This window comes from Dendrobates tinctorius, unplaced genomic scaffold (assembly GCF_039654945.1).
Source record: "Dendrobates tinctorius isolate UK_male_01 unplaced genomic scaffold, ASM3965494v1 ptg000079l, whole genome shotgun sequence".
In the NCBI taxonomy this organism is placed as follows: Eukaryota; Metazoa; Chordata; class Amphibia; order Anura; family Dendrobatidae; genus Dendrobates; species Dendrobates tinctorius.
In genome coordinates, this window is record NW_027361747.1 from 743,424 (window position 1) to 1,031,781 (window position 288,358).

Sequence of the window (288,358 nt, forward strand, 5' to 3'; positions counted from 1 at the left end):
AGTGGAATACATTTTTTGTTATGTGGAGATGCTTTGGCATGGGCTGCACCCTAAGGGAACAGGATGACCCTATGATGCATTCTCTACCATCCTTCCTTACTGCCTTCCACAGAGTGTTTCAAGAACCAGGTTGTGGCTACTCAGCTACTAATTACACAAAAATCTCAAATCTTATCAGTTGGCCCAGTTGTGTGTTTCAATTCTTCCAATGCTCAGCTTCTTCTGTTGCCATTGCTTGCCATAAGCCTCACAAAGTTATTAGAATTTATCCACATTATTTGCATCTGTTGCTGGTTAATCCATTATGTCATGCTAGCTTTGTGAACTTATCAGAACCTGTTCTCACTATGTTGCAATTTGCTGTGGATTCTGTATCTTGCATATGCTCTTGTTAACCAATTGTTTGCTGTAAGCATCACAAAGTATTATTAGTGTCAGTTCACATCACGTTGCCACCTACTGTGGACTTGCTACCTTTTTCTGTGTGTCACAGGCTCTTTTAATCTCCATCTGACCTCCTGGTCACGTATCTTCTGAGGTATCCTGCTTTGCTTGTTAGGTTGAATGTAATATTGTAAGATGGGTTTAATGACACAAATTTATGGATGACTACATTTCATGCTACACCAATGTATTAATTGCTTTATATTCAAATGTGTAACTTTGCTTTCATTAGGCTGAGATGCAAAATAACCATATGTGGGAAATACAAGCATACTAAGCCTTTGTTGGAGTCTACTATGACAAGTGGCTAATGAAGACCCAGCATAAAACATACTCCCTTTTTAAATTATTTAGATGACATCGTTTCTATAGACCAGGGATCCCCAACCTGTAGCTCGGGAGCCATATGTGGCTCGCGGTCCCATGAATTGTGGCTCGCGACTGTCTTCCTGCTTGGTGCATTAGCTCCAGGTCTAGCAAACAGGTATGGAGAGCACATCTCAAAATGGTGAATTTTGTGAGTAGCCCTGCACAGAAGAGCAGATCTGGATGCACATATACTGTCTTGGGGTTTAGAGACGATTTAGGTATGGTACTCTAGAGGATGATACTACCTGTTAGAGGAGGTTTTTGAAGCTGGATGCGACAATGTGCTGGGAGTCCTTGATGGGAGAATACTGAATGGGGGGGATTGTGGGAACCCCTGGATCTCAGTGTACTGCTTTGGAGTGATTTCTGTGGAAAAGCTTTGGTTATGATTATACCTGTAATGGGGGCTTTGGTTGACACTACTTTGAGCGGGGTGGGAGCTGGATGTAGCTTGCGACTCTCTCAGAGCTGAACGTGGCTCTCAAGGTCAGAAAGGTTGGGGACCACTGCTATAGACCATGTCATCTAAAGGTTGGGATCAAAGTGTTTCTTGCTATTGAGCATGATTTTGCAGTTATGTTATGGTGCTGTGGACAGTAATTTTGCTTTTATTTTTTCATTTCAGCATTCTTATAGGCATGACTTCTTTATTTTATTCATCAGTGAACCTCTGTGAGGGCTTGTTTTTCACAGGATGAAGTATAGCTTTAATTGGTAACATTTTGGCTCACATATAACCTATTGAATGCTCTTTATTTCATTTTTTTTGGAGGCAAGGTGACAGAAAACCAGCAATTCTGGATGGTTGGAGCTATAATAGTTCAGAATTGATTGTTCTTTTCTTTGATATCCCAGTTCTTTTTATTTTATTATTTAACAAATGTGAAAAGTGGAAGAAGGGTGACTTTTAAATCTGGCTCCAACAGAAGTAGTTACAAAAATGAGCTGGCTTCATATCACAGATGGCTCCTCGCAGATGGCTCCTCCTGGTTAGAGAGCTGACTCGGCTCTTGAGCACCTAATCTAATGGATAGGAGATCACTTCCAAACCTGAGTATACTACTTTTTTTAATGTTTGTTCTTGATTCCAAAATGTTTCCTACTCTGTACAAGTTAGTGAATTTTCACCTGCCAGCCTCAAAAATTGGCTCTAGGGCTTAAATCTACATTAGCAAGGACCTATATCCTACTCTTCTTCAATGGTGCCATTCTGCCAGGGACCGCACGGCTCGGTAACCACTGTCAGACTGCACAAAGTGTAAATAAATTGATACACTTATTGTTGTTTTCTATTCAGGGACTGAGGCACAGAAATGCTAATGCAAGACTCTAGGGGAAATAAAACTCTCCTGCATATTTGAGAAAATGTGAAGCCCATTCAATGAAATCTAATAAACATAATAATCACAGGTTGCTGACACCAAAGAAAAAGGACCTCATTCGACTTTTCTTTTTTTGCAGCGATTTACTGGTCCCCACTGATTACAAAATTGGATCAGAGCAGTAAATTATCCATACCACTAGCTGGCAACGTAAGTTCAGGGATCCATATTTGTGGAGCATTGTGCTTAAATCAGCAAAAATGATACATTTGACGGTACAAAATTGGAAATATCAGGGGCTTTCTAGTGTGATTGAGGTAAACAACGGCTTTACTTGCAATTTGGAGTTGCCCTTTTTTTGCAGCATTTGCTTTGTATGGTAAATAATATTTCAAGACAAATTAAATTGCTTTGCTTCTGTGCTGGGCAGTTGTACTCGGGATTTATTGATGCGGAGAAAATGAAACAGCTTAATGTAATTTCTGCTCACAATATTTGGGGTGAGTTTATTTATTTACTGAGGTTTTTATCTATGTAAAAAGTTAATGCTGACAAGTTAAAAAATCATATGATGAAATATATAAATTGCTATAGGTTTTTTTTAATTTTTATTTCTACAAGACCGGTGCTCCACATGACAGGTCAATATTAGCTGAAATAATGCATGGTATTGCACTGTGATCAAACATCGCAAAGTGCAATAATTGCAGCAATGTAATGTAACATAGAGTCCAAAATACTAATAATGTCAGAGGAGAACTGGAGAGGTCACACAGATCCCACAGCTGCCACCAATTTGCAGGGAACGCAACTCCAATCGGCAGGAGAATCACGCAATTGACTGACAAGTGATGGAGGAGGCCACTGCTGCTTCCACTACAGGCCAGTTACTGGGGAACAGTAAGCATACGGTATATACAACTCCGATTCCAGCGCATGGAATATATATATATATATATATACCCAAATACGATCACTACCAACTACACAATAACAAAAATGACTTTTAGCTGCCAATGCCAATCGTGTATTAAGGTCGAATGGACTCCTGTTACAGATAGCTTATAACTTCAGGGGTGTGGTTTACAGAGCAAGAGGAACAGAGCTATAAAATGTTATATATTTAATCAAGAAGGTAGGCAGTGTTTATAAAAAAAAATTATAGAAAGATGTTACAAAATAGGAACAAAATAATGTGATAGATACTGTTCAATCACACAGATTAAAAGGGACAACAAAAGTAAAAGTATTAAACCTGTGTCACAAAAATAGCTCAGAGATTAGCAGACGGAAATACTCCTTTGGGAAAGGGACAGAACTTCTCTGCCTCTGAATATACGAATCCTAGACTTGGTGGCTGGCTCTCATCAGATCTTCTGCTGTAATTACCTGCTCACAGCAGGAGGTTCTATTTCAATGGAGGATGAAATGTCAGCTCTTTTTTCCTTCCCCAGTTATAATTAATCCCATATGTTCATTGTGAGGGTGATATGTCCACTCTCTGGAGATGTCTTTATGGATTTTACAATTTTTCTCTATGATAACTAAGTTATGCAAAGTGTGATAAAATACTCCGGGTTCGCCTTTGCTGGGGTCAAAGGTCACGTGCGTTCAGTATGAAACTCAGGCGCAGAGCTGGGATTCGGGTGTAACTGACCCTGAGTCAGGTTTATTAACGGTGAAAGCAATGCATAAAGAAATAAAACATAAAACAAATCCTTGCCTGTCCGGCACTAACTAAACAATGAACAACCTAACTACCAACTGGCGGGCTTCTCCCGTCCAGCCAAACCACAGTTGCAGTGGGCACTGCTTCCACTCACGTGTGTCTCTCACACAGACAGACTCTCTGTGTTCCCAGGCTGAGACACTCACACAACCACCTGGCATCCTTTTATATCCACCTCCCATTATTCATTAGTCACCAGGTGCGATACTGACCAGACTAGGCCACATAGGAAAGGAATCTGGGCGAGATATACCTGCCCTCATCCACTATTCCCACATGATTCTCACATATCCCCCCCTCTGCTCAGACCACTCCGGTCGAGCAATGACACCCGCCAAACAGTGCACTCGGGACAGGGCATCTGCATTTCCCATCTGTACCCCTGGGCGGTGCTCCACCGTAAAAGTGTAGGCCTGCAGGGCAAGGAACCACCGGGTCACCCGGCTATTCCGTTCCTTGTGCAAGTGCATCCACTTGAGAGGGGCATGGTCAGTGATCAGCCTGAACTTTCGGCCCACCAGGTAATATTTGAGGGCCTCTAGAGCCCACTTAATGGCGAGGCACTCTTTTTCTACGACTGCATACCTTTGCTCGTGTTTATTCAGCTTCCTGCTGAGATAGAGGACTGGGTGTTCCACTCCGTCCCTCACTTGTGAGAGTACGGCCCCGATACCGGTATCAGAGGCATCTGTTTGTACCACAAACTCGCTGCAGAAGTCCAGAGTCACCAGTATGGGCTGAGAGCAAAGTGCCCGTTTTAGGCTATGGAAGGCTTCTTCAGCCGCTAAACTCCATTTAATCATGACGGAGTCTTTCCCTTTTGTAAGATCTGTCAGGGGGGTAGCGATGGCTGCAAAATTGGGTATGAACCGGCGATAATAGCCGTCGATCCCCAGGAAGGCTTGCACCTGCTTCTTGTTGACAGGTTGTGGCCAGTCCTGAACCGCCTGAATCTTATCAACCTGGGGTTTAACAACACCCCTCCCAATTACATACCCCAAATACCGGGCTTCTTCTAGCCCGATGTGACATTTCTTGGGGTTCGCGGTTAGACCTGCCTCCCACAGGTCGTCAATCACAGCTTGTACTTTCTGGAGATGAGTCTCCCAGTCCAAACTGTAAATGACAATGTCGTCCAAATAGGCCAAAGCGTACTGCCTATGTGGCCTCAGGACTGGATCCATCAGTCTCTGGAAGGTCGCCGGTGCTCCGTGCAGTCCAAACGGCATATACACATACTGAAATAGACCTTCTGGGGTAGCAAATGCCGTCTTCTCTCTGGCAGCCTCCGCCAGAGGGATCTGCCAATACCCCTTTGTTAGGTCTAGAGTCGTAATATACCGGGCTTTTCCTAACCGATCTATTAACTCGTCGACCCGGGGCATAGGGTAGGCATCAAATTTTGAGACCGCATTCAGTTTCCTGAAGTCATTGCAGAACCGGATGGTGCCGTCCAGTTTAGGAATTAGCACAATCGGGCTGGACCAAGCACTGTGCGATTCCTCAATGACGCCTAACTCTAACATTGCCTTCACTTCTCAGGAAACGGCTTCACGGCGCGCTTCCGGGATTCTGTAGGGCTTTACGTGAACTGTGACACCAGGTTCCGTTACGATGTCATGTTCCATGAGCGTAGTCTGCCCAGGTTTTTCTGAGAAAAACTTTTGGTTGTGAAGTAGACACTGCCTGACCTCAGTCTTTTGCCGCTCCGAGAGAGTCTCCCGCCACCCGTACCTCCGGTACGGTATGCGAGCAGACGGGACGGGCCAGCTCCGCTGACAAGGCAGACCGATCTTTCCAGGGTTTTATCAGATTTACATGATAAATCTGTTCAGGTTTCCGTTTACCTGCCTGATATACTTTGTAGTTTACTTCACCAACTCTTTCCTTAATCTCAAAGGGGCCCTGCCACTTTGCCTGGAACTTACTGTCCACCGTGGGGACCAGGATCAACACCCTATCTCCGGGTGCAAACGTACGGATCTTGGCGCCCCTATCATAGATTCTTTTTTGGGCTCCTTGAGCCTGTATCATGTGTTCTTTGACGATAGGCATAACAGCCGCAATACGGTCCTGCATTTGGGATACGTGATCTATCACTGTTTTAAACGGAGTGACCTGACCCTCCCAGGTTTCTTTTGCAACGTCTAACAGTCCGCGAGGACGTCGGGCGTACAATAACTCGAAAGGCGAGAATCCCGTGGAAGACTGGGGTACTTCCCTGATGGCAAAAAGCAAATATGGAAGTAAATAGTCCCAGTTCTTCCCATCCTTGTCTATCACCTTTCTCAGCATCTGCTTCAGAGTTTTATTGAACCGTTCGACCAACCCGTCTGTTTGAGGGTGATACACGGATGTGCGTAACGGTTCGATTTGTAACAATCGGCAGAGCTCCTTCATTACCCTGGACATAAAGGGGGTCCCCTGGTCGGTGAGTATCTGTTTTGGTATACCGACCCGACTAAACACATGCACCAGTTCCTTGGCAATCGTCTTGGTGGCCGTGTTACGCAAAGGGATGGCCTCCGGGTAACGAGTGGCATAATCCAAGATGACCAGGATATGTTGGTGTCCACGTGCAGACCGTGGAAGGGGTCCAACTAAATCCATCCCAATCCTCTCAAACGGGACCTCAATAATAGGTAGGGGTACCAAAGGGCTACAGAACCGGGGCTTAGGTGCAGAGGCTTGGCAGTCAGGACAAGACTCACAATATACACGAATATCGTGATGCATGCCTGGCCAAACAAAACAGTGTAATATCCTTTCGGTGGTTTTCTGGACTCCCAGGTGACCTCCCATCACATGTCCGTGGGCCAGGTCCAGCACCTGCAGCCGGTAGGGTTTTGGCACGACTAATAGTTGCATCGTATCTTCCCCCTTTTTCTCTATCTGATAGAGTAAATCATTCTCCAGAACCATGTAAGGATATGCCAGCCTAGAGCCAGGTTCTACGGGTACCCCATTTATCACTTTTACATTCGTCCTAGCCTGAGAAAGGGTAGGATCCTTTATTTGCTCGCTTTGGAAGTCATCTTTCTGAACTTCTAAATCCGGCAAACGGGGAGGTGGACGGCTGTCGGCCTCCTCCTCTTCCCCGGTCTCTTCCGTATCACCCGCCATGACTGAAAACGGGAACTGCAGGTCATTTCCCGCAGACTCTTCCGCCGAGTCTTCCGGGGAGACCTCTCCCAGGGATTCGGGACCCACATGCGCCCTGGGAGAAGAACCATGTACACTATTACCCGAGGGCATCAACTGATTCTCCCACAATTGCCAGAAGTGGGGAAAATCCCGGCCCAGGATAACATCATGCAATAACGCCGGGACGAGTCCCACTTTATGTTGCACAGACCCATAGGAAGTAGTAATGCATATGACCGTGGTGAGGTACGAACAGGTGTCTCCATGCACACACGTTACAGAAAATTTGTCTGATGGTCCAGTCGGGGCTGACACCAGACTGGCCTTCACCAGAGTCACCACACTTCCCGAGTCTAACAATGCCACCACATTTTTGCCATCAACAGTTAAATCACACAAGTGTTTTTCCACATCCTTTTGACCGGCATTCACACTCACTACCCGTGCAACCATAGACATGCGGATTTTAGAGTCTGTGACGTCGCACTGCATGGGTTCAGTAGTGACCAGACAGTTCGCAGCAATATATCCCATCTCTTGGCAGCGGAAACACCTAACGGGCCCCTTGCTTAGACCATAGTTCGTTACTCTCGGCCTCGCAGTGCGGGCAGTCCTGTTTTCCTCCCCCACTGTCTTAGGGATTTTTCCATCTCCCCTACTCCCTGGAACAGTCTTACCGGTTCCACGTGGAGATGATGAAGAACGAGGTGGGGTAGCGTCGTCTCGGAGTCCTTCTGCCACGGAGTAACGTTCAACCAGATCCACCAGTTGATCTGCCGTCGTAGGATTTCCATGGCTTACCCAGTTCCTCAGGGCTGGCGGTAGAGCTCTCAAGTACTTGTCCATGACGACTCTCTGGATTATCTCTGGCGCTGTCAACACCTCGGGTTGTAGCCACTTCTTCGTCACGTGGATCAGGTCGAACATCTGTGACCGCGGTGGTTTATCCGGCTGATAAGTCCATTGATGCACTCTCTGTGCACGGACAGTGGTCGTCACTCCCAGCCGGGCCAAGATCTCGGCTTTCAGTTTGTCAAAGTCCTGCGCGGCTTCAGGCTCTAAGTCATAATAAGCCTTTTGGGCCTCACCGGAAAGAAACGGGGCAATCAGGCCGGCCCATCGTGCCTTCGGCCATTTTTCTCGCACCGCCGTCCGTTCAAACGTGGTCAGGTATGCCTCGACGTCATCTTTGGTCGTCATCTTCTGCCAGTACCGACTCACGTGAATCACTCTCGACTCGGCTTCCAGGTTAACCTCATGTAGGCTTGCCAGGCGCTGCGCCACCTGCTGGAGAAGCGAACGATCGGTAGCTGTCATGTCCACCAACTCCTTCAGCTGGGCCATCATCACCCGATTAGCTTCTTGCTGGACGGCGGTGGACTGTACCAGCGCTTTCACCACGTCCTCCATGCTCATGCTTGCAACGTGATGCCCGCATTCTCCACCACAATGTGATAAAATACTCCGGGTTCGCCTTTGCTGGGGTCAAGGGTCACGTGCGTTCAGTATGAAACTCAGGCGCAGAGCTGGGATTCAGGTGTAACTGACCCTGAGTCAGGTTTATTAACGGTGAAAGCAATGCATAAAGAAATAAAACATAAAACAAATCCTTGCCTGTCCGGCACTAACTAAACAATGGACAACCTAACTACCAACTGGCGGGCTTCTCCCGTCCAGCCAAACCACAGTTGCAGTGGGCACTGCTTCCACTCATGTGTGTCTCTCACACAGACAGACTCTCTGTGTTCCCAGGCTGAGACACTCACACAACCACCTGGCATCCTTTTATATCCACATCCCATTATTCATTAGTCACCAGGTGCGATACTGACCAGACTAGGCCACATAGGAAAGGAATCTGGGTGAGATGTACTTGCCCTCATCCACTATTCCCACATGATTCTCACAAAAGTCATGTAAGGAAAAGTAAGACCTGTATTTTTTATAAAAATAAATATCAGTACTGTATAGAAGACTCGTTAATGGCTTAACTTTAAAGACATTTTTGACATGAAAAAAAATATTTTTTCATATATTAGTGCTGGTTACCTTTAACTAAGATTCAGTTTATTCCTTCATCTATTTTCAGCTTGCAGTTGAACCCTTCTGTCAGATTTTCATCAAGTAAGAGAAAAAAATAGCGCTCATTGTGCAGGTCAACGTGGTAAATCAATTGCGATGAATGTCGGTGCTAACCTGAATTGGTTGTGCAGTGTCAGGCACAACACTGATGATCGCAGGAAACACCTCTCCACTGGCTGCAGCTAAGCTGCTGGATCTCACCGACCGGGAATCCAGATTTAACATGGAATACGAAAAAATGAATGCTCAGGGCTCCAAAGCAACTCTGCCAATGACTGGAGGTGGAGATAGAAAAGCTACAGAAAAGGGTTTTACTTTATTCAAGCTACGCATTTCAGAGCTGGTCTAGCCCTCAGGCTTATACAGACAAATAATACATCCTAAATGTTTTTATCATCCACAGTGACATCACAAAGCAGATTAATTAGTTGCCACACATAATACAAAATACTGAAAAAAAACCCTAAAAACTTCAACAATTAATGTTAGATATATATCAATAGAAATATAAAATTCATACTCAAAGCATACAATGAACAAATTTAGTCTGAAAAAAAGAAATCCCCAAATAAGCCTTATAGGACCTTTCATAAAATAGTGTTGTCTGTGCATTCATTAAGGCCCTCTGGTGTTATTGTGGACAATTTGAATATCCAGTAGGATTCTCTGTTAATGAGTCTTTGGAATCTCTTGGGTACATTCTCTAATACTTGTTAGAGCAGGAATCCCCAACCTGTAGCTCGGGAGCCACTTGTGGCTCGCGGTCCAATGAATTGTGGCTCGCGACTGTCTGCCAGCTTGGTGTTTTAGCTCCAGGTCTAGTAAACAGGTATGAAGAGCACATCTCAAAATGGTGAATTTTGTGAGCAGCCCTGCACAGAAAAGCAGATCTGGATGCACATTTAGGCCGGAGTCACACTTGCAAATGTGTGTTTCTAATAATTTTTTACCGCATCTTGTGCAGAAAAACCTTTTGGGCATAGTAGCAGTGTGTGTTGCTCAGTGGTGTAGTCCACCTGTCAAGGAGCTACACCGTGTGTGTTTCTAATAATTTTTTTACCACATCTTGTGCAGAAAAACCTTTTTGGCCTAGTAGCGGTATGTGCTACTCAGCGGTGTAGTCCACCTGTCAAGGAGCTACACCGTGTGTGTTTCTAATAATATTTTACCGCATCTTGTGCAGAAAAACCTTTTTGGCCTAGTAGCGGTGTGTGCTACTCAGCGGTGTAGTCCACCTGTCAAGGAGCTACACCGTGTGTGTTTCTAATAATTTTTTACTGCATCTTGTCCAGAAAAACCTTTCGGACATAGTAGCCAGGGCCAGCGTTTGGACCAGGCAGACCAGGCAATTGCCTGGGGCCCCCACCTACAAAGGGGGCCCCCTGCATCTGCAGTCCATTTATGAAGTGCCCAGAGGGTGTACAGCAGTGAATAATGCTGGGCATTGCTGTGAAGTCTTAGAGCGTCTCTCGCAAAGCCCTTTGAGCCCCTCTGTCTCTTTCTCCCTGCAGTCAGGTTAAAAGTTGAGAGTGAGGGGGAGGGGCCGATTACAGCACAGTGACAGCCAGAAAGATGCCTGCAGCTCTGTCTCCTCCTGAGTCCTGATCATGCCTGCTCCTAGCACTGTCCTGAGAATGGATATGCCTAAGTGAAGCCACAGAACCTGGTAAGAGCAGCAATAACAGGTTAGAGTGCAGTGATTTACTCACTGTGGTCCCAGAGCTCTGTGCTGATCACTGCAGGATCAGGATTCACAGCCACATTCAGCAGCGATCAGCATCAGCTCTGACCACAGTCACTCATCACTGCTTGTAATGTGACAGGGCGACCTCCTGTCACTACTGTCTGGGTGACACAAGACAGGAATATTGTCTGCTGATTCAGGGGATTTATGATATAGAAATAAATGAATTCCCATGTGAAATAATAAGGGTACACCATACACATATACAGTACAGGTGTGCATATGAATCAGCGTTTTTGGTGCATTTTTTTTTGCAGCCAAAGCCTCTCTCTTGGCAGTAAAAACACTGCTTTCAAAACAGCCATTTTTTAGGGTATGTGCAGATGATCTGGAAATGGCAGCACTGTGGACGCAGCAGACATATGCTCCGTCTAAAGTGCTGCCATCTGTTGAACGCAGGGGATTCCGCATGTGATCACTGAACCGTGTGGAATCACCGCATCCTATACATTGTACGGGTGACATTTCTCTTGCGGAGACTCGCATCTATGCAAGATAAATTGACATGCTGCAGTCTGGAGAGTCGTGCTGCATGTCAGTCTCTGCGGGTGAGGTGCGGGCGTACATGGATGCATAGTGGACATGGAATTTCTAGAAATCCCATCCACTATGCTGTAACATCTGGCCGCTGCGGGTTGGATGCTGCGGATGTACGCAGCTTCCAGAGTTTACTGATTGAGGACACAGACCCTTAGAGCTTTTGCTGTTTGTTTTTTTTACAGTATTCATTTTGTCTACAGTACATGTTTAATAAAGTTTGTTTTATTCACCAAAAACACAGCGAAAAACAACGTTGCGACATTTGCAGCTTTTCTATAAGTTTTTCATTGCTTTCTACGGGTGAAAAGAATTGCTGAAAGAAGTGACGCTGCAGATTTCAAAAACGCTGCAGTTGTGAAATTCAGTCAGGAGAAAATAAAAGGGTGTGCAGGAGATTCCTGAAAATCTCAGTCTTTGCTTGTGCTATAAAATGCTGTAAACTTCTTATTTGCAGAAGAAAAAGCTGCAGAAATTCTGCATATGAACGTGGCCAAAAGCTGCTTTTTAAAGTGCCAGCAAAACATATGAGATTTCCGAAATCTCCTGCATGCGCTTGTTTTTTTTCTGACTGAATTTCTGAACTTTAGCGCTTTTTAAATCTGCAGCGTGTCTCTTCATTCAGTGTGTTTTCACCCGTAGTAAGCAATGAAAGAATAAAAAAAGAAAGCTGCAGATATTGCATCGGTATTTTTCGTTGCAATTTTTTAAGTGGTTTTGGTGAATTAAACTATTAAGTCTCGTTTACACGTTCAGTATTTGGTCAGAATTTCACATCAGTATTTGTAATGCAGAACCAGCAGTGGAACAATGAGAGGGAAAGTATAATAGAAACATGTCACCACTTCTGGATTTCTCACCCTCCTGGCTTTGACTTGCGCATACTAATGTGAAATACTGACTGAATACTCAACGTGCGAATGTGGCCTTAAACATACTGTAGACAAAGCAAACATCCGCACTTTAAAAAAAAAGCTGAAAAAAGTGTAGAGAACACCAGAAAACAAGCTGAAAAACAGGTGTTTTGAACGCAACATTTTTACTGCTAATTGAACAGGTTTTGGCTACTGAAAAAAATGCAAGTGAACATAGCCATAGCGTCTCAGAGTAAGATTATCTGTGGTGTTACATAGGACTGCAGGTGACATCTACTACATTATCTGTTCTCAGAGAGTTATCACTGCTATCTCTAGTGTTACATAGGATGAGGTCACAGTCATGTGACTGGTCACGTGAGCCGGGGAGGGCTTCTGTTCTGCAGTGTGCTGTGCATAGAGTGAATTGTATGGCGATCGGTACACACTCCCTTCTGAAATGACAGGTGGTCATGGTGGCTGATTCGCAGTGCGGGAAAACTACAATCCCGGCTGGGATAGCGGGTGGGAATGTCAAAATCGGGACTGTCCCGCTGGATCCAGTTGGGAGCCCTGCTGTGTTATCTGCAGTGTCAAAAAAAAAATTAAGAGGGGGTTGGGTCCCCCAATCTTTTCTGACCCTAGCAACGCTCCTGTGTAATGCTAATAGTGGCAGACCCGTTGGCTGATATAAGGCCCCTGAATATGGGGGCCACAGTGCCATCACAGGCTCCTCTCCCACCTGTATCCGCATCCTGCTCATGTAATGTAACCTAAATGTGTGATTTTACAATGTTAGTATTTGGTGCCCCACTTTAAACTTTTGCCTAGGGCCCCACTTTGTCTAAAACCGGCCCTGATAGTAGCAGTGTGTGCTACTCAGCGGTGTAGTCCACTTGTCAAGGAGCTACACCGTGTGTGTTTCTAATAATTTTTTACCGCATCTTGTGCAGAAAAACCTTTTTGGCCTAGTAGCGGTGTGTGCTACTCAGCAGTGTAGTTCACCTGTCAAGGAGCTACTCCATGTGTGCTTCTACTAATTTTTGTACCGCATCTTGTCCACAAAATCCTTTTTGGCCTAGTAGCGGTGTGTGCTACTCAGCAGTGTAGTCCACCTGTCAAGAAGCTACTCCATGTGTGTTTCTGCTAATTTTTTACCGCATCTTGTCCACAAAATCCTTTTTGGCCTAGTAGCGGTGTGTGCTACTCAGCGGTGTAGTCCACCTGTCAAGGAGCTACACCGTGTGTGTTTCTAATAATTTTTTACCACAGCTAACCCAGAAAATCCTTTTGGGCATAGTACCACAATTTAGTCACTGAGTTCTGCTTGGTTTCCATCCATTGTTATTTGGGCAAACATCTACAGAGTTGCCAATAAATAACTTAACCACCAAAATGAGTGGCAAAAGGTCTGCTGTTGGTGGAAAGGGGAATAGGCGTGTTGCAAAGGGAAAAAAAGGTTGTGTCCATGGGGCAGGTGCTAAAGCAACTGGAATATCTGCCAAAGAAATACCATCTTCCAGCCAAAGTAAGAGGTCTACTTCTTTTCGTGGACAATCGGATATGATCCCTTTCTTGCGGACATGCCAATCACAAATTCCTGATGAGGCACAAAAAGAGCAGGTGCTTGAACGGATATCAAGTGCTCCCTCAAGTGGGCTCTCCTCCACCTCAACTACAACCTCACAAATACTCCAGTCCTCAGAGTTGTCACCCCCAGCGCACTTGCTTCCTCACAGCTCCCAAGTCTCCAGCTGCCCGTCTGAGTATGGTGTATCACAGATGGTTGAGTCTGCAGAGCTGTTTACTCATACTATCGCCTGGGAATCAGAGGTCTGCTCCAAAGCTTATGTGAGTCCAGGCGAGGAAATGATGTGCACTGATGCCCAGAAGCTTTGTGAGTCAGATCCAGACCCAGATGAACAAGATTCTTCTGAGCATAATCTAGACCCTCGTTCCCAAAGTGTAAGTCATGTTTGTGGAGAAAATGAGGAAGATGATGATGAGACTCAGATACCTGATTGGTCACGGCAGGAAGAGGTCGGTTCTGAAGACGAGGGGTGTGGGAACACAGAGGGTGATGATGACGAGGTTGGAGATCCCACTTACCGTCAACCCATAGTCCTCCAGTTGATGAGGTCAGCAGAGGAGGTGGAGGAGGATGATAGTGGCGAAGAGGTTAGGTTTGCGCCTTCCTGGACAGAGATGGAGTACTGGAATCTCAGAGTTCTACCTTGGCAACCGTGGGACTGTCGAGTCATCGCTCTAACCGTACCACTAACATCGTATCTGGTGGTAACAGCAATTTTTTGCAGTCGTTTCACCAATTTTTTCGGCCATCCTTTGCAAGGCCACAGGAAACGCAAAGTCTGACACATAGTCAGCGCCTAGAGAGGATGGTACAGGAGTATCTCCAAGTTAACATCGATGCCATGACTGTGGAACTTGACCCTTGCTCTTTTTAGGCTTCCTATCTGCAAAAATGGCCTGAGCTCGCCACTCACACCTTGGAGATCTTGTCGTGCCCCGCAGCCAGCGTTCTCTCTGAACGTGTGTTCAGCGCTGCTGGTGATGTGCAGACAAGCGCGCGCGGCTCTCCACTGACAATGTAGACAGACTTACGTTCATAAAGATGAACAAATCATGGATCCGCAAGGAATTTTCAACCCCTCTGTCATCCTGGGGAGACTAAAAGCGTAATGATTTATGAAAATCACCTCAGCAGAGTCAGCAAGCATTGTAAGCAACTCTGGGACAAGTGAAGCCACTTAAGCGGTTTCTGTGCCCCAATTTATGGACAAAATGGAGACTCTTTTTGGTGTCCCCTTGCTGTGTTTTACATGGCGTTGGTATCTGCAATTCAAGGTGGGTGGGGTCACCCACCCCTTTTAACCTTAAGAAACTACATAGACTATGGCTTGGGGTTACACAGATGGGTGAGTCTGCAGACCTCTTTAGTCATACTATGGCCTGTGATTCCGAGGTCTGCTCCAAAGTTTCAGTGTCTGCTAGTCAGTGGAGTAGCCCACCCATGAAGCAAGCTGCAACGCCTGTTTATGTAAGAAATAGTTTTTAACTCCATTTAGCCCAGTGAATACTGTGGGCCTAGTACCTGTGTCTGCTACTCAGCAGAGGAGCCCACCCGTGAACCAAGAAACGCCGCCTGTTAATGTAATAACTAGTTTTTAACTGCATTTAGCCCAGTGAATACTTTGGGCCTAGTAGCTGTGTCTGCTACTCAGCAGAGGAGCCCACCCGTCAACCAAGCAACCTAGACCATTCAATCTTTTTGGGCCTTGTAGCTCTGTCTGCTACTCAGCAGAGGAGCCCACCCGTCAACCAAGCTATGCCGCCTGTTTATGTAAGAACTAGTTTGTAACTCCATTTAGCCCAGTGAATACTTTGGGCCTAGTACCTGTGTCTGCTACTCAGCAGAGGAGTTCACTCGTGAACCAAGCTATGCCGCCTGTTTATGTAAGAACTAGTTTGTAACTCCATTTAGCCCAGTGAATACTTTGGGCCTAGTACCTGTGTCTGCTACTCAGCAGAGGAGCCCACCCGTGAACCAAGCTATGCCGCCTGTTTATGTAAGCACTGTCTGCTACTCAGCAGAGGAGCCCAGCTGTTAAGCAAGCTACAGCACCTGTGCTTTGGACACTTAATTTTCTCATTCTTTCAGGAATGCCTGTTAGGCCTAATTCCGGAATTCCGGTTGACCTGCACTTACTGGGAAATCGTCGTTCGCGGGGAAGAATTGGAATCCCAGATCCCCATCATTAACGGGGTTCAGCGGGTTACCCGCATCTGTCAGCGAAGAGTAGACACACGCTGGTCCGTTCAGTGTAGCGCGCGTGCAGCCCTGGACATGTAAGGGCATGACAGACCTGTTATTGCTCGATCACGTGTGGTAGAGCCTCGCGTGTCTCTCTAATAAGCTGGACGCGGACCGCGGGGGCATGCCGGAGTCTCATTAACGGAATTAAGCTGACAAATCGCTAGCACAACTAAAACCGGCCATGCACCACCACCCACAGAATCGAGATAGCTTGCAATCTGTCAATGCTTTCCGTGGCCGGCCAGGGTGAGGTTTCCCGTGTGGAGTCCAAGTAAGCCGCAGGCTCCACTCCTGGTGGTGCCATTCCGGACATTCCTTTAACCCCTTCACCCCCAAGGGTGGTTTGCACGTTCATGATCGGGCCAATTTTTACAATTCTGACCACTGTACCTTTATGAGGTCATAACTCTGGAACGCTTCCATGGATCCCGGTGATTATGACATTGTTTTCTCGTGACATATTGTACTTCATGTTAGAGGTAAAAATTCATTCAAATAACTTGCATTTATTTGTGAGAAAAACGGAAATTTTGCGAAAATTTTGAAAATTTCGTAATTTTCCAACTTTGAATTTTTATGCCCTTAAATCACAGAGATACGGCACACAAAAAACTTGATAACTAACATTTCCCACATGTTTACTTTACATCAGCACAATTTTGGAACCAAAATTGTTTTTTGTTAGGAAGTTATAAGGGTTAAAAATTGACCAGCGATTTCTCATTTTTACAACACCATTTTATTTTTAGGACCGCATCACATTTGAAGCCACTTTGAGGGGTCTATATGATAGAAAATACCCAAAAGTGACACCATTCTAAAAACTGCACCAAAAGTGACACCATTCTAAAAACTGCACCCCTTAAAGTGCTCAAAACCACAGTCAAGAAGTTTATTAACCCTTTAGGTGCGTCACAGGAATTTTTTTGAATATTTAAAAAAAAAATGAACATCTAACTTTTTTTCACAAAAAAAATACTTCAGGTTCAATTTTTTTTATTTTACCAAGGGTAACAGGAGAAATTGGACTGTAAAAGTTATTGTGCAATTTGTCCTGAGTACGCTGATACCTGATATGTGGGTGGAACGACTGTTTCGGCGCATGGCAGAGCTCAGAATGGAAGGAGCGCCGACTTTTTCAATGCAAAATTGGCTGGAATTCAGATCGGACACCATGTCACATTTGGAGAGTCCCTGATGTACCTAAACAGTGGAAACCCCCTACAAGTGACCCCATTTTGGAAACTAGACCCCCCAAGGAACTTGTCTAGATATGTGGTGAGAACTTTGAACCCACAAGGGCTTTACAGAAGTTTATAACGTACAGCGGTACAATTAAAAAATCATATTTTTTCCACAAAAATGATCTTTTCACCCCAATTTTTATTTTCCCAAGGGTAACAGGACCCTAAAAGTTATTGTGCAATTTGTCCTGAGTACGCTGATACCCCACATGTGGGGGTAAACCACTATTTGGGCGCATGGCAGAGCACGGAAGGGAAGCAGCACCATTTGACGTTTTGGGCTGGAATTGAGATCGGACATCATGTCGCGATTGGAAAACCCCTGATGTACCAAAACAGTGGAAACCCCCCACAAATGACACGATTTTGGAAACTAGACCCCCTAAGGAACTTATCTAGATGTGTGGTGAGAACTTTGAACCCCCAAGGGCTTCACAGAAGTTTATAACATACAGCCGTACAATTAAAAAATCATATTTTTTCCACAAAAATGATCTTTTTCACCCTCAATTCTTATTTTTCCAAGGGTAACAGGACCCTAAAAGTTATTGTGCAATTTGTCCTGAGTATGCTGATACCCCACATGTGGGGGTAAACCACTATTTGGGCGCATGGCAGAGCTCGGAAGGGAAGCAGCGCCATTTGATGTTTTTGGCTGGAATTGAGATCGGACACCATGTCGCGATTGGAAAACCCCTGATGTACCTAAACAGTGGAAACCCCCCACAAATGACACCATTTTGGAAACTAGACCCCCCAAGGAACTTATCTAGATGTGTGGTGAGCACTTTGAACCCCCTAGTGCTTCACAGAAGTTTATTACGCCCGGGCGTGAAAATAAAAAAATCGTATTTTTTCCACAAACATGATCTTTTAGTCACCATTTTTTATTTTCCCAAGGTACCAGGAGAAATTGGACCCCAAAAGTTGTTGTCCAATTTGTCCTGAGTATGCTGATGCCCCATATGTGGGAGAAAACTACTGTATGGGCACACGTCGGGGCTCGGAAGGGAAGTAGTGACGTTTTGGAATGCAGACTTTGATGGAATGGTCTGCGGGTGTCATGTTGCCTTTGGAGAGCCCCTAATGCACCTAAACAGTGGAAACCCCCCCACAAATGACCCCATTTTGAAAACTAGACCCCCTAAGGAACTTATCTAGATGTGAGGTGAGCACTTTGAACCTCCAAGGGCTCCACAGAAGTTTATAATGCCCAGGCATGAAAATAAAAAAATCGTATTTTTTCCACAAACATGATCAATTAGTCCCCAATTTTTTATTTTCCCAAGGGTAACAGGAGAAATTGAACCCCAAAAGTTGTTGTCCAATTTGTCCTGAGTACGCTGACGCCCCATATGTGGGAGAAAACTACTGTATGGACACACGTCGGGGCTCGGAAGGGAAGTAGTGACGTTTTGGAATGCAGACTTTGCGGGAATGTTCTGCGGGTGTCATGTTGCCTTTGGAGAGCCCCTAATGTACCTAAACAGTGGAAACCCCCCACAAATGACCCCATTTTGGAAACGAGACCCCCTTAGGAACTTATCTAGATGTGTGGTGAGCACTTTGAACCCCCAAGGGCTTCACAGAAGTTTATAATGCCCGGGCATGAAAATAAAAAAATCGTATTTTTTCCACAAACATGATCAATAAGTCCCCAATTTTTTCATTTTCCCAAGGGTAACAGGAGAAATTGGACCCCAAAAGTTGTTGTCCAATTTGTCATGAGTATGCTGACACCCCATATGTGGGAGAAAACTACTGTATGGACACACGTCGGGGCTCAGAAGGGAAGCAGTGACGTTTTGGAATGCAGAATTTGATGGAATGGTCTGCGGGTGTCATGTGCGTTTGGAGAGCCCCTGATGTACCTAAACTATTGAAATTCCCCACAAGTGACCCCATTTTGGACACTAGACCCCCCACGGAACTTATCTAGATGTGTGGTGAGCACTTTGAACCCCCAAGTGCTTCACAGAAGTTTATAACGCTCGGACGTGAAAATAAAAAAATCATTTTTTTTACACAAAAATGATATTTTTGCCCCCAACTTTTTATTATCCTAAGGGTAACAGGAGAAATTGGACCACAAAAATTGTTTTGCAATTTGACCTGAGTAGGCTGATACCCTACATGTGGGGGTAAAACATGGCATGGCATGGCAGAGCTTGGAAGGGAAGGAGCACCATTTGACTTTTTCAACTCAGAATTGGCTGGAATTGAGATCAGACGCCATGTTGCATTTGGAGAGCCCCTGATGTGCCCAAACAGTGGAAACCCCCAATTCTAACTCCAACCCGAATCCCAACACACCCCTAACCCTAATCTCAGCCCTAACCCTAACCCTAGCCCTAACCCTAGCCCTACCCTAACCCTAGCCCTAACCCTAATGGAAAAATGGAAATAAATACATTTTTTTTATTTTATTTTTTTTCCCTAACTAAGGGGGTGATAACGGGGGGTTTGATTTACTATTTATGGCGGTTTTTATATTTGGCAGCTGTCGCACGCTAAAAGACGCTTTTTATTGTAAAAATAGTTTTTGCATCACCACATATTGAAAGCTATAATTTTTCCGTATTTTGACCCACCGAGTCAGTTATTTTTTGTGGGACGAGTTGACGTTTTTATTGGTACCATTTTCGGGCACGTGACATTTTTTGATCGCTTTTTATTCCGATTTTTGGGACGCAGAATGAACAAAACCCAGCGTTTCATGAATTTCTTTTGGGGGGGGTGCGTTTACACCGTTCCGCGTGCGATAAAATTGATAAAGCGGTTTTATTCTTCGGGTCAGTACGGTTACAGCGATACCTCATTTAGGTCGTTTTTTTATGTTTTGTCGGTTTTATGCAATGAAAACTATTTTATATAAAAAATAATTATTTTTCATCGCTTTATTCTGCGAGCTATAACTTTTTTATTTTTTCGCTGATGATGCTGTGTGGCAGCTCTTTTTTTGCGGGACAAGATGACGTTTTCAGCGGTACCATGGATATTTATATGCGTCTTATTACACTTTTTGTTTGGCGGTATGATAATAAATCGTTATTTTTTGCTTCGTTTTTATTTTTATTTTTTAAGGGGTTTGCTAAAGGGGTTAACTAATAGGACAGTTTTATAGGGCGGGTCGTTACGGACGCGGCGATACCTAATATGTGTACTTTTATTGGTTTTTTTTTTATTATTTCCAAAAAATGGATTTGGGGGAATATTTTTTTTTTTTCTAATTTATTTGGCGATTTTTTTAAATTTATTTTAACACTTTTTTTTATTTTTAACTTTATTAAATAGTCCCAGGTGGGACATCACTGTCCTGTGACAGATCGCTGATCTGTCACATCACAGATCACTGTGACAGATCAGCGATCTGTCACAGGCTGTGCAGAAGGCTTCCTCATGCCTGCGCTTTGCAGGCACTGAGGAAGCCAGCTTCCTGCAGGCCCCCGAAGCCATCTTGGATTCGGGGGCCTGGAGGAAAGGAGCCCCCCGCAGCAGCGCTGCACATTGCGCTGCCGTGGGGGGCTCAGGGAAGCACGGAGGGAGCCCCCTCCCTGCCGATGCTTCCCTTTAACCCCCGGTACACCGCGATCATGTTTCATCGCGGTGTGCAAGGGGTTAACGTGTCGGGGGCGGTCCGTCACCATTGTGACATTGTGCCGGGTGTCAGCTGTGATAATCAGCTGACACCCGGCTGCGATCAGCGGCTCTCACCACGTGGGCGCCGCTGATCGCGGTAAACATACTATCCCGTCCATGGGCATAGGGGCCCGGGTCCCATGGACAGGATAGTACGTCGGATGTCAGGAAGGGGTTAAGGTTCAGCTTTGCAACCATACTCCCCCCGGAAACCAAAGACTGTACCTTCATGGACGCTGTTCGGAGTGTCGTGGGAATGACGCTGCCCAATCGGCAGTTGGCATAATTTATGGTGGGAAGTCCGACGGTATATGATTGTCTTCGATTTTAGAATTTTTTTTTTATTTTAGATTTTTATTCCAGCCTTTCTTGATTTTATAAGGACATGACATGCCTATATCTGTGTCTCCTCCTCCTCCTTTTACTCCTCCACCTCTTTTCTATATGTAGTTGTCCCTTTTCCATGTGTTATTTGTGTCTTCTGAGCAGTGTGTCTGCTTTGGGACACCTTTGAAGGTGTTTTGTATGTGTTTGCCTGCCATTGTATTCAATGAGGTTCGACGGTGTTCGTCGAACATTCGACGAATTTGCCTCCTGTTCGACGAACCGAACTCGAACACTAGGGGGGGTGGCTCAACACTACTCCCTACTGTACAACACCTGGGCATGCTCCTGATGAGGCGGTGGATGGTCTCCTGAGGGATCTCCTCCCAGACCTGGACTAAAGCATCCGCCAACTCCTGGACAGTCTGTGGTGCAACGTGACATTGGTGGATGGAACGGGCGGGCCAGTCCATAGCTTCAATGCCTTCATCTTGCAGGAACTGCTGACACACTCCAGCCACAAGAGGTCTGGCATTGTCCTGCATTAGGAGGAACCCAGGGCCAACCGCACCGGCATATCGTCTCACAAGGAGTCTGAGGATCTCATCTCGGTACCTAATGGCAGTCAGGCTTCCACTGGCGAGCACATGGAGGGCTGTGCAGCCCTCCAATGAAATGCCACCCCACACCATTACTGACCCACTGCCAAACCAGATATGCTGAAGGATGTTGCAGGCAGCAGATCGCGCTCTACGGCGTCTCCAGACTCTGTGACGTCTGTCATATGTGCTCAGCGTGAACCTGCTTTCATCTGTGAAGAGCACAGGGCACCAGTGGCGAATTTACGAATCCTGGTATTCTGTGGCAAATGCCAAGCGTCCTGCATGGTGTTGAGCTGTGAGCACAACCTCAATCTGTGGACGTTGGGCCCTCAGACCATCCTCAAGGAGTCGGTTTCTAACCGTTTGTGCAGACACATGCACATTTGTGGCCTGCTGGAGGTCATTTTGCAGGGCTCTGGCAGTGCTCCTCCTTACACTGGTACTGAGATGTGGTCCCCACCTGCAGAACCACTCCTTTATTGAGGGTGTCTTGATAATTGCCAATAATTTCCACCCGTTGTCTATTCCATTTGCACAACAGCATGTGAGATTGATTGTCAATCAGTGTTGCTTCCTATGTGGACAGTTTGATTTCACAGAAGTTTGATTTACTTGGAGTTATATTCTGTTGTTTAAATGTTCCCTTTATTTTTTTTAGCAGTATATATATATATACACACGTGTGTGTTTTGAAGAATATTTCATTTTAAAACGTGTCCATGACAGAGAACTGCTATATGTACAAACTCATGTTAAAATCACATTGCATTTGGATACTAGATGCAAGGAAATCGCATTGCAAACGGATTACATATGGGTCCCTATATGGAGAACACTCCTGCGATTTTCAGCCGAGAAAATCGGACCGATTTTTCATACGGCAAGTGTGACTCTGGCCTAAGGCTGAGTTCAGATGTTGTTGAAAAACAGTTCAGTCGCTTCAGCAAATTATGGACAAGGCTAGCTCCATGTGCTCGCCTACATTGCAGATGCATGCTGCAGCCGCCCTTACATGCTTTATTCTGGTCTGTTTTTTTCCATGCAGACCATTGGTCCATGTGGAAAATCGATCATGGGCATAGATACATCTGCTGTAACGGGTCCATGTGTTCTTTGTGGTGTACAAGGACAGATTATACGCCTTAGGCCTCATTCAGACGCGCGGACACAGAGTCCATATGCGCCATGCACCATAGTCTTTGAAAATGTTGCTTTACATCTACACCAAAAATGCATCAAATACGAGTGAAAAGGCCTAAAAAAAATGCAGCAATAATCAGAGAAGATTGGTACTGTGTAGTTGGTGGGGACACGTTCAGAAAACAAAAAAAACACAGTATTCCTGCAACGTGTGAACACGGCCTTACAGGTACAAAAAAGGCAGAAGTCGCATAGTGAAGCTACGTAAAGATGAGAAAATTCTGGTGGCTCCCACTGTGAATGAACAAAAAATAATCCACAGGTCCCAACCAGAGATGAGCAGGACGCACAGATGATCAAAAGCCGTGCGGGGACCCGGGAAGGTAAGAGATTTGCGACTTCACGCCCAGCCCCCACTTACCTTGAGACTGGACCAGAGACCCGTAAATCGATCCTCTCATCTCTAGTCCCAAATATCCCACTCCCAGATACAGCGGACATTCCCAGATGTGGGGCGACGCCCTGGGGCATAACAACAATAGGTGCCAGGGTTGTGATTGCACCAGGGCCCTGAAGCCTAAAGGGGGTTTTACACATAGCGATATCGCTATAACGTCACCGATCTTGTGACGTTATAGCGATATCGCTATGTGTGATACTTACCTCCGACCGGCTCCCCCGCTGTCCATCGCTGATCGCGCAAGAATGTCCGGCTCTGACGCGTGGAGGCGGGCGGGAGGACGCCAGGATCGCTGTGTGTGAAAGGTGAGTATCGTGCGCTGCGTCGCTGCTGCATCGCTGTGAGATCTTTCTGTATGAAAGCTCACTAGCGATCATTTAGCGATGCACCAGCGATCCTGACCGGGTCATATCGCTGGTGCATCGCTAAATGTAAAAGGGCCTTAAGGGGCTCAAAAAGTCTGTTTGTCTATGTGCAAAGATCAGTCCTACTAAACACTTACAATAACTGTGGGCTCCGTTGGAGCTTTTGCATTTGGAGCCCATGAGCTTCAAGTTACACCACTGACTACCGCAAATTTCCCTCATTGCCAGCGCCCCTCTGACAACTCTTCCTGCCAGGGGAGAAAATAATGGTAAAGGCTGTGGATTGGGGTGCCGCATCATGTGTCCCACTTTCATGGCTACTGCTTGTGGCACCTTTACATGTGCATTGCAGGGCCGGGCTGTGCATCATGGTCAGCACTGACACCAGTCGTACAAGCCTGTGCGCTGTGTGTTCACCATTTTTAATTGGAATAGGCAGGAGGAGCTTTGAAAAAAAATTTTTTTCATTTGAGAAAATCACTAATTGAAAAAAAAATAAAAAAAATAGAAGCACGGATCAAACACTGATGAAACTTGGCCGGGTCTGAATGAGGGCTAAGGCTGTGTGCACACGTTGCGGATTCTGCTGCGTTTCCGCAGCGTTTTTGCCGCTGCGGAAACGCAGCAGTTCCGCTGACCAAGTACAGTACAATGAAACCCTATGGGGTTTCAAAAACGCTGTGCTGACGGTGCGGTTTTTTCCGCGCGGTTTTGTGCGGTTTACAAACCGCAGCATGTCAATTGTTTGGGCGGTTTCCGCAGCGGTTTCATACCTCTACCATAGTAGAGGTGTGAAACCGCAGGGCAAAACCGCAGACCAAAACGCAGGAAAACCGCAGGTCACTTTACCTGCGGTTTTAGGCTGGTTTCACATTTGCGTTTTTTTTCGCGGTATTTTAGCTCTAAATAGCGCATGCGTTTTTTTCCCTATACTTTGCATGGGATGCGCTTATGTGCGCATACACATGCGTTTGTACGCGTTTTTCCGCGCATGCGTTTTTTTGCGGTATGCATTTTTTGGGCGTCCGACTTGCCTCAAAAAAACGCATGCGCGCAATGCGGTTTTTTTACAGCAAGACACCCATTATAAGTTTATGGTGAGCATATGTGCGCATTGGCATGCTTATGTATGCGTTTTTTTGCACATGCGTTTTTTTTTTTTACCATTAGTTTAGACAATGGAATTTAGGGGTTTGGGTTAGAGTTAGGGTTAGTTAAGGGGGTTTAGGGTTAGGGTTAGGGTCAGGGTCAGGGTTAGGGTTAGGATCAGGGTATGGTTTGGTTAAGGGTTAGGGTCAGGGTCAGGGTTAGGATCAGGGTATGGTTTGGTTAAGGGTTAGGGTCAGGGTTAGGGTTAGGGTATGGTTTGGTTAAGGGTTAGGGTTAGGGTCAGGGTCAAGGTTAGGGTTAGGATCAGGGTATGGTTTGGTTAAGGGTTAGGGTTAGGGTCAGGGTTAGGGTCAGGGTTAGGATCAGGGTATGGTTTGGTTAGGGTTAGGGTTAGGGTCAGGGTCAGGGTTAGGGTTAGGATCAGGGTATGGTTTGGTTAAGGGTTAGGGTTAGGGTCAAGGTTAGGGTTAGGATCAGGGTATGGTTTGGTTAAGGGTTAGGGTCAGGGTTAGGGTTAGGATCAGGGTATGGTTTGGTTAAGGGTTAGGGTTAGGGTTAGGGTCAGGGTTAGGGTTAGTAAAGTCATGGTTTGGGTTAGTGTGAGGGGCCACCTAATGTTTGGAAAAACGCAAACGCGGTAAAAACGCATAAAAACGCTGCGTTTTTTTCATGCATGCTCATAAAAATGCTTGAAAAAACGCAGCAGTTGTATGCTTTTGTATGCGTTTTTTCAATGCGTTTTTTTGCGGGAAAAACGCGCTGCAAAAAAAAGCAAGTGTGAAACCAGCCTTACCTGCGTTTCCGCGCGGAAAAAACCGCAGCGGAATCCGCAATGTGTGCACATAGCCTTAGGCTGTGTGCATACGCTGCGGATTTTGCTGCGGTTCTGGACGCTGCGGACCCGCAGCAGTTTTGGCTGCGGTGTACAGTACCATGATTCCCTATGGGAATCAAAAAACGCAATGCAGATGGTGCGGAATTTTCCGCGCGGATTATCTGCGGTTTCCAATCCGCAGAAAGAATTGACATGTCAATTCTTTCTGCGGATTCACCTGCGGTTTGCCATCTCCTCCACTGAGGAGATGAAAAACCGCAGGGCAAAACCGCAGAGCAATCCGCAGGTAAAACTGCAGGTATTTTGACCTGCGGATTTTAGAAAATCCGCGCGGATGAATCCGCACCTAATCCGCAGCGTGTGCACACAGCCTTATTCTGCCCCCTATGATATCAGATGCACCGCGCTGAGCGCCCTCTAGTGTCCGTTTGTATTGTCCGGTCTGATATAAATAAAGCTGTGCTGTAGTAGAATAGCTGCAGCTCCGAGTATCACCGCTAGATGGCGCCAGTACGCAGTGTCGCTCTTTTTCTATGTCACATGTATACAAACCCTTGGACTTGTAGGAGCACAGTTTCTCACTTGTCTTTGCCGCCATTTTGTTATAGACTGTTAACATAGAAAGCAACGGTGTGGTCGACACCAAAATGGCCACGTGAGCAGGGACAAACACCATTTCTTCCCTGCCGTGCTCTAGTGACAGGATCAGTAACAGGTACACAGCTGAATGAGCCGAGTCTGCTGCCGGAAAGGAGCAGGACTGCACAATGGCGGGGGCGTCTGCCCGGAGCCGGGGCTGGTCCTCACTCTGCAGGCTTTACCTTCGAGTTCATGCGGTGCCGCCGAGCTGCGGCCGGGCCTGTCATGGTGAGTATGTGAGGGGAGGCCAGACATGGAGACCCCACACAGCACATGACTGCCCTGCTGACCCCAATACTGAGAGATATGGGGTGTACACCTATATATACACGTACATGTCCAGCAGGTTGTAGCCCCATAGACGTGCACTGACACAATGGGGGCCATCATTATATGTGCTGTCCCCTCCACATAGAGACCACCACTGCCCCTAGAATCCTGGGGTACGGGCCGGGCGCCCCTAGATCATGACGGGGTCATATAGACCAAATAGTATAAAAGCATTGACACAGTCACATCTGCTGTATGTGCGGACTCGCCATAACCGTCTGATGCGCGAGGTCCCATCTCTTAGATGCAGACCCCTCTTGTGCCCCCAGGGATGGAGGGGCAATTGTCAGTGCTTGGTTTTCTCCATCCACTTCTATGGGAGTTTGTACAATGAGAATGAATGGATCAGAGTTCCTCAGCTCTATTTAGATGGGGGCTCTTCAAAGCCTTGTTCTTGGGATTGCGGACCACCATGATCAAATTTATCTCTTGTGCTATCAATAGCGAATAACTTGGTACAAACCGTTTAACTTGTTCCTGACTGTCCCTATTGATGTCCTGACCTAGGCACATACTGACCACGGCTGCAGCCATGACACACCTGCTTGCACTTTTCTTATCAGCTTGGTGCTTCTTATGAAGCTTTGACCTTTGCTTCTACCAGGAGAAATCAGCAGCACCTATATACAGTACACAGACTACATACAAATATATACAAGGATCGCCTCACCCCCCTAATTTTAATCCCATTGTACATTTAATTGGCTTGTCCTGGACTGTGATGGTTTATACTTTGGGCAGAGCCTCAATCCATTCAGCGGTTGTGTGGTATTGGATCCCCGTTTTCTGATGTTAATGAGCGATGCGCTGTATTCCGCTCCAGTGGCCGGATGCGCACAATGTATGGAGTCAGCACAGTTCGGTGCAGTGTGATGGCCATACACCTGAGCTGCAGTACCCGACCAGGTCACTACAGTGTACAGAGCTGGGCTGTTCTGGCTCCATACATTGTGTACGTATGGGATGTGTAAGGAGCTGATATCAGGTGATTGTAAAGGTGCCAGATGTTGGACTCGCACCAGTCTGATATTGAGCGAATCAGATGTAGGACACTTGTCTACCAGCCACATCAGTAGTCCATGGCTGCTGGATAGGAGGCCTGTCAGCCACTGCTTATCTGCTTGAAATTGCACACCTCTTCTCATTCGTACTCCCGGCACTACGTCGTCGTTGTTTGGAAGCAGATCTTCCATACCACAGGGCATCCAGTGATCAGGTGATTGCTGGCTCCAGTAAAAGAACAGCATTCCCTCTGCCTGTTGTCTATGGAGCACTAACCGAGTGCTATATAATCTCCAAAATACAAGACAGAAGTGACAACAATTGCTTCTGTCTCATCCTTCATGAACCTGCTGACCACCATGCCGCTAACCTACATCTGCTATATTAAAGTAGCATTGAAGCAGTGATGTCAGAGGAAATCTGACTCCTGATTTGCATCAGCTGCTGTCAAAAGACAGTGGACGGTCATCGAAGAGGTAATCCAGTCTTAAACCCAGAATCCAGCATGGGACAAGAATAGATCCAATGTCTGATTATAAGCATCTGACCTGAGGATCTGCTCAGCTAGATGAATGACCATTTGTGTCACAGATGTGGATAATAGGCTGGGGGTGGTGGAGGGTATTGTAAATTTTTTGGGGGCGGTTAAGTTTGATATGTTTATTTTATATATATAATGCTGTGAATACTCCAAGAATGAGGTGCTCATGGGGGTCCAGTGCCAGGACCTCCTTTGGTCGGCTGTTATTACTAGTAAAATAAAGCCCTATACAGAAACCATTGATCGGCCTAAAGTTGTATCTACACACGAATTTGGCTACAACACAGGTCGTGTGGCCAGGGTTCACTACATCACAGCATAATGCAGGTGACTGGAATCTCATTATCACCCAACCAGAAAATATCCAAGTGGTTCCCGCTTTTTGCCACTTGCACAGTTCTGGTACCTTGCATGACGTAATGCGACATCATTCACCTGCATTATGCTGGTGAAAGGGAAAAAAAGGTCTCTTTAGCGCCACCTGTAGCTTCTGGGGAGGCTAATTTTTCCTGCAGAGTATTGCCTGTAAAACATACACACCTGGGGAATCTTCGCAAGAAGGACCAGCACCTGCCCCGTGATTGCTATGGCCAGCGCTGACACGGAACAGTTTTTATTCATGAGGTCTGTAGTAGTTTTATCTCTGAGCTGAATACATCAGTGCACAAAACTCCCCCCTGTCCTGAACATTCGCTACAATGTATCGGTAAGATGTATCAGATTTGGCTTAATGGAATGTAGCAAATGATATCGGATTCTGAAGTATCACTTCTCAGACTTTTATCTAAAAGCAAGTGTAGAGCCTGTACTTATCAGTAGATTTGGGACAGGGGATAACTTTAGGCTTAGTTAGTTCTCCGGGTGTGCCGAGGCGTCTAGGATCATCATAGGCACGCTCCACGGCTACTGCTAGTTGTGTGGATAGGATCAGGGATCTGCAATCCGCTTAGTTACCAACCTCTCTGGTTTCTGTGGCTTAGCCTGGTCCTGCTATCCTCCTCGGTGACCCAATCACAACAGGAGGCCACTGATCCCTGATCCTCGCAGTCACCTTCTGGCCCAGAGGGATGGGGACGAATTTCCCTTTTCGGAGTGGTATCGAAAGACCGCAGCTTTGTGCAATTTGTGTGGTGTAATCTCAGGTTCTTTAAAGGAGATTTTTTTTTACAGCAATATATTTATTCAGTTAAATAAGATCAGAGCTTCTGTACTCATCAGTGGCCACTACGTGCTGTTCGGCTCATTTACTAGGCCAGAAAAAAAAAAGTGATGTCTGCCTATGTCGATAATTTTACAGTGTATTAGTTCTCATGTATATTTTCATACTTGTCAAATATTTGTACGATCGTTCTTCTGTCTATCTTTCCAGATTTCCATGTATATGTGAACACTTAGCTCAGCCAAACATCCATGTGTTTCAAAGGGTAGTTAGGGTGAAAGCTGTGGCTAGACAACTAGCGCAGAACAAAAAGGGTGAGGCGTTAAAATATAAGGTGGATAACAAAGGTGTAGTTCAGCATTCACGCAAATCTTATAAAAACAATCTTCTTTAATTAGTTCACAATAAAGCACATGACAAAAAAGGGGAAAAATCCGAGACGATACGGTGTGTTTCAAGGGTGGGCTATCTCTTTGAAATGTGATGGTTTTTCTTAGGTATTACCTGTAGAGACACAGAGTAAGGCTAGTTTCACACTAGCGTTTAAACGACGCGCGCACGGCGCCGCTAAGCCACGCCCCCTGCCGGCTCCCTGCCCGCCCCTTCCTGTTATCGTCTCCTCCGAGCGCAGAGGGCAGCATGCGTTATGCGCACCCTACCTTTAGCATAGGGTGCGCAGGCCGTGCGCAACTATGAATATAGCGTGCGCTGCGCATTTTTGGAGGTGTGCCGTGCGCGCCAAAATGCAACATGCTGCGTTCGACGCGCACGGCGCACCTCCAAAAATGCGCAGCGCACGCTATATTCATAGTTGCGCACGGCCTGCGCACCCTATGCTAAAGATAGGGTGCGCATAACGCATGCAGCCCTCTGCGCTCGGAGGAGGCGATAACAGGAAGGGGCGGGCAGGGAGCCGGCAGGGGGCGTGGCTTAGCGGCGCCGTGCGCACGTCGTTTAAACGCTAGTGTGAAACTAGCCTAAGTTGGTGCTCATGTCCGCTGTTACGGCTGTCTCTAAAAGGCTGCATGGACTAGGGCTCATTCCACTGAACACCCACTCTCTCTTCCAGTGGGAGGACACTACTCAGACAGCACAGGGTGAGGGTGAAACAGTGTGGCAATAATTTAATGACCCATCAAGACACATAGCATACAGAACAGTCCCAGCAAACACCCAAGATGGTGCAAATTGCAGAGTCTCCCCCTTCCGCTGACTTGCTGGGATTATAGCTGCTTCCAGGGCTTACTACCCCCACCAGTGACTCCCCTCTTATGGTGGGCCCTCACAGAGAGGAGGTAACGAAAAGCTAAGGAAGCTAACCGAGAGCAGGGAGGTATGTAGCCAGGATGACCCGATTGTCCCAACCTGGATTCATTAAGATGTGTCTGAGTTTTTAGGGATGGTCAATGAAGCAGTCCTCTTTTCTTCCATCTGGGGGCCATGGTCCCCTACGTTGACATCCTGTAGAGTCTCTAGGATGAGGAAAAAGTCTCGTTATATAGTTCACAATTGGCCTTCAAGCCAGCACCCAGAGGTCAAGAGGAAGATGTGAATGAGGTTAACTCGTATTGTTTATTTATAGTGTTTGCAAATCAACAAACTTCATGGCCCGATACAATGAGTAACCAACAGATCAACAAACATCATTGTTCAGTTACCCTGCATTACTGTTTTGCAACGATAGCATACAATAAACTGTAGGAGCTGATATTAGAGGTAATTATTCATCATAAAGAAGAGTCCGTACTTCAGACAACAGTTTGATTCTGGGCCCTAATGAATTTAATTAAGAAGAAATGCTGTCGTCACATTAGCCCTTTTTTGTATTGCGCTTTTTGTGGACTATTTATATGAAGAATGGTTTTATAACATTTTCTTGAGTGCTGGATAGAGTTGAGCAAATCTTTCAATATTCGGTTCGGATTAAAATCTCCAGCAAATGTTCTATTTGCAATATTCGCCGAACACAACTGAACACCATTGGAGTCAATGGAAGTAGAAATGAGCGAATATGTTTGGAAACCATCGTCAAATATGAATTCCGCATGTATAGGGTATCAATATGGCAAAATCAGATTCGGTGATAGTTTCTGAACATATTCGTTCATCTCTAGTGCTAGACTACATCTATTATTCTGTGGTCTGCCTGGGAAACCAACCTTGCCTTTCACTCCGTGCACCAAAGACATTTGATCCATTAGTGCCAACGTATATATATGGAATTTGTGGACTGAATAATTTGTGCTTTGGAACACAATTCAAACTGCCCGACCCTCATCACCCATGATGTCCTCATCTGTTGGGGGCTCCCATGCCACCATCACCTGACTGGGGCTTTAGGGTGTCATCCGATTTTCTTTATCTTGATTCAGCCATCGTTCATTTGTGCATGGGGGCTTTAGTCTGGCTTTATTAATATCTCAAAGTTATTAGATGTTCTGAATTGTTGGTCGACGCACAATGTCCTTGTAAATGTAGAGAGAAATGAGGATGGAAAAATATTCCATTGTTTGATTTGTAGACCCCTTGTATGTAAAGAACTCTTATTATTGGAGGCAGCATTACTCAGCATGAGTTGCTCATTTACCAAGGATGTTGTAATTTAGTGCTCTTCTGAGGCCCCATTGTTCGGCTGCTGTACTCCATGTGATTGCAGTGAAGTTGCTGCTTTCGGAATTAGTACTGGTCAGATGATTGTGGGTCATGGCTCTAGAGCTGCACGCAATGTGCACAGCGGCCTGGCCTTCGCTTTATAGTCCTACATTTTATGCAGCACCAGCTGATTGGCTTTGCTCATTTCTGTTGGATTTATACTATAACACAATTTTTTGAAATGAGTGACAGATCTGCAATGGTTACATGTACTGTACATATAAACGTTGTGTCTATACCATCATATGTCTGCATACACTTATATTGGACAGTCATTGGGGCCCTAGTTAAATGAAGGGTTGGCCTTTTTGAAATGGGGTTTCACATGCACATTATTATTGTCCATAGAGCTGTTCACATGTCCGTGTTCATTTTTGATCTGCGTAATCAATACAAGCCTATGGGCCTGCACAGACTGATGAAAATCTGATTCAGCATACTGTGCCATCACTTCTTGGTTTCCTGCTGGTCTCTATTCAACCTCTTCAACACATCAGTTTTATCGTTGCCTTTCTGTGCACTGTTATCAATACTTGATGCATTTTTTTGGGGAGTGGGGGGGTGATGGAATGGCTGGGATCTGAATTTTCTCTGGTCCTGCCCGTTGGTTTAGGAGTCTCGCTGTCTATCACCGCCACACTCCTGATGGCTCCCATCATTCTTGTGCCCACACAATACAGTACATGTATGACGTTGTGCCTCAGCTGGCATACAGCACTGTCACACTTAGTGATATCGCTATAACTTGTGACGTTAGAGCGATATTGCTAGCGATATCGCTATGTCTGATACTTACCTACGACCCGCTCCCCCGCTGGTTATTGCTGATCGTGCGAGAACAGGCTGGACCGTTTCTCGTCGTCAGCTTCCTGCGGCGCTTCCTGTGGAGAGATGAGCGTGGAGCCGGGCGGGAGGACGTCAGGATCACCTCGTCTGTCCTGTTCCGTTGTCCAGGTGTCAAACCGCAAGGGAAAACCGCTGGCAAATCCGCAGGTCACTTTACCTGCGGTTGTACCTGCAAATCCGCATGGAAAAATCCACAGCTCAATCAGCACTGCGTGCACTCACCCTTAGATCACAAATTTTGATTTCCGATATAATCTGTATGGGGTCTTTCAACACTAGGAGTTAGGGCTTCATTCACACATCAGTTTTTTTATATACGGTATATCAGAAAAATGAGATGATTTTTCATTAGGCCTGTTTCACACTTCAGTTTTTTGTGTCAGTTAAAATCCGCCAAAAAGGCGGAAAGCGGATCCGTTCCTAACTGATGTGAACGGATGTCACCGGATCCGTTTTTTTGACGGATCCACCGAATGAAGAATTTTAGAACCGCTGCCCGAGAGAGAGAATTTTTTTTTTCTTAGTCCGCCAGAAATGATTTCACGGTTAAATTTCCTCCTGGCTTCATTCCTCCGGGCATGCGCTCTATAAAAATGCGGATCCTGCAGTAAAAAAAAACGTTACATGGTCCGTCCAGGCATCTCGGCGGACGCAAAAAAATTGACGGATCCGTAAAAAAATGGATCCAACGGATGGCCATCCGTCAAGATCCGCCGGTAATGCAAGTCAATGGGGGAAAAAAACGGATCCGCCAACAAAAATGGCGGATCCATTTTTTTGCAAAAACGGCGGATTTTTGACTGATGGTCAAAAACGGAAGTGTGAAACAGGCCTTAGAGCTTGAATTAAAAAGTTTTCTACCTTTTCCTATTTGTCAGTGAAATCCAGACCGCACAAGGTTGCCATTTGAACATAGTCAAATTTTTTTACTGACCCATAGGCTCAGACAAGTCTCCATGATTTTGCACAAATCGCTCGGTCAGAAGAAAAAATTGGACATGTGAACAAGCCCATAGACTGTACGAGTGCTATCCATGGAAAAAAGTAATGCATACTTATGTGGTCTTGGGTAGGATGTGTGTACATCACAATGTGATTGTCATTGGCGATCACAATAAAATGCTCTCTTGTAACAGGAAATCCGCAAAGTCCAAATTTAGGGAACGACTTCAATTTTTTTGGCTTTTAAAATGTACACAGTGTGATCCGGTGCCCTATTTTTTGGGGGAGGAATATTTCTCTTCTGCAGGTCGTTCAGCAGTGACCTTCAGATTTGTTTACCTGGAAACAAAAAAGAATTACGGTAATCCTTTGAGCTGACCAGAAGTTCCCTGGTTATTACCTTTGTTTCATCCTATACAGACATTTCTCCTCCATCTAGTGGGTATCAACTGTCTTCTCTGTAGTGAGAGGACTTTAATATCACAGCTGCTGGCTCATTTTCCAGGGAATATTATTTGGGTGCAGATGAATGTTCATGTAATCCAGGATGCCGTGTATGCAGTCCTTATACCCTAATAGAGCGTATGCATAAGAATAATCCTGATGGGGAACCCTCGTTAGAATATTGTGAGGTCACTGCTCATATGAATATAATCATCCGCACAATGTAATGTGTGGGCCTGCCGACAGAGCTGTTCCCAATTTATAAAGTGGTGGTAGAACCTGACTAGTGATGGGCGAACCTGAAAACTAAAGTTCAGGGTCTGTAGCGAACATCTAGTGTCCATGCATGGGCCTCGAACGCAGGCATCTCCAGGAAGTCCGTGTTACTGTTCTGGTTCATCAGCCCAAACATCGGGTGTTTCCCACTCTGACATCTACATTACAGCGTGAGAAACACCGGCGGCTCTGATCGGCGGTAAGTTTGTTACTGCCATTCACAACGTTTTGGTTCCTACTCTGTTGTATGACAGCATGCGAGCCATCAGCTGTGACTGGCGGTAAAAAGGTTACCCCTGGTCACAGGTGTCAGCTGTTGAGAGTACTACTCTCATCATCTTACACCTGCCTACTCTATCAGCGAGAGCAGGTGTGGGATGATGAGAGCTGTCGCTGATAGTAGCGAAAGCAGGTGTAAGATGATGAGTAGTGGTCTCATAAGCTGATGCCTGTGACCGGTGGTAACCTTTATACTGCCAGTCATTCCTACTGGCTCACATGCTGTCATCTGACAACGTGGGAACCAGAGCACTCGGACGGCGGTAATGATCTTACCGCCTATCAAAGTCCGTGTTTCCCGCTCTGTCACCCAGATCACAGCGTGGGAAACAGATGTTGGAGCCCCTCATTCATCTAAATGGGGTCTGGGTTCTGGTACCAAACTTTTTTAAATGTTTATCTGAAACCGCCAGACCCGAACATGCATGAGTTCTCCCATTGCTAAACCTGACCTCTTCGACCCAAAATAAAGGCTGTCACCCCATTTAAGTGTTTTAGCTAATAATATGGGCATACAGGTGGTATAAAGCTGTAACTAGTCATACCGGTATGCCTCCTAGATGATGCCTTGTTCATTCAGGCTATGGGGCATACAGTATGCTGCCTGGAAGACTTTGACATCAGGTGGCCAGAAATCCCGCTCTTGCCCATTCTGCCTGCCGTCATCAGTGTTTTGGATCAGTGTGTCAGTTTTTATCATCAGTGTTTGATCTGTTTTTACCATCAGTGTGTCATCAGTGTTTATCAATGATGGATAAATTACAAAGATTTTCCTGTACTTTGCAAAGTATACGAGATCCTGATCACCTGCATAACTTGGTGACCATAATCTTTGCTGTGAAGGAAACAGCACATGTGCCCACGATCAGTAATTGAAGCGGGTTGGTTGCTGTGTATTTACAGTTCTCAAAAGTTTACATACCCCGGCAGAATTTTTGCTTTCTTGGCCCTTTTTCGGAGAATATGAATGATAAAACCAAAACTTTTTCTCCACTCATGGTTAGTGGTTGGGTGAAGCCATTTATTGTCAAACTACTGTGTTTTCTCTTTTTAAATCATAATGATTTAAAACATCCAAATGACCCTGATCAGAAGTTCACATACCCCATTTCTTAATAGCGTGTATTGCCCCCTTTAACATCAATGACATCTTGAAGCCTTTTGTGGTAGTTGTGGATGAGGTTCTTTATTTTCTCAGATGGTATAGCTGCCCACTCTTCTCGTCACAAAGCCTCCAGTTCTTGTAAATTCCTGGGCTGTCTAGCATGAACTGCGCGCTTGAGATCCCCCCAGAGTGGTTCAATGATATTGGGGTCAGGAGACTGAGATGAACACTCCACAACCTTCACTTTGTTCTGCTGTAGCCAATGACAGGTCAACTTGGCTTTGTGTTTTGTATCATTGTCAAGTTGGAACTTCCAAGTACGTCCCATGGGCAGCTTCTGGGCTGATCATTACAAATTTGCCTTCAGTATTTGCTGATAACGTGCTGCATTCATCTTTCCTTCAACTTTGACCAAGTTTCCTGTGCCTTTTTTAGCTCACACATCCCCAAAACATCAGCGATCCACCTCCTTTCTTTACAGTAGAAATGGTGTTCTTTTCGTCATAGACTTTGTTGACCTCTTTAAAAATGTAAAGTTTATGGTTGTTGCCAAAAAGTTCAATTTTGGTCTCATCACTCCAAATTACCTTGTCTCAGAAATGTTGAGGCTTGTCTCTGTGCTGTTTTACGTATTGTAGGCAAGATACTTTGTGGCATTTGCACAGTAATGGCTTACTTCTGGCGACTCGTCCATGTAGCCCATTTTTCTTCCAATGCCTCCTTATTGTGCATCTTTAAACAGCCACACCGCTAGTTTTCAGAGAGTCCAGTATTTCATCTGATGTTATTTGTGGGTTTTTCTTTGCATCCCGAACAATTTTCCTTACCTTTTTAATAGCCATTCAAACCCATTTGTGTCAACTTCTGTGCATGTTATCAGGCCAAAATCACCAGGGTATGTGAACTTTTGATCAGGGTCATTTGGATGTTTTGGGTTGTCATTATGATTTATAAAGAGAAAACACAGTAGTTTGACAATAAAAGTGAAATACGTGTCTGTTGTGGTGGGTCCCCAGTTGCTGCTCTTAAAGGTACAGTACCTCTTATGTACTCTCTTACTATGTAACATTGTTTGAACTCCCTTTTATCCCCTTTCTTTTCTTTTGTACATGACTGGCATTTCTGCATTTTTATAGCATTTTTTACTTGGCAATTTTGCCCTTTACTACTGCACTTTAATATTTATGCATAACTGCCAGTTCTACGTGGATTCATGTATGATGAAACTACCACTATATTTTTGATTCTATTAAATGTTTTTTATTACTTTTCTGACATCTATATATGTATGGGGGCTTTCATATGAATATGATAAACATTTGGATAACATGTATGAGTGCTTTTTTTATACATTACCTGGGTCGACTCACTCTTTTCCCGTATGCCTGCGGTGCTCTCTATTTTTAATGTTGGTTCTTTATTTGTCTTTTAATGTGTTTAATAAACTTTATATAATTTAAATTGTTCATACATTTGGCCTTTTTGTAAAGTTTTCATTCTTTGCGTCTCAATAAATGGCTTTACCCAACCACTAACCATGAGTGGAGAAAAAGCTTTGGTGTTATCATTCATATTCTCTGAAAAAACCCAAGGAAGCAAATATCGGGGTATGCAAACTTTTCAGCACAACTGTATGCAGCTTGAAACCCACAGCGGCCAGATGTTACAGCATAGTGGATAGGATTTCTAGAAATCCTATGTCCATTTTGCGTCCATAGTCGCCTGCGGATCATTCGCGGAGATTGACATGTGTCTCATTGTTCCAGACCACAGTATGTTAATTTCTCTTGTGGAGACGTGAGTCTCCGCAACAGAAATTGCAGCAGTAGAGTGTATTGTACGCCGTGAATCCATGGATTCCCTGTATTCAATAGAAGGCAGCGCTTTGGACACATTGAACATGCGTTGCATCCAAAGTGCTGCTAGTTCCGGATCGTGGGCCCCCAGCCTAAAGGTATGTGCATTTGTCATTTTTTCAGGCAAATTCTAAAGTGCTATTGAAACGCCAAAAAGAATGAATGTATGCACAGCAATTCCCAAATGACTTGATGTGCACATGATCTGTCTTGTATAACTTCTTTTAACTGTTTCAGACTTCCAAAGTTGGTAAGTGTGCAAAAGAAGTGACCGGTCCTCGATTCTTCTGGCGGCCTCTGCTTGGAAGCTGTTACTACTCTATATATGAAATTCAAAAACAATGCCCGCAGCAAGACCACAAATAAAGCGACGGTAGAGACTCCAAATAGACGCATCGGGAAAAACCGCGCTGCATCTTCCTATAGCAGAAACTATGCGGTTACACCAATGTGTAAAAGAGGTTGTGTTCACATATCCTAAAGGGTCAGTGCTGCGGCCCCTTCAGTCACATCATGGGCCCCCACTGATCAGTAAGTGATGGTGTATGCTATCACTTCGTTTTCCAACTTGGCTCGAGAACAGCGAGTCTACTCAGAATGGAGAAAGACCTTTTCTGTTCACAGTAAGGAAGGGAAACTGACTTTAGCATGCTTCATAAATCAGATTACCCATATAAACCCGATTATAGCACTAGAAGTGTAGGGAACTTCTATCTATTTATAAAATAATAATTACACAAGGTCACGTAGGTGGCGGTACTGTATCTGGGGTCCATACCAATAACCTGAATGATTTTTGCCCACACGGATCTCAGTGAGCAGATAACCTCCACAGTTTCATTGTGATTTCTATATATTGCATCAGTGGTTCTCTGGCCTATATCTGCAATCTCCTGAATGTAAAAGCTTAGGCAGCTTTTGCAGGAGGCGACCGGTCACAGCCAGTGACTGCGGGTTGGGGAGTTTATGAAATAGCTTTTACAATGACCTATTTGATGTTGAACTCTGTTTTAGCTTGTGTTTATTGCCGATTTCTAAAACTGGTTGTCACATGCAACAGAACCATTTAACTGCTGTCAGAGATTGCTATCAGCAGCTGAATAGTTAAAGGGGATTTCTGGGACTTTAGACAAAAGGCATGTAGTTGCTAACAGAGTTAACTACCTGCCTTTTGTACCCAGCTCCGGTCACTGACTGCTCCTGCCAGAGATTCATCTACTCCCTGTCAACAGAGCAGCAGTTTCTCTTCCTGTTAACAGGGCGGGACTACTGGTGCCATGCTGATTGACAGCCATCTTCCGCTGCCTAATTGGGGGAAGCCGGCTGTCAATCAGCACGACACCAGTAGTCCCATCCTGTCAGCAGGAAGAGAAACTACTGCTCTGCTGACAGGAAGCAGCTGAATCTCTGGCAGGAGCGATCAATGACTGACGTTGGGTACAGCAGGCAAGTAGTTGCCTCTGTTACCAACAACAAGATTTTTTTTTTTTTTTTAAAGTCCTGGATATCACCTTTAAAGGGAATCTCACCTTTTTTTTTTTTTTGACTATCAGCTGGCATTGACGTCAGGGGCTTATCTACAGCATTCTGTAATGCTGTAGATAAGCCCCCGATGTAACCTGAAAGATAAGAAAAATACGTTAGATTATACTCACCGGAGGGGGCGGTCCGGTCCGATGGGTGTTGCGGTCCGGTCCGGCGCCTCCCATCTTCATACGATCCCGTCCTCTTCTTCCCTTCCTGTAGTGGCTCCGGCAGAGCAGAGTCCTGCAGTGCGCAGGCGTCGGGAGAGGTCTGGCGCCTGCGCACTGCAGTATTCTGCTCTGACCGGACCGCCCCCTCCGGTGAGTATAATCTAACGTGTTTTTCTTATCTTTCAGGTTACATCAGGGGCTTATTACAGCATTACAGAATGCTGTAGATAAGCCCCTGATGTCAATGCCGGCAGCTGATAGTCCAAAAAAAGGGTGACAGATTCCCTTTAACCTCTTTACTCCCAAGGGTGGTTTGCATGTTAATGCCCGGGCCAATTTTTACAATGGTCACTGTCCCTTTATGAGGTAATAACTCTGGAACGCTTCCATGGATCCTGGTGATTCTGACATTGTTTTCTCGTGATATATTTTACTTCATGTTAGTGGTAAAATTTCATTCATATAACTTGCGTTTATTTGTGGAAAAAAAAGGAAATTTGGCAAAAATGTTGAAAATTTTGCAACTTTCCAACTTTGAATTTTTATGCCCGTAAATGACAGATATATGGCACACAAAAAACTTAAGTAACATTTCCCACATGTTTACTTTACATCAGTACAATTTTGGAGCCCAAATTTTTTTTGTTAGGAAGTTATAAGGGTTAAAATTTGACCAGCAATTTCTCATTTTTACAACACCATTTTATTTTTAGGGACCACATCACATTTGAAGTCACTTTGAGGGGTCTATATGATAGAAAATACCCAAAAGTGACACCATTCTAAAAACTGCACCCCTCAAGGTGCTCAAAACCATATTCAAGAAGTTTATTAACCCTTCAGTTGCTTCACAGGAATTTTTTGAATGTTTAAAAAAAAAAATGAACATTTAACTTTTTTCCACAAAAAAAATTGCTTCAGGTCCAATTTTTTTTATTTTACCAAGGGTAACATGAGAAATTGGACAGCAAAAGTTATTGTGCAATTTGTTCCGAGTATGCTAATGTGTGGAGGGAAACCACTGTTTCAGTGCATGGCGGAGCTCGGAAGGGAACGCGCGCCGTTTGACTTTTTCAACGCAAAATTGGCTGGAATTGAGATCGGGCGCCATGTCACGTTTGAAGAGCCCCTGATATGCCTAAACTGTGGCAACCCCCCACAAGTGACCCCATTTTGGAAACTAGACCCCCCCCCCCAAGGAACTTATCTAGACGTGTGGTGAGAACTTTGAACCCCCAAGGGCTTCACAGAAGTTAATAACGTACAGCCGTACTATTAAAAAAATCATATTTTTTTCCACAAAAATGATCTTTTCACCCCCAATTATTATTGTCCCAAGGGAAACAGGACCCCAAAAGTTATCGTGCAATTTGTCTTGAGTACACTGATACCCCTATATGTGTGGGTAAACCACTATTTGGGCGCATAGCAGAGCTCGGAAGGGAAGCAGCGCCATTTGACTTTTTTGGCTGGAATTGAGATCGGATGCCATGTTGCATTTGGGGAGCCCCTGATGTGCCTAAGCAGTGGAAATCCCCCACAAATTACCCCATTTTGGAAACTAGACCCCCCAAGGAACTTATCTAGATGTGTGGTGAGAACTTTGGACCCCCATGGGCTTCACAAAAGTTTACAACCTTTTATTCCCCAGTTTTTTATTTTTTATTTTTCCAGGGTTAATAGGAGAAATTGGACCACAAAAGTTGTCCAATTTGTCCTGAGTACGCTGATATCCCATAAGTGGGAGAAAACTACTGTATGGGCACACGTCGGGGCTCGGAAGGGAAGTAGTGACGTTTTGGAATGCAGACTTTGATGGAATGGTCTGCGAGTGTAGAGCCATACAAATAAAAAAAATTATTTTTTTCCACAAAAATGATATTTCTCTAGCAACCTTCCACGACCGCATAGGAGGTCGTCTCCACGCCCTAATGGGGGACAGGAAGTACAAAGAGGCTAAAAGGTCCCTCCCACCTCCCTCTCACCAATGTCTTTCCTGTCCTCCATGGGGCATGGAGAGGTTAGAGGTATGCTGCATGTTCGGCTGCTGCAGTGTACCTGATGGATCTCAAAAGCCAGGCAGTGGTGGTTGGTGGCTCTGCCTTCCCTCCTCCGTGCTGCTCCCGTCTTACTTGGAATTCGGGACCTTCCTGGCCCACCTGCGCTCCCTTGGGGGTAAAGCGGGTCAGTGATCCCCGACCGGAGGCCTCCCGCAGCTCTCCGGTCTCTCCTCATCCTGCAAGCGTGGCTGTTGGCGTCCACCCTGGAGCGCAGGTGACTTCTGGTCCGGCTTATGGCGGCCTCCGGATAGCTGACAGCGTGCAGAGCACGCCAGAAATGACTGTTCCTGCTCCGGACCCTGGGAGGAGGAGGGGAAAAAATGAAACCAGCCCTGAGAGCGGGTGTAACCCTTTTACAAACCCGCCCGAAGACGCCGACAGGTAAGACAAGAAATCCCCTGTCAGCATGGATAGTTCTTCCTGCACTGCATGTGCAGAGCCCAGCGCTTCCCCAGCCACAAGTGAGTGTCTATTGGGGTGGGTCCTAGTGGTGCTGTTCTGGGATAGGGGTCTAAATTCTCAAAATACTTCTATCCTCTCTTGTAGGGAGACAGGTCCTCCCATAAAGGCACCAATACCACCAAAAAATCCATTAATTGCGCCATATGTAACAAAACTCCCCTCAGCATGGGGGAAAAAATTGTCAGGCATGCACAGACGGAGTGGCAGGGCACAGTGGAAAGCATTGGCGCTTTGCAGCATGAGTGAATGACATCTGCAAGGAGTTTGTATGTTCTCCCTGTGCTCTGGTGGGCGCCACCTATCCTCTAAAGACATCTCACCTCCTCCACCTGCGGGCTCACCTCCCTCAAAAAAAAAAAAAAAAAAAAGAGCGAGTCGGACTCTTAGTCGGAGCACTCATACGAATCATGCTCTGAAGGATGAGAGGAATCGAGAGCCCCTAAAACCTCTGAAGCCAGAAGATATCTCTTTTTCTTCGGAGTATGTGGAGGAGCTGGTTAGTGCAGTTCATGCACCATGGGACTAGAGGACGAACCAGTCCCACAGTCGGCACAGGATAAGATGTGTGGAGGGAGCCAAACGGGCAGGTCTCCCAGCCAGTCCTCGCCAGGTCGCAACCACTAAGCAGCTTGAGGCTGGCCATAGGTCCAAAATGGATAAGGTCTTCCAGGAATGCGAGTACCCGGGAACTATTCCGCTCCATCAGAATAGGTTCCTTCTGGAGGGTGATGCATACAAATGGCACATTCCGAAAGTGGATATTCAAGAGTCATAAAAAACAAAAAAAAAAAAAAAAAAAAGAGTTCTTCCATTTGATGATGCATCCCAGCGTAAGGATCCGATGGACCGTAAAATAGCCTCAGAAGGGTCTGGGAGACCCCTGCCTTAACATCAGGAATTGCTTCCACGTACGTTTCTAGATCCCTCTTCCAATGGATAGAGGAGCTAGAAAATCATATTTCTCAGGGGACCTCAAGGGGTGAGCTTCTTGACTCCCTTCCCATACTACAGAGGACTGCAGGCTTACGGACGCATCTATGGAGATAATCCGTACCTCTGCCAGATCCTTAGTACAATCTAATTCTGCCAGGCAAACCCTCTGACTTAAAACATGAAGCAGGGATATTGCCTCCAGGGTTAAGCTCTGTTCCATTCCTTTCAAAGGTGAACAGGTCTTTGGCCCAGCTCTGGATGAAATCCCTGAAAGGGCCACAGATAGAAAGAAAGCGCTTCCTGAGCAAAAGAACCCTTGGAAGGGGGTTTTTTCGAGCCCCCCCCCCCCCCAGAACCAATCATCCCAGCCAAAAGGGAAGGGATGGAGCTATACTAAGGGGAGAGGCAGGAACATCCTGGCCCCCAGCAAGGGGAAGGCTTTCAAAATTTTTCCACTCTTGGTAGTTAATCTCCAACAGCCCTGGGTCCTCAGAGTAATCAGGGACGGCCTTCTTCTAGAATTCGAATCCTCCTCCCTCGGAGTCTAAGAGTCACCTCCCTACCATTCTGGGAGGCTTTGGCAACGCCAAAGTCCGGCATTCATCTCCTCCTGCAATCGAGCACCATATCTCAGTTCCCTGTGGGTGAGCAGGGAAAGGGTCATTATTCCAGGCTATTTCTTGTAAAGAAGCCCACAGGAGAGACGAGGATAATAATAAACTTAAAGGACCTCAACTGGCACATCGCATACCGCAGATTCAAAATGGAGTCAGTAAAGACGGCCATTCCCTTGATAGGCCCTCATTCCTTCATGGCAACCATAGACCTGAAGGATGGCTATTTTCACATTCCTATACATCCAGCTCACAGGAAATATCTAAGGTTTGCGGTCTGTCAGGGTCCAGAGATCAGGCACTACCAGTACAAAATGATTCCCTTTGGGATACCCTCTGCCACACGAGTATATTCAAAAATTATGGCGGAAGCTGTGTCCCACATCCGAGGGCAGGGTATATGCATTGTACCTTACCAGGACAATCTATTGATGATAGGAACCTCCTACCAGACTCTGGGAAAATCAGATGGCTCAAACCCTGGATGTTCTCGAATCTCTGGGGTGGATCCCAAATATAAAAAATCACAGATCCAACCCTTTCAGGAAATAAGGTTTTTGAGAGTCCTCTTAGACTCAAGAAAACAGATGTCCTTCCTTCCGGAGGATCAGCAAGTGACTATAATATCAAAGATCTCGAGTTTCAGAAAGCAGAGGTCCCCGACCCTCCGGTCAGCTATGTCAGTACTAGGGTCGAAGACGTCCTGCAGCCAGTCGGTGCCCGGGGTGCAGGCCAATTCCAGAATCCTCCAGTCCCATATCTTGGGAAATTGGAACAGAGATCACAATTGCCTAAACAGGAGAGTCTTGACCCCAGGGAAAGTAAAAGCTTCACTGGTTTGGTAGATGGACCACAAAAATCTGCGTAGAGGCATCAGCTGGTCCCATGTCCCCTTAGTCACAGTAACATCAGATGCCAGCAAAAAAGGCTGGGGAGCTGTGGTATCCCAGCTGCCATTCCAGGGGTTATGGAGTCAAGAAGTGAGTATGAGATCTTCCAATTTCATGTAGCTGAAAGCAGTGGAAGAGGCTCTCCTGGCTGCAAGACACCTGGTTCAGGGTTATCATTTCAGGGTTTGATCCAGCAACATGACAACAGTGGCACACCTCAAACACCAGGGTGGCACGAAGTTCAACAGCCTAAAAAATCTTTCAGGACGAATAGTTTCCTGAGCCGAAAGGCATCTCCTTTCGCTAACAGCAGTTCACCTAAAAGGGGACCTCCTCTCTTTAGGCAGACTTCCTGAGCAGAAGATGTATCCAGCAATGCTCAAGTAGGAAACTACTTCTCCCCGAGCCCTAGGTACAGATCACTGGGGGGTAGATGCCTTCGCTCACAGGTGGGAATTCCATTTGGCGCATGTCTTTTTCCCAATTCCAATCCTTGCCGCAACCCTGAGAAAGATCCGAGAAGATCGAACCCCGACCATCTTGGTGGCGCCGCTGTGGCCGAAGAGGAGCTGGGTTTCCTTAATTACAGAACTCCAGGTAGATGGACCGTTCCTCTTATCATTGGAGGACGACCTCCTCCTGCAGGGCCCCCTACACCACCCAAACCTTCAGGGAATGGAGATAGCGGCTTGGTTACTGAAGCCCAGATCCTGAGGGCCAAGGGTCTATCGGAGGTGGTAGTTGAGACCCTTCAGAAATCAATGAAGCCAGTCACCAATACCATATACAACAAAGTATGGAAGAGATTTTCATCATGGTGTCTGCCGAAGCCTCCTGACCCATCGTATCCAGGATTTCTCACGGAAGGGGCTCGGGTTAGGCCTAAAACCTAGCACCCTGAAGGTACAAGTCTCGGCCTTAAGCTCCATGTTCGACTGTGACTTAGCCAGCCACCAGGGGATAAGAAGGTTCATGACATCAGCCACTAGGCTACATCCGAAAAAACAAATTGTCATTCTTCCATTGGGTTTAAATGTGGTGCTTAAGGGGCTCACTCAATCCCCCTTTTGAGCCCCTATCATCTTATACTTCTCAGCTCCTCTCCTGTAAAGCGGCCTTCCTTTTAAGCAACAACCTCAGTGAGGCGCATAGGAGAGCTCCAGGCTCTTTCAATTACAGAGCCCTACCTAACCATTAGGGATGATTCCCTAGTTCTCTCCCTTGATCCATCTTTCTCCCGAAGGAGGCCATCTCTGAAGCATATCTAGCACAGAACATCACACCCCTTACGAGAATCAAGGCTCATTCAACGCCGTCTACTTCTGCCTCATGGGCTGAGAGGGCAGGTGCATCCTCCGAGCAGATCTGCAGGGCTGCAACTTGGTCCTTGTTACATACCTTTATTAAACACTATAGGTTGAACCTTGTGCCCAACAGGGATTTAGCCTTTGGCCGAAAAATTCTTCAGGCCATTGCCTCCCCCCCCCCCCCCCCCCCCGAACGCAGTATAGGTTGGTATGCCTCCTATGCGGTCGTGGAAGGTTGCTAGAGAAAATAGAATTAGACTCACCGGTAATTCGGTTTCCAGAAACCTTCCACGACAGCACTATTTCCCTCCCTGTATTCTTGGACAAATTCTGAGAATCTTAAGGTAACCGCTGCTACGGAGTTCAGTTATAAGTCACTGGTGAGAGGGAGGTGGGAGGGACCTTTTAACCTCTTTGTACTTCCTGTCCCCCATTAGGGCGTGGAGATGACCTCCTATGCTGTCGTGGAAGGTTTCTAGAAACCGAATTACTGGTAAGTCTAATTCTATTTTTAGCCCCTAGTTTTTTATTTTCCCAAGGGTAACAGGAGAAATTGGACCCCAAACGTTGTTGTCCAATTTGTCCTGAGTACGCTGGTACCCCATATGTAGGGGTAAACCACTGTTTGGGCGCATGGCAGAGCTTGGAAGGGAAGGAGCTTTTTCAGTGCAGAATTGGCTGAAATTGAGATTAGATGCCATGTTGTGTTTGGAGATCCCCTGATGTGCCCAAACATTGGAAACCCCCCAATTCTAACTCCAGCCCTAACCCCAACACAACCCTACCCTAGCCCTAACCGGAAAATGGAAATAAATACATTTTTTTTTTAAATTTTATTATTTTTCCCTAACTAAGGGGGTGATAAAGGGGGGTTTGATTTACTATTTATAGCGGGTTTTTATGTTTGGCAGCTGTCACACTCTAAAAGACGCTTTTTATTGTAAAAATAGTTTTTGCATCACCACATTTTGAGAGCTATAATTTTTCCATATTTTGACCCACCGAGTCATGTGAAGTCTTATTTTTTGCGGGACGAGTTGACGTTTTTATTATTACTATTTTCAGGCACGTGACATTTTTTGATCGCTTTTTATTCCGATTTTTGGGATGCAGAATGAACAAAAACCAGCATTTCGTGAATTTCTTTTGGGGGGTGCGTTTACACCATTCTGCGTGTGGTAAAATTGATAAAGCGGTTTTATTCTTCGGGTCAGTACGAATACAGCGGTACCTCATTTATGTCTTTTATGTTTTGTCGCATTTATACAATAAAGCCAATTTTATATAAAAAATAATTATTTTTGCATCGCTTTATTCTGCGAGCTATAACTTTTTTTTTTAATTTTTTTGCTGATGACGCTGTATGGCGGCTCGTTTTTTTGGGGGACAAGATGACGTTTTCAGCGGTACCATGTTTATTCATATCCGTCTTTTTGATCGCAAGTTATTGCACTTTTTGTTCGGCGGTATGATGATAAAGCATTGTTTTTTGCTTTTTTTTGAAGGGGTTTACTAAAGGGGTTAACTAGTGGGACAGTTTTATAGGGTGGATTGTTACGGACGCAGCGATACTAAATATGTGTACTTTTATTGCTGTGGGGTTTTTTTGTTTTGTTTTTTTATTTAGAAAAAAAAAAGAATTTATTAGGGAATTTTTTTTTAATTTATTAATTTTTTTAAAATAATTTTTACAAGTGTTTTTGTATTTTTGTATTTTTTTTACTTTATTATATTGTCCCTGGGGGATATCGCTGATCTGACAGTTTGGACAGCACTCTGTCAGATCAGCGATCTGACAGGCGCTGCTGCAGGCTTCCTCATGCCCGCTCTCTGCAAGCACTGAGGAAGCCGCCTCCCTGCAGGACCCTGAAGGCCCCCGCGGCCATGTTGGTTACGGGGGCCTGTAGGGAGGAGGACCCTCGGAGTGACGCCGTACATCGCGTCGCACCGGGGGTCTCAGGGAAGCGCGCAGGGTGCCCCCCTCCCTGCGCGATTATTCCCTGTGCCCCGGTACACTGCAATCATGTTTGATCGCAGTGTGCTAGGGGTTAATGTGCCGGGGGCGGTCCGTGACATGGACGGAATAGTACATCCAATGTAGGAGTATTCCTCCTCCCATCAATGGTATCTTAGTATATTCAAATCATCATATTACACAGCACTGGGTACTTACAATTGCTCACTTTGCCTTTCTACCAAGCTTATTCTCTTGTTTTCCATTAGGTCTATGACATCACATGATTAAAAACTGACTAGCTGAATCCTTCTAAGCTTCTCTCTAGAAACAGGAGGTAAATTTTCCCTGTATGAGTACTGAGTCACTGCAAAAGTCCCTGTTGGGGAGGAGGAGGAGGAAGCAGCAGGGACAGAAGTTGAAGAGAGGAATGATATATGCAGGGACAATAGACTTCCTGATTCTACATAGAGCAGAGAGAAGAGGAGAATTAGCTGTGTCAAAACTTGGCAAAATGAGCAATTGTAAGTATACAGTGCTATATAATATGATGACTGCAATATAGTAAGAGGATAAAACCTTTGATGGGAAGAGTGCTTCTTTAAACAGTATTTTGAGCTAGTTCCAGTCATTGTTGGAGGCAGATGCTGTCTGTGAATGAAGCCGGTTCAGCTCGTGAGCCCACTGGATAAATCTGCACTCACAATAGGATGTACCACTATGTCCCATGTTGCCAAGGGGATAAATGGAAGATATCTTCAGAAAAGGATCTATTGTTTAAATTAGGTCTTTGTGTTGCATGTATTTTTTTTTTTAAATGGCAATGTGTTTGTTTTTTTATATGTCTCCATCTGAATTTAACATAAAACAACTCATAGGAAGAGGGAGCAGGTGAGCTGTAACATTGCCTATTGTGATTGGTGGAGCCTGTTACAAGCTGTGTGTAGGTAACGCTATTACCTGTCAGTGCAATTCTGCCTCTGATGGTGAGCCTGCTGTAGACTCTTCCTGAAATGAAAGGAATCACAAGTCTAAAAAAAAGAAGCCCCATTGTCCAGTGTGAGACTTGTAAGATTACGATTTTTTTTTTTTTTTTTTAATGAGGATTGTAATTTGAATTTTTTTTTTCTTCATTAAATATGAAGGGGGTGGGTAGAGTGTTGATATACTCACAGCTGTTCGCTCCAGTGTCCAGCTCCGCTCTGCTCCTCTTCTCAGTGATGTCACTGCTCTGCAGACTCTCTGGGCCACAGTGCGCTCTGCATGTCCCGCAAATCTCTTTTACAATTTAAGTCTGTAGAGTGTCAGAACGAGGCTCCATAGACGTACATTGTAAAAACTACTCTTGGCTTATGTACAGAGTGACCCGGAGAGCGTGAAGAGCGGTGACGTGGCTGAGAAGAGGAGCAGAACCGTGCTGGATCCTGTAAAGAGCGACAGTAGGCGAGTATATGCTGTGAGGTAGCGCTGTCTTTCAGTTAGGGGATACTTGCTCAGCAGCCACAAAATCAGATCCGGCACAGGTTTCCATAAAATCATAACAGTCCATGCGGTTTATTCAGCAGCATAAACCCATAATAGCAACATAAAGTTCACTTAACAGCATAGCGTCCATGACAGAGTTTCCCTCAGTAAACCCTGTGGTCACACAGGGTGTGCAATGTCCAGCACACAGGCTCTCTTAGTCTCACAGTTATAACCCCTCAGGATTACCTGACGGCTGCTTCTCCAGACTGCAGACATTCATTCCCTCTCCTGGGAACTCTCAGGTGCTGGCAGCCATTACACACAGCCACTTCACATGCTGTTAGCCAGGCAGCCCCATCTCAGCGGGACCTTCCACACTGGACCAACCGGGTCCCAGCATTCACCACATGTGACCTACCCTGGCCACCATATATGGTCCGTAGCCACGCCCACTGGATCACATGGCTATGACCTCATCACAGGTCCTTCACACTCTCATACACACTCTACCATAGTGTTCTAAACACACCCCCTGGGTGGGTTGGTAGGTAACTGAGTCCGCCTGTTTCCTTAGTTACCTGGAGACTTCTCCCTGACACATTGAAACAACACCTCAGCAATATCATTGCTGATCAACACACACACATAAGTCTCCATCTCAAGGCCACCCTCCTAGAGATACATAACGGTTCTTCAGGATTCTGCCACTCATCCGCTCTCTTGGGACATCCACACAGCGCCCCCTAGCGGACACAGTGGTCACTACACCACAATGCACACATACATACTACACACCATACACACATGTAATGAAAGTTTTTCTTGGGAGGGCTTCTTTAAATATACGTAACGTATAAACCTGATTTAGGTCATTTTCTGATTGTAGCTTGCCTTTAACATGTAAACATATATGTTACAGATGTGTGTGACATAAGAAAGGTTTTTTGATTCCAAAATATCGCTGGTCCAGGCAGCTCTACTTCTGACTTGGGGTCAACACAGTAGAGGGCTCCCATTGCTGTATGTGAAGGAGACCGGCTGACTGACTCATTTGAATAGCTAAGCCAGCACCATTCTTTGTCTGTGCTGTGGCGGAGGAAGGGGGGGGTGGCTCGTCTTTCGAAATGAACCAGTCAGTCACCCTTGATCATTATCGGGAAGCGCCAAACCCTAGCCAAAAGTCTAGTTTACGGGATCGGTGCTGACAGTCGGCACTGATTGGATGGCGTCAGATGTGTAGGGGCGCACCCCCGGCAGATCTGTCAGGAGTGGGTGCAAATTTTTCTTACCTTGAGTTTCGCCAGTTACAGGATTGTTAGCGCAGAGAAGACTCATGAAGAGGAATCTTATTGATTCGTAGCAATCGTGTTTGTGACATTGTTTTGTCAGTCTGTTGGTTCCACAGCTGTGTGCCATGCCAGTATGCTCTTGTAAAAGATGATTCTACTAAAGTATTAATGTGCAATATATCTGCATGATGTAGCTGAAAAGCCACTTCCCAAAATTAATTTTAATAATTTGTTATTTACTTATATTACAAACAGACAGGTGGGAGAACCCCAACTTTTACTGTTCTCCTGTACACAGATGGACACCCAAGTTGCTTGTTTCCCTATGTTCCAGCATTGATGCATAGGCAAGTGCTGCACATTGCTATATATCTCCTGGAGGCAATACTTCTGAGGCAGATGTGTCCACATTAGTCGCATGATGGCTCAGCCCTTATTTTTCTCTGGTATTCATTCATTATCCGACAAGAAAGAAACCGTTATGTCTCCGTATGTTCTGGGAGGCGCAGAGTACAGGCTGCAGCTCTATGGGTTTCCTATACAGCTCCTTATGGAGAGCCTTAACCCTTATTAATGGTTACTGGGTCTCTATTATCTACGGTCACCAGTTGTGACATAATCGGAGCTTTTAAGGAAGATCACTCACTTGTCACAAATACGTAATTTTTTTTACTGGTGTAAATGCGGCTGCTCTCCTGAATCTGGGGTCATTTTTCTTTTGTTTCTTCACGTCTCAATTTGAGACTTTTTTTCCCTGCATTAGTCTATTTACTGATTTGGGCGTGGTCTTCAGGAAGACTCCAATGGAATATTTTAGAGCCACACCCACATGGCTAACAAGGCTAGATTTATATGCAGGGAAGAGGCGGCCAGATCTCAAAAATGGAAAGGAGCAGGGAAAAAATAAAACTAGCCAGAGTCGGGAGACCAGCGGCATTTACACCAGGTTAAACAAACAACATATTTATGGTAAGTGATGGGTCTTCTTTAATTGCTAGGGGAACATGGACAGTGGCTGTCCCAATCAAGTCCTATTCTTCGATAGCAATGACGTCGCTCCAGAGTTTGTGCTAGGAGCAGGATGTCTTCTGCAGCCTACTGAAAGCTTGTGAGAGGGTGATGGGCAAATCCATAAATTTATAAAGAGGTTGTCCGCTACTTTATCATTGATGACCTATCCCTAGGATAGGTCGTCAGTGTTTGATAGGCAGAGGTGTCTTACCCCCTCCCCTCCAATCAGCTGGAAATGATCAGCTACAGAACTGCACAGCACAAGTCAGTCAACTCTATAGTGGCCACGCTTATAAAGTAACTAGCTGAAGAGACCGGCGCTGCCCGGGCAAAGTAACTAACTATGGTTAGTTATAACAAATTATAATTAAAAAAAAAAATATATATATATATATATATATATATATAAGCTGTGTATAGCCCCGCCCATGCCGCATAGCCACATTCACTATAATATCCCACATCATCCCGTCAGCCAGAGCCACCGGACTACTACCCCTAATATCTCATATCGTCCCGTCAGCCAGAGCTACCGGACTACTACCCCTAATATCTCATATCGTCCCGTCAGCCAGAGCTACCGGACTACTACCCCTAATATCTCATATCGTCCCGTCAGCCAGAGCCACCGGACTACTACCCCTAATATCCCACATCATCCTGTCAGCCAGAGCCACCAGACCACTAATATCCCACATCATCCCGTCAGCCATAGCCACCGGACAACTATCCCTAATATCCCACATTATCCCATCACAGCCGCTGGACTACTACCCCTAATATCCCACATCATTCCGTCAGCCAGAGCCACCGGACTACTACCCCTAATATCCCACATCGTCCCATCAGCCAGAGCCACCGGACTACTAATATCCCACACCATCCCGTCAAAGCCACCAGACTACTACCCCTAATATCCTACATCATCCCATTAGCCTGGGGTCAGAACCAGAGTGCTGAGTAGAATGGCCCTAACTTCCATACCAGGGATCCCTTTAATAGAAGCCTTCGGATGAGAATCAGAGTGCTGAGGGATTTACCCTAACTTCCATACCGGAGATCCCTTTAAGAGAGGCCTGGGGTCTGTACCAAAGCGCAGGGTGGATTTGCCCTCACTTCCGTACCGGGGATCCCTTTAAGAGGGGTCTAGGGTCAGAATTAGAGCGCAGAGTGGATTTGCCCTGACTTCCATACAGGAGATCCCTTTAAGAGAGCTTGGGGTCAGTACCAGAGCATTTGAAGGCAATTGCCCTGACTTCCATATCGGGGATCCCTTTAAGAGAGCCTGGTGTCAGAAACAGAATGCTGAGTTGAATTGCCCTAACTTCCTTTCGGGGATCCCTTTAAGAGAGGCCTGGGGTTAGAACCAAAGCGCTGGATGGATTTGCCCTGACTTCCATACCAATGATCCCTTTAATAGAGGCCTGGGGTCAGAATCAGAGCACTGAGGGATTTGCCCTGACTTCCATAACGGAAATCCCTTTAAGAAGGAAGATGTGCCTATTGGATGGAGGATGTGTGATGTGTATATGGGCACGGGAGGGGGGATTCATTTCTGTTGTGCTCTCTGCTCCTTTCTGGGGGTTAGACAATGGCTGGGAGCTTATTTTCCCAGGGATGCTAGATTTCTCTCACCATGTCAGTGTCTGCTGAGGTGTTTTCTGGAGTGGGAAAACTTTTGCTCATAGCAACCAATCACAGCTCAGCTTCTTTTAAACAGCTTTGGTGAAATGAAAGATGCTTCGTGATTGGTTGGTGATACACACATACTCATTTTTATATATAGCGGTAAAGCTGAGTGTAGAGCCCCGCCACTCCAAATAGCCACATTCACTATAAAATCCCACATCATCCCGTCAGAGCTATCGGACTACTACCCCTAATATCCCACATCGTCCCGTCACCCAGAGCCACCGGACTACTACCCCTAATATCCCATATCATCCTGTCAAAGCCACCTGACTTCTACCCCTAATATCCCACATCATCCCGTCAGTCAGAGCCATGGGACAACTACCACTAATATCCCACATCATCGCGTCACAGCCGCCGGACTACTACCCCTAATATCCCGCATCATCCCGTTAGCCCGGGATCAGAACCAGAGCGCTGAGTGGAACGGTCCTAACTTCCATACCAGGGATCCCTTTAAGAGAGGCTTGGCGTCAGAACCAGAGCGCTGAGTGGATTTGCCCTGACTTCCATACCAATGATCCCTTTTATAGAAGCCTGGGGTGAGAATCAGAGCGCTGAGGGATTTTTCCTAACTTCCATTCCGGAGATCACTTTAAGAAAGCCTGGGATCAGAACCTGAGCGCTGGATGGATTTGCCCTGACTTGCATGCCAATGATCCCTTTATTAGAACCCTGGGGTCAGAATCAGAGCGCTAAGAGATTTGCCCTAACTTCCGTACAGGAGATCCCTTTAAGAGAGCCTGGGGTCAGTACCAGAGCATTTGAAGGCAATTGCCCTGACTGCCATACCGGAGATCCCTTTAAGAAAGGCCTGGGGTCAGTACCAAAACACTGAGTGGATTTGCCCAACTTGCATACCAATGATCTCTTTAAGAGACCCTGGGGTCAAAAACACAGAGCTGAGTGGAACTGTCCTAACTTCCATACCGGGGATCCCTTTAAGGCTAGTTTCACACTAGCGTTTTTGAGCGCAGCGACGGCCTACATGCGCCTTTTTGACGGTGCGCCGATGCAACCAAACGCATACTGCGCACGGCCTGCGCCCCCAGTGATAAAGATAGGGGACGCAGGGCGCATGCAGCGTCATGCGTCGGTAGGCGGAGCTACCGGCGGAGGCACGGCAGGGGGCGGGGCTTAGCGGCGGCCGTGCGCAGGCCGTCGCTGTGCTCAAAAACGCTAGTGTGAAACTAGCCTGAGAGGTCTGGGGTCAGAACCAAAGCGCTGGATGGATTTGCCCTGACTTCTATACTAGAGATCCCTTTAAGAGGGAAGATGTTCCCATGGGATGGAGTATGTGTGATGTGTATATGGGCACGGGAGGGGGGGATTCATTTCTATCATGTGCTCTGTGCTCCTTTCTGGGGGGCAGACAATGGCTGGGAGCTTATGTTCCCAGGGATGCTATATTTCTCCCACCATGTCAGTGTCTGCTGAGGTGTTGTCAAGTGGGAAAACTTGCTCATGGCAACCAATCACAGCTCAGCTTCTTTTAACCAGCTCTGGTGAAATGAGAGATGCTTAGTGATTGGTTGCAAGGAAAACTGCTGCTCATAGCAACCAATCATAGCTCAGCCTCTGTTGAACAGCTCTGGTGAAATGAAAGATGCTTCGTGATTGGTTGGTGATACACACATACATACATACATACATACATACATACATTTATATATATATAGAGATAATAGCCTGGACCCCGCCCCCTTTGCACCGTATCAGAGGTTTCTGGATGACTCCCCCCCCCCCCCCTAGCACCGTAGTGGAGGTCCCCGGGCACCCCCTTGAATCGTAGTGGAGGTTCCCTGGCGCCCCCCCTTGCACCGTAGCGGAGGTCATGTCCGTGTCTGCTGAGGTGTTGTCATTGGGAAAACTTGCTCATGGCAACCAATTACAGCTCAGCTTCTTTTAACCAGCTCTGGTGAAATGAGAGATGCTTAGTGATTGGTTGCAAGGAAAGCTGCTGCTCACAGCAACCAATCATAGCTCAGCCTCTGTTGAACAGCTCTGGTGAAATGAAAGATGCTTCGTGATTGGTTGGTGATACATACATACATACTGTACATACATTTATATACAGAGCTAATAGCCTGGACCCCCCCCCCCTTTGCACCGTATCATATCAGAGGTTTCTGGACGACCCCCCTAGCACCGTAGCGGAGGTCCCCGGGCGCCCCCTTGAATCGTAGTGGAGGTTCCCTGGTGCCTCCCCTTGCACCGTAGCGGAGGTCCCTGGCGCCCCCCCTTGCACCGTAGCGGAGGTCCCCAGGTGCCCCCTTTGCACCGTAGCGGAGGTCCCCAGGTGCCCCCTTTGCACCGTAGCGGAGGTCCCCAGGTGCCCCCTTTGCATCGTAGCGGAGGTCCCCAGGTGCCCCCTTTGCATCGTAGCGGAGGTCCCCGGGCGCCCTCCCCTTGCACCGTAGCGAAGGTCCCCTGACGTCCCCCCTTGCACCGTAGAAATTACCCCTATAGACCTTCAAACAGTTGATACTGGTACTCAGCGAACAGACTGCGAGCCACTGGTTGGAGACCCATGCCCTGCATGTAAAGAACATGCCTACAGCTGTGAACATTTGTTTTTCTTATTGTGAAGCAGACAACAAATAGGACAAAATAATTGAAAATGTCAGTGTGCATAACTATTCCCCCCCACCCCCCCTTAAAGTGAGTACTTTGTAGAGCCTCTTTTGCGACAATAACAGCTACAAGTCGCTTCAGATAAGTCTTTATGCGCTTTCCACATCTTACCACTGGGATTTTACCCGTTCCTCAAGGCAAAACTGCTCCAGCTGCTTCAAGTTAGATGGTTTCCTCTGGTGAACAGTAATCTTCAAGTCTGACCACAAATTCTCATTTGGATTAAGATTTGGACTTTGACTAGGCCACTCCAAAACATTTTACACGTTTCCCCTTAAACCACTCGAGTGTTTCTTTAGCAGTATGTTTTGGGTAATTGTCTTGTTGGAAGGTGAACCTCCGTCCCAGTCTCAAATCACTGACAGACTAAAACAGTTTTTTCTCAAGAATATCCCAGTATTTCACACCATCTATCGTCCCCTCAACTTTGACCATTTTCCTTTCCCACTACCGAAACACATCCCCAAAACACGATGTTGTCACCACCATGTTTCACTGTGGAGATGTGTTCTTGGGGTGATTAGCTGTGTTGGTTTGGCGCCAGACAGTGTTTACCTTGGTAGCCAAAAAAATTCAATTTTGGTCCCATTTGACAAAAGCACCTTCCTCCATGCACTTGCGGAGTCTCCCACATGTCTTTTAGCAAAGTCAAAGCGAGCCTTATTATTTTTGTGTTCATGTAAACTCTTTTTTCTGCCCACTCTTCCATAAAGGCCACCTTTATGGAGTATATGGCTTATTGTGTCCGTATAGACAGATACTCCAGTCTTTGCTTGGGAACTCTGTTGCTCCTTCAGGGTTACCTTTGGTCTGTGTGCTCCCTCTCTCCTTGTCCGGGCTGAGAGTTTTGGTAGGCTGCCATCACTTGGCAGGTTTGCTGTGGTACCATGTTCTTTGGTTAGTGGTGCCTCTCGCCTAATGGTGTTGCAGCCTCTGTTGCCTTTCAGAAAAGGTAACGTATATACTGACATATATGTGACACTTAGGACGTCCTCCTGTGTGTAATCTGCCACTAAGCATGTGACTTATGAAGGTAGTTGCTTGCACCAGACATTTTTTGGGGCTTCGTAGCAAAAGGGGTGAATACAGTGCCTTGCGAAAGTATTCGTCCCCCTGGAACTTTTCAACCTTTTGCCAAATATCATGCTTCAAACATAAAGATACCAAATGTAAATGTTTGTGAAGAATCAACAAGTGGAACACAATTGTGAAGTTGAACGAAATGTATTGGTTATTTTGATTTTTTGTGGAAATTCAAAAACTGACAAGTGGGGCGTGCAATATTATTCATCCTCTTTACTTTCAGTGCAGCAAACTCACTCCAGAAGTTCATTGTGGATCTCTGAATGATCCAATATTGTCCTAAATGACTAATGATAAATATAATCCACCTGTGTGTAATCAAGTCTCCGTATAAATGCACCTGCTCTGTGATAGTCTCAGGGTTCTGTTTGAAGCACAGAGAGCGTCATGAAGACCAAGGAACACAACAGGCAGGTCTGTGATACTGTTGTGGAGAAGTTTAAAGTCGAATTTGGATACAAAATGATTTCCAAAACTTTAAACATCCCAAGGAGCACTGTGCAAGCGATCATATTGAAATGGAAGGAGTATCATACCACTGCAAATCTACCAAGACCCGGCCGTCCCTCTAAACTTTGTTCTCAAACAAGGAGAAGACTGATCAGAGATGCAGCCAAGAGGCCCATGATCACTCTGGATGAACTGCAGAGATCTACAGCTGAGGTGGGACAGTCTGTCCATAGGACAACAATCAGTCATACACTGCACAAATCTGGCCTTTATGGAAGAGTGGCAAGAAGAGACATTTCTCAAAGATATCTGTAAAAAGTGTTGTTTAAAGTTTGCAACAAGCCACCTGGGATACACACCTAACATGTGGAAGAAGATGCTCTGGTCAGATGAGACCAAAATCATACGTTTTGGCAACAATGCCAAACGATATGTTTGGCGAAAAGGCAACACAGCTCATCACCCTGAACACACCATCCCCACTGTCAAGCACGGTAGTGGCAGCATCATGGTTTGGGCCTGCTTTTCTTCAGCAGGGACAGGGAAGATGGTTAACCCCTTAACGACCGCCGATACGCCTTTTAACGGCGGTAGTTAATGGTAATAAAACCACAGCGCCGTTAATTCACGGCGCTGTGATTTAAGTGAATAGCGCCCCCCAGTGTCGGATTTTCTCCGGGGTCTCGGCTGCCAGGGGTAGCCGAGACCCCAGAGAACATGAATCGGTCGGTTTTTACCGAACCCCGCTTTTGCGATCGCCGTTATTAACCCTATAACGGCGACCGCAAAAAAAAAAAAGCCGCAATTTTACATTTAATTTCTCTCTCCTCTGATGTGATCGCACCTCAGAGGAGAGAGAAATAGGGTCCCCGATCCCCCCCTGGTACCTCTCCGTGGCCCTCTGTCCCCTCCCGGTGGTCCCATGTCCCGCCGGCATCCTCCGATGGGCGCCGCCATCTTGAAAATGGCGGGCGCATTCTCAGTGTGCCCGCGGGAATCTGCCGGCTCCGGCTGGCAGATTCCATTCATTATTTTGATCACTATGATAAACGATCATAGTGATCAAAATAAAAAAAATAGTACATAACCCCCCCCTGTTTATCACTCCCTTATATAGGCCAATATAATGAAATAAAGAAAATATTTTTTTTTTTCAGTTTTCCGTTAGGGTTAGGGCTAGGGTTAGGGTTAGGGTTGGGCTTGGGCTAGGGTTAGGGTTGGGCTAGGGTTGGGCTAGGGTTAGGGCTCGGGTCACGGCTAGGGTTAGAATTAGGGTTAGGGCAAACTAGGATTAGGGTTAGAATTAGGATTAGGGATTAGGGTTGGGATTAGGGTTAGGGGTGTGTTGGGGTTAGGGTTGGAGCAAGAACTGAGGGGTTTCCACTATTTACCAACTTTGGGGGTCTAAAAATTGGGGTCTAAAAAATCACTTTTGTGGAAATAAAAAAGACTTTATTTTCACGGCTCTGCGTTTATAAACTTTTGTGAAGCACTTGGGGGTTCAAAGTGCTCACCACACATCTAGATAAGTTCCTTAGGGGGTCTAATTTTCAAAATGGGGTCACTTGTGGGGGGTTTCCACTGTTTAGGCCCATCAGGGGCTCTGCAAGCGCATCAGGGACCATTCCATCAAAGTCTGCATTCCAAAATGGCACTCCTTCCCTTCCGAGCTCTCCCATGCGCCCAAACAGTGGTTCCCCCCATATATGGGGTATCGGCGTACTCAGGACAAATCACATAACAACTGTGCGGGTATGATTTCTCCTGTTACCCTTGTAAAAAATAAAAATTTGGGGGCGAAAAGATCATTTTTGTGGAAAAAAATAGATTTCTTATTTTCACGGCTCTACGTTATAAACTTCTGTGAAGCCCTTGGGGGTTCAAAGTGCTCACCACACATCTAGATAAGTTCCTTAATGGGTCTAGTTTCCAAAATGGGGTCACTTGTTGGAGGTTTCCACTGTTTAGGCACATTAAGGGCTCTCCGAACGCAACATGGCATCCGATCTCAATTCCAGCCAATTCTGCGTTGAAAAAGTCAAACGGCACTCCATCCCTTGCGAGCTCTGCCGTGTGCTGAAAAAGTGGTTTACCCCCACATATGGGGTATCGGCGTATTCAGGAGAAATTGTACAACAAATTTTGTGGTTTGATTTTCTCTTTTAACTCTTGTGAAAATAAAAAAAATTGGTTCTGAAGTAAATTTTTTGCAAAAAAAAGTTAAATGTTAATTTTTTCCTTCCACATTGCTTTAGTTCCTGTGAAGCACTTAAAGGGTTAATAAACTTCTTGAATGTGGTTTTGAGCATCTTGAGGGGTCTAGTGTTTAGAATGGTGCCACTTTTGGGTATTTTCTGTCGTGTACACACCTCAAAATGACTTTAAATATGATGTGGTCCCTAAAAAATGGTTTTGTAAATTCTATTGTAAAAATGAGAAATCGCTGGTCAACTTTTAACCCTTAACTTCCTAACAAAAAAAAAATTTGCTTCCAAAATTGTGCTGATGTAAAGTAGACATGTGGGAAATGTTATTTATTAAGAAATTTGTGTGACACATCTTTCTGATTTAAGGGCATAAAAATTTAAAGTTTTAAAATTGCATAATTTTCAAAATTTTCGCCATATTTCCGTTTTTTTTCATAAATAAACACAAGACTTATCGAAGAAATTTTACCACTAACATGAAGTACAATATGTCACGAAAAAACAATCTTAGAATCAGCGGGATCCATTAAGGCTAAGTGCACACGTACGGAACTCTCGCGGAAGTTACACAGTGTTTGACGAGTGTGACCAACTTTTTACTATTGAGGCCGCCTATGCAGCATCAGTAGTAAAAGATAAAATGTAAAAAAAAAAAAAAAAATGGTGTTATTCTTACCTTCCGATGTCCCGCGCATCCGTTCCCAGTAATCCTTTGCGAAAATGCCCGCGATGACGTCCGTTCTCGCTTGATCGCGATGTCTCGCGGTCATTCGCAATGACGTCGCGCGAATGACCGCGAGACTTCGCGATCCCGGGAGAACGGACGTCATCGCGGGCATTTTCGCAAAGGACTACTGGGAACGAGAGCGTGAAGAGAAGCGGGAAGGCTGCGCAGGACGTCGGAGGGTGAGAATAACAATATTTTTTATTTTTAAATTCTATTTTTTACAGGGATATGGTACCCAAAGCCCGGAGGACAGTCTCCTCTCCTCAGGACCGTGGGTACCATCCGCAATTGTTCTGCTTACTTTCCGCATGGTGTGCACATCCACATGCGGGAAGTAAGCGGAACAATGCATTCCTATGGGTGCGGGATCGCCGCGATTCCGCAAATTAATGATCATGCTGCGGTTTTTACCGCGAAGCGATTCCGCCGCAGTAAAAACCGCAGCATTAGCACAGCATTGCGGAATCCCATAGGAATGCATGGGATGCTTATTTTTCGCGTTTTCGTGGCAAAATCACGCGGTTAAAACCGCCACGGAAACGCGAAAAAAAACGCCATGTGTGAACTCAGCCTAAAGCGTTCCAGAGTTATAACCTCATAAAGGGACAGTGGTCAGAATTGTAAAAATTGGCCTGGTCATTAAGCTGCAAACTGGCTCTGTCGCTAAGGGGTTAAATTGATGGGAAGAAGGATGGTGCCAAATACAGGACCATTCTTGAAGAAAACCTGTTGGAGTCTGCAAAAGACCTGAGACTGGGACGGAGATTTGTCTTCCAACAAGACAATGATCCCAAACATAAAGCAAAATCTACAATGGAATGGTTCACAAATAAACATATCCAGGTGTTAGAATGGCCAAATCAAAGTCTAGACCTGAATCCAATAGAGAATCTGTGGGAAGAGCTGAAAACTGCTGTTCACAAACAATCTCCATCTAACCTCACTGAGCTCGAGCTGTTTGCCAAGGAAGAATGGGCAAGAATTTCAGTCTCTCAATGTACAAAACTGATAGAGACAAACCCCAAGCGACAGCAGCTGAAATCACAGCAAAAGGTGGCGCAACAAAGTATTAAGTTAAAGGGGCCGAATAATATTGCACGCCTCACTTTCAGTTTTTGAATTTCCACAAAAATGTAAAATAACCAATAAATTTCGTTCAACTTCACAATTGTGATTCTTCACCAAAAATTTACATTTGGTATCTTTATGTTTTGAAGCATGATACGTGGGAAAAGGTTGAAAAGTTCCAGGGGGCCGAATACTTTCGCAAGGCACTGTACATACGCACGTGCCAATTTTTACTTATTTGATCCCATAGATTTAATTCATGTCTATATTTTTCTCACGTCACCAACTTAGACTATTTAGTATTGATGCACCATACACAAATTGGATTACAACAATATTTAAACCTCAGCTATAATGTAACAAAAATAGGTAAAAAGTCCAGGGGGTGAATACTTTCGCAAGCACCAACTCCAGCTCTGATAGTGGACAATATCTGAGTGGGCTCATTCAGGATCTTTCTGTATTGCCATGAGCTTACAGGAAACACGTCTGCATGCCTTCATATAAGATCACCCTAGTTACCCTTCATTTATGTGTATGGAAAGCGTCTTCGGACCTTCATTGGATGAAATGTCTTGTGTGATGGTGGTTTAGCCCTGCTTCATCTTTCCCTGTTCTTGCAGCATTTTTTCGGGTGCTTGCCGTTCACAAATAGGGCTTTTCTGGTTAGATGCTGCTGGGAGAAATCCGCTGGGCGTTTTGCTTTTGTAGTGCATGTGGTTCCCGCCGTGTGACAGCCTTGTTATTTACATGCCTGTGCTTTTCTCTAGGATGGCAGCACTCTGTGAAGAGTAGAGGGCTCCTGTGTGTAATGCCATCTAGTCGCCTGCCAGTGCAAGCACAAATCCGGCTCTATTCCAATGAGCCCAAGGAGGGAAGTGGTGGACCAAGTGAGGCCAGTGCCACACGCTCAACAGATAAATCCACAGCAGGTAACAATGTTTTGTCTGGTTTTCTACTATACTTTGTAAAGAGAAAATGGCTATGTTTACAGTCACCTTTTAGTGATGACCGTGTTATTAAAAAACAATTTGAAAAAAAACCTTTTCACCCTATTCCTTTGTTTTCACATGATGAAGTTAAAGAAGCATTTTTTTTTACTTAAGTTTTGTAAAATTGTGATGAAAGCGCAATTTGATTGCACCACATTGTATTAGCAGTGAGATAGTGAGTAAGACCCCTATCCATCTGTCTTTTCTTTTTTATTATTTTAACAGGAATAGAGTGAAGATGACTGGCAGACTAGCTGCAAAATCTGTAGCCATCCTTCCACCTTTAACTAAGGCTATAGTTAAAGGGACCCTGTCACCAGAAAATATATATTATATCCACCATCTTTAAAAAGACTATGTTGCCAAATTTTTGCCATTTAATCTGAGAGCAGCATAATGCAGAGACTGAGACTCTGATTCCAGTGATCTGTCCCTTTTTCTGTAGTTTTGCTACAATCACGGTTTTACCATCAGATTATCACTAGAGATCTAGTAAACCTGCTGTCATGTAATCCTCCATATTCTTGAGTTCTGTATAACCCCTGCCCACCACTGATTGGCAGATTTCTGCCTACACACAGTGTATACATAAAGATGCCAGTCAGTGCTGTGGCTTGTGGCATATAGAGCTCACCATTCAGAGATCTGGTAGATCTACAGCAGGGAAAAAATGGATTTTATCAAATCTGCAGCAAAAAGCCCTGTAAGTGACACACTGCTGGAATCTGGTTCTGTGCCTGTACATCATGCTGCTTTTACAAGGGGTAACAGAAACCTGGTGGCAGATTCCGTTTAATAACACGCCCATAGCCCCTTCATAAGATCACAGCTCCCCCGTATACCAAAGAAAACGCCTTTTATAATTTGTCCTCTCCATATGCTGTTTGGCGGACTCCTATGTCCCCGCAGTCGCCACCTCTCCTGCCTTGATTGACATGGCTGACATCTACACAACCTGTTGCGCCTGCGCAGGTCTTGTGCACCCTATTGTAGCATGTAACAGACTTTGTGGATGACTTAGGAGATGTCGGCCACGTCAATCAAAGCTGGAGAGACTGTAATTTGCATCTATAGGATGAGTATTAAATCACTGCCATCGTTGCTGCTGCCATAGTATTGCTTTAACCTCCGTCCAGGGATGATCTTTTCAATACAGATATGGAAAATCATTCTCGTGGGTAGAAACTACATCTAGTGAATTATTACCTGTGTGCCAAAGGGGAGACTAAGGGCTGTGGCAAAAAAAGCTGCAGAAATTGTAATAAGGTCTAAGGCAGTCAGTATTCGTATTCATCTTCAGGTTTTTATAAAAACATCTTAGGCCTGTTTCACACTTCAGTTTTTTGTGTCAGTTAAGATCCGCCAAAAAGGTGGAAAGCGGATCTGTTCCTAACTGATGTGAAGGGATGCCACCGGATCCGTTTTTTGACGGACCCGCCGAATGAAGAATTTTAAACGAACCGCTGCCCGAGAGAGAGAGTTTTTTTTCTTTGTCCGCCAGAAATGATTTCAGGGTTAAATTTCCTCCTGACTTCATTCCTCCGGGCATGCGCTCTATAAAAATGCGGATCCTGCAGTACAAAAAACGCTGCATGCTCCGTCCAGGCATGCTCGGCGGACGCAAAAAAATTGACGGATCCGCAAAAAAACGGATCCAACGGATGGCCATCCGTCAAGATCCGCCGGCAATGCAAGTCAATGGGGAAAAAAACGGATCCGCCCAAAAAAATGGCGGATCCGATTTTTTGCAAAAACGGCTGATTTTGACTGATGGTCAAAAACGGAAGTGTGAAACAGGGCTAAACTTCATTCAGCAAAAAAAATAAATAAAATGAGTCTGAGTTTAGTCCCTGTAGAAGCTGTAATGCTGGATTGACATGTGCTGCTTCTGACTTGTCATGGTTTTTAGCCAAGCGTAGAAGGATTCATTGTTGTATAAATTTCCTTCCTATTTGGGCTATTTCTGGCATTGACTGGCAAACTTGCTCCAGATCGGATGTGTAAATCTAGCCTATCAGCGGCATTATCCGTTAACACCGGAGTTTTTAGAAGAGGATGGTAGGAGGTGAAGATGAGAAATCGGTATAGGGGGCTGATGATGGAGAGCGGTTTTCTTAAGTTTTTCTGCGTTGGAGAACATTAGGATTTATGCAAGAATTATTTTTTCCTGCTCTTTTCCTCACTTTACAATGTATTTTTCTATGTATGTAGAGCTAGATGCCAGTGGGAATCTTGCCATTAGTGACTTTCTTCTCTGTAGGATGTGCATTTTTACAGAAACGAGCTTCAAGGAGCAGTGACCCTTCTTACTAGGTTTCAGTTCATAGACTTTGTGGGCTCATAACCGTTCCGCTCAGCTCTTGGAAAAAGTTTGTAAGAGGGGCCCATCATGTACTCTGCAGATGAACGGATGTCGTTATCTTTCACAACACAATGGAATCATTTTCGGTCCATAAACCAGGGTTGTGGAAGTCGCGAGGTGCCTAAGGCTCTGCCACTGCCAAGTTGCACAAAAAGACTTTCAGCTCAAAACATAACTAAGGCTAGTTTCACACTTGTGCCTTTTTGCGCTGCATTTCGAGCACACATCAAACGCATGAAAAAAACGCTTTCAAACTCTTGTAAACGCTGCGATATTGTCGCATCATCGTGCGCATGAAGCCAAAAAAACGCAGTGTTTGTATGCGATTTCAAGCGTGTTTTATGCACATGGGTTGTATTCACAGGAGGAAAATTCTAGAAAAATTCTTCCAACAGACACCTCCAATGGGACATCAGTGGGCGTGTGTTATGGTTATTCTTTATATAGACCCTGTTTACATCTGAATACTTCACATTTGCTTGCTTTTTCTCGCGTCAACATGGATCTGCGCTGGAAGAGTTTTCACTTTAACTTGGATCTGGACATCAGGATGGCTCAGGCTTATGCAGTTGCTTGCCATCAACAAAGGGAGAGAGACACAGCGAAGTTGGCAGCGGCGGCGTTTGTGGATACATCCGATTGTTGAACTCCAGGAGAGCCGTGGAGCGTACCACACCCTCTACAGCGAGCTCCAGGCAAACCAGGAGAAATTTACGGACTATACACGGATGTCCCAAGAAAGCTTCAGTGATTTACTTGCTCGTGTTCAACAATCCATCCGGAGACAGGACACGCAGCTCCGTCGTGCAATTCCTCCTAAGGAACGGCTCCTGGTCACATTACGGTACGTAATATTTACAAACGAATGCCTGCATAATTTTCTTTGTTGTGACATGTACTATTCCAAACCTGGCAGAATTATTTTTCTGCAATGTACTAAATAGTTTTTTTCTTTTATTGTTTTAAAAAACCATATACAGAAATATTAATTTTACTTCTTTCTCTGTTTCGCAGATTCCTGGCGACTGGAGAGACCCTCTCTTCACTACACTTCCAGTACCGGATTGGAGTCTCCACCTTGTCGGGAATTGTTGCGGACACCTGCCGGGCTTTGTGGAACGTTCTTTGTCCAGAATTTATGCCCCTGCCCACCGCTGAAAAGTGGATGAAAATAGCTGACAAATTCTGGACAGTCTGCAATTTCCCCAACTGTTTGGGAGCTGTTGATGGTAAACACATACGGATAATCAAACCCAAAAGAACTGGTTCTGAGTACTATAACTACAAAAAGTACTTTTCTGCAGTACTCATGGCCATTGTGGATGCCGGATGCATGTTTTGTAGCAGTGGACATTGGGGCATTTGGCCGTGGGAATGACTCCCAGGCTTTTAAGAACTCGGACATGGGCCGGAGGTTGTATGGCAACCAATTTAATTTCCTCATGCCACGGCCTCTTCCCCACACCGAAGCTCCGCCACAGCCCTTTGTAATGGTTGGGGATGAGGCCTTTCAAATGTACGCAAACCTGCTTAAACCCTACTCCAGCCGTGACTTGGACCACACAAAACAAATCTTTAATTACAGGCTGACCAGGGCCAGGAGAACAGTAGAGTGTGCTTTTGGGATTTTTGTCTCCAGATGGCGCATTCTCGGCACAGCCATTAATCTTAAACTGAAAACAGTGGATGAGGTGGTTAAGGCGTGTGTGGTTCTACATAATTTTGTGATGGCTAAAGAGCACCCGACCTTTGAACTCAATGATGCTGCTCCTAACCCATTGCCTGAATTCACTCAGCACCCTCTCAGGTCATCCATTGAAGTTGGCCAAATGAGGGACCAATTTGCGGCCTACTTCATCTCAGATGTAGGACGGGTGGAATGGCAACATCAAATGGTGTAAAAATGTTTTCTTGTGTGTATGTTAATAAAAAAAACCTGTTTTGATACCTGTACCGAGTGCACTATGTCTTTTTACACTCTAATACAATAATCAACTGCCCAGGTATACCTGTGAATTCATGATGCTGTGTTTTGTGCATCATGAATTTACTAGCACTCCTGACTAGGTGACTATACATACACACAATTTGTATGACCTTTATCAACGCTAGAGTTTGTGTTCAATTTGCAGCGACGGTGGATAATACAAATAATATTTGTATCACATGAACTGAAGTTAAAAATTGTGAGTTGGGGATGCACTAGCATCCGTCATTCTTTGACACCTGACCATGTGACTCTAAATATTATTTGTAGGATCACCACTGTGGCTTGAGTTTGAACTGAGACTGGAGAGATAATAAAGTTTATACAACTTCTACAATCCCCAGGCCCAGTGTCATGCTGAAGTGAGGACGCCCAAAATAACGCACCGTAACTTCAGAATGTTATTACACCTGCGCAGGTAAATACACATATGAGTTAAACTGCAGCATTGCTACAGTCTGCGTGAAATATATTCAGACTGAAGCGACGCAGGTTAAAAATCTTATGTGTATTCACCTGCCCAGGTTTGATAGTTATGATACTAGGCCTGGTTATTGTACATATGACGTGTATTTTACCCATGATTTCCTCAGTTTATTCAACACACACTGAATAGAGGATGTGGTTAATTATAAGGTATATCTAGAATCCCCTGGCCTGGTCTCACAATAAGTGAATTGAGGATGGTAAAAACAGACCATCCTCAATTCACTTTTTATGATACCTGGCAAGGTGACAATAGATATGCCTTGCACTCAACACCATCCTCTATTCATTCTGTGCAATTTTAGCAAACTAAAGAGACTGGTGGTGAAAATACAAGTCATATATTTGTGTTTTTGACAACACATCTCCTTGACAGACACAAGAAACGTGTCAGTAGTGGAGCTATGTGTTGGCAAATACATAAGATGGTAGCAAGTTGGGTATGCAGTGCCGAGGAACGGCTTATAGTGGATGAAGGTGTTCTAGGGGAAGGGGTGACAAAAGTTGTGGGGGAAGGGAGGTCAGTGATGGAAATGGAGGTAGACACACTAGGAGGAGAGGGGGGAGGTACTGTTAAAGTTTTGAGAACTTTTTTGTGTCTCCTGAAACTGTCCTGTCTGGACCACCTTTGCGCAATGACCGCCTTGATTCTTGGCCCCTGGAACTTTGGGCAAATAAGGAATATTGGTCCCCCGTTTGCAGCTGTGACTACTGCTCGTCTTTGCATGTGGACTGGTGGCGGCAGTGCTGGTCCATGTTTGCGGAGTGGTGGTGGCAGGGCTATTACATTTAGGAGTGGTGCCGGCAGGGCTGTTCCATGTTTGAGGAGTGGTCACGGTGGCTGTGCTCCAAGCAGGCGTGGGGGTGGCGGTGGTACTCCAGACAGGAGCAGCGCTTGCCATGGTGGTGGCGGTGAAGTGACCAGCAGCACTCAGACTTGTGGTGGTGTAATGGTGGCTGGCTTGGCTTTGAATAGAGGTGGCCGTGCAGTAGTATGCAGCAGAAGTCGGTAGTGAGGTGTGGCGTGTCAGTGGTGGCACAGTAGGAAATGACACCACTGACTGCTGCACGTACCGATTCTGCTGCATAGCCTGCAAGTAAGCAGTGTTGCAGGCCTGCAGCTCACTCAGCTGTTGCGCAGTACTAAGGTGTTCCGCCATACCCTGTTCAATTTTACTGAAAAAATGGTGCGCTGGTCTGTTGAGGTCGGCCTCCAGACGGTCAAGGAGCTGTTCGACAGAGTGGAAGCGGTATTCCATGTGGGTAAAACCGCGTTCCATGAGTGAAAAACCACTTTCCACTCTGTCTGACAGCGACTTGAGGCTGGCATGAAAGGCCTCACTCAAGTGCATGAACTCGGGCAAGACATTCCTGTCCAAGGCCCTCTGCCGCTGGCGGGTAGTGCCCGCATAACCAGTGGCAGAGACCTGGGACAGGGGAACACCTGATTGACCAGCTTCCTGGTCACCAGCTGTCTGTGTTGCTGACCTGGAAGGTGCTTCCTGGCTCTCAGATGGCTGGGACGGGTCCGAGGTCGTCCGATGAAGGACCATCTCCAGGGACAGGTTGCAGGGTGGTGTGGAAAGAAAGGAAAAACATTACTATCATGCATTTAAAAGAAGCATCAGCTGTGAAATAGAAAAGCATAGATTTAAAAAAAAAAAAAAAATACTTATTCTCTGGTGGCAAGGACCGATCTTAGGAACTCCAAATTGCAATGGTACCGGTATTTCGTTCTGGTCCTTGCCGCTGAACCACTACGAACCTGTCCCTCAGCACGACCATCGGTCCTTCATCGAGCGCCAACGTGTTCGGACTTTGTTCACTGTTGGAAAAACAAAGAAAAGACATTTAACAATTGTGTACGATGCAAGATATATTCTATGAAACCCGACTCGACTCTAAAAAAGGCAAAGTTGCTCATCTCTACTCAGAACTTTTAGCCATGACAGTAGTAACGGCCGGGGACTTCATTTAAAGGGACTGTCAGCTCAGAATCATTGTTCAGATCAAGTCCCACCACTCAGTGCGTCACGTGTGGTCAACAGTTTGGTTTGAACAGTCATTCTGTGCTGACTGTCCCTTTAAAACCCGTTTCCTATCCCATAACCCAATCCTACCCAGGACGCACAGGGCAATATAATGATGGTCTCATGCACCCATCTCATATAAGAGAGGGAGAGACTAAAAGTCTCTGGTATGGTCTACTGATCAGCTCAGGATTGGTCGGACTCATGGTTAGGTAGTAACTTTTAATGTTGAGAATAACTTTTAATCTCACAATCCCCTTTTCTGTATCTTCCCTGTGCGCCCGGCCCCAATCGGTTAACATCATTACATTCCCACCACGTCTAGATGTGGTTTAAGGCAAGAAACTAGTCACTTATTACAAATCCTGAATATCTAAGCAGCAATACTTCAAGCTTCATCTCCCCCGCATAAGATTTATAAGACAAAAACATCTGCCGTCATTAGCAAAACAAACGGATATTAATTTCCCTGAAATCCATCAGTTGTTTGTATTTTCGGAGAAGTTTTGTTCTTTTTCTGCAATGGTTCATGATAAATGTGTGTGCTTACAATTACTCATTGTGTGATTTGTGTCGCTGAGCATTGTCCTGAGTGATGGGGAGAAGAACAAAAATCAGATTTTCAATCTTCAGTGTAGAAAGAGCCAGATTTTCTGTTGCCAATTCCTCTGTGCCTGTCATAATTCCTGATACTTAGGCCCAGAAAGGTTTTGTAGATGGAGACTACATGTTCGCAGACTCTGCTGCACATATAATAATAAGTCAGGTTTGTATGTTAAAAGGGCTTTCCAGTTATACATTTTTAGTTCATGGCTCTGGGGTGGGTGAACTAATAAAAAAAAAAAAAAGAACTAATAAAAAAGATCTGCTCCTCACCCTCCCCAGGTCCAGCGATGCCTCTCCGTCACACCTTCAGTGCAAATCACCGCTGCAAAGACCACAGGGGTGGCGCTGAGCCTGGGCAGGGTGAGGATCATCTTTTTTTATTTATTTTTTTTTATTTTAACCCAGCTCAGACTCATTAATTGTCCCCCCCAAAAGTTTTTTAACTCGAAAACCCCTTGAAGGTGGCTGTCGATACTTGGACACAATCTGGAGATGATTGCTGAATGCATTGATATGTTCAGTTCACCTTGGATCCAATTGTTGTTCTCATTTTATACCTTAGAGATCATCTTTATTTTTAAGTAGCTGAAGAGCCCGGCGCTGCCCGGGCATAGTAACTCGCTACGGTTAGTTATAACAAATTATAATGAATATATATATATATCTATCTATCTATCTCTCTCTCTCTATGTATGTATGTATGTATGTATGTATGTATATGTGTGTGTGTATATATAAAATATAGCTGAGTGTATAGCCCCACCCATTCCACATAGCCACATTCACTATAATATCCCACATCATCCCGTCAGCCAGAGCTACCGGACTACTACACCTAATATCCCACATCATCCCGTCAGCCACAGCTTACCGGACTACTACCCATAATATCCCACATCATCCCGTCAGCCAGAGCCACTGGACTGCTACCAATAATATTCCACATCATCCCGTCAGCCAGAGCCACTGGAATACTACGACTAATATCCCACATCATCCTGTCAGCCTGGAGTCAGAACCAGAGCGCTGAGTGGATTTGCCCTGACTTTCATACCGATGATCCCTTTTATAGAAGCCTGGGGGTGAGAACCAGTGCGCTGAGAGATTTACCCTAACTTCCATACCGGAGATCCCTTTAAGAGAGGCCTGGGGTCAGTACCAAAGCGCACAATGGATTTTCCCTCACTTCTGTACCGAGGATCCCTTTAAGAGGGGATTTGGGTCAGAACCAGAGTGCTGAGTGGATTTGCGCTAACTTCCATACCGGTGATCCATTTAAGAGAGCCTGGGATCAGAACCAGAGCGCTGAGTGGACTTGCCCTGACTTGCATACCAATGATCCCTTTAATAGAACCCTGGGGTCAGAATCAGAGCGCCGAGGGATTTGCCCTAACTTCCATACAGGAGATCCCTTTAAGAGAGCCTGGGGTCAGTACCAGAGCATTTTAAGGCAATTGCCCTGACATCCATACTAGGGGATCCCTTTAAGAGAGGCCTGGGGTCAGAATTAAAACGCTGGATGGATTTGCCCTGACTTCCATACCAGAGATCCCTTTAAGAAGGGCCTAGGGTCAGTACCAATATTAGAACAAAACCGTTGGCACAACCCTGGTAACCGGAGGTGGTGCACAAGTAGGATCCCAATCCGTGAACTTCAATTTATATAGACTTGGCACACACCAAAAAGATTCTGATGCAGAAAGGTGGTTTTAATGAATTGCAGTACATACATACAGACGTTTCGGACTAGGACCTTCATCAATGTACTGTGAAATAAAGATAACAAAAATAAAAATTGACAAAGAAAGTATATACAACAAATTACTTGTCTTCCCTTCTTTTGAGGTCCATGCCGTCAGACTCTACACCCCCTTCTCCATGCGAGTGGCGGTGGTGTATCGTCCTCCCGGCCCCTCCCATCAGTTCCTGGATCATTTTGCCACTTGGCTTCCACATTTTCTCTCCTGTGACATCCCTACCCTCATCATGGGTGATTTCAACATCCCCATTGCTCTTCCCCTCTCACCATCTGCTACTCACCTTTTATCTCTAACCTCCTCATTTGGCCTTTCGCAGCTTACTAATTCTCCAACGCATGAAGACGGAAACTTCCTCGACTTGGTCTTCTCTCGGCTTTGTGCAGTGGATGATTTTGCAAACTCCCCTCTCCCACTCTCTGACCACAATCTTCTTTCATTCTCTATCAAGAACTGCCATGCTGCTCAGGTCACCCCCACTGTCCATACTTATAGAAACATACAGGCCATTAACACCCAGAAACTTATGAAGAACTTGCAGTCTTCATTGGCCCCTATCTCCTCCCTCTCCTGTCCTGATTCTGCATTGAAGCATTACAATGAAACACTTCAAAGTGCCCTGGATGAATTTGCACCCCCTATAAATAGAACACCACAACGCAGACGGCGACAACCCTGGCACACGGTGCAAACACGTTTCCTGCAGCGGTGCTCCAGGTGCGCCGAACGTCTGTGGAGAAAATCCAATCTACCCGAAGATTTCATCCATTTTAAGTTTATGCTTAGAACATACAACACTGCCCTTCACCTCTCCAAACAAACCTATTTCAACACCCTCATCACCTCACTGTCCAATAACCCGAAACGTCTCTTTGACACTTTTCATTCTCTACTCAATCCAAGAGTACAGGCCCCAACCACGGAGCTCCGAGCTGACGATCTGGCCAATTACTTCAAAGAAAAAATTGACCAGATCCGACAGGAAATTATCTCCCAATCACCTCATACCATGCACTGTCCTCCCTCCCCCACTGCATCGAACTCACTCTCTGATTTTGAACCTGTCACAGAAGAAGAAGTAAGCAGGCTCCTTGCATCTTCTCGCCCAACTACTTGCACCAGTGACCCATTTCCGTCACAGCTCCTTCAGTCCCTTTCCCCTGCTGTCACCCCTCACCTAACTAAAATATTTAACCTCTCTCTCTCTTCTGGTATTTTTCCCTTCTCATTTAAGCATGCCATCATACATCCACTACTTAAAAAACCATCCCTCGACCAAAACTGTGCCGCTAACTATAGACCTGTCTCTAATCTTCCCTTCATCTCTAAACTCCTGGAACGCCTGGTCCACTCCCGTCTTATCCGCTATCTCTCAGAAAACTCTCTTCTCGACCCTCTCCAATCCGGTTTCCGCTCTTTACACTCCACTGAAACTGCCCTCACTAAAGTCTCTAATGATCTGCTAACAGCTAAATCAAATGGTCACTACTCCATGCTAATTCTCTTGGATCTCTCTGCAGCATTCGACACTGTGGATCATCAGCTCCTCCTCACTATGCTCCGTTCCATTGGCCTCAAGGATACCGTTCTCTCCTGGTTCTCCTCCTATCTCTCCGACCGCTCCTTTACTGTATCTTTTGCCAGTTCCTCCTCCTCTCATCTTCCCCTTACTGTTGGGGTCCCCCAAGGATCGGTTCTAGGTCCCCTCCTCTTCTCCTTGTACACTGCCCCTATTGGTCAAACAATCAGTAGATTTGATTTCCAGTACCATCTCTATGCTGACGACACCCAATTATACGCTTCTCCTGACATCACGCCAGCCTTTCTAGAAAACACCGGCGATTGTCTAAACGCTGTGTCTAATATCATGTCCTCACTATATCTGAAACTGAACCTGTCAAAGACTATACTCCTGGTGTTTCCTCCCTCTACTAATGTACCTATACCCGACATTGCCATTTCTGTGTGTGGTTCCACTATTACTCCCCAGCAACAGGCCCGCTGTCTTGGGGTCATACTTGATTCCGAGCTTTCCTTTGCCCCCCACATTCGATCACTGGCTCGCTCTTGTCATCTGCACCTCAAAAACATTTCTAGAATTCGACCTTTTCTTAACTTTGACTCTGCAAAAACTCTTACTGTTTCTCTTATTCATTCTCGTCTCGACTATTGTAACTCTCTTCTAATCGGTCTCCCTCTTACCAAACTCTCCCCCCTCCAATCTGTCTTGAATGCTGCAGCCAGGATCATATTCCTCACCAATCGTTACACCAATGCCTCAACCTTGTGCCAGTCATTACACTGGCTACCCATCCACTCCAGAATTCAGTATAAACTTATTACCCTCACTCACAAAGCCCTCCATGGCTCAGCACCACCCTACATCTCCTCCCTTGTTTCAGTATACCACCCAACCCGCGCCCTCCGTTCTGCTGATGACCTGAGATTAGCATCCTCAATAGTCAGAACCTCCCACTCCCGTCTCCAAGACTTTACACGTGCCGCGCCAATTCTTTGGAATGCACTTCCCAGGTCAATACGATTAGTCCCCAATCCCCACAATTTTAAGCGTGTCCTGAAAATGCATTTATTCAGACTGGCCTACCACCCCAACACATTAACCTAATCTATCCCTGTGTGGCAGAGCCAAAAGTTTTACCATAACCAGGTTCCCCGCATCATGTTCCCACATGCTTTATGCCTCCATTAGCCCTCTGTGTCTGTACTGTTACACACTTAACATTATGACTGGTCCATACAATCAGGGTAACTGTTACCACCAACCTTTCGTGTCTACCTCTTTCCTCATAGACTGTAAGCTTGCGAGCAGGGCCCTCTTTCCTCTTGGTATTTGTTATAATCTACTGTATGTGATTATTGTTATGCTGTAATGTCTATTGTCTGTACAAATCCCCTCTGAAATGTAAAGTGCTGCGGAATATGTCGGCGCTATAAAAATAAAATTTATTATTATTATTATTATTACATGGGTTTTCAAAATGGAAAATGGATAACATGCTGAGACATCGTTCACATTATAGCATAGAATAAATGATGGCACAGGGAATAGCAAACAATCATGAAGAACAAGATCAAGAGAAGGAGGAACATACCAATAAGTTGTACTGTGAGCTCTAAGTGACTGGGCTTTAAGGGAGATACCTATGGGAAAATTAAGCTGCTATAATGGCTGCTATGGTGGCCAGAAGTAAAGAGTAAGGGATATACAAGCTGCACCACATCCATTACATACCAATACTGCAAGGAGGCACCTGCGGCCGTCCCACTGTGGGAGGAGAGGAAATGCTAAATAACTTCATGACAGGAGGCATAAAGTATACTACAAATGAGCTGTCGCAAGTGTAGTATTTAGGGAACCTTTCCTACCTTGTTTTAGGAGACCGCGCAATGTTCGTGACATCTTAATCAAAGCAGATATTGGCTCTCCAGGTCCTCTACAACAACAACGTTTTCTATCAAATCCTAAATTTGGCACCTTCCCCTGCCTGCAATGTATGCAGTGTAATAACGTACAGAAAGGTAATGTCTTTTACCATCCCTATACTGGAAAAAAATTCAATATTCGAGAATACTACAGTACACTTGCGACAGCTCATTTGTAGCATCTGTCCAAGGGGTCTGAGAATCAACCACAGATCCCCCTTTCCCAATGACTCGGCTTTTAATATTGAATGGGACTCTATTTTAAAAAAACTGTATGCAGAACCTGCTAGCATGTCTGTTTAGGAAACGGTCTGAATTAAGTGAGAAGGCCACAAATCTAGTAGAGAACATTACATCTAAATTGCAAACATTCAAATTACATCCTGAGTACACAAAGATAAATGCAAATATATCTACTAGTGTGCTCAAACAAGAGCATGATGCGGTTATGCGAAAAACCAGCAAACTGTTGGGAGACAGGAAATTTTATGAGGATAAAACAAATATAGTAATAAATGAGACTATTGAAAACAAGGAATATGAATGGCTATCTAAATTTATTACAGATAGAGAAAATCCTATACCCTTTGTGAGAAATAGAGTATTTTCTAATAGAAATAATATAAGAGAAAAAGAAATAAAAAACTCAGAAAAATGTCAGGAAAAAAATCCAGTTATTAAAAAATCTATAGAGCAAAAACCCTCTAAAAAAGGAGTGGCGAATAATACAAACGGCAAAAGAATTATACAAAAAATTGATAAAAAGTCTGAAAAATCAACTGCTAAAAAGGAGGAAAAACCTGATATAAGAGAATAATCCAAAGGGAAAAACTTGGAACCAAAGAATGGTTTCAATATCATTGAGAGTAATATGAATAAAAATATAGAGGAATTTGAAACCCAAGATTTTGAGGTTTTAAAAAACCAGTATATGGAGAATAGGAGAATCTCTACTTCTTTCTCAATGCCATTATTCAATCCAGGTGAGATCCCCAGTACTTCCTCTGATCTGATTAATTTAGATGAAATACAGGTAGAAGACTTACTGGATCTCTCCCTACATGAAAATACACAACCGAGTGAGAGCCAAAACACTGTTGTCATAGATAACAGTAGAAATAATTCTGAGTGCCTAGTACCGTTCCTGACAGGAGCAATACCTAAGAAAAATAATATTGAGGATTTTTTTCTGGTAAAAAGAAAATTCCCTATAGAGGCTGCAGGGGGGGGAGGAAGAAAAAATCGTAGTAAAGAGAGGAAAAATAGATCCGAACAAAAAAACCAAACATCTTCAACCTCTCCTCCTATGCTCTAAAACCATTAGAAAAACAGGTGTTGTCCAAAGGACTTTCCTATTGTCCAACGTACACACCTAAGGATTTTGACACTTTCTTGGACATTCAAAACTTTTCAAGAAATCTTACCTTGAAACGACACTTCATTATGAATAAAAACAAAACCGCTAACAAATTAGAACAGGTACCAACACATGAAAACCCAGAAGTGAATGCACATGCTGAGGTAAAACCCAAATCAGGTTTTTACCCCACTGAAAGCAAAGGGAACCATATAACTGTATTTGGGGATATCATTCTTAATGAGATGAAACAATTGGGATTGAAAAAATCTGGAATAAAAAATAGATACAAAAACAGTTTAACAAAGAGGGAAAAAAATGCCATTCAGGATCTTCTAGAAAATAATGAAATTGTTATACGCCCTGCTGATAAGGGAGGAGGTATAGTGATTCAAAACTATGATATATACTGCCAGGAAGCTAACCGTATCTTATCGGATCCAGATTTTTATAGTGTTGTAAAAAATTACCCTTCAACTGAATTAACAACAACCTATTCGGATTTAATAAAAAGAGGGACCGAGGAAGGAATATTTAATGAAAAAGAAAGTAAATTTCTGAAAATAAAAAACCCTAACATACCCTTCTTCTATCACCTCCCAAAATTACACAAAGATATTAACAATCCCCCCGGACGTCCGATAATATCTGGAATAAACTCCATCTCGAGTAATCTTGCAGAGTATATAGATAAATTAATGAAAGTACATGTGACCAATTTACCCAGCTACTTGAGGGATTCATCTCATCTTATAGAATTATTGAATGAATTTACATGGAAAAAATCCTATACATTTTTTACCTTAGATGTAGCAGCCCTATACTCGAATATTCGACATGAATTGGGATTAACAAGCTTTTATTATTATGTTAGAAATGATGAGCGTTTTTCAGTGGCACAAAAGAGGTTTATTTATGATGGATTATTTTTTATTCTTAGGAACAACTATTTTACTTTTTTAAAAACACCTATCACCAAGAGAAGGGAATGGCAATGGGGTCAAAAGTGGCGCCAACTTTCGCAAATCTCTTCATGGGGAGATTCGAAGAGATTTTTATTTATAAATCACGCTTTTACGATTGTATAAAATTTTTTAAACGTTTTATTGATGACATCTTCATAATATGAGACAGTAGTAAAGGGAATATTGAGGATTTTGTCATAGATCTGAATAATAATGATTGGGGGATGTCCTTTTCTCCATGCCACAATGAGAAAGAAATTAACTTTTTAGATCTTAATATTTATATTGAAAACTTTCAAATTAATACAAGAACATACTTTAAGAAAGTGGATGCGAATAGCTTCTTGCATTACCACAGTGGCCATTATAACAAATGGCTGGTAAACATACCTGTGAACCAGTTTAAACGAATTAGGAGAAATTGTACTACTGAAATTGATTTTTTAAACCAAGCTAAAATACTAGAAGAAAGATTTGAGGAAAAAAAATATCCTAAGAAACTAATAAAGGAATCCCTGGGTTATGTGCAAAATAATTATGATCAAAAATCACTTTTAGCTAAAAAGATTAAAACTAATACTGACGGTTTTAATCTTAATTTTATTACCACTTTTAATAAATACCATAAGGAAATGCGTGAAATTTTAAAGGCTAATTGGCACATTCTTTTAAATGACCCCATCTTAAAAACCATTTTACCGAAAACCCCAGGTGTTACCTTCAGGAGACCACCCAATATTAGAAACCTTGTGGCTCCGAGTAGATTGAGACGACAAAAAATCTGTGACAATTAAAAAGAAAACTGCAGTACCACCAGGAATTTATAAATGTGGGAAAAAGAAATGTTTCTGTTGTAGGGGCATTGGTCATAAAAAAAGCCTTTTTAATTCAACATCAACGGGTGAAACTTTTACTATTAAAGCCAATCTCACTTGTGAATCAAGTTTTATTATATATTTAATACAATGTATTTGTGGAAAACATACGTGGGACGAACTACTCAGTGTTTTCGAAAAAGGATGAACTCCCACAGGCACAACGTGAGGATTGGCTATATGAAACATGGACTATCTAGACATTGTGCTCTACATCATAAAAATGATTTTTCTTCTCTAACATTTTTTCCAATTAACCATATACCTGAAAATGCTCCGAATAGATTTCTATAACTTAGTAGAAAAGAAATTTATTGGATTTATCGACTCGATACTATTAATCCAAAAGGTTTAAATGAAAGATGCGATATTTTTATATAAGTCTTACCTTGAGGAATGTTTTTCATATTTTTCTGTATATTTAATATATTAATTTATTTGTAAAAAATTTTTAAAGTATACTAAATTATCCTCACATTTTATCTGGTGAATTGAGAAGAAGTTTTATGAGAAAATAATATGTTAGGTGAGATACATTTCTTAATGGTTCCCCCCCCCCCCCCCCTACTATGCTCTTGGCTGGGATATACCAGGGATCCCTTGGGTCATTCTAGTTCACTCAGCACTACTCCCTCTGGTGGACATAATTATATTACAGTTGGGTTCACCGCTAATTCTCATTTTTAAATACATTTGTTTTTAATTTGTATCAGTCCTCTCATTCAGTTGGTTTTTGGGATTTAAAAACTTCCCCACAAAATTATTTTTAAATATTTTTTTTTAAATAATTTTAAAACACATTTTTAATTATACACTTTGGTTTTATATTTTTCACTCGCATATTTGCACACTGGGAATTGTGGCAATATGCTTCTAGTTCTTTCATAGATCTGCCATGTGAATGGCAACATAAAAAAAAAAATACATTGGTTTAAAATACATAATTTCTCCAAATATAGCTCCTTTTATACACTACTATTGGTGAAAGGAAACTTTTTGCACTCTCTATCTTCACTAGTTATATCAAATGAGTAATTACTCTCCACTACTCCTCACCACTGGTAGCTCATCACTCATGATAGCACATTTGTCTCAAACTCACCACAATGAAACTGGTTCTCATCCTCTCTTGTTCGCTTTTTTTTGTGTTCTACATATTTCATATACGTATTTTTCGCTTTATAAGACGCACCTGATTATAAGACGCACCCCCAAATGTGGTGAAGGAATAGAGAATTTTTTAATAAATGGGGTCCGTCTTATAATGCCAGTGTCTGTCTAACAAATCATATAGGGTATATGTCCCTCATAGCCCCCCCCCATCCTAAAATTAGCCCCCTTAATCTGGATATGGCCACTTTATATTGAATATAGCCCCCTTGTGCTGGCACACTGGCCCCCCCTGTGGCTGGCACACTGGCCCCCCCTGTGGCTGGCACACTGGCCCCCCTGTGGCTGGCACACTGGCCCCCCTGTGGCTGGCACACTGGCCCCCCTGTGGCTGGCACACTGGCCCCCCTGTGGCTGGCACACTGGCCCCCCTGTGGCTGGCACACATCACCCTGTGTTAGATATCGCCTCCATGCTGCTGCTTTTAGTAAAATAAATTCTTTCCTTACCTTCTCAGCGCTGTCCCTCCTCGTGTCTCCCTCAGTGTGGTTGAGCTCCTCCTCCACTTCCTGGTTCTCAGAGCCGGTCATGTGATCAGCACAGCAGAGTGATATCATCTCTGCGTGCCTGATGACAGCGGCAGCAGAGACACCGGGAGATCAGTGCTGGAGGAGGTAAGGAAAGAGTTTTTTATTTTACTATGGGCAGCAGCATGGGGGCGATATCTAACACAGGGGATCATGTGCGATCAAAGGAGGGCGCAGGCAGCTATAATATGCGCCGCTCCCCCAGCCAGTCACCGTGGTGCGGTTTAAGCACCATGGTGATGGACAGCGGCAGTGCATATTATATGAGCGGGAGCAGGAGATCAAAGGCTCCCTTCGGCAGCTTTTACCAGCTCACAGCACCGCTCCAAAGCTGCCCCCACCTCCCCTGGACCCTGCAGTGTATATATATATGTGTATATATATATATATATATATATATATATATATATATATATATATATATATATATATATATATATATATATATATATATATATATATACACCCCCCCTCCCCCGTATATTCGGATTATAAGACGCACCCCCTACTTTCCCCCAAAATTTGGGGGAACAAAAGTGCGTCTTATAAAGCGAAAAATACGGTATTTCTTTTTATTTAATTATAAAAGTCCATGTTATTGTATTGATTGTCTGAATAGGATACACAGTACTATCACTATCCGGAATATATGTTTTTCTATATATATATGTCACTTTGCTTGTCTTTTTCAAATATCTTTATGTGCAGCATGTGCAGGTTGACGCCCTTTTCTCACAACGGGGGGGTTACGCCCACACAGCCTATAAAGCTGTCATTTGTATAGACCGACCACAACTCTGTACTATAACCTGAAGAAGAGGTGCGGTTTGTCACCTCGAAACGCGTAGTTTCTGTAGTACATATAATAAAGAACTTGAAAGATTTATATGGATTTCTGAAGAATTCTTATCACTAAAGCAGCGCGGATGCTCAGAAGTGCTTTTCTTGGATCCTCAACTTATGATTTCTGTCATGTACTCACTGCTCCTTTCTGGGGGTCAGACAATGGTTGGGAGCGTATGTTCCCAGGGATGCTAGATTTCTCCCACCATGTCAGTGTCTGCTGAGGTGATGTCAAGTGGGAAAACTGTTGGTCATAGCAACCAATCACAGCTCAGATACTTTTAACCAGCTCTGGTGAAATGAGAGCTGCTTAGTGATTGTTTGCAAGGAAAACTGTTGGTCATAGCAACCAATCACAGCTCAGCTTCTTTTGAACAGCTCTGGTGAAATGAAAGATGCTTCTTGATTGGTTGGTGATACAGACACACACACACACACACACACACATTCATTTTTATATATAGAGATAAACATTCAAGAAAATCTACTTGTATTGATAGGAAATGGGTATTTTTACTGTCAAATCTTTTTTTCCTCTAAATATATTTCTTGCCGATCCACAAGATAGGGGACGAATGTAGGAGGCATTGGAAAAGTGAACGTGCTTTTGATGGCAGAGAATTGAATAACTCAGCAGTCTGTACTATGCCATACCTCAAAAGGCGTAGGACGCGGGTCCAGGCGTAAAGGATGTGGTTGGAGGGGCCGAATGCGTGGTATGTAGGGGGGCTGTGTTTACATCACACTACAGGCCATGGCGTGAGTATTTTTAATGTGTAGCCATAGTGTGGCATCCGTTAGCCAGTGGGGAGTACAGTACACACGTATGTAGTAGCCCGCTGTGAATTATTGCTATCTGCTGCCCTTTCCAACACCATAGCAAAAAAAAAAAAAAAGCTGACATTTGTCAGGTATGTAAAGACTAGTGATGAGCACACATAGTCAGATAAGGTGCCATCCGTGCATGGTCAGGTGCGGACCGAGTGTAGTGTATTCCGTGTGCTCAAAAAATGTTCGACGGCTGCAACACATGCAGGGATCGCCTAACAAACAGGTAATCTCAGCATGTGTTGATGCAGGGTGAGGGTTAGTCACTGCTGTTCATTTCTCCATCATGCCAGCAAATCTGATCACTCTAATGGGCAATTACCGAACATGTACGGTAATTCAAGGGTACTCTTAATTACGAGACTCCTGACGGGGAGTGCATTTTCATGAATTCCTCCATAAATGTCAGTCTGATTTAGCTCTAATGACACTTTTTTTTATATATATCTCATATATATGATTTGCAATGATCAAATTTTAGTTTGGCATGACTTTGTGTCTATCTATACCTGTATGTGTGTGTATGTATAATGTATATAAACAAAATGGTTACCAAGTTAGGGGAAAAAAATTAAGAGGTTATTTTCTGGAAGGACACTTTTATTCATTTATTATGCTTTGCTTATATAATGCCATCATATTCCACAGCGCTTTAGAGACATCGCTCTCCCGATTGAAACTCACATTCTACATTCCCTATCAGTATGTCTTTGGTGTAGGGATGGAAACTGGAGAACCCGGAAGAAACTCACGCAAACACGGGGAGAACATACAGACTCCTTGCAGATGTTGTCCTTGGTGTGAACCCAGGACCCCAGCGCTGCAAAGTAACAGTGCTAACCACTGAGCCACCGTGCATGCCCACTTAAGGAATTATTGCAGATTTTCCCGTTCTTCACTTCTGTGGGAAATCTGCATAAATAATGACAGTGACCTGTTGCCCGGAATGTCTTTGTATGTCCTCTGCTTTTCCATATGGCGTCCCTGAGCAAAATCAGTTTATATTGATTGCTTTAGATTTTTTTTTTTTTTAAAAGGACTATCTTGGATGACTTTGTCTTTTCACCATAACTTTTATGTTCTTTAAAGGTCCATTCCCAACTTTTTAAATGGTTCAGGCTGTATTTTTAATGTTACAGTTTTCTGCTCATTGTTTAGGTTTCTGGTCACCTCTGCATTCAGTGGTGGTTGGTTCCTAGGCAATATGCGCACTTACAAGTTTATAACTGTAGTAGAGCTGGTGATGGCTGCTCCGAAGCTGGACAGACCTTAGGATCCCGCTTGACCATCACTTCGCTCCTCCAATGCTGCAAGGACAAAGTGGCCACGGCCAAGACCACACACAAGTGTCACCAACTATGCTGCCGGTCCAGGTTGTTAGGAAGCGCTATGTTGAGAATATCACGTTAAGGCAACTTTAAATTTATTGATGATATCAACATGGTGAACTACATTATAGTATAGCCGGGGTCAGATAATCATATGAAAAATTGCCCAATTTGCATCCAAAAAACTCCAAGCAATTTTGTCCATATTGACACCACAATAAAGCTTCATATTCTTAAACACGTTTGTTTTTTCTACAAATGTAAAAAACCTATAATAATTGTGATCTATTTGTTGAAAGTAGACAATCTTCTTATTTTCTCCAAAGTTTCTTAACAAGTTTCTTGTGTCTTCATCAGGACCGAATCTTGGCAAACCTGAACTTAAAAGCACTTTAGCGCACGACCCTATTCAAGTAAAAGGTTTGTGATCAGTTTTACTATATTTATTTTTTTCCTGACTGTCTCTGTTCACACTAGCAGCAGGGTTTTTCTTTTAGCGGAGCCTTGACTGCTCTGCAGGATACATTTTTAAAGCCATTCTAACAAAGCCTGATATTTTCATTCACAATGAGTCATTCCCAGCAGCCAATCGTAGAAGTCGGAGCACCAGCCTGCACCAATGACGAGCCAGGGAGCGTGTCTCAGACTACCGCAGAATCCCTGTACACACTGTAGCTACATTGTAGTCACACGTCACAGCCCTGCACTAATGGAGCTGAGCCAGACATTGCCAGTAAGAATCTAAAAAACTAAATGGCAAGTAAGCATCACCTGAATTTACTGACTTAGGCTACTTTCACACTAGCGTCGTGCACTGCACGTCGCTATGCGTCGTTATGAAGAAAAAACGCATCCTGCAAAAGTGCTTGCAGGATGCGTTTTTTCTCCATAGACTTTTATTAACGACGCAGTGCGACGCATTGCCACACGTCGCAACCGTCGTGCGACTGTTGCATCGGAACGTCGCCACCAAAAAACGTTACATGTAACGTTTTTTGGTGCGTCGTCTGCAGCATTTCCGACCGCTCATGCGCGGCCGGAACTCCGCCCCCGCCTCCCCGCACCTCACAATGGGGCAGCGGATGCGATGAAAAACAGCATCCGCTGCTCCCGTTGTGCGGCGCTTCCACACTATGCGTCGGTGCGCTGCAATGCACGACACTAGTGTGAAAGTAGCCTAAGGGTACATGCACACAATCAGTACATGCTGCGGGTTGGACGCTGCGGACATGCACTGAGTCCAAAGTGCTGCCAATTCCTGATCGTGTGCACCTACCCTGACATAGTTTTGAGGCCTTGACTGGACAGTGGCTTTAAAGTTAAATATCTTTTGTGAGACGAGCACCTGTACCTGTTTCCCCGTGACAACACTTCTTGCACCTGACAGTTGTAATGCAGAGGTGCCAGTGTTAACAAAATGACGTTTTGTGTTTGGGACATTGACTGAGATGACAGATGAGGTTTTGAAATTTATTTATTTTTCTGAATTTTAAAAGTCAGGACTTTTCAGATTCATCCTGCCAAACCATGGGTAGTATAAATCAGACACTGGCTGCGCGATTGTAGATCTCTCGTTATGTGTTTATATAGGGAGCGCTGTCAGCCATAAGTATGGTTACGATCCTCAGACTAATCACCCAAGTGGAATGTATGTTTTCTTTGGGACACTGCAGAGTGACTCGTGCTACTAATCTTCAGGGCCTTGAATCTTTTGACAGGTTCTCTGTAATATAGCATTTTTTATCTTTTTTTTTTTTTTCTCACCTGTTTTTTTTTTCTTTTTTTTTAATTACATAATACTATGAGAATTAATAAGCAGCTGCGCAATTACTACACCTATGTTACCGTTTTCATGTATTTCTATTTTCATATACAGATTTATTTTGGTAAATAACATTTTTCCTTTGAATACCATGTATCATGCAGTCCTATACATAAATGGAGACCTGAACTAATGAATTTAACATGACCGATTTATACTTTTCCCTGTGCTTGAATATTTATTGCAGTTAAAGCCGTGCTAAAAAAGAGAGAATATGGGAGCAAATACATGAAGAATAACTTTATCACCGGAATCCGAGCGATGAATGAATTTTGCCTTAAACCCAGGTATTTATGTGATGAAATGCTTAATAAGGGACACCACGATAGAGACCTGTCCCGTGACAACAAGGGAAGCTGTCATTCAGTTTTCCCAATGTAGTCCTTCCTCACCGATTACTGGTGGAGCACTCTGATGGGCATCTTTGGATCATGCTCTGTATCCCCTCTGTGGTAACACTGCCTCATTGACGTTGATGCTGTCCCCTATGGCATAAGCAGAAAAGGCAGGACAAATGGTGCATGCGCTGGTCTTCTTGTCCACTGTGCAAGTGCTAGGTTTTGTGGATGATGTAAATCAGAGGCTGAAGGGGCTGTCTTACAAGACACACAGTGGGAGTCAATCGTCATCTGGAGATGCCCATCGGACCGCTCTGTGCTCATTATCAGACAGACAATTTAGCACTTTATTTTTTTAATGTATGCCAAGGGTGTATATATAAATCATGGGACCCCATAGCAGAAGTTTTAATTGGGCCCTCCCAAAATAATTACTGTTTGGCGTGGTCACAGAAGAGTATATCTCTCAACTTTGTTGCAGTTACAAAGTACCGTATATACTCGTGTATAAGCCGACCTCCCTAATTTTGCAACAAAAAACTGGGAAAACTTATTGACTCGTGTATAAGCCGAGGGTGGAATCCATAGACTATCCCCCCATATGCTTCTCCATAGTTTATGCCCCCTATATGCTGCCCCATAGAATATTCCCCCATATGCTGCCCCAAAGAATATACCCCCATATACTGCTCCATAGAATATTCCCCCATATGCTGCCCCATAAAATATGCCCCCATATGCTGCAAACAAGAAAAAAGCCATACTCACCTCTCCTGGGTCCATCGCCGCTGTCTAACCACGTCACCGCGCCCCGTGCTGCCTAAACGTCACTGACACAGGATGCAGCAGAGACAGCGGTGAGCAGCGATGGACCGGGGTCAGGTGAATATTGCTATACTCACCCAACCTGCCGCGGCTTCTGCAGCCTTGCTCGCTTCTCCACTGTCTCCCTTCCCTTCCTGTCATCAGTGGTCACGTGGTACCGCTCATTACCACTCATGAATATGCGCATATTCATGAGTGGTAATGAGCGGCACCACGTGACCACTGAAGACAGGAAGGGAGACAGTGGAGAAGCGAGCGAGGCTGCAGAGAACACGGCAGGACAGGTAAGTATGATCTGACACCCCCGCTCCCCCTCCCCCGCCGACCCCCTGGTATATGACCCGTGTATAAGAGGAGGACTTTCAGCCCAAAAAAAGGGCTGAAAATCTCGGCTTATACACGAGTATATACTGTAATTTTTCTCCTACTAAAGCAATATAGATTTCCCTTTCATTGCACCCATAAAGTTTGATGCCAACAATAGTGCACCCCAAACAAAGTATAACCCCACAGTGAATTCCTACACACATTCTGTATGATGACCCTACTGTACCCCACCTCAACTCCCCCGACACACTGTGGTGACCCTCCTCACAGCCCTCCATGCAGTATAATGGACCTACATACAGTATAATGACCCCATACTTCATCACACTACATAATAGCCCCCGCTAGCCTTCCAAAAGTATAATTGCCCCCAGACAGCATGATGAACCCCACACAAACCTTCAAATTGTATAATTGCTTGCATACAATATACTGGCCCTCACACAGCCGTCCTAATATTATAATGGCCCCCCATAGCCCTCCAAATATTACCAAATATAATGGCCCCCACATAACCCTATAAATATTATAATGGTCCCCACATATCCCTCCATATAGTATAATGGACCCCATAGTCATCCATATAATAACTGCAGTCCATAATTCTTTATATATTATAATGCACTCCCCGTAGTCCTCCATACAGTATAATGCACTCATAGTCATCCACATAGTATAATGTACTACTCATGATCCTCCATATGGTATAATGTACTCTCCTTAGTTCTCCATATAGTATAATGCACTCCCCATAGTCCTCCGTACAGTGTAATGCACTCCCCATAGTCGTCTATACAGTATAATGCTCTCCCCATAGTCCTCCATATAGTAGTATATAATCTACTATATAATTGTCTAATTCTGTCTGTCTGTCTGTAATAGAAATCCCACCTCGCCTAACTGCCGCGACCAATCAGGAACAGTTGCTTAGTCGTCATGTCAACACGGCCGCATTGCTTATTGTACAGGCACATTACAGCCGTTAAAGGCATCACTGCTGCGTCGCTCATTACACAGGCACAGTCCTGTACATATTCTGGAGTACACTACATTAGGTAATTAGGTAACAGTAGAACAGAGACTGCAGCTCTGGGTGTAACTTGCGTACAATACATTAGGTGACAGCAGAAAAGTGAATGCAGCTCTGGGTGTAACTGGAGTACATTACATTAGGTAAGATCTGAACAGTGACTGCAGCTCTGGCTGTAACAGGAGTATAATACATTAGGTAAGAGCAGAACGGTGACTGCAGCTCTGGGTGTAACTGGACTACAATACATTATATAACAGCAGAACAGTGACTGCAGCTCTGGGTGTAACTGGAGTACACTACATTAGGTAACAGCAGAACAGTGACTGCAGCTCTGGGTGTAACAGGAGTACATTAGGTAACAGCAGAACAGTGACAGCAGATCTGGGTGTAACTGGAGTACAATACATTAGGTAACAGCAGAAAAGTGACTGCAGCTCTGGGTGTAACTGGACTACCATACATTAGGTAAAAGCAGAACAGTGACTGCAGCTCTGGGATTAACTGGAGTACAATATATTAGATAACAGCAGAACAGTGACAGCAGCTCTGGGTGTAACTGGAGTACAATACATTAGGTAACAGCAGAACAGTGACTGCAGCTCTGGCTGTAACTGGAGTACAATACATTAGGTAACAGCAAAACAGTGACAGCAGCTCCGGGTGTAACAGGAGTATAATACACTAGATGGTGGCTCGATTCTATCGCATTGGGTATTCTAGAGTCTCTGTTAAAATAAAAAATAGTTATATACTCACCTTCCGACGACCCCCGGACTCTGTCCCTCCTCTCACCACGCTCCCGGCATCTTCCGGTCCCAGTAATGCTTAGCGAGAAGGGCCGGAGATGACGTCACTTTCGCGAGAGCGCAACGTCATCAGCGGGGTTTTGCGCTAAGCATTACTGGGACCGGAAGGTGCCGGGAGCGTGGTGAGAGGAGAAAAAGAGTCCTGGGGCTGTCGGGAGGTGAGTATATCACTATTTTTTATTTTAACAGAGACTCTAGAATACCTGATGCAATAGAATCGGGCCACCATCTAGTATAGTATAATCCACCCTCCATAGTCATCAATATAGTAAAATACAGCCCATAGTCCTCAATATAATATACTGCACTCCACATAATCACATAATCCTCCATATAGGATAACACTCCCCATAATCCTCCATATAGGATAATGCACTCAGGATAATTCTCCATGTAGAATAATGCACTCCCCATAATCCTCCATATAGGATAACACACTCCGCACAATCTTATTTAGTTCTGGGAATACTCACTATGGATACCTCCTACAGAGGTAAAAACAGTATGTAAGGCTGGTTTCACATTTGCGTTAAAACAACGCTGCGCCCTGCGTTGTTAAGCCCCGCCCTGAGCCGGCTCCCTGCCCGCCCCATCCGGGATCACCGCCTACTTTTGCAGCCGAAATGCAGCATGTTGCATTTCGGCGCGCACGGCGCACCGTCAAAAGTGCGCAGGACGCTACTTTCACACTGGCAGCGCATGATCTGCGCACCCTATGCTAAAGATAGGGTGCGCCGATCGCATGCGTGCAAATGCGAAAGTAGGCGGTGATCCCGGATGGGGCGGGCAGGGAGCCGGCTCAGGGCGGGGCTTAACGACGCAGGGCGCAGCGTTGTTTTAACGCAAATGTGAAACCAGCCTAAGGCTAGTTTCACACAAGCGTTTTGGGGCGCAGCGCACGTTCGCCGTGAAGCTCCACCTCCTCTGGTCAGCTCCGCCTATGGGCGCATGATGCTGCATGCGACCTGCGTACCCCATCTTTAGCATTGGGTACGCAGGCCATGCACAGGTATGCTTTTGCCGGCGCATGCGTCCTTTTGACGGTGCTCCGACCTGCGCCAAAGGTATCATGCTGCATTTTGGTGCGGTCGGTGCACCGTCAAAAGGACGCATGTGCCGGCAAAAGTATACCTGCGCACGGCCTGTGTACCCAATGCTAAAGATAGGGTGCACAGGTCGCATGCAGCGTCATGCGCGCATAGGCGGAGCTGACCGGAGGAGGCGCGCAGGAGGCGGAGCTTCACGCTAGTGTGAAACTAGCCTAAGCAGGACCTAAAAAGCTTTTCATGTGAGAACAGAACATAATTAAAGTGGAAGCTTGTCTTTCTATGCAGTATCGGCGCCATTACAGAAAAAAAAAAAAACACCTCCATTGGTGCCTCATTCAAGGGCTGTTTCGGTTACATTTATTGCGCCAACATACTCCATATATCCTCACACAAATAGCAAAATAGCAATTTCTCACAATGGTCCACATGAGAAATCTATTTAGACCGCATTAACTTCTATTCCTCCCCCCCATCAGTGACCTGGAGTCATTACGGAAGATTAGACGAAGAAGTCCACATGATGACACCGAATCGTTCACTGTGTTCCTACGATCGGATGTAGAGACAAAGTAAGTACATATAACAACCAGTTATCCGCAGGTTTAAATTTCTTGCACAGAAAATTGAAGAGCTCTAATGATTAAAATGTAAATAGTTTATTGAAGCAATATGAAAAAACCTTTTAAAAATTGTGTATGCCTCAAAAAATGCCAGACATCAACAATGTTGTGAATACTCAGGTTTATAATTGATTGAAGTGCCATATTCTAATTTAATTTGGGTACACATATTTGGTATTTCTGCGTCCGGAACGACCCGACTAAAACGCTCATTAGTTAACCCCTTTAGTTAGCACCGAAAAGAAAGGACAAAAAGCTATGCTTTATCAATATACTGCCGTCAAAAAGTGGAAAAAAACGTGATCAAAAAGACAAAGCTACGTAAAGATGGTATAGCTGAAAACATCATTTTGTCTCGAGGGGAAAAAAGAAGCCGTCAGCGGAATGAAAAAGTTATAGCTCTCAGAATAAAGCGATGCAAAAATAATTATTTTTCAATAATAGTTTTTATTGTTGTAAAAGCGGCAAAACGTAAAAATATATATATATTGAGGTATCAATGTAATCGTACTGACACGAAGAATAACGCTGCCTTATCAATTTTACCACACGAGGAATGGCATAACAAAAAAATCACTTCTATCGCATGAGAAACAGCGTAAAAAAAAAATAAAACCAATTCTTCACCTGCTGTTGATTTGTTCATTCTGCCTCCCAAAGATCGCAGTAAGGCTCAGCTTAAATTTATCCTGCGCTCTGCGCTGAGGGCTTACAAAACGTGATTCAGATGGATCCCCTAGAGGAAGTTTCCCTATAGTGAGGCAGATAGTCACTGTGGACGCCGTCTGGCCATCTATGTCCTGGTGGTGTCCCTCTTTTTAGGTGTGCATGAAAGCGTAGTTGACCAGAGTTTTGGGCACCTCTAAAAAGGACACAGCTGAAAAGAGGCCAGACTGAGTCCAGAGTAACTCTGCTGCCACATTATAGTGAATGGATTCCTCTCCTCTGGGTTTTCATCTGTCACGTCACTCAGATATTTAGATGGAAACCCCGATGTAAGAGCTCAGTGTAGAGCTGGATAAATATGTTCCCAAATGTAATGTAAAATGTTCCCTACAAAAGCTTCAAATCAATCCACAGAAAAAGCAAGTCATCACTCAGGGCCATCATCTCTAAATAGAAATATAGGGAACTTCCATGTTACTGGTAGTACAAACGCCCTGGAAAAGCGAAATGGCCCTTGCACCTCAAAAAATGTGGCAAGTTCTGCACTCCCAAGGCAAATGCCCCTTCCCTTCTGATCATCACAGTGTACCTAAACCACGTTTAGCGTCCACATGTACACATGTGCACTACCATGTACTGGTGATTGCAACGTAACGGGGACTACAACGAACAGGCACCACAATGGCAGTTTGCAATTTTCATTCTGCGACATCCACTGCTGCTTGTTTTTGGAAAACACCCTTGGAGTCAAAATCATCACTACACCTGTAGATAAATTCCCAAAGGGGTATAATTTCCAAAATAGGGTCACTTTAGTTGGGATTCTGCTCTTCTAGCTCTTAGGAGATATATATATACAGGTGCTTCTCACTAAATTAGAATATCATCAAAAAGTTAATTTATTTCAATTCTTCAATACAAAAAGTGAAACTCGTATATAGAGTCATTACAAACAGAGTGATCTATTTCAAGTGTTTATTTCTGTTAATGTTGATGATTATGGCTTACAGCCAATGAAAACCTAAAAGTCGTTATCTCAGTAAATTAGAATACTTTATAACACCAGCTTGAATAATTATTTTAAAATCCTAAATGTTGGCCTACTGAAATGTATGTTCTGTAAATGCACGCAATACTTGATCGGGGCACCTTTTGCATCAATTACTGCATCAATGCAGTGTGGCATGGAGGCGATTAGCCTATGGCACTGCTGAGGTGTTATGGAAGCCCAGGTTGCTTTGATAGCAGCCTTCAGCTCGTCTGCATTGTTGGGTCTGGTGTCTCTCATCTTCCTTTTGACAATACCCCATAGATTCTCTATGGAGTTAAGGTCAGGTGAGTTTGCTGGCCAATCAAGCACAGTGATACTGTTGTTTTTAAACCAGGTATTTTTTTACTTTTGGTAGTGGGGATAGGTGCCAAGTCCTGCTGGAGAATGAAATTTCAATCTCCAAAAAGCTTGTCAGCAGAGGGAAGCATGAAGTGCTCTAAAATTTCCCGGTAGACCCACACCAGCAGATGATATGGATCTCCAAACCATCACTGATTGTGGAAACTTCACACTAGGCCTCAAGCTGTTTGGATTGTCTGTCTCTCCACTCTTCCTTCAGCACTTGTATATGTAGTCTGCAAACTATTCTTACAAAATCTGTGCTACAGGAGGTAAATAGCGCTCCGTCCCTCCTGAGTTCGCCGTATGGCTAAACAATACTGTGCAGCCACATATGGGGTAGTTACACATTCAGCACAAATTGTAGGACATATTTTGGTGCCATTTTCATCCATTTTCCAGTGTGAACATGTAAAATCTGGGGCTAAAACTAAATTTGAGTGGTAAAAATGTAATTATTTTTTCTTCACTGCCCAATGGTTTGAAATTCTGTGACACGTGTGGTGTCATTATGATCACTCCACCCATAGATGAGTTCATTGAGAGGTGTAGTTTGTAAAATGTGGTCACTTATGGGGATTTCTGCTATTCTGGCAACTGAGGGGCTCTACTAGTGACATGGCACCTTCAAACCAGTCCAACAAAGTCTGAAAACCAATATGGTGCTTCTTTCCTACTGAGCCTTACACTGTGCCTCAGAAGTAGTTTTCGGTCACATATAGAGTATTGGTGTACTCAGGAGAAATTGCACAACAAATATTGGGGTCCATTTTCCCCTGTTAGCCTTGTGAAGATAAGAAATTTGGGCCTGAAAGAACATTTTTGTGGGAAAAAATTATCTTTTTTTTTATTTTCATAGCTCATCGTTATTAACTTCCCCCCACATATGGGGCATCTGTGTACTCGGGAGAAATTGCCCAACAAATTGGGGACCTAATTTTTCCTGCTCCCCTTGTGAAAATATAAAAATTGGAGGTAAAAAACATTTTTTTGGGGAAATTTTTTTTTTTTTTTTTTTTCTTTCTGTTTTCATCACACATCTAGATAAGTTCCTGGGGGGGGATCTAGTTTCTAAAATGGGGTCACGTGTGGGGGGGGCGTTTCCACTGTTTAGGCACATCAGAGACTCTCTAAACGCTACATGGCGTCCATTAATTTTTTCCTGCAAATTTTACATTCGAAAAGTCAAGCAGTGTTTCTTCCCTTCCAAGCCCTGCCGAGCACCCAAACATTGGTTTTCCCTCACATATGGGTTATCTGTCTACTCAGGAGAAATTGCACAACAAATTTTGTGATCCATGTTTTTCCTGTTACCCTTGCAAAAATAAAATAAAAAAATTGGGTCTAAAGTAAAATTTTTGTGAAATAAAGGTATATGTTAATTTTTTTTCCTTCCACGTTCCATTAATTCCTGTGAAGCACCTGAAGGGTTAATAAACTTCATGAACACATTGAAACACAATGCAACAAACGTGAAAAAATACTTTCAACAATAAACAGCAAGTGCTAGTAAAAAGATGATAGCAAAAATGGGTTTTTAGTTGATACGTTTTTTGCAAAAAATGTATGCCAAGCCGCTCTACCAACGCCAAGGTATACCCTTTCCAATGTATTTAAAACCTGATCATGTGAACAGGACCTATATGAGCAGGGTTCAGAGAGGTAATAGCCCATGCTATTATCTTTTTACTAGCACTTGCTGTTTATTGTTAAAAAAAAATTATTTTACAGCAGATTTTTTTTTCACGTTTGTATTGTGTTTCTCTGTGTTCCAGTCTTTAGGTGGTGTGAACACTGTCTTACGGACTTGTTCACTGTATGCGCATGGCCCATGCGTTTGTATTCTATTGATTTCTTGCTTCTGCAAGTTTTTGGGAGGACTCCACCCCTCTCATGTGGGCCATGCACATATAAAACCATCTCACACAGCATGTCCACATCAGACATTACCTCTCTGAACCCTGCTCATATAGGTACTGTTCACATGGTCAGGTTTTAAATACATTGGATAGGACTGCTCTGATGGGTATACCTTGGCGTTGGTAGAGCGGTTAGTGTACATTTATTCGGTCGTCCATGACAGCACCACCTGAGAGAGGGGATCCGCCCTCCAGGAACAGGAAATCCTACAGATACATAAGGGCGGCACCTCTCCCACGCATCAGTTGGTTTCCTGTTCCTGGAGGACAGGATTCCCTACAGATCATGCCATCATGGGTGAGGAATCCCCAGGCCAGCTATCCGACTCAGGTAGCGGGGGGGTCTCCTACCTCGGGCAGTGCGGAGTCCCCTGGAAGCGCCACGGTGGCCCGCGCAGGGTTCCACGTCAGTGTGCGGGGCAGGTGGGAGCGGGGTCCGGCGGATGCCCGTCTCCTGGGCCGGCGCCGGCAGGTAAGTTTGGCCTCTCCTCCCCTGACCCCGGTCCTTGTTCTGGCGGTGCGGTCCCCCTCGGCCTGGATCACGTGCGGCTGCGCCCCGGTGGCGTCCGGGGGGGGCGCTGTGTATCGGGCGCCGCCATGGCGCTGGTGGCCTGCATATCCTCGCTTGCCCGTACCGGAAAGGATGCGGCGGGGGGCGGGGCCGGTAGCGCTGGTGGCGTCCTCGCGCGCGTCCGGACCGGAAGGGGCGGGGCCGGTGGCCTGCGCATCCTCGCGCGTGCCCGTACCAGAAGTGACGTGGCGGGGCTGGTGACGCTGGCGGCCTGCGCGTCCTCGGGCGCGACCGGAAGGGGCGGGGCTAGCGGCGCCGGACCGGAAGTCGGGTGCCGGCGGTTTTCTCCCTTCCCGTGCGTGGCAGCGCGGGCGCCAGCAGAGCAGTGGGTGTGGGGGGGCGCGGTGTGCAGAGGGAGGGACGTCGGGGAAAATGGAGTAGGGGGGGGGGGGGGGCAAAAATCAGCCCATGGCCACGTCACCTGTGAACCCGGATTACCGGGGGGGAAAAAGGGCACAGACGAGCGGCTTCAGCTCAGATGCAGGATGGACGAGCAGGAAGCTCCCGTGCCCCAGCTGGACAAAGAGCAGGAACGTACCTCAGAGAGGTCCCAAACCAGCTCCCAGCAAAGAAGAAACGAACTGGACAATCCGGCCATAGAAGTTCCTCCAGGCCGAAGGATCCAGCTCGCCCCCCCGTGATCCGGTACCTACGCCTTCTGCTCAGGGTAAGGCTACTTTCACACATCCGGTGTGTGGGGTCCGGCGGCGTGCGGCGAAAAGCCGGGCCGCCGGATCCTGCCTGCAGCCGTGACACCGGATGTGTATGCGGCGAGACATACGGCTCGGACATGATTTAAAGGAGCCGCAGGAGGAGGTGGTGGACAGAGGCAGCCGCTGAGAGACAGCTGCTGAAAGGGAGGGGAGGGGAGGAGAGGAGACTTTGGAGAGGGGAGGGGAGGGGAGAAGGGGGGTGGAGAGAGAGAGAGACATGGGGGGTTAACACTTAGTGTCCAGGCGAGAGAATCTCTCTCTCTTGCCGGGCACTTGTGGGGTTAACCCCACAGAGAGATCTCTCTCTCTCACCCAGACACTGTGAGTGTTAACCCCACATGTGCCCGGCGAGAGAGATCTCTCACAAGTGTCCGGGTGACAGAGAGATCTCTCTCTCTTGCCGGGCACTTGTGGGGTTAACAATCACAGAGTCCGGGCATACGCTGTGGAAAAAGCCGGTCCGGCGCTGACAAAAAACGTTGCAGAGAACGTTTTTTGCAGATGCCGGACGGCTAATTTTTGCCGTGTCTGGCAGCAACCGGACACGACGCATAACCATCCGGCACGATACGGCGACCATGAAAGCTTATGGGACAAAACCGGATCCGGTTATGAAAAATTTCACCGCATCGTGCCGGATAACAAAAACCGGATGTGTGAAAGAGGCCTAAGAGATCTTCGTGAATGTACCCTGACGCAGTGTCCCCCCTTATGTTTCCTCCTATAGGGAAAGAAATGTACTGACAAGGCAAAAAACAGGGAATGCGCCCTTTGCAAATGCCCCTTGCCTGATGCCTACCCTAAGAGGCTGTGCCAGTCATCCATACGGCAGACGGTACAAAAAAAAAAAAGGGGGGGGTAGTCCCAAAGGGAAAAAATTTTTTTTTTACAGGCATACTTCCTTACTCTGTCCCCCTCCCGTAGGTGGCAGAAGAAACCCCTGACTTCGCTATAAGTCTAAGGGAAATAATCGGAACGCAGGTTAAAGCCCTAAAATCCGTACCCCAGCGGGAGTCATCTAGGAAGAGAAAGAGGGCGAGTTTTTCAGGGTCAGGCTCTTCTGCTGACCCTAGAGGGAATGAAGAGTCCTCAGAGCCCTCCACCTCTGCGTCTGCGTCCTCTTCAGAGGAAGACGCCAGTCGTTTCTGCCTAGGTATGGAACAAGTGGATAAAGTAGTCAAGGCAGTCAGAGCTACCATGGGGGTAACAGACACCAGGCCTGAACGGTCTGCACAGGACCTAATGTTCGGGGGTTTAGACCTCAGGAATCGTAAGTCATTCCCGTTAAACAACAAGGTCCAAAATTTGATTAACAGGGAATGGAGGAAACCTGAAAGAAAAGGCTCCCTACGACCAGCCTTTAAACGGCAATATCCCGTTGAGGACCCTGTGGTGAATAAATGGGATAAAGCCTCGAAATTGGATGCAGCAGTTGCTAAGGCGTCCAAAAAATCCGCTATACCCTGTGATGACATGGTCTCGTTAAAGGATCCGCTGTATAAAAAGGCGGACTCCTACTTGAAAGGTACATGGGAGATGTCGGCTGGCGCCCTGAGACCGGCTGTCGCAGCTACCTTCACGGCCAGATCTATGATGGTCTGGCTGGACCAGCTAGAAAATCAGTTAGAGGACAGAGCCTCAAGGGAATCTATCTTAAAAACCCTACCCTCCATCCAGGATGCGGCAGCCTTTTTAGCCGACGCTTCGGCAGATTCCGCAAGAATGGCGGCCAAGGCTGCAGGACTATCAAATGCAGCCCGACGGGCTATATGGCTAAAATGCTGGCCCGGGGATATCCAGGCCAGATCCCGGCTGTGCTCCATCCCGGGGAATATCTATTCGGCCCAGTCCTAGATGAACTCCTGGAGAAGGCTGGCGACGATAAAAAGAAGTTCCCTTCCCTACCCACCCCATCCTATAGACGTCCCTTTGCTAGGAAGAGATTTTTTCGGAGGAGGTCATCCAGGGACCGGGGCAGATGGGAAGATAAGAGGAAAGGTACCGGCTTTGTTTGGAGGGGGACGCCAAGAAGCATCCCGTGAGACCAAGAAACCTCCCCAATGACTAGAGGCCTCGGTGGGAGGTAGACTATTGGCCTTCTTCCAAGCCTGGTCGTGGATCTCGAACAGTAACTGGATCCTGGGTTTGGTAGGCTCAGGCCTAAAGCTCGAATTTGCCTGTGTCGCCCAGAACAGTTTTAGGGTCACCCCGCTCCGGTCTTCCTTGGCGGAACAGACTGCCCTAGAAACCGAAATTGTTGACCTATGTCAGAAGGGAGTATTGATAAAGGTACCAGAGACGGAGAAGGGCGAAGGCTTCTACTCCCCCCTATTTTTGGTCGGTAAACCTGATAATTCCTAAAGGACCATAATTAATCTGAAGGCACTTAACAGATACCTGGTCATTCGGCCTTTCAAAATAGAAACGATCAGTTCCACAATAAAGTTGCTGTTCGAAAATTGCTTTATGTGCTTTATGGTGGTGTTGGATTTAAGACGCTTATTACCATATACCCATCTATGCGTCTCATCAGCGTTTCCTTAGAGTGGCAGTTCATTTGGAGGGGTCGTTACAGCATTTTCAATATGTCGCCCTTCTCTTTGGTATAGCAGTCGCCCCCCCAGGTGTTCACTAAGGTTATAGCGGAAGTTATGGCCCATCTACGGGAGGCAGACATCCTAGTAATCCCCTACCTAGATGACTTCCTTATTGTAGGCAAAACAGCAGTCCATTGTCTGGATCAATTGCAAAAAGCAAAATCGGCTTTGGAACGATTAGGGTGGCTATTAAACATTAAGAAGTCCCGTCTACAGCCTATGAAGGTCCAGCAGTTCTTGGGCTTAATCCTAGATTCGCAGAATCAGGAATGTAGTCTTCCACCCGAAAATTTAGTTCGCCTACGTCAGCAGGTCTTGAACACTTCCAGTAACCCTACCATGTCTCTCAGGAAGGCAGTGTCCCTCCTGGGTTCTCTCTCATCCTGCATCCCCGCGGTCCGGTGGGCCCAGTTCCACACAAGGGGGCTACAGGGCGAGGTTTTACGCCATCAAAAGATCCTGGCGGTTATCTAGAAGGCCGGTTGACTCTGTCCCAACACACTTTGAGATCACTTGAATGGTGGCTAGACGAGAACAATCTAGCCAGATGGGTACCCTGGGAATATAACATAACCCGAGTAGTCACCACAGACGCAAGCCCTACGGGTTGGGGAGCCCACATGGGGGAAATCTTGATCCAGGACCTGTGGGAGGGCCATCAGTTGGGAATGTCCTGCAACCTGAAAGAGCTAACAGCCGTAGAGCAGGTAGTTAAAAACCTTCTTGTGTATCTACAGGGTCGCCATATTCGAATATTCTCCGACAATCAGGGCACCGTGGCTTACATCAACCACCAAGGCGGCACTCGGTCCAGGCCCCTGATGGAGGTAGCAGAACGGCTGTTCCAGTGGGCAGAGCAACATCTCCTATCTTTAACAGCTCTGTACATAAAAGGAAGGGAAAACACCACAGCAGACTTCTTAAGCTGCAACCTTCTAAAGCAAGGGGAATGGTCCTTAAAAGCGTCCATCTTCAACCAGATAGTGCAAAAATGGGGGCAGCCAGAAGTGGACCTCTTCGCCACCAGAGAGAACAGGAAGGTGCCTCAGTTCTGCTGTCTGAATCCCAGGGAGAACCCTCTGGCAGTAGATGCTCTTCTAATCAAATGGGACTTCGGCCTAGCATACGCCTTTCCTCCCCTGGCTTTACTACCCCTGGTGATGAGGAAAGTCAGGAAGGACAAAGCGAGAATTATAGTGATCGCCCCGTTTTGGCCCAGGAGGGCATGGTTCTCTTGCCTCAGGACCATGTCGGTATCCGACCCTTGGGTCCTACCAGGCATCCCAGACCTCCTGTCCCAGGGCCCAGTTTACCATCCTCAGGTAGCTGGCCTACATCTGACGGCGTGGATTTTGAGCGGGCACTGCTAAAAGAGAGAGGTTTTTCCCCGGCCCTAATTAACACCCTGCTTAAAAGCAGAAAGCCCGTTGCAACCAAAATCTATGTGAGGATCTGGAAGAAATTCCTTCAGAGCTCAGGGGTAGTAGCTGGACAGTCCACTCCCATAGCGCAAATTCTTGCAAAAAGGTCTGGACATGGGACTCTCCACCAGCACCCTTAAGGTACAGGTGTCGGCTTTAGGGGCACTGTTCAACTGCAACATCGCCAGTAACCATTGGATCAATAGGTTTATTAAAGCAACAGGCAGGTCCAGACCGATAGTGAGGAATAAATTTATGCCATGGGATCTAAACCTAGTCCTTACGGCATGACAGAGGCCCCGTTTGAGCCTATTTCATCAGCTTCTACAAAAAACCTGTCCCTTAAAGTGGCTCTCCTGGTAGCGTTGACATCAGCCCGTAGAGTGAGTGACATCCAGGCGCTATCTAGACTTCCTCCTTACATACAATTCAGGGATGACAGGGTAATTCTTACACCCGATCCAGCATACCTGCCTAAAGTAGCCTCCAGTTTCCATAGAACTCAGGAGATAGTTCTTCCATCCATCCTCCCTAATCCCACGAACGATAAGGAAAGGAAATTACACACTCTAGACGTTAGGAGATGTCTCCTAGAGTACCTGACAGTTACCGACCCCTGGAAAAAAGATAATGCCTTATTTATGTCCTATTAGGGCACTAGAAAGGGCCTTAGGGCTTCAAAAAGTTCGCTAGCGAGATGGATTAGGGAGGCCATTTCTTTAGCATACACCTCAAAAGGCAAACCGGCCCCTGGCAAGCTGAGGGCGCATTCCACCAGAGCCATGGCAAGCTCTTGGGCAGAGAGATCGGAGGTCTCGATCGACCAGATATGTAAGGCAGCTACTTGGTCCTCTCTGAGCAGTTTAATTGGGTGTGCACTTCTTCCTCTTATATGTACACGGGTAATTAATGGTCGTGTAGAGTATTGTATCTAAATCATGCTATTAACCATCGTGGTCCTCTTGTGCTCTGTAAACCAACTGATGCGTGGGAGAGGTGCCTCCCTTATGTATCTGTATGATTTCCTGTTCCTGGAGGGCGGATCCCCTCTCTCAGGTGGTGCTGTCATGGACTCCGAAAAATACCGTTAACCGGTGAGTAAATACGACTTTTTCTCCTTCGCCTCATTGGGGGACACAGGACAGTGGGGTGTATGCTACTGCCGCCAGGAGGCTGACACTGTGGATGAAAAAAAGGTTAGCTCCTCCTCCACAGCATATACCCTCGCCTCGATTGCAGGCGGAATCAGTTCTTGCTTAGTGTCCTAGGAGGCACACACCTCTGGTCTTTTTTCCAGACTTGTTTTTTTTTTTATTTTTTCCATGAAGGTGAGACAGGGGCGACGGACCCTATTGAAAGGGTCCGATCTCCCCAAACCAACAACGGGCGAGCACGTGCGAGTGTCGCCTCCACGTATCCTTTCCCGCGACGCAGGACATGATGCCAGACTCTCCCTGACCACCCTAAGGTATCGAAACCCTAGGCTGTACAGAGGCCTACGAATAGTCTGTGCGGCCCCCACTGCACCACCTAGGCTAGACTGCGGTGCTGCAAGGCGGTGGACGGTCCCTCTCCTCATCCCTTGAAGGGAAAGATGGAGCTAGGGTGCCTGCACTGTCCTTGATTTGTATGCAGAGCCCCCCTTCCCCCCCCTAACCTGAGGATCAGCTGGAGCTTCAGGGGTGAGGCGCTGAAGGAGGTGGGCTGGGAGCCCAGGGTCGGCATTCCCCTGGGCGGCAGCAGCGGTCGGGCCAGCATGCACCCCCGCAGTGGTAGCGCTCGGCAGCGCATGTCCTGACCAGGCCTTGGTTTTTTGGTGGTCCCGTCCCCGTGTCCGTACGGGCACCGTAAATTTAGTCCCCGGCTTCTGCCGGTACAAGGCCGTGGGCGAAAGTCCCGCCCCCGTGACGTGCGTACTTCTGGCAGACCCGCCAAAAAATTTAGTCCCCAACTTCAGCCGGCGCTAGGCCTCGAGCAGAAGCTCGGCCCATAGGACGTCACCGGCGGCGCCTTCTCTCCCTGCAGAACCGCCCACACACCGAGGCGCACTTTTTGGAAAAGGGTGCAGCGGTTCGGCAGGCTGGACGCCTAAAGGGTATCCAGGACTGGGCACAGGACTGGGGTAAGTGCTACCCCTGAAGGAGGAAGACCACCCTCTGTTTTTTTTTGCCAGAGGCTAAGCAGTAGAACCCTGTAGGCATATCACCTAGCAGGGTCACCATGCCCAGAGCAGCTAAGATGTACACATTTCTGTATGCTGCGTGCACCTCCTGTCGGTCCGCCTTCTCACATGAAAAATCTGTGAAATCTGCGAGTCCGAAGTGCCCAGGAGCCCTCCCCTGCGACCGCCCGGAATGGGCTCTGCCTCTGTAGCAGTCTACGGCATTATGAGAGCAATCGAGTGCCTTCAAGCCCCAGATAGGGGCAGGGATAGTGGCTCGCCTGTCTTGGAGGGGTCCTCCACCTCACAGGAGCCTCCGGCCTGCAGGGGCCGCTCTCTCAATAGGCAGACGCGTGGGAATCGAACCCACACAGCGTCTCCCGGTCCGTCCAGTGCCTCGGCATCCGTGAGCTCTACCTCTCGCTCGCCCTCACCAGTAGTCGATAACGAGAACTCGGATTACGACTCGGATGAGCCCTTGACTTAGTTACTCTGAGTTACCAGGAAACAGTGAACAGCCTTATCGAGGCCGTCAACCAGACCCTGGGGATTGACAAATATATCCACCCTGGCCTCAGTGCACAGGATGTCATTTAAACGGGTCAAGCAGCCTCATAGAGTAATTGCCGCTCACCCAGAGTTGACGACATTGCACAGTGACACAGGGAACGGCCGGACAGGCGTTTCTTAGACCAGAAAACGTTTGACGTTTGAGGTGGGTGGAATCCCTGGTGGTAGATCCACCCGTGTCGCGCTTGGCCTCTAAAGCCCTGTTGTCCATACCTAACGGTTCCTCTATTAAGGATCCCACCGACTGTCTCATAGAGAGCCTGGCTCGCTCAGTATTTGAGGCGTCAGGTTCAGCACTTTCTCCCTCGTTCGCTGCAACTTGGGTAGTTAAGGCCATGGGCTCTGGGTCTGAATCATTATACCGAGCCTTGCAGGGTATGGACCTGCCTGCGGAGATAGATATTGCTAATCAGATTGCGTTGGCCGCTGACTACTTGATTAATGCGTCTTTGGATACGGCTAGCTGCGCAGCACTCGCTGCCTCAAATGCAATCTCTATTAAGAGGGGCTCTGTGGTTGAGGACTTGGTGTGCAGATTCAACCTCCAAGAAGTCCTTAACTTCTTTACCTTATCAGAGCGGCCGCCTATGTGGGTGCCACCGGCCATTCTAGGCTGAGCGTGGCTGCATTCGCCTATTTGGTGAAAGGTTGGACCAGCTTATCTCTGACCCCACAGGGGGCAGGAGCAGTTTTATCCCTCAATAAAGGGTTCAACAGCTTTTTCGTCACCTGCTTCAGACGCGGTTTCGGTCCTTTCGCAACCCCAGGGGGGTTTCAGCAACCAACTCCGCCGTTGCAGGTTGCCCCAACCAGGACAGAGATCTTCAAGTCTCGTATAGAGCCAACCCATTGGGGAGAATGTGATCCCAACAAGCCCAGATCAGGGGGACCTAGGTCCCAAGGATCTTCAGCCAAATGGCTCGAGGCAAGTGCCGGGCGACATCAGCAGAGTAGGCGGTCGCCTACTTTGGTCTCGCCATGTCTTGCTCTCCTTCGTGCACGAAACATGGGTAAGGGAGCTGGTATCCTCGGGGTACAAGTTAGACTTTGTCAAACAGCCCCAAGACAATTTTTTTCTCTATCGTCCTTCCAAGGTGGAATCCCGGACACAAGCCTTGTTCAGGGCCTTCGAATTACTCCGGAAGCACGGCGTTGTCATCCCCGTACCGGAAGGAGAAAGAGGTCAGGGTTTCTATTCCGACCTGTTGACGTCCCCAAAAGGGATGTGACTGTCAGGCCCATTCTGGACCTAAAGCTTCTGTACAGATTTGTCAGGATCAGACAGTCCCGGATGGAGTCTCTCCGCTCGGTCATAGCTGCCATAGAACAGGGAGAATGTTTGGCTTCTGTCAACATCCAAGACGTGTACCTGTACATCCCCATTGTCTCTCCACATCAGAAAGTTCTATGCTTCGCTATCAGCGGCCTATACTTTCAGTTCGCAGCTCTCCCCTTGGGCTAGCTACCACCCCCGTAGTGTTTACAGGGGTCAGGGCGGGTGTCATGGCCATCCTGCACTCCCGGGCATAGTCGTCTTGCCTTATTTAGACGACCTCTTGATCAAGGGCCCCTCATATCGAGCATTTGAGGAGAGCATCAACATCACGCTAGATACTCTTGCCCGCTTAGGGTGGTTTGTCAACCTGGAGAGATCATCCCCGGTCCCAGCTCAGAGGATTTCATTTTTAGGGATGATCTTCGGCACCTCCCGAGGGTTGGTAAAACCTCCCTCGAGACCAGACCCTAGCTCTTCGGCAAGGAGTCCAGATACTTTGCCAGCCAGTCCCTCATACCTTTTGTCTTTGTGTGAGGGTCGTAGAGAAGAGGGTGGCAGCAATGGGAGCAATTCCATTTGCCCAACTCCATCCTCGCCCCCTACAGCACGCCCTCTTGGCATCATGGGATAAGAACCCGTTCTCACTCGACCACCAGTGCCGGTTGTCCAGGCAGGTCAGACAGGCACTTGGATGGAGGACAGTCAGTTCCTCCCGTCTTCAGGGTAAACTCTTTCCCCCGGACCATGGGTTGGTGGTCACGACCGACGCCGGTCTCCTCGGCTACGGAGCAGTCTTTTTCACCATCACGCGACCCAGGGATGGCACGCATCCCAATCAACTTGTTAGAAATTCAAGCAACCCGGCTGGCTCCGCAACGTTTTCATCATCCTCTAGCAGGCCACCCCGTCCGGATTCAAGTGGACGACGACGCCACAGCCGTGGCTAACATATATCACCAGGGGAGCACCTGCAGCAGAGCAGCCATGTACGAGGTGAGGCACATCCCTCATTGGGCTGAGAGGAACCACTCGGTGATCTCGGCCGTCCACATTCCGGACGTAGAGAGCTGGGCGGCAGGCTTCCTCAGCCGGCAGGGTCTTGTGTCCAGGGAATGGTCACTACGCCCCGAGGTTTTTTCCGGCAAATATGCCGATGTTGGGGAATGCCGGACGTGGACCTGATGGCCTCCGGGGTAAGTGCCAAGGTGGTTGTGTTGGTCGCCTCGGTCCCGGGACCCGCAGGCAAGCGCCGGGAATGCGTTAGTTCTGCCATGGAACCAGTATTCGCCTCCCATACCTATTTACCCCGCTGCCGCTATTCCCAGGATCATCAAGAGGATCAAGGAAGAAGGAGGTTCCAGTGGTGCTACTGGCCCCAGATTGGCCTCGACGGGTGTAGTACGCAAACCTGGTGCAGATACTCGCTGACGTTCCCTGGCGACTGCCAGAACGCCCAGACCTACCTTCTCAGGTCCCGAGCTACCACCCAAACCCAGGGGCCCTGTGTTTGATGGCTTAGCCATTGAATCTTGGATTCTGACCTAGGCTGGGTTCGGACGCAATGTGGTAACTGCAATGGTTAGTGCCCAGAATCCCGCCTCAGTACATATTTTCCACCACAACTGGAGGATTGTCTTTTCATGGTGTCAGGACCGCTGTCTTTCTCCACTGGGATTCTCTATTCCCAACATTTTGGTGTTTTTTCCCAGTCCGGCTTGGACTCGGATTTAGCTCCAAGTTCCCTTAGGAGACTAATATCTGCCTTATCCGTCCTGTTCCGGCGCAGAATCGCTACCAATCTGCAGGTATAGACCTTCAGCCAGGGGGTCTCAAACTTGGTACCCCCGGGACAACTTGGACCTTAACCTGGTCCTAGGCGTTCTGCAGGAAGCAACATTCAAGCCACTACAGGAGGTATCTTCGACATACCTTCTCTGGAAGGTGGTGTTCCTCGTGGTGATAACATCAATCAGGCGGGTCCCGGAGCTGGCAACTCTATCTTGCCGAGCTCCTTCCTGATATCTCACAAGGAGAAGGTGGTTCTTAGGCCAGCTCCCCCTTTTTCTGCAGAAGGTTGTTTCTTCATTTCATTTTAATGAGGATATTGCCTTGCCCTCCTTGTTTCCCAGCACCATTACACCGGCTGGAAAAGGCTCTTCATACGTTAGACCTGGGGAGAGCTCTCAGGAGGTACGTGTCACGGACGGCATCCTTTCGTCAGACATGCTGATCGTGTTCCCTGAGGGTCGCAGGAAGGCACTTGCTGCCTCAAGAGCGACCATAGCCAGGTGTATTCGGCTGATGAATCAGGAATCCTACTGCACCGGAGGCGCAGCTGTGCCAGCAGAGATCAGAGCGCACTCAACTCGAGCAGTGGGAACCTCTCGGGCTCTTCGACACCAGGCATCGGCGGAGCCAGGCATCGGCGGATGCAAGGCAGCAACCTGGTCCAGCCGGCACACATTCTCCAAACATTACAAATGTCCATACGCTGGCTTCAGCACATGCAGCCTGGGTTAAAAGGATTCTCCAAGCAGTGGCGCACCTTTACACAGTAGGTGCGTGTAGCTTGGACCGGTGAGTCGACTCCCCACCCAGGGACTGCTTTAGGACGTCCCACTGTCCTGTGTCCCCCAATGAGGCAAAGGAGAAACATGGATTTTTGTGATAACTCGCCGTAAAATCCTTTTCTCAGAGATTCTCATTGGGGGACACAGCACCCACCCTGCTAGCCAATTGACTCCTTTTTGTTTATTAATAGGTATTTATGATACCAGGTATTTATGATACCAGGTGGGTTTTCTAGACAGGTTGTTACCTGCATTGAGGCTGATTTTGTCTTGTAGATCTCCTACTGCTTTTGCACCGAACTGATTCCGCCTGCAATCGAGGCGAGGGTGTATACTGCGGAGGAGGAGCTAACCTTTTTTTCATCCACTTAGTGTCAGTCTCCTGGCGGCAGTAGCATACACTCCACTGTCCTGTGTCCCCCAATGAGCGTCTCGGAGAAAAGGATTTTACGGTGAGTTATCACAAAAATCCATGTTTTGCACACAGCGTATCAACTTAATACCTTGTTTTGCTATCATCTTTTTACTAGCACTTGCCGTTTATTGTTGAGAAAAAATTTGTTTACAGCAGAGTATTTTTTTCACGTTTATTGTATTGTGTTTCTCTGTGTTCCAGTCTCTTTGTGGTGTGAACACTGTCTTACTGACTTGTTCACTGTATGTGCATGGCCCCATGCATTTGTATTCTATTGGTTGGGGGGGCTGCAAGGGATCTGCCTCCAAATAGTCCTCCAAAACAAGTATTTCCCGATCAGTATGTCAAAGTTCATTTTCTCTAAGATGCCGCGAAGTTTCAGAGTAAAGCAAAACCAGATACAATAATGCAGCCAGTGGTGGGACTCATGCTGCCCCGGGGTTTGGCCAGCACAGGTCTCATGGCAGGTTACCTGTAAGGTTTTGTATTACTAGACCTGGCATTTTTTGAGGTCACATTTCAAGTTCTTCATACCTTTGTCTGTATTTAACATTGTTCACTCAGCACTGACTATCACCCTCGTGTCTTGCAGAGCTTTGGAAGTTTGGGGGAGTCCTGAAGCCATATTCAGGGAGCGGAAGCTAAGAATAGAAGAGGAGATTGCTTACAAAGAAAGTGAGTTGAAATATAGATTAACTATATGGTCAACTGATAAGTGCATGAACATTTATGTTCCTTTCCATTGTGCAATGTTTCTTTTAGGAGGTACACTTTTACATACTTGGTGGGTTTGCAGTATTGTTTTTTTTTTTTTTTCAGCATATTCCAGAAAATAGGTAAATTGGAATGATAAATGTTCACAAAATGCTCCACTTTACACTTCTCACCTCTTAAATATAGGTTAATATGTTTGAGATCTGTAGTAACTAGAGTTGAGCGACTTTAGTCAGATCGGGTTTCTTGAAGCAAAATTTGTTTCAGATGAAACGGGTCCGACTAGGGCAAAAAAAGTCGGCGTTTCGTCCGAATCCCGACCCCAATGCAAGTCAATGGGAATTAAAAGTCGGCATTGAGCGGATGACATTCATCCACTCAATGCCGACTTTTATTCCTCATTGACTTGCATTGGGGTCGGGTTTCGGACGAAGCTCCGACTTTTTTTTGCCCTAGTCAGACCAGTTTCATCTGAAACAAATTTTGCTTCAAGAAACCCGATCCAACTAAAGTCGCTCAACTCTAGTAGTAACATTAGTCTTCAGCACTATGGTTTATAACGGAGCCATAAAAATTACTATATACCAAATCCACGACCCGAAGGATATCTGCAAGTACTATTGGCCCCAATTGACATTTTGTCAGGCGATGGGAAACCCACGGGGAGCCCCTAAAATGTTACTGTGAACAGGTTATATTTTAGATTCTAGGCATCTAGAACATTTTTATTCAATTCATGTTTCTTTTTCGATTATTTTAGATTTATTTAGAAATCAGAAATTATTAAAAGAATACAAGGAATTTCTAGGAAATACGAAGGTATGGATATTTTATTTTCTTAAATCTTTAATCCTGTAAAAGACAAAAGCTGGTTCATCAGCTCAGCATGGATGGCAGAGGGCAACTTTTTTTTTTACGTCACTGAAATTGGGGAAAGTTGAGCTCTCAATCGAAATTCCTTGAAGGCGTGCTTTTTTGGCAGCATAGTGATAATAAATGATACCGCTTATGGGATTTTTATTGAGTGCAATACACAGTCATAAATCAAGTTTGCAAGCAGGTCGTGAAAACTGCTCCATGTATAAATGGTGAAAAAGACAAATGATGTCCGCCTGCACTACAAATATCACTATTTTCAATGTTTCATTGTATTTTTTACATTTTTTTGTGAGAAAAGGCTTCAGATGCTGCGGATTCCAAACTGCAAATCATCAGCAAGGCACAGTACAGTATATGTGGATGGGGAAGATGAGCTGCAAGGTTTCAAGTCTTGATCTTTTCCCACAAACCTACAGATCAATTTTCTCACCACTTTTTGCTGTAAAACATGGTGCCTGCCAATAGATCTACATTTTGTGCACCATTGGTTCCCCTTCAGTTTAATGCCTGGCCTACATTGCAGTTTTCTTTAGTGCTATTGATCGATTTTAACTATTGCGTGTGGCAGCTTCAGTCATAGAATCATAGAATGTTACAGTTGGGAGGGTCCTCCAGGGTCATCGTGTCCAACCCCCTACTCAATGCAGGATTCACTAAACCATCTCAGACAGATGTCTGTCCAGCCTCTGTTTGAGAACTCGCCACCTCTCGTGGCAACCTGTTCGACTCATTGATCACCCTCACTGGCAAAAAGTTTTTTCTAATATGTAATATGTATCTTCTCACTTTCAGTTTCATTCCATTGCTTCTCATGTTTCCATGTGCAAATGAAAATAAAGGTGATTCCTCTACACTGTGACATCGCTTTAGACAGTTGTAGACCTCTGTTAAGTCTCCTCTTAGCCTTCTTTTTGCAAGCTAAACAATTCCATTTACCGTTCCTCATGGGACATAGTTTGCAGACTGCTCACCATGCTGGGAGCTCTTCTCTGAACTTGCTCCATTGTTGTGTCATATACATGTTGCGATAGTCAGGTTTTCTTAAAATCATATTTGTATTTGGTTGCAGTTCCCATGAAAAAAAAATACAGTGCAAACTTTTTGCTCTCGGCTCTGCAAACCTAAAAGTTAATCTTCCAGAAAAACCAATAACTGTGATTTATGGCTTCATTATTGCACATTATTTCAGGTCATTACCCTAATCTTCTATTACTAAAGAAATAGCAATACATTAGACATTTCATTTGTGGCTCTAACAGCCTCCATTACCGATGATACCGACTCTTTTAAGAGGATCTGGAGCACGTCAGGAAAGCGCTGTATAAAACTAGTACCCAAAGTCAGGAGTATAGAGGTGACCGCAGATGGAGAACGCCTTGAGAGCTTGGAGTACTTACCTTTCTTCTCATACTGTGCAATTAGCATTTATTCTCTGATCGATCACAGGTCACAATGCTGTAATGCTTCTACCACATCTTCTCAGCCATTTATTAATCCCAAGGTGCGTGTCAGCATCTTAAAGGGCAATTCCAAAGTGATTTGGGTTCGTTAGGGCGCTCAAACCACCTTTTGGCACTGCTTGAAGACTTCTGGACTGTGCATCCTTTGCTTTTCAGACCCCTGTCAGTGATCCCGACAACGATACGACCTTGTAAGGATCGCTGGTGTGTTGCTACCATGGCTGTGGAGTCGGTAAGCCAAACCTGCGACTCCGACTCCTCAATTTCCCTGACTCCGACTCCGACTCCCACACATATTGCTTATATTTAAGTGAAACATTTATTGTAGTACAATGTGAACCTCAGACATTTAATCATTTTTATGATCCAATAATCAAGATATTTAGATAGAACAGAATATATATTGGTGTACGACCCGGTTTTCATTCTTTTTGGTACAGATACGATATGGATAGACAGATATGGATAAATGGATAGATAGAGCAGATTTCTAATCTGCTTTTGCTATTGAAAACATTATCTATAAGCTCAAAAACCTTTCAGGTGATGCAGTTTTTTAAAAAGCTGATCTGCTTTTGCAGCTGAAAAATGTATCCTCAAAAAACACAGGAAAAATGCTGTGTGTGAATGTAGCCTTAGATCAGGAATATAACAGCCATTTATAGGACATTTCATAACTTTCCCAAACTCCTATGAAAAAATATTCAGCACATCCTACATTGATTTACTGTACCCAATTTATTATATATTTTAGGAGTCGGTCCATTTTATACCGACTCCAACTCCGACTCCACCAAAATGAGCACCGACTCCGACTCCGACTCCACGACTCCGACTCCACAGCCCTGGTTGCTACATGGTCGCTCGTAAGCTGCCAAACAGGCAGATCTCTTCAACGAGGCAGCAACGATACAGTGATCTGTATAACGACCTCGGCAGTCTTTGGTACCTTGTCACACAGCAACTTGACTGACGACTGCGTTTTGCGTCGCCAGCGAGGTCGCTCGTCGGCGTCAAACACAGCGCCGCATGCTGGCCAGCGGGACGCCGTCGATGAAAAAATGGCCCAGGACATTCGAGCACGATCAGCGATATGCAGCGGGGGGCGGTCGCCGCTATGTGTCACACGCGGCGGGGTCGCTGTTGCGTCCCGAAATCGGTGACGTTTCAGCGATCTTGCTAACGATCTCGTTATGTGAGACGGGGCCTAAACACATTAGCAAAAGTAGGCAACTGGGAGCAGACTGTGCTAGTGCCGTTTCACAATAGGATGAGGACTATGGCACTTACGCTGTTAATCTCTCCATGGGACTGGACACGCCATTAGACCTTTGCAGCATGACATTTTTTTTACCTTTACATTTTATTGGTTAATTGAATCTTTGCTAAATGCAAAATGAACAGCTAACATAAGAAAAAATTCAAGAAAACTTACATATGAAAGGTAGACTCACCTAACCCTGACTGATGCACTAGCAGGATGCAGCAGACCTCCATTGATAAAGGCTTAGGGCAACACATGTGCAACCCACTGATGAAGACAGCCAGTATCCAAAGGAAAAAGAGGAGCTGGCTGCCTAGTGGGGAAAAATGCACACAGATAAGGCTTGCATAGGACATCAGTCACACAGTGCGGTGAAAAGTGTCTGAACAGCCTATTGATCACGCCCATAGTATTTAGCAGGCGGGCTGTCTTGGTGAGTCTAAGGCTAAGTGCACACGTAGCAGAAATTTCTGCTTGAAAACCTGACTCCCTTCCCAGAAACCACACCTATTTTTCCGCAGCGGTTTTTGCTCGGTTTTGATGCGTTTTTTCCGTAGCGGTTTCAAAACGCATGGAAGAAGCCAAAACCGCGGAAAAATCCGCAAAATTAATGTGCATGCTGCGTTTTTTACCGCGATGCGTTTTTTTCGCGGTAAAAAACGCATCAATGTGCACAAAAAATGCAAAATGCATAGAAATGACTGGGAAGCTTATTTTTAGCAGTTTTATAGCGGTTTTGTAGTGAAAACTGCGGTAAAAAACGCTAAAAAAGCGCTGTGTGTGAACACAGCCTTAATGCAAAATGAACCAACTTTTGAAATGGTCTTTATTTAAAGTGTAATCGTCTTTTTTTAATCTTTATTTAATAAATCATTAATACTCCTGCAAATAAGCAACTTTGTAATATCAGAGAAATGTGCTTCTTTCTCCACCAGGACTGATCGATCATTCTCAAAATCTTCAATTCTGGTGTAAAATCTTTATTCTGTGAAAATTGACTTTGACATTATTGAAATAGGAGATGAAAGTTGCTACTGCTAAGATTCTATATAGTGGGAGGGAGAAGCAGTGGAGGTAGAGTTTCTTCCTTCCCCACCCTTCTCCCATTTACTTTGGATCTTGTCAGTAGCACCTGTCATCTCCTGTGACAATAATGTAAAAATCTGTCTTCACTGAATACAGATTTTACCCGTGAATTTAGGATTTTGAAAATGATTAGTCTAGGAAATGAAAAAAGCAGATTTCTCTGATTAAGATATATTACAAAGTTGCTTACCTTTCATGTGAACTATTGATTTATGAAATAAAAGTTAAAACAACGGTTACTCTTTAGGGACTCGGTGAGCACATAATGACTGTTCAAACCAAGCACAGGTACTTGGTGCAGCCAAACATTTGCTGTAAGTGTAAGTTTTACATCCATCTCCATCCTCCTTTAATTCTATATAAATTAAAATAGAGGTGGGAGGGGAGAAGTAGGGGGGAAAACAACTAGGTGGGAATGTTCTCTGAAGTGTATGTCTACGCTCGGGGTGCACTGAATGTCTGTCTACGTTTGGTTTGAGCAGTCATTCAGTGCTGACAGATGCGTTTTATAGAGAAAATGTCAGTAGTCTTTTACTAAGTAAAATACTGACCGGACCACATTGGCACTGTCACACCGATTAAAATGAAACCTCGGGTGAGGAAATCCATATTGTAGATTTTCTTTAATCCTTGTTTGAAGTTTCCTTGTATTCATATCTTCGTGCACGGGGCAGCACTGTGAGTGGGGTCTTCAGCTTTGTTGCGTCCTCTCCGCTGTGTCTGGTTGTCTCTTCTAACGCCATCCTAGCCACGGGCGGCACTTTTGCAGGATGAGGTCTGGGAAGTCTTCAGGAAAATTGCGCTGGCAGCTGCACATGCGTAGATTGGACAGTGCCACCGGCGCCATTTCACTGAAGCCCACCATTAGATCAATCTGGGCAGGCACCGCCTGTGGCTAGGACGACGGCTGCACAAAATTTTAAATAAGTAAGAGACAATGAGACACAGCGGAGGGAAGGGAACAAAGCTGAAGACCAATACCCACAGTCCTGCCCCGATGCACAAAGATGAAAGAAAATCTACAACAGTGGTTTCTTCACCCGAGTGATCATTTTAATCAGTTCGACAGCACCAATATGGCCCTGTATGTTCTTTACTTCGTAAAATGCTGCTGACAGGTTCTCTGTAAGAATTACCCACAGTTGTGCTGCACAGTCTGTGTCACCCCTTCACATAAGTGACTGTGCTGCTGCTTCCGACCTGGATTCAAAAGCACAAGGCTCTGTTGTCTCTATACAGTTTTTATCGCTTCTCATAGTGATAGACCAGTTTCAGACGAGCGTATTAAAGGGGTGGGATGTTCACTGGTGTAAAGAACCGAACTGAAGACTCTACAGGGATTTCTGTCCTCTCAGTTCCCATGACTTGTGGTCAGACTGCGACTTGTATCTACAGTATGGGCACACAAATGCGCCCATAGTATGCTTGTCTGCACTGGCCTTAGAGATGAAAGCAGAGAAGGCATGGAGATTGTACATGGCAAATTCCAGGTTGTGAATGAGGGAAAGCCAGAAAATGTTCAGGCATGGTAGATCAGAGAGTGGTTAAGGGGGGGGGGACAGCGCAGTGAGAAGGAAATCTGCTTTGTATGGGTGTATAGACATAGCTGACTTTGGGTGGGGGTATGTTTGCGTGTGGACAGGAGATTCTTCATGAACGGTGGATGCTGAAATCACTCCAGGAAGAAAACTCTGCTGATACATGAAAGCTAGTGATGACTGCTAATCCTGAATGCACAGACCTCAGATCCAGCATGTATTACTGGGAGAAACTCGACCATATTAAAAAAAAAAAAAAAAAAAAAAAGTCTAAAGTGAACAAGTTGAAAAGGGTCTTAAAATGGATGAAACAATAATAATTGCAGCATGAAGCGTTTTTTTACTTGCAGTAACCACTTCATTTTTTCTCTCTGGCAGTGATGTCCTTCCCTTCGCCTTTGCATAGGTTTGCTGTACAGACTATAGTGATGAAACTTTGTGATGTCTCCTTTTAGCGTTCTTGCATTACCTGACTATAGTGTATTCTGAATTCAGTATGTCTTTGTTTGATTTCAGCCCCGGTTAAGTACAGCATCCATGTTCTTAAAGGGCCCTGGGAAGGTTGTGATGGTAGCCATTTGTATGTAAGTATGGTTCAGTTTACCTGTTTGGTTGAGAAGAAAGTGAATGTAGGGTGGAGTGAAATGGTTTTATAGAGTGGTTTTTCTAAAGAGAGGTGCATGAAAGGGGACATTTAAAGAAACACTACGTTTTTATTAGTACCCCAATATGATACAGCTGGTATTACCTTACTGTAGCTCTTCCTTTCTGTCTGAAAATTCATGAGTATTTTCTTCTTGGTTAGGTCATCTGATCTCAAATGTTAAATGATACTGCGTTTATGGATGAGGGATCTGATAGGACCCCTTTATTAGCACAAAGAAAGGGTGATACAATATGGACCCCTTGTGGCGATACCGGGGAGTCAAAAATAGGGGTTACTCGGTGATGTATAGCAATGGAGTGAATGCAGAAAGCCCCTTTAAGAGCTAGTGCAAGATTAAGTGTTACCCAGATGGGAAGGAGAAACTGCCTGCGTTGCAGTATATGGTGAAGTGGAATGCAGAGACCTTTAGATGAAACTGCGCCCCGTCATAGGATCACCACAGGGAGCTAATCCCACCAAGAGTACAAGTGACCTGCTGACCAAAATACAAGTGGTGCGGGCAATGAATAAGTATTGTGGGCAATGTTGAGGCGCTCACAGCCGCTGACTTACCCACGTGTGGTGGGTGCCTGCTGAAGACAGCAGTGCTGTGTCCATTTGTACGGCTCGCAGAGGCAGTATGTGCTCCACTGGTCCAGGGGATAGCGATGGTCCCAAGGTACTGCGTAGAGCCAGGGAGGCCCTGGCTGGTGGCATCCCTGGATACCAGCCGGGAAATAAGAAAATGGCCGACAGGACCTGCTCCAGTGTGACGTCGCAGAAAACTACAAAGCTGCGCTGGGATCAAAAAGGGCTGACCAATTCGTTTCGAAGAACTGCGTCCTTCAAACCTGGCTCTACGTAGTACCTTGGACCATCGCTATCTCCTGAACTGGTGGAGCACTTACTGCCTCTGCGAGCCCCACAACTGGACACAGCCCCGCAGTCCTCAGCAGGCACCTACCACACGTGGGTAAGTCAGCGGCCGTGTGCGCCTCCACATTGCCCGCAATACTTACTCATTGCCCGCACCACTTGTATTTTGGTCAGCAGGTCACTTGTACTCTTGGTGGGATTAGCTCCCTGTGGTGATCCTATGATGGGGCGCAGTTTCATCTAAAGGTCTCTGCATTCCACTTCACCATATACTGCAACGCTGGCAGTTTCTCCTTCCCATCTGGGTAACACGTAATCTTGCACTAGCTCTTAAAGGGGCTTTCTGCATTCACTCCATTGCTATACATCTCCAAGTAACCCCAATTTTTGACTCCTCGGTATCGCCACAAGGGGTCTATATTGTGGTGTGCCACATTGTATCACCCTTTCTTTGTGCTAATCTAGGTGTCCTATCAGATCACTCATCCTCAAGCGTGGTATCATTTAACATTTGTAACCTTTCCACTAGCAGAACCGGCACCGTGTCTGTTTTGATTCCAGCTGCTGAGGGTAATTTGTGTTGGGTAGCGCCAGTGTGTTTATTATATTTCTATTGGTCATCTGATCTCCTAATGACTAGCAGGGAATTAGACTTTGTAGTCTTCCAAGGGGTCGCCATCTCATTTACCAGAGCTTCCTGCATGATGAAACTGCATGGATTATAACACATGGAAGAAGAGGGAGGTGGGGTGAAGACCGTAACGACTATCACAGTTACAGATGATGACTGCATGGTTCCTTCTATGTAATTAAAATATAGGAGATGATTGGTCATGAAGGTAACAGGGGGGTGAACTGCAGGGAAGTAAGTACACTGTTTATAAACAGAGAATGAGAGTTGTCAGGTGGGTGGTGCAGTTACAGGAAAAAAAAAAAGTGATTTGCTTCTTTAACTATATTTATTGTTTGTAAGTAACAAGGCATGACTAAATCTTCATGGACCCTGAGTAACATAGTCTCATTTTTTATTTTATTTCCTCAAAATACAGAAACGGGTTAAACTTTTTCTTTAAGCTCCTGGCCTGGGTGTACACTGGATCAGCTAGTATGTTTTCTGAAGCTATTCACTCCTTAGCTGACACATGTAACCAGGTAAGAAGTTAAAGATACCGTATATCTGTAATCTAACTAAGGTAAAGCTGACATAATTATAGCATTTCCCTGCTGATTGCTCTGTGTCCCGCCTGACCATAACATTTTTTTGTAAGATTGATTGCCTGATAAAAGAAATTTTGCCCCAGCAAAATATATTTTTCTCTGTACTTATCTGACCTCCCTGCACCATCACTTATGTCCTATCTCACAGCCCTATACTGTGAAAGCTGACGTATAGCGACTCCCCAACCCTGACGGCAGATCGAGAGGCTGGACGGACCCTACTAATTCAGAGCGCTTATCTGGCCTGACATTTTATTTTATAATAGACATTCTGTTCTCAATCAAGGTGACAGGGTCCTTCTTTTGGACATCTTCAGTGGGTCAGAGATCAGAGCAGTTTCTTAAGACAACCTGTGACCAGCTTATCTTGTATAGCTTTCAAAATGGATCGTAAATAGGAAACTGACACCTTTTTAAAGGGGTTTTCCCACGAACAAAAGTTAATTTTGTGCACTAGATCTTTGAATACTCGCCCTCTACATGCACGCTCGTGCTCCCAATCATCTTACTCCTTGTGCCAGCTGTTCCTGCTTCTTCTCCAGGTACCTTCTTCCTCAGTGTTTATTCACACTCCCTTATACCTGCGTGGAGTGTGCGTTATTGTCCGCAGCACTGACATCAATCTGACAGCACTGCAGCCAATCCGAGATCTCAGCAGCTCTGAGCAGATCGTACGGTCTACATAGTCGAAGAGCTCCACAGCTGACTGATCGGCTGCAGTGCTGATGTGATGTCAGTGCTGCAAGCAGTAGCAGGCACGGTGAGCAGTGGCGGACAATCAGTGCTGGACCTGGTGAGTTAAGTACAACATGTCTTTGAAACATACTATAGCTGGAAGAAAAGGGTTTTCCAAAACTAGAAAACTTAAGACTGCTAATATTCTTAAAAAAAAAGACATCTAAAAATGATTGAGGCCATAAACTAGTCATACGGTAATGTTGTCTATCTGATATTTTGTGTGGTGTAACTATCTGGTGTCAGGTAGTAAGAATCTAGTAGTTGACAAAGTGATAATTTTCTCAAATTATGTAAATTTTAGATTTTTTTTTTGTAATTAAACTCAAAACATATTGGCATATATTTAGCACTAACATAATGTACAGTGTGTCACTAACAATCTCCGAATCACTATGATGGATAGAACCGCAGGCAGCAGAAATCAGAGCCTGGCGGCACGAGGTGTCAGTTTCTCTGAAATTCTCCAGCTTTTTAGAGAATTATACTTTTAAAGGTCCAGCATGAGACAAAACTAGTCCAGCACTGCCTCTGGCCGGCATGTCCCAGCAATGCTTTAGGTGATTGACTGCTCTTTCCTGACTAGTCTCGTCTCCAGTTGGATCTTTAAAGTATATTTTCTGCAGTCGGGCAGCCAGGTTCTGATTTGTGCCTCCTGCGGTTTGGTTGGTATGAATCAGGTGACATGTTCCTTTTAAGAAATACTATAACTGTAAGGACCATATATTGCCACTAGGTGGCACTGCTTTCCGTCAAGTGTCTGTAGTGATCCTAACCTGTAGATTTGTACAGATTGTGGTCGTCCTGCCAATCTAGTAATAACATATTATTTAGGCCTGAAAAAGTAATGTCAGAACTGGAGTGATATTGGCTTTTAGCCCAAACATGAAGGAGGATTGCAAATTTAGAAGACCGTTTTTCATTTATGTTCTGAAATTCCAGAATGAATATAGTTGGGTTGTGTTCAGGTTAAGTGCATCTTTGTTGAAGCGAAGAATCTATGTTGCCCGTAGGATCTGTTCTGTATGAGGTGAAGTTGAGGTGAGTGCAGAGCATTGTGGAGCAGTCGTATCCGCAGTTTGCAGTCTGACTCCATTTCAGCTCTGTGCGCACAGCGGACAAGTTGCAGGGGCTGCCATACACGGGACCAGACTAAGACTAGTTTCACACTAGCGCTTTTGAGCGCAGCGACGGCCTGCGCACGACCGCCGCTAAGCCCCGCCCCCTGCCGAGCCTCCGCCGGTAGCTCCGCCTACCGGCGCATGACGCTGCATGCGTCCTGCGTCCCCTATCTTTATCACTGGGGGCACAGGCCGTGCGCAGTATGCGTTTGGCGGCGCAGGTGTCCTTTTGACGGTGCGCCGACCTGCGCCAAACGCAACCTGCTGCAGTTTGGTTGCGCCGGTGCACCGTCAAAAAGACGCATGCGCCGCCAAACGCATACTGCGCACGGCCTGCGCCCCCAGTGATAAAGATAGGGGACGCAGGGCGCATGCAGCGTCATGTGCCAGTAGGCGGAGCTACCGGCGGAGGCGCGGCAGGGGGCGGGGCTTAGCGGCGGCCGTGCGCAGGCCGTCGCTGCGCTCAAAAGCGCTAGTGTGAAACTAGCCTAAGACAACCTGCACATTTTTTTTTCTTCTTCAGAGGTCTGTGCGGAAAATCGCTCATCTCCACTATGACCTAGGCCAACATTGGTCCATGCTTAGTCTGTTGTGCACAGAAACGAGCGAAACGGAAAAAATCAGTTGATCTGAACATCCCCGTACACCAACAACCCTGGGATGGGCACTGTGCAACGCTTCACGGTAACATCCAGTCTCCATAATAATGAATTTAGAAGCAGTAATGATGGGACACGACAATGCAAGATGGGCTAGAGAGGGACTAAAGACTTACGGCCAGACCTTCCCACTGATACCAGCTGATGGCTCTGATGACAAGAAGTGGACGTTTTGTAATAAACTTATTACCACAGTTTAGGAATCCTCTGTAAGAAAAACCACCCATCAGCCCATGGGAATGCTGGCTCCAGAGCATCTGTTTTTTTTTTTTTTTACAGCTGTTATACCTCCTGTCAATGGCGGCGTGTCCCTACATAACTTCACCCTGTCAGAGTTCTGAACACAGATGGGACAAATTTGTTATTTAATGCAGTATACAAGTATTTATAACATCGGCATGTCAGAAGCGGTGACGGGCTCTTAATAAAGCTTTCTTTTAGTTACGTGATAACTTTCTTTTAGGTGAGTGCTAGTGACCACATGAAAAATGTTCCTCTTCTATATTTCAGGCGCTGTTGGCTTTAGGTATTTCACAGTCTGTACGGACGCCGGATCCTGGACACCCGTAAGAACATTTAATAGTAAAAATTTGGGCTCCTATAACCGACTTTTAATTCTGCTCCGTTATGTACGTATAACCCCCATAAGGGTGCCCCCTTCAATTGCCATTGGAGCTATCCTGTAGGTCCAGGGGCCCTGGTCAATCATGCACAGTGGAATCTTTTTCTGCTGGCTTCTTGCCTGCCCGGCTGTGTTGTGTGTAGAGCGGAGCTTTTCCTGTAAGGGATGATGTCCTGGAACGGGACAGGACTTTCTTCATTGCGGCACTAGTAAGAGGAAGAAATAGTGTCATATGCTGAAAAAGAGAATGGGACAGCATCTCCAAAAATTGTACATTGATCTAATGCCACTAGGCAGAAATTAAGAGACCACTGCACAGTTTTCAGTTTGTCTGATTTTTCTCTTTATAGGTATATTTTTGAGTAAAATGTAAATTGCTCTTTTATTATATAAACTGCTGACAACATGTCTTCGAATTTCCAAGCACTAAATTTTCTATTTATTTTCAGTAAATGAGAAATGGTCAAAATAACAAGAAAATGCAGTGATTGCAGACCTCAAATAATGCTAAGAAAACAAGTTGATAATCATTTAGAGACAACAATACTAATGTTTTAACTCAGGAAGAGTTCAGAAATCAATATTTTGTGGAATAACCACGATTTGTACTCACAGCTTTCATGCATCTTGACATGCTTTCCACCAGTCTTTCACACTGCTTTTGGGTGACCTTATGCCACTCCTGGTACAAAAATGTAAGAAGTTCTTTGTTTGATGGCTTGTGACTATCCATCTTCCTCTTTATTACATCCTGAGGTTTTCAATGGGGTCTAGGTGTGGAGATTGGGCTGGCCATGACAGGGATTTGATGAGGTTGTCCTTCATACACACGTTGATTGACCTAGCTGTGTGGCATGGCGCATTGTCCTGCTGGAAAAAACAGTCCTCAGAGTTGGGGAACATTGCCTGAGCAGAAGGAATCAACTTTTTCCAGGATAACCTTGTATGCGGCATGATTCATACGTCCTTCGCAAAGATTAACCTGCCCAATTCCAGCCTTGCTGAAGCATCCCCATATCATGATCGCTCCTCCACCAAGTTTCACAGTGGGTGCAAGACACTGTGACTTGTACGCCTCTCCAGGTCTCCGTCTAACCATTAGACGACCAGGTGTTGGGCAAATCTGAAAATTAGACTCGTCAGAGAAGATTACCTTACTCCAATCCCCTATGGTCCAATCCTTATGGTCTTTGGCAAACTTCAGCCTGGCTCTCCTTTGCTTTTCATTGATGAAAGGCTTTTTTTCTATCTTTACATGACATGAGCCCTGCCTCTAGGAGCCTGTTACGAACTGTTCTTGCCGTGGACTTCACCCCAGCTGCCATTTGCCATTACTTTTGTAGGTCACTTGTCATCCTGTGGTTGCTGAGTGTCATTCGAATAAGATGATGGTAAACCCAATCAGTGGAGAGTCGTTTTCGCCCTCTGCCGGTCTGTAGCTTTGCTGTCCCCAATGTCTGCTGCTTGACCTTGTTGTAATGGACTGCCATCTTAAAAATTTTAAGGATGGAGGCAACATGACGCTCACTGTATCCCTCTGCTAGCAAAGTCAGAATTGAGCCCTTCTTTTCCTCACTCAAGACTTTTCTTTTCAACTCCTTTGGCATGGTTAAAAGTTATTTTTTCATTCCTATTACTTTTGGGATATTACAAGCACTTGTTTTGCCATCCAGCTTGTCCAAATTGCACGAGGATTGTGAACATCACAGCAGGGTTTTTTATACTTTCCTTCGTTACATAAGATTTGGTTCAGGTGATCATCTAATCAGAAGCACAATAAGTAGAATGAAGTGTACTCTGGTTGAAATTCTACTGACACTGTAATGGAATGGCTATCAGACATGTCGAGAAGCTGATTTTTCTAAAACTGTGCAGCGGTCTCTTAAATTTCACCAGAGCTGTATATAACTGAACATAAGGTTCTTAGTTTAACATTCTGATCAGACTGTATGAATCCCACTACCAAGTCAAGGCAAATCTCTTAGGCTGTGTGCACACGCTGCGGATTTTGCTGCGGTTCCGCAGCGGTTTTGGCTGCGGTGTACAGTACCATGATTCTCTATGGGAATCAAAAACCGCAATGCAGATGGTGCGGAATTTTCAGCGCGGATTATCTGCGGTTTTCAATCCGCAGAAAGAATTGACATGTCAATTCTTTCTGCGGATTCCCCTGCGGTTTGCCATCTCCTCCATTGAGGAGATGAAAAACCGCAGGGCAAAACCGCAGAGCAATCCGCAGGTAAAACCGCAGGTATTTTGACCTGAGGTTTCACCTGCGAATTTTACAAAATCCGCGCGGATGAATCCGCACCTAATCCGCAGCGTGTGCACACAGCCTTAGTGGGTCCCTATCGACCTATTGGAGCAGAGCTGTGCACCAACCACCACTGCAGCGACAATGCTCCGGCAGGGTGGTAATAGTGTGCTGGTGATTAAGAAGCCATGTATTACAGGATGAGCTGTATACAGGGCACGTGTGGCATTTTCACACCTACTGGAAACATGTAACCACACTTGCCTATTAAAACGTTTGATGATCTTCACATGTTTGTGGTTTCCCAGGAACACAGATAAGTGCCACTGCAAGTCATTGGGTCTGTGTAAATACATGCAGCACACTGATGACATCCGTGTGACATTTGTGTACCATCTGTGTGACATGTACCGGAATTAAATGCATTCTAAAAATTACTGATTTTTATGTGTTGAAGATGTGCAAAGATAATTGATATCCATCAGATATAATTTGTGCCTTCCATGTGCAGCTTATTGTATACTTTTCTGTAACTTAATAAGTAAATGAATGTAAAAAAAACAACCTAGTGTCCCCCCCCCCCCATTTTTGGTACCCAACAAAAAGTAAAGCAGACAGCTGCAGGCTTATATTATCAGGCTGGGAAGGCCCATAGTTATTGGGTCCTTTCCAGCCTAAACGTCCCAACACTTAGCCATCTCAGAAGTGGCGCAACACGTGATGCTTCAATTCTGGCTTTCCGCCCGACTCTTACCGATGCTACTTCAGCTCTCGGCTGTCTGCTTTACCTTTGCTGATTAACCAAAATAGGGGAGACTGTTGTGAATTCTCTTTCTGGCCTCCCTTTGGTTATTACTGAATGTAGTGGAGCTTGTCAGATTGACAGAGGAGTTGCGAGTTCTCTTTCTGGCCTCCCTCTACTGGTTACTGGAGGTAGTGGAGTGGAGCTGATCTGATTGACAGAGGCTTGCCACCTGATAATGAGGATGACGATTTGGAGATCTGGGGTTTCAGACTGGGATTTAAGACAGCTGACTCCCTCTATCCCTGCTGGTGATTTTCTTCCTGTGCCTTCTGAGGTCTGATGTCTCCTGCTTTGTCCCTGCATGGTTCAGCTAAGTGGTTCATTTGCTATTCTGTTTGCATTTGATCTGGTTTTGTCTATCTCTGCTTTGTGCGGGTCAGCCAGCTCCGGCTGGGGCTGTGCTGAATCACCGCCCATATGTTACTGCTTGTGCCAGTTAGTTTTGTCCACTGTTATATTAGTCTCTTTTTGCTTTGCTTTCAGAATATACCAGAGTGCTGATATAGTGGGGGTGAAGTCGTGCGACTTCAGTGTTTTTTGTGCATCAGACGTGTTGGACTTTTTGCAGGGTTTTTTGCATGACTGCAGACAGTGTCTTTCCTTTCCTGTCCTGTCTAGTCAGTGTGGGCCCCATCATTTGCTCAGTCTATTTTCCTGCCTGCGTTTGTGTTTTCATCTTGTCTCACCAACAATATATGTTTGGGGGCTATCTATTCCTTTGGGGTCTGCTCCTGGGCAGTTTAGATTTCCCCTTTCTTGCTTTAGGCTTAGTTAGCTCTCCGGCTGTGCCGAGGCTTCTAGGATCATCGTAGGTACGCTCCACGGCTACTGCTAGTTGTGTTGATAGGATCAAGGGTCTGCAATCCTCTTAGTTACCAACCTCTCTGGTTTTCTGTGGCTTAGCCTGGGCCTGTTATCCTCCTCAGTGACCCATTCATAACAGGAGACCCCACGTCGTTTTTTCAATCATTTATTCGATTAATAGCTGTACAATAAGCTTCATGCAAGACACATGCAAATTATATATCTGCCAGATAGATATCTGTCTATTGTATATCTATGATCTCGGTATTGAGCTTGGTATTGAGCTCGGTATTGAGCTCGGTATTGAGCTCGGTATTGAGCGCTCCATTGAGCTCTCTATTGAGCTCTCTATTCTATCTATCATCTATCTATTAACTTTGCACACCTTTAACACCTAAAAATCAGTAATTTCTTGAATGCATTTTATTCCAGTACACATCACATTGACACTGTGCAGATTGCACACGGATAGTACACACGGATGGTATAAACTGCCCATCTCACTCATACATTCTTTTACGCGGACGTGTGAAGGGGGTCTCAAAGGGTGTCTGTTGGCATGATTCACACAACACCCCACCTTTCTCCCCATGTTTATATGGTCATGTTGCTTTTTGATAGATGTAATGCACACTTATTCTGGTGTAATATGTTGCTCCAAGGCTTCAGCTGTCAAAGTAAATTGACCTAAGTAACTGCTAGTGGAGTTCCCCTCATTGTTCGTGGGGTTCAAAAATGTAGGTATTTAAAGGGAATCGCCATCTCATTTTTGCCCTAAGAGATGCGGCCACCGCCATCAGGGGCTTATCTACAGCATTTTGTAATGCTGTAGATAAGCCCCCCCATGTAACCTGAAAGATGAGAAAAACGAGTTAAATTATACTCATCCCGGGGGCAGGCCGGTCTGATGGGTGTCGCAGGTCCGGGTCCGGTGCCTCCCATCTTCTAGCGATGACGTCCTCCTCCTTGCTTCTGTCGCTCTCCTGCGAAGACGTAATTCTCTGCCCTGTTGAGGGTAGAGTAAAGTACTGCAGTGCACAGGCGACGGACCTCACTGACCTCTTCCGGCGCCTGCACACTGCAGTACTCTGCACTGCCCTCAACAGGGCATAGAATTGTGCCTGTGCAGGAGCCGCGACAGGAAGCAAGGAAGAGGACGTCATTGCTAGAAGATGGGAGGACCCGGACCGCGACACCCATCGGACCGGACCACCCCCCGAGGGTGAGTATAATATAACTCGTTATTCTTATCTTTCAGATTACATCGGGGGCTTATCTACAGCATTACAAAATGCTGTAGATAAGCCCCTGATGGCGGTGGCCGCATCTTATAGGCCAAAAATGGGGTGATAGATTCCCTTTAAAGGGAATCTGTCACCAGGTTTGTCATACATCAACTAAAACTATCACCTTATTCAGCGCCTGTGCTGTATTGCATAAATGGTTATACAGGGTGGTCCAAAAGTAGGTGGACAGTATGTGTAATAGGGTTATGAAGGGGGAGATTTATCAAACATGGTATAAAGTGAAACTGACTCAGTTGCCCTTAGCAACCAATCAGATTCCACTTTTCATTCTTCAAGACTCTTTGGAAAATGAAAAGTGTAATCTGATTTGGTTGCTAAGGGCAACTGAGTCAGTTTCACAGATCCAGTTTTCACAGATAAACCTCCCCCAAATCTTTTTTTCTTTTCAGATAATTCAGATAACCCAAAATGGCAAATAAATAATTTAAAAACAGATCAAAGAAAATGGATTTTAAGAGTATTGGAAATCTCAAAATGCTGAAACAGTTAGAGCAAATTGGGTTGAAACATTTGGTACTCAAGCCCCAAAGAGACAAACCATTTACCGCATTTGTGACAAATTCGATGCTACTGGCTCAATCTTTAATGCTCCAAAAACTGGTCGACCCAAAACAGCCTGTGCAGAAAATAATAAACAACTTGTTGCTGAAACATTTGTTCAGAATCCAAAAAAGTCCACCAGAAGAGTCTCTTTAGAATTGGGAACTTCTTGAGCTTCCATCATGCGAATCCTGAAATCTATTGGGTGGAAAGCTTATCGTCCACGTCTAATTCATGGTTTATTGGAGGATGATCCAGACAGGCGGCTGCAATTTAGTGAGATTATGCTTAACGAAATTGAAGAAAATCCAGTAATTTTAGATAACATTATGTGGCGTGATGAAGCTTCTTTCAAATTATCTGGCCATATTAACAGACATAATTGTATTTACTGGTATAGTGAGAACATTCATTTAACATTAGAGCAACAACTAAATGAGCCTGGTGTCAATGTTTGGGGTGGTATTTCAAGTTTTGGTGTTTTTGGACCTTTTTTTTTTTTTTTTTTTATATGGAACAGTCACAGGAGATAAGTATCTCAAAATTCGAATGAATCAAGTTGTTCCCCAGTTACAGCAACAGCCTAATTCAAATGACCTTTATTTCCAACAAGATGGGGCCGAGTATCTTGATCATTGCCGGGCGAAATCTTGCACCTGCGCACTATTGTTTGCCCGATTGAGCGCATGCGTACTTATGTTTTCTGCTCTGCCTGCAGTCAGGCAAAGCATAGTGAGCCATGATTTCTCTGTGTAGGTGCAAGATTTCGCCCGGCAATGTGGATGACGCAGGAGGCGTCATCCACGCCAGTCAAAGCAGGAGGACAGTGAGCAGCAGTCGGGAGGAGGGGTAAAGAGCGCAAAATGGGTTCCTATTGGACCGGACCCATACAGTGCAGGAGAGCTTTGAAAGGTTTTTTGCGCTGATTAAGGTGCTAATCTTAGTTCAGACATGAATAAACTGGTGAAATTCTCCTTAAGAGCTTCACTGTCAAGGAGACAATAGTATGTTGGCCCCACTGTGGCACTGGCTGATAAGTCTGAAGGAGGGTCTCTCCGCTCATTTAATATATGCCATAATAAATTAGGAGAGTACAAGGCAATGAAATATGACGATATTCTGATATTGGTCTTCAATGTTAAAGCACCACTCCAGCGATTGTTTCTTTCCCATCTCGAGTGGCGCTTTAAATGTAAGCCACCTGCCCCCGGTCATACTCACCCTACGGTGTCTTCATAGTTTTTCTCCTTCGTCTCATTGGGGGACACAGGTACTGTGGGTGTATGCTACTGCCGTCTGGAGGCTGACGCTAAGTATACAAAAAAAAAGTTAGCTCCTCTGCCGCCGCATACACCCTCGCCCCGATTGCGGGCGGAAACCAGTTTTTTGCTTAGTGTCCTATGGAGGCACATGCAGTCTGGATCTCTCCAGACTATTTTTATTTTTTTTTGTTGTTTTCTTGCTATGAAGAGATGACAGGGGCGACGGATCCTATTGAAAGGGTCCGATCTCCCCAAACAATCAACGGGCGAGCACGTGTTGAGTATCGCCTCCGCGTATCCTTTCCCGCACCGAGGGACATATCTGGGACTTTTCCCCAGACTTCTATTTTTCTTTTTTATTTTATGGAAATGAGACCGGGGCAACGCATCCTATTGAAAGGATCTGATTTCCCAAAACCATCAACGGGCGAACACGTGCGAGTGTCCCTCCACGTATCCTTTCCCGCGACGTGGGACATTATGCCAGACTTAGCCCTGTCCACCCCTAGGTATTGAAACCATGGGCTTGCATAGAGGCACAAGACTAGTCTGTGCGGCCCCCACTGCTCCACCAACGCAAGACGGCGGTGCTGCATGGCGGCGGACGGCCCCTCTCCTCGCCCCTGCAGGGCAGACGGAGCTAGGGTGCCTGCACCGTCCTAAAATCAAATACCCCAGGTGACGCTACCGAGTGATGGGTAGACAAGGCCATGATGCAGGTATGGAGCTGGGGAGGGCTCTGGGCAGCCTTTTTGTAGGATGGACCCCCCTGTAGAGTCCAATAATCAGGGCGGCCATGTAGCTCCTCGGGCATAGTGGGCCAGACTGCGATCTGCAGCACCATTCTCCACCCTCCCCCCGTCTCCCTTCCTCCTCTCTCTCCGTCCTCTCTTCCTCCTCTTCTCCTCACCTCCTCGTCTCCCCACCTCCCTCCGGGTACCTGTGCGCGGCGGGGTCCGGGAGGCTCTCCCGCGGACCTGCGCCGCCAGCGGATGGAGGAGAGCAGCGTGGGGAATCCGGATCGCCGGCTAGTGGGGTCTAATTTAGCCCGCGGCTTCGGCCTAGGCCGTGGGTGGAAGGTCCCGCCCCCTGGCGCGGCGTCATGTCCGGCACCGCCCCCCGTGACTAGGGCGGGCGCTGGATAAAATTGAGGCCCCGGCTTCAGAGCAGGGTAGGCCGCGATCAGAAGAGACACTCGCAGCCTACCCAGAGGTGAAGGAGCGCATCAGAGGCAGACCCAGGAGCGCGGGGGGGACACACTGGAGCAGGGTAAGTGCGACCCCGTCCCGGAGCTACGCTACGTGCATTTAAGGGTTACCTTCCTCCTCCTTTCCCCTCGAACTTTCATAAGAGTGGGCCTAAGCAGCATTATGTCTGGGAAAGGAAAAACGCACACATTCCTTTATGCCGCATGCGTTTCCTGTGAGGTTATGTTCCCACGAGCACAGACTATTAAATTATGTGAAGCCTGTGACTCCGAACGCGCCCAGGAGCCCTCCCGTGCGATGGAGCCCAGGGGTCTGGATCCCCCGGAATGGGCGTTATCACTTTCTCGGTCCATGGTTTCGCTTACGAAGGCGATTGAGACCCTTCATGCCCCGGATAGGGGTAGAGATGACGGCTCGCCTGTTGGGGATTGTTCATCCACCTCACAATAGCCTCCGGCCTGCAGGGGCCGCACTCTCTCTAGGCAGACGCATAGGAAGAGAACCCACACTGCGTCTCCAGGACCCTCCGGTGCTTCGGCATCAGTGAGTGCGGCGTCTCGCTCACCATCACCATTTTCCGGGAGCGAGCAGAGTTCAGGTTATGACGGGGAGGAATCCTTGGACCTGGATACTCCGGGGTGTCGGGAGACGGTAGACAGTCTCATTGAAGCGGTCAATCAGACTTTGGGTATTGAGGAGGACGTCTCTCTAACAGCAGGTCATAAGGTATCCTTTAAGAAGGCCAGGAGACCGCATAGAGTATTTAGCACTCATCCAGAGTTCGAGGACATAGTCCAGCGACACAGGGAACGTCCAGACAAGCGTTTTTCGGGCCAGAAAATGCTAGAAACGAGATATCCGTTTGCACCAGAGCTCTGTAAGAGATGGGCGGAATCTCCGGTTGTGGATCCCCCAGTGTCACGCCTGGCCTCGAGATCTTTGTTGTCGGTGCCTAGTGGTTCTTCTATTAAAGACCCCACGGATCGGCTCATAGAAAGTTTAGGCCGCTCTGTGTATGAGGCATCAGGATCAGCACTCTCTCCTTCATTTGCGGCAACATGGGTAGCCAAGGCCATGATGTCATGGTCAGATTCTTTAAATAAGGTCCTACAGGATAGAGACCTGCCGACGGAAGTGTCTGAGATAGCAGGTCAGATCGCGATGGCAGGTGACTATTTAATCAGTGCGTCCTTGGATGCGGCGAATTGCGCAGCACTAGCGGCGGCAAATGCAATCGCCATTAGGAGAGCCTTGTGGTTAAGGCTATGGAGGGCTGATTCGATCTCCAAGAAATCCTTGACTTCCCTGCCTTATCAGAGTAGCCGCCTATTTGGAGAAAAATTAGACAAGCTCATCTCAGATGCAAGGGGGAAAAAGCAGCTTTCTCCCACAACAGAAGATTAAACTGCCATTGTGTCAGCCTTAGGCACGCTCGGGCATTTCACAGCCCTGGGTGGATGGCAGCGGCCAGTTCTTCCGCCCCAGCTAGCTACAATCAGGACAAGGAGCGTCAGGTCATGTATAGAGCCAACCCGCTGGGCAGGATGCGAGGCCGCCCGCCCAGGTCAAGGGGAGCCAGATCCCAGAGGCCCTCAGCGAAATGACTCGGGGCATCCGGCACCCGAAGACGGCAGAGTGGGCGGACGTCTACTCAGGTTCTGCCACGTTTGGGTCACAGTGGCACGCGACGCATGGGTGGCGGAACTAGTGTCGTCGGGGTACAAAATAGAATTTGTCAGAGATCCTCCAAGATGATTTTTTTCTTTCCCGGCTGCCCAAAGCAGAATCCCGGGCTGAGGCATTGCTAGGGGCCATCAAGGTGCTGCAGCGCAACGGGTTCGTTGTTCCTGTACCAGAGTGCGAAAAGACTCAAGGTTTTTATTCCAACCGGTTCGCGGTGCCCAAGAAGGACCAGACAGTAAGGCCGGTTCTGGACTTAAAGCTCCTGAACAGGTTCATCAGAATCAGGCACTTTCGAATGGAATCTCTCCGTTCAGTCGTATCATCCATGGAGCAGGGAGAATACTTGGCCTCGATCGATGTCCAGGATGCTTACCTGCACGTCCCTATTTTTCCCCCGCATCAAAGATTCCTACGTTTTGCAATCGATGGTCGGCATTTCCAATTTGTGGCTCTGCCTTTTGGGTTGGCCACCGCCCCCAGAGTGTTCACGAAGGTAATGGCGGTCGTCATGGCCATTCTACATTCTCGGGGCATAGTGGTTTTACCGTACTTAGACGACCTCTTAGTGAAGGGCCCATCCTTTCGGGCATGCGAGGAAAATGTCAGCATCACGCTGGATACCCTGTCTCGCCTAGGATTGCTGGTCAACGTGAAAAAGTCGTCCCTTGTCCCAGCTCAGAGGATCTCATTCCTAGGGATGATTTTCGACACCTCCCGAGGGTTGGTAATTCTCCCTCGGGACAAGGGAGTTCGGAGTCTTCAACGACCAGGCCCTCACACCATTCGATTCGGGATGAGGGTTCTAGGGAGGATGGTGGCGGCAATGGAAGCGATTCCATTTGCCAAGTTTCATCTTCGTCCCCTGCAGCACGCTCTCTTGACATCTTGGGACAAGAGTCCATTCACGCTCGATCATCAGTGCAGGTTGTCCTCTCGAGTCAGACGGTCACTTCAGTGGTGGACGCGCGACTCCTCTCTTCTTCAGGGGAAGCCCTTTCCCCCAGATCAGTGGTTGGTGATCACAACCGATGCGAGTCTTCTCGGTTGGGGAGCAGTTTTCCGCCATCACACTGCTCAGGGGCAATGGTCGCATCAGGAGAGGCGCCTCCTGATCAACTTGTTGGAGATTCGAGCGGTGCGGTTGGCACTGCAGAATTTCCAGCGCTTTCTAGCAGGGCGTCCGGTCCGGATTCAATTGGACAACGCCACGGCGGTGGCGTACGTGAATCACCAGGGAGGCACGCGCAGCAGGGCAACCATGCGCGAGATAGAGCATGTACTACGCTGGGCCGAGGGGAACCACTCGGTAATCTCAGCAGTCCACATACCAGGCGTGGAAAATTGGGCAGAAGATTTCCTAACCCGGCAGGGTGTCGCGGCCGGAGAATGGTCCCTGCACCCCGAGGTCCTCCAGCAGATTTGCCAACGGTGGGGGACTCTGGAAGTGGATCTGATGGCCTCCAGGGAAAACGCCAATGTAGCCGTGTTTGTCGCTCGGTCTCAAGACCCGCGAGCAATCGCAGTGGGATGCGTTGGTCCTACCGTGGAGCCAGTTTCGGCTCCCATACCTGTTTCCCCCGCTGTCACTGCTTCCGAGGGTCATCAGAAAAATCGAGGCAGAGGGGGTTGTGGGAATTCTGCTGGCCCCAGACTGGCCCCGGAGGGCATGGTACGCGGATCTGGTGCAGTTCCTCGCAGACGTTCCTTGGCGTCTACCGGAACGGCCAGACTTACTGTCTCAGGGGCCGATCTGCCACCCGAACTCAGGGGCCCTGTGTTTGACGGCATGGCCGTTGAATCTTGGATTCTGACCCAGGAGGGGTTTGAGCGTGAAGTGGTTGCTACAATGGTTAGCGCCCGGAAGCCTTCCTCGGCGAGAATTTACCATCACACTTGGAAGGTTTTCTTTCGTTGGTGTCCCCCTATGGAGTACCCATAGATTCATGGGATCTTAACCTGGTCCTGGGTGTCCTGCAGGAAGCTCCTTTTGAGCCGTTACAAGAAGTTTCATTATATCTTTCCAGGAAGGTCGTATTCTTGGTAGCCATAACTTCCATTAGGCGGGTTTTGGAGTTGGCAGCTCTATCTTTTAAAGCACCGTTTCTGACTTTTTACAAGGATAAGGTAGTCCTTCGATCAGCTCCCCCCTTTCTGCCGAAGGTCGTGTCCTCTTTCCACATTAATGAGGACATTGTTCTGCCTTCATTTTGTCCAGCGCCAGTACATAGGGTGGAAAGGGCGCTCCACACGTTGGACCTAGTGAGAGCGCTCAGGAGGTACGTGTCGAGGACAGCACCTTTTCGCCAGACAGACTCGCTGTTTGTGATCCCCGAAGGGCGCAGGAAGGGGCTTGCAGCCTCAAGGTCAACCATAGCCGGATGGATTCGTCTAACTATTCAAGAGGCTTACCGTATTAGAGGCACACCGATTCCAACAGGGATAGGGGAGCACTCTACTCGGGCAGTGGGTGCCTCTTGGCCGCTTCGGCACCAGGCTTCGGCAGAGCAGGAGTGCAAGGCGGCAACCTGGTCCAGCCTGCATACTTTTTCTAAGCATTACAATGTGCATACTCGGGCTTCGTCAGATGCGAGCCTGGGTAGAAAAATTCTCCAAGCAGCAGTGGCGCACCTTTAAACAGGAGGGCATGCGGCTTGAATCGGTGAGTTGACTTCCCACCCAGCGACTGCTTTAGGACGTCCCACAGTACCTGTGTCCCCAAATGAGACGAAGGAGAAACATGGATTTTTGTGAGTACTCACCGTAAAATCATTTTCTCCGAGACGCTCAGTGGGGGACACAGCACCCACCCTGATAGCCAGTTGGCTCTTGTTTATTTAATTAGCATAATTCCTTTTTTAAAAAGGTAGGGTGGTCCTTTTTCAGACATATGTATTCTGCGTTAAGACTAATTTTTGTGTTCTCTTACTGCTGTTGCACTAAACTGGTTTCTGCCCGCAATCGGGGCGAGGGTGTATGCGGCGGAGGAGGAGCTAACTTTTTTTTGTATACTTAGTGTCAGCCTCCAGACGGCAGTAGCATACACCCACAGTACCTGTGTCCCCCAATGAGCGTCTCAGAGAAAAGGATTTTACGGTGAGTGCTCAAAAAAATCCATGTTTTCGGTGCTATTCAGGTCCCCCTGCACCATCTTGTGAGCGCAGGTTCTGACTGGCCGGAAGTCAAAATCTGTGTCTGAAATCTCATGCACACACACTGTTTTTTTTTTTCCTGACTAAATTGGAAACCTGCAGCATTTATTAAAGCTGCAGCATGTCCCTCCGTTCATCAGCTTTTTTATCTCGTTTTGGCAGTGATGTTTTCACCCATAGAAGCAACGCGCAAGTGTAAAAATTCATCAAAAAATACAGGCATCAAGTTTTGTTGCCTTTTTTAGTGAAAAAAAAGCAGAAACAGCAGTATGTGAAACCCATTTAGTTTTGTGATTTTTTTTTTTTCTTTTTTCCAAGTTTAAACCATAATTTCTCCTTCGTCTCATTGGGGGACACGGGTACTGTGGGTGTATGCTACTGACGCCCGGAGGCTGACACTAAGTGTAAAAAAGAGGTTGGCTCCTCCGCTGTATACACCCTCGCCCCGATTGCAGGCGGAAACCAGTTTTTGCTTAGTGTCTGTTGGAGGCACATGTCGGTCTGTCTCAAGACTGATCTTTTTTCTTTTCTGTCCCCATGAAGATAAGACAGGGGCGACGGACCCTATTGAAAGGGTCCGATCTCCCCAAACCAACAACGGCGAGCACGTGCGAGTGTCCCTCCACGTATCCTCTTCCGCACCGTGGGATATTTTCAGGCTACGGAGGTGAGATACGGGCGACCGACCCTATCGAAGGGGTCCGATCTCCCCAAACCAACAACGGGCGAGCACGTGTGAGTGTCCCTCCACGTATCCTCTCCCGCACCGTGGGATATTTTCAGGCTACGGAGGTGAGATACGGGCGACCGACCCTATCGAAGGGGTCCGATCTCCCCAAACCAACAAAGAGCGAGCACGTGTGAGTGTCCCTCTACGTATCCTCTCCCGCACCGTGGGACATGATGCCGGACTTAGTCCTGTCCACCCCAGGGTATTGAAACCCTGGGCTGCACAGAGGCACAAGCGTAGTCCGCGCGGCCCCGCTGCCCCACCAATGCTAAGGACTGCGGGGGGGGGGCAAGGTGGCGGACGATCCCTCTCCTCACCCCTGCAGGGGGTTAGATGGAGCTAGGGTGCCTGCACCGTCCTGATCGTTTAGGGCCCCCCTCCCCTCTACCTGAGGAATGATGGCCAGGAAGGGCTCCTGCGGCGTTCAGGGATCCGGTTCCGGAGCGTTTTTGGAGGTCCGGCGGTTTCGCCCCCCCCCCCCAGGGCGGATGGAGGAATAAATCGAGGCCCCGGCTTCAGCCAGCACTAGTCCCCGCCCCTGGTAGCCGGGGTGGGCGCCTGAGGAAATTTAGTCCCCGGCTTTAGGCCGGAACTAGGCCGCAAAGAAAAGACCGCCCCCAGGATCCTTCTTTTTCTTCCGGGGGCCAGCCTGCAGTAGTGACGCACAGATTAAAGTGGCGCCTTGCACGCTGAGGACACAGGGCACACAGGACTGGGGTAAGTGCTGCCCCCCAGCCAGGGCTGTGGAGTCGGTAAGCCACAGTTGCGACTCCGACTCCTGGATTTTATCAGGCTCCGACTCCGGCTCCGACTCCGACTCCTTCATAAATGGCCAATTCATAACAACAAATTTACTGTTGTAAAATATTAACCCCTTCACCCCCAAGGGTGGTTTGCACGTTCATGACCGGGCCAATTTTTACAATTCTGACCACTGTACATTTATGAGGTCATAACTCTGGAACGCTTCCATGGATCCCGGTGATTCTGACATTGTTTTCTCGTGACATATTGTACTTCATGTTAGTGGTAAAATTTCATTCAAATAACTTGCGTTTATTTGTGAGAAAAACGGAAATTTGGCGAAAATTTTGAAAATTTCGCAATTTTCCAACTTTGAATTTTTATGCCCTTAAATCACAGAGATACGGCACACACAAAACTTGATATCTAACATTTCCCACATGTTTACTTTACATCAGCACAATTTTGGAACCAAAATTTTTTTTTGTTAGGAAGTTATAAGGGTTAAAAGTTGACCAGCGATTTCTCATTTTTACAACACCATTTTATTTTTAGGACCACATCACATTTGAAGCCACTTTGAGGGGTCTATATGATAGAAAATACCCAAAAGTGACACCATTCTAAAAACTGCACCCCTTAACGTGCTCAAAACCACATTCAAGAAGTTTATTAACCCTTTAGGTGCGTCACAGGAATTTTTTTGAATATTTAAAAAAAAAAATGAACATCTAACTTTTTTTCATAAAAAAAATACTTCAGGTTCAATTTTTTTATTTTACCAAGGGTAACAGGAGAAATTGGACTGCAAAAGTTATTGTGCAATTTGTCCTGAGTACGCAGATACCTGATATGTGGGGGGGAACCACTGTTTCGGTGCATGGCAGAGCTCAGAATGGAAGGAGTGCCATTTGACTTTTTCAATGCAAAATTGGCAGGAATTCAGATTGGACGCCATGTCACGTTTGGAGAGTCCCTGATGTACCTAAACAGTGGAAACCCCCTACAAGTGACCCCATTTTGGAAACTAGACCCCCCAAGGAACTTATCTAGATATGTGGTGAGAACTTTGAACCCACAAGGGCTTTACAGAAGTTTATAACGTACAGCGGTACAATTAAAAAATCATATTTTTTCCACAAAAATGATCTTTTCACCCTCAATTCTTATTTTTCCAAGGGTAACAGGACCCTAAAAGTTATTGTGCAATTTGTCCTGAGTACGCTGATACCCCACATGTGGGGGTAAACCACTATTTGGGCGCATGGCAGAGCTCGGAAGGGAAGCAGCGCCATTTGACATTTTTGGCTGGAATTGAGATCGGACACCATGTCGCGATTGGAAAACCCCTGATGTACCAAAACAGTGGAAACCCCCCACAAATGACACCATTTTGGAAACTAGACCCCCTAAGGAACTTATCTAGATGTGTGGTGAGAACTTTGAACCCCCATGGGCTTCAAAGAAGTTTATAACATAAAGCCATACAATTAAAAAATCATATTTTTTCCCCAAAAATGATCTTTTCACCCTCAATTCTTATTTTTCCAAGGGTAACAGGACCCTAAAAGTTATTGTGCAATTTGTCCTGAGTACGCTGATACCCCACATGTGGGGGTAAACCACTATTTGGGCGCATGGCAGAGCTCGGAAGGGAAGCAGCGCCATTTGACGTTTTTGGCTGGAATTGAGATCGGACACCATGTCGCGTTTGGAAAACTCCTGATGTACCAAAACAGTGGAAACCCCCCACAGATGACACCATTTTGGAAACTAGACCCCCTAAGGAACTTATCTAGATGTGTGGTGAGCACTTTGACCCCCCCAGTGCTTCACAGAAGTTTATAATGCCCGGGCGTGAAAATAAAAAATTCGTATTTTTTTCCACAAACATGATCTTTTAGTCACCATTTTTTTATTTTCCCAAGGGTACCAGGAGAAATTGGACCCCAAAAGTTGTTGTCCAATTTGTCCTGAGTATGCTGATACCCCATATGTGGGAGAAAACTACTGTATGGACACACGTCAGGGCTCGGAAGGGAAGCAGTGACGTTTTGGAATGCAGACTTTGATGGAATGGTCTGCGGGTGTCATGTGCGTTTGGAGAGCCCCTGATGTACCTAAACTATTGAAACTCCCCACAAGTGACCCCATTTTGGACACTAGACCCCCCACGGAACTTATCTAGATGTGTGGTGAGCACTTTGAACCCCCAAGTGCTTCACAGAAGTTTATAACACTCGGACGTGAAAATAAAAAAATCATTTTTTTCCACAAAAATGATATTTTTGCCCCCAATTTTTTATTTTCCTAAGGGTAACAGGAGAAATTGGACCCCAAAAATTGTTTTGCAATTTGTCCTGAGTAGGCTGATACCCTACATGTGGGGGTAAAACACTGTTTGGGCGCATGGCAGAGCTTGGAAGGGAAGGAGCACCATTTGACTTTTTCAACTCAGAATTGGCTGGAATTGAGATCAGACGCCATGTTGCATTTGGAGAGCCCCTGATGTGCCCAAACAGTGGAAACCCCCAATTATAACTCCAACCCTAACCCCAACACACCCCTAACCCTAGCCCTAACCCTAGCCCTAACCCTAGCCCTAACCCTAGCCCTAACCCTAGCCCTAGCCCCAACCCTAGCCCCAACCCTAGCCCCAACCCTAGCCCCAACCCTAGCCCCAACCCTAGCCCCAACCCTAGCCCCAACCCTAGCCCCAACCCTAGCCCCAACCCTAGCCCCAACCCTAGCCCCAACCCTAGCCCCAACCCTAGCCCCAACCCTAGCCCTAACCCTAGCCCTAACCCTAAGGCTGTGTGCACACACTGCGGATTTTGCTGTCAATTCTTTCTGCGGATTCTCCTGCGGTTTGCCATCTCCTCTATTGAGGAGATGAAAAACCGCAGGACAAAACCGCAGAGCAATCCGCAGGTAAAACCGCAGGTCTTTTCACCTGCGGTTTCACCTGCGGATTTTACAGAATCCGCAGCGTGTGCACACAGCCTTACCCTAACCCTAATGGGAAAATGGAGATAAATACTTTTTTTTTTTTAATTTTATTATTTTTCCCTAACTAAGGGGGTGATATCGGGGGGTTTGATTTACTATTTATGGCGGTTTTTATATTTGGCAGCTGTCATACGCTAAAAGACGCTTTTTATTGTAAAAATAGTTTTTGCATCACCACATATTGAGAGCTATAATTTTTCCGTATTTTGACCCACCGAATCATGTGAGGTCTTATTTTTTGCGGGACGAGTTGACGTTTTTATTGGTACCATTTTCGGGCACGTGACATTTTTTGATCGCTTTTTATTCCTATTTTTGGGACGCAGAATGAACAAAAACCAGCGTTTCATGAATTTCTTTTGGGGGGGTGCGTTTACACCGTTCCGCGTGCGGTAAAATTGATAAAGCGGTTTTATTCTTCGGGTCAGTACGGTTACAGCGATACCTCATTTAGGTCTTTTTTTATGTTTTTGTCGGTTTTATGCAATGAAAACTATTTTATATAAAAAATAATTATTTTTGCATCGCTTTATTCTGCGAGCTATAACTTTTTTATTTTTTCGCTGATGATGCTGTGTGGCGGTTCGTTTTTTGCGGGACAAGATGACGTTTTCAGCGGTACCATGGATATTTATATGCGTCTTTTTGATCGCGCGTTATTACACTTTTTGTTTGGCGGTATGATGATAAATCATTATTTTTTGCTTCATTTTTTATTTTTATTTTTTAAGGGGTTCGCTAAAGGGGTTAACTAATGGGACAGTTTTATAGGGCGGGTCATTACAGACGCGGCGATACCTAATATGTGTACTTTTATTGTTTTTTTTTTTTTATTATTTCCAAAAAATGGATTTATTGGGGGAATATTTTTTATTTTTTCTAATTTATTTGGCGATTTTTTTTTTTTTAATTATTTTAACACTTTTTTTATTTTTTTTTTAACTTTATTAAATCTTGGATTCGGGGGCCTGGAGGAAAGGAGCCCCCCGCAGCAGCGCTGCACATTGCGCTGCCGTGGGGGGCTCAGGGAAGCACGGAGCCCCCTCCCTGCCGATGCTTCCCTTTAACCCCCGGTACACCGCGATCATGTTTGATCGCGGTGTGCAAGGGGTTAACGTGTCGGGGGCGGTCCGTGACCGCCCCTGACACATTGTGCCGGGTGTCAGCTGTGATAATCAGCTGACACCCGGCCGCGATCAGCGGCGCTCACCACGTGGGCGCAGCTGATCGCGCCGACGTACTATCCCGTCCATGGGCATAGGGGCCCAGGTCCCATGGACGGGATAGTACGTCGGATGGCAGAAAGGGGTTAAACATCGTGCTTATTCAGTTTCTCACCATCATATAAGTAATCAGACCACTTAGAGCAAAAACTACATTTATTAGAATACAATTAGAATATAGCAAATAACTTTTATAAACTTTTCTAAACTGTAAGTAAATATGCAATAAACACTTTTATGCAGTTAATAAGAAGAAATCTATAAATTTGTCCTCACAAAAAGTATTGCCTCTGTCAGATCCTCCTTCATGGATGCCCTCAAATCTGATCTAATTATTTTGAGAGCAGAGAACAACCTCTCTACACTAACTTGTGTTGGTGGCAAAGCAGTAACCACTCGGGCAACATCTCTGACAATGTCAGGATACAGAGGAATCGCTTGTTGCACTGTTATTTTTGATGAACGGTCAAATTTCTCAATTTCTTTTAGTGCACATGAAAAATTCTGCTGAAATGTACTGGCTGTGTTCCTTGATGGGGATGACTCTTCTATGCGGGAACGCTTTGCACGGTCCTTGTGATCCAAATATTTTTCGAAATTAAATTCTTCATCAGTTGATAATGAGGGTGAAGATGTGGCAGGACAACCAAATTCTTCTTGTTCCTCCTGACTGTTCTGCAACCCTTTCATCCTTACTGCTATTTCAAACAGAGCTTCTTTTCCTTTACTTAGCTGTTGATCATTTAGAAGAATCCGATGCATTGGGTCTGCATAAACAGCTGCCAAAAGAATGTTATTTTGTAATAGTAGCTCCTCTCTCCGTTTCATTGATGTAGCAATGCCACTTGCAATTAACCCTCCTCTTTGGGACAGGCGAAACATCAGGTTCTTCCACTCCTTTAAGAAAATACCTGGAGTTAAGTCCTCTGCTTGTAATTTTTTAGTCACTGTAAATGGGTGCTCTAGCAATTTTTCCAGCTCAGTCACCTGATTCCACTGACTTTCATTTAGCGTCAGTTGAGGGTTAGCCATGTCTACAAGAAAGGTTTTCAGTTCAACCAAGCGCTGAATCATTAAGTAAGTACTGCCCCATCGTGTGGCTTGATCAATAATTGCCCCTTTTCCAGCACGTCTCTTCAAAATTGAGTCAACTTTAGGGGTTCTGGCAACAGTAGCCAATTTTCTCACCTTGCCAATCAGTGCAGCAGCATGTCCTTCTTGCAGACTGTCTCTTATAGCCAGCTGTAGCGTATGCACAACACAGCGCATGTGATGAATGAAAGAACATATTGACACAGTTTCAACAAGATTATCTAAACTATCATGTTGCTGTTCATCTGAAGCAACTTCAGTTTGCTCCTCAGTTACAATACTGTGTTCCTCTATTTCAAACATTTCTGTGTCTGTGGACCCAGAATGTTCTTCTAGCTGCTGGTCACCATCATTACTCTCATTCATTAGCTTAATAGTACTTATCATATTTGAAGCATTGTCAGTTACGACAGAAAGAACTTGCTCTTTTTTAAGTTCATAGTCTTGCAGAACCTTTTCCACCAAGACCTGGAGAAACTCACTGGTGTGATGAGCTTTGGTGTCTTTTACTGCCAATGTCTTGGTAACTATTTAATTGTTGTCACAAACAAATCGGACATTGATGGCAAAATAGTTCACTCTGTGACGTGTGCAGGCATCCATTTTAAGAAACAGAAAGCGTCCCTTGAGAGTTTTTTTTAAGTTCTTCCTTTTGTTTAAAAGCTTCTTCGATTACTAATTTTCTAATACTCTCTCTCTCCAGAGAAACACCAAGCTTGCGGGCCATTTCCCCATTCAGACACATAAAAGCTGGTCGTGAAAATAATGAAATAGGCACACTATCCTTTACAACAAGCTCTATGATCTGTTTTTTAAATGTATCTACTGTCATTGTCACAGTAACTTTGTCACTGACAAAATATCTTGCAACTGATGGCTGCAAAGTTCTCTGCTCCTTTGTTTGGCTGGAAGAGCTGGGCACTGGTTCATTGGTTTGGATGCAGTCTTTCTCATCCACTGTTTTCAGTACTTCTGGATGAAAGTGCTGTAAATGTCTCTTTAGATTAGAAGCTCTGGTAGGAGCATTTTTATCTTTGCCTGAATATGCACTCATCTCGGCTTCACAGCATTTGTTTTCGTCTGGATCATTTGTCATACACTGACAGACATAATGTTTTCTATCTTGAGTGATGGTGAAATGTTCAAATACAGCTGATTTAATGTGATTTTTTCTTTGACATTCTCAGGTTTTTAATTCTGCATTCACAATCCAAATGACAATTGTTTTTCCTAAAAACAATTGTACAAAATTATTGCCAGGTCGTACAACTGATATAGTGGTCAGTAATACTGTTATTATTCCTCATGTACTCACAGTTAACTGATGCAAAGTTTGTTGAAAGGATAATACTTCTTACAGTCTTCCTCTTCTGAGTAGCAGGCAGCTGTGAGATGCTTGGAACCTAGTATGATCTAGAGGAGGAGCTTTACTACTAAGAATTTGCAACACATTTTCACTTTCAGTTTCATACATTGTAAGTAGGGGGGTTGGGGCAGCATGAGGTTAACCAAGTATAAGATTAGATAAGGGCAGTGGAGAACAGTGACACACAAGAAGTAAGAAATGTCTCTATCTCCAGCAGAACTGCTTATCACTGTTCATAGTTTGATAGAACATATATATTTGAGTAACATTTTTAAAATTCATATGAAAGTTCAATTATGAAATATTAATAAATTTTTTTTTAAAGCTGGAGTCGGTACATTTCTACCGACTCCGACTCCAACCAAAACTAACTCCGACTCCACAGCCCTGCCCCCAGCCCCACAGACAGGCCGCGCTATCAGGAACAAAGGACGCCCTCCCCCGGCAGTTTTATTTTTTTTGTCAGCACGGAGACCTGACAGGTACAGCATGTCAAGAAAATCTAAGACACGTACGTTCCTATACGCTGCATGCATCTCCGGTCAGTCGGCTTTTTCGCAGGCGCAGACCAAACGGGTATGCGAAGCCTGCGAGTCCGAACGCGCTCAGGAGCCCTCCCCTTCGACCGAGCCCAGTGTAACAGGTCCCCCGGAATGGGCGTTATCACTGTCGCAATCTATGGCGTCACTTATGAGAGCAATTGAGTCCCTTCGGGCCCCAGATAGGGGCAGGGACAGTGGCTCACCTGTCTTAGAGGGATTCTCTACCTCATAGGAGCCTCCAGCCTGCAGGGGCCGCTCTAACTCCAGGCAGACCTGGGGGAAACGAACACACACGGCGTCTCCCAGTCCATCCGGTGCCTCGGCATCCGTGAGCTCTGCTTCTTGCTCCCCGTCGCCAGCAGTCGATATCGAACAAAGCTCGGACTACGACTCGGATATGCCCCTGGACCTAGATACGCCAAGTGGTCAGGAAACGGTTGACAGTCTCATAGAAGCCGTCAACCAGACTCTGGGGATTGAGGATGATTCCACTCTGGCTGCGGGCCATAATGTGTCATTTAAGCATGTCAGGCATCCCCATAGAGTATTTTGCACTCACCCTGAATTTGAGGACATAGTGCAAAAACACAGAGAACGGCCGGACAGGCGGTTCTCGGGTCAGAGGGCACTCGAGGCGAAGTACCCTTTTCCCCCGGATCTCCGTAAAAAGTGGACGGAATCCCCAACGGTGGACCCACCGGTGTCGCGCTTGGCTACAAAAACTTTACTATCTGTGCCTAGTGGTTCTTCCATTAAGGATCCCACTGATCGTCTCATAGAGAACTTGGCTCGCTCAGTGTTTGAGGCATCAAGATCAGTGCTTTCTCCCTTGTTCGCAGCAACGTGGGTAGCCAAGGCCATGATTTCTTGGTCAGAAACTTTGAATAGAGCCTTGCAGGACCTAGGCCTACCAGCGGAAGTATCAGAAATCCCGAATCAGATAGCCATTGCGGCGGACTACTTGATTAATGCATCTTTAGATGCGGCCAACTGCTCGGCACTTGCAGCCGCAAATGCAATCTCCATTAGGAGAGCACTATGGTTAAGGACATGGTGGGCTGATTCAGCCTCAAAAAAGTCCTTGACAGCGCTACCTTACCAGTGTGGCCGCCTGTTCGGAGAGCGGCTAGAGATCAGCTCATCTCCGACTCCACAGGAGGCAAGAGCGTCTTTCTTCCTCAGCAAAAGGCCAAGCCGCCGTTTCGTCACCAGTTGCAGTTGCGATTTCGGACTTTTAGCAACCCCGGGTGGACGACAGCGGCCAACTCTGCCGCATCAGGGCGTCCCAATCACAATAGGGACCGACAGGTCTCATATAGAGCCAACCCATTGGGGAGGATGCGTGCTAACCAGTCTAGGTCGAGGGGATCCAGGTCCCAAAGATCTTCAGCCAAATGACTCGGGACATTTGTCAGGCGGCACCAGCGGGGTAGGCGGCCGCCTACTCCGGTTTCACCACGACTGGCTCAATCTCACGCACGACGCATGGGTGAGAGAGCTGGTGTCCACAGGGCACAAGATAGCATTTGTCAGGTACCCCCAAGACGATTTTTTCTTTCCCGGCTTCCCAAAGTGGATACCCGGGCAAGGACTCTACTAGAAGCCATCGATTCGCTCTCTCACAACGGAGTTATCATTCCAGTACCGGAAAGCGAAAAGGCGCAGGACTTCTATTCCAACCTGTTTGCAGTTCCCAAAAAGGACAGAACGGTCAGGTCCGTTTTGGATCTAAAGTTCCTGAACAGATTTATCAGGATCAGACATTTCCGGATGGAATCTCTCCGTTCAGTCATAGCGGTTATGAGGCAGGGAGAGTATTTGGCCTCTATCAATATCCAGGACGCCTATCTACATATTCCCATTTTCCCTCCGCATCAAAGGTTTCTACGCTTCGTCATCAATGGTCTACGTTTTCAGTTTGCAGTGCTGGCCTTCGGGCTAGCCACGGCCCCCAGAGTGTTCACAAAGATCATGGCAGTCCCCATGGCCATCCTGCACTCCCAGGGCATAGTAGTATTCCCCTACTTAGACGACCTCTTGGTCAAAGCCCCTTCAAGGCAGGCATGTGAGGAAAGTGTCAGCATTACGCTAGATACTCTTGCCCGCTTAGGGTGGTTGGTCATTGTAAAGAAGTCATCCCTTGTTCCAGCTCAGAGAATTTCCTTTTTAGGGATGACCTTCGAGGGTTGGTAAGTCTCCCTCGAGACAAGGCCCTAGCCCTCCGGCAGGGGGTGCGAGTACTGCGCCAACCAGTCCCTCACACCATCCGTTTCGGCATGAGGATTCTGGGGAAAATGGTGGCAGCGATGGAAGCGATCCTGTTCGCCCAGTTTCATCTCCGTCCCCTGCAGCACGCCCTCTTGTCAGCCTGGGACAAGAACCCTTTCATGTTTGATCATAGGTGCCGGTTGTCCTCTCAGGTCAGGCAGTCACTAGAGTGGTGGACAATCAGTTCCTCCCTGCTTCAGGGGAAACCCTTCCCCCCCAGATCAGTGGATAGTGGTCACAACCGACGCCAGCCTTTTCGGCTGGGGAGTGGTTTTTCGCCACCACACGTCCCAGGGACGGTAATCACCGCAGGAGGCAGCCCTCCCGATCAACTTGTTGGAGATAAGGGCGATCCGGCTGACTCTGCATCGATGCAATCACCTTCTAGCAGGCCGCCCCGTCCGGATTCAGTCCGACAACGCCACGGCGGTGGCTTACATAAATCACCAGGGGGGCGCCCGCAGCAGGGAAACCATGCGCGAAGTAGGGCACGTGCTTCGCTGGGCCGAGAGGACCCGCTCGCTGATATCGGCGGTCCAAATCCCGGGGGTAGAGAACTGTGCGGCAGGCTTTCTCAGCCGGCAGGGGCTTGCGTCCGGAGAATGGTCACTTCACCCAGAGGTTTTTCAGCAGATTTGCCAACGGTGGGGAACTCCGGATGTGGATCTGATGGCGTCCAGGGTGAACGCCAAGGTGTCCATGTTCGTCGCGCGGTCCCGGGACCCGCAGGCAATCGCCATGGATGCGCTGGTTCTGCCATGGAATCAGTTTCGCCTCCCATACCTGTTTCCCCCACTGCCTATGCTTCCGAGAGTCATCAAGAAAATCAAGGCAGAGGGGGTGGCAGTGATTCTGCTGGCCCCAGACTGGCCTCGTCGGGCATGGTACGCAGATCTAGTGCAGCTGCTCGTCGACGTGCCATGGCGCCTGCCAGAGCGCCCAGATCTACTGTCTCAAGGGCCGATCTGCCACCCAAACTCAGGGGCCCTGTGTTTGACGGCTTGGCTGTTGAATCCTGCATTTTGATGCAGGCGGGGTTCAGGCGCAAGGTGGTTGCTACAATGGTTAGCGCCCGAAAGCCTACCTCGGCACGAGTTTACCGCCACACCTGGAAGATTTTCTTTGCATGGTGCCGGGGCAACAGTTGTTCGCCACTGAGATTCTCCATCCCTAATATCTTGGCTTTTCTCCAGTCTGGTTTAGACTCAGGCTTGGCTCCCAGTTCTCTCAGAAGACAGATATCGGCTTTATCCGTCCTCTTTCAGCCCAGGATTGCTACCAACTTGCAGGTTAAGACTTTCATCCAGGGGGTCTCCCACTTGGTACCTCCCTATAAGGCACCTATGGACGCCTGGGACCTTAACCTGGTCCTAAGTGTTCTGCAGGAAGCTCCATTTGAGCCGCTGCAGGATGTCTCTTTGTCATACCTTTCCTGGAAGGTGGTATTTCTGGTAGCCATAACATCAATCAGGAGGGTCTCGGAGCTGGCAGCATTATCTTGCCGAGCCCCGTTCCTGACATTTTACAAAGACAAGGTGGTTCTTAGACCAGCTCCTCCTTTTTTACCAAAGGTCGTTTCCTTGTTTCATATTAATGAGGATATTGTCTTGCCCTCTTTCTGTCCAGCACCGGTGCACCGTGTGGAAAAGGCTCTTCATACGTTGGACCTGGTGAGAGCTCTCAGGAGGTATGTGTCGCGGACGGCACCCTTTCATCAGTCAGACGCGCTGTTCGTGCTCCCTGAGGGTCGCAGGAAGGGACTCGCTGCTTCAAAATCGACCATTGTCAGATGGATTCGTTTTGTTATTCAGGAATCCTACCGCGTCAGGGGCGTGCCGATTCCAGCAGGGATCAGAGCACACTCTACTCGGGCAGTGGGCGCTTCGACACCAGGCTTCGGCGGAACAGGTTTGCAAGGCAGCAACCTGGTCCAGCCTACACACGTTTACTAAACATTACAATGTCCATACTCAGGCTTCGGCAGATGAGAGCCTGGGTAGAAGGATTCTCCAAGCAGCAGTGGCGCACCTTTAGACAAGAGGTGCTTGTAGCTTGGATCGGTGAGTCAGAAAAAAAATGCAACAAAAAACATTGCCTAACTTGTATTTGCTAAATCCGTGATCCCCTTTCAAGTGGTAAAACCTAAATATAAAACATGTACACTAGCTTCATCAGGTCTAAGTGATTATTTAATAATGTATGCAGTTCCTATTGAGAAATGTAGTGACAACTCCTCCTCTGAAAAGACTGCTTTATGACACTGGTCCTCTGCTCTCACTAAATAGTAGCGTGATGTAACATCCCATTGTGTTACCGCTGCAGTCAGTCATGGCTTGTTGCTGGGACACTGTAACTAGAATCATTTGCTCAATACCTACAATGCTGAAAGTGCATGATTTTTTTTCTGTACCGGGTAGTTTTCAATTACGGTAATTCACCCAATAGGAATAGTAATGAAATAAGCCATGTTGGGATCCATGGGAGACATTCCATGTACAAAAATAAAAAGGGAAAAAATATGTATCGTTTTAGGGTTTTACCAAGCATTTGTATATTTTCTGTATTTCAATATGCATACACTTTCTCGTCTTTGAGCTGTGTATACATTAGCTGGTGTATATGTGCGTGTAGTGCAATGCTCTGCAAAGGACAGGAACGCACCTCCGCACCTTACACCTGCCAAATAACCGCCCTCCTACAACGCATCTTTGCATAGGAAGCACAATTTGCCTGCTCCCAGATAATAATTACCAGCTTTTTGGACTTCTAAATGCTGCAAAATTGTAAATATGAAAATGTATTTCATGTATCAAAACATATCTGAAATTACTCCGAACGACAAGAGGAATTAAATTCAGGATGGTATTCAGCGAATATTTAAACACTACCCCTGTTCATTAAACATCTGAATGCATTAAAAAAAGGGATTAAATCAATTTCATCAGCAGCTGTGGTGCATAACATTAAAGTAATAAGATTAGATCTAAATAGCCTATGCCAGGAAAGGATTAGAAAAAATATACAGAATGAAATTACTTTTTTTTTTTTTTTTTTTTTTATATGAAACACTGAAAAGGGCAAGCTCCCCTAATACTCTATTAAATGCTCCTGCCTTGCTCCTAATTCATGCACTTTGCAGCATTTCTTTAGTTGTTTTGCAATGACACAAAACAATATGACCATACACAACGGCGTGCAATAGTTCAGCACGGTCTTGAATACCGACAAAAAAGAAAAATTGTAATGGTGATTTCATCATAGAAAATCATTTAGTTTGCTCTCCTGACCTACATGTCTCTCACTGGTATCTCCCGTTCATGTAAAATCTCTGGAGGCAGATTTTCATTCAGATCAGTGCCCGGCCCCATAGATCTTAACAGCTCATTTACATATAAGAAACACATGGATTTCTCTGGAATAAGACATGGGATCACAGATATCAAGGTGTCATTGTATTCTGCTTCCAATGACCTACATGCGCATATAGACTTCGTAGGAGAGTTGATTTTTCTGACAGAGTTCCTTTAAAGGTGAGCATTTTATGAGTCCAGTTATAGACTTAAATATCTCATGAGTCCAAGTGTATTGAGTCTCTATACACCCAGCCTGACAGACAGCTGCAGGCTGCACTGAGCAGTGTGAGCTCTCTGCAGGGAGGAGGGACGTTGAGGAACTGACTAACCAGGCTTTAGGTGGTTGGTGATTTGAATTGAAGGTTATATTACCATTCTGATATGGTTTTTTCAAGGTAAGTACACCAGCCCCCTCAGGTCTAATATCTGTTTAAGAATGTATGCCATTTATATTGTGGAATCTTACTCTTACAATAATTTAACAATTAAAAGTACATTATACGCCGCTTAATCGCTCACTAAGCAGTCACACACATTGACTTTGCACGTTTTACAAGTAGGAGGGAGCTAATAATGTAGTAGGAAGAAATGTAAATTCCTGCCATCGCTCTGCAGATGTGTTTATATTTCTGAAGCATCTGTCCAGACTGGCGAGATCTCGCTAACCTGCAGAACTTTTCTCAAATGTCCTTTTCAGTTGAATGCTAGGCACAATACACTATTCCTCCCAAACTTTGCCTCTGAGAGCTGATACAGCAGTACACTCATTTAACGTGTTTCAGGCACCCTACGAAAAGCTCCCGTCTGACAACACAGGGCCCTTTAATTCAGAACCAAATAATTGTGCCTTTATTAATCCCACAGGTATGGTTTCACCAATATGCGCTATATTGCCTCATTGATCAGCGGCGTTGGCATTTTTATGATGGGTGCCGGACTGTCTTGGTACCATGGCATCATGGGGTTACTTCATCCACAACCTATGGAGTCTCTTCTCTGGGTAAGTCTGACGTCTCCTTTCTGTACTCTTGACAGACAGTCTCTTCCTGGAGAAAGTAAAAGGCTTGTGTTATCATTACAGGCGTACTGTATCCTGGCAGGATCATTAGTCTCTGAAGGAGGTAAGAAATGTTGACCATATATTGTTCTGCTATCTGTAACCTGGATGCATTTCTCCATGGACCGTCCTTATCCAATTCTGCTATTGGATCCTATGGGAGCTGATTTTTTTTTTTGGGGGGTGGGGTTGTGTGATCCCTAGAAATATTGAGTGTTCCTGTAAGATTTTTTCATGCTGATTTCAGAAATGACTTCAAACTTTTCCTATCACATAAGGTTTTTGAGAAATTATACGAAACATTATAATAATCTGTTATAATTCTAAAAACTCATATGAACTTTTTCTGAAACAGTATATTCTGAATTTTCCACTGAAATAACATAAATCGCTGATCTACACATATGCAAGCACTTATGAAAATTCCGCCCAGGCGCAGTGAATCATTCGGCTGTCCGTGTACGGAGCATACCACATCTCCTGGGCAGGGGAGGAATCAAAAGACAATACTGACATACTTAGAGCATGGCTGAATGGATCAAGACCTTCAATGCCGTTCGCTGTCCCAATGATATGGAGAGCGCAGAGAAATCATGTAACAGATTGCTACTTCTGCCTTACAAATGTTACAGGATATTCAGCAAAGAACAAGAAATCAACAGAATATCCTAATCTTCCTTCAGCCATAAGACCAGTGCCACACGATGAAAGTCTTCATGTTCCAAAGCCACCCAAAGTATGGACAATGGAGGACGACGAAGATGAACTAACAATGTCAGTGGAAAATGAAACTGCTGCAGACTCAGACTTTGAGCCTTCTACATCTAATCCATATCTTTTCAGTCAAGCTGATCTGAGTGACTTGGTCAGAGATTTGAAATTGTCAAAGAGGCAGGCAGAATTATTGGGATGAAGGCTACAAGAACGGAATCTCTTATTACCAGGAACAAGAGTTTCTGTTTTTCGCAGTCGTCAAGCAGACCTTAATCAATTTTTCAACCATTTCGACAGTTTAACCTTTTGCAACAACGTCTTGGAGTTGTTTGGTGCTCTTGAATGCGAACATGACCTGAAGGAATGGCGACTGTTCATTGACTCGTCAGTTTTAAGTCTGAAGACTGTTTTACTACACAACGGAAATATCTAGCCTTCTATACCTATTTGACATGCCGTACACATAAAAGAAACATATGATATGTAGTTACTGTTGAGTCACATTAATTATAGAAAATATAACTCGAACATAAGTGGTGATCTAAAAGTTGTTGCACTTCTTGGACCGCAGCTTGGATATACAAGTATTGTTTCATTTGTGAGTGGGACAGTCATGAACGAGAAATGCACTATTTCAGAAAGGACTGGGCACTCAGCGAAAACCTGGTTGCTGGACAGAAGAATGTTAAACATAATCCTCTCGTTGATCCAGCAAAGATATTTCTCTCACCCATGACAGCACCATGGAGAGAGGGGATCCGCCCATCAAGGACAGGAACCTACAGATAAAAAGGGCGGCACCTCTCCTCCGCCCCCAGTTGGGTTCCCGTCCTTGACGGGTGACCTATAGAACCAGCAGCAGCAGCTTACCTCAGGAATCCAGGGCCGTCCCGTCCGTGATCTTGAGAGCGGGGAGGCCCCTGTCGCGGCGGGGTCAGTTCCTGAAGCCGCCACCGCTGCAGCAGACGGGCTCGACAGGGTGACTGGGGTGGAGAGGACCAAGCTGCCGCTCCGGAAAGGAGGCTGGGGGAGACCCGGGACACGCGGGGCAGAGGTGTACCAATATGGCGCTGCCCCGGAAATGGATAAGATGACTTCCGGGTCCCCGCGGTCGGCGCATGCGCACTGTGCGCTCCCCGAGGCAGAGAGCGGTGCAGGCTGGGAGAGGAAGTGACGTCATGCGCCGGGAAATTTGAAAAAGGTAGCGCTAGAACCACTCCTTGCTGGAAGGGTCCTGTAAGTATGGAGGATAGCGACCAGCAAGAGGAGCAGCCCGAGCAGCAGACTAAGCAGCAGCACAGGCAGCAGCAACACCACCATCACCGGCAAAAGAAGGACAAACGCGAGGGCCAGTCCAGTAGCCACTCCACGCAGCGCAGCAGGTCGGCTGCGAGGAGCAAGTCGCCATCCTTGGATCAGCCCGTGAGGGACCTGAATCCACCTCCTGAACCAGTACCTTCAACCGCGCATACCTGAGTGAGTGATCTACGTGAATGTTCCCCATTGTAATAGACTTCTTTCCCTTATTAGGGAAAGAAGAAAGAAAAAAACAAAAAACAGGGAATGCCCCACCTGTAGCAGAGCCCTACCAGTCTCTTGGGATAAAAAGCTCTGCGAATCCTGCGTACAGGAAGTTCTCTGGGATCTAAGAGCTGTAATCCGATCAGAGTTTCAGAGTGCCCTTTCATCCCTAAAACAAAGAGGGAAAGCTAAAAAGAGGGATGTAGTAGCGGGTTCTCAGTCAGAGATCTCGACGTCAGGGGAGGTTACCTCACAGACTTCGGACACCGACTCGTCATCCTCAGACGAAGAAACGGGGGGCCGTCACTGTTTTCCCCTAGATGAGGTAGACATGTTAGTAAAGACAGTTAGGTCTACCATGGGGGTGGCAGACCCTCGGCCTGATAGATCAGTCCAGGACATAATGTTTGGGGGACTGGGCCAAAAGAAACGCAGAGTGTTCCTGCTAAACGAAAATGTACAGGGCCTGATAAAAAAAGAATGGGAAAGAACGGATAGGAAAAACTCCACGGTCCCTTCCCTTAAGAGGAAATATCCATTCGATGAGGAGGCGTCCACGTCTTGGGACAAAGCCTCGAAACTAGACGTAGCGGTCGCCAAGGCCTCAAAAAAATTTCCACTCCCCTTTGAGGACATGGGCACTCTAAAAGACCCCTTAGATAAAAAGGCCGATACCTTCCTCAAGGGCACTTGGGAATCAGCGGGGGGAAATCTTAGGCCAGCCATAGCGGCAACATGTACCTCCAGAGCCCTCATGGTATGGGTGGATCAACTAGAGAAACAGTTAAGGGAAGGTACACCCAGGGAGAAGATCCTGGAGTCCATTCCATTAATAAGGGGAGCTCCGGCCTTCTTAGCAGACTCATCAGCTGATTCAGTGAGGTTGTCATCCAAGGCGGCAGCCCTGTCAAACGCAGCCTGAAGAGCGCTGTGGCTCAAATGTTGGCCACGGGACTTACAGACTAAGATGAAGCTATGCTCGATCCCCTGCAAAGGAAAATTCCTATTCGGAGAGACACTGGATGACATCCTCCAAAAGGCAGGGGATAAAAAGAAGGGATTCCCAAACCTGGGTCCTACAGGCTTTAAAAGGTCCTTTCGTAACAAAAAGTTTTTTCAGAGGAGACCCCCGAGAGAACAGAAATGGAATGACAGAAGGAGAGATAGGGGGTTCTTCTTCGGTAACTCGTCCCGAGACAAGAAACCCTCCAAGTGACTGTTTGCCCAGGGTGGGATGGAGGCTAAGCTTTTTTCTCTCAGCCTGGAGGAAAATATTGAACAACCCTTGGTTATTAAATCTGATAGGACCAGGCCTGAGGATAGACTTTCTCTCTCTCCCACCTCAAAAATACGTGGTAACTCCACTAAGATCTTCAATACGAGAACAAAAAGCTCTCGAAAAAGAGGTCCTGAGCTTACTAAGCAAGAGTCCTCCAGGAGGTTCCCCTGCAGGAGAGGGGCAGAGGGTTCTACTCCCCTCTTTTTCTAGTGACCAAACCGGACGGTACCTTCCGGACAATTATAAGTCTAAAAAGGTTATCGATTACGTCAAAAACCAGAAATTCAAAATGGAGTCAATCAAGTCAACCACCAAAATTCTCTTCCCACATTGCTTCATGACAGTATTAGATCTCAGCGACGCGTACTATCACGTCCCCATCCACAAAGACTACCGAAAATACCTCAGACTGGCGGTCTCCATAGAGGGCGAGATAAAGGCGTTTCAATACAGGGCCCTGCCATTTGGAATTTCCATAGCCCCACGAGTTTTCACGAAACTAGTAGCAGAAATGATGGCCCACCTAAGAGAGCAGGATATTTTAATAATCCCATATTTGGATGACTTTTTAATAGCAAGTAACTCGGCCCAAAAATGCAGGGAACAAAGGGACAGAGTAATGAACATTCTACAGAACCTCGGCTGACTTCTGAACCTGAAAAAATCGAGGTTGGAGCCCAGCAAAGTTCCGGAGTTCCTAGGACTAACACTGGACTCAAACACCCAAGAGTGTTACCTTCCTGACCGCAAAAAAGAGGGAATTGCTCAGATGGTAGCAAGAGCGATTCAGAACCCTTCCATGACGCTAAGAAAAGCGATGTCACTACTAGGGTCCCTCTCCGCCTGCCTGCCTGCAGTCCAATGGGCACAGCTACATACGAGAGATCTCCAATGGGATGTATTAGCCAACCAGTTAGCATTAGGAGGTCACTTGGAAGGTCACGTTACACTAGACTCCAAAACTATTCATTCCCTAGCTTGGTGCGGAAACAGAGACAACCTATCCAAAGGGATTCCCTGGGTAATAAAAATCACACACATAATTACCACGGATGCCAGTCCCATGGGATGGGGAGCACATATGAGCAACAAGGTGGCTCAGGGGGATTAGGGAGGTCAGGAATTAGAAGCCTCCTCTAACCAAAAGGAACTCTTGGCAGTAAGTTATGCCCTAACACACTTCCTACCTGGGCTGCGGGGTCATCACGTCCGCATATTTTCGGACAAACAGGTGACGGTGGCCTACATAAGTCACCAGGGGGGAACCAGGTCCCGGGCACTAATGAACACATCCTCCAAAATCTTCACCCTAGCCGAGACAAGCCTATTATGCCTCTCTGCACTGCATATACGGGGAACAGAAAACCAGAGAGCAGACTTTCTAAGTCGCACCCAGTTACGCCAGGGAGAATGGGTCCTAAAACAGTCCATTTTTCGGCAGATTGTAAAAATGTGGGGAACCCCGGACATAGATCTGTTTGCCGACCACAAAAACAAAAAAGTGGAAGCATTTTGTTCCCTAGACCCCAGTGGAAATCCCCGGACCCTGGATGCGTTTATGCTCCCGTGGACACAGGGTCTAACGTATGCCTTTCCGCTGACCATTTTCATCCCGGCGGTCATAAGAAAAGTCAGAGAGGACAAAGCAAGAATGATACTAATAGCCCCCTTCTGGCCAAAAAGAACTTGGTTCTCCTGGCTGAGAATACTGTCAATAACCGACCCTTGGGTCCTACCAGATCTCCCGGACCTACTGCCTCAGGGACCAGTGTTACACCCTCAGGCAGTGAACCTCCATTTAACAGCATGGAATTTGAAAGGGCACTGCTGAAGGGGAGGGGGTTCTCCGAAAACCTAGTTTCTGCACTACAAAAGAGTAGGAAACTGATCACAACGAGAGCCTATGGGAGAACTTGGAGGAAATTTCTGTCCAGCTCCGGGGCAAGGGTTCAGGATAGAGTCCAGATTGACAAAATTCTCAAATTTCTGCAAAAGGGTTTAGAACAGGGGCTGGCGACTAACACATTGAAGGTACAGATAGCGGCCCTAGGTGCCCTTTATAGCCAGGACGTGGCAGGCAACCCTTGGGTAGCACAGTTTATTAGGGCCGCAGCCAGGTCTAGACCAATAATTACCCAGAATTTACCATCATGGGATCTAAACCTAGTACTATCTGCACTAACAGGCCCCCCATTTGAACCCATCCAGTCAGCACCCCTAAAAACCTTGTCATTAAAAAAATGTGCTTCTAGTGGCCCTAACATACACTCGCGGGGTGAGCGATATTAAAGCTCTGTCAGCAACGCCACCGTTCACTAAAATCTTTGACGATAGAGTCATATTGAAACCTGATCTGGCATATCTAGGTGGCAATACACTTCCATAGGTCCCAAGAAGTAGTTCTTCCTTCTGCCCAAATCCTAGAAATAGGGGAGAGAAGAGATTTCACACCCTAGAAGTGAAGAGGTGCCTAGTTCAGTACTTAGAGGGCACCAAGGGATGTAGGAAGGAAGGCTCTCTTTATGTTTCCAGGGACCTCGGAAGGGACTCAGGGCATCCAAGAGTACCCTAGCAAGGTGGATAACGGATGCGATTGCCCTGGCATATTCATCCAGTGGGAATACCATCCCGGAGGGTTTAAAAGCTCACTCTAAAAGGGCAATGGCGACCTCATTGGCAGAAAATTCAGAGGTATCGATAGAACATATCTGTAAAGCGGCCACCTGGTCAACACCTTCTACCTTTTTCAGACACTATTGTTTAGATCTAGCCTCTACGTCTGACCTGACCTTCGGGAGAAGGGTCCTTCAGGCGGTGGTCCCTCCCTAAGCTACCAATCTCTGTAATTCTCTCCGTGGTGCTGTCATGGGTGAGAGAGAATAGCTTAGTTACTCACCGATAACGGTGTTTCTCGGAACCCATGACAGCACCCGCTTATTCCCCCCTTCAGGTGTGCGGTGAGCACGGTTTACTGTTTGTAGAGTGTTTTCGTTTAGACACGGTGCTTCTTGATAATATGCAATATTATAATGTTATGTATATACTTTTATTGTTAACTAACCTGGAAACCCTCTGATGCTCTGTAACCAACTGGGGGCGGAGGAGAGGTGCCGCCCTTTTTATCTGTAGGTGCCTGTCCTTGATGGGCGGATCCCCTCTCTCCGTGGTGTTGTCATGGGTTCCGCGAAACACCGTTATCGGTGAGTATCTAAGCTATTCTCCCTCCTTTGCATATTAAACTTGGGCTTATCAAGAATTTTGTCAAAGCAATGAACAAAGAATCGGAAGCCTTTTCTTACTTGCAACAGAAATTTCTAAGAGTAAGTGATGCAAAGATTAAAGAAGGTATTTTTATTGGCCCACAAATCAGAGCTATAATGAATGACAGTAGCGTTGATGGTCTTTTGCAAGGTGCTGAACAAGTGGCATGGAGAGCCTTTTGAGATGTGACCTTCAACTTCCTTGGCAACAGCAGGGCACCGAACTTTGAACAACTCGTGGAGAGCATGCTCACAGCATATCATTTGATGAAATGCAATATGTCACTAAAAATGCATTTTCTATATTCTCACTTGGACTTTTTTCCAACCAATCTTGGTGCTGTTAGCGATGAACACGGTGAAAGATTTCACCAAGACATTGCGCTGATTGAGAAAAGGTACCAAGGAAAGTGGAGTATGTCAATGCTGGCTGACTATTGCTGGAATCTTATTCAAGAAGCATCTGACACTGATTATAAACGAAAGTAGTCTGCAAAACACTTTTGAACAATTAATTTTGCTACTGACATCGATGCACATGTATGTAGTGTTTCAGACGTCATAATGTAGACTATAAACTGTTTTCTTAAAAGAAAACCTTACGTGATGCAAAATATTCAGAATTGAGAGTCCTCAGTGGTTGATACCTTTTTAATGACTAACTGAAAAGATGGTAGCACATTGCAAGCTTTCGAGACTACTCAGGTCTCTTCATCAGGCATTGACTAATACAAAATTTGAAACGTCACATATTTATGCACAACACAGGACAGAAAAAATGCAATAGATAAGACAAGTGACGTGAAGCAGAATTGTCATTATGGGAGAGGGAGAAACATAAATATTGGACCAGTTCATAGATAAGGAGACTGGATGTTTTATTGTCCTCTGATTGGGGTCTCCTAATGTGTTGTGATGCCTCCACAAGATCTTAGGAGTAAATTCCTTAATTGATGTAAAAAGACATAAATTCATACGACACATTCATTCCAGCATTGAGAGTGTCAAAGGTCATCATGAGCTTGCCTGATGAAGAGACCTGAGTAGTCTCGAAAGCTTGCCATGTGTTACCTTTTTAATGGCTAACTGAAAAGATGGTATCAGCCACTGAGGACTCTCAATTCTGAATAATTTTCTATCTACTGGCTAATACGGTACAAATATTTACATCTTTCCTGTATCTTACGTGATGCAGACGTTTGGAGCACATATTCGTGTTCAGCATATCAAAATCTATAAGATACAATAACATTTTCTCAGGGGACAAGAAATTCCCTGAAATTTGTTGCGCAGTGTAATGTGTAATGTGTAATTTTCTGGAACATGTAAGAGGCAGATCGTTAGCCTACGACAAATCAGAGCGTAAACCTGCGTTGTGCAGGGGACATCGATCTATGCTCCGGTATAAGGACACAGCATATGTGTGACTTAATAGGAATAATTAGATTTACGCGCAGCCATTATTCAGCTTACCGATATCTTGCTGCATCTCTGGCGTCACCTGTCTGCGCTCTGAAATTCGTGTGTGAATGGATCGCTTAGATTGTTCTCAATAACACTCGGCTACAATAATCCTTTTTTCTTTATTTTTTTAACTCCATTTAGCTACACTCCTGGTTGCTGTTAATGAGATTAGGAAAAGCGCAAGAATAAAGGGACTGTCCTTTTACCAGTACGGTATGTTCGCAGCACCTGCGCTATGCGGAACCGTGTCTCTAAAGAAGTCCTCAAACTTGTCTACCTTCCAAATTACACTCTTCTCTCAGTGATAGTCTAATTTTAGTAAAAAATAGAGATAACATGTTAAAGCAGATCTGTCACCAGCTTTCTCTTTACAAGCTGCATATGTTATGAAGTAGATCTTTTAGACCCGATTAGACTGGTGTGTTTACTTTGAAAAATGCATATTAGAATGGCTGTATAATGCTGATGTCAAAATTAGCATTTTATGAATCCAATTATAACATGAAATGGCCCATGAGACCAAGTGTATTCAATCTTTACCAGCCTCACTGACAGCTGCAGCTTGTATTGAGCAGTGTGTGGTCTCAGCAGTGAGGAGGGACACTTAGTAGCGGTCAGTCAGACTCTGTGGCCTGAAATGGGTCTTTTAAAGTTAATACACCAAAATAATCTAGTCTAAATGATCTATTTAATAATACATGCGGTTTATATTGTGAAATTTGGTGACCGGCCGGGTGTAAGCATGGGCATGCAAAAAAAAAACCTTGAAATTGCAAACACTTGACGATAGATATTGTGGGAAATTTGCCAGCCAGCCCAGAGAATGTATAGTTTTGAGTTCCTTACGATCACAAGTCCCGATCCAATCCATGAGCAAAAGCGGCGCTGCTTTTCTAAAATAAATGCAGAGAAACCCTTAATTCTAACATTGTACAACCCCTCTAATGACATTGGTGATGGTCATTTGGGGAATTAGCGAGTCACTAATACTACAATTTTACCTTTCGGCATCAATTTAATAAAATCTTATACACTTCACCTTCAGACAACTCAATTACTTTCTTACTCCTCCGACTCGTATTATCCACTTTTATGTTAGTCTTTGGTTAGTAGCCCATTTCCTAAGGGTATGCGGTTGGACTTCAGAGTATTGGATGGGGTACTGGTATTGCTCTTGTGCCTAAGGATTTTTAGCTGTCGGAGAATGTTATGGAAAACCTTGTAGAGAAAGTACACGTCAGATATACTTGTGTATTGTTTCCATCCTGTTGAAGCAAATGAACATGTTTTAGGTTCACTCTATAATGCATCATTGTTTTATTCTGATCCATAGAGGAGAAATCGTAAGTTAAGACTCTTATTGATATTTTGTAGCACGTTAATCTCTGGCATTATTCTTCTAGTGATCCAGTCTAAGGATCCGAGTACTAATGTGGTCCTGATGGAGGATGCGGCAGCAGTTTTAGGAGTGGTCATGGCCGCCTCCTGTATGGGTCTGACCTCGCTCACAGGTGATAATATCCTCAGATTTCCTTCTTACTGGTAAAACCATTGTCTACAATCCCAGTCTGCTTTCTTGTATACGACTGATCTGGATGGTTACCAACAATGTTTGATGTTTCCAAGCGATTCATTTTATTCGTTTTTCCCATCAAAATGGGGGACATCAGACTACACTGAACCCTTATAGGCCATAATGGAAGGTAATGGTAGCCCATGTAGCTCCATTGGCGTCTGTTGTGAAATACCTGAACAACCCTTATACGTACCCATGCCCCTAAAAATGATAAACTCCAAGATCAGCCCCCTAAAATTTAGACTTCCGATCCCGGTGACCATTAATCAGCCTTGTGTCTGAGGAGCATCATTAAGGCGACAGGAAGCACAGAGTGAGCAGACAGTGGCAGTGCGGCAACACCGGTGGAGGATAGCGGCTTTGTTCACATTTGAAAACTTCATTTTGTTTCTCTTCTGATCCTTCTTCTCAATACAACTACTGTAATGGCGATAATGCCAGAACTATCTTATGACAGTCAACAGCGACGTCCAACAGACCCCATTAATTATAATGAGGTCAATCAAGTGTCATTTTATCAAACAAATACTGTCTGGTATTTTTGGCCTAAACTGCATCAAGGCCTCTAATGCAGATGTGAACAGAGCTTAAAGGGAGCCTGTCACATGCTGTAGGGCTAGATTTCTCTGCCATTGGGCAACAGTTCCATCTACATCAGGACATTGTGTCCAGAGCATGCACAAGGCACTCTATGAACAATGCCACCAACTTCTTTATAAGTGAAGTGATTTAAATTTTGTTATTGCTCTGATGATCTGCACAGTAAGTTCTCCTGATGAGCCTATTTTGAGGGGAAACGCGTCGAGTGTTACATACTCTATTTTTTTGTGAGCACTTTTTTCCACATTTTTGGACATATTTTGCATATGTTTTGTTGGTCTTATACCCTTAGGGGCAACAGTTGGGGGTATTATCCAATTTTGAAATGTCACTTGTTGATGCCTTCTGCATTGCTTATACCTCTATATTCAGCACTTTTTATGTTACTGTAGGTTGATGTCGGTATATCTGGTTGAGTATGTTTTTTATAAAGTGTATTTATGGATACATGTGAAAATCTATACATGTGTCCCTGTGTTGAGATATATTGCATATAATATACCGTATATACTCGCGCATAAGCCGAGATTTTCAGCCCATTTTTTTGCGGGGGAGGTGTCAGAGACCATACTCACCCCCTCCTGGCAGGTCTCTTCAGCCCCTGCTTCCCCCATGATCTCAGCGACCCAGCTGTTCCTGCATTCAGCGGTCACGTGGTACCGCTCATTAAACTCATGAATATACGCATATTTAATGAGCGGTACCACGTGATCACTGACTGCAGGAACTGCTGGGACGCCGAGATCATGCGGGAAGAAGGGGCTGAAGAGACTGTGCGCCAGGAGGGGTGAGTAGGACGGGGAGCAGAGCAATATTTACCGGTCCTCGTTCCATCGCTGTCTTCCCGGGTCCTCTGGCTGTGACATTCTGCTCAGGACCTGGGAGGCAGCGATGGAGCGGGGAACGGTAAATATAGCCAGTGCCGGGGGCCTGAGCCAACGGCGACACCGGCACCTGGCCCCCAGCGACCGAGAGGTGAGTATGTCTTTTTTTTAAAATTTTTTTTCTTTTTGTATATAGCAGCAGCATATGGGGGGTATTTATGTATGGAGCTTCTACTTGGGCCACCATTAACCCTTGTGCAGCAATATATGGGGGGTATTTTATGTATGGAGCATCTACTTGGGCCACCATTAACCCTTGTGCAGCAATATATGGGGGGTATTTATGTATGGAGCATCTACTTGGGACACCATTTAACCCTTGTGCAGCATTTTATGGGGGGTATTTATCTATGGAGCATCTTTTTGGACCACCATCAACCCTTGTGCAGCACCACCCTCGGCTTATACGTGAGTCAATAAGTTTTCCCAGGTTTTTGTGGCAAAATTAGGGGGGTCGGCTTATACGCGGCTCGGCTTATACACGAGTATATACGGTAATTCAATTTGCAATCTCCCTGACACCACTTTTATACAGAATGTCATTTGATCATCCTTCTTCTGAAGTATTGTCTGTAGAGACTATTGTCCATGGGATAGGGCTCAGATACTTTGTATTATATAACCTTTTTCGGTTTGTCCCTACATATGTCATCATAATAAGGTATTATCGGGACCTTTAAGGAGAGGCGTCGGGGATGCGGGGGCGCCATTTACTTATAAGAGGGTGCCAACCTCCGCTGACAGGTAGGGACCAGGTTAGGGGACAGTGTAGGGTGACGGCTCTGTCCTCTCATACTATTAGCCTTGTATCATTCTGGATACATTTAACTTTTTTTTTTTTGGGGGGGGGGGGATTTTTGAGTTTTTTTTTGTATTTTAATAGCAATGAACAGTGATTTTATGTGCATAGTCTGTGAACCCAATAGAGAATGTATACGCTACAATATTGATATTCGGTGATTTTTGGAGCCTGTCCCTAGATTCATGCTGCCGGTGAAGAACCTCTAATCTAGAGAGAAGGGTTGATTTAGCAGAGAATATGACTTATCATTGAGCTGAATATTGATTTACTGTGTAAAATGAGTCTGACCTAGATGGTAGGCTTGTTTAACTGTATAATGGTACCATACTGTGCAGACAGAGAAAGAGAAGGGCCCCTGTGCAAGAACACTATATGGGCCCTTTGTGTTTCAATAGTTGTGTCTATGGCAGAAGCTGATTTAGAGCTGGTAGTGGCCCCATTACCTCTTTGTCCCGTGTGCGCCTGCGCTGGCTGCACCAGTGATATGTCCGCCCCTGCTCTAAGTGTAATTATATCTATTATTGCCCAAAAAATGCAAAACTGGGGCAATAAAAGAGAACACTTCTTGGTTGATATGCTTTAATAACTTGTATAATCTTTTTCCAGTTTCAGGGTTTTTTTTAACTTTTTTTGGGTCTGGTCAATGGGTGTATTCATATCTATAAGTATTGCACATATTTCTTTTTTTTTAATTGCTGTCCATAATGGAGAACATGGAGGTCATGCCTAAAGCAAGCAGGTGACAAAGGTATCGAAAAATGCCAAACGTGCTCAATCAGTGACTCACGTGTGCAGGCCCAAAATGAATCGTTATTAAAGATGTTACTCAATTATACCGAACAAGGATGATACATCAAAAAGATAAGATTAAAAGTAATTAAAAAACACAAAATACACTAAGGGATTTCTAAAGTATTGTAATCTCCGGTAATGGAAACCTAAAAATAAGGGAAACCAAGGTGAAATACAAAAAATAGCAAAATTAGGCACAGCATCCACAGAAAAGGTAGAATGTAAGTAATGTGCTGGTGCCGCTATAGTAAGAAACATCCAATTTCTTCCAGTGAAAACTGAAAAAAATGAGCAAAGACATAAATAAATAGGCAGCAAATGTTCCATTCATTGTATGTCTGTAGAAATATAGAGGGGGAAAAAGCAAATAAGAGCAGGAATGAATGACAAGTAAAGCAAAAAAAAGGAAAGGGGCTGTCTGGGCCCCTTACATTGATGGCCTACTCTTAGTATAGATTAGGGGTCCTCAACCTGTGGTTTGCGTGATGTACATGGAAACACGAGAAGCAATGGGATGAAACTGAAAGGGAGGAGATACAGATTAGGTATTAGAAATCATTTTTTGACAGTGAGGGTGATCAATGAGAGGGACAGGCTGCCACGAGCGGTGGAAGTCTTCAAACAGAGGCTAGACTGACATCTGTCCGAGATGGTTTAGTGAATTCTGCATTGAGCAGAGGGTTGGACCAGATGGCCCAGGAGGTCCCTTCCATCCCTAACATTCTATGATTCTATGTATAGCTCGCGACTGTCTGCCAGCTTGGTGCATTAGGTGTAGCAAACAGCAGTGAATAGCGGGTCTCCAGATGGTGACTTTTGTGAGTAGCTCCTTATAGAAAAGCAGACCTGGATGTGCAGATACTGGCCCTTGGGGTTCAGAGATAAATTAAGTATAGTAATCTGGAGAAAATACGATGCTGTCCGACCGTGGGAGTGGGTGGGAGTGCATGATGTGAGAATACCAAATTGGGGTGTTGTGGAAACTCCTAGATGTAACTGTGCTTCCTCAGTGTGACTTCTATGGGCTGTCATTATACCAGTAATTGTGTCTGTGTGTCACTACTTTGAGAGGGAAGTAACAGAATGTTACTAATTTAGGGGAAGTGGTTTGCATGTGGCTCGCGATCCTCTCTGAGCTGAATGTGGCTCTCCAGCTTGGGGACCACTAGTATAGGTCATCAATGTCTGATTGGTGAGGGTGTGACACCAAGCACTCCCTCCGATCAGCAGCTCCCTGTGCCAGTGGCAGCCAGATGTGCTCAGTTACGGAGCTGCACAACTCCATCATTTCAGATATACTGTATAATGGCCACAGCCAGGTCCTGCACATCTGCCCCTATTCAAATCAGTAAGTGGGCATTTGTGCAGTACCCAGCCGCGGCCACTATGCATTTCATAGGGCTATGTAACTCCGCTCTATGGAGCTTATCTGCACCAGCATCGGTAACAGCTGATTGGCAGGGGTGTTTGTGGCAGCTCTCCCACTGATCGGATGTTGATAACCTATTCTAAGGATCGGCAATCAATATGTCTCAGACAATCCCTTTCATGACAAAAGGTGTTGCTGCTATACAATGAATAAACATGGAAAGAGAATCTGCCCCTATACTACGAGGGAGTCCATGTGCACAGGCGCCTGACAGGAGGAGCACGACTGGTAAACGTCAACATATATTTTGGCACTTGATCGTAGCTTCCTCAAGGGCATCTTTTAATGGATTTGCCATTTTGACAGGTTCACCATTCTCCAGCTCTCTGCTTGCTGTCGTTCATTAGTAACCTTTATTGTTTACTATCAATAGATAAAATTGTGTCTGATCACGGGTCGGCCATACTCGCAGGATGCCTTGATTTGTGTGCGACTTGCAGATATCCTGCACCGCCACACACAAACAGATGTGACACCACCTGCACCCTTCACCTCTCGATACAGAAGTGAGCGGAGCAGAACCGATCTTTTGTATCGAATGCACATACATCTCTACACATTTATCATTCTTACTGTGTACAACACCGGATGCTTGAATGAATGGATACATAAGTATAGGGTGTATATAACCAGCCTGCATTGGTCCCGTTATTAAACTCCATGATTCTGTGTGATTCGCCTGCATTTCCATTACGCTGCATCTGGCATCAGTTTTTTTTACTAATAAATCAGCGGTTGATATAGATGTCGGAAACATTTTGTTGATTGGACACAGGCACCCAAGGCAAATCTCCATGAATTATGTGTGTTCACCCCTATTTTGTGAACTTTTAATGCTTTCTTTCACCTCGTAAATCTCGGCAGCCACATCTGTTAGTTCTGCCAAGTGCAGGCTGACGTCTTTTTGTTTTATTATGTATCACCTGTCACAGAGACAGGTTCAGTTTTAGGGTTTCTAATACTCTTTTCCGCTCTGCTGCGCTCTAGTGCAGCCTCCAATGACTTTCTACTGACTTCTCGTTTCTTAGTAAACTTGTGCGGTTATTTGTCTCGCCCTCCTCTTTTATCTCATCTAGGAAATCCCTACTACGACAGCCTGGGCTCCCTCGGTGTAGGGACTTTGTTAGGAGCCGTATCAGCATTCCTTATATACACCAACACCGAGGCCCTAATCGGCCGATCAATACAACCAGAGCAAGTCCAGAGGCTTACTGAACTCCTTGAAAGTGACCCTGCTGTAAGGTATGGACATTGTGCAGATACTGGCTTTAGATCATATGATTTAATGTTTTTTCTCTGCTGATTCACAGCGCTTCTTCTAATTGGCCGTAGGGATGATTCATTTTGATTCTCGCAGCTGTTTTCCAGTGTCCAGTCCTCCGTGGCAGCTGATTTTCACTTCTGCACTTGGCACATTTAGCCAAGCATCCTGGGTGTTGACCGTGCAGCATACTTAATGATGTCACATGAGGCCTACTATGCGCCACCATTTCCCTGGATTCCATGTGCAGAAGTGAAAACTGGCTGCCTGGAAGAACTGGACTGGACGCTGGAGCAGAGAAGCACAAATCACATTGATCCTCTTTAATTGGCTATGTTCGAGGACATTTACTTGAACAACTGTACAAACCAGAATTTAGCATGAAGAGGAAGTCAGAGATCAGCTGCAGCCCAGACTTCCTCATCATGTTCGATTTGCCCAAAGTTGGGGACAGTGAGGCCATGGCTGATTGGGCGCCAGTGTCACAACCGCGCGAGAGCGAGTGCTGACACCTCTGGAACGGCGCCAGCACAGGAGGGGAGTATAGTTTGTTTTTGTTTTTTTTGTTTTTTTTTAATCGGGTCCAAACATTTTAGATCAAGAAGGGTTTGTACTAGTAGTGGACAACCCATTTAAGTTGCGGATTAACTTTATATCTGCAGGTTGATAGTGTTTGGGGTCATGACACGATTCCTTGGAAAGGTTCTAAATCTCTTTTGCAGGAGTGAACTGCTCATCCGCCTGCCAGGAGGAGGGGGATGGGCTTCTTGATTGACAGTTTGGATTAAGGGGAGTGACTAAGGCTTTATATGGGTGTGGCTCACACCACTCTCTGTGGGGCTGTCTTTAGGCTGCCCTGTATTATTACGCTGAGAGCCACACCCCTTTGTAAAGACCATTAAAAAATAGTACTAACTATAAAGGTCCATATTTTTCTGGAATCGTACTGCAGGTATAGGAAAAAAATAAAATCTGCATAATTGGGAGCAGTGGGAATAAAATTAGGGCAATAGCTGGCCATTTTTGACCTTGTGACAGGTCCTCTTTAAAGGGTTATTCTCATATATTTTTTTTTTTTTTTTTTTTTAGAAAACTGCCTTTTATTTCTTTTTGGCATTATTGGTTGTTATATTTTATTTCGTTTTTTTTTTTTTTTTGCCCCAAGATGTGGGAAAAGTACCATAAGTACGATAGCTTATTGGTATACAGCCTTTCCTTTCAATTTTCTTTTTCTCATACTTGATATTTCTCAACTGAAAAGAAAGCTAAGGTGAAAGTTCTCTATTAGGATCATTTTAGGATCATTAGTAGGAAATGTCCTGAACTTATGTAGAGGAAAATCACGATCTTATTGTTATAATTATAATCCAGAACGAATCGTGAGTTTCTGTAGGACAGAAGGTACAGACCGAATGCAAAGCTTAAAGAGGCAGCTTAGGCAACCTGCCGTTATCCCGTCATTTGAGGACTTGTATTTACAGGTGAACCTGCACACAATTATTGCTCTGTGACATAAGCCATCGGAGGCCAGGATTAATTTGTATCCTATTTATCCAGAGCACATTTCATCTGCAGCACGGTGGTAATTGCAGCCATAGACCACTGATTGTAAATTAATAGTCATTTCATTGCACTTTACTCTAATGCTCAGATTTTTCAATCCTTTTAGTAATTTCTGTAATGAAAAAGTGCAGAAAACCAGGATATATGTCCAACACATGTTCTGATGATCTCTGTAATATATTTGTATTTCCAGGGCCATTCATGATGTAAAAGCCACAGACATGGGAATGAGTAAAGTACGATTTAAAGCAGAGGTGGATTTTGATGGACGTGTAGTGACCAGGTCATACTTGGAGAAGCAGGATATCGACCAGGTGTTGAATGTAAGTGTGTTGCCTCCACATCTCGTTGTTATTAATAAAATGCATACGTTCCAATGTGATAGACACAGAAGAAGGAGAACTTTTTTTTATCAATGGCAAACACTTACACCAGCACCATCCTAGAGAGGTTATAAGCCTAGTAAGTGCTGATGGCAGGTAAGAGAGAAGCCCCAGTAGTGACCAGTCAGTCCATCATCTCACACTACTCTGGAAAGGACCACCAGAGAAACTCCAGTTTGGAGACTGACAAAGTCCAACTTTGCTTTGAAAGGTCTACAAAATTGGTCTTTAGCTCTAGTAAAGTACACTGGCCTGAACAGCATTCATTCCCTGATTAGCCAAATAGCTGGGTGCATTCTCAATGTTTGATGCTGATAGGTAAGGGCTATACTGGGACTGTATACACCAGGGACTGAAAGCTATGAAATACTTCTTTGTTTAGCATCTCAGAGTTTTACACCCATTCTTAGAAATTAAGACAAGGACGATGTTCTTTACTTTCCTCTTCAGAAGAGGCCATAAACATCATACTCTACTCACAACCATGGAGGGGGTTCAGGTATCCCATAACTCTGCTAGACTTAGTCCTATTACTCCCACCTTTCTATTAAAACGATTTAGTCACTGACAGCACTTCCCGACCCGACCTGTGACACAGCGTATGCGTCATGAAAGTCGGTGCCAATCCGCCTCATGACGCATATGCTGCGTCATGACTTCAAAGCCCCCCTGCGGGTCGGGTGATCGGGGTCACTGAAAGGTCACCCGACCCGCAGATACAGGGGGCTTTGTTCTTCACCTCAGGGGGCGTGGCTTTGCCACCATGTGGCTACGATCGCTCTGATTGGCTGTTAAAAGTGAAACAGCCAATCAGAGCGATAGTAATATTTCATCAATGAAAATTGATGAAATATTACAATCCAGCCATGGCCGATGCTGCAGTAGCATCGGCCATGGCTGGAGACCCAGTTCCGACCCCCCCCCCCCGCCCCACGACTCACGAGGCCGATTGGCCCCCGATACCGACTGACGGCGACAATGTGCCGCCGCCGTCATCATCTGCTCCCCTCCCCCTTTTCGCCGACCCCCCCCCCCCCTTCACCCCCCAGTGCCTCCGATGTCCCGCTCCGGCTGCCGGTGTCCCATTGTCCTGATTCATGGGCGCCGCCATCTTGGAAAATGCAGATTCATTCATTCACTCATTTTGATCACTATGATATTCTTTCACAGTGATCAAAACGAAAAAAATAGTAAATAAACCCCCCCGTTTATCACCCCCATAGGCAGGCACATATAATAAAATAAAGAAATTATTTTTATTTTTCCATTAGGGTTAGGGTTGGAATTAGTGTTAGGGTTAGGGTTGGAATTAGAGTTAGGGTTGGAATTGGGGTTAAGATTAGGGGTAGGTTTTGGTTGGGATTACGGTTAGGCTTGTGGCTTGAGTTAGAGTTGGGATTAGGGTTAGGGCTGTGTTGGGTTAGGGCTGTGGTTAGGGTAATGATTAGGGTTAGGGGAGTGTTGGGGATAGGGTTGGAGTTAGAATTGAGGGGTTTCCACTGTTTAGGCACATCACGGGGTCTCCAAACGCGACATGGCGCCACCATTTATTCCAGGCATTTTTGCGTTCAAAAAGTCAAACGGTGCTCCCTCCATTCCGAGCCCCGTCGTGTGCCCAAACAGTGGTTTACCCCCACATATGGGGTATCAGCGTACTCAGTAAAAATTGCACAACAAGTTTGGTGGTCTAATTTCTTCTGTTACCCTTGGGAAAATAAAAAATTGCTGGCTAAAAAATCATTTGTTGAGGAAAAAAAAATGATTTTTTATTTTCACGGCTCTGCGTTATAAAATTCTGTGAAGTACCTGGGGTTCAAAGTGTTCACTATGCATCTAGATAAGTTCCATAAGGGGTCTAGTTTCCAAAATGGGGTCATTTGTGGGGAGTTTCCACTGTTTAGGAACATCAGGGGATCTGCAAACGTAACATGACGCCCACAGACCATTCCATCAAGTCGGCATTCCAAAATGGCGCTCCTTCCCTTCTGAGCTCTCCCATGCGCCCAAACAGTGGTTCCCCCCTCCACATATGGGGTATCGGTGTACTCAGGACAAATTGCACAACAACTTTTGTGGTCCAATATCTTCTGTTAGCCTTGTGAAAATAAAAAATAGCGGGCTAAAAAATCATTTTTGAGGAAAAAAAATGATTATTTTCACTGCTCTGCGCTATAAATTTCTGTGAAGCACTTGTGGGGTCAAAGTGCGCACAACACATCTAGATAAGTTCCTTAGGTGGTCTAGTTTCCAAAATGGGGTCACTTGTGGGGGAGATCCAATGTTTAGGTACAAACGCGACATGGTGTCCGCTAACGATTTGAAGCTAATTTTCCATTCAAAAAGTCAAATGCCGCTCCTTTCATTTCGGGCCCTACCGTTCTCCCAAACAGTGGTTTATGACCAAATATGAGGTATCGGTGTACTCAGGAGAAATTGCTCAACAAATTTTAGGATCCTTTTTATCGGAAAAAACTGAGGCTAAAAGAAATTTTTTGTTAAAATTTTTTTTTTTTTTTTTTTTTTTTTACGGATCAATTTGTGAAGCACCTGGGGGGTTTAAAGTGCTCACTATGCACCTAGATAATTTCCTTGGAGGGTCTAGTTTCCAAAATGAGGTCACTTGTGGGGGATCTCCAATGTTTAGGCACACAGGGGCTCTCAAAACGCGACATGGCAACCGCTAAATATTTCGGCATATTTTCCATTCAAAAAGTCAAATGGCGCTCCTTCCCTTCTGAGCCCTGCCGTGCATCCAAACAGTGGTTTATGACCACATATGAGGTATCGTTGTACTCAGGAGAAATTGCTCAACAAATTTTAGGATCTATTTTATCCTGTTACCCATGTGAAAATGAAAAAATTGATGCTAAAAGAATATTTTTGTTGGAAAAATTAAAATGTCCACTTTTTCCTTCCACGTTGCTTTAGTTCCTGTGAAGCACCTGAAGGGTTAATAAACTTCTTGAATGTGGTTTTGAGTACCTTGAGGGGTGCAGTTTTAGAATGTCACTTTTGGGTATTTTCTGCCATATAGACCCCTCAAAATGACTTCAAATGTGAGGTGGTCCCTAAAAAATATGGTTTTGTAAATTTTGTTGTAAAAGTGAGAAATCGCTGGTCAACTTTTAACCCTTATAACTTCCTAACTAAAAAAAATTTTGCTTCCAAAATTGTGCTGATGTAATGTAGGCATGTGGGAAATGTTATTTATTAACTATTTTGTGTCACATCACTCTCTGGTTTAACAGAATAAAAATTTGAAAATTGCGAAATTTTCAAAATTTTAACCAAATTTCCATTTTTTTCACAAATAAGCGCAAAAATTATCGATCTAAATTTACCAGTAACATGAAGCCCAAAATGTCACGAAAAAACAATCTGAGAATTGCTAGGATCCGTTAAAGCGTTTGAGTTATTACCTCATAAAGGGACACTGGTCAGAATTGCAAAAAATGGCCAGGTCATTAAGGTCAAAATAGGCTGGGTCATGAAGGGGTTAATCTGAAAGCTACTAGATCGCTAGGCCACGGGCAAACATTTGATTTTGCCAGTAAAAGATTCTGCTGGCTTAGGGATGGTTTCATGATGGCAATTCTTATTTTTTCTTTTCGTTCATGTAATGCTTACAACTCTTCATTCTGAGCGGGTTCTCGATTAAGGAAATCCTTATGATGTCCAATTGCCCTGTTATTGTTTGATGTAACTTCTATTCAGGTCATCCTTAACTTGCTGTTCAGGAGCTTACCACTCGCCTGACTCTCAGCTTTCTGCTTGTCTGGGGCTGCTGCAGTTTGGATCAGTGGTAGTGGTGCGTTGCTGGTCCAAATTGAGCTCTCTCCCATGCTGGCAGCAGTGAAAACTTTGCCTCTGTAACATCAAAGGAGCGTAGGGGGACTACTTCAGATTACTTGCCAACTAGCAAGAATTCTGGGTTTCAGACCTATTTCTATAAGAAGCACTCCTACTCTGCATTCAATACTTGTATTAATTGCACCTGTTTGAGCTTGTTACCTGTGTAAAAGACACTTGTCCACACACTCAAACACAATAACCTCTCCACCATGGCCAAGACGAAAGAACTTTCTAAGGTCACCAGGGACAAAATTGTAGACCTACACAAGGTTGTGATGGTCTACAGGACAATAGGCAAGCAGCTGGTGAGAAGGTATTTACTGTTGGTGCAATTATTAGAAAATGGAAGAAGCACATGATGTCTGTCTATCTTCCTCAGTCTGGGACTCCATGCAAGATCTCGCCTCGTGGGGGTAAGGATGATTCTGAGAAAGGTCAGGAATCAGCCCAGAACTACACAGGAGGACTTGGTCAATGACCTGAAGAGAGTTGGGACCACAGTCTGAAACATTACCGTAGGTAACACACTACTCCGTCTTGGATTTAAATTCCGCAGGGCACACAAGGTCTCCCTGCTTAAGCCAGCTCATGTCCAGGCCCGTTTGAAGTTCGATAAAGATCATTTGGATGCTGCAGAGGAGACATGGGAGAAGGTCATGTGGTCAGATAAGACCAACATAAAACTTTTTGGTCTCAACTCCACTCACCGTGTTTGGAGGAAGAAGAATGATGAGCACAACCCCAAGAACACTGTTCCAACTGTGAGGCATGATGGGGGAAACATCATACTGTAGGGGTGCTTTTCTGCAAAGGGGAAAGGACAACTGCATCGTATTGAAGGAAGGATGGATGGAGTCATGTTTTGCAAGACGTTGGCCAACAACCTCCTTTCCTGAGTAAGAACATTGAAGATGCGTCGTGGCTGGGTCTTCCAGCATGATAGTGACCCGAAACACAGGCAGGGCAACTAAGGAGTGTCTCTCTAAGAAGAATTTCAAGGTCCTAGAATGGTCTAGCCAGTCTTCAGACCTGAATCCTATAGAAAATCTTTGGAGGGAGCTGAAACTCAATGTTGGCTACTGACAGCCCTGAAATCTGAAAGATCTGGAGATCATCTATATGGAGGAGTGGGCTAAAATCCCTGCTTCAGTGTGTGCAAACTTGGTCAAGAACTACTGGAAACGTCTGACCTCTGTAATTCTCAAAAAAGTTTTCTGTACCAAATATTACATTCTGTTTTATCAAATACTTATTTCATGCAGTTAAATGCAAATTATGTAAAAATCATACAATGTGATTTTCTGGATTTTTTTTTTAGATTCTGTCTCTCACAGTTGAAGTGTACCTACGATAAAAATTACAGACCTCTCCACTGTTTGTAGGCGGGAAAACTTTCAAAATCGGCAGTGTATCAAATACTTATTTTTCCCCAAAGTACCTGTTTTTATGTGATGCAGAGACATTGAGTATTGGTAGTGTAAAAGGAAGAAAACGTTAAGTTCTAAAAATCAAGATGTCATGGTATCTGAAGAAATAATTTTTCCCACTGGAAGTACACGATATTAAATATACCACACGTTATGATTACCACACCTCTCCATTCTTTGTAGATGGGAAAACGTTCAAAATCAGCAATGTATCAAATACTTAATTTTCCCACTGTACAGTGGCTACAGAAAGTATTCAGCCCCCTTTAAATTTTTCACTCTTTGTTTCATTGCAGCCATTTGGTAAAATTAAAAAAGTTTGTTTTTTTTTCTCATTAATGTACACTCTGCACACCATCTTGTATTTTGAAACTGTTAAACTGTAAAGCTCTGCGGAATATGTTGGTGCTATATAAATAAAGATTATCATTATCTTGACTGAAAAAAAAAAACAAATGTAGAAATTTTTGCAAATGTATTAAAGAAAAACTGAAATATCAAATGGTCATAAGTATTCAGACCCTTTGCTCAGACACTCATATTTAATTCACATGCTGTCCATTTCCTTGTGATCCTCCTTGAGATGGCTCTACTCCTTCGTTGGCGTCCAGCTGTGTTTATCTAAACTGATAGGACTTGTTTTGTAAAGACAAACACCTGTCTATAATAGACCTCACAGATCACAGTGCATGTCAGAGCAAATGAGAATCATGAGGTCAAAGGAACTGGCCAAGGAGCTCAGAGACAGAGTTGTGGCAAGGCACAGATCTGGCCAAGGTTACAAAAGAATTTCTGCAGTACCCATCGTTCCGAAGGCTAAGTTAACACTTGCGTATGGCTGGTCTGCGGATGGCTGCGTACGTCCTCCCTTAAGCTCTGCCTACGTTCGCATGCGACCTGCGTACCTACAGTATCTTTAACTTTGGTACACGTGACATTCGTTGTATGTGGATGCGTCCGCATGCGGTGTTTTGACGTGCCCGCTGACCACACGGGAACGCAACATGTTGCATTTCTGTGCGGTCGGCGAGCATGTCAAAACGCCGCATGCGGATGCATCCGCATACAACGCATGTCCCTGCGTACCCAATGTTAAAGATAGGTACGCAGGACGCATGTGGAAGTAGGCAAAGCACAGTGGTCTCCATAGTCCACATTGGCCTCCATAGAGGTGGCCATACAGCCAAACTGAGCAATCGTGGGAGAAGAGCCTTGGTGAGAGAGGTAAAGAAGAACCCCAAGATCACTGGGGCTGAGCTCCAGAGGTGCAGTAGGGAGATGGGATAAAGTTCCACAAAGATCCACAAAGTCAACTATCACTGAAGCCCTCCACCAGTCGGGCCTTTATGGCAGAGTGGCCCAATGGAAGCCTCTCCTCAGTGCCAGACATTTGAAAGCGTGCATAGAGTTTCCTAAAAACATATGAAGGACTCCCAGACTATGAGAAATAATATTCTCTGGTCTGATGAGACAAAGAGAGAACTTTTTGGTGATAATTGTAAGCGGTATGTGTGGAGAAAACCAGGCACTGCTCATCACCTGCCCAATACAATCTCAACAGTGAAACATGGTGGTGGCAGCATCATGCCGTGGGGGTGGTTTTCAGCTGCAGGGACCGAACGACTGGTTGTAATTGAAGGAAACATGAATGCCACCAAGTACAGAGATATCCTGGATGAAAACCTCTTCCAGAGTGCTCTGGACTTCAGACTTGGCCAAAGGTTCACCTTCCAACAAGACAATGAGCCTAAACACAGCTAAAATAGCAAAGGAGTGGCTTCGGAACAACACTGTGACCATTCTTGTCTGGAGAGTCCTGAAAATGGCTGTCCAGAGGATCCCCAAATCCAGGTGTGAAAAACTTGTTGCATCATTCCCAAAAAGACTCATGGCTGTACTAGCTCAAAAGGGTGCGTCTACTCAATACTGAGCAAAGGGTCTTAATACTTAATGACCATGTGATATTTCAGTTTTTCTTTCTTTCTTTCTTTTTTTTTTTTTTTTTTTTTTTTTAATAAATTTGCAAAAATTTCTACATTTGTTTTTTTTCCAGTCAAGATGGGGTGCAGAGTGTACATTAATGAGAAAAAAATGAATTTTTTTAAATTTACCAAATGGCTGCAATGAAACAGAGTGAAAAGTTTAACCCCTTTCCTACATTAGACATACTATTCCGTCCATGTGACCTGGAACCTAAGTCCCAAGGACGCAATAGTACGCGGCCGGGTGTCAGCTGATTATCACAGCTGACACCCGGCTCTATGTGTCAGGGGCGGTCACATGATCGCGGTGTACCGGGGGTTAAAGGAAGCATCGGCAGGGAGGGGGCTCCCTCCGTACTTCACTGAGACCCCCACAGCAGCGCTATGTGCAGCGCTGCTGCGGGGGCCTCCCTCCCTGCAGGTCCCTGGGTCCAATATGGCGATGGGGACCTTCGGGGGCCTGCAGGGAGCTGGCTTCCTCACTGCCCGCAGAGCGCAGGCATGAGAAAGCCAGCCTGCAGCAGTGCCTGTGACAGATCGCTGATCTGTCACATGATAGTGATGTCCCCCCCCCGGGACATTATAATAAAGTAAAAAAAAATGTAAAAATAATTTTTTAAAAATCGCTAAATAAAAAAAAAAAGTAAAAGAAATATTCCCTAATAAAGTCATTTTTTGAAAAAAAAACAAACAAAGTACACATTTCGTATCGCCGCGTCCGTAATGACCCACCCTATAAAACTGTCCCATTAGTTAACCCCTTAAAAAATGAAGCAAAAAAATGATTTATTATCATACCGCCGAACAAAAAGTGCAATAACGCGCGATCAAAAAGACGCATATAAATATCCATGGTACTGCTGAAGACGTCATCTTGTCCCGCAAAAAACGAGCTGCCATACAGCATCATCAGCGAAAAAATAAAAAAGTTATAGCTCGCAGAATAAAGCGATGCAAAAATAATTTTTTATATCAAATTTTCATTGCATAAAGCGCCAAAACATAAAAAAAGACATAAATGAGGTATCGCTGTAACCGTACTGGCCCGAAGAATAAAACCGCTTTATCAATTTTACCGCACGCGGGACGGTGTAAACGCACCCCCCAAAAGAAATTCATGAAACGCTGGTTTTTGTTCATTCTGCGTCCCAAAAATCGGAATAAAAAGCGATCAAAAAATGTCACTTGCCTGAAAATAGTACCAATAAAAACGTCAACTCGTCCCGCCAAAAATAAGACCTCACATGACTCGGTGGGTCAAAATATGGAAAAATTATAGCTCTCAATATGTGGTGACGCATAAACTATTTTTACAATAAAAAGCGTCTTTTAGCGTATGACAGCTGACAAACATAAAATCCCGCCATAAATAGTAAATCAAACCCCCCGTTATCACCACCTTAGGGAAAAATAATAAAATAAAAAAAATGTATTTATTTCCATTTTCCCATTCGGGTTAGGGTTGGAGTTAGAATTGGTTTCCACTGTTTTGGCACATTGGGGCTTTTCAAACGCGACATGGCGTCCGATCTCAATTCCAGCCAAAAAAGTTAAATGGCGCTCCTTCCCTTCCGAGCTCTGCCATGTGCCCAAATAGTGGTTTACCCCCATATATGGGGTATCAGCGTACTCAGGACAAATTGCAGAATAACTTTTGGGGTCCTGTTACTCTTGGGAAAATAAAAATTGGGGGTGAAAAGATAATTTTTGTGGAAAAAACATGATTTTTTTAATTGTACGGCTGTACGTTATAAACTTCTGTGAAGCCCTTGGGGGTTCAAAGTGCTCTCCACATATCTAGATAAGTTCCTTGGGGGGTCTAGTTTCCAAAATGGGGTCACTTGTGGGGGGTTTCCACTGTTTAAGCACATCAGGAGCTCTCCAAACGTGACATGGCATCGGTTCTGAATTCCAGCCAATTCTGCAGTGAAAAAGTCAAACGGCGCTCCTTCCCTTCCGAGCTCTGCCATGCATCCAAACAGTGGTTCCCCCCCACATATCAGGTATCAGCGTACTCAGGACAAATTGCACAATAACTTTTCCACTCTAATCTCTCCTGTTACCCTTGGTAAAATAAAAAAAATTGAACCTGAAATAATTTTTTTTTTTTTTAAAAAGTTAAATGTTCATTTTTTTTTTAAACATTCAAAAAATTCCTGTGAAGCACCTGAAGGGTTAATAAAATTCTTGAATGTGGTTTTGAGCACCTTGAGGGGTGCAGTTTATAGAAGGGTGTTACTTTTGGGTATTTTCTATCATATAGACCCCTCAAAGTGACTTCAAATGTGATGTGGTCCTTAAAAATAAAATGGTGTTGTAAAAATGAGAAATCGCTGGTCAACTTTTGACCCTTATAACTTCCTAACAAAAAAAAATTTTGGTTCCCAAATTGTGCTGATGTAAAGTAAACGAGTGGAAAATGTTACTTATTAAGTTTTTTGAGTGCTGTATCTCTGTGATTTAAGAGCATAAAAATTCAAATTTGGAAAATTGCTAAATTTTCGCCAAATTTCCGTTTTTTTTTTTCTCACAAATAAGCGCAAGTTATATGAATGAAATTTTACCACTAACATGAAGATGAAGTACAATATGTCATGAGAAAACAGTGTCAGAATCACTGGGATCCATGGAAGCGTTCCAGAGTTATTACCTCATAAAGGGACAGTGGTCAGAATTGTAAAAATTGGCCCGGGAATTAACATGCAAACCACCCTTGGGAGTAAACGGGTTAAAGGGATCTGAATACTTTCCGTACCCACTTTATATATACCCCATGCTGGTATATATGTTCCTGTTCCTGGGCCCCATCCTGCTATATATATCCCCCATCCTGGTATACATGTCACTTATCCTGGGCCTCACCTTGATACTTGCATATCCCCATCCTGGTTTATGTTCCCATTCTGCCCCTGTTAATGCATAGAATAAAATAAACAATTATAATCACCTTCCCTCCACTATTGCCAATGCCATCCAGTGCACGTCTTGCCGCATGTATGAAATCCTTGAACAGCCGGTCGAGGGTGCATACTGCTGTGCGAGATGTGAGCACATTGTGCATTTGGAAGCCCAGATACTGGATCTAAATTTGCAGCTGGCAACACTGAGATCCATAGACAATATGGAAAGTAGTCTTCTGCTCAATGAGCAGACGCTCAATGGGATAGATGAGGGGGGGGATGCTAGGTTGGAGCTGCAGGGCAATGAAGCAGCTAGCTGGGTGACAATTAGAAGGCGGGGTAGAGGGAAGAGCACCAGGGAGGCTAGTCCTGATCTGGCACACCCCAATAAGTTTGCGAAGTTGGCAGATGAGGGGAGTGTTAGTGCAGGAGTAGCACTGCTGCAGCAAGGCATGTCCTCTGAAAGCCAGAGGAGTGTCTGCTCTAGTAAGGGGGGAAATAGGAGAGCAGGGCAGGTCAGACAGGTTCTGGTAGTGGGAGACTCCATTATTAGGGGAACAGATAGGGCAATCTGTCACAAAGACAGGGATCGTCGAACGGTGTGCTGCCTACCTGGCGCTCGAGTCCGACACATCGCTGATCGGGTTGACAGATTACTGGGAGGGGCTGGGGAGGATCCAGCGGTCATGGTGCACATTGGCACAAATGACAAAGTTAGAGGTAGGTGGAAGGTCCTTAAAGATGATTTCAGGGAATTAGGCTGTAAGCTTAAAGCAAGGACCTCCAAGGTGGTATTTTCGGAAATACTTCCTGTACCACGTGCCACGCCAGAGAGGCAACGGGAGATTAGGGAGGTTAATAAGTGGCTCAGGAATTGGTGTAGGAAGGAGGGGTTTGGCTTCCTGCAGAACTGGGCCGACTTCTCAGTTGGTTACAGGTTCTACGCTAGGGATGGGCTGCACCTCAATGGGGAGGGTACAGCTGTGCTGGGGGAGAAAATGGCAAGAAGGTTGGAGGAGTGTTTAAACTAGGGATGGGGGGGAGGGTATTCCTTTTATAGGAGTGGAAGACAGTGCAGATAGAGACCTGGGCACAAATAATGACATTTGGGGGTGTGGGTGGCATGGGGGGTGGGGTTAGAACAGTTAACAATTTAAGAAAGAATAGAGGTACAGAGAGATACATAAAGTGCATGTATACTAATGCCAGAAGCCTCGCCAACAAAATGGAGGAAATGGAGTTAATGTTGTTGGAACATAATTATGACATGGTGGGGATATCTGAGACATGGCTGGATGAGAGCCACGACTGGGCGGTTAATTTACAGGGCTATAGTCTGTTCAGAAATGACCGTGCAAATAAGCGAGGCGGAGGTGTGTGTTTATATGTAAAATCATCCTTAAAACCCATCCTGCGTGATAATATATATGAATCTAATGAAAATGTAGAGTCCCTGTGGGTAGAGATAAGGGGAGGGGGGGAAAATAATAAATTACTGATAGGGGTTTGTTATAAGTCTCCAAAAATAATGGAAGCAACAGAGAATATCCTCATAAAGTAAATAGATGAAGCAGCGACTCAAGGAGAAGTCATTATTATGGGGGACTTCAACTACCCTGAAATACATTGGGGAACCGAAACCTGCAGTTCCAGCAAAGGTAATAGGTTTTTGACTACTATGAGAGACAATTACCTTTCACAACTGGTTCAGGACCCAACAAGAGGGGGGGGCACTGCTAGACCTAATATTAACCAACTGGCCAGACCGCATATCAAATGTAAGGGTTGAGGGTCACTTGGGTAATAGTGATCACAAATTAATAAGTTTTCATGTATCCTTTAATAAAATGTGTAGTAGAGGGGTTACAAGGACACTAAACTTCAGGAAGGCAAATTTCCAACGGATGAGAGATGATCTTGGTGTAATTAACTGGGACGATATCCTGAGACATAAAAATACACAAAGAAAATGGGAGACGTTTATTAGCATCCTGAATAGGACCTGTGCACAGTATATACCGTATGGGAATAAACATGCTAGAAATAGGAGGAAACCACTATGGATAAATAGAGCTGTAAGGGGTGCAATAAGAGATAAAAATAAAGCATTTAGAGAATTAAAGCAAGTAGGTAGTGATGAGGCATTAACTAAATACAGAAGATTAAATAAATTCTGTAAAAAGCAAATCAAGACAGCAAAGATAGAGACAGAGAGACTCATTGCCAGAGAAAGTAAAAATAATCCCAAAATATTCTTTAACTACATAAATAGTAAGAAACTAAAAAATGATAGTGTTGGCCCCCTTAAAAATAGTCTGGGTGAAATGGTGGATGAGGAAAAAGCCAATATGCTAAATGACTTTTTTTCATCAGTATTTCCACAAGAAAATCCCATGACGGATAACATGATCAGGGATAAAAATTCTCCGTTAAATGTTACCTACTTAACCCAGCAGGAAGTACGGCGGCATCTAAAAATCACTAAAATTGACAAATCCCCGGGCCCGGATGGGATACACCCCTGAGTACTGCGGGAATTAAGCACAGTCATAGATAGACCATTATTTTTAATCTTTAAAGATTCCATAATAACAGGGTCTGTACCACAGGACTGGCGTATAGCAAATGTGGTGCCAATATTCAAAAAGGGGACAAAAACTGAACTTGGAAATTATAGACCAGTAAGTATAACCTCAACTGTGGGTAAAATACTGGAGGGTTTTCTAAGAGATACTCTACTGGAGTATCTGGAGAAGAATAACCTTATGACCCAATATCAACCTGTCAGACTAATCTGATAAGCTTTTATGAAGAGGTAAGTTCCGGACTCGACCAAGGGAATGCAGTGGACGTGGTGTACATGGACTTTTCAAAAGCTTTTGATACGGTGCCACACAAAAGGTTGATACATAAAATGAGAACAATGGGGATAGGGGAAAATATGTGTAGGTGGGTTAAGAGCTGGCTCAGGGATAGGAAACAAAGGGTGGTTATTAATGGAGCACACTCTGACTGGGTCACGGTTAGCAGTGGGGTACCACAGGGGTCAATTTTGGGCTCGCTTCTTTTTAACATATTTATTAATGACCTTGTAGGGGGCATAGAGAGTAGAATTTCAATATTTGCAGATGACACTAAACTCTGCAGGGTAATCAGTACAGAGGAGGACAATTTTATATTACAGGAGGATTTATGTAAACTAGAAGCTTGGTCTGATAAATGGCAAATGAGCCTTAATGGGGATAAATGTAAGGTCATGCACTTGGGTAGAACGAACAAGATGTATAATTATGTGCTTAATTGTAAAACACTGGGCAAAACAGTCACTGAAAAAGACCTGGGTGTATGGGTGGACGACATACTCACATTTAGCGGCCAGTGTCAGGCAGCTGCTGCAAAGGCAAATAAAATAATGGGATGCATTAAAAGAGGCATAGATGCTCATGAGGAGAACATAATTTTACCTCTATATAAGTCACTAGTGCGACCACACTTAGAATACTGTGTACAGTTCTGGTCTCCGGTGTATAAGAAAGACATAGCTGAACTGGAGCGGGTGCAGAGAAGAGCGACCAAGGTTATTAGGGAACTAGGGGGTCTGCAATACCAAGACAGGTTATTACACTTGGGGTTATTTAGTTTGGAGAATCGAAGGCTTAGGGGTGATCTTATTACAATGTATAAATATATACGGGGACAATACCAAGACCTTTCTAATGATCTTTTTACTCTTAGACCTGTGACGGGGACAAGGGGGCATCCTCTACGTCTGGAGGAAAGAAGGTTTAAGCATACTCACAGACGCGGATTCTTTACTGTAAGAGCAGTGAGACTATGGAACTCTCTGCCATATGATGTTGTAATGAGTGATTCCCTACTTAAATTTAAGAGGGGACTGGATGCCTTTCTTGAAAAGTATAATATTACAGGGTATATACACTAGTTTCCTTAATATTGCGTTGATCCAGGGAGCTAGTCTGATTGCCATATGTGGAGTCGGGAAGGAATTTTTTTTCCCCAATGTGAAGCTTACTGTTTGCCACATGGGGTTTATTTGCCTTCCTCTGGATCAACATGTTAGGGCAAGTTAGGATAGGATATGGGTTGAACTAGATGGACTTAATCTCCCTTCAACCTTAATAACTATGTTACTCCCGCCACGCGGTGGCCTTTTCTGAAGCCGGAAGCTGACCTCAGTGTGCAAATGATGTGATTGCATAACTGCCCAGCAGCAGGCTCGTCAAGTTGCTGGCCTCTGATTGGCTGGCAGCTTGTATTGCCGCACACTTACCTGACTGGTCTCTGCAACACATGGTGCTTCCGAAGCTGCCCATCCAGTTGGTTTGTGCTGTTGTCGGCATGGCCCCCAGTCACACGGGCCTGGTAGCGGCCTCTGCGACCGCGATCGTTATACCCCTGGTGATTACTAGCTGTCTAGCTAGGAGCTTGTGAGCACTGTCATCCTTGCCTAGCAAATCTGCCACCATTGATAAACTGCAGAAGTATCCAGAAAATGAGGTAGCGAGCTGTACACTATAGAATTAAAAATGCCTCCCTTCTTGAACATGGAGCTTTTTAATGACCAGTGAATAGCAGTATTTGATTTTACAAGCCTATTGCAGTTTTACCCTCAAGAACTTGAGAATTTTACTTTAAAGAGGACCTTTCACCAAATGTTTTCATGTTTAACTGGACACGTGATGTTTTATTTTCCTAGTAACCTTTCGTGCAGGGTCCGCACTCCCCCTGTAACTGTTGGAACTGTATGTGACTTTGTATTCTTATTGTCTGTACACGCCCCCGCTTAATTTAGTCCAGTCAAAATACGGTTTGACCCGGAACAAATTCCAAGAAAGCTTTTTATGATTTTTTTCATTACTATTATATGTGGGGAACAACATATTAAAAGTTTTCCAAAAATTGATCAACACAAAGGTCCTAACTATGACGTCATAAGACGATGACAGCCATCGCACTAAAAATAACGAATATTTCCCTATTTCAAAGCTGTAGCTTTATGATACAGTAGAGTTTGCATTTTGTATACTATATATTTTCATATAACAATTTTTATACCAAGTTTTATACTAACTACATGGACAGGCGAGGTCATGACATCATCAATGACGTCATAACATATATGTACATTTCTAGAAATTATAGAATTAATACACAGTGCATTTTAAGACCTACTTCACTGAATAAGCGTGTCAGGTCAATAGTCACTATTTTCATCATCAGACACTGCTTCCTCACTCATATTGTCACAATGCCCTTCTTGACATGGTCCGCATACCCGTGAACAGGTAAGTCCGTGTCTTTTGCAAGTGCACCGAAGTGTACTACAACCACGAGAACAATTGCAGTGAATTATTTTCAGAAGTGTTTCTGGCGCGGGTGAAGTATCCATCATCACTGGAACTAGACTTTTGTTCTGCAATTCCCATCCCCATTCAGTAGTGTCCATGGCCTCACCATTGTCCATCCAAAGCATCACTTGGAGGTTACTCCGAAGGTCATGATACTTCGTTGCAGAGGAGGTCAGTGGCAGTCGTTCAGGTGTAACAAAGATTTTGGCTGAACCAACTTTTTTACAGAGAGTAGAATACCTCATTGCAGACAGATTGTCTCCAGGTTTGCCCCCGAACAATGCCAACATTGCTTTACACCCAGCGTCTTCAATCTCAGCTCTGTTTTTGTTAGGTGTGGAAAAGATTTTAGCACAGCTATTTAAGACCGAGTCTCCCTTCAAAACCTTGTGTAGACCTAGTTTTTTTCCGATTCCAAAAACCGCGGAAGTGGTATCGCCACCCGTGAATGCATGAAGGAACAGAAGACTGCTGCAGACATGGTTTCCCAGGAACTTCTTCATAATCTTAATGTCGTATACTGCTGCATGACTCCCTTTATCTGAGTAGAAATAAAGCTTGTTGCCATCGCTGATTGACGCGTGATGAAGTAACAACACCAAAAGATCTGTATCTTCGCCAATGAGACTAGTACGTTTGTTGGATGACATTGACACTGCTGCCTTAACAATCTCCACATCTGCATCCCCCTCTGATTGTATTATGTGGCAACCTCTGTCATTCAAGCGCTTTGAAGCGAGATTGATAAGAGACTGTTTGTTCTCCACATTCGAAAGGAAGTCCTCCTTTTCCCCGACAAATTTCGTTCCTTCAGCAATGTTCACTTTGTTACTTGTTCGTTTTTTGCGCCGTCGCTGATGGGTAATGTCCTTAGTGTTTGGTCCTCCAATGTAACCATCAAATACTATCGTAGCCTTACCATAGTGCTTTAGTGTGAAAGATGCATAGTCTTCAGCGATTGAACAATATGTCTTTCCTTCTGACCACTTCAGTCGATGGAGAAGAGAACCTCCATCAAGAACATAATGTTCCACTTCTGGTACATCCTTGAGTACTGCGTCATCTGAACGCTGTTCTTTTATAGCAGCCATCAGTTGTGCTTTGTTTGGTTTGCGTAAGAGATGTTTTGCCTCAATGAGGGATGGTGGGTATGGTGAAAGTTCATAGGCCATCACCTCATCAAGTGAAAGATCAGCAGTTTGAGACACCACAAGAAACCTTTGGAACAAAAGAGCTGGGTCTATTGTTTTGTCCATAGCAACGTCAATAGCCTCACTGGATGCCAGGGTCTTGGCTTTCATTGACCGCTTGTACTTAACTGAAAACAGTAATTGACCCTCCATTGTTGCCACTATTTCTCTGCCAATGGTGAACAGGTTATGGACATTCACATCCTTATTTGCATTGACACCGGTGATAATGTTGCGAAGAGATACTTCATCAGAGAAAGGTGAAAAGGTCTCGAGTTTATCTGCAATTTTCTCCAGGTCTTCATGATCTCTTCTCGTCCTTGACGTTCTTGCATCCTTGTGTTGTTCACTGGTGACAAAGCTCTGGCGAGTGAAACCCTGCATTGCATCACTGTAGGAAGAGGACACTGGCACAGACAGAGTCCACAAGGCCCTCTGATGTTCAGACATTCCACTTCTTCCTCTGGTGAGTCCTCCTGCAGTTTTTAGGGAGCGCATCAGAGCTTGCTCGATGACTGACTAGGTCGCAACCCAGGCCTGCCCAGTACTGATCAGTCCGCCTTACAACATGCAAGCCATTCATAAATCTATGGAAGACTGATGGCATATCATCTTCCAGAGTGGTCATAGACTGGAGATAAAGGTAGGCGGCCTTCACATAGTTCCCATGCCCAGCAGCTGCAAGAATGGGCAAACATTCGGCTACAGCATGAAGGTGCATCAGCCAGGATCCTGTAAGATCGGCCTCGATAAGCTCCCTTGCAATTCCAACCATCTGTTGGTAATTCAGCCATAGTTTACTGGTGCGAGAGTGAACGGATAATCCGTTTCTTTTGGTGGACAAGAGGTGGACAATTTCACTAAGGCAGGTAGAAGTGATGACCAAATTCAAGTCACTCTCCCCTGTCAGTGTCCGAGCATACAACTGCTCAAGTTCTTGCAACAGGTCTGCAAAACCGGGATGGTCGCAAAGTACTTTGTCTGCAACTTGCTGAGTAAGACACTGATCAAGGAGGAGATGGCCACGAACTGCACGCTGAACTGCCTTTCCAGTCATGATGTGTTGCACAGCATTGTCACTGTAAATTGTTCCCAAGATCTCTTTGTGTCCTCTCCCATCCATCAACGTTCCTATGGCACCCATAAGATTCATCAATGTGTGGAAGCTCCCGAGCATCAGGACATCTTGAACCGGGCTGTCTTCAGGCACCTCGTGTTTGATTTCTGACGCTTTCCAGTAGAGTGGCTGATCGAATGTAACAACTGCAGCGGATCGGTGTTTATCAGCAAGGTTGCACAGATACTCAAGAGTAGAGAAGATGCATGACTTGTCTCCGGAATACATGTCAATGATGGGCAGGAAGACCCCGGATGATCACAGTCTTTATGTAGCATGTGCATCATTCCATTCCAGCTCGGTGCAGGCTGTTTGAAGCGTAAAGACATCTCCCACAATACATCAACACGATGGTCAATGGCGTAGAGAAATGGCAAGGGCTTGAATTTTATGTTTCGGCGAGTGTGTTTTGCGAAACGGTATTCCCTTACATCAACTCTGCTTTGTTCAACTATCTCCAAGTACGCAGTCTTCCGTCTGAGAACAGTGCGACTGACCTTCCTTCCTGGAGTCACAGTAGCTACCATCCCCATGCCATGGAACGTCCCCTTCCCATCTAACGTGATGATATTATGATCGACGTTGTCCACAGCGAACAGCAGTGCCGTATCCAGTCTGTCTATGGTACCACCGAGTACATCCTGGCCAACAGAAGCAGCAGCGTTTTCCTCGAATCGCTGAACTTCCGAATATGATGAACAATATCCCCATGACTGAGAGACTGTCTACAAGAAATCGAGACCTGAAATGATGATGGAGCTGGACTGCTAACCCAAGCTGCAATGGAGCTACTGCAGCCCTGGGACGTACAGCCTGAACAACTGATTGTACAATGCTTGCGACCTTCCTGTGAATGTTCTTTCCAACGAAGTGGGTTTCAAGCAAGCAAAGCAAACTCAGGGGGAGATAATCTAAGGCAGACTGACATCTGAAGTCTTCGGATATTAATCGGTTGAAGATGGGATCTTAGACTTGATATCGCTCTTGATTAGTTTGGCCACAGTCTCTATGATGGCTCTCTTCTGGGCGTCTTCATCCGTTTCCTGACTACGGAAATAGTCCCTCAGGATTATTCTGGTCTTTTCACGGAACGTTACAATGTTAGGCAACCCTTCACACTCTATGAATAGCGAATCGCCATACCTCTCATCCAGCGTATACCTCAGCCATTTATCACTATAGACAGCACTGTCTCCTTCTACAAGATACTCCGTCATTTTCTTTGCAAGATCTGTGACAGTCAGTTGCTCTTCATCGTTGTCTTTGAGAAATGCACACATTCTCAAGAACGCTTGCTCTTGGTCCATGTTCATCGGCCTCCCTACCTTCCGCGGTTTCTTTGTAGTAGATCCACCACCATGACGCATAGGAATTCCGTAATTTGTCCGAAAGTTAATGTCACATGAACGATGATAGTATGCAGCATGTAAGTCCTTCCCAAAGTACGCGATTCTCCCTTGAATGGTGATTGCCCAGTCATCATTACGCTGTTTGCAATGTGACTAGATGGACCTTACAAATCCATTCGTTTTAACAAAGTTATAGTCATCGAAATCACTACTAGATCTTGTCTTCACCACTTCATGTCCACAGACCAAACACTGCGTCGTGCTATCATAGGATCCAGTAGACACCCGTGTACCTCTCTTGGCAGGTGAACGATGAACGGAAGTAGCTTTCTTATGCAAGTCTATTTGCTTCTTGTTTATGTAGTTCATACGACATCTCTTGTGCACCACTGCTCCAGCAGCTACCACAGTGCTAACGCCCCTCTCAATGCTGGCTTTATTGATCCCTTCAGCTCCTTTCGCACCAATCACCACTCTTTCTCCATCGTCTTCTACTTCATGGCTGCATAAGAGGCAAGTTTCTTGACTTTCCATCATTCTCAGCTCTGTAAAAGAAGATAAATAAATCGTTAATAAATATAATAGTAGTAATTGTAAAAGAAATATGATAGACACTGAAAGGCGAGTCGCATTTAACATTTTACAGCTTTGGCGGCCATATTCTTTGACGTCACATTTGGACCCTTTGTGGTAACCCTATCTTGGTAAACTTTTAGTATGTTTTTCCCTACATGTAATACTACCAAAAAAACCAATAAAACGCTTTCTTGTAATTTGTTCAGGGTAAAGGATTTTTTTCGTATTTTGACTGGACTAATTGTAAAGTGCTGAAGAATATGTTGGCGCTGTATAAATACAATTATTATTCTCATATACAGCCACTATCACAGTTTTGGTCTTTTCTCATTTCGATTCTTTTGCAGAGATGTTTTGGATCAAAGTATTTGCCACCTAATGAGTTGCGGTAACGTTTGTTAAAAGCCAAATACTTTAATTAGTAATATCTTCACAGCAAAGAGTCAAAATAAAAAAAGAGGAACGAATGGTGGCTGCAGAGTAGAATAAAACTTTGTGTCCTGTTCAACATGAAAAATTTGGTGAAAGATTTTGTTTAAGGGAAATGGCCTCAGATTGGGGCCAAATACTAAATGAGATGGTCTACTGAGGCTGCATGCAACGTAAAGGGGATTTGCTTAGTTGACAGAGCAAATTAAGAGGAAGATAATAAAGTAGTTACCGATATATTGAACAAATATTTGACGATAGCTCGCCAAGCCTCCTCTTCGCACCAATTTGTGGGCAATGCCCCAGATTCAGAGTTTGAAGTTTCACCTTATAGAATCATAGAATCGTAGAGTTGGAAGGGACCTCCTGGGCCATCTGGTCCAACCCCCTGCTCAAAGCAGGATTCGCTAAATCATCCCAGTCAGATGTCTGTCCAGCCTCTGTTTGAAGACTTCCATTGAAGGAGAACTCACCACTTCTCGTGGCAGCCTGTTCCACTCATTGATCACTCTAACTGTCAAAAAGTTTTTTCTAATATCTAATCTGTGTCTCCTCCCATTCAGTTTCATCCCATTGCTTCTAGTCTTTCCTTGTGCAAATGAGAATAAAGTTGATCCTTCTACAGTGTGACAGCCCTTTAGATATTTGTAGACAGCAATTAAGTCTCCTCTCAGTCTTCTCTTTTGCAAACTAAACATTCCCAAATCCTGCAACCTTTCCTCATAAGACAGGGTTTGCAGACCGGTCACCATTCTGGTCGCTCTTTTCTGAACTTGCTCCAGTTTGTTGATGTCTTTTTTAAAATGTGGTGCCCAAAACTGGACACAATATTCCAGATGAGGTCTGACCAAAGAGGAGTAGAGGGAAATAATGACTTCACGTGATCTAGACTGTATGCTTCTGTTAATACATCCTAGAACTGCATTTGCCTTTTTTGCTGCTGCATCACACTGTTGACTCATATTCAGTCTGTGATCTATTAGTATACCCAAGTCTTTTTCACATGTGCTGTCACTTAGCCCTATTCCTCCCATTCTATATATGCTTTTTTCATTTTTATTGCCCAGATGTAGTACTTTGCATTTCTCCCTGTTAAAAACCATTCTGTTAGTTACTGCCCACTTCTCCAGTTTATTTAAATCTTTTTGAATCCTCTCTCTCTCTTCTCTAGTATTAGCTATCCCTCCTAGCTTTGTGTCATCAGCAAATTTAATCAGTTTACCCTCAATTCCTTCATCTAAATCGTTGATAAAGATGTTGAACAATACAGGGCCCAGGACAGAGCCCTGTGGTACCCCACTTGAGACATTCTTCCAACTGGATGTGCAGCCATTTACGACCACTCTTTGGGTCCGATCACTAAGCCAGCTATGAATCCACCTAACAGTTGCCTTGTCCATTCCATACTTAGTCATTTTTTCAATAAGGATTGTATGAGAGACTTTGTCAAATGCTTTGCTGAAGTCAAGATATACTATATCTACAGCATTTCCTTGATCCACCCAATCAGTGATACCGTCATAGAAGGAAATTAAGTTAGTCTGACATGACTTATTAGTTACAAACCCATGCTGGCTCTGTTTGATCACTTCATTCTTATCCAGGTATTGACTTACATGTTGTTTAATAATTTGTTCAAAGATCTTTCCTGGTATAGAAGTCAGACTCACCGGCCTATAGTTGCCTGGGTCCACCTTCTTCCCCTTTTTGAAGATAGGAACAACATTTGCTCTTCTCCAGTCTTCTGGCACTTCTCCTGTTCTCCAAGAATTTTCAAAGATTATGGAGAGTGGTTCAGAAATTTCTTCTGCTATCTCCTCCTTCAGTACTCTGGGGTGTAATTCATCTGGACCTGGAGACTTGAATTCATTTAGGTTAGCTAAGTGTTTCCTCACTATCTTTCTGTTTATAGATATCCTGGATTCTTCTATTCCCTTAATAGGACAGTGAAGAACAGTTGATGTTACATTTCCTTTCTGAGAGAAAACGGATGCAAAATAGGAATTTAAATGTTCAGCCTTCTCAACATCCTGTCTTACCATTTCATCATTTTCATCCTGTAAAAATCCTATAGCATCTTTGACTTTTCTTTTACTTTTGACATATCCCCAAAATCCTTTATTATTGCTTTTGACATCTTTTGACATCCTTCTTGGTCAGGATCCTTGTTATGCCTTCAATATAGTTTTCCATGTGGTCAGTCAACTTTAATTTTATATCAGAAGGAGGCGTTTGATAAAACTGTCTGCCTGCTGTCCCTAGTATGGGGGGCTTGGCGCATGTGAATGTACACAGCTACTATTCATCTCATTGGAAGTTGTAGAGGTCTCCGTCTGAAGCATCACCTACAAGCCCCTCTACGGAAGTGGCGTACAGCGCTATTTGATTGCCTAAGGCGCTAGATCACACATTCTCCCTGGCGTGTCTCCATTGTCACTTCTGGCAGGAGACGTGGCCAACCTTCTCTTATAGGGAACCTTTTAATCTTACAAAGAACATGATGGAGTTATAGTTTTAGTATTTATGCAGTGCTTGTGTAGTATATCACCTAAACTGATATTTGATGATGATTTTCTCATTTGTGATGTAGGAAATTCGACAGGTGAAGACTCCAGAAGACTTGGAAGCTTTTATGCTTAAGCATGGGGAGAACATCATAGACACACTAGGAGCAGAAGTGGACAGACTTGAAAAAGAGCTGAAAGTAAGTGGCAATGAGATTTATAGTTTCCTTTAGACACAATTTCATTTTTGCAAAGGTCCCCAAAAATATAATGAGCCCTATGTATATTGAGTTAACCTCTTCCCGACCGCCCACAGTAGATAAACTTTGGCGCCTGCTGGGCTTTGTGCAGCGCCGACGTTTAACTACTGTCCGCGGTTTTGTGCCCCCCGGGACCCCCACATACCTTACAACGCGGGGATCCCGGTGCACAATGCATGCTGGGACCCCCGACGTCATCGAGACCTGATTGGTTCAGGTCCTGATGACGTCAGCGTCACAGCAGCCAATGGGAGCGATCGCTGGGAAAGCTGCTTGTTTCCCGGCGATCTCACTCATTGTAACGCGGCTTCTCCTCTGATCTAACACTGACAGATGATCAGAGGTGAAGCAGCGTTACTGTGTGACTAGATCGCTGCCTGGCACAGCTGGCCAGGCAGCGATCTTGTCACACAGTAACGCTGCTTCACCTCTGATCATCTGTCATTGTGAGATCAGTGTTGAAGTTGCGTTATTATGTGCCAGGCAGCGATCTTGTCACATAGTAACGCTGCTTCACCTCTGATCATCTGTCAGTGTGAGATCAGAGGAGAAGTGGCGTTACTATGAGTCAGATCGCAGGGCAGCGATCTTGTCACAAAAATAAAAAAAAAGTATAGAAAAAAAAAGCAGGTACACAGGTTAGGGCTAGGGCTGGGATTAAGGTTATGGGTGTGTTGGTGTTAGGTTTGTGGTTAGGGTTATGGTTAGGGCTGAGATTAGGGTTAGGGGTGTGTTGGGGTTAGGGCTGGAATTAGAATTGGGCGTTTCCATTGTTTAGGTACATCAGGGGCTCTGTAAATGCAATATGACGCCCGCAGACCATTCCATCAAAGTCTGCATTTCAGAACGTCACTACTTCGCTTCCGAGCCCCACCGTGTGCCCAAACAGTAGTTTTCTCCCACATATAGGGTACCAACGTACTCAGGACAAATTGGACAACAACTCTTAGGGTCCAATTTCTCCTGTTACCCTTGTGAAAATAAAAATTGGGGGGCTAAAAGATCATTTTTGTGGAAAAAAAAATGATTTTTTTATTTTCACGCCTCTACATTATAAACTTTAGTGAAACACTTGGGGGTTCAAAGTGCTCACCACACATCTAGATAAGTCCCTTGGGGGGGTCTAATTTCCAAAGTGGGGTCATTTGTGGGGGGTTTCCACTGTTTAGGTACATCAGGGGCTCTCCAAATGCAACATGGCATCCGATCTCAATTCCAGCCAATTCTGCATTGAAAAAGTCAAACGGCACTCCTTCCGTTCTGAGCTCTGCCGTGTGCTCAAACAGTGGTTTAGCCCCACATACGGGGTATTGGCGTATTCGGGAGAAATTGCACAAAAAATTTTGTGGTTCATTTTCTCTTTTTACACTTGTGAAAATAAAAAAAAATGGTTTTGAAGTAAAATGTTTGTGAAAAAAAGTTAAATGTTTATTTTTTCCTTCCATATTCCATTCATTCATGTGAAGCACCTGAAGGGTTAATAAACTTCTTGAATGTGGTTTTGAGTACATTGATAGGTGCAGTTTTTAGAATGGTGTCACTTTTGGGTATTTTCTGTCATATTGACCCCCCAAACTCACTTCAAATGTGAGGTGGTCCCTAAAAAAAAATGGTGTTGCAAATTTTGTTGTAAAAATGAGAAATCGCTGGTCAACTTTTAACCCTTATAACTTCCTAAAAAAAAAAATGTTTCCAAAATTGTGCAGATGTAAAGTAGACATGTGGGAAATGTTATTTATTAACTATTTTGTGTGATATAACTCTCTGATTTAAGGGCATAAAAATTAAAAGTTTGAAAATTGCAAAATTTTCTAAATTTTCGCCAAATTTTGATTTTTTTTAACAAATAAGCGCAGATCATATCTAAAAAAATTTACCACCATCATGAAGTACAATATGTCATGAGAAAACAATGTCAGAATCAGTAGGATCCGTTGAAGCGTTCTAGAGTTATGACCTCATAAAGTGACACTGGTCAGAATTGAAAAAATTGGCCCGGTTACGAAGGCAAAAACAGGCTCGGGTGCGAAGGGGTTAATCAAAAATGACAACCAAACATCTGTCATTGCTATCCATACTAATCAGTCAGTTTGCAAGAAAAGTAAGCTGAACTCTTAACGGTTACCAGGGGGCAGCAAGGCTGCATTCTTACTTGATAATTGAGGCCCAGTGGGGCAGTTATAGTTGTGTAGAATACTAAGAGTTGAGTCTTTAACATTTTATAAACTTGCAATAATTTGCGATGTGCAAGACAAGGGGTAACAGAACAGGAGCAATAAAGATTGTGAATTATGGCCGCTCTGTGTTCAGGGATAGCGCGAAGATGAGACTTCCCCTGGAATCACAGGGATTTCTGAAATATTTTTTGGGTGCAGATTGTTACAGAACATATTTGTCTGAACCCCCCTCACCAAGTGCTCACTCTTTCCCCAAAAGATGTCATTGGAAGGAATAATTGGGCATTCAGTGGTCCCAAGGTGGGTAATTGCATTACCCGCTAGTCTAAGACCATCAAGATCCAGAAGAGGCGTCACATCACCTCTGCAGCCAACTGATGGGCTGTAGCTTTTACATTTCTTCTACTGAGATGGATTGTAAAAGCTAAGTCTAATCCCTGGCTACGTGATGCCTCTTCCATATGTTGATGGCCAGGGATGCAGTAGCGAGTACGGAGGACCTGTGCCACTTCAGGAGGTAAGTATTGGATTTTTCTTTTTATTACCTCTCATTTGACCCATTGATAACTCTTAAAGTAGGGGAAATCTCATTAAAGGGGATAAAGTGTTAGTAGCGGCTTTTTGAGGCCCCCCATACACCTTAGACTGTCGGCCAATCCCATCCATATCGTCTTGTTCAGCCATTGTTAGGCTGTGTATGAGGGCTTTAACTTTTCTCTGCCGGTGGGTGGGAAGACTAGCTGTTTGTCAAACGAGTGTTCAGTAATGCGCTATGGAAGGTGCATAGCAGGCATAACTGTGATTCCAGTTACAGGGTATTTTCATTTCCTAAGTAGAGTTGATTAAATGCATTTTATACTCCATGGTAATGCGGCCAGTCGGGGAGCACAGGGCCTGTGGTCACCCAACCCCGCACTAAATGAACCCGTTAGTTTCCTGACATTTAGTTCTCTGTTTCTGACTTTGCTGCTGCTAATTTATGGTTGCAGATTTCTTGACTATTCAACTTGTCAGTTCCCCGGAGAGTTTATTTTCAGTTTTGTGTACATGTGTTTTCCATGCTGTGCTCCCACCGCTCTCTGGAAGAAACCTACAGTTGTTTTTTTTTCAGACATTCGCACTATTTCAGTGTTTGGATTCTAGCCTGATGACATGGGGAAAAAAGAACTTGCATCTTCTGAATCTCCAAATTGGCACGTGTCGTGTTGTCTAGAAAAGCAGTGAAATAATATTTTGAAATTTAAATTAAACTACCGGTACTTGCATTTTTTTTTTTTTTTGTGTGGAGCTGATTATTTGTATAATAGGAAGAAAAAAAAAACATTCTTAATTTCACAAATTTTCCAAGCTCACAGCAAAATATGAACAAATCAGTTTTCTGACTTTAGGCCATCCAAATATTTTCCCAGCTTTATTAACTTTTATAATATGAAATGCGTACTGTCATCTCTTGATTTATAAGAGGTCGGTCAGCGCTCCCTGTATGTCTGTTTTAGTTAACTTGTTTTAATAGGACAACCCCGTTATCACCTAGCCTACTGACCGGCAGGTGTCTGACCACTAGGACAAACACCGATCCGCAGAGTGGAAATCCTTTATCCGCGTTACAAAATGGCACAGCGGCTCCGATGCCTGACCCCAACTTCACACCACAGCAGCCCCATAGGGAATGAATGGGGCGGAGGGCGAGCATGCCCAATACAGCTCGATTCTAACAGGGATGAAAGCTCCCCGTTCTGCTCATCTGTATAGATCGCTACAGTCGGGCCCTAATGGATCATTAAGCTATCAGTCTTGTATATAGGTGGTAATTTGTTTTCACTGGACAACCTGTTAAATGCATGTAATCCCCATACAGTAACAGTTATAGAGCATGGTTACTGTCCCATTTACACAAAGTAAACCAGGCTCTTGAATGAGTGCTGATCGGCGGTGTTTGCTGGCCTTTTATTGACAGCACGGCTCCTGTGTACATGAGGTGATCTGCTCTTGCAATGATTTTAAGCTAGCTTAATAATCATCACCTGCTAATTAATGAGTGTTCTGCACATTCATCAGGTGATTTGCCGGCATTATTAGATGGATCAACAGTCCGACAGTTATTGAGTCATCTAACTTGGCCAAAACACATTTAGGCTATGTGCACACGTTCGGAATTGCCGCGAAAATTTCTGCGGGAATTCCGCAAATCCCTGCCGCGGGAAATACGCATGCGGAGTTGGCATGCGTATTCCCGCTAAACACTAGTGTTTTGCAAGCGTTTTAGCTTGCAGAATGCTAGCGTTTTCCAAGCGATCTGTAGCATCGCTTGGAAAACTGATTGACAGGTTGGTCACACTTGTCAAACATAGTGTTTGACAAGTGTGACCAACGTTTTACTATTGATGCTGCCTATACAGCATCAATAGTAAAAAGATATAATGTTAAAAATAAGTAGTGATATTCTCACCTTCCCGCAGCCTTCCCAATCCTCGCGATGCTCCTGGCAACTCCCGTTCCCAGCGATGCCTTGCGACAATGACCCCAGATGACGTAGCATCACGCGAGACTGCTAAGTCATCACAGGTCATTGTCGCAAGGCATCACTGGGAACGGGAGCATCGGTAAGGACCGGGAAGGGTGCGGGGGCCGCCAGAAGGTAAGTGTATCACTATTTTTATTTTAATTCTCTTTTAACAGGGATATGGTACTTAGGGCCTGGAGGAGAGTTTCCTCTCCTCCAGACCCTGGGTACCATCTGCACATGATCCACTTACTTTGCGCATGGTGGGATGCGAAAGTAAGCGGATCAATGCATTCCTATGTGTGCGGAATCTCCGCGATTCCGCAAGAAGAATTAACATGTTGCGTATTTTTCCGCAATGCAATCCCGCCACGGAAAAATACGCAGCATCAGCACAGCATTGTGGAATCCCATTGAATTCAATGAGTTGCGTTGTGTAAGCGTTTTTCCAGCGTTTTCGCGGCAAAAACGCTTGCAATCCGCAAAGTGTGCACATAGCCTTAGGGTATGTGCAGACACTCAGTATTTGTAACAAGAATATGCTGCAAGTACTGGACTGTTGGCAGGAATTTACATGTTTGTGAATGCGTTTTTATATGCGTTTTTCTATTCATTTGAATGGGTGAAAAACATTGCAAAAACGCTGAAACAATTGACATGATGCACATTTGAAAATGCTTCAAAACCTGCAAAGAAAAAATAAGCATCATGTGCAGGAGACTTCAGGAATCGCATTCACTTTGGTACTATAAAACGCTGCGATTTTTAATTGGCAAAACATGGCAGAAAACGCAGCATTTGAACATGTCTTAAGGCCATGATTCTACAAGCAGAATTGCAGTATTATAATATTTTTTGTTTGTATAGCGCCAACATATTTTGCAGCATTTTACATTTCAGAGGGAACATGTACATCCAATATCAGGCATTACAGAGTAACACACAACTCAACAGATCCCAAGAGAATTGGAGGGCCCTGAGCACAAAAGCTTACAATACGAGTATTTTGTGTCTGCTATGATTATTGTAAATTTTATGTAGCTTCTCCTTCTGCCTATTGTGGGGGAAAAAGAGGACACCAAAAAAAATATAAAATTATACGGTTTAACAGCATCTTTAAACGTAGAGTGGGCATTGTGTTTTCATGTATTCACATCCACTTCGCTTGCAACAGGTTTTCTCCAGCGTTTAGGCCACATGACTTTTTCACCGGTCTAGCGATCCCAGCCGACCACACTTTGTGACTGTACACCTCAAGGATAGAGCACCATCCTACGAAGACCCCCCTCAATGATAATGGGTGGCATACCCTAGCAGTGTGTCATCCCTTTTGATTATGGGAATGCCCCTTTAAACAAAAACTCGTCCTGTGCATGTAATTAGTTTTGATTAGTGCTATTACAATGTTATCCACTGATGTGCAACTAAGTCGCTTTACAGCTGTCCTGTGTGTGTATATGTATGTGTATGTATGTATATATATGTATATACACTAGCTGAAGAGCCCGGCGCTGCCCGGGCATAGTAACTAACTACGGTTAGTTTTAACAAATTATAATTATTTCTATATATATAAAGCTGAGTGTAGAGCCTTGCCCACTCCGCATAGCCACATTCACTATAATATCCCAGATCATCCCATCAGCCAGAGCCACCAGACAACTACCACTAGTATCCCACATCAACCTGTCAGCCAGAGCTACCGGACTACTACCCATAATATCCCACATCATCCCGTCAGCCAGAGCCACTGGACTACTACTCCTAATATCCCACATCGTCCCATCAGTCAGAGCCACCGGACAACTATCACTAATATCCCACATCATCCCTTCAGCCAGAGCTACCGGACTACTACCCATAATATCCCACATCATCCCGTCAGCCAGAGCTACCAGACTACTCCCCATAATATCCCACATTATCCCGTCAGCTAGAGCCACTGGACTACTACTCCTAATATCCCACATCATCCCATCAGCCAGAGCCACCGGACAACTACCACCAATATCCCACATCATCCCGTCAGCCTGGAGTCAGAACCAGAGCGCTGAGTGGAACGGCCCTAACTTCCATACTGGGGATCCCTTTAAGAGAGGCCTGGCGTCAGAACCAGAGCGCTGAGTGGATTTGCCCTCACTTCCATACCGAGGAACCCTTTAAGAGGGGACTTGGGTTAGAACTAGAGCACTGAGTGGATTTGCCCTAACTTCCATACCGGGGATCCCATTAAGAGAGCCTGGGATCAAAACCAGAGCACTGAGTGGATTTGCCCTGACTTGCATACCAATGATCCCTTTAATAGAACCTTGGGGTCAGAATCGGAGCGCCGAGGGATTTGCCCCAACTTCCATACAGGAGATTCCTTTAAGAGAGCCTGGGGTCAGTACCAGAGCATTTGAAGGCAATTGCCCCGACTTCCATACCGGGGATCCCGTTAAGAGAGGCCTGGGGTCAGGATTAAAGAGCTGGATGGATTTGCCCTGATTTCCATACCGGAGATCCCTTTAAGAAAGGCCTGGGGTCTGTACCAAAGCGCAGAGTTGATTTTGCCCTAAATTCCATACCAATGATCCCTTTAAGAGACCCTGGGGTCAGAACTACAGAGCTGAGTGGAACTGTCCTAACTTCCATACCGAGGATCCCTTTAAGACAGGCCTGGGGTCAAAACCAAAGCGCTGGATGGATTTGCTCTGACTTCCATACCAATGGTCCATTTAAGAGGGAAGATGTGCCTACGGGATGGAGGATGTGTGATGGGTATATGGGCACGGGAGGAGGAATTCATTTCTGTCATGTGCTCTCTGCTTCTTTCAGGGGGGCAGACAATGGCTGGGAGCTTATGTTCCCAGGGATGCTATATTTCTCCCACCATGTCAGTGTCTGCTGAGGTGTTATCACGTGGGAAAACTTGTTCATAGCAACCAATCACAGCTCAGCTACTTTTGAACAGCTCTGGTGAAATGAAAGATGCTTCGTGATTGGTTGGTGATACACACACACACCCATTCATTTTTATATACTGTATATACCAGCTGAAGAGCCTGGCACTGCCCGGGCATAGTAACTAACTACCCCTAATATCCCACATCGTCCCGACAGCCAGAGCCACCGGACTACTAATATCACACATCATCCCGTCAGCCATAGCCACCGGACAACAACCCCTAATATCCCACATCATCCCGTCACAGCCACCGGACTACTACCCCTAATATCCCACATCATCCCATCAGCCTGGGGTCAGAACCACAGCACTGAGTGGAATAGCCCTAACTTCCATACCAAGGATCTCTTTAATAGAAGCCTGGGGTGAGAATCAGAGCGCTGAGGGATTTACCCTAACTTCCATACTGGAGATCCCTTTAAGAGAGGCCTGGGTTCTGTACCAAAGCGCAGAGTGGATTTGCCCTAACTTCCATACCGGGGATCCCTTTAAGAGAGCCTGGGATCAAAACCAGAGCGCTGAGTGGATTTGCCCTGACTTCCATACCAGTGATCTTTTTAATAGAATCCTGGGGTCAGATTCAGAGCGCTGAGGGATTTGCCCTAATTTCCATACAGGAGATCCCTTTAAGAGAGCCTGGGGTCAGAACCAGAGCATTTGAAGGCAATTGCCCTGACTTCCATACCGGGGATCCCTTTTAAGAGAGCCTGGTGTCAGAACCAGAATGCTGAATTCAATTGCCCTAACTTACATACCGAGGATCCCTTTAAGAGAGGCCTGGTGTAAGAACCAAAGCACTGGATGGATTTGCCCTGACTTCCATACCAATGATCCCTTTAAGAGGGAATATGTGTCTATTGGATGGAGGATGTGTATATGGGCACGTGGAGGATGTGTATATGGGCACGGGAGGGGGGATTCATTTCTGTCATGCTCTTTGCTCCTTTCTGGGGGGCGGACAATGGCTGGGAGCTTATGTTCCCAGGGATGCTAGATTTCTCTCACCATGTCAGTGTCTGCTGAGGTGTTTTCTGGAGTGGGAAAACTTTGCTCATAGCAACCAATCACAGCTCAGCATCTTTTAAACAGCTGTGGTGAAATGAAAGCTGCTTAGTGATTGGTTGGTGCTATGTGGAGTGAGCTTGGCTGACACACACACATGCGGTTGCTCCTAGCAACCAATCACAGCTCAGTTTTTTTTTTTTTTTGTTTTTTTTTAACCGCTCTGGGGAAATGAAAGATGCTTCGTGATTGGTTGGTGATAAACAAACACACACATTCAGTTTTATATATATATCTCCTGCCATCCCAATTGTGTGTGTATATAATGTGTGCGTCTGTACATACGTGTGTGTTTGTATATACTGTATAATATGCACACACACAGTCCTGCGTATAAAGTAATATTCTATCACAAACAGACATACATTTTGGATTATCATTCTCACTTTTTATAACATTTCAGTGTTGGGAGTTTTAATAGATAGCCTCACATAATGAATTGCTTGCATGCTGTTTAACAGAATAATATATCATGTTTTGGCATAACAATAATTAAAGATTAATTATGTGATTATTGCTGAAATGCTTTATAATTTTATGAAATATGAGCTCGTGTCTTTTTAATAAAATTGCTACTTAAATGGCTATCGGCATTGGCATTGTAGCTGTTAGTCCAGAGTGGACACGTCGTGGCCGGGGCCGGTTCTGCTCCGTTTACAGCTCTTGTAATCCGCTGACTTAATTGCTATGTTTTGTTGGGTTCCTTTATGTAAAAAAAAAACAAAAAAAAACCATGGAAATGAAGTCAGACACTCAGTGGTGCAAAAATCTTAAACTTTGATCTACCGGTAGTTGTTTTGGGAATATCCTTTTAATACAAGAGCTGCTTGCGATTTTCATTGCAGGGGAACGATGTACCACCCAAGCCCGGTGGAGTGGGAGACTCTGCTATATCCAGAGCTCGTAGAGCAGAGTCCTGAGCGAGGAAATCCCTTCTCAATATTCCTAGTAGCGCGTACGGATAACTTCTTTTCGTGACTTCTACAAGAGTCTGACATCTGGTTGGTGCTAAGAAGTCTCCACCTGGAATTAAGCCTTTACCTCTTGCCACATGAGGGATGTAGGAAGTAGGACTACAGAGAAGCAGGCTGGAAAGGTTTTGTGTAGCGGTAGTAAATATAAGAAGCTGGAGGAAAAAAACGGATCGCTCTTGTGAAATATTATTCAGGTAGAGGGCCACCGATGAGCAAGAGCATGGTCTAAGGTGGATCTACACGTGGATCTAGCAATGTTGCCTGGTCACTCACATTGACATTTAAGGGCTTTTACAGCCAATGAAATGTATGCTTATTTATATGTCCTCGCCAATCCCCTACCACAGTAGTGTAGGTACCGGAGGGGCAGAGGGTTAAACTTTTAGTGTATCGACGTGTGTGAGATGTACGGGCGCTCAGAATGCTCACTGCAGAGACCGGAGCAACGGCGGAGCGAGGAGAAGAGGGGAGTATGGTATAATGTATACCCAAGTTACCGCAATGTCATGCGCATGGGGTAAGCAACATAGCAAATCAGAAGAACTAGACTACATTTCTAATTGGAGGTATTTGCTAAAATGATTACACCTAGTACATAATGACATATGATTTTGGAGGAATGGAATACCCCACTAAAGTGGCTGTCCATAGTAAGCAAGTTATCACCTATCACCGGGGAACCTTTATACCCATTGGAATAAAGCAGCAGTGCATGCTAAACCGCTGCTCCATTCATTTTGCATGGGGCTGCCAAGCCGAAAAGGGATACAAATGTCTTTTTCTGCTGTTGCAGGTCCCAATGGTCATACCCCCACTGATCAGCAACTTATCACCCATCCAATGGATAGGTGATCACTTGTAATTATTGGACAGCCCCTTTTTTAGTCTCTTCTATACCATATGACGTTTTATAAATGCTCATCAGCCTTACCTAGATCTTACAATATTGAAGCTTTGGGATCAGAGATATTACATCAATATTGTCATGCTTGCCAATAAATGGTAACTAGAGGGCACAGCAAACCTTGCAGAACGGTGTATGGTATCGGGGACCCATAATAAATGCAGTAAGAAAGTGGATGCCTCCGATACCAAGAAACAAGCGTCAGATTAAACGTGCTGCGCGGTGTTACTAATTTATCGGTAATGAGCGTGTAGTTATTCTTATCTTCTGGATTTCCTTGCTCTTATTTCCCATAGTTCTCAATATATATATATATATATGTATATGTATGTATATATATATATATATATATATATATATATATATATATATATATATATATATATATATATAATTTTCCTGAGCTCGCAGTATTGTTTCTTGTTTGCTTCTTATCTATTGTACGCACATTTTATAATGTAGTCATGTAGCAGAGCATGTCTGCTGATGCATGTACTGAAGAGATGAGATCTGTCACATTAAGTTATGCATCATTAGATGATGTAAGAATACAGTGATATGTGCCGTACACAGTGCCGGCTCATACTGCTGGTGGGGTTGTACCTAGTTATTAAGGAACAGAGAAGATGCACATCACTCCTTGGAGATTGCTCTTCTATTAGAGGACATCTAAGCACTAAGATATTATGTTTTTAATGATATTCAGAGCTACAGTACATGTGTCCTTCCTTAAATGGAATCTGTCAACTGTTTTTTGCTATGTAATCTGAGAGCAGCATGATGTAGAGGCAGAGAGCCTGATACCAGCAATGCGTCACTTACTCGGCTTCTCTGTGTTTTGATAGAATCCTTCTTTTCTCTGCTGTAGATCCAGCAGTAGTCGGAATACTAAGCACTGTATAACCCTACCACACCCCTGATTGGCAACTTGCTGAGAAGCTGCCAATCAGTGGTGGAGGGCAGGGTTACACAGGTTAGCCTGACTGTCCCGCACTTGAGACCTCGTCCTGCAGTGATAATCTCCTGCTCATAAAAGCACAAATTGTATTGAAACTACAACACAGCCTAATTAGTGACACATCCCTGACATCAAGATCTGTTGCCCTTTATTATGCTGCTCATAATAATAAATTTTATTTCTATAGCGCCGACATATTCCGCAGCACTTTACATTTCAGAGGGGATTTGTACAGACAGTAGACATTACAGCATAACAATAATCACATACAGTAGATTATAACAAATACCAAGAGGAATGAGGGCCCTGCTCGCAAGCTTACAGTCTATGAGGAAAGAGGTAGACAAGAAAGGTGGGTGGTAACAGTTGCCCTGATTGTATGGACCAGCCATAATGTTAAGTGTGTGACAGTACAGACACAGAGGGCTAATGGATGCATAAAGCATGTGGGAACATGATGCGGGAAATCTGGTTAGGGTAAAACTTTTGGCTGTGCCACACAGGGATAGATTAGGTTAATGTGTTGAGGCGATAGGCCAGTCTGAATAAATGCGTTTTCAGGGCATGCTTAAAATTGTGGGGATTGGGGACTAATCGTATTGACCTGGGAAGTGCATTCCAAAGAATTGGCGCGGCATGTGTAAAGTCTTGGAGACGGGCGTGGGAGGTTCTGACTATTGATGCTAACCTCAGGTCATCAGCAGAACGGAGGGCGCGGGTAGGGTGGTATACTGAAACAAGGGAGGAGATGTAGGGTGGTGCTGAGCCATGGAGGGCTTTGTGGGTGAGGGTAATAAGTTTATACTGAATCCTGGAGTGGATGGGTAGCCAGTGTAATGACTGGCACAAGGTAGAGGCATCGGTGTAACGATTGGTGAGGAATATGATCCTGGCTGCAGCATTCAAGACAGATTGGAGAGGGGAGAGTTTGGTAAGAGGGAGACCGATTAGAAGAGAGTTACAATAGTCGAGACGAGAATGAATAAGAGAAACAGTAAGAGTTTTTGCAGAGTCAAAAGTAAGAAAAGGTCGAATTCTAGAAATGCTCACAGATTTTATAGCAAAAACGTTCTGACCGATTCTCTTCAACATATTTCTAAACACGACTTACATGAGATACTGTACATCCAACAGGAGCCATCCTTTGAGAATCCATCTGTTGAAGTTTTCCATGCTGAAAAACAGATATAATAGTTATGGTATAGATCAAAAGCTGTACACATTATGATATGTGTATAATATAATTTTGTTTTATTTTTTCTTAATTTAAGAAACCTTAAGGGTGGACACCTGTATACCTCAGTACTTCTTATGTGGCACTGGTATTAAATGTAACGGCAACATGTCCTTACAAGAATGTTGGTTGCAATGCAAACTTTCAGCAGACATATCTCTACTAACGGATAACTGATCAGCACCTTCTTGTTACGGCTTTTGGTTTTTCTTTCAGAGCTGCATTCACAATTTTTCATCCTTCAGAGTGGAAATCTCTCGGCAGTCCTTGCTTGTTTTACTTCTGTACATACAGTAGCTTGATTTGGTGATTTGCACTTTAGGAGCACTGTCTAATGCTTTCACAAGGTACTGTGCAGTAATCTGCCAATGAATAATTGTTTGGAAAATAGTGCAACAAAAACCCCAGCATACTGTGAAACTGCATGCTGGGGGTCTCGTGATAGAAGTATGTCACACAAGCCCAGCAGCCAGTCAATGGTTGCTTCACTCGTGCCACCTTCAGACGAAACTCACACCCAGAGGAAGTGAGAGCAGCAGCTATCAATTTTTCAGGGTGTTGGTTTTGTCCAAAAGAAGTGAGAAGCAGCTTACTGATTGACTGCATTGCTCACTTGACATAAGTGTCCTGCAAGCCCCGAGGGAGCAGACGCCAACATGTATAGCTGCTATTATTTTATATGGAGGAATATCGCATGCTGCTCTGAAGCGGTAGCAAGCATTTCAGTGCTCCCCACCATTCCTGCGGTGGTGACTACCCATTGTGCTTGGTTTGAACAGTTATTTTGCTCTGATAGACCTTTTCCTTTTTTTTTTTTTTTTTTACTTATGTATGTCACATAACTAATCAATACAAGTGTCAAAATGGTATTAGTGATAAAATGTTAAAAACGAAAAAGGTATTGTAAGGGTAGGTTGGCAAAGAGGTTTTTGCCTTGAATTTTGGGCTGGACTCCGTTCTGAAATGTGCATTAACAAATGCTTAACATACTCTTTAAATAAGCATGATATTGATTTCAAAGCGAAAACTTGTCTATTGTGCACATGAAGCTGAAAGCAAGGTGCACAGACTTATTGACTTGTAAATCTTTTTTTATTAAGATGCTTATTAGTCTTGTATTAAAATGTTAAGAGCCACAGCATCGACAACCCCCAACAAAGGATATGAAGGGAGGCAGTTAGGACAAGTTTCACGTCAGTAACTAAACCTTTTTATATTCTTTCTCACTTAAGCCTCAGGGTTCTAGGGATGAGCAAGCACTAAAATGCTTGTTACTCGAACCGAGCAATTCCTAATACTCACATGCCCGTTTCGAGTAATGAGTATAATGGGAGTCAATGGGAAATCCAAGCATTTTTCTGGCAGACCTGCAAGAAGGTCTGGGGATCTGTGAAAATGTTAAAATGGATGGAAAAAATGCTGAATGGACCCCTTGAAGCATCTCTGACTCCCAGATCCCTTCTGAGAACATAGGTGTCACGTTTACTCCACTTTTAAGGACTGACATTAAAACATTCAAATTGAGGAGAAACTGGAGTTTACAGGAAAAATAATGCTTTCCTGGATAATGACTTGTATATAATGCAAATTTTAAAGAGGATTTAAAAATAAAATAATATTTTAAGTAAACCAAAATTGTAATCTTTACCAAAAAATTGGAAATGTCAGTGTAATTTATGAAAGAATCAAGAACTGCCAAAAATTAGATGAAAGAGGAACTCTGATACACCCTGTATTAAATATAAAGGAGGGCCTCATACACCTTCTGTTCAAATTGTCATGCAGTGCTACTCCTAGACTCATAAAGGCTGTGCACTAAGTGCAAAGACTGCCAAAATTACAAACACGGTTATCCATACACCTATAAAGGCACCAACTGTAGTATCGCATTCAAATATTGTTAGCAAAGTGCAGTTGTGGTACTCCCACATGCCAAAAGTTACAAGCGGGGTCATCCATACACCCTTGAAGGCACCAAATGTAGTGCTTCATTCAAATATTAATTTAGTTTTGGATCTTCTACACTTATAGACGCTTTGCACACAATGCAAATCCAGGAAAAAAATGATGATCATCCAGTTATCCATAGACCCTAGACGGCAACAATTTAATGGGTTTCATTAAAATATTTTGAAAGTGTAGTTGATATATTACTACACTCAAAGGCTTTGCAGGAAAAAATGGACATTGAAGGTCATCCATAAACCCTTGAAGGCAACAACTGGTGGGCCTCACTCGAATATTGAAGATTAAAAACAATTTATTTGCTGCTCTCATTTGGTAGTGTGGAAAATTCGGGCTAATCCATGCATTGTTCATTTTTAGAAGTGTGAGTCAATATTTGCTGTTGACAGCTGAAATAGCCTGTCTGTTATGATCCTCCAGCGGCACTAAAAACCTGCTCAGTCAAGATGCTAGCGGCAGGGCAGCACAACACCTCCAAGGCATAGAAGGACAGCTCATGCCGGGTGTCCAGCATTGAGACCCAATAGTTGAAGATTGCAGAGGAGTGGTGGTTTTAGTAGCCAGGTTTTGCTTGACAATCTTTAAAAACTTGTCCCTCCTTGTCAAAAATACCCGGTCATCAAGACATGGATGCTGGGAGGGTGTCAGGAAATTGGCTCAGGCCTTTGACAGTGTGTCCCTGCCTCTGCTGTACCTGATGTGTGTCTCCTTCACCGCTCCATCTTGGTTGAGCAAAGAAGCTTGTCCCCTACATTTAGCATTGTCTGATGAGAATTTTTCAACATATTTTCAACAATGGCTTTATGATATAGCATACTTTTAGTAGACCTACCCGCCTCAGAAAAGAGAGATGCAAGGTTCTTTTTGCAGCATGGATATAGCAGGGTGAACAGCCAGTACTTTTTTTTTTTTTTTGGGGGGGGGGGGGGGGAGAGGGAGGGATGTATGTGACATGAGGGTCACGGGAAAGGCAGCGTTACATTAAGTCGGCTCCCTACAGCCGATACGTCCCTGTTTCCACCATGATGACTACTCTACATCTCCTCTTCCTCAATCTCTTCCACCTCATTCCACTCATCAGCCCATCCACATAGGAAAGACGGGACGAAGCTTGTGTGGGTACTAGCCTGTGTTGCACTAGCAACCAGCTCCTGTTCCTCCACCACCTCATTGTTACCCAATCTGTGCTGAGCAGATGAGATGAGGCTGGGATGTATAGTATCTCCTTGTCTCATGTGTTCTTCCATCTGGTCTGCATGCAAAGCTTCACCTTTAATTGTGAGCAGCGACTGTATAAGCAGGCACAGAAGCGGGATTGTTGCACTGATTATGGCGTTACCGCTGCTCACCATCTTTGTGAAGTCCTCAAAGTCTTGGAGAACCGCACTAATGTCAGACATCCATGCCCTCTCTTGTGCGACCGCTGCCCAGAATACCGACGGGCGTGTTGGAGCTGGTATTCGACAATTGGTTTCTGCTTCTCACAAAGCATTGCCAGCATGTGCAGTGTGGAGTTCCATCTCCTGCTGACGTCACACACCAGTCGGTGAGCTGGCACTTGCGTGCGCTGCTGCATCACCGCCAGCAGCTGTAGCCGACTTGTGGAAATGGGAGCTGATTCAGCGTAACTTGACCAGAAGCTTTGGCAAATCTGGGTAGGGATTCGGAAACCGCTGACCCACAAAGTTTAGCACATGGGCCAAGCGTGGTACGTGTGCGAGCTTGCCAAACATCACAGCCACCACCAAGTTTACGGCCATTATCACACATGGCCATGTCTGCTTGGAGGTTCAGCGCCGAGAGCCACAGATCTACCTGGTCTCTTATGCCTTTCAAATAACTATGCTGCTGTGTGCGGTTTGTCTCCTAGACAATTTAGCTTCAGCAGAGTCTGTTGCTTCTTTGCGGAGGCAGTGCTGCAGAACTTCCAGCTTATTTGGACGATGTGCTCTGAAATACCATATAGGAGATGGAGGATGAGAAGGAGCAGGAGGGCATATAGGAACTGATGTAGGAGGTGGAGGAAACCCTGATGAATGCAGGGCCATCAATCCTCTGGGTGTGTAACACGTGTGCCATGCCGGGATGGAACTCCTCCCGAACCTCCACAATGTTCACCGAGTGTGCCATCAGGGAAATGCAGCATCCCTGGCAGCAAGCGTTTGTCCATGTGTCTGTCGTTAAGTTGACAATCCTAGTAACTGCATTGATAAGGCATGGGTGATGTTCCTGGACATGTACTGGTACAAGGCGATGACGCCACACAGGAGAAAGCGGTGGCTGGGGTTCAAATACCAAGGGATGACTCCTGCCATGAGTCGGCAGAAATCCTCCGTGTCTACGAACCTAATCGGCAACATTTCCATGACAAGCAGCCTTGAAATTTGCCCTTTTAGCGTTTGGGCCTGTGGGTGGCTGGGAACTTTTTCGTTCCCAAGCGTGGAGTAGGGGCAGTTGAACCCTGTGAATGGGTCAAGTTTTTTTTTTTTTTAAGCACCTGATGATTGTACCTCATAATGTGCAAGGACAGGTGCAAGGTGGGAGGCATCTGCAGCAGTGTCATAGACAGGGGATTGGGAAGCATCTTAGCACAGGGGAAAAGGCAGTGAGGTCACCCGCTGGCACTATTCGTGGACCTGGTCGTTTGGCCCACAGAATTGGGTGCTTTAGATGACATGTTCCTGATCATGCTGGTGGTGGTTAAGCTCTTAGTGGTCAAGCCCCTGCTGACCTTGGCATGGGACAGGTTTCAAATGACAATTTTTTTTTTTTGTCTCTGAACTCTTTAAAAATAACACCTAACGCTTTGAGATATTCACGAGTGTCTGTGCTCTGCGGAACAGTTGCCGACCCTCTCAATCTGGTCACCCCACTGCCTCTTCCTGCCTGTTTCGGTACTGACTATCCCTCCCCCTCAGCGCTGCTGGCCTCTCTTCCCAGGTTGAGTCAGTGACTTAGTCATCAGCCACCTCATCTTCCTCTGCTGCACCCTGGTCCTCCCAATTTGGTGACTTAATAACAACCTGACTTATCGGCAACTGTGTCTCATAATCTACCTTCTGAGAAAAAATTTGCCATTCCCTACCATCATCTTGTGACTGTGGCTGCTCTAAGTTTTGTGTATCACCATACAGCATCTTCTCCTGTCCCTCTTGGAACATGCAGGGTGAGAGGCCACAATCAAGAAATTATGTTGAAAAGAGCTCCTCGGAGTGTCCTAGTGTTGTATCACTGGTCTCCTAGGACCAGGGTTAGGATTAAGTGATCCAGACTGCTCGCTGGTGAGACTGGACTGTATGGAAGACAGGGTGGTACTGGCAAGCATGCTGGAAGCATTATCTACTATCCAACTGACCACCTGTTCGCACTGGTGTATCTTGTGAAGTGGTTTCCCGTTCCTCCCTGCAAAATGGGGCAGGAAACTGTAGTGGATGGGCATGTTTTTTCTGCTCCAGTAACAGGCGAAGTCACACCTGCACTACATTCTCGGCATCTGCGTGCACCATCATTCGCACTTCCACTTCCCCATCCCTTATCGCACGCCTTATGCATTTTCTAATTGCTAGGTCTCTGGAAACCAAGTTTCCTTTATTAATTGAAACTACATTTTTTAATGAATCAAAAAATGTGGTCAGTGTAGCAGGCCAGGTAGTTTTAAAAAATTTTAAATCGCCCTAATTTTACAAAAAAAACACGTTAAACTGTATGAATGACTAATTGAATCCAGAAAAAAAAAATTAACATTCTTTTTAGTTTTATAAACCACCGTAATGTAACACTAATTAGGTTAAATTCTATGGCTGATTCATTGAATTCACTAAAAAATGTTCAACTTTTTTTTTTTGCAGTTCTACATACTACCCTAATGTAACACTAGCCATGTTAAACTCTATGGATGACTAATTCAATCCAGAAAAAAATTGATAACTTTTTTTTGTTAATTTATATAACACTGTAATGTAACACTAGGCATGTTAAACTGTATGGATGACAATCTCTTAATTTTTTTCACAACCCAAAAGAAAGTATGTAGTCACATTTAGCAGCTATATATTTAGCAACTGACTGCTAAGCCCTGACTAGAGTCCACTCTCCCTACACCTACAACTGTCCATAGGCTAAATGTAGAATGTATCTGATACAAACCTCAAAGCACAAGATTAGCCCTAGACGGACTATTTAGTATAATGGTTCAGCATCTGCACCAGCATCAACACTACAGGTCTCTGATAAAACTGCGCACACACAGGTCTAGATAGATAACTGCTCTCCCTCCAATCAGAACTGTCCTAGAGCTGTGCACTGGCATCAGTGAGCAGTGCTTGGCGGCGCCTGGTCTTTTATAACCTCTGACATGATGCAGCCAGCCAATCACACGAATGTCACTACCGAGGTAGCTACGGCATTACAGTGACTTGCTGGCAATGCCTTCATGCTTCTTGGCTGTGTAGCAGGCTCCAAACATGCTGGGCGGGGATTTAAGCTTCAAATCCGAGCACCAGTCAATTCTCGTTGAGAGCAGAGGACCCAGATACTCGAGTGATATCAGAGTATCACCGAGCACGTTCGCTCATCCCTAAGGGCATCCTGGCTGGACTCGGGTTCCCTTCTCTGAATTCATTGCAGATACATCACTGTTACACTTTCCCTAATAAGCGCTCCTTGTATGAAGGTGAAATAGTCTTTCTGAGCAGACCAATGATTTTCCTTGTTAAATGCGGCTTTCATAAGAACAACACTGATAGATTTTTATATTGAAAGTCTGATGTGTACAGAATGTAGAAAAATACAGTCTCCGGAGCTCAGTATCCGAGGTAGATACGGCGATTTAGCCCCATTGAATGGGAATTAATCGTCTTGTGGACTCATGGCAGCTTAGTCTGCAATTCCAAAGTAGAAGGACAAGAGTTCACCTCGAATTTGTGCCGAGGGTTCTTTTACAAAAACGCATCAGATATTTTCATCTTTGAACGAATTCTAATATCCATATTAAAGGAAATTATCCCAAACTGCAATACTAGAGAGACCAGGTATAGAAGTGTCTGGATAAAAATCAAACTCTTCCACCTAATACTAGAAAATCATATTGACATTAGCCATATTTGTGTAGAATGTTCTCTGCAGTAACCAATAATCTGGCCCCTATTCTCTAAGACGGCCATTTTGTACTCTAATCTTAATAACGGCAACACTGGCGTAAGATGCGTCAAATTCATTGCAAAGCATGTGTCACCCCAGAAATGTTATTCTTAGGGGTTGATGTACTTTTACTGTTAAAATATACCATTTTATCATTTTTGTGTTGTAATTTTCAACAGTATTTTGGTAAAACAATACAGCAGCCTCTGTAAGGCTATGCGCACACGTGCGGAATTCCCGTGGATTTTATGCGTTTTTGCCATGCTTTTTCGCTGCAAAAACACTGTGAAAACGCATAAAATAAGCAACCCATTGCATTCAATGGCATTCCGCACATGCTGTGCTAATGCTGCGTATTTTTCCGCGGCGGAATCGCATCACAGAAAAATACGCAGCATGCTCATTCTTTTTGCGTAATCGCGGGAATTCCGCACACATAGGAATGCATTGTTCCGCTTACTTTCCGCATGTGGCTATGCCCAACATGCGCAAAGTAAGCGGAAAATGCGCGGATGGTACCCACGGTCTAGGGGAGAGGAGACTCTCCTCCAGGCCCTGGGTACCATATCCCTGTAAAAAAAAAATAGAATTAAAATGAAAAATCGTGTTATTCTCACCTTCCGGTGTCCCCAGGCCTCAGCGATGCTCCCGGCAAGTCCCATTCGCAGCGATGCTTTGTGATAATGACCTGTGATGACGTAGCGGTATCACAACATGCTACGTCATCTGGGGTCATTGTCGCAAGGCATCGCTGGGAACGGGACTTGCCGGATGCTGTGGAGGACACCAGAAGGTGAGAATATCACGATTTTTTAAATTATTTTTTAACATTGTATCTTTTACTATTGATGCCGCATAGGCAGCCTCAATAGTAAAAAGTTGGTCACACTCGTCAAACACTATGTTTGACGAGTGTGACCAACCTGACAATCAGTTTTCCAAGCGATGCTACAGATCGCTTGGAAAACGCTAGCATTCTGCAAGCTAATTACGCTTGCAAAACACTAGTTTTTTGCGGGAATTACACATGCGGATTTCTTGTGGATTTCCCACGGCAGGGAGTTGCGGAATTACCGTGGAAATTTCCACAGCAATTCCGCAAGTGTGCACATAGCCTAAGCGCTATATGTTTGCAAAAACTGAATATGTGATATTTGGACGGCATTACTGCTTTACAGAATATATTATAAAATGAAGCTACTAGGCATATAAATTTGTCAATTCATAAGGGCCCAGCAGTTACTGGTCTAGGAAAATGGTGACGCAATGAAAAAATGTAATTTTTTTTTTTATTTTTTTACAAATTTCTGATTTTTGTTTCACCGTAATTGTACTAATGACATTTGTTAAGCCGGGTCATATTTACCATACAATGTACAGTGCGTACGGAAAGTATTCAAACCCCTTTAAATTTTTCAGTCTTTGTTTCATTGCAGCCATTTGTTAAATTCAAAAAAGTTCATTTTTTTCTCATGAATGTACACTCTGCACCCCATCTTGACTGGGGAAAAAAAAAACAGAGAAATGTAGAAATTTTTGCAAATTTATTAAGAAAAAAAGAAAAACTGAAATGTAGACACAGAGTGAAAAAATGAAAGTGGTCTGAATATTTTCCGTACCCCACTGTATGCCGTAAAAACAATTCCCAAAATAAACAATTTCAGAATTGCACGTATAGTATGGTATTTTAAAGCACTAGTGCCCAAAAAATAAAACAAGGTGGGGAGGAGGAATGTGGTGTTCTGAAAGCCGCTGACAGATCAGTGAGTTCTGTGGGAAAACCTATGATAGAGAAATACCTAGTAATAGTACGGTAATTAAATGATAGATACAGTACTTTTGTGCAAAACAGATGGTGAGCACCGTGGAATAAGGAATTTGCAAAAATGAAACTTTAAAAAATTAATTGTTAAATATAAGTATATGACAATAAACCCAAATTACATTGTTTATTTGCTACCCATGCAGTGGCCTGCGAAAGTGTTCACCCCCTTTGGGATTTTTTTTTTTTTTTTTTTTGCTACCTCACAACCTGGAATTTCACAGGGTATTTTTGTTGTTTTTTGAGGGTTTGCATCAGTCTACGTAAAGAACTTGCCTACAACTGTGAATATTTGATTTTCTTTTTATTATGAGACAAACAGCAAATAGGTCATAATAACTGAAAACTTCAGTCTGCATAACTATTTACCCCCCTCAAGTCAGTACATTGTAGAGCCTCCTTTTGCGGCAATTACAACTGCAATTCGCTTTTCAGAAGTCTCAGCTGGGATTTTTGCACTTGAGTGCCGCTTTAGCAGTTTGCTTTGGGTCATTGTTTTGTTGGAAAGTGAACCTCCGTCCCAGTCTCAAATCACTGACGCATTGAAACAGGTTTTGCTCAAGAATATTCCTGTATTTCGCACCATCCATCTTCCCCTCAACACAGACTTTCCCCTGTCCCTGCTGTTGAAAAAGCATAGCTTGCCACCACCATGTTTCACTGTAGGAATTGTGTTCTTGAGCTGATAAACTGTTGGTTTGGCGCCAGAAATAACAATTTACATTGGTGTCCAAAAAGTTTTGATCTCATCTGACCACTGCACCTTCCTCCAGGCAAACTCAAAACCAGCCTTACAATAGTTGTATGTAAGTAAAGGCTTTTTTCTGCCCACTCTTCCTCAAAGGCCACCTCTGTGGAGCATACGGCTTTTTGTGTTCTTATGAACAGATAATCCAGTCTCAGCTTGGGAAGTCTGCAGCTCCTTCAGGGTTACCTTTGGTCTCTATGCTGCCTCTGATTAATGCCCTCCATGACGAGGCTGAGAGTTTTGGTGGGTGGCCCTCTCATGGCAGGTTTGTTATGGTACCATATTCTTTCCATTTGATGATAATGGATGTGCTGATGATCCGGGCAATCATCAGAGATTGGGATATTTTGTTTTAACCCAATCCTGACTTGTTCGTCTCAAAAACTCTTTCCATGGCTTGTTTGGAGATCTCCTTGGTCTTCATGGTGGTGGTTGGTTAGTGGTGTCTTTTGCGTAATGGTGTTGCAGCCAGTGTGGACAATTTGTAGTTGAAATAGATTCCTTGAGAAGTTTAACCCCTTCGCGACCCAGCCTGTTTTCACCTTTCTGGGGCTAGTTTCACACTAGCGTTTTTTAGCGCTGCGCTTCGTGCGCAGTAGAATCGCATACAAAAAACGCATCATGCGTTTTGTATGTGTTTGCTTTTTTTTATGTGCATACGTTTTAACCAGTTTCTAGCCATGTTAACTCTTAAAACGCATGCGATTTTAAACGCAGGCGTGCGCATGTCCATGCGCACACCTGCTTTCCCATAGACTGTAATGTGATTTTTTTTGTGCGCAAGCGTTTTTTTGAGACAGGTTGGACGGGCCAAAAATGCAACAGTTGCGTCCGGCGCGCCTAGGCGCACACTACAAAAAAAGCATGCGCACGAAAACGCATGCAAACGCTAGACCATGCTCCCCTATGTTAAAGATAGGGGCGCAGGATGCATGCGCATGGACGCGCACGAAAAGCAGAGCTAAAAAGCGCAAGTGTGAAACCAGCCTAACCGGGCCTTTTTTTACAATTCTGACCACTGTCCCTTTATGAGGTAATAACTCTGGACCGCTTCTACAGATCCCGCTGATTCTGAGACAGTTTTCTCATGACATATTGTACTTTATGACAGCAGTAAAAAAAATTTCGATATAACTTTCCTTTTTTTGTGAAAAAAACGGAAATTTGGCGAAAATTTTGAAAATGTTGCAATTCTTCAACTTTTAATTTTTATATCAGTCATATCGCACAAAATTGTTAATAAATAACATTTCCCACATGTCTACTTTACATCTGCACAATTATGGAGCCAAAAATTTTGTTAGGAAGTTATAAGGGTTAAAAGTTGATCAGCGATTTCTCATTTTTTTCAACAAATTTTACAAAACCATTTTTTTAGAGACTACATCACATTTGAAGTCACTTTGAGGGGTCTATATGATGGATAATACCCAAAAGTGACACCATTCTAAAAACTGCTCCCCTCAAGGTACTCAAAACCACATTCAAGAAGTTTATTAACCCTTCAGGTGCTTCATAGGAATTTTTGGAATGTTTAAAAAAAAAATGAACATTATCTATTTTCACAAAATATCTACTTCAGATCCAATTTGTTTTATTTTACCAAGGGTAAAAGGAGAAATTGGACCCCAAAAGTTGTTGTACAATTTGTCCAGAGTACGCTGAAGCCCCATATGTGGGGGTAAACCACTGTTTGGGCGGATGGCAGAGCTCGGCCGTGAAGGAGCACAGTTTGACTTTTCAATGCAAGATTGGGTGGAATTGAGATCAGATGCCATGTTGCGTTTTGGAGAGCCCCTGATGTGCCCAAACAGTGGAAACCCCCCAATTCTAACTCCAACCCTAACCCTAATGGGAAAATGGAAATAAATACATTTTTTTTAATTTTATTATTTTTCCCTAACTAAGGGGGTGATAAAGGGGGGTTTTGATTTACTATTTATAGTTGGTTTTTATGTTTGGCAGCTGTCACGCTAAAAGACGCTTTTTTATTGGAAAAAATAGTTTTTGCATCACCACATTTTGAGAGCTATAATTATTCCATATTTTGGCCCACCGAGTCATGTGAGGTCTTGTTTTCTGTGGAACGAGTTTTTATTGGTACCATTTTCGGGCACATGACATTTTTTGATCACTTTTTATTCCAATTTTTGGGAGGCAGAATGAACAAACAACAGCAATTCATGAATTTCTTAATTTCTTTTAGGTGAGGGGGTGTATATACCGTTCCGCGTGTGGTAAAATTGATGAAGCAGTTTTATTCTTAGGGTCAGTACGATTACAGCGATACCTCATTTATATCATTTTTTTTGTGTTTTTGCACTTTATACAATAAAAACTTTTATAGAAAAAATAATTATTTTTGCATTGCTTTATTCTGAGAGCTATAATTTTTTTTATTTTTTCGCTGATGACGCTGTATAGCGGCTTGTTTTCAGCGGTACAACGTTTATTTATATCCGTCTATTTGATCGCGTGTTAGTCCACTTTTTGTTTGGCGGTATGATAAAGCATTGTGTTTTGCCTCGTTTTTATTTATTTATTTTTTTATGGTGTTCACTAAAGGGGTTAACTAGTGGGACAGTTTTATAGGTCGGGTTGTTATGGACGTCTCGATACCAAATGTGTACTTTTATTATTTTTTTTATTTACATAAATATATGTATTTATTGGTAAAATATTGTATTTAAAAATTTTTTCTTTATTTGGGGATTTAAAAAAAAAAAAATTTGCACCTTTTTTATAATTTTTTTTTTTTTTTTTACTTTATTACAATTGTCCAAGGTTGGGACATTATTACTATTTAGTCAGATCGCTGATCTGACACTTTGCATAGCACTGTGTCAGGTCGGGATCTGACAGGCAGGGAAGGAGGCTTGCTGATGCCTGCTCTCAGCAGGCACTGACAAGCCACCTCACTGCAGGACTCAGAAGGACCCCGCGGCAATCTTGGAGCCGGGAGTCGCCATGGAGGCCACAGGAACAACGCGATCGCATTGAGTTGTTGCGGTGGGAGAGCGCAGGGAGCACACTCCCTGTGTGATTGTTCTGTATGCCGCTGTCAGTACAGCAGCATCAGAGGGGTTAAGTGCCCACAATCGGTGCTAGCACCGATCGTGGGCGTTGCTGCGGGGTGTCAGCTGTCACATACAGATGGGTTTTATGCTATTTTTTTTTTTTTTTTTTTTTTTAGAAAAAAAGTATTACTAAAAACTGTTACTTAAATGCATTTTTTGCTTATCTACTTAGGCTAGTTTCACACTAGCGTTTATTCCCAGCAGCGCACGGCGCCGCTAAGCCCCGCCCCCTGCCGGCTCCCTGCCCGCCCCATCCGGTCATCGCCGCCTACTAGTGCACATGGGCGCTTGCGATCTGCGCCCCCTATCTTTAGCATAGGGTGCGTAGATCGTGCACTGGCAGGATTTTGCCGTGCGCTGCGCACTTTTGAAGGTGCGCCATACGCGCCGAAATGCAACATGCTGCGTTCAGCGCGCACGGGCGCACATTCAAAAGTGACTCAATAGCTACAACCTGAGAGTGCAGCTCTGGAGTAAGACCTGCTGTCTGCACCTGCTCAGTCGTTTGTACACCTAAGGCCTCTTTCACACATCCGTTTGTCTCCATCAGTCAAAATCCGCCGTTTTGCAAAAAAAAAACGGATCCGCCATTTTTCCCATTGACTTGCATTATCCCCGGATCTTGACGGATGGTCTCTCTCTCGCCCTCCACGGGTTCCTTTAAATTTCTGCCGTCACCGGATCCGTCAAAGCAACGGTCCGGTAGCACACGATGCTTTCAAAACAGTTGCGGATCTATGTCCCGCCATTTTCGCGGATTGCAACTGATGAAGAAAACGTATGTGTGTAACAGGCCTAACCGGGAGCAGGGGGAAGAGGACTCTCCAGTGTTAATTGTGGCCATTAAGCCTCACTTACGATGTGAGCAGAGTGAGGTTGCAGAGCACGTCTGCTCTTCTGCAGGCAGGGGGCATTTCTTCCCTGTTATCTTTCATCGGAGATATCTATAACAGATCCCATTTTTCTATTGCAGAAGACAGAGTAATGTGGGCAGGATGCAAATGTTTCCTTGTGTCATTAATTACGTCTCTGCTTTGTTACAGCAACGCAATCCTGATGTTCGACACGTCGACTTGGAAATCTTATAGGAGACAACGAATTTCCTATTCATGGAGGAAGAGAAGAGGAGAAGGCCGTGCGAGAAGCTTCATTTCATTTTCCAGGGTGCATGCTCCATGACTAAATTGTAAATGAGTGCTGATCGCACTGCAATGCAAATGTCTCGCATAATAAGTCATGTTTACAAGAGCATCTCCGCGTCCGCAGCTCTAACATTATCGCACTCATCGGGCGGACAGAGGAAAGCTTACCTTATTTATTTGTAAATCTGCCACACTTCAGTAAACCACATTGTTTTAATCCATTCCATTGGCATGAAAAATCGCTTTTAGTTTGTTTTTTTTGCTTTATTCTTATTTTATTTTGTTTTTCATCAGGATAAAATGTTTCTCGTTCTGTTTTTTTTTCTTTGCAAATGTTAAAAGTAAATGAACCCTTTACACTCCTGTAATCATTGAGGCCATTCCATCCTCCTATTTTTATGCACACCAGATAAATGAAGCTTCCTTTTAAGAGTATAGTATTAAGGAAGTGGTTAGAGGGAATCTGTCCCCCCCTTTTTCGAATGAGTTGCCTTCATCGACATTAGGGGCTTATCTACAGCATTCTGTAATGCTGTAGATAAGCCCCCGATGTAACCTGAAAGAGAAGAAAAATGAGTTCTATTAGACTCACCGGGGGGGGGGGCGGTCCGGTCTTGGTCTGATGGGTGTTGCGGTTCGGCGCCTCCCATCTAACGGTGACGTCCTCTTCTTCGCTGCCTGTCTTGGCTCAGGCGCAGGCGCTCTGCCCTGTTGAGGGCGGAGCAGAATACTGCAGTGCGCAGGCGCCAGACCTCTCCCTGAGCCTGCGCACTGTAGGACTCTGCAGGGATGGATTAAAAAACAGGCAATCCCTGCAAGTGTTGCTGCTGTTATGCAGCCTTGGGAACACAAACATATTTTCCGAGCCCGCCGAAGACACTCGGATAGCACCCGCGCATGATCAGATATCACCTTACCCGAGCGCGCTCGCTTAACGCTAGATACCAGCATTTCATTTTTTACTTGCTTTTTTTTTTAATAATTCTCAGGTGTTGATTACATTGTCAGAAATGAGAAATCTAAGATGGACATGGTCGTTGTAGCCTGAGGTTTCAGCTAATAAAGGTTTTGCAAGAAATATATTCTCCTTTGTATTCAAGATCTGTGCTTGCTGTCATTCAGCGTTTACTCCTATTGGACAGAAAAATAATCTGTCCTCATTATCCGAAGGATGCAGCTCCGTTACGAGACACTGGTCTGAAGACTGTGGCCATGACATCCGCATTGGAAGGAAACAATAATTCTATTGAATTCCTGCAAGCTGAGATCTTGAAAATCAGGAAGAATTAATGCAGAAGACATATAGAAAAATTGTAAAACTTTTGCTTTGCTCACATGTTTAGGTGGGATCCATTTTACAATGAATCCATTTTTTTGTTTTTAAATGGATGCAAGTGGAAACCAAAGTTTAAGAGCTTAAACTTTTGGTTTCCCTTTTGTATCTGTTTTTTGTTAGTTTTGAACAGATCCATCTATTGCCCTGGGCATAACATCAGTTCTGAAAAATACAGATCCATTGTGCAGATGACTTAAGGGATAACCATTCATTATGAGCACTTCTCCGTTCCCTCTTTTACCCATTTATTTTTTTATTTATTTGTTTCTTTTTTTTTTCTGAATGGATGTAAAAGTTGTACATGCCATGTTCTTTTGTCTCATCCGTTCAAAAAAAATGGACCGTGATCGAAACGGATACAAACTAAAACATTTTAGGAAAAATAAAAACCCATTTGAATGAGTTCTGTAATTACCATAAACTTTATTTTTACTTTTATGCTCACAAATAAGGATCAAAAGAAAGGAAATAAAAAATGACGCTGACTTATGAACACAGCCTTGTTATACAAAGAGTAGCAATTATTTGTTGAAAAATGCTATGTTCACAAAAGGCGTTTTTGCTGCTTTTTTTCTGCAGAAAATTAGCATTTTTCAATACCAGCAAAAGCTAAGAGATTTCGGCAATCTTGTGCACTCAGATTTTTTTTTTCTTTTCCTGACTTAATTTAAGCACTGCTTTGTTTTTGAAAGAATTCAATATGTCAATTCTTTTAGTGTTCACCGATAGAAAGGAAAGGGCGAAAAAAAAGCATAATGCTTGTGCTTCAGTTTTGCAGCGTTTTTGATGAATAAAGCAAATTTTATTGATGTGTACTTTGGACAAATCACACATGTAATCCTCCTGAAAAGCTTAGTTATTTATTGCGTTTTATATGCAGCATTTTTAATGCCAAGATCGAAGGTTTTGACTGCAGAAAAAAAAGCTGCAAAAATGCCTAACACTCCATGATAGATGATGTCAGAGTAACACAGCGTTGTACCTTGCCCGTGGGGGATATCGTACACAAAGGCTAGCCTTTGTCTGTTACCATCATATTACTTTTACAAATCTCAAATGTTTAGGATGTTATTTCTGTACTTGAAGTGAATGTCGAGACTAAAGTTGAAAAAGTAGTTTAGTTATCAACATCCCTTGTAGGTGATGTCCCAAGTTTGGAAGTTAACTGAAGAGCTTTGTACAATGGACCTCCGGAGATGGCCCAGCGCTGCGCTCAGCTGATCATCGGCACTCCCATAAGAATGAATGGAGCTGCAGTGCACATGATCGACCGCACCTCCATACACATGCTTCTTGGAATTGGTGGGAGTTCCAATGTTCAGACCCCTTCGCTCAAGAAAAGAACCCTTGTACCAAGGATCAGGGCTAACTTCCAATCTTGGGAATACCCTTTTAGACCTCACTGGTGACCAAGTGTCACGTGAACATCCTATGATTTCGTCCTACATGCCTCAACTAAATCGTAGCACTCCGGGCACCTATCTTTAGGAAGAAATATGCAATCGTGTAACATGAAACTGTATAGAGGGTAATGATGCTGCCAATGGGTCTGTCGCCTGGTACTGGTAATACCCCTGCTGTTCCTAGCCCTTACCTCCTTCATGTTCTCTACACATGCTCTATAGATGGCCAGCAGTACCATTAAGGAGTGCTTGGATATTCATTCTTGGATCCCTAGAAGGAAATCACTGGCCTCATTTTTTGGCTGTGCACTTTAGTGTGTTGTATATTTACCAGTGGATACACTGCTACTACCTTGTGCATACAGTGCCATGATCTGGAGGAATCAGGGCAGAAAGTTACACATCTTGGGTCTCTTGATCAACACACGGAGATCCGAGCTGTTTTACCACTGATACTACATCATTAATATTTGCTTTTGTTCTCATCCTGAAAATTCTCTATTTTTTTCCTGAATTTTTTAAATGGATGTTAAAATTCTCTTTATAATTTTAGATCTAGAAATATTTATTAAAAAAGAATGGGTATTCCTCGGCCGTCTGAAATCAGTTTGTGAAATACTGCTCCTTTTCATAGAAAGCATATTCTTTCAAGTGAAAGCATTATTTGTTGTTCGATCTTTAGATAATCCAGTGTGTAAACCAAAAAAAAAGAAAATCTGGGAGGTAGAGTGGAATGTAAAATTAGGCTGCTCCTACATTAATATATTAGGCAATTGCATAAATAACCATTCCCCAATATTTTATCGGATGCAGAAGTTCTGATCTCTGCAAATGTCTTATGTTTGCAACGCTAAGATTGGTAAGTGAGTGAGTATACAACACAAACTGTGGAGTCGCTGTGAGATTTCCCATATGTTTTATGCCCATTTAGATTGGCAAAAAAATCATAGATTGCACTGATGTTCTCCATGTACTAGATTAGGTATATTATCATTTTAGACTTTTGCCTAAAAGGGAATCTGTCATGTCTAGAAGCAATTTTACTTGCAAATATAGACTTAATCTGCAGGCAAATGCCATTTTAAAGGGATTGTCTACTACTTGGAAAACCACTTCTCATTCCTTATGTTTGGCTCCTTTAAAATAAAAACACCTATACTCGCCTTCCATCAGGGCTGTGGAGTTGGTAAGGCAGGCCTCAGACTCCTCAATTTCACTGACTCCGACCCCAAAGCACTGCCCCTCGCTACTGAGCATGTACATAAAGTGCACCACAGATTCTTCTGAACTCTGACCCCCCCCAGCCATGGTCACTACTGAGCATGTACAGAAAGTGCAGCATAGATTCATCTCAACTACGACTCCACAGCACTGGTCACTACTGAGCATGTGCATAAAGTGCAGCACAGATTCATCTCATCTATGACCTCACAGCACTGGTCACTACTGAGCATGTACATAAAATGCAGCACAGATTCATCTCATCTATGACTCCACAGCACTGGTCACTACTGAGCATGTACATAAAGTGCAGCACAGATTCATCTCATCTATGACTACACAGCGCTGGTCACTACTGAGCATGTACATAAAGTGCAGCACAGATTCATCTCATCTCTGACTCCACAGCACTGGTCGCTACTGAGCATGTACATAAAGTGCAGCACAGATTCATCTCAACTAAAAGCCGAGAACCAAAGATCAGTGACAGAACAGACATTTATAGGACATTTCATAACATTCCCAATTTTTTATGAAAACATTTAGAGAAAATCCTGCACTGTACTACTGTACCCAATTTATTGTATATTTTAGGAGTCAGAGTCGATACGAATCCACCAAAATGGACTCCTGACCCCACAGCCCTGTCTCCCATGACACGTGAGCCCTGCGCCCAATCAGCACTAGCGTCAGTGTCCACCTTTGGCAGAAGTCACTGCAGCCCTGGCTTCCTGTTGATGTTCAATAAGTCTGCAGGCGGGGACAGTGACGCCAGTGCTAGTTGAGTGCAGGGCTCACGTCTCACGACAACCACACGTCCAGAGAACGCGAGTGCCGACACCACTGGAATGGTGCCAGTTCAGGATGTGAGTATTGGTGTTTTTAAACATGAGGAATGAGAAGTGGTTGTCAGCATAAAAAGGTTCCAGGTAGATTAAAAATATTGTATCAAGGCAAAAACCGACGTGTTTTGGGCATAGAATTACCTTTAATCACGGTAATATCGCCTTTTTTTTTTTTTTTTTTTTTTTGCTTGGATGCAATATTTTATTGTACCTTGAACCTTTTAGGCTGTACTGATATATTGGTGAAGTTTGATATCCAAATAGCTGGATACTTTCATTGGCTTTGTATAATTATATATATATATATATATATATATAATATTATACCCATATATGCATACACATATATACACACATGGTCAAAATTGTTTGTATCCCTCATGTAATGACAGAAAAACCCACAATGGTCAGAGGAATGGCTTAAATCTGACTAAATTAATAAATAAAACATATATGAAAATGAACAAATGAAAGTCAGACATTGCTTTTTAACCATGCCTCCACAGAAATTTTAAAGAAATAAAACTCATGAAATAGGACTGAACAGAAATTATGGTACCCCTGAAAATGTGACAAAAGGAACATGTTAAATCAAGGTGTGTCTACTAATTAGCATCACAGGTATCTACAATCTTGGAATCAGTGAGTGGGCTACAGAAACTCACTGTGCTGTTTGGTGACATGGTGTGTATCATAATCAATATGGACCAGAGGAAGCGAAGGAAAGAGTTGTCTCAGGAGATTAGAAAGAAAATTATAGACAAACATGTTAAAGGTAAAAGTTATAACACCATCTCCAAGCAGCTTGATGTTCCTGTGACTACAGTTGCACATATTCAGAAATTTAAGCTCCATGAGACTGTAGCCAACCTCCCTGGATGTGGCCGCAGGAGGAAAATTGATGACAAATCAAAGAGACGGATAACACGAATGGTAACAAAAGAGCCCAGAAAATATTCTAAACAGATTAAAGGTGAACTTCAAGCTCAAGGAACATTAGTGTCAGATCGCACCATCCGTCGTATGAGCCAAAGTGGACTTCATGGGAGATGACCAAGGAGGACATCATTGTTGGAAAAACATCATAAAGCCAGTCTGGAATTTGCCAAACTACACGTTGACAAGCCACAAAGCTTCTGGGAGAATGTCCTAAGGGCAGATCAGATGAGACAAAAATGGATCTTTTCGGCAAGGCACATCACCTATATGTTCACAGATGGTAAAATGAAGCATATCAAGAAAAAAACACTGCCCCTACTGTGAAACATGGAGGAGACTCTGTTATGATCTGGGGCTGCTTTGCTGCATCTGGCACAGGGTGTCTAGAACCTGTGCAGGGTATAATGAAATCTCAAGACTATCAAGGGATTCTAGAGAGAAATGTGCTGCCCGGTGTCAGAAAGCTTGTTCTCAGTCGCAGGTCATGGGTCTTGCAACAGGATAATGACCCAAAACAAAACTAAAAACACCCAAAAATGGCTAAGGTGAAAACATCAGACTATTCTGAAGTGGCCTTCTATGAGCCCTGACCTAAATCCTATTGGGCATCTCTGGAAAGAACTGAAACGTCCTCTTGAAAAGGCAACCTTCAAACGAGACAACTGGAGGAGTTTGCTCTTGAGGAGTGGGCCATAATACCTGTCGAGAGGTGCCGAAGTCTCATTGACAGTTACAGGAATCGTATGATTGCAGTGATTGCCTCAAAAGGTTGTGCAACAAAATATTACCGTATATATTCATGTATAAGCCGACGCCCCCCTAAGTTTGCCTCAAAAAACTGGGAAAACTTATTGACTCGCATATAAGCCTAGGGTGGAAAATGAAGCAGCTACTAGTAAATTTCAAAAATAAAAATAGATACCAATAAAAATAAAATTGAGACATCAGTAGGTTAAATGTTTTTTGAATATACATATTGAATCAGGAGCCCCATATAATGCTCCATACCGTCCATGATGGCCCCATAAGATGCTCTGTTCCAAATACACCCCATATAATGCTCCATACATTTCATGATGGCCCCATAAGATGCTCCATACAAAATATGCCACATATAATGCTGCACGAAGGTTAATAATGCCCCATAAGATGCTTCATAGAATAATATGCCCCATATGCTACCTCATAAAGGTTATGGCCCCATGAGATATTCCATAGATTATGCCCCCATGAAATGCTCCATAGATTATGTCCCATAAGATGCTCCATAGATTATGCCCCCATAAGATGCTCCATAGATTATGCCCCATATGTTGCCCCATAAGATGCTCCATAGATTATGCCCCCATAAGATGCTCCATAGTTTATGCCCCCATATGCTGCTCCATAGCTTATGCCCCCATATGCTGCTCCATAGTTTATGCCCTCATATGCTGCTCCATAATTATGCCCCCCATATATTGCTGCTCCATAGATTATGCCCCCACATATTGCCACTGCTGCCGCTGCAAATAAAAAAAATGACATACCTCTCGTCACTGGGGGCCTGGTGCCAGTGTCGTGAGCAGGCGGGCACAGGTTCTGATGGCTCAGGACCCCGGAACTGGCGATATTTTCAAATCCCCGCTCAATCGCTGCGCATCGCTCTGCCAGTCCCTCTGTCAGTGACGTTCAGGCAGAGGGTGCGGCGCGCAATAACTATGTCACCGCGCCCTCTGACCTGAACATCGCAAACAGAGGGCACGGAGTAGAGAACAGAGCAGCGCGCAGCGGTGGATCGGGGACAGGTGAATATAGCTTATACTTACCCCCTCCTGACGTGGTCTCTGCAGCCCCCCTGCTTCTCCTGATCTCAAGCTCCTTCTGCGGTCACTTGGTGCCGCTCTTTAAAGTCATAAATATGCACATATTCATGACTTTAATGAGCGGTACCATGTGACCGCTGAGGGAAGGAGCCTGAGACCGGGAGAAGCAGGGGGGCTGCAGAGACCTCGCCAGAGGGGGATAAATATGACCTGACACCCCCGCTCTCCCTCTCCCGCTGACCCCCTGGTATATGACTCGCGTATAAGCTGAGAGGGGGGACTTAAAGCCCAAAAAAATGGGCTGAAAATCTCGGCTTATACACGAGTATATACGGTAAGTTAAGGGTACCATCATTTCTGTCCAGGCCTATTTCATGAGTTTCATTTTCAAAAAATTCTGTGGAGACATGGTTGAAAAGCAATGTCTGACTTTCACTTGTTCATTTTCATAGATTTTTTATTTATTTTGTCACATTTAAGTTACTTCTGGGACCATTGTGGGTTTTTTTTTTGGTCATTAAACAAGGGGTACCAACAGCTTTGACATATATATATATATATATATATATATATATATATAATTTATATGTAGCCTTCTCCACGGCTCTCTAGTGGTGGCAACAGGTGGACAGTTTTAGCTTATAAAGCAACGTTAATGCAAAGTAAGACAATGAGAACGTGCACAATTATAATTGTCTTAGCAGGGGATTTGGGACCTTGTGTCAGTCAATTGGAGTTCTGACTGCTATAAAGAAATGTGGTATTACCATAACCTTTTTTTAATTTAAAATCATGATATTAAAGGGTAGATATAAAGATATTTGTCTTAATAGGGTTGACGGACTGAATTGTAGCGACCTGCTACGTAATAGAGCAAACCTAGAAGGGGCTTATGTGTCCCCTATGAATACAACTTGATAACTAATACTAGGTATTAGATAAGAGCTGCTAGCAGAGATGGAGAATAAAGCAGACTGTAATCAAATAGTACAAAAGCGTGCTGCCTCCATTGCCTCGTTGGCCGCATACACAACGGTGAAGAGCCAGGACATTTGCTGCTTGCATACAGAATCACATAGATCAAAATCATTGATAACATTTCCCGTGAGTTGGCATTAGATGACGGCTATGTGGCCGTATTTAGTAAGTAAGCACTGATTGTAACTTCTCCCCTTGTTTTGTGGAGAGCTGGTTACTAAGGAAATATATATAACATACATGAATGTGTAATCTTCATTTTAATCTTAGCATTCTGTAGCTCAAGAGCGAGATTTGATTTTGTTTTTTATATATATTATATATATAGTGTTGACTTGTGTATTTACTTGAATAAAAAAATATTTTAAGACAAAATGATTACGAAACTTTTCCTGGACTATTTACCTACATCAGATTCCAATTGGTGCTTTATGTACAGTTGTGGCCAAAAGTATTGACACCCCTGAAATTCTGTCAGATAATACTCAGTTTCTTCCTGAAAATGATTGCAAACACAAATTCTTTGGTATTATTATCTTCATTTAATTTGTCTTAAACAAAAAAACACAAAAAGAATTGTCCTAAAGCCAAATTGGATATAATTCCACACCAAGCATAAAAAAGAGGGTGGACAAAAGTATTGTCACTGTTTGAAAAATCATGTGATGCTTCTCTAACTTGTGTAATTAACAGCACCTGTAACTGACCTGTGGCACCTAACAGCTGTTAGCAATAACTAAATCACACTTGCAGCCAGTTGACATGGATTAAAGTTGACTCAACCTCTGTCCTGTGTCCTTGTGTGTACCACATTGAGCATGGAGAAAAGAAAGAAGACCAAAGAACTGTCTGAGGACTTGAGAAACCAAATTGTGAGGAAACATGAGCAATCTCAAGGCTACAAGTCCATCTCCAAAGACCTGAATGTTCCTGTGTCTACCGTGCGCAGTGTCATCAAGAAGTTTAAAGCCCATGGCACTGTGGCTAACCTCCCTAGATGTGGACGGAAAAGAAAAATTGACAAGAGATTTCAAGGCAAGATTGTGCGGATGTTGGATAAAGAACCTCGACTAACATCCAAACAAGTTCAAGCTGCCCTGCAGTCCGAGTGTACAAGTGTCAACCCGTACTATCCGTCGGCGTCTGAATGAAAAGGGATTGTATTGTAGGAGACCCAGGAAGACCCCACTTCTTACTCCAAGACATAAAAAAGCTAGGCTGGAGTTTGCCAAAGCTTACCTGAAAAAGTCAAAAACGTTTTGGAAGAATGTTCTCTGGTCAGATGAGACAAAAGTAGAGCTTTTTGGGCAAAGGCATAAACATAGAGTTTACAGGAGAAAAAGAGGCATTCAAAGAAAAGAACACGGTCCCTACAGTCAAACATGGCGGAGGTTCCCTGATGTTTTGGGGTTGCTTTGCTGCCTCTGGCACTGGACTGCTTGACCGTGTGCATGGCATTATGAAGTCTGAAGACTACCAACAAATTTTGCAGCATAATGTAGGGCCCAGTGTGAGAAAGCTGGGTCTCCCTCAGAGGTCATGGGTCTTCCAGCAGGACAATGACCCAAAACACACTTCAAAAAGCACTAGAAAATGGTTTGAGAGAAAGCACTGGAGACTTCTAAGGTGGCCAGCAATGAGTCCAGACCTGAATCCCATAGAACACCTGTGGAGAGATCTAAAAATAGCAGTTTGGAGAAGGCACCCTTCAAATATCAGGGACCTGGAGCAGTTTGCCAAAGAAGAATGGTCTAAAATTCCAGCAGAGCATTGTAAGAAACTCATTGATGGTTACCGGAAGCGGTTGGTCGCAGTTATTTTGGCTAAAGGTTGTGCAACCAAGTATTAGGCTGAGGGTGCTAATACTTTTGTCTGGCCCATTTTTGGAGTTTTGTGTGAAATGATCAATGTTTTGCTTTTTGCTTCATTCTATTTTGTGTTTTTTCATTTAAGACAAATTAAATGAAGATAATACCAAAGAATTTGTGTTTGCAATCATTTTCAGGAAGAAACTGAGTATTATCTGACAGAATTGCAGGGGTGTCAATATTTTTGGCCACAACTGTATATAGACAATGTGCTTTTTCCGTGTGGAGACTATGTAATACAAGGTGTGTGAACGAGGTCTAACACCCATGTGATCCTAGATGGTTGTAACTGTGTGAGCCTCATCAGAGGCATAGCGGCCATAAGTCTACAGACTTGCTACTGATTTTGTGGCATTACAAAAAATGTACGGTAATTGATGGCAAGTTGTTTAAAACCCACAACAATCACTTTACTGATTGTATTACTCTGCACCGAGATCGTCACTTCATTGTAACGTGTTGTCATCTTGTTTGTTTCCCCAGTTTGTTTTTTTTGTTTCTGTGGAAATCCCATAACTTCATACTTATAGAAAGCCGTGAGTTCCTGTGTGACCACCCATGTACAGATACGAGGTACGTGACCGAGGTGAGCTGTGGAACTAGGGAGATACCACATACCTATGTATCTTCTGTGTTTTACTAGAATCTAGGATGTGTCTCATGTTTCTCAAAGAAGTTGTTCGATCTTTAAAGTATTTTTATAACCAACCCGGAGACTGATAAATCTGTGTTTTAAGGGCCGTTACACTAAGAGATATCGCTAGCAATATCTCTATAACATCACTGGTTTTGTGACACAGCAGCGATATTGCTAGCGATATCGCTATGTGTGATACTTACCTCCGACCGGCTCCAACGCTAGTTATCACTGATCGCGCGAGAATGGACTGGGCTGTTTATCGTCATCAGCTTCCTTCTGGGCTTACTGCTGTGGCGACGCGTGGACGCGGGCGGGAGGACGTCTTCATCGCCTCGTCTGACAGGTAGGTAGTGACTGCTGCTATGTCGCTGGTGAGATCTGCCTGTTTGGCAGCTCACGAGCGACCACTTAGCGATGCACCAGCGATCCTGACCGGGTCATATCGTTGTCGGGATCGCTGGTGCATCGCTAAGTGTGACAGTACCTTTAGATTACTCACCCTCTAATAATGAAATGACTCTGCCCCTTGTTTCCCAATCTGTAGAGCAAAGTTTATCAGATTGTTTTCTGAAACTGTCTCTGCTCATTGTCGGCTCAAAAGTGTGAAAAGGCTTAATTCTGAGGATAATCACATAGGGACGTTATGATTTGGAATATAAATGTGATTTTAATGGTATTTTTGGTTACATTACCTTTAAGAAGACTATGCTAGAAATAGGAGTCAATTCCTTGAAGTTTTAGTGTTGAGCCGGTTGACTGGAAATGGACGTCTAAGACCATCATAAAGCAAGTTAACGCTGTGAATATTTGTGTGACTCTAGGATACCGTCTCCTCTGGCAATTATCCTCCTGGCTGAAAACTTTACACGTGTATATTAAGTTTCAGGTAGGTGTGGAAAAAATGCTGCAAAGAAAGGGGCTTGGAATAGAAAAAGAAACAGAGTGTACATCCAAGATAGGTAAAAATTACAGAATTTTATTCAAATGTAAATATCACATATAATTTACCAATACATAAATAGTTCATAGAAAAAGGGGAAGAGACAAGCAATATAAGTATGTAAAACCGGGTCTAACACTAAGCATGTACAGAGGTGGGAGAGGGCAACCTAGATCCATCATAATAAAATACATCATGGCTGCTGCAAAAGATACAAGTGACGATATAAACAATAGAAGCTACACCCCTAAAGGTTAATGCAATTATAATAGAAATTTTAATCCTAAAAATCACTAAGACCAATGTTGTTAATTGCAAAAGAGTCCTAATAGCTACAACAAAGCACTAGCAGCCATCTGGGATGTCAGCGGTTATAAGGTAGTAGTAAAGCCACGCTTACCCATAATCCCTCTTTAAAGGATCCCGGAACACGCAGCCCCAACGCGCGTTTCGCGTTGGCTTCCTCGGGGGGCCGTGTCCAGGATGTGTCAATACTGCTATAAATATATTAGAAAATTGCGCCCACCTGTGACTTAATCAGCGGCGCGTGTGTTGCCGCGGTGCCCCGGAAATTGCGACACATACGGCATTCCAAGACGGAGCAGGTCGCAGGGAAAGGAGCTTTCAAGAACAAGTGTTAAAAGTAAACTATTATCAAGTGAGTGGACGAAAGGGAAATCTAAATCAAATCAATATTTGGGGTGACCGACCTTTTGCCTTCAAACAGCATCAATTCCAGGGACACTTGTTGACTATATTTGTGCAGTATAAATGCATCTTTAGACAAGACCATTTTAAAATGTGCCCAAGTTATCGCAGTGGTTCATCCTGTTTGGTAAATTTGTCAAATTTTGACAATCAACTGAATATAAAAACAAAATGTGCAAATACCCTTTAGTAAGCATATAAGTATTAGTACATGCAAATAACATAGGGGACTTAATTAACATTGTTTTGATTAAAAAGCGTAAAAGCCATCCCACCACGACAAGGTGTACACAATCGGGATGGTACCTGGCTATTGTAATTCACCTCACTATGTGTCAGCAGACTTAAAAATTAGATAAGGGCAGAGTAGGACCTGGGTCCAGAATGTTCAGACACCTGCCTATGGAAATCTATTTAAACAAATTGAACAGCCCTAAAAAGGGGATCCACGCCTCTTGTTTGTACAAAGTACAAAACAAAAACAATAAAAAACAAAACCAACTTATACCAATATATCCTCTGGCTCAATTTTGTTGATTTAATTTTTTGTAAAAACAAGAGGCATGGCTCCCCCTTTTTTGGGTGGGGCTGTTCATTTTGTTTATATAGATTTCCACAGACAGGTGTCTGAACAGCCTTGTACCCAGGTCCTACTCTTCCCTCAACTTTTTTGCGTCTTCCGACACAATGCGTTGAACTATTAGGTACGGTCCTCCTTGGGGCACAACCTGTCGTGGAGGGATGGCTTTTACTTTTTTTGTTGACGAAGTACCTTATATTATTTATATCTACTATTTTTTTACCTACTACAGGGTATTTGCTCATTTTGTTTTTATCTTGGGTTCTGTTTGTTAAATTACCACAGTGTGAATGCGCACTTATGCATTGCACTTGCACAAACATATCCTCTGGCTCAATTTTTTTGGCTTTGATAAAGATCTAATCTGTTTACCACCTGTTATAGTTGACTTAAGGGGGTTTTACACATAGCGATATCGCTAGCAATATCGCTAAAACGTCACTGGTTTTGTGACGTTATAGCGATATTGCTAGCGATATCGCGATGTGTGATACTTACCTCCGACCGGCTCCCCCGCTGTCCATCGCTGATCGCGCGGCTCCATTTCTCGTCGTCTGCTTCCTGCTGGGCTTCCTGCTGTGTGAGACAAGCGACTCTGGACGCGGGCGGGAGGACGTCTGGATCACTGTGTGTGAAAGGTAAGTATCATCCGCTGCGTCGCTGCTGCATCGCTGTGAGATCTTCCTGTGTGGAAGCTCACTAGCGATCATTTAGCGATGCACCAGCGATCCTGACCGGGTCGTATCGCTGGTCGGATCGCTGGTGCATCGCTAAATGTAAAAGGGCCTTTACTTTATGCCAGAAATCTGCTCCACAATTCTGGAACATTGTGTTGCATGTTAAGCCATCCACCTTTTTTTAGTACAAATTATTTAGATAAATCTTCCTCAAATGGATTATTGGGCCACTGAGCTCATTGTACAGCGCTGGTGTGATTCATTGAGATGAGGTTAAAGGTCCTCAGCTATAGTACATTCATCATTACTATAAGGCCAGGTTCACATTGCGTTTAACCAGCCCGTTCAACGCATAGCGTTGATGGGCTAGTTAAACGGTATAGCATAATGCGATCGCGTTATGCTATACCTGCTAGCGCAGATGTGTCATCTGCGCTAGCGGTGACGGAGCCTCAGACGCTGCAGCCCGCATCCGAGGCTCCATCACTGAATGACGGAACATCGCGAACGCGTGCTGCTTTACGGCATGGGTCGTGATGCGCCCGACAATGGAGGGCAATGGCAGCGTTAACGGACTGCGTTACACCACGTTATGCCGCGGTGTAATGCAGTCCGTCTAACGGACTGTCTAAACGTAATGAGAACCCAGCCTAAGGCCGGAGTCTCACTACCGTTTAAAACGGAGGGGTGGTATGCGAGAAAACATCGCATAGCACTCGGATCAATGTTAATCTATGGCGCTGCTCACATCAATGTATTTTTTCTCGGGCGTATTCTGCGGGCATGTAAAATCACAGTATGCTGGAATTTTATGCGTATGTCGGTCTAGTCTCGCCAATGCAAGCCTATGGATGCGAGAAAAAATTGGACACCACACAGACCATGCGAGTGCTGTCCGAGGTTTACACACCGGTGTCCTTTGAAAAGCTGGCAATTCATCTGCGGTGTACAGTAAAATCACAGACCGGTTAGAATAAAATAGATATATGCATATAGAATACATAGATATATAGATGTCAGTGACACACACAAATATATATATGTATTTATATTTCATAGATACAAGAAAAGCCGGCAAATCATCTGTTGCGTACAGTATAATAACAGTGTGACAAATTAGAATAGATATATACACATAGAATAGATATATACATAATTATATTGCATAGAGAGATAGAAGAAAAGTCGATAATTCATCTGTTGTGTTCTGTAAAATCACTGCAGGAGCCGACAGGATAGAAGAAATGGATTACATACAGTAAATACAAATAGAATAGGTAGATATATAGAGGTCAGTGAAGAATACAATCAGTACAGTGTGTGCAAATAAATGTATGTGTTTAATAAGATTATTTTTTAGAAAAAATGGCGTGAGCTCCCGCGCAATTTTCGTAACCAACAGACGGAAAGCTGACGACTGGGGGCAGATGTTTATAGCCTGGGAAGGGGGTAATACCCACGGAGCTTCCCAGGCTATTAATATCAGCTCACAACTGTATACTTAGCCTTTACTGGCTATTAAAATGGGGGACCCCCCAAAAAAATGACGTGGGGTCCCCCTATAATAACCAGCAAAGGCTATGCAGACAGCTGCAGGCTGATATTAATAGCCTAGGATGGGACCATTGATACTGGCCCCCCTGGTTAAAAACATCAGCTCTCAGCTGCCCCAGAATGCTTAATTCATCATGTATCCGACATCTCTGATATCATAGAATCATAGAATTGTAGAGTTGGAAGGGACCTCCTGGGCCATCTGGTCCAACCCCCTGGTCAAAGCAGGATTCGCTAAATCATCCCAGTCAGATGTCTGTCCAGCCTCTGTTTGAAGACTTCCATTGAAGGAGAACTCACCACTTCTCGTGGCAGCCTGTTCCACTCATTGATCACTCTAACTGTCAAAAAGTTTTTTCTAATATCTAATCTGTGTCTCCTCCCATTCAGTTTCATCCCATTGCTTCTAGTCTTTCCTTGTGCAAATGAGAATAAAGTTGATCCTTCTACAATGTGACAGCCCTTTAGATATTTGTAGACAGCTATTAAGTCTCCTCTCAGTCTTCTCTTTTGCAAACTAAACATTCCCAAATTCTGCAACCTTTCCTCATAAGACAGGGTTTGCAGACCGGTCACCATTCTGGTCGCTCTCTTCTGAACTTGCTCCAGTTTGTTGATGTCTTTTTTAAAATGTGGTGCCCAAAACTTGACACAATATTCCAGATGAGGTCTGACCAAAGAGGAGTAGAGGGAAATAATGACTTCACGTGATCTAGACTGTATGCTTCTGTTAATACATCCTAGAATTGCATTTGCCTTTTTTGCTGCTGCATCACACTGTTGACTCATATTCAGTCTGTGATCTATTAGTATACCCAAGTCTTTTTCACATGTGCTGTCACTTAGCCCTATTCCTCCCATTCTGTATATGCTTTTTTCATTTTTATTGCCCAGATGTAGTACTTTGCATTTCTCCCTGTTAAAAACCATTGTGTTAGTTGCTGCCCACTTCTCCAGTTTATTTAAATCTTTTTGAATCCTCTCTCTCTTCTCTAGTATTAGCTATCCCTCCTAGCTTTGTGTCATCAGCAAATTTAATCAGTTTACCCTCAATTCCTTCATCTAAATCGTTGATAAAGATGTTGAACAATACAGGGCCCAGGACAGAGCCCTGTGGTACCCCACTTGAGACATTCTTCCAACTGGATGTGCAGCCATTTACGACCACTCTTTGGGTCCGATCACTAAGCCAGTTATGAATCCACCTAACAGTTGCCTTGTCCATTCCATACTTAGTCATTTTTTCAATAAGGATTGTATGAGAGACTTTGTCAAATGCTTTGCTGAAGTCAAGATATACTATATCTACAGCATTTCCTTGATCCACCCAATCAGTGATACCGTCATAGAAGGAAATTAAGTTAGTCTGACATGACTTATTAGTTACAAACCCATGCTGACTCTGTTTAATCACTTCATTCTTATGCAGGTATTGACATACATGTTTAATAATTTGTTCAAAGATCTTTCCTGGTATAGAAGTCAGACTCACCGGCCTATAGTTGCCTGGGTCCACCTTCTTCCCCTTTTTGAAGATAGGAACAACATTTGCTCTTCTCCAGTCTTCTGGCACTTCTCCTGTTCTCCAAGAATTTTCAAAGATTATGGAGAGGGGTTCAAAAATTTCTTCTGCTATCTCCTTCAGTACTCTGGGGTGTCATTCATCTGGACCTGGAGACTTGAATTCATTTAGGTTAGCTAAGTGTTTCCTCACTATCTTTCTGTTTATAGATATCCTGGATTCTTCTATTCCCTTAATAGGACAGTGAATAACAGTTGATGTTACATTTCCTTTCTGAGAGAAAACAGATGCAAAATAGGAATTTAAAAGTTCAGCCTTCTCAACATCCTGTCTTACCATTTCATCATTTTCATCCTGTAAAAATCCTATAGCATCTTTGACTTTTCTTTTACTTTTGACATATCCCCAAAATCCTTTATTATTGCTTTTGACATCTCTTGCAAGCCTCAATTCATTTTCAGCTTTAGATAATCTGATTTGTGCCCTGCAGGTTCTGCAGACAGCATTATATTCTTCTTTAGATATGCCTCCCTCTTTCCATTTTATAAACATTTTCTTCTTCCTTTTTAGCATGTGCTTAAGTTCTGTGTTCATCCATCCTGGTTTCCTTAAATGCTTCCTATTCTTCCCTCTTTTCGGAATTGTTAACAACTGTGCTTTGAGAATTTCATTTTTCAAGATTTCCCATCCTTCCTGGACATTTTTGTCTTTAAGGATATCCAGCCATTGGATCCCTCCAATTCTCTTTCTGAATCCCTTAAAATCTGCCTTTCTGAAATCTAACCTTGACGTCTGAGTCTTCACAGGTCTTCCGCCTCTAGTTATCCAAAATTCTAAAATAGCATCGTCACTACCTCCTAGGGTCCCAGCCACTTTTACCTCCTCAACCATTTCCTCCCTGTTTATAAGGATTAGATCCAAGGTAGCAGTTCCCCTTGTTTTCTCCCTTACCTTTTGGAAGATAAAGTTGTCAGCAAGAGAGGATAAGAATTTCCTTGACCTGTTAGTTTTGCCTGAGAGAGATTCCCAACAAATGTCTGGATAGTTGAAATCTCCCATGACAACTATGTCATATTTTTTGGAGAACTTGGCCATTTGATGCATAAAGAGTTCATCCATATCTTCAGCTTGCACAGGCGACCTGTAGTAAATGCCTACAATGGTGTCCTTTCCATTGTTCTGTCCTTGTATTCTTACCCAAACAGTTTCCACAGAACTCCCAGTCTCTGAAGCTTCAATCTCTGTGCAGATATACGCATTTCTAACATACAATGCGACACCCCCTCCTCGTTTATCAAGTCTGTTTCTTGCAAATAAGTTGTATCCTTCTAGTCTTGTATTCCAATCATGTGTATTGTCCCACCAAGTTTCAGTGTTTCCAATGACATCATATTTCTTTTCCTGTGTTAATAGTTCCAATTCTCCTTGTTTGTTACCCATGCTTTGTGCATTAGTATAGAAACATTTAAGTTTGTGATTGGTTTCTCTTTCTCCAATATTTTTATTAATTAGATTCTTTTGTCTTTGTTCTTCCTTTCCACTTCTAATAGCAGAGTTCTCAACAGCATTTGTCAGGTGTATGGCTTTTTCTGGTCTTTTGCTTCCCTTCCCATGTTGTTCTAGTTTAAAGCTCTCCTTACAAGTGTAGCAAGGCGACTTCCAAATACATGCTTTCCAGTCTTCGTAAGGTGCACCCCATCTCTAGCAAGTAGTCCATCGTAAAGGTAACTCCCTCCGTGATCCAGAAATCCAAATCGTTGCTGACGGCACCATCGACGTAGCCAGTTGTTCACCTGCAGAATCTTATTCCACCTCCTTGTTCCATGGCCATCCACTGGGAGGATGGAAGAGAAGACCACCTGCGCCCCCAGTTCTTTCACTTTCTTGCCTAAGTCTTCAAAGTCTCTGCAGATGGTTTCCAGGTCGTTTCTTGCGGTGTCATTTGTCCCCACATGTAGTAGCAGGAATGGGTAGTCATCTGTAGGTCTGAAGAGTCCTGATATCCTGTCAGACACATCTTTAATTTTTGCACCTGGAAGACAGCACATTTCTCTTGAAGTTATATCCGGCCTGCAGATAGCGGCCTCTGTTCCTCTCAACAGGGAATCCCCCATGACCACCACTCTCCGTTTCTTCTTCACAACATTTTTCTTTCTCCATCCAGGAGGACTCTGAAGGCGTACAAGGTTGCTGTTTGTTGGCAAAGTCTTATCCTGATGTATCGCTATTGTGTATTGGTATTTTATCATTTTGTTCATTGGTAGGTGTTTTTTAATATTGGATTATTAAAGACTAATTTTAAGGGAATATATGTTCACTTCTTGAGCTAATATTAATAGCCTGGGAAGCTCCATGGGTATTGCCCCCTTTCCAGGCTATAAACATCTGGCCCCAGTCGTCGGCTTTCCCTCTGCTGGTTACGAAAATTGCACGGGAGCCCACACCATGTTTTTCTGAAAAATAATCTTTTACCAAACAGATGTACGGTAATTTGCACTGTGCTAATTGTATTTGTCACTGACATCGAACAAATTTTACCACTATTATGATGTACAATATGTCATGAAAAAAGTCTCAGAATTAGTGGGATCCGTTGAAGCATTTCAGAGTTATTACCACATAAAGTGACATTGGTCAGAATTGTAATATTTGGCCTGACCAGAAAGTTGGAAACGGTCTTGGGGGTTTGAAGGGGTTAAAGGAATTATGCCACAAATCAATCAGAAGTGATTTTTTTTTTTTTTTTTTTATTTCCAACTTGGCTAGAGCAAAACTGATAAAAAATGAAAAGCAAAAGAATGTGAGATGCAATGAATTTTATGTAGGCTAGCTGGATGAACTGCCCTTCATATTAACACTAGCCTGATTAATGGGAATGAAGCCTGATAAATGTTTTTGAATCAGTTAAGATAAAGAACTTGAACTAAGATTTTAGCTAGAAGCTTTAGATCTATATTAAGGAAGAAAAGTGGACTGTAGTTGTTATTCCTAAACCCAATAAGAAACCTCTTCATGTCCATAACTATCTAGCTAATAGAGATGATGTAAGGCTTTGGGAGCCTGATCTTGTAACTTTAAACAAGTTGGCGATGTGAGAAGGCAAAATATCAGATTTTTTTTTAATAGCATATGCAAAAGCCTTTCAGTTGTGGGGTTGTTGACATTTTGCGAGACATAATAGCCCAGGCAACTTCCATTAGAAGCATGTCTTCTGTAAGGGTCCCGTTTCACATAGCAACGCACCAGCGATCCCGACAACGATACGACCTGGTAAGGATCGCTGGTGCGTCGCTACATGCTCGCTACATAGCCGTCAAACAGGCAGACTTACCCAATGACGCAGCAACAATCCAGCGATCCTTATAATGACCTCAGTGGTCGTTGGGACCTTGTTACACAGCAGCGATTCTGACGACTCCCGCCTGCGTCCATGATTTCTGAGTCGCTAACGAGGTCGCTCGTCGGTGTCAAACACAGCGGTGCATGCTGGCCAGCGGGACATCAGCGATCAAAAAATGGCCCAGGACTTTCGAGCACGATCAGCGACATCGCAGTGGGGGCCTGGTCACTGCTACGTGTCACACGTAGTGAGATCGCTGGCGAGTTCGCTGTTGCGTCAAAAAATCAGTGATGCTTCAGCGATCTCGCTATGTGAGACGGGGCCTTTAAGACTTATGTTTGATTGTCGTCTTTAGGAGGGAGAGTCTATCTGCGAGAGAGTTGGCGCGATTAGGAGAAAAGCTATTAGACTTGGCGTAAAGTGACACTAGTTAACACAGAAAGAAGTGCTCTATATTTTTAGGCTTAAGCCCCCGTCACACTAAGCGAGATCGCTAGCGAGATCGCTGCTGAGGCAAAAGTTTTGTGAGGCAACAGCGATCTCGCTACGTTTGACAGGTAGCAGCAACCAGGCCTCTGCTGTGAGATCGCTGGTCCAGTTGGAATCAGCTGGACATTTTTTTGATCGTTGAGGTCCCGCTGGGTAGCATGCATCGGTATGTTTGACACCTTACCAACGACCTCGTTAGCGACTCAGAAGCGAGACACATAGGCGTGGATTTGCGTTGATTCGCGGTCTGAATCGTCAGAGTAGCTGCCATGTGACAGGGTCCCAACGACCGACGGCATCGTTCCAAAGGTCGCTACGGGTCGCCGTTTCGTTGCGTCGTTGGGAAGATCTGACTGTTTGGCATCTCACCAGCGACCACATAGCGATGCAGCAACGATCCCTACCAGGTCGTATCGCCAGGATCGCTGTAGCGTCGCTGAGTGTGACGGGGGTTTTAGCTGTAGTTGTACTGTCAGGATGTTGTAGGTTGACTGAAGGAGGTTTAGGAGTGTTGACTTTCAGTTTATGGGCTAAGAGTGAACCAGATTTTTTTTATCCCAAGCATAGTATTTTCTTTTACATCAACAAGTCAGTTTTATCCATTTGGTCTGTTAACTATAATTATTTAAGTCCGCTCTTTCATAACTTAGTGCTGTGTGTTAGTCATTGTTGCTGTAAGACAGTCTCTGGGGGGTGGTGTGGACCATAGGTTTGTGGGCTTTGCCCAGCAGCGGTGGGGCTGTGGGTTACTTTAGTCGATCTCCATGCTGGTGCAGTATCATGGCATGAATGGTTGCTGCCTCTACACGTCACCTAATGAGTTAAATATCCTCAAAGAGGTTCACGATGACATAGCAGTGGGCTTGTACATTTTGATCAAAAGTATACCTAAGAACCTTGAATGAAGTTTGGAAAATGTACTTGCTTACAGTAGATTAATGTATAATATTTGGATGGGTAGACTGTCTTTATCAATACCACTTCAGCATAATTTGAGATTCATTTACAATAGCGGGGTCTATTTTCCAGGTCTCCTCTAAGGCACCTAAATTTGCAGTTAGGTTTGAAAAAATTCAAACTGGGAATCTTGGGCATGAGAGCTGCAGAGAAATACTGCGCATGCCCAAGATTCCCTGCCCTGCAGTGTGACTAAATCATAAGCGACTGCGGGGCGGGATCTGTGGCCGTGCGATATGAAGGCCAGGATGTGATCTGAGAGCACGGGCACGTCGGGCAGCGCTAATTGCGCATGCCCACGAAACTATAGTACAGTGCAGGTGCCAGCATTTCAAAAGAACACTAAGGAGGCGGCGCCAAATACGAAATGACTGATGGATGCGAGACGTCTGTCAGAGGGGGAAAGACCTGCCCCCCTGTCAAAAATCAGGTATTTTTGAACAATTTTAAAAACGATTATTTCTGCGGTGGAAGGGACGCTAAGTAAAAGAGCCACCTCGACAGAATGCAGCATTAGTGCTGCACAAGCTGGCTCTTTTACTTAAAAACTTCTGGGGGGGGGGGGGGGGGTGACAAGTTTCCTTTAAATACACGAGAATTTAGCCCACAAAATAAAAAAGCCACACAAACATTGTTGTGATACCTGCGTGCCAGCTCATATCTGTGTGTGCTCAAACTCTTGCCAGTTTACGGCTGTTTTATTTTTAGGGGCTGCCTGTCACTTTGCTTTAAATACATGAGAATTTAGCCCAGAAAATAAAAAAGGACACACATTCATTGTAGTGGTCTCTCCGTGCCAGCTACTATCTGTGCGTGCTCAAACTTTGGGCAGTTTATGGCTGTTTGATTTTTCGCCTGCCTGTCACTGTTGTTATATCCAGCAGTCTTTTGTATCCAAAAAAAAAAAAAGATGAATAAGGAATACAGTCTGTTATCTCAGGCAGAGGCCTGGTGTATCTGTGGTGGAAAAATCTTAACTTTCCAGGCCTACAGTACTTACCACATCCAATTGTTCTCTAAAGACATCCATTTGTAGGCAGCTTTTTACCTCTTTCATTACTCAATTTAAAATGGGCAAGGCAAGGGACGGGGAAGTGGACATGATGCTAATGGTGCATGCAGAGGACGAGGCCGTGACAAAGCTTACAATGGGCCAAAGCAAAGACCAACATCTTCGCGATCAAAATTCCTGTCTCAGTTTCTAGGGGACCGCACCACAACACTATTGAAGCCAGAGCAGTGTGAAAACGGTTGTTGGTTTTATAGCAGATAATGCTTCAAGTCACTAAGCCACCAACACCACCATGTCTTCCACACGGTCAAGTCTGAGTAGCAATGAGTGTGGACTGGATATTACTCACCCTGCTCCTCCTTCCTCCCACCATGCCGAGTGCCCTGAGACAACTGATGCCACACTCGGACACTCAGAAGAGCTGTTCAGTCATCCATTTGTAGATTCGTGCCTCTCGCCTGCTCCACTTGAAGCGGGGCAAGATGATATTCCATGTAGCAATTCACAAATCTTTGAGCAGCCACGGTCACCTGAGGTGGATGATGATAAGACACAATTGCCAGAAACTCAGGAGGAGGAGCAGGGTGCGGATGTGGAAGACGAGGTGGTGGATGACATAGTGACTGACCCAACCTAGCAGGAGGACATGCAGAGCGAGCAAGGCAGCACACAAGGGGAAGGAGGCATATCACCCCAACAGGCAGGAAGAAGCAGTGTGGTGGCCACAGACAGAAGGCGGGCATCCGTTCCCCGTCACACCACAGGCCGGAAGTTGCCATTCAAAGTGTTAGATCTTCCAGAATCCGGTTATTTTTTAAGGGCTCTGCCGATAACCCCAAACAGGCCATTTGCAGCAATTGCCATGCCCGCATCAGCAGGGGTAGTAAAACTACTAGCCTGACCACCACTAGCATGATTAAGCACATGGTAGCAAAGCACCCGACTTTGTGGGCAGAACCACAGTCTCCAGGAACACTGTCTGCAGGTGACAACACTTCTTTCACTGTTTTGCGTACATGCCAATCCCCAGGTCCACTTGCCTGTGAAGATGCCTTGAGCCCTGCACCTGTTCTTGCCCACAGTCAAGCAGCACCATCATCAAGCCTGTCCATGTTCTTGTCCCAGCCCAGCCTTCAGTTGTCTATAACCCAGTCATTGAACGCAAGCAGAAATACCCAGCCAATGCACCACAGGCCACAGTACTTAATTCGCACATCTCTAGTCTGCTTGTGCTCAAAATGTTGCCTTTTAGATGGAAGCTTTCCGCAACTTAATGGCGGCGGCTGTCCCAAGGTACTCGGTCCTCAGTCGCCACTATTTCTCCCGTTGTGCCATACCGGCCTTACACCAGCATGTGTCCCACAACATTACCCGTGCCCTCACTGGTAAAGTCCACCTAACCACGGACACGTGGACAAGTGCCAGTGGGCAGGAATGGTACATCTCACTGACGGCACACTGGGTTAATATAGTAGAAGCCGGCACCCTGTCGGACCTTGGGATGGAACACCACCTTCCCACGCCGAGGATTGCTGGCCCTACGTCAGTCAGGGTTGCTCCCACAGTCTCCAGCTCCTGCTCTTCAGCCTCCATCTCTGAAATGAACACATCAGTCAGAAGCTGGAAGCACTGCAGCACTGCCTCAGGCAAGCGGCACACAGGCTGTGCTGAAGCTAATCTGCATAGATGACAAACCACACAATGCAGAAGAGTTGTGGACAGCACTGAAGGAGCAGTCAGATATTTGGCTGATACCGCTGAACCTACAGCCAGGCATGGTCGTGTGTAACAATGGCCGGAACCTGGTGGCGGCTCTAAGGCAAGGTTAGCTCACACACGTACCTTGCCCGGCCCTCTCCATATCTCCTGGTGTACTGGCCTGTCTCCGGGTAGCACCTCCAGTCTCTGAACACTACGCTGACAGACACAGCAAACCTTGCCACAGTTCACATTGATGTGCCATCCTGGATGAGCTGCGCTACCTGAGCCACTTGTGTGGGTTGTAGAGTGCGTCTCATGCTACCACGAGTGTGAAAGCAAAACCAACATTCAAAATTGACCAAAACATCAGCCAGAAAGCATTGGCACTGAGATGTAGTCTGTGGTCCCCACCTGCAGAACCACTCCTTTACTGAGGGTGTCTTGATAATTGCCAATAATTTCCATCTGTTGTCTATTCCATTTGCACAACAGCATGTGAAATTGATTGTCAAACAGTGTTGCTTCCTAAGTGGACAGATTAATTTCACAGAAGTTTGATTTACTTGGCGTTATATTGTGTTGTTTAAGTGTTCCCTTTATTTTTTTGAGCAGTGTATATTCTAATGTCCGCAAATTTGGGATTCAGTATCATAACTGGGTACATGTGGGTGAGGGAATATATTTCAGAACAGAAATGGAGGTCACAGTTGAATTCTTGCTAGCCATGCGGTTGGAAGGTGCGCCAGGCATAGTCACCTAGCATTAGTTGTTATTTCCCGAATGCCCAGTTCGCACCATAGAACATTTCATAGCAATAGGTGCATTAGAGTTGTCCACTCTCCCTCCCTATGTTGTTATTAATCTATGTTCTGGATATAAGGTATTGCATTAAAAAATAGTGGTAATAATGAAGAGATTTAGTGCAATATGTTGTTATCCGTTTTGTATGGTCATGTTATTCATTCGTTTGCGTTGTATATTTTGGTAGTGTTGTCAAAAATCATGGCTGACGATATGTGAGCAATGTTTTCTTTGTAAAGTGGCAAATCTATCCACAGTTTAGAGGGGGATGATGGTGCCAGTCTAAAGGGCATGTCACACTAAGAGATATCGCTAGCAATATCGCTATAACTTGTGACGTTACTGCGATATTGCTAGCGATATCGCTGTGTGGGATACTTACCTACAACCCGCTCCCCCGCTGGTTATCGCTGATCACGCGAGAACCTCCAGGACTGTTTCTCGTTGTCAGCTTCCTATGGCGCTTCCTGTGGAGAGACGAGCATGGAGCCGGGCGGGAGGACGCAGGATCGCCTGGTGTGACAGGTAAGTAGCGACCCCCGTCCCCAGCGATGTCGCTGGTGAGATCTGCCTATGTGGCAGCTCACTAGCGACCACTTAGCGATGTACCAGCGATCCTGACCACGTCATATCGCTGGTCGGAATCGCTGGTACATCGCTAAGTGTGACAGTACCTTAACGGTCTAGTTAGGACGACTATGTGAGGGTATAATGCCATAGACAAAAGGCTCACAGTAAACGATCCCTGAGTATCGGGCACATCCATAGCCTTATTACTGGCCGGGCACATCCATAGCCTTATTACTGCCCCTTGACACATAATGACTCTCTATGGAGAGTCGTTGAAAAAAAAAATTGAGAAAAAATGGACTAAAAACATTTTAATTGATCAATGTCATCAAACATAAGTATAAAACTATTAGGTATTTTATATAATAATAATAATAATAATAATAACATCATAATGTAACTATTGCATGGTATTTCACAATTCAGAGGTTACAGGTACAATGTCAGACATCACAAAGTAACCCATAGTTCAATTCCTACAAGAGGAGGTGATGACTCTGCTCAAACATTTACAACTAGTGTTGAGCTTTCCGATACCGCAATGTTTTGAATGAGTCACCGTAGGAGGCAAAAGCAGAAATACAAGCTAAGTGCAGAAAACCAGAGAAGTTGGCAACTATCAGATTGCAGACCCCTGAACCTATCAACACGACTAGCAGTAGCCGTGGGGGGTTCCTACGATGCCCTAGACCCCTCGATCACAGCCGGAGAATTACATAGGCCTAAAGAAAGAAAGGGGAGATCTAAACTGCCCCAGAGCAGACCCCAAAGCAATAGGCAGCCCCCAACATATAATGAAGCAAGATGAAAATACTAACACAGACAGAAAGATATACTGAGCAAAGACGGGGCCCAAAACTACCTAGATAGGAAAGGACAGGAAGGCTGCTGTCTCCAATCTGCCAAAACCCTATCAAAGACATAAGCCAACAAGCTGATATGAAAAAGGCCCTGAAGCAGCTAGGCTTCAAAAACTAAATCAGCACTCAGGTATTTTCAGAAGACACAGCTAAATGAATTCAGCACACCCCAGCAGGGAATGGCAGAAATCCAGAAAAACAAAGCAAAACAAAGTCAAAGCACAAAAGCAAAAGGCCGAGCAGCAAACTTAGCTTTAGAGGAGCAGGAATTCAGACTAGTCTCCAAGGATCCCACAGAGAAATCACCCGCAGGGCAGAAGGGCGTCGGCAGCCTTATATCCAGTCAGTAACTCCACTCAGCCAGTCATCATCATCAGCCTCAGGTGTTTGATAATCAGGCTCACTACCTTTCTTTACCAGAAGAGGGAGTTCCTCGGGCCTCAGTAATGAAGGGGAAAATGAACTCACAACACTGCAAGTATCGGGTATTGGCCGATATTAGCTGTATCGGAATTCCGATACTGACTTCCGATACTTTTTTCATATCGGATACCGGAATCGGAAGTTCCCATAATGCTATCAGCCCGCTCACTTTGATTCAGCCAATGGGAATCCTCAGAAGTGTGGGCACATCCTGTTAGGCATGTAGGCATGTTAACTATTGGCATGGCTGTGATTGGCTGCGGAAATGATGTCATGATGCACTATAAAAGCCACCGCCGCCGCCATTTCTGGTCACTCTGCTGTGAATTCAGTTAGGGACAGGCTGCTGTTGAAGACTGTGAGGGACCGTTAGAAATAGCGATTCTCAAAACAATATTGTGCTTTACCCAGGCTACATAAACCACCACTGTAGCTTTCTTTTCCCTAGCAGCAGTGTTCACAGCTGTCTGCAAGGGCTGTGTGAGTGCAGCTCACGCTGTGGAGTGGGTCCTTCAGCCACGTCTGGTTGTAGGCCGCCCAGCGTGCCTCACTGCTGCCTCATACATATTATTCTTTTTGAGCTGCTTATTGTTAAAAAAAAATTCTATCTAGTGTGCTTCCATCTGTATCCATATACGTTGGTTGCAAACACTAGTAGTAGACAGCGGAGCCTTTCTGCAGCCTTTCAGTGCTAGTGCCCACTTAGCTGCACTGTTCACGGCTGTCTGAGAGGTCTCTGACTGTGTGTGAGTGCAGCTCACGCTGAGTAGTGTGTCCTGCAGCCACGTCTGGTTGTAGGCCGCTCAGCATGCGTCACTGCCTCACACATATTTTTCTTTAATTGCAGCTCATTTTTTCTTCTCCTATTAGTGTGCATCCATCCATATCCATCTACATTGGTTGGTTGCAAACACTATATAGGAGTAGATAGAGGAGCCTTTTTTCTGGCTTGTGCCCTTCAGCTGCAGCCAGATTAGTATTACCCAATTTTTTTGGAGCCTCATCTTTTGCATTGTAGGTTACCTGCCTGCATTGTAATAGCTCCAGAAAGTTGGTGATACTCTGACTTTCAAATCTTTGGTCACATCCTTTTAGTTTTTTTTCCCCCCCAAAAAAAACAACAAAGTTCACCAAACACTACATTTGAAAGTTGTGTAGGCCGCATTAGCTCCCATTAAAGTGTAGTCCACACACACACTTCATAAAATTAGTGTTTCTTATACCTGTAACCAGCTGTTCAGGAGTAAGCACACTAAGGCCCCCCTTTGTACATTTCTGCCTATCTTTCTCAGTCTAGCAGGATGAAGAAGGCAGGAAGTAAGGCACGTGGCCGTGGGCATGGAGTTTCAGCAGGGAGAGGACGTGGAGATTCTGCAGGGAGAGGACGTGGGGATTCTGCAGGGAGAGGACGTAGGGATTCTGTGCCTGCTGTTGGCACCAGTGAGTCAGCATCCCCCAGTTTTAGCAGGCAACAGTCCTTTATGCGCAGCTTTGTAAGATGTCACCGTACCCCACTGCTGCGGGAGGAACAAATTGAAGCCGTTGTGGGATGGATGGCAGCTAACGCATCAACTTCAATTACTTCCACATCCTCTCAGGGCCAGACCACCGAAGAGCAACCATCTGTCTCTTCACCACCTGCCAAAGTGGCCAGGCAGTCAGAGAGCCCTGGACAGGAGCCATCACAGTCTCTACTTCTGTTTTCGGAATCTGTTGGTTTGGAAAGGGGGGGCCAGCCAAGCAGCATTCCAGAATGTGAAGAAGAGGGAGTATGCAGTGATGCGCAACTTCTTTGCCCCTCTGAATCTGAAGAGGCGGGTGGGCCAGTGCCTATGGTCAGCACACCTCAGAATGCATCTGATGATGACGAGACTCAGTTACCGCTTTCTGGTGCGTACGGTGCTGGCGAGACAACCCAGGAGAAGCAGGTGTTTGAAGAGGGGAGTGTAGATAAAGAGGTCCTTGACCCATCATGGCGTGAGGAACAGGAAGGTGGTGAGAGCAGCTCTGAGGAAGAGATTCCCCGAACGGCCAAAACCGGAGGGAGAGGGAGGGGGCAGACTTGGTTGCCTGTAGCCTCCACTTCGGCACCCGTTAGGAGCATTCCACTTTCAAAAGGCAAAACGAGCGCTCCCAAGACTTGCAGTGCGTGGTCCTTTTTTGACACAGTTGCAGATGACATTTGCTTTGTCAAATGCAAGCTGTCATCAGAGAGTCAAAATAGGGAAAAATGTCAGCAACCTCAATACCACTAATATGTGGAAACATGTGCGGACCAAGCATGAGGTGGAGTTACACAGACACACTGAAGATGTAGGCCAGCGTACAGCACCACCTACCACCTCTACAGCTCGTGTTGGGGCCTCTTCCTCTAGCTCACACACAGCTGGTTCGGCTTCCTCACAGGATTGGCAAGGAAGAACCTCTGGCACTGTTGTCCGGAGACCCTGTGACATTCCACCCACAGCACCACGTTCCAAGTCATCCTCACACTCCCAGGCCGCTCGGCAGGCATCGGTAGCACAGGCATGGGAGAAAAGGCGGCCATACTCGGCAAACCATCCCCGAGCACAGGCTCTGAATGCTGGCATTGCCAAACTACTGGCCCTATGCTGTCATTCAGGCTGGTGGAGACTGACACCTTCCAGGACTTCATGGCATTGGCAGTCCCACAATACACCGTGCCCAGCCACTTTTATTTCAGCAGGCGAGCCGTCCGTGCCCTGCAGAAACATGTGGAGGCAAACAAAAAACATGCTCTACTAAACGCCGTCAGTAGCAAGGTCCACCTGACCACTGATGCGTGGACCAGTAACCATGGACAGGGACGATACCTTTCCCTCACTGCCCATTGGGTCAATGTTGTGGAGCCGGGTACAGATCTGGAGAGTGGCGCTCTACATGTTCTGCCAACTCCACGGATTGCAGGAATCCAGTCTGTACATATTGACTCCTCCTACTCAAGTTCCTCTGAAACAGCGCAGCAGGAGCCTGTTACGACCGATATGAGCACAGCCGTGGCCAAACATCAACAGGCTGTACTGAAATTAATTTCTTTGGGGAATCGAAGCCACACAGCGCAGGAGCTCTGGAATGCCATCAAGCAGGAGAGTGACATGTGGTTTGTGCCAGCGAATCTCCAGCCGGGCTTGGTAGTGTGTGACAATGGCCGAAATCTGGTGGCAGCTCTTGGCCTAGGCAACCTCACTCACATACCATGTCTGGCACATGTGCTCAACTTGGTCGTGCAGAGCTTTCTGAGGGACTATCCGGATCTTGATGCACTGCTGCACAAGGTCCGCATAGAGTTCGCTCACTTGTGTCGTTCCAGCACGGCAAGATCGCGCCTTGCTGCTCTGCAGCGCCGATTACACCTTCCGGAACATCGCATCATATGTGACCTTCCCACCAGGTGGAATTCAACGTTACATATGTTGGAGCGGTTGTGTGAGCAGCAGGCAGCAGTCATGGAGTACCAGCTGCATCAGGCGCAAACAAGTCGTACTGTGCGCCGGTCACACTTCAGCACCACTGAGTGGGCCTCTATGAAGGACATCTGCCTCGTTTTGCGTGCCTTCGATGATTCCACGCGGATGGCGAGTGCAGATGATGCACTAGTCAGCATGACTGTCCCCCTTATCTGCATGCTTCAAAAAACACTGCAAGCACTAAGGGATGAGGTTTTGGAAGAGGTGGAGGATGAGGAGTCCCAAATGCCATCTGCTTCTGGACAGTCTGCGCTACGTGCTTCCTCACAAAGGCCTAGGCAGGGGACACTTTGTGAGGAGGAGTCGATGGAGGAGGAAGACATCTCTCTACAGGAGGGAGGTACACAAAGCACTAGTCAGTATGTACAGCGAGGGTGGGGTGATGCAGAGCAGGCAGAGATTACGCCTCAAGCAGGGGACAGCGGTTCTTTGGCAGTTGGGAGTCTGCAGCACATGGTTGACTTCATGCTGCAGTGCCTGAGAAATGACCGCCGCATTGCCCACATTCTCTATACGGCTGATTATTGGGTGTACACCCTCCTAGATCCTCGCTACCGGGACAACTTGCAAACCCTCATACCAACGTTGAACCAGGAGCGTAAACTGCGGGAGTACCAAGACACACTGGTGCAGTCCATCATGTTTTCCATTCCACCCGACAGCAGTGGTGCTAGTGTTTACAAAGCACCTCTGTGCGTCGAGCCAGTGGAGGAAACTCGGCACAAAGAGTGAGCAGAGGCAGCGCCTCAGCACAAGGCAAGACCACTATGGCCCAAATGTGGCAAAGTTTTGTGTGTCCGCCACAATTGTCTACACCATCACTGACGGCTCCAGTCAGCAGGAGGCAACGTTTCCGTCAGATGGTGACAGACTACATGTCTTGCCCTGTGAGTGTACTCCCAGATGGCTCTTCCCCCTTCAAGTTTTGGGTCTCTAAGCTGGATACATGGCAAGAGCTTAGCCAGTATGCATTGGAGGTGCTGGCTTGCCCTGCTGCCAGTGTATTATCGGAACACGTCTTTAGTGCCGCAGGTGGTGTACTAACAGACCGTTGCACGCGACTTTCTTCCGATAACGTCGACTGGCTTACTTTTCTGAAAATGAACAAGGCCTGGATCTCCCCAGAATTTGCCAGTCCTCTTCCCGACTAAATAATTGGTTGGCAACTGTATCCAGGTCTCCTGTTGTGTTCATGTTTCTACCACCTGAACTATAATCCCTGGGCTTAAACACAGCCAGTTGTCGCTCAGATGTGTCGTCTGCACAGAGAAAAACACTAGCTCCTGTGTTAGTGGGGTTCAGTAACGCCAGCTGCTCCTCTGCTGTGTGGACGGCAAAGTCTCCTGCTCCATCCACATTCAAACTACTACTGATTTTTAACCCTGCTCCACTTAGGCCTCTGGCTCCACTGTCTCTAGTATTTCCCCTGGCCTCCAACCCCGCCAGTGACAGCTCTTAAGTGGCGTCTGCATAATCCACACTTGTTCCAGTGTTACTTGGCCTCAGTCACGTCAGTTGATCCCCTGATGTGTGTCCGGCAAGGTCTCCAGCTCTGTCCACATTTCAATTACTAGTAGTGTGAATGAGGACAGAGCAGGAGACCTTGCCGGACACACATCAGGGGATCAACTGACGGGACTGAGGCCAAGTTGTCGCTCAGATGTGTCGTCTGCACAGAGAAAAACACTAGCTCCTGTGTTAGTGGGGTTCAGTATTGCCAGCTGTTCCCCTGCTGTGTAGACGGCAAAGTCTCCTGCTGCCTCCACATGCCAACACCATCAGGCCTCAGCCTGCTCCATGCCTCATCCTGGGCTCCAACAATGCCAGTTGGTGTTCAGAAGTGCTGTCTTCACAGAGAAAAACACACTCGCTACTGTGTCTGTGGGGTTCAGTAATGCCAGCTGTTCCCCTGCTGTGTAGACGGCAAAGTCTCCTGCTGCCTCCACATGCCAACACCATCAGGCTTCAGCCTGCTCCATGCCTCATCCTGGGCTCCAACAACGCCAGTTGGTGTTCAGAAGTGCCGTCTTCGCAGAAAAACACACACTAGCTCCTGTGTTAGTGGGGTTCAGTAATGCCAGCTGTTCCCCTGCTGTGTAGACGGCAATGACTCCTGCTCCATCCACATGCAAACTACTACAGATTTGTAACTGTGCTCAATTTAGGCCTCTGGCTCCACTGTCTCTAGTATTTCCCCTGGCCAACAACCCCGCCAGTTACAGCTCTGAAGAGACGTCTGCACAATCCACACTTGTTCCTGAGTTACTGTGGCTCATTCCCGTCAGTTGATCCCCTGATGTGTGTCCGGCAAGGTCTCCTGCTCTGTCCACATTCACATTACTAGTAGTGTGAATAAGGACTGAGCAGGAGATCTTTCCAGACACACATCAGGGGATCAACAGATGGGACTGAGCCACAGTTACACAGGAACAAGTGTGGATTGTGCAGACGCCACTTCAGAGCTGTAACTGGCGGGGTTGTTGGCGAGGGGAAATACTAGAGACAGTGGAGCCGGAGGCTAAAGTGGAGCACGGTGACAATCAGTAGTAGTCTACAACCTCTACAAAACCAGCTGCAAGTTGTCCTCCGCCTGCTGCATGCTTCATCCTGGGCTACAAGACAGCCAGTTGTAGCCTGGAAGTGCCGTCCGCACAGATATAAGCACCCGCTCCTGTGTTAGTGGGGTTCAGTAACGCCAACTGTTCCCCTGCTGTGTGGATGGCAAAGTCTCCTGCTGCCTCCAAACTCACACAACGCTTTTTCTCCTCGCTCCAAGTATGCCCCAGCCTGCTCGGAGCATTGATCCTGGGCTACAACACAGCCAGTTGTAGCCTGGAAGTGCCGTCCGCACAGATTGGAACACTCGCTCCTGTGTTAGTGGGGTTCAGTAACGCCAGCTGTTCCCCTGCTGTGTGGATGGCAAAGTCTCCTGCTGCCTCCAAACTCACACTACAAAGCTTTTTCTCCTCGCTCCAAGTAGGCCTCACCCTGCTCGGAGCATTGATCCTGGGCTACAACACAGCCAGTTGTAGCCTGGAAGTGCCGTCCGCACAGATATAAACACTCGCTCCCGTGTTAGTGGGGTTCAGTAACGCCAGCTGTTCCCCTGCTGTGTGGATGGCAAAGTCTCCTGCTCCATCCACATTCAAACTACTACTGATTTTTAACCCTGCTCCACTTAGGCCTTTGGCTCCACTGTCTCTAGTATTTCCCCTGGCCTCCAACCCCGCCAGTGACAGCTCTAAAGTGGCTCTGCAGTGTTGTCTGCACAATCCACACTTGTTCCTGTGTTACTTGGCCTCAGTCACGTCAGTTGATCCCCTGATCTGTGTCCGTCAAGGTCTCCTGCTCTGTCCACATTCCCATTACTAGTTGTGTGAATGAGAACAGAGCAGGAGACCTTGCCGGATACTCATCAGGGGATCAGCTGATGGGACTGAGGGCAAGTAACACAGGAACAAGTGTGGATTGTGCTGACGCCACTTCAGAGCTGTCACTGGCGGGGTTGGAGGCCAGGGGAAATACTAGAGACAGTGGAGCCAGAGGCCTAAGTGGAGCACGGTTACAATCAGTAGTAGTCTACAACCTCTATAAAACGTGCTGTCAGTTGGCCTCAGCCAACTCCATGCCTCATCCTGGGCTCCAACAACGCCAGTTGGTGTTCAGAAGTGCCGTCTTCACAGAGATAAACACACTCGCTACTGTGTCTGTGTGGTTCAGTAATGCCAGCTGTTCCCCTGCTGTGTAGATGGCAAAGTCTCCTGCTGCCTCCACATGCCAACCCTATCAGGCCTCAGCCTGCTCCATGCCTCATCCTGGTCTCCAACAATGCCAGTTGGTGTTCAGAAGTGCCGTCTTCACAGAGAAGCACACACTAGCTCCTGTGTTAGTGGGTTTCAATAATGCCAGCTGTTCCCCTGCTGTGCGGATGGCAAAATCTCCTGCTGCCTCCAACATCACACAACATGTTATTTTCCACTTGCTCCAAGTAGGCCTCAGCCTGCTCGGAGCATTGATCCTGGGCTTCAACACAGCCAGTTGTAGCTTGGAAGTGCCGTCCGCACAGATAGAATCACTCGCTCCTGTGCCTGTGGGGTTCAGTAACGCCAGCTGTTCCCCTGCTGTGCGGATGGCAAAGTCTACTGCTGCCTCCAACATCACACTACTACTGACTTTTAACCGTGGTCCACTTAGGCCTCTGGCTGTACTGTCTCTAGCATTTCCCCTGGCCTCCAACCCCGCCAGTCGCTGCTCTGATGTGCCGTCTGCACAATCCACACTTGTTCCTGTGTTACTGGGGCTCAGTCCCATCAGTTGATCCCCTGATGTGTGTCCGGCAATGTCTCCTGCTCTGTCCCCATTCCCATTAATAGTTGTGGGAATGTGGACAGAGCAGGGCACCTTGCCGGACCCACATCAGGGGATCAACTGACGTGACAGCCCCCAGTGACTCAGGAACAAGTGTGGCTTGTGCAGACAACACTGCAGAGCAGCAACTGGCGTGGTTGGAGGCCAGGGGAAATACTAGAAACAGTAGAGCCAGAGGCCAAAGTGGAGCACGGTTACAATCAGTAGTTGTGTACAACCAATATAAAACTCGCTCCAAGTTGGCCTCAGCCTGCTGCATGATTGACCCCTGGGCTTCAACATCGCATGTTGCTGCTCAGAAGTGTGTTTGCCACAGGTACTCCCTCCTGCCCAGCCGGGTTCCAGCACCGTCAGCTGTTTCTCGGCAGAGCCTTTGGCCTAGGTGCCTCCATCTTGGTATCCGAGTTCCCGCAACGTCTGCTGGTCCTTTTTAGCACAGGTAACTCCTACTTAGAAACAGTGTTCCAGCACCGTCAGCTGGTCCACGGTTGTGCCATTGGCTCTTGTTCCTTTTGCTGCCCCTCCGGGTTCCAGCACCGTCAGTTGGTTCTCGGCAGTGTCTTTGGCACGGGTACTCCCTCCTGCCCAGCCTGGTTACAGCACGCCTGCTGTTTCCGGGTAGTGTCAACGTCACTTTGCCACTGATACGTTGTCCTGTCGTGTTGCGGTCGGGTTAGCCGAGTCTATGGTGCCTGCAGTTTCAGTGCTTTCAATGTGGACTGCGGGTTCTGGTAACAAAGGCTGGTTCCATAGTGCCAATAGGAAAAGCACCCCCTGTAGGACTGTGGGTTTCGGTAACTGCGGCCTGTTCGCGGACGCTACACTTTGTTAATCATGGGTACCTTCTGCTACCCATCCGGGTTCCAGCAACGTCAGCTGGTTCCCGGCAGAGCCTTTGGCCTAGGTGCCTCCTTGTTGGTATCCGAGTTCCACCAACGTCTGCTGGTCCTTGGTAGTGCTTTGGAGCACAGGTACCTCCTGCTTAGTAACCGTGTTCCAGCACCGTCAGCTGGTCCACGGTTGTGCCATTGGCTCTTGTTCATTCTGCTGCCCCTCCGGGTTCCAGCACCGTGAGCTGGTTCTTAGCAGTGTCTTTGGCACAGGTACTCCCTCCTGCTCAGCCTTGTTACAGCACGCCTGCTTTTTCTGGGTAGTGTCAACGTCACTTTGCCACTGATACGTTGTCCTGTCGTGTTGCGGTCGGGTTAGCCGAGTCTATGGTGCCTGCAGTTTCAGTGCTTCCTATGTGGACTGCGGGTTCTGGTAACAAAGGCTGGTTCCATAGTGCCAATAGGAAAAGCACCCCCTGTAGGACTGTGGGTTTCGGTAACTGCGGCCTGCTCGCGGATGCGACACTTTGTTAATCATGGGTACCTTCTGCTACCCATCCGGGTTCCAGCAACGTCAGCTGGTTCCCGGCATAGCCTTTGGCCTAGGTGCCTCCTTGTCGGTATCCGAGTTCCACCAACGTCTGCTGGTCCTTGGTAGTGCTTTGGAGCACAGGTACCTCCTGCTTAGTAACCGTGTTACAGCACCGTCAGCTGGTCCATGGTTGTGCCATTGGCTCTTGTTCATTCTGCTGCCCCTCCGGGTTCCAGCACCGTCAGCTGGTTCTCGGCAGTGTCTTTGGCACGGGTACTCCCTCCTGCCAGCCGGGTTACAGCACGCCTGCTGTTTCCGGGTAGTGTCAACGTCACTTTGCCACTGATACGTTGTCCTGTCGTGTTGCGGTCGGGTTAGCCGAGTCTATGGTGCCTGCAGTTTCAGTGCTTCCTATGTGGACTGCGGGTTCTGGTAGCAAAGGCTGGTTCCATAGTGCCAATAGGAAAAGCACCCCCTGTAGGACTGTGGGTTTCGGTAACTGCGGCCTGCTTGCGGACGCGACACTTTGTTAATCATGGGTACCTTCTGCTACCCATCCGGGTTCCAGCAACGTCAGCTGGTTCCCGGCATAGCCTTTGGCCTAGGTGCCTCTTTCTCGGTATCTGAGTTCCAGCAACGTCAATTGGTCCTTGGTAGTGATTTGTAGCACAGGTACCTCCTGCTTAGTAACCATGTTCCAGCACCGTCAGCTGTTCCACGGTTGTCCCATTGGCTCTTGTTCCTTCTGCTGCCCCTCCGAGTTCCAGCACCATCAGCTGGTCCTCACTAGTTTCATTTGCTCTTGCAGCTTCTGCGACCCATCCGGGTTCCTGCACCGTCAGCTGGTTCTCGGCAGTGCCTTTGGCCTAGGTGCCTCCTTGTCGGTATCCGAATTCCACCAACGTCTGCTGTTCCTTGGTAGTGCTTTGGAGCACAGGTACCTCCTGCTTAGTAACCGTGTTCCAGCACCGTCAGCTGGTCCACGGTTGTGCCATTGGCTCTTGTTCATTCTGCTGCCACTCCGGGTTCCAGTTCCATCAGCTGGTTCTCGCCAGTTCCTCAGCCTTCTTGTAACTTCTGCTACTTTTCAAAGTTCAAGCTTGTGGAAATGGTTTTTGATTCTCACTCTGGATCTCCCTGACAATGACCCTGAAGACGACGACCCTGAAGACCATACAGAAGAATACCTAAAAGATGACCCTGAAGAAGATGACCAAGAGGACAAAGAACAGGAAGACAACCACCAAGATGCAGAACAACAAGAGACAGAAGACCAAGAAGCATAAAAACCAAAAGCAGAAGAACATTAAGCATAAGACTAAAAATCTGAGCAAATAAGATTATCAAATTTATAAGCAGAAGAAGACTAAGCAGTGTATGGGGGTGAGTCCGTTCCTCCTCGTGGTGCCCCTGGAAAAGGCCTGCTGCTGCAGGCCAAACTGAAGGCGGACAAATCCTGTTGTAAATCTTTTGTGACAGGCTGAACAGAAGGTGTAATCTTCAAACTTTTATAGATAACAACTACAGGAATGCCTGACACAAATAAGAATATGATGAAGAAGAAGAAGAAGAAGTTGAATATGAAGAAGAAGAAGTAGAATATGAAGAAGAATAGAAGAAGAAGATACTGCTGCTGCTGCTGAAGATGATGAAGGAGAAAGTGTGGGAGAAGTAAAAAAGGTGAAGAGCATGGAAGTAGTGAAACATACATATCTGACAAAAAATTAAAGACTTTAACATAGTCAATATCTTTGTAACTACGAACGTCTTTAAAAATAAAAAAAAAAATCCTGCTATTCCATTTGATTGGGCTAAAGCTCTATGGCTTTAATGTCTCCTACACCTCCCACAATACATTCTACATTATTATTAGTTGTTTTTCTTCATGTAGAATTAACCTACAGGGAAAGAAAGGTTTTTTTTTAATTCCGATATTTCTGTTCCATTGACTTGAATGGGACTTCCGGGATCGGAATCGGCGATACCCGATACTTTTTTTTAGATCGGCCGATCCATTCCGATACGATATTTTTCAGTATCGGGTGGTATCGCTCAACACTATTTACAACCCATAAGTAAAATGTTGGACACAAAAGGTAATAAGTGTTTTTAGTATAAGGTGCGGCCACCTTTGCAATAAATAAGGATATACATATAAGGCTGCATGAACCGGCCACCGGCCTGTATCTGTGTTTACTGAATTTTATCAGATAACAAAATACATAGCTAAGTTTGATAAATGTGAAAAAAAATTTCAATAAACCAAAGTTTTTTTTTTTTATTTTAGTTAATAATGAGTGATTGCGCGTCCTTAGGGAGTGCGCTGGGATTACGAACCACGCAATGGGGTGTAACCACGCATCAGACTGGCGTATGTGCAGACTAACAGCAAATATAACTACCTGGTGTACCTCTCCTTGTGTATGAAAAAGCTCTTTCATTAATACTGTTCAGGTAGAGCTATTCGATAGCGCTATCCATGAAGAAAGTGCACGGGTAGAGCTATCCCATAGCTCTGTTCCTAAAGGTAATGAACGGGTAGAGCTATCCGATAGTGCTAGCCCTCAATGTTCCTGAGCGTAAGCTATTTCACATGGTTGAGCGCACTTGGGATCTGCCCCCAAGGCCCTGCCCATGCCCAATGTTTGGTCCGTAGACCGCGGCTAGGAGTTAGTCCCGCTTTTAAACAGGTCCAGCAAGGATGGTCCATCAGTGATGGTGGATCTGCTGGACTTCAGGGCGCTGGATGCTTAGGTCTTTCAGATGGTTCTAGGGCAGCAGTAACAACAAGCAAATACTTGCGCTGCCCTGCATAATCCGCGCCGGAAAGATGATGAGATCCGGCGGAAGATGGAACCTATGAGAAGAGAAGTACATATAATGTGAGTGATTGGGGCTCCATATGACATTATATCACTGTGCGGTCACTATTGCTGGACGGCAGAGGAATATTATCACACAGAGGGCAGGATCATTGTCAGCCATCATTAATGTGATAATCCCATCACTGACAGATGACATCTGCTCCCCACGAATGATTCTTACTGACATCACACAACATGGAGCTGATTCTCACACTTACCTAGTCTCTTTTTCCCCTTTTCTCTAGTTTCTGATTTTTCTTCTTCTTTAATCAAATTTATTGCAGATATTCTTTCCATCTGTGCTGGAAATTCTGATTAGAAAGTAAAAAAAAAAACCCCTCAGTAATGACATATCCTCAAGGGATCTGCTTTGTCTCCTGTAAATAGTAGGATTGTTCTAGTCCTGTCTCCTATAGTCCTGATAATCTGGTATTATAATAGGACAGAATAAGTCCTATATAATGTACATAATCCCATCTGAGGGGCATTAGGCCGGTTTCACATTAGCGCATTTTCAGCGCGCGCACGGCCGGGGGTAGCTCCGCCCCCGATCCGGCTCTCTGCCCGGCGTGCCCGCCCCTTGCCTGTAGCGCCGCCTCCTAGCGGACAGCGGCGCCTGCGATCGGCGCACCCTATCTTTAGCATAGGGTGCGCCGATCGTGCGCAGGTCGTGCGCTAGTTGCGCTTTGACCTGCGCTGCGCACTTATGACGGTGCGCCGTGCGCGCCAAAATCCAAAAAGTTCGATTTTGGCGCGCACGGCGCACCGTCATAAGTGCGCAGCGCAGGTCAAAGCGCAACTAGCGCACGACCTGCGCACGATCGGCGCACCCTATGCTAAAGATAGGGTGCGCCGATCGCAGGCGCCGCTGTCCGCTAGGAGGCGGCGCTACAGGCAAGGGGCGGGCACGCCGGGCAGAGAGCCGGATCGGGGGCGGAGCTACCCCCGGCCGTGCGCGCGCTGAAAATGCGCTAATGTGAAACCGGCCTTAGATGTGTCACTGATATAGAGCAGTAAGTGCCCTGTGTGCCGCCATGTGGTGCATCACTGATGAGCAATATTCTATTATAGGAGATGATGTCGTCTTACGATGATGTAGGTCATTGGACGCTGCAACGTATCTCACAGAATCCAAGAAAACAATTGTACAAAATTAGTGAAATAGGGATTCAGTATGGGCCCATGGGCAACATAATTGTGATCCATGAATCATGAATAACATAGGAGACCTATTACAGAAAAACCATGTGGAAATATTTGAGCCTTGAAGTCAACATTCCCATTGTTGGTGCTGCAGACATGAACATACCTGACAGTGAGGACGAGGATGGTAGGATGCTAATAGCGTCGTCTCTATCAGGTACGGGGACAGATTCTTTCTGCCTGTTTGGAAGAAGAAAAACACGTAAATCACAAGGCATCAGTATAAAAGGGGTTGTCAAACTATAAGAACACTAACTATACTATAAGGCCTAATATGACATATGACTTCCATAGTGGAGAAGGTTTAATGCTCAAAACTAACTTTTATAGAGCAGAGAGGAAAACAACTACCAATAATGTCTTGCATGTAATACTATATCTCTCCTACAGTGTGGGGGCAGCACTATAGATGCATGACTGGCCTCGATCATGGGCTGCTATCACCAGCACTTTCTAAGGACAAAAGCACAATGACCGCTAACCATGGGGCGGAGGATATTGCATTTGATATTATGGTATTCCTGTCCTTTATTTGGTGTTGTGCACATATATCAGCCTGGAGCTCCCAGTAATGACCCCATAATCTACTCACATTTCTGAGATATTTGTGTTGGATTTTGGTGCACACTCTGGAGATGATTTGCGATCCTCCTCATCCTCTGAGACCAGATGTGTGTCTATATCAGAGTGATCTACAAGACATAGGTAATGAAGTGTTATTACAGGTTGTCAATATAACACAGTCAACATTTATACATGAAACATGGAAAACATAAAAACCACATGGATATATTTGAGCCTTGAAGTCAACATTCCCATTGTTGGTGCTGCAGACAAGGACATACCTGACATTTGGGACAAGGACGGCAAGATAATAGCGTCTCTATCAGATACGGGGACAGATTCTATCTGCCTGTTTGGAAGAAGAAAAACACGTAAATCACAAGGAAACACAGTATAAAAGGGGTTGTCTCACTATAAGAATACCGACTATAAGGTCTAATAGGACATATGACTGCCATAGTGGGGAAGGTCTAATGCTCAAAACTAACTTTTAAGGGCCTGTCACACTAAGCGATATTGCTAGCAATATCGCTATAACGTCACTGATTTTGTGACGTTATAGCGATATTGCTATGTCTGATACTTACCTCCGACCGGCTCCCCCGCTGATAACCGCTGATCGCGCGAGAACGTCCTGGGCCGTCTCTCGTCGTCAGCTTCCTGTGGTGCCGACGAGCAACGCGTGGACGCGGCGGGAGGACGTCAGGATCGCCTCGTCTGACAGGTAAGTAGCTACACCCGACCCCAGCGATGTCGCTGGTGAGATCTGCCTGTGTGGCAGCTCACTAGCGACCACTTAGCGATGCACCAGCGATCCTGACCGCGTCATATCGCTGGTGCATTGCTAAGTGTGACAGTGCCTTTATAGAGCGGAGTGGAAAACAACTACCAAGAATTTCTGGCATGCAATACTACATCTTTCCTACAGTGTGGGCATTACTAAAAATGCATGACTGGCCACAATCAGCGGTTTCTGAAGCCAAAAGCACAATGACCGCTAACCATGGATGCTGCATATGATATTATGGTATTTCTGTCCTATATTTGGTGCTGTGCACATATATCAGCCTGGAGCTCCCAGTAATGATCCCATAATCTACTCACATTTCGGAACTGTCAGTGTTGCATGTTGGGGTACACTCTGGAGGTGACTTGGGATCCTCATCGTTCATCATGCTGTTATTGGCGGTATAGAGCTACATGCGGAAACATGAAGATATTAAATAATTTTGTTTACTTTTAAGGGTCTTTTTATACATATTTTGGATTTATTAATCACATACTTACTTTAGAAAGCCTTTCAGATGATGATGTAAAATTTTGGAAGTCAAAGCACTCATTGTCCTCAATTGTGCCTTTCTCTTCCTCTGAGACCAGATGTTTTTTCATATTATAATGGTCTATAAGACATAGACAATGAAGTGTTATTAGAGGTTGTCAGTATAACAGTCACCATTTATCATTAATACCGTATTAATGGGAGCCGATATCACATAATATTGAAGACGAGACAAGCAGACACCAAGTCTAGATGATGTCTTTTCTACTCACTGATGAATAAACTGGTGTCCACAGCTGATGCAAGCTGAGGAACGTACACAGGCTTTTGACTTAGAAGGTTATCAAAGTCTAAATCTCTAAGGAATGCATGACTCTTGATCTCAAATGCGCCTCCTGGATAAAGAAAAACAAGTGATGGGGACATTGTCAGAGACCGCTCCATACCAACAAATTAAGGTTAGCGCTTAATTGAGTAGGCTGGGATCATCTCATGGTAACTGGGAATTCCGAACATAAATGGGGCATGTTTAAGGATATCCTACTAGAATCCTGTAGAAAGCTTATACCCTCTGGTAATAAAATGTCCAGGACTAAAAAGAAACCATTATGGATAAATAAGACACTACAAAGTTTAATCAGACTAAAACAAAGGGCATTCAAAATCTTGAAAGCCGAGAATACTGAAATACCATTTCAAGAGTATCTATAATAATAAATGCCCTAAGCAACTTCCGGTTGTAACAACTTCCGTCCAGTTGTAACTGGTGACGTCACCGCACACCTCTTTCCATGTTAACCCTCAACACACACACTCCTCTCACCTTTCACCATCTCCACTCACTCTTTCACTCCACATACGACCCTTTCTCTCACTCCATCTCTCATACTCACGCCGTCATCGCCGCTGCTCCACGATCCCCGACATCTTCCGCCGGCGCCATCCTGGATCCAGACGTCCTCCACGCCGGCGACATGTTCTTGCGGCGACACCATTTTGAATCGGCGAAATCCCGCGATAGTCGAGATGGCGTCACCGCAAGAACATGTCGCCGGTGAGGACGACGTCGGGATCCAAAATGGCGTCGGCGAAAACTCTCGAGATTTCGCCGACGCCATTTTGGATCCCGACGTTGTCCACGCCGGCGACATGTTCTTCCGGCGACGCCATCTTGACTATCGCGGGATTTCACGATACTCAAGATGGCGTCGCCGCAAGAACATGCCGCCGGCGTGGACAACGTCTGGGTCCAGGATGGCGCCGGCGGAAGAAGATGTCGGGGATCGTGGAGCAGCGGCGATGACGGCGTGAGTGTGAGAGAAGGGGTCGTATGTGGAGTGAAAGAGTGAGTGGAGATGGTGAAAGGTGAGAGGAGTCTGTGTGTTGAGGGTTAACATGGCAAGAGGTGTGATGCTATCGCATCCTCCCGATGCGATAGCATCGGGCCATAATCTAGTAAATAAAGATCTAAGTAAGAAATGTTAAAAAGAAATCAAGCTGGCAAAGTTGTCCACAGAGAAACAAATTGCCAGTGATATTAGAATACATCCCCTAAAATGTTATAAATATATCAATGCCAAAAAGGAAAAAAAATAACGATGGTATAGGTCCCTTAAAAGACAATAATAACAAGATAATAGAGGTCAAAGAAAAGGCTGAGATATTAAACAGGCACTTTTCATCCGTGTTCACCAATGAACTAACTGTTCCAGGGATCATTCAACAAAGCAAAAATCAAAGGTCACCACTGGAAATAGCACAAGAAGAAGTATGCCTGCATCTGAGCAAATTAAACATTGACATATCCCCTGGCATTACTAACACGTTGGGTTTCTATGAGGAGGTAAGTGCAAGTCTGGATGTCGGTAATGCGGCTGATGTGATTTATCTGGACTTTGCAAATGCGTTTGATACTGTTCCACATAACAACCTTATACTGAAGCTCCATAAGCAGGGACTGGGGGAAACTATGCAGATGGGTAAGGAATTGGCAAAATGACAGGAAACAAAAAGTCATCATAAGTAGTACATTCTGTAAATGGGATATAATCAGCAGTGGGGACCGCAGGGATCTGTACTGGTAGCAGTGAGGACCGCAGGGATCTGTGCTGGGAGCAGTGGGAACCGCAGAGATCTGTACTGGGAGCAGTGGGGACCACAGGAATCTGTACTGGAAGCAGTGGGGTACCGAAGGGATCTGTACTGGGAGCAGTGGGGACCACAGGGATCTGTATTGGGAGCAGTGTGGTACCACAGGGATCTGTATTGGGAGCAGTGTGGTCCAACATGGATCTGTATTGGGAGCAGTGGGGACCGCAGGGATCTGTATTGGGAGCAGTGGGGACCGCAGAGATCTATACTGAGAGCAATGGGGACCACAGGGATCTTTAATGGGAGCAGTGGGGTACCACAGGGATCTGTACTGGGAGCTCACCACAGGGATCTGTAATTGGAGCAATGGGGTACCACAGTGATCTGTACTGGGAGCAGTGAGGACCACAGCGATCTGTACTGGTAACAGTGTGGTACCGCAGGGATCTGTGCTGGGACCGATTCTTTTTAACCTCTTTACTAAAGACCTTTTTGATGGGATTGAGAGTAAAGTGTCAGTCTCATTCTATACTGACGACACCAAACTATATAAACTACTAAAATCTGGCCTTGACATTACAATTTTGCAAACAATCTGGATAAGACGTCTGAATTAGTAAACACTTGGCAAATGAGGTTTAAAGTAGATAAATGTAGAGTAATGCACCTGGGATGGAGTAATCCTATTGCTGCATATACATTAAATGGGAGAATACTTGGGACTACAGAACAGGAGAAGGACTTGGGTATTCTGGTTACAAGTAAGCTGAGCAGCAGTACTCAATGTCAAGCAGAAGCCGCAAAAGCAAAGATTTTAGGATCTATAAAAAGAGAGATAAAATCCTGCGATCCCAACGTATTGTTACCTCTATATAAATCACTGGTGAGGCCACATCTAGACTATGGGATCCAGCTATGGGCTCCACATTTAAAAAAGGATATTCAGAAATTAGAGTCAGTTCAAAGACGGGCAACTAGATTATTACAAGGGATTGTTTTCCTTAGGAGAAAAGATGCCTCAGAGGACATCTCATTTATATGTAGAAATATATGTGTGGTCAGTACAGAGGACTGGCGCATGTCTTATTCCTTTCCAAGGACCATATTAAGGACTAGGGGGCACTCATTATGATTGGAAGAAAGGCGATTCCAGCAGTTAAATAGGAAAGGGTTCTTTACAGTTAGAGCAGTTAGACTATGGAGTGCCCGACCACAAGAGGTAGTAACGGCAGACAATATAACAGCTTTAAAAAAAGAGCTGGAAGATTTCCTCAATGCACATAACATTGTGGGTTATAGGTAATTTAGTGACAAATGAACAATTGGTGGAGAAAGGGAGAATTTGATGGATCGAGGACTTTTTTTTCAACCTTTGTAACTATATCTGAACAGTTTATCTTAATCTGAACTAATGACGTAACCGAGCAGACATGTAGGAAATAGACTGAAAATCTTAGTACGGAGGACATGAGCGATATGTCCTCGGTGTAATAAGGGAATATTAATATTATATCCGTTACCTGTCCCAAGTCTATCCATGGGATTTTTTCTAAGCAGCTGAATGATGAAGTCCTTTACAATGTGGGGAAGAGTGTAATGAGGATCCCATATTATATCTCCTGTTATATAGAAAATTACAGAACATAAAACCTCTTTTCTGGACTGTAAGATAAAGCAAAGGAAGTAACTAAACCAAGATAACCAGTCAAAGCAATGATCAGATTATTCTACTTACCAGTGATTACATTGTCATAAATCTCAGTTATGGAATCCCCATAAAATGGTGTATATCCCATGAGAATTTCATATAATATGATGCCCATTGCCCACCAGTCAACAGGTCTTCCATAGCCTTCTTTCAGGATGACCTCAGGGGCTATGTATCTCGGGGTGCCATACTCCTGGAAACCAACAGAAGTTACAGATGAGAATCGATGAAACCATTATTATGACAAGTTTTTGACATCAAAACAGAATGACAGAAGATAAAATATCAGTGAAAAAGCTCTAAAAATGAAGAACGTAGGGACGAGAAAATAGAGTTATAAGATTTGTGCAGAACAAGCAAAGTTCCTGTAGGTAATTCTGACCTCCTCGTCCAGGAACTCTGTGGAGATGTCTTCTGCTGATTGTTTGTAGACGTTGGTGTGTGGTATCATGACACCAAGTTTTGAAAGTCCAAAGTCGGTAACTTTAATATGTCCAGAAGATGTTATCAGGAGGCTGTGAAAGAGAAGATGATTTTAGCTTCATAGACCGTGAGATAATAAAGGATAACTTTCCTCTCTTTGTTATACTACAGGTATTCACTTACTTATCCGGCTTCAGGTCTCTGTGCACCACACCGTAACTATGCAGATATTCCACAGCAAGGACAGCTTCTGCAATGTACAAGCGGGCTAATGGGATAGGGAAAGGTCCACATGTGTTTAGAAGGGTCCTACAGTCTCCACCTATAGAAGAAAGGAAATGTGACCGGTGAGGGGTTTATACAGCAGATTACCATGATGTGTGATGAGAAGTGAGTGGAAACATTGGGGCAGGAGACAATATATAAAAATATAATGTACTGTATACTGCACAAATGAATTAGTCTGAAGTCATGGTGAAATGTCATCTATGTAACTAATGACATAAAGTGATGTCACGTATCGTCTACAGCTGGAGATACTGACGTTCTCAGTGAGGACATACAGGGAGATCACACAGATCAATGACTTTCTGAGCAGCTAGGTAATAGATAACCTATAGTAAATGCTGGGTGGCATGTAACCGTCCACAGGGACAATCCTAATGATATGAGATGTGATAAGATGTCAGTAGACATGGGCGGAATATAATTCAATGTACGTGTCCTACCTCCTACATACTCCATGACCATACACAGGTGAGATTTAGTTGGGAAGGAGCAGAGCATGGAGACCACAAAGGGACAGTCTGCAAATGCTAAGATGTCCCTCTCCAGAAAGGCCGCTTTCACATGTTCTGGAGTATTCAGGTTCCTCTTGGCCATTTTCTTCATAGCGAAGATCTGTTGTGATTCTTTATGGCGCACTAAGTAGACGGCCCTGGAGAGAAGGAGAATCCATGGTTTATAATGAACCCTTATTAACAGTCTGTATATACAAGTCATTATATCAGGGGCCCTCAAACTACGGCCTGCGGGCCGCATGCGGCCCTCCAAAGACTTTTATCCGGCCCCCCGCCAGGCCGACTTTGAGCTCTTGAACTGCACTGCAGTTCAGTGCCGGCGGGCCGTGTAATTGCGGGCGGGATGAGGCGCCGAGGAAAGGCGTTGCGCAGCCCTCCCGCAGCACAGTGCACAGAGACGACGTGATTGTCATCACGCCACCTGTGCCGGAAGAAGACGGAGACGAGCGGGCGCCTCTTCAGAGCAGCGCGGGGACATAGGTGAGTACTTTTTTTTTTTTTAATGCCGGGTCTATTGGGGACCTGTGCTACCTATTGGGGACATTTTTCTGCCTAGTGGGGACATTTTCCTGCCTAGTGGGGACCTGTGCTACCTATTGGGGACATTTTTCTGCCTAGTGGGGACATTTTCCTGCCTAGTGGGGACCTGTGCTACCTATTGGGGACATTTTTCTGCCTAGTGGGGACATTGTTCTGCCTAGTGGGGACCTGTGCTACCTATTGGGTATATTTTCCTGCCTAGTGGGGACATTTTCCTGCCTATTGTGGACATTTACCTTCCTATTGGGGACCTGTGCTGCCTATTGGGGACATTTACCTGCCTATTGGGGACCTGTGCTGCATATTGGGGACCTGTGCTGCCTAATGGGGACCTGTGCTGCCTATTGGGGACATTTACCTGCCTATTGGGGACCTTTACCTGCCTATTGGGGATATTTATCTGCCTAATGGGGACATCACCTGCATATTGGGGACCTGTGCTGCCTAATGGGGACCTGTGCTGCCTAATGGGGACATTTAGCTGCCTAATGGGGACCTGTGCTGCCTATTGGGGACCTGTGCTGCCTATTGGGGACATTTACCTGCCTAATGCGGACCTGTACTGCCTAATGGGGACCTGTGCTGCCTAATGGGGACATTTACCTGCCTATTGGGGACCTGTGCTGCCTATTGGGGACATTTACCTGCCTAATGGGGACATTTGCCTGCCTAATGGAGACCTGTGCTGCCTATTGGGGACATTTACCTGCCTATTGGGGACCTGTGCTGCCTATTGGGGACATTTACCTGCCTTTTGGGGACCTGTGCTGCCTATTGGGGACATTTACCTGCCTATTGGGGACATTTACCTGCCTATTGGGGACCTGTGCTGCCTATTGGGGACATTTACCTGCTTTTTGGGGACCTGTGCTGCCTATTGGGGACATTTACCTGCCTATTGGGGACATTTACCTGCCTATTGGAGACGTATGCTGCCTATTGGGTACATTTGCCTGCCTTTTAGGGACCAATGCTGCCTATTGGGGATTCTTGCACCACACCAGTCTGAGCCTGAGGTAAAAGTGGAGTTCCACCAATATGGGCACTGGTGGGGCTGCATTGATAGGCACTGATCAGGCTGCATTGATGGGCACTGATCAGGCTGCGCTGATGGGCACTGATCAGGCTGCGCTGATGGGCACTGATCAGGCTGCATTGATGGGCACTGATCAGGCTGCATTGATGGGCACTGATCAGGCTGCATTGATGGGCACTGATCAGGCTGCATTGATGGGCGCTGATCAGGCTGCATTGATGGGCGCTGATCAGGCTGCATTGATGGGCGCTGATCAGGCTGCATTGATGGGCACTGATCAGGCTGCATTGATGGGCACTGATCAGGCTGCATTGTTGGGTACTGATCAGGCTGCATTGATGGGCACTGATCAGGCTGCATTGATGGGCAGTGCAGTCTGTATGTCTCTGTGTGGGCAGTTTTATTGCTGGTATATTGTTTTTGTAGCGCTGTATATATGTTGGTATTTTACTAATAGCAATTTTGAATCCCTAGGAAACAATGATATCAAGAAAGAGAAAAAATTGACTCGAAGTGTAGGATATTCGAAGAACCCAAAAAATCGGTAAGTTTGATGATTTAACTTCATTTTTAATATTGTATTTGTTCCTATTTTTGTTTTATTACTTCCAAATAAGATATGTGCAGTGTGCACAGGAATTTATTCATAATTTTTTTTAAACTATATTCCGGCCCTCCAACGGTCCGAGGGACCGTAATCTGGCCCCCTGTTTAAAAAGTTTGAGGACCCCTGCATTATATGATCTTTTGTAGTAATGTTTGATACCAGCAGTCCGGCCATCACTAGAAATCCACACCTAGAAATACATAAAAGAGCTCTACATAGATCACCTATGGGTGGTCTGCACAATGCCACGTCTGCCGGACCCTCACCCAGGTCACATTATACATGAGAGAATCTACTGAAATTCATCTTGGGCAGATTCGCTATAACCGACCAGTACATACGATTCAGTCCAAATATAAATTGGTCTAAATTGAAAATGCTCCAATTGCCGTAGCTTGATGGTTTTTAGGCTTTCTCCACAGCCCAAGGCAGAATAAATGGAGGGGAGGGAAGAAGTTAAAATGTAATTAAACACAATAACCCACTTGTCCTCGTCCCTCCCCATCCATCACTGCAGTCCTCCGTCTTCTGTGCCAGTCTTTGGTTGTTCTCCCTTCTGCTGCTGAGGCCAGTGATCAGACTCACATGGACATGGTGGAGGGTGGGGGTGCAGATGTCATTGGCGTCAGTATCCTATCACCCCTCACATGATCGTGTGCAGCCAATCACTGTTATCAGCTCCATAATAGGGTCCGAAAAATCCGAAGATCGGTGCAGAGGACGGGGAAGTGGTGATGGAGGCGGCAGCATAAGAGCAGATGAGGTCTAGGACCGGGGAGTGTAATGTATTATTTTATATCATCCCTTTCCTTATAGACTGATTTGTTACAGATCTGGTCGCTCAGCTGTGTATAACTGAGCTGAATCATGACATTGAGATGTGGACAGTGATGTGGATGTGGATCGTTTCCCTATGATAACACTGAAAGGCAGAGCACAGAGGCAGAAGCATTGTCATGGGGAACCCAGAGAAATGGGGATTATGGGGACAGAAATCTCACCCAAAAGCTCCGCTGCTGATCAGTTTAGATGGCTCATAGTCGCTCATACGCGGCTCTCCTGCCGGGATCAATGTTCTCATCAAGTCCTAAAAAAGAATAAGAAATAATACTAAGATATAAAAGCTACAAGAAAACATCTCAGGATGTAAAAACTTCTCCTGTATTATTTCCCAGCTGATTTACACTGTTCCGATGTATGGAACGATACAAGCCGGACGCTCCGCAGACACGGATGTAATATATACCAGTATTATTGTAATGTGCTGGATAATATGGGAGATTAAACAGGGGAGAACTATGTAGTTTGAGAGCAGCATGATTTAGGAGCAGAGACTCTGATTCCTGTGATGTTACTTAGTAGGCTATGTGCTGTTTTAATAAAATCAGTGTTTTATCAGCAGGAGATTATCACTGGAGGACTATGTGTCTCTTGCCATGTAGTCCTATAGATATGTAAACCCTCCACTGCCTCGGAATAGCTGCTTTCTGCCTATGTACCATGTATACAGAATGCTGCCAATCAGTGGTGGTGCGGGGTTATACAAGGCTCAGGAGTCAGAGCTCTGCTAGATCTGCAGCATAGAAAGCAGCACAGACAGGCGGCCATAAAACCTCCTGTGCCTGCCGAGGACTGACAGGGAGGCCTGTAAGATCTAACACCAGATCTTCTCATCTCTGACTGGTGATCTGGAGAAGATGAGAAAACAAGGACGTGTGATAGAGAAGATGAAGGCTCCTTACCGGGCGTTCCGACGAGCGGGCCGGAAATTCTAGTACACACAGGATTTTTTTGGCCAGGTCTTTAATAAAAGCCAAATCTTCAATTTGAGATCTTTTTTCAGCCTATAAGGAAGAAAAGAAAAAGGAAGAATGTGAGATGAGAAAAGACACAAAGGAGGCGGCCATTGTATGTGACATCTGCTCCTCTCTGCAGATACACTGACTCCATATCTGGGGACTCGTTATATTGGAGGAAAGAAGCTTCTCTCCCACCATTATTATCTGTGATTACGGAGAAGTTTTGTGCGGAGCGTCCACCATTTACCTGGTGTAGTAATGTCCTGATGTTGTGATGTAAATCCGTCAGATACTCTGACGTTAGTTGATCTATTTGGTGTTTGGTCAGGCAATCCATTACTAGCTGCACCACCAGCCGGTGAGTGAAGCCGAGGATGCCATCAGATGGTGGAAGCACAATGTCAGGGCGATTATTGATAACAATCTCCTGCAGTGCTTGCACCTGAAAATTCTGCAAACGTATTTCAGCCATAGTGAAAAATTGCAAATGCTCTCAGTCACTATAGAACCAAAAATGGCAGCGGTGACCCAGTGTACATTCTAGAAGTAGTGACTGAGCTGTGATGTCATAATGGCTGAGAATCCCCAGTGATCTCATAATGGCCGAGCATCATCAGTGATGTCATCACGGAATCTTGTGATAGAATCTTGAAGGATCGGCTCTGCACAAATACAGTGGGGAAAATAAGTGTTTAATACACTGACAACTTGGCAAGTTTTCTCACCCACAAAGACTGTAGAGATGTGTAATTTTTATCATGGGTACAGTTCAACTTTGAGAGACAGAATCTAAAAATAAAAAATCACATTATATGATTTTTAAATAATTAAATGGCATTTTATTGCATGACATAAGTATTTGATCACCTACCAACCAGCAAGGACTCTGGCTCTCCCAGACCTGTTAGTTTTTCTTTAACCCTTTAGTGACAGAGCCAATTTGGTACTTAATGACCAAGCCAATTTTTTCTGACCACTGTCACTTTATGAGGTTATAGCTTTGGAACAATTTAACGTATCCCACTGATTCTGAGAATGTTTTTTCGTAACATATAGTACTTCATGTCAGTGGTAAAATTTATTCGATATAACTTGCGTTTTTTATGAAAAAAAAGGAAATTTGGCAAAAATGTTGACAATTTTGCAATTTTCAAACTTTTAATTTTTGTACATTTAAATCAGAGAGATATATCACACAAAATAGTTCATATATAACATTTCCCACATGTCTACTTTACATCAGCACAATTTTGGAAACATAATTTTTTTTTTTGTTAGAACATTATAAGGGTTAAAAGTTGACTAGCCATTTCTTATTTTTACAAAACCTTACAAAAAAACTTCCAAACCATTTGCATTTAAACAAAATTTGACCGGGGCAAAAGTATGGGCACCCTTATCATTTTCTTGATTTGAACACTCCTAACTACTTTTTACTGACATCCTGAAGCACTAAATTGGTTTTGTAACCTCATTGAGCTTTGAACTTCATAGCCAGGTGTATCAAATCATGAGAAAAGGTATTTAAGGTGGCCACTTGCAAGTAGTTCTCCTATTTGATTCTCCTATGAAGAGTGGCATCGTGGGCTCCTCAAAACAACTCTCAAATGATCTGAAAACAAAGATTATTCAACATAGCTTTTCAGGGGAAGGATACAAAAAGTTGTCTCAGAGATTTAACCTGTCAGTTTCCACTGTGAGGAACATAGTAAGGAAATGGAAGAACACAGGTACAGTTCTTGTTAAGCCCAGAAGTGGCAGGCCAAGAAAAATATCAGAAAGGCAGAGAAGAAGAATGGTGAGAACAGTCCAGGACAATCCACAGACCACCTCCAAAGACCTGCAGCATCATCTTGCTGCAGATGGTGTCACTGTGCATCAGTCAACAATATAGCGCACTTTGCGCAAGGAGAAGCTGTATGGGAGAGTGATGCGAAAGAAGCCGTTTCTGCAAGCACGTCACAAATAGAGTCGCTGGAGGAATGCAAAAGCACATTTGGACAAGCCAGTTACATTTTGGAAGAAGGTCCTGTAGACTGATGAAACAAAGATTGAGTTGATGGTCATACAAAAAGGCGTTATGCATGGAGGCTAAAAAACACAGCATTCCAAGAAAAACACTTGCTACCCACAGTAAAATTTGGTGGAGGTTCCATCATGCTTTGGGGCTGTGTGGCCAATGCCGGCACCAGGAATCTTGTTAAAGTTGAGGGTCGCATGGATTCAACTCAGTATCAGCAGATTCTTGACAATAATGTGCAAGAATCAGTGACGAAGTTGACGTTACGCAGGGGATGGATATTTCAGCAAGACAATGATCCAAAACACCGCTCCAAATCTACTCAGGCATTCATGCAGAGGAACAATTACAATGTTCTGGAATGGCCATCCCAGTCCCCAGACCTGAATATCATTGAACATCTGTGGGATGATTTGAAGCGGGCTGTCCATGCTCGGCGACCATCAAACTTAACTGAACTGGAATTGTTTTGTAAACAGGAATGGTCACAAATACCTTCATCCAGGATCCAGGAACTCGTTAATAGCTACAGGAAGCGACTAGAGGCTGTTATTTTTGCAAAAGGAGGATCTACGAAATATTAATGTCACTTTTTTGTTGAGGTGCCCATACTTTTGCACCGGTCAAATTTTGTTTAAATGCAGACTGCACATTTTCTGTTAGTACAATAAACCTCATTTGAATCCAGAAATATAACTGAGTCCATCAGTTATTAGATATATGAAACTGAAATAGCTGTTACAAAAACCAAAATTGTTATAAAGAAAAAAGGTTAACATTAATAGGGGTGCCCAAACTTTAACATAGGACTGTATATATAATCGGGTAAATATGCTGTTCCTGATACCTGCATGGAAGTCAATTATTGCCAGTTGCCAATGGAATCAGGTGAGGGTGAACAATCGCACCCTTCACATGCATAAATAATTTGGCCAGAGTGCCTGGACAACAGGGTGTCCCCAATCCTTGAGGCCTGGGAATGATAAACTCTGCAGACACAGTGTTTGCTGGAGTGATAAGACATATAACAAATATATAAGTTATGCCGCCTATGCAGAGAGACACTGGTGTGGGAAAGTTCCCATCAGAAGAAAACTACTCATAGAGGTGACATCAAAAAATGACATGCGTAGCAAGGCAATGTAGAAATAATCAGGAGGACACTGGCATATATAAAGACTGTTTGGCAAAACTAGGAGATGTACATATTACCTGCATGGATCAAAGCTAACACATGGGTAATGGCTGCACGCTGCCTCCCGTGAACCCAACGCGCGGTTTTCCAGTGCTTCCTGGGGGCATGCCTGAGTGGGAAGCATCATCGCTATAAAAGCAACCTCTAGCCAATGGAGACGGTTGGGGTGGTCTATCGGGGACCCGCCCGCTGACATACAACACATGTCCATTTCATTGTGTGCACATTCTAAACTATCAGTGTCGCTGTTTAGACAAACCGCCCACATGATTGCACCAGTGGAATATAGGAGCAAACACAGGGTAACCGCACATTCTACCTATAAGGGTAAACCGCTGTCAATGTGCCGTGTATGGTGATCACATGATCCCACGAGGAGGGACGTTATCCGATTAAGTATAATTCAAATGTTAAACACTAGTTTGTGCTTCTACTGGTCCATGTTACTATGTGAAAACACCTCATTCCCTTTAAACCAGAGTGAGGGAAGTGAAAGACTAGGTGAATACAATAACATTGATCAAACATCACATGTGTCCGCTAAGAAAAACATGTCACAAAAAACAGACAGATCTAACATGTCATATAAGCCTAGAGGACCCTGTGCGTCAGTATCTAAAATCCATTTTGCTTCTCTTGGCAGAAGCAATTTATTGCTGTTGCTTCCTCTTAGTGGCTTTTCTACATGCAAATTTTAACCTATTAGGATCTACATTGTGGCAATCATGTATGTGTTTGATGAACCTCACTGACCCTTTCATTGTAGTGATAGAATGGAAATGTTCCCTGAAGTGTGTGTATAGTGGCCTAATTGTTTTCCCTGTATAGTAGAACTGACAAGGGCATAAAATTGCATACAACACGTAATTCGTACGACACGTGATGAAATATTTTATTATATGCATCATTTTACCTAATTTTAAAACCTTCCCTGTAATCCGCAGCCGACAGTATGGTCAATGTACACAACGAAAATTACCTAATGGTTTACTATCTGTTAACCATGTAGATTTTTTTTATATCAGCTGTAAATCTTTTTCTCACTAGTAGGTCGCCCCTTGCCTCTATTAGTGGAGGCCAGCTGCATCCTGCTATATGTGCATTTGTCATCAGACAAGGTTCTGGTAAGGCCATATCTTATTGTGTGAGTTTTTTTGAATTTTTTCTATGTTAGCTGTTTTGATATTAGTGTTAGGGACCTGCAATATCATGAGGAGCCTTGACGTTGGCTTGCAGGCTATATCTATTTTGGCCAAAATATTAACCAATGCCTCATTTAATGTACTCATTGTATGCATTAATTTTTTTGCACTTACATCATTTTTTGCAGGATGCTGTCTGGCCTCTTTTTGTTGGCTTGGTCTTTTGGGGTGTCTGTCACTGTGTGTTGCATATTGTAGTGCTGTAGCAGCCCGCCTGCTAATATTATGGGCCATTAATAGGTTGTAAGCCAGACACTTTGCATCACTCTTATATATGTGTGACTGGCGTCCTATGCAAGCCTTATCTATGTGCATTTTTCCTACTAGGCAGCCAACCCCACCATAGTGTGTTAGGTGTGGGGTGGCTGTTTTTATCAGTGGTTTGCACCTGAGCTGCCCCTTGCCTCTATTAGTGGAGGCCCGCTGCATCCTGCTATATGTGCATTTGTCATCAGACAAGGTTCTGATAAGGCCATATCTTGTTGTGTGAGTTTTTCTCACTAGTAGGTCGCCAATAATTTTGTTTCTTCTTTAAGTAACTAATGGTTTATTCTGAGCTACAGTACTAAGGTCTCTCTCACTTTCTAATAAATGCCAGTTTTTTCTGATCACATTCTTTATCAAACTCATATTTGGGTTATTTCTAAAAATAAAAAAAATCTTTGTGTTCTTTTAATCATCAGTTCTTCTTGGCTTTTTTATTAATTCTGCGTGCGTTTTTTCTTTAGCTCTATTTTGTGCCTCTTTTAGTAATGTTGAAGGGTAACCCCTAGCGTTAAAGTTTTTTGTGAGTTTTATTGCGTGAGTTTCAAAACCTTCATCACTACTGTTGATTCGTCTTAGGCCGGGTCACACTTGCGAGTGTGATGCAATAAACTTGTGCGATTCTCTCACATCAGTACTCGGCACTGCCGCCAGCACTCAGTGTGCGGCTGCATAGTCCAAGTACCGGCGGAAGCAGGCTCGGTCTGGCCTGGTGGGTTACCGGGAAATCCCCCGGTAGGCCCTCCCCTTGCTGTGGGAAGGAGCCAGCCAGAGGAGGAGGAGAAGAAAAAAAAAAAAGGTTGCGGGCCCTTTAAAAGAGCAGGGTGGCGCGTCCCGATTGATAGTGGCATGTGTGCGCCCAGCGTGTGACGTCAGTTTCATGCGACGGGCGCACACATCCACCGCTGGCCTCTGCTATGTCGGCGGCCATTTTGCAAGGAGCGCGCCGGCCTCCGACCTGCAGAGGAGGAGGAGGACGCCAGTGCCTCCGCTGGGAGCGCAGGCAGGCAGGCCCCGGAAGGATGCACATAACGGGGTGGGCTGGAAGGTTGCACATAACGAGGGGGGCCTGCTTTGATGCAAATAATGGGGGGGCCCTGGAAGGATGCAAATAACGGGGGGGGCCTGCATGGATGCAAATAACGGGGGGGCCTGGAAGGATGCAAATAGCGGGGGGACCTGGATGGATGTACATAACGGGGGGCCTGGATAGATGCAAATAACGGGGGGGCCTGGATGGATGCAAATAACGGGGGGGGGCCTGGATGGATGCAAATAGCGGGGGGACCTGGATGGATGTACATAACGGGGGGCCTGGATGGATGCACATAACGGAGGGCCTGGATGGATGCACGTACAGGGGATGGGGGGGTGGATGGATGCACATACAGGGTGGGCCTGGTTGGATCCCCATACAGGGGATGAGGGGGCTGGATGGATGCCCATACAGGGGAGAGCCTGGAAGGATGTACATAGAGGGGATGGGGGGCCCTGGAGGGATGCACATAGAGGGGATGGGGGGCCCTGGAGGGATGCACATACAGGGGATGTGGGGGCCCTGGAGGGATGCACATACAGGGGATGTGGGGGCCCTGGAGGGATGCACATACAGGGGATGGGGGGCCCTGGAAGGATGCACATACATGGGATGGGGGGCCCTGGAAGGATGCACATACAGGGGATGGGGGGCCCTGGAAGGATGCACATACAGGGGATGGGGGGCCCTGGAAGGATGCACATACAGGGGATGGGGGACCCTGGAAGGATGCACATACAGGGGATGGAGGGGGGCTGGAAGGATGCACATACAGGGGATGGAGGGGGGCTGGAAGAATACACATACAGGGGCTGGAGGGGGGCTGGAAGGATGCACATACAGGGGAGGGGGGCTTGGATGCAGGCACATACAGGGAAGGGAGGAGCCCTGGATGGATGCACATACAGGGGGTCCAGAATGGATACACGTACGGGGGGAGCTAGAATTGATACACATGGGGGCCAGGGCTAGGACAAGGGCCAGGATGGATACACACACGGGGGGAGGGGCAGGACAAGGGGCCTGGATGGATACCCATTCGGGGTGGGGGGGCAGGATGGATACATGTGGGGGGCCCAGATGGATACATATGGGGGCCAGGATAGATACAGTACAGACCAAAAGTTTGGACACACCTTCTCATTCAAAGAGTTTTCTTTATTTTCATGACTATGAAAATTGTAGATTCACTCTGAAGGCATCAACACTATGAATTAACACATGTGGAATTATATAATTAACAAAAAAGTGTGAACCAACTGAAAATACTGGATGTCTTATATTCTAGGTTCTTCAAAGTAGACAAATTTTGCTTTGATTTCTGCTTTGCACACTCTTGGCATTCTCTTGATGAACTTCAAGAGGTAGTCACTGGAAATGGTCTTCCAACAGTCTTGAAGGAGTTCCCAGAGATGCTTAGCACTTGTTGGCCCTTTTGCCTTCACTCTGCGGTCCAGCTCACCCCAAACCATCTCAATTGGGTTCAGGTCTGGTGACTGTGGAGGCCAGGTCATCTGGTGTAGCACCCCATCACTCTCCTTCTTGGTCAAATAGCCCTTACACAGCCTGGAGGTGTGTTTGGGGTCATTGTCCTGTTGAAAAATAATTGATGGTCCAACTACACGCAAACCGGATGGAATAGCATGCCGCTGCAAGATGCTGTGGTAGCTATGCTGGTTCAGTATGCCTTCAATTTTGAATAAATCCCCAACAGTGTCACCAGCAAATCACCCCCACACCATCACACCTCCTCCCCCATGCTTCACGGTGGGAACCATGCATGTAGAGTCCATCCGTTCACCTTTTCTGCGTCGCACAAAGACACCGTGGTTGGAACCAAAGATCTCAAATTTGGACTCCTCAGACCAAAGCACAGATTTCCACTGGTCTAATGTCCATTCCTTGTGTTCTTTAGCCCAAACAAGTCTCTTCTGCTTGTTGCCTGTCCTTAGCAGTGGTTTCCTAGCAGCTATTTTACCATGAAGGCCTGCTGCATAAAGTCTCCTCTTAACAGTTGTTGTAGAGATGTGTCTGCTGCTAGAACTCTGTGTGGCATTGACCTGGTCTCTGAGCTGCTGTTAACCTGCGATTTCTGAGTGACTCGGATGAACTTATTCTCCGCAGCAGAGGTGACTCTTGGTCTTCCTTTCCTGGGGTGGTCCTCATGTGAGCCTGTTTCTTTGTAGCGCTTGAGGTTTTTGCCACTGCACTTGGGGACACTTTCAAAGTTTTCCCAATTTTTCAGACTGACTGACCTTCATTTCTTAAAGTAATGATGGCCACTCGTTTTTCTTTACTTAGAATTTGTATTATGGCAAGAAAAAAGCAGCTAACAGTCTCTTCAGTAGGACTATCAGCTGTGTATCCACCAGACTTCTGCATAACACAACTGATGGTCCAACCCCATTTATAAGGCAAGGAATCCCACTTATTAAACCTGACAGGGCACACCTGGAAAGTGAAAGCCATTTCCGGTCACTACCTCTTGAAGCTCATCAAGAGAATGCCAAGAGTGTGCAATGCATTAATCAAAGCAAAAGGTGGCTACTTTGAAGAATCTAGAATATAAGACATATTTTCAGTTGTTTCACACTTTTTTGTTAATTATATAATTCCACATGTGCTAATTCATAGTTTTGATGCCTTCAGAGTGAATCTACAATTTTCATAGTCATGAAAATAAAGAAAACTCTTTGAATGAGGTGTGTCCAAACTTTTGGTCTGTACTGTATATGGGGGGGCAGGATAAGAGACGAGGATGGATATATGAGGGAGCCAGGATGTATATATGTGGGGGGCCAGGATGGATTTATGGGGGACAGGACAAGGGACCAGGATGCATATATATGGTGGGTCAGGATGCATATGTGGAGCGGCTAGGATGGATATATGGGTGAGGGGGCCCTGATGGATATATGGGTGAGGGGCAGGACAAGGGACCAGGATGCATATATATGGGGGGCCTGGATGCATATATATGTGGGGGTGGCCAGGATGCATTTATGGGGTAGGGGGCCAGGATGGATATATGGGGGAGGGGCAGGACAAGGGACCAGTATGTATGTGTGTGTGTGTATATATATATATAGGGGCCTGGATGCATATAAATGGCAGGTCAGGATTTATTTATGATGTAGCCTGGATGGATATATGAGGGGAGGTGGTGGCCAGGATGGATATATATGAGTGGGCAAGAATTCATATACGGGGGAAGGGACCAGGATGCAGATACAGTGGGGCAAAAAAGTATTTAGTCAGTCAGCAATAGTGCAAGTTCCACCACTTAAAAAGATGAGAGGCGTCTGTAATTTACATCATAGGTAGACCTCAACTATGGGAGACAAACTGAGAAAAAAAAATCCAGAAAATCACATTGTCTGTTTTTTTTTCATTTTATTTGCATATTATGGTGGAAAATAAGTATTTGGTCAGAAACAAGCAATCAAGATTTCTGGCTCTCACAGACCTGCAACTTCTTCTTTAAGAGTCTCCTCTTTCCTCCACTCATTACCTGTAGTAATGGCACCTGTTTAAACTTGTTATCAGTATAAAAAGACACCTGTGCACACCCTCAAACAGTCTGACTCCAAACTCCACTATGGTGAAGACCAAAGAGCTGTCAAAGGACACCAGAAACAAAATTGTAGCCCTGCACCAGGCTGGGAAGACTGAATCAGCAATAGCCAACCAGCTTGGAGTGAAGAAATCAACTGTGGGAGCAATAATTAGAAAATGGAAGACATACAAGACCACTGATAATCTCCCTCGATCTGGTGCTCCACGCAAAATCCCACCCCGTGGGGTCAGAATGATCACAAGAACGGTGAGCAAAAATCCCAGAACCATGCGGGGGGACCTAGTGAATGAACTGCAGAGAGCTGGGACCAATGTAACAAGGCCTACCATAAGTAACACACTACGCCACCATGGACTCAGATCCTGCAGTGCCAGACGTGTCCCACTGCTTAAGCCTGTACATGTCCGGGCCCGTCTGAAGTTTGCTAGAGAGCATTTGGATGATCCAGAGGAGTTTTGGGAGAATGTCCTATGGTCTGATGAAACCAATCTGGAACTGTTTGGTAGAAACACAACTTGTCGTGTTTGGAGGAAAAAGAATACTGAGTTGCATCCATCAAACACCATACCTACTGTAAAGCATGGTGGTGGAAACATCATGCTTTGGGGCTGTTTCTCTGCAAAGGGGCCAGGACGACTGATCCGGGTACATGAAAGAATGAATGGGGCCATGTATCGTGAGATTTTGAGTGCAAACCTCCTTCCATCAGCAAGGGCATTGATGATGAAACGTGGCTGGGTCTTTCAACATGACAATGATCCAAAGCACACCGCCAGGGCAATGAAGGAGTGGCTTCGTAAGAAGCATTTCAAGGTCCTGGAGTGGCCTAGCCAGTCTCCAGATCTCAACCCTATAGAAAACCTTTGGAGGGAGTTGAAAGTCCGTGTTGCCAAGCGAAAAGCCAAAAACATCACTGCTCTAGAGGAGATCTGCATGGAGGAATGGGCCAACATACCAACAACAGTGTGTGGCAACCTTGTGAAGACTTACAGAAAACGTTTGACCTCTGTCATTGCCAACAAAGGATATATCACAAAGTATTGAGATGAAATTTTGTTTCTGACCAAATACTTATTTTCCACCATAATATGCAAATAAAATGAAAAAAAAACAGACAATGTGATTTTCTGGATTTTTTTTTCTCAGTTTGTCTCCCATAGTTGAGGTCTACCTATGATGTAAATTACAGACGCCTCTCATCTTTTTAAGTGGTGGAACTTGCACTATTGCTGACTGACTAAATACTTTTTTGCCCCACTGTATATGGGAGCCCAAGATAGATTTATGGGTGAGGGGGGGCAGGGCAAGGGACCAAGGTGCAGATATATGGGGAGGGGCCAGGGTGGATATATATGGGGGGCAGGTTGCATATATTTGGGGCCAGGATGGCTATGTGGGGGGCAGGACAAGGGACCAGGAAGGATATATGCGGGTCCAGGAGAGAGATAAGGTGAGGCAGGACAAGGGACATATGAGGGCCAATATGTATACCTGGGGAAGCGGGATGGATATCTGGGGGCCAGTCTGGACAAGGGATATAGGGGTTCAGGCTTGGTGAGATTATTAAATAAAGGGGGCCAGGATGAGAGACTTTATTACTGTTTAGGGGCCAGAATGAGGAACATGCTATATTAGTTTATGGTGACAAGTGGGGAACATAATTTCTTTAGGGTCCAATTAGGGACATTATTACTACTGTAATATAATTTACTTTTTAGGAAATGGTTTTCCATGGGGAACAAAAGGGATCTTGTTACTGTGCAGTGCCGTACTACGTTGCTTTTCTTCTTCAACTGACATAGTGTAGAAGTCAGGGAAAAAGTAAGGAAAATGCCCTGGAAGCGATCAGCTATTGATGACTGTGTTATTTTTTGCAGAGACGAGTCCTGGCTGGAAGAAGTGACAGCAGTCTGTGCTGGTTGAAGAAAAGTAAAGATGAAGGACTTCAACTATAGACGTCACTGGTGAGTCAGTGTATTACATGCACACACACTATACACTATATACTGTGTACAGAGCTCCTTTGTATAATGTTACTGGTGATCACTGTATTACCTGCATACTATATGCTATATACAGAGGTCCTGTGTATAATGTCACTGGTGATCCCTTTATTACCTGTACACTGACACTATATATAGAGTTCCTGTGTATAATGTCACCAATGATTACTTTATTACCTGTACACTGACACTATATACAGAGCTCCTGTGTATAATGTCACTGGTGATCACTGTACTACCTGTACACTATATGCTATATACATAGGTCCTGTGTATAATGTCACTGGTGATCACTGTACTACCTGCACACTGACACTATATACAGAGCTCCTGTGTGTAATGTGACTGGTATTACCTGTACACTGATACTATATATATAGTTCCTGTGTATAATATCACTGGTGATCGCTGTATTACCTGTACGCTGACACTTTATACAGAGGTACTGTGTATAATGTCACTGGTGGTAATAAGTATTGTTAGTATTGTGGTTTCTATTCATAATCTGTATTGTAGTATTCGGTCACTATGTTGTGGTAATTTGTGGTCTGGTCATGGTGTGGCAGTATTTCTCCTTGTATGTGGCATTATTTGGTCCCTATATGCTGGTAATATGTCATATTCGGTCACTATGTGGTGGTAATATGTGTCTGGTCATGGTGTGGTGGTATTTGTCCCTTGTATGTAGTATTATTCGGTCTCCATGTGGTCTGATCATGGTGTTTTGGTATTTCTTCCTGTATGTGGTGGTATTGGTCTTGGTATAGTGGATTGTGTTGTGCATGGCGGTCATTTGTTCTCTCTGATACTATTTAGTAGAAGATTGTTTATTTCATCTAGAGATTAAATACTGTGTACACAGCGGCAGAGATGCACTTACAGGGGGTTCCCTGTAGAAAAAAGTAATCATCTCTCCACAGGATAAACGATAACGTATTGATTGGTGGGGGTCTGACTACTTGGACCCATTTAGCAAAATGTGGAACTTTTTATCCCCATTAGAGTGGAGTGGCAAGTCCGACTTGACCACTGATCCATTCTTTCCCTCAGTGGCTCCACTTGTTTTTTTTGTAGACGCTCCAAAGAGAATGAATGGAGCTTCAGTCAGATATCCCACCTGCCGCTCTATTTTAAAATGAGGATAAGTGTCCTATCAACGATAAAACTTTTTCATTCTTCCGATCGGTGCAGTTTCTAATGGTCGGACCTAAGCGATCACCTATCCTGTGGAGCCCATAGATCGGTGAGAACTTGTTCTAACCAAAGAACCCCATTAATGTATGTAAACTACTGTAACTATACATCCCATTTGTGGTGGCGCACAGTAGATGTACAGGAGTCGCCTGTATTTTACAGCTGATGCTCCGCAATAATGGGGATAATGACTGACAGATATTTGTATATAGCTGTAGGGTGGGCCCCTAGAGTCCATTTTCCTGGTGGGCCCCAGACACCCCAGTCCGACCTTGGGAGGCAGTGCCAGATATTGATGCGTGAGTTTCTCGCATCACACTCGCAAGTCTGACCCCGGCCTTAGTCTAAGATACTGACTAAAAGGTCCTCCTTTCTTAGTATGACTGGGGTGTGCAATATTATAATGTAGGAGCATGTTAGAAGCTGTTGATTATTTTAAAACTTTAGTAATAATATCATTTATTATACTTATTTGCACATCTAAAAACTCTAGATTATTAGACGCAAATTTTTCTGTAAATTTCATGTTCATTTTGTTGTAATTATTTAATTAACAAAGTCATTAAACTCTTGTTTCTGTTCCTGCCCATACAACAAATATATCATCCACGTATCTATGATACGCTGCATATACGTATTTAATGTAAAGGTTGCCAACACTGTGTAGATATAATCATTTTCAAAACTAGCCAAAAACAAATTTGCAAAAGTGCACTTTACGGGCGAACCTACTGTATTACTGTATCAATTGCTCACACATGCCAATTATTGTCAAAGGTGAAGGCGTTATGAGATGATACAACATTTAGTTCTTCTGTCATGAATTTTATATTTAGTTTTGTTTCCTGTGGTTATTGCAAAATATTCTTAATAGAATCTATCCCCAATGATTGTGGGATCCTTGTTGTGAGTTCATTTTCCCCTTCGTCACTGAGGTCTGGTGAACTCCCTATTCTGGTAAAGGAAGGTAATGAGCCTGATTATCAGGCACCTGAGCCTAATGAGGATGACTGGCTGAGTGGAGTCACGGACTGGATATAAGGCTGCCGACGCTCTTCTGCCCTGCGGGTGATTTCTCTGTGGACTTCTAGGACACCAGTCTGATTCCTGCTCCTCTAAAGCTAAGTTTTCTGCTTTGCCTGTTAGCATTTGTGTTTTGTTTTTGTTTTCCTTGCTTTTCTGGATTCTGCCATTCCCTGCTGGGGTGAGCTGAATCTCCTTTTGCCGGTTGCTCTGTCTTCAGAATATTCCTGAGTACTGACATAGCTTTTTGAAGCCTAGCGTCTTCAGGGCCTTTTTCACTGTCAGTCTGTTGGCTCTTATTTTCATAGGGTTTTTCACGGATTGCAGACAGCAGCCTTCCTGTCCTTTCCTATCCAGTTAGCTTGGGCCCCGTCTTTGCTCAGTCTATCTTTCTGTCTGTGTTAGTGTTTTCATCTTGCTTCACCGTCATTATATGTTGGGGGCTGCTTATTGCTTTGGGGTCTGCTCTGGGGCAGTTTAGATTTCCCCTTTATTTCTTTAGGCCTATTTAATTCTCCGGCTGTGATCGAGGGGTCTAGGGCATCGTAGGAACCCCCCACGGCTACTACTAGTTGTGTTGATAGGTTCAGGGGTCTGCAATCCGATAGCTGCCAACCTCTCTGGTTTTCTGGACTTAGCTAGCATTTCTGTTTTTGCCTCCTACGGTGACTCAATCATAACAGATCCTCGTATATAAACTTTCAACATCTATTCAGTTTACAATCTTTTTTCTACTGCAAATCTGAAAGAATTTTTAAAAAATCATTAGTGTCTTTTATATATGCTGGTAATAATTTTAATAAAGGTTTTAATTTCCAATTTCAGTAATAAATCCAACCCCTGAGATGATGGTTGATATATTTGTTGTATGGGCAGGAATACAAACAGAGTTGAATGACTTTGTTAACTATTTAAATAATTACAAAATTAACATGAAATTTAAAGTAAAATTTGGGCCTAATAGTCTAGAGTTTTTAGATGTGTAAATAAGTATAATAAATGATAATATTATTACTAAAGTTTTTAAAAAATCAATAGCTTCTAACATGCTCCTACATTATAATTGTCATGATCCAGACCGGGGTTGGAGCCCTGTTTTCCCTTTTTCCCCGTCTGGTCATGAAGGTGTTAGCCTGTCTTAGCCTCAGTCTGGATTCAGGTTTGCCATTCATCGCTGCTGCTTCTTGCAGGCGATGTCAGTTATAGTTTCTGCCTAAGGCTGCTGCAGCTGACTCTGATTGGTCCTTCTACGTTTGCTATCTGATCCTGTGTCTCTGTTTTCCCCTATTCCCGTCCTGACTCAGTGTTTCTCTTTAGTGTGCTGACTCCCTGATTTTGACTTGGCTTGCATCCTGACCTGCTTCTGTCTTTGTCTTATCTGCTTCCAAACGTTGCTGATTCTCTGGCTTGTCCCTGACCGTGAGTTTGCTTATTCCTTTGGTACTGCGCTACAGTCTAGGATTTGACCCGGCTAGTTGGATTACTCTGCTGCCACCTGTGGTAGCCTTGCTGCTGCACTCCAGGCCAGCTCTGTTTAGGTGCAGTCCTGCTTCCACTGTACTGCCATCTTTTTGAGCCTGCACCTACCTGGATCGCAGCAGCATGATATTATAACCGACCCGAAACACCTAGTTTTTTTTTCCTCTGCTCTGCTTTCTATGGATCCGCTCCATACCTTCGTGGATCAAATGGATAGTCTGACAGTCTGATACAAGTAATGCAGGATCTGTCTGTGGAACATAGTGCCTTGGCCTCGTCTCATAACCACCTGCAAAGGGAACTTTCTGACTCGGTAAAATCTTTGCAGGGAATTTCTTCCCAGTCTGTCTGTAAGTACTCTAACACTGTTGATATCTCATAGCACTCTCCTGAACCTACAGTCAGGCTCCCAGATACAGTAAGGCTCCCAGATAAGATCCGTATGTTTAAGGAGAGTTGCAAACTATTTTTTTCTCTTAGACCCCGATCCTCTGGAGATGAGAGTCAGCGGGTGGGAATAATTATTTGCTTACTGCGGGAGGGACCTCAATCGTGGGCTTTCTCTTTACCTGCTTCTGCCCTTAAATGTGTCTGTGGATAGGTTCTTTGAGGCCTTAGGACTTATTTTTGAGGAGCCTGACTGGGACAGAGTGGCAGAGGACACAATCATGAGTCTCTTTCAGGGGAAGCGCTCGGCTGAATGGTATTCCTCCAAATTCCATCAATGGTCCTCTGAGGTATCCTGGGATGACTCTGCACTGAGATGTCAGTTCAGGAGAGGACTGTCGGATCACCACCCTGCTGATTCGAGGAGGCTATGACTCAGTCCATCTGGATGGATCAGAGGCAAAGGGAGAGAGGTGTTACACAGTGAGAGGTTCTGTTACTCCCTGTTAATTCTGTTGTTTTTCCACCTTCTGAACCTATGGAGGTGGGGGCCACCAACCTCAAGAAGTAGGAGAGGAGTCGTCGATGTGAAGGAAAGCTGTGTTTTTACTGTGGAGATCCCGGGCATTGGAAAAAGGACTGCCCCTCCTGCCAACCGGCTAACAAGCGGCTGAATCTGGGTGATTGTCATGGGGATCATCCAGACTCTCAGGTACCTTTTTCCTCATTTTGAAAAGTATTGTTGCAAGTGGAACTTAGTTGTGGTAGTTGCTGCACTCCCACTTCTGCTTTCATGGACTGCGGGTCATCCATGAACTTTATTGACTCTAACTTGGTGACCAAGTGTAAGTTAGGGACAGTTAGGCTCGAAACTCCTCTTCATGTTGTTGCCATTGACAAAACACTACTGGCTAAGAATGTCATCAAATTTGTCTCAGAGGAATTTCTCCTTAAAGTGGGTTCCTTGCACAAGGAACATATTTCATGTTTTGTTCTGGACAATCTGCCTGCAGGACTGGCGTTGGGGTTCCCCTAGTTACAGTTACATAATCCTGTGATAGACTGGGAATCTCGGGACGGTGTTAAATGGGGTCTTAATTGTAGTAGATGTTGCCTTACTACTGTACTTGTGTCATCTGTTAATTTGGAAGGTATTCCTGAGTACCTGAAGGAATTTGAGGATGTTTTTTCTGAAAAGGAGGCCGAGGTCTTACCACCACACCACCCTTTTGATTGTACTATCTGATTCCGGGTGCTAAATTGCCCAAGGCCTGAGTGTACAACCTCTCTGGCCTGGAGCAAACCACTATGAAAGAGTATATTTCTGAAAACCCACATAAAGGCCACATCCATCCCTCTGTCTCTCCTGTGGCGGCTGGATTCCTTTTTGTAAAAAAAAATGGTGGTTTGCACTCGTGCCTCGTTTTTCGAGAATTGAATAAGATCACAGTGAGAAATACCTACCCCCTCCTGCTCATCCCTGATTTATACAACCAATTGTTGGGGGGGCAAATGGTTTTCTAAATTGGACCTCAGGAGGTAATATAATCTTATCCGTATTCGGGAGGGGGATGAGTGGAAAATGGCATTTCTCACTTCTGAAGGGTTATTTGAGAATTTGGTTATGCCCTTTGGTCTCACCAATGCGCCACCTGTTTTGCAGAATTTTATTAAACATGCATTTTCTGATTTTATTGGGCACTTTATGGTGGTGTATTTGGATGATTTCCTTGTATTCTCATCTAACAAACAGGTTCACATGGATCATGTACGTGCGGTTCTCCAGAGGTTACGGGAGAACTCGTTTTTTGCAAAACCTGAAAGATGCACATTTTTTGTTCAAGAATTGTCCTTTCTGGGGTTCATTCTGTCTGACAAGGAGTTTCGTATGGACCCTGGGAAGGTACGGTCCATTCTGAATTGTGTGCAACCCAGAGATTTAAAAGTTTTTCAACGTTTTTGCAGCTTGCAAACTATTATAGGAAATTTATTAAGGGGTTTTCACAGGTGGTCAAGCCCCTCACTGATATGACTCTTAAAGGGGGCTGATATAAAAAACTGGTCAGCTCCGGCTGTGTAGGCTTTTGCTTTATTAAAGAAATGCTTTATGTCTGCCCCTGTTTTAGTCCAGCCTGATCCATTTAAACCGTTCATTGTTGAGGTGGATGCTTCGGAGGTGGGGGTGGGGACGGTGTTGTCCCAAGAACCCGCCACTTTGGCTAACCTGAGGCCCTGTGCGTTCTTCTCAAAAAAACTCTCCTGCTGAGAAAAATTGCAATGTTGGGAATCTGAAGCTTTTAGCTATTAAATTGGCCTTTGAAGAATGGAGGCACTTTTGGAGGGGACTGTTCATTGGATCACAGTGATTACAGACCACAAGAATTTTTCTTATATTGAGTCGGCCAAATGTTTGACTTCCAGACAGGCGAGGTGGTCGCTTTTTTTTCCACTCTTTAATTTTTTATCACTTTTCGGCCTGGTTCCAAGAATGTCAAGGTAGATGCTTTATCTCGCAGGTTGGATCTGATATCACCTCCCGAACCTCCTTCCTCCATTCTTCAGCACGGGGTGATCATTGCTGGGGTGTCCTCAGAGTTGGAGCAGGAGATTCATGAGGCTCAGTCTCTTGCTCCTCTGTCATTGCCTGACAACAAGCTCTTTGTCCCGGCTCAGGACTGTTTGAGGGTGCTCCTGGAGTTCCACGATTCTGGAGGGCTTTTTGTAAAAGGTTAGGTATTACTATGGCCTTCTCCTCGGTCTATCATCCCAAAACCAATGGTCAGACGGAGAGGACCAATCATTCTTTTGAACAAATTTTGCAGTGTCTTACCATGACCCAGCAGGACAATTGGTGTTCTTTGTTACCAGTGGCTGAGTTTGCCTTTCATATTCATATTAATCAGTCCATGGGTACCTCTCCTTTCTTTTGTAATTATGGCTTTCATCCCCATTTTGGTGAGTTTTCCAGGATGGAATCTGGGTGTCCTGGGGCTGATTCAGCCATTCAGGGCAAATATAAACAGTTTGTGGATAAGCAACGATCTACAGGACCCATGCTCCTGGTGAGAGATAAGGTATGGTTATCTACCTAAACATTCAGCTGAAAGTTCCTTCCGCTAAGCTGGGTCCCAGGTTTTTGGGTCCTTATGAAGTTATTGAGGTTGTCAATCCAGTTGCCTTTCGTCTATCTCTACCTCCATCGCTGCGGATCCCCAATGTGTTCCATAAGTCTGTCCTGAAGTAATTCGTTCCTTCCTCTGATGGGTTTTCATCCCCTCCGCCTCCAATTTCTGTGGATGGGCAGATGGAGTATGAGGTGGTACAGATTATGGTTTTGAGCATGGTCCTCAGTTCCCTGCAGTATTTGGTCCATTGGAGGGGCTGCGGTCCTGAGGATCGATCAGCATTTTATGCATGGTATCCTGGGAAACCTGCGGGTCCTGTGGCCCCCCCTTGAGAGGAGCGTACTGTCATGATCGAGACTGGGGTTGGAGTCCTGTTTTCCCAGTCTGGTCATGAAGGGGTTAACCTTTCCCAGCCTCAGTCTGGGTTGAGGTTTGCTATTTATCGACGCTGCTTCCTGCAGGCGATATTGGTTATAGTTCCTGCCTAGGGCTGCTGTAGCTGACTAATTGCCCTGCTTGGTCCTGCTACATTTGCTATCTGATCCCATGTCTCTGTTTTCCCCTTTTCCCATCCTGACTCAGTGTTTCCCTTTAGTGTGCTGACTCCCTGGTTTTGACTTGGCTTGCATCCTGACCTGCTTCTGTCTTTATCTTATCCGCTTCCGACCGTTGCTGCTTCTCTGGCTTGTCCCTGACCGTGAGTTTGCTTATTCCCTTGGTACTGTGCTATAGTCTAGCATTTGACCCGGCTAGTTGGACTACTCTGCTGCCACCTGTGGTAGCCTTGCTGCTGCACTGCAGCCATCTCTGTTTAGGTGCAGTCCTGCTTCCACTCTACTGCCATCTTGTGGAGCTTGCACCTACCTGCATCGCCGCAGCATGTTATTAATAGTGCATATTCCAGTCATACTAATAAAGGGGGACCTTTTAGTCAGTATCTTAGACTAAGAGGAATCAAAAGAAGTGATGCAGGTTTTGAAACTCAGGCAATAGAACTCACAAAAAACTTTAGAGATGGGGGTCGTAGCTGTGTAACGGAGGAGAGAGGATGCGTCCTGGCAGAGCTCCCATAATCCTGCCATTATCCTGCATTTTAAACCCTCCTCAGCAAATATCGGGACCCCCTCGATCTCCAGAAAGCTTTTGCCCCCTGTGGGAGACTGACAAGAGGCTCTGGTGAGCTGGATGCTGCAGAATCCTTGGCTGACGGCGGGGCCTGCGTTAGGTGGCCGCCATTTTCTGAGGCGCGCTCCAGCAGGAAGAAGCGACGCCGGATCTCATCCTCATAGTGCGGTCGAATGGTGAGAATATACCCGGGGGACACTGAGGGGAGAGACACGTGGTGTGCGCTCTGAAAGATGGGCCCAGCACTCCCTTACTGATAATACGCCAGATTCGTCGGTGCCACCACTTGCTGCTGTCTCTGCAGGCACTGTGGATCCTTTTTGCTGCGTAGGATCCTGGCAATAATCCAAAACCTGTTATAATACTTAGAACTTCATACACCCCGTCTTCTTAGAGTTATGTCAAGATATAAACATGATTATCATTATCACTTTTATCTGTAACCTGAAACACAGACTTTGAAAATGAAACATTTGTGTAAGGAGGCCTAAAACTAGGTGAAGAACAGCAAACACTGCTACAAAGGTGAGGTTGCGGAAGACCGTTTTATGGCACTGGTCATTGACTGGGGAAAGTCTGATGTTATGTAGTGTCAAGAGACTGTGGGCACCTACCTGATCCCTCAAACTAGGTGTGCCCTAGTATATCCCTGTCCTCCGGATTACTCCCGAAGGTGGAGACATTGGGTTCTCGTACCTATCTATGTTCCTAACTTAACCGTTATATGATCACTGAGATGAGGGGCTGAAGTGTATAGGAAAAGTCAACCCGACAGATTGGGTTAACAGACAGGGATAAAAGAAAACTACAATCATACAAATACACTCACAAAACAGAGTGGGAAACAGAGGAGTTATAGGAAGGGAAAACTAAATGTGAGAGGATAAGGAATAAACACACAAACCAACAGCACACAGAAATAACCAGAAAAACTCCCCAACCGTCAGCCGCCAATTCCAAACACTGAACTTTCTCGTTCACCAAATCAGGAAGTAGAACTATCACTGACAACTCCAAAGTGCCAGTGGCAGGCATATATGCCAGAGGGGAGTGGCCAATACTGAACAGCTGAGACAATTCAGGTAGGAGAGCTGAACTGATTAACTCTTGCCATGACAGCAAGGAAACCTGCACTGTTTAATAGGCTGTTTAAGCCCTTCTAATGAATGCAGGAGTTTGTGTAACCAGGTGCTGCGATCGTCTGACAGCACTCACTCGTGGTATTCCAGTAAGGCCGGGATCACACATTCGAAAAACTTGGACGAGTCTCGCATCTTAATACCCGGCGCTGCTGCTGGCACTCAGGAGCGTGCGGCTGCATGTTTTTCTATGCAGCTGCAGACTCTGCTCCCGAGCGCCAGCGGCAGTGCCGGGTATTAAGATGCGATACTTGCCCGAGTTGTGTGATCCCGGCCTAACACCTAAGCACAGCAACAAGACACCTTGGCAAGGCCACACCAATATTTAAAAGTAGACTGGGGTTTCAAGATGGGGTTTCAATATGTGCTATTCAAGGTGATTTGATGAAGCACCAAGTAATGGGCAACTTTGAAGAGCACACTCACTGTGGTTGGAGAAAGGAAACTGCGCAGAGAATATATAGGAATAATTGCGATCAAAACTATACCTGCAACATGGACACAAGGCCAAGCAACATAAAAATCGAAGCAGGTGCTCTGGCCTAATGAGTAAAAATATTGAACATTTGACTGTAACAGAAGGAAGTTTATTCACTGAAAGGCTGGGGAGCAGTACAATAATGAGTGTCTGCAGGCAACTTTAAGAATGGTGGAGCGCCATTGCAAATTTTGGGTTGCTTTTCAGCAAATAGAGTTGGGAATTTAGTCAGATTAACAGTGTCCTGAATTCTGAGAAATAAAGACAGGTGGTTATCCATCATGCAATACCCTCTGTGAGACATCTGATTGGCTCAAAATTTATTCTACAGCAGGACGACCCCAGTTTCATAAAGAACTATCTTCACAGAGCTCTGACCTTAACATAATCGAATATGTGTGGAATAACATGAAGAGACAAAAATTTATGCAAGCCTGCATCCACAGAAGTTCTATGGTTAGTTCTCCAAGAAACAACCTCCCTGCTGCGTTACTTAAAAAACCAGGTGTAAGTGTGTCTAGAAGAATTGATGCTGCTTCTAGAGCCAAGGACGATGACACCATATTGATCTGATTTAGAATTTCTCTTTTGCTCATTCACTTTGTATTTTGTTAATTGATAAAAAGACTATTAACACTTTTATTTTTTAAAACATTCTTACTTTGCCGCATTTTATACACACCTAAAACTTTTGCACAGTATCGTCAGTATAAATTCAGTGTCTTGAAAATGTATTCATGCCTCTTGAACTTTTCCAAATTTTTTTCCCCCTACACCCATAAACTTAAATTTATTTTATTGGGTTTTAATGTGGTAAACCAGCACAAAGTAGCAAGTATTCAGGAAATTATAAATGGCTTTCTAAATATTTAAAAAAATGTAAATCTGAAAATTATGATATGCATTTGTATTCAACCTAGTTAAGTATGATACTTCCAACAAATCTTGTGACCAAATGTCTCCAAAAATCATATAATTAGTAAGTTAAGTCCAACTGTGTGTAAGTCATTCTCAGTATAACTACAGCTTTTCTGTGAAGGGCTCAGAGGTTTGTTTGAGAATAATAGGGATCAAACCACATCATGAAAACCAAGGAACAAACCAGACAGGTCACGGATAAAGTTGTAGAGAAGAGTAAAGAAGGGTTAGGTTATAAAAAATAGGACAAGCTCTGAACATCTTACAGAGCATTGTTCAATCCAACATGCAAAAATGGAAGGAGTATGGCACAACTGCAAGCTACCAAGACATTGCTGTCCACCTAAACTGATGCCCCAAGCAAGGAGAGCACTAAATAGAGTAGTCAAGAACCTCATGGTGACTCTGGAGAGATCCACAGCTCAGGTGGGAGAATCTGTCCCAAGACAACTATTAATCATTACTTGTATACTCCACAAATCTGACCTCTGTGGAAGAGTGGCAA

The 288,358-nt window shown here is 44.9% G+C and overlaps 1 protein-coding gene across 3 annotated transcripts; it reads left to right on the forward strand.

The window, feature by feature from the left end:
• Positions 1–23,346: 23,346 nt before the first annotated feature.
• SLC30A9 (solute carrier family 30 member 9) lies at positions 23,347–214,755 on the forward strand. Of its 3 annotated transcripts, none has more exons than XM_073583422.1 (19): positions 23,347–23,392; positions 62,163–62,324; positions 70,135–70,215; positions 83,307–83,369; positions 84,959–85,058; positions 89,626–89,718; positions 106,631–106,713; positions 107,513–107,571; positions 113,496–113,563; positions 115,551–115,653; positions 118,745–118,800; positions 147,060–147,195; positions 147,277–147,316; positions 155,632–155,703; positions 156,894–157,001; positions 162,650–162,815; positions 164,591–164,720; positions 187,562–187,675; positions 214,289–214,755. In XM_073583422.1, exons 1-19 carry the CDS (start codon positions 23,362–23,364, stop codon positions 214,331–214,333), a joined length of 1,710 nt encoding a protein of 569 aa, XP_073439523.1. In that variant the 5' UTR covers positions 23,347–23,361; the 3' UTR covers positions 214,334–214,755. The 3 variants fall into 3 exon arrangements, with proteins under 3 accessions (XP_073439523.1, XP_073439522.1, XP_073439524.1); XM_073583421.1 differs by lacking the exon at positions 23,347–23,392 and adding an exon at positions 26,369–26,646; XM_073583423.1 differs by lacking the exons at positions 23,347–23,392; positions 70,135–70,215 and adding an exon at positions 26,379–26,646.
• Positions 214,756–288,358: the final 73,603 nt, after the last annotated feature.

Excerpts from the sequence above, each read along its gene's own strand:
- SLC30A9 (XM_073583421.1), top strand. The coding sequence starts at position 26,547 with ATGGCGGGGGCGTCTGCCCGGAGCCGGGGCTGGTCCTCACTCTGCAGG. Across the intron at positions 70,216-83,306 it reads TGGCGCTGAGCCTGGGCAGG|GACCGAATCTTGGCAAACCT; the intron begins GTGAGGATCATC and ends TGTCTTCATCAG. Across the intron at positions 187,676-214,288 it reads GACTTGAAAAAGAGCTGAAA|CAACGCAATCCTGATGTTCG; the intron begins GTAAGTGGCAAT and ends GCTTTGTTACAG.